Source organism: Mirounga angustirostris, unplaced genomic scaffold (assembly GCF_029215605.1).
Source record: "Mirounga angustirostris isolate CCGP_5_RB_7025 unplaced genomic scaffold, mMirAng1.0.hap1 SCAF_15, whole genome shotgun sequence".
Lineage (NCBI taxonomy): Eukaryota > Metazoa > Chordata > Mammalia > Carnivora > Phocidae > Mirounga > Mirounga angustirostris.
Genome location: NW_026991723.1, coordinates 16401313 through 16641159, shown reverse-complemented (window position 1 = coordinate 16641159; position 239847 = coordinate 16401313). Strand labels below are relative to the sequence as shown.

Genomic DNA, 239847 nt, shown 5'->3' with positions numbered 1-239847 from the left:
AGAGGGTGGTGTGTTCTGGAAGATCACATGAATGTTGCAGATGAAAACAAACATGGGCTGGGCTTCATGAGGTTGGATGTTTGCTTACTGTTAAAGGGCTTCTGGGGATATCTTAGGGGATAGGGTGGGAAGAGAGGTGTAATCCTTAGTTTTGTACAACTGTTCACTGTATATCCTATTCAAGAAATATCTTTGGAGTCTTACCATGTCTTATGCCTGACACTAAGGTTAGACTTATTAGATAAGACCAATTTCTGTCTTCAAGGGTCTCCAGGACAAATAAGGAATTTACAGTATTCCTTCCTATTAATTTACAGTGCTGATCATCATTGCCCAGCAGTAATAACAATTAGAATGGTAACTTTTTAATATCTTTATTATAGGCAACATGTATTGAGCACTCATTATGTTTTAGACATTGTGCTAAATGTACACTACACGTAATTTTATTTATCTGAACAGCAACCTGATGGCTATGTTCATTATAAAGATTTGAAAATGCTGGTTATAAGTTAAGTAACTTGATTAAATCAGCTACCCAGGGGGGAGCTAGGAGTTAAAGCTAGATCAAATCAGTAACATAGAAGGCTAGACAATACTAGCCAGCACACTTGGAATTACTATAGCATGCCTGAAAACTATAAAACGCTTATGAAGGAAAATTGAAGATAACACAAAGAAATGGAAAAACATTCCATGCTCATGGACTGGAAGAACAAATATTGTTAAAATGTCTATACTACCCAAAGCAATTTACACATTGAATGCAATCCCTATCAAAATACCACCAGGATTTTTTCAGAGCTGGAACACACAATCCTAAAATTTGTATGGAACCACAGAAGACCCTGAATAGCCAAAGCAATGTTGAAAAAGAAAAGCAGAGCTGGAGGCATCACAATTCCAGGCTTCAATTTATATTACAAAGCTGTAGTGAGGAAGACAGTCTGGTACTGGCACAAAAACAGACACACAGGTCAATGGAAAGAAACAGAAAACCTAGAAATGGAGCCACAGCTATATGGTCAACTAATTTCCAACAAAGCAGGAAAGATTCCAACAGAGAAAAGACAGTCTCTTCAACAAATGGTGTAGAGAAAACTGGACAGCTACATGCAGAAGAATCAAAATGGACCACTTTCTCACACCATATACAAAAATAAATTCAAAATGGATGGAAGATGTAAATGTGAGACAGGGAACCATCAAAATCCTAGAGGAGAAAATAGGCAGCAACCTCTTTGACCTCAGCCATAGCCACTTCTTACTAGATATGTTTTCTGAGGCAAGGGAAACAAAAGCAAGAATGAACTATTGGGACTTTATCAAGATAAAAGCTTTTGCACAGCAAAGGAAACAGTCAACAAAACTAAAAGATAACCTTCAGGATGGGAGAAGATATTTGCAAATGACATACCTGATAAAGGGTTAATATCCAAAATCCATACAGAACTTAAAAACTCAACAGCCAAAAAACATTTTGCCCATTAAGAAATGGGCAAAAGACATGAATAGACATTTTTCCAAAGAAGACATACAGATAGCTAACTGACACATGAAAAGATATTCAACATCACTCATCATCAGGGAAATACAAATCAAAGCTACAATGAGATACCACCTCATACCAGGAAACAACAGATGTTGATGAGGATGGGGAACAAAGGGAACCCCCTTAACACTGTTGGTGGGAATGCAAACTGGCACAGCTACTCTGGTGAACAGTATGGAGGGTCCTCAAAAAGTTAAAAATAGAAGTACCCTATGATCCAGCAATTGCACTACTAGGTATTTACCCAAAGGATACAAAAATACTGATTTGATGGGATACGTGCACTCCGATTTTTATAGCAGCATTATCAGCAATAGCCAAATTAGGGAAAGAGCCCAAATGTCCATCGATTGATGAATAGATAAAAAAGATGTGATCTATATAACTATATATATTTAATAGAATATTGCTCAGCCATAAAAAGAACAAAATCTTGCCATTTGCAACAATGTGGATAGAGCTAGATAGTATTATGCTAAGTGAAATAAGTCAGAGAAAGACAAATACTATATGATTTCATTTATGTGGAATTTAAGAAACAAAACAGATGAACATAACGGGGAAAAAAAAGAGGCAAACCATAAAATAGAATCTTAATAGAGAACAAACAGGGTTACTGGAGGGGGGTGCGTAGGAAGATGGGTTAAATAGGTGATGGGTCTTAAGGGCATTGGTGTGATGAGCACTGGGTGTTGTATGTAAGTGATGAATCATAAATTCTACACCTGAAACTTAAAAAAAAAAAAAAATTACTAGAGCATACATTCCTGAACAGGTTGAAATGCAGATTTGAAAGTCAGGAGCTAACTTAGGCCACCAGATGAGAAAATCCAAACTGGCATCTGTGGAATGTTACCTTGTGTCCTCTGCATCTGTCAATATCATTTGTCAATATCAAGGGACTCTTTCCTGCATGGTTAATGCCATTTATAGACTATGTGAGTCCATGGTAAAGCCACTCCCTTTTGACATCATCACAAGGTAAGTGCAAAATGATGAGTGGGTTCTCTTGAGTCTGGCATTGTGTCTGCCAGTGAAATTTTCTGACTCTACTGTACTCTTTCTCTCTCTCTCTCTCCTTTTTTTTTTTTTTTTTGCCTCCCTAGACAATTAGATTTTTTTTTTTTTGTATCAATACAGCACCAACTATTGGATAACATCTAGTAACATTCCAGTTTATCACATTATAGTGAAAAGTAGAATCTATGCAAACTACAAAAACTTAATCAGCCTGACCATCACACTGTGTCCTTGGAGGCCTTGCAAGGTGGATTATAATCAGAGGGTTGCTTGAAGTGCAAGGAATCAGAACAAAGAGAGTTAGATAAATCAAATATTTAATGGTGTTGGGCTAAGATATCCTGTTTCATCCCATCTTCTCCAGAGGGTTGGGCCTGCTAGGGGGAGTGGAATATCAAAGCCTACAAAACAGCAGACTGGTTCCAAAGGATGCAACAGAATTGCAATTGATTATCGGCCTTAAGAAATGTGGCCATAATGAGAAAATATTTCTTTTCTTCTCTTCCATTCTTTCTTCCTCCCCTCCCCTCCTTTCTTTTCCCCTCCCACATTTTCCTTTCTCTATTTGTTACATCTTTTTACACTACATTGACTGCAAATGTAGACCAAGAAGCATCATTAATTTTACAAGTGAGGTACCAATTTTTCCAGAAATGTAGAATTAGAAAATGTGATAGCTACAAAGATCAAAGTAATGAGATCCAAAGAAATTGTGCTTCACCCAAAGTTAATGTGACTATTGTCAGAGGAAGGACTAGAACTCAGGCCTTCTAAGTCATCATCATTTATCTTAATAATGATCGAATTTGTGTTAAGGCAAATAGTGTTCTCGTTGTATTAAAACCTTTCTCTGTTTTCCTAGAAAATATTCAGATGTTTCTGTGACTAAGTTTTGAACTTGGAAATCTTTATATGGCTGTCATTAAGATGAGTCAAATGAGATTTAATCGTCTACACTTTTCAGTAAGGATAATACATTAGCTATGTGATTTCAGAATTCTAGTTGCAAAGTGATATTGCAAATTAATGATTTTTAGCAATTCTCTTTACTTATTTGTATGTGTGTATGTGTGTTTGTGTAAGTGGAAAGTAGCTATTTGAATACCAGACTTGGTAACCATTGAAGATACTAAGTGAAAAGATTCTGTAAGACTTGGATTTCAAGGGTGCCTGGGTGGCTTAGTTGGTTAAGCGACTGCCTTCGGCTCAGGTCATGATCCTGGAGTCCCTGGATCGAGTCCCACATCGGGCCCCCTGCCGAGCAGGGAGCCTGCTTCTTCCTCTGACCCTCCCCCCTTTCATGTGCTCTCTCTCTCTCATTCTCTCTGTCTCAACAAAATAAATAAAATCTTTAAAAAAAAAAAAAAAAGACTTGGATTTCAACGAGTCTGTCAAATATTCATTTATTGAGGATAATTTATGATCATTTCCTATTACCATAAAAAGCCTCTTAGGCCTGTGGCATGCCTTGAGTTTTCCCAGGATGGGTTACAGGGAATGGTAGAAAATTCTCTAGACTTTGGGGCCAGTGGACTTAGGTTTGAACTGAAACTTTAGCACTGAATAGTTTGTGACCTTGGGCAACTCGTTGAATCTCTCTGAACCTTTATTATCTGAGTATGGCAGGGTAATCTGGTAATATACTAACTTGTGTTTCTTGCTCGGTTCTATCCCAAGAGGATAGGTGGATGTACTTGCCTCAGGGCATTGATGGCTTACTGCAGAAGCTGCAAGGTCCCAATATGACAACCTCTCACTAAGAGTTCTGGAAAATTGATGGGGGCTGGAACTTGGAGTTAATGAGGCAGAGGAAATCTACCCGGGAAAAAGAAGAGGGATTTATTCCTGGAGATAGGAAAGATGGTGGTTTTTTTCAGTGAGGGATGTAGGACTTGTGAAAGGGCTAGTTCATGGACATCAGGAGGACAGACTAAGAGCTATGGCCTGAGAAGTCACAGGGAGCAATACATGTCCAGGCTAGTCATGAATCGAATGGAGCCTCCTGCCTCTCAATGGATCACGTGGGCTGGGACCATGGGCCTGATGGCCTACAGGTTAGAAGCCCTTCCCTGTTTTCTAAATGCCCAGTAAACTACCTCTGTTAGTACGTATTTTATAATTGCAAAATATGACTGAGAAGGACTCTTACCATTTTAGAGAGGGACTTCTTTCTAGATTTAGAAAAATAAGGAAATGTGCCATTTCTTGTACCTGAGCGTTGTGGAGAACATTATTTCTGCAACCTAAACTCTACCAAGCAGGATTATTCTGAGAATTAAAGATAATGTACATAGAGCGCCTAGGACAGTGTCTGGCACAAAATAGACATGCTGAGAATTATTAATAATTATTATTTAGGACATTTTTATTTCCTCGTCAAAACAACCTCCGCCCAAGTTTGGTGGAGCTGGAGCTGCTTTCTCTCTTTTTAAAGAATAGACTTTTTTAGAACAATTTTAGGTTCACAGAAAAGTTGAACAAAAGGTACAGAGGTTTCCCATATACTCCTTGCCCCAATATATGCGTGGCCTCCTCCATCTGCTGCTCTTTTCAAGCAGAAGACTAGTATGATAGTTCATGAGATGGATTCTAGAATGCCAAAATTGGAAGAGTCCTATATCAGGGAAATCTAGGCAACAACAGTAAACACAAAAATGTGGTGACTTAACACAAGAGACCTCTATTTTTTGCTTACTTAATAGTCAAGGGCCCAGACTGACCGTGGTTCTTCCGTATTTAGCAGATGGATCCCAAGATTGCCCTTGGGGATCCCCAGCACAGGCGCCAGAAGGAGAGAAGGACATGGAGGAGACACATGGGAGGTTTTATGGGCCATCCCTAGAAGTGAAACGCATCCTTTTGTCCATACCCTTGGCTAGAACTCAGTCAATCACGGGGTCATGCCTACCTGCAAAAAATGCTAAGAAATGCAGTCTAGCAATACATCTAAGAAAAAGACCAACAGGAATGTGACGAATAACTAGAAATCTCTGCCAAATTAGGGATTATCTAGTCTGGTTCAATTCCTCATTTGATTGAGTGTGGCTCTGAAGATGGAGTGTTTTTTTGGTATGGTTTTGGAGAGTGGATTTTTTTTTTTTTAATATTTTGTTCTTGATAATACTTTTTTTTATTTTTTTAATTTATTTTTTAATTTTTTTTGAAGATTTTATTTATTTATTTGACAGAGAGAGACACAGTGAGAGCAGGATCACAAGCAGGGGGAGTGGGAGAGGGAGAAGCAGGCTTCCCGCGGAGCAGGGCTCGATCCCAGGACCTTGGGATCATGACCTGAGCCGAAGGCAGACGCTTAACGACTGAGCCACCCAGGCACCCGAGAGTGGATTTTTTTTTTTTCCTTCTTCAGAAATCTTTAATTAAAAATTCTCCTTATTTAGGACTGGACACACTTTTGACTAACTCCCCATATCTAACACTGGGCATCTTCAAAATATCATCAGATATACTCCCTTTTATTTTCCCATAATTCATTTATAATGGCAAAAATCTATTGGACACAAGAAGTAAAATTAATTAGAACGAGAGTAGGCTTTATTGAGCACTGTTAGTTTGATGACAGCTAGAAAATATGTCCATTATAACTTTCCTTTTGCTGCTTGAACCCCACCCATTTTCCCCCTTACCGTCCCTCTAAGCAACATCATGTGAAATCAAACATATCTTGCCCTCATTTCTAAACTGCATACAACCAGCTAGCAGGCATATAAGCAGTGAGGTAAGAGTAGAAATTTACATAAGGAGCCTATTAATATACTATACAAATGAGGGTCCTGTGGAGAATGTTAATTCATTTCTTACACCAAATGGCCATGATCACTGTAAATTTTCATCACGGCAAGAGCGAAGATGGAGGTGGAAAACTTGAATGTACACAAGAGATTGGAATTGACTACATTTTATGAAGAGAGTTAATTATTGCGTACCTTTCCCACAAAGTAGAAGACCTTAAAGGGTGCTTTGACTTTAAAGCTTGGGTGCATACACTTGAAAATAATTTTTTAAAAAATTTTATTATGTTAGTCACCATACAATACATCATTGATTTTTGATGTGGTGATCCACGATCCATTGTTTTCATATAACACCCAGTGCTCCATGCAGTACGTGCCCTCTTTAATACCCATCACCGGGCTAACCAACCCCCCCTCCCCCCTCCCCTCTAAAACCCTGTTTGTTTCTCAGAGTCCATAGTCTCTCATGGTTCATCTCTCCCTCCAATCCCCCCCCCCATTTTTCCCTTCCTTCTCCTAATGTCCTCCATGTTATTCCTTATGTTCCACAAATAAGTGAAACCATATGATAATTGACTTTCTCTGCTTGACTTATTTCACTTAGCATAATCTCCTCCAGTCCCATCCATGTTGAAGTAAAAGTTGGGTATTCATCCTTTCTGATGGCTGAGTAATATTCCATTGTATATATGGACCACATCTTTATCCATGCATCTGTTGAAGGGCATCTCAGCTCTTTCCACAGTTTGGCTATTGCGGACATTGCTGCTATGAACATTGGGGTGCATAGGGCCCTTCTTTTCACTACATCTGTGTCTTTGCGGTAAATACCCAGTAGTGCAATTGCTGGGTCATAGGGTAGCTCTATTTTTAAATTTTTGAGGAACCTCCACACTGTTTTCCAAAGTGGCTGTACCAACTCGCATTCCCACCAACAGTGTAAGAGGGTTCCCCTTTCTCCACAACCTCTCCAACATTTGTTGTTTCTTTCCCTGTCCATTTTTGCTATTCTAACTGCTGTAAGGTGGTATCTCAGTGTAGTTTTGATTTGGATTTCCCTGATGGCTAATGATGATGAACATTTTTTCATGTGTCTGTTAGCCATTTGTATGTCTTCTTCAGAGAAGTGTCTTTTCATATCTTCTGCCCACTTTTTGACTTGATTATTTGTTTTTTGGGTGTTGAGTTTGAGAAGTTCTTTATAGATCTTGGATACCAGCCCTTTATCTGTAGTGTCGTTTGCAAATATCTTCTCAGTTTATCAAATTTTAAAAGTGAGGCCATTTCTAGAGTACTTTTGTGAAAATTTGTGATCTCTTTTTTAAGCTGCCTAAGAACCATGGCTGATAGAGCATAAGTAGACTAAACTAGATCTTTTTGATCTTTTTGTAACCCCCCCCTCCCCAGTGGCTGCTCAATTACTTTATTGGTTGAGTCATTAATTTATTGATTTAACTAAGATTCATTAAGTGCCTAGCATTTGCCACGCACTGTGCCAAGATCAGCAAGGTGGGTACTCACAGGTCCGTGGTAAGACAGGCATGTTTAAAAACCTCACTGCACCACAAGCTACAATTGAGCCATTTGTAAAATGCTTTTGGAGTCAAGTGAAGGAGGGACTCCCTCGCTCGAGAAGGAAGGGAGGGCTTTACAGAGAATGGTAAGAATTTTACCTGGAGAAGGGAATGGCAGCCAGAAGAAATGTTTGCGGACTAATGAGTACACGGGTGGCTATTCCTTGATCATGGAATAAAGTAGGAGTTGGCAAGACGTGAAGGCGAGGAGGGGGGAAATTTGTTAAAAGCCTTTCATGGAATTAGAAGGAATTAAGTTTTACCACGCCAGCTAGGGAAGTTAGGAACTGTTCTCAACACAGTTGATACTGGGTTAACTAACTAATGAACCATCCAGTGAGTATAAAGTGCTTGGCCTTAGTACTACCACACTGAGTATAATGTAGACTCTGCCCTTAAGCTACTTGCAGTTTGGTGAGCGATGACAACCAGTAGAGATGGCTCTAGAGGTTTTTTGGGAAGGGCTTTAACTGCTCATGCCATCAACCCCTTCCAAATTCACTTCATATCACCATTAACTCTGTTTTATGTGGCTGATAGAAGTTTTCTCAATCTTCTGTCAAGGGCATTTTTGGGAAATACTGCTATTTTATTGACCTACAGCATAAAACTGACTTGAAAACAATATCCTTAAGAAACAAGCAAGAAAAGATCCCTAGTCTCTTTCAATCAGATTGCTCCCTCTCCATACCTGCCCTGTCTAGGAAGTCTGGAGAAGCCAACAATGACAGGTTTTACTGTATACAAGGGGCTCTCCTAGGTATGTACTGAGGGACACACAGAACCAAATCAATTGTTATAGCACAGGGGAGGGAGGGCAGGTGCGTGCAGAAGCTCTCCTGTGGGCGCCTAATGTTCATAGCAAGGGGAGGCTTACTGGAGGGGCTCAAACTTGCACTGAGTCCTGGGGAATGAGAAGACTGGGGAAGTGGGGGGAGAGCATGTCCAGCAGAGGGCATGCCAGGGAACAAGAGCATCAGTGTTTTGGACCAACAGCTGTGGTTGCTTTGTGGAGAAGAGATTGGAGGTCGAGGGTGGGAGAATGATGTGGTCACCTTGACAAGTGAAAGGTTTTGAAGAAAGGCTCATTTGACCAAGATCTATTCCTTAGATACAATTATTTAAGTGAGATGTGTGGGGACGGGGGTGGGGGGAAGGAAGCCCACTTTTATTGACTCAGCCTAGCTGTCTCATAAATTCATTCTCTTGCTCCAAGAAATCTCATAAAACCATGAACATCAGGCCACCTGGGTGGTGCAGTCAGTTGAGCATCTGACTCTTGGTTTCATGATCTCATGGTTGGGAGATCAGGCCCCGTGTCCGGCTCTGCTTTCAGCCCAGAGTTGGCTTGAGATTCTCTCTCCCTCTCCCTCTGCCTCTGCCCTTCCCACTCATGCTCTCTCTCAAGTAAATAAATAAATCTTTAAAAAGAAAAACAAACACACAAAAACATTATGGCCCCAGTATAAACTGCTGAAGATTTCTTTGGCTGTAGTCTGCTTTTCAAGGTTGTTGGCATGTCTTTCATGATTTGTGTGTCCTGGTCTGAGAAGTTAAGTGTTGCATATTTGAGCCTAGTTAGTCCTCAGACTAAGAGGACCAACTGGTTTAGTAAGAGACCAGTGTCATTGTACCTCAGGGTCTTAACTTGGGGACTCAAGAGAAGCTTCCTGAGAAAAATATAAATAACTGAAGATACCCGTGACTCTAAACAATGGAAACTGGCCTTGCCCCATTTCATTTTTAGAGAAAGCAATGAAAGCAGAGGGTTAAAGCCTCTAGCAGGGAAGTGGCATTTCAGCTGACCAGAGAGGGTTTCTTCACATGCCATGGACCATTGGTCCTCCTCATTGGGGACATCGGCTACACACTCTTCTAGGAGGGGGAGGCATCTCATCACAGTGTGGTCTAAGCTTTCTTTACCAAGGCAAGATGAGAGCAGGAGTTTACTGAAAGCAATAAAAAGAGATGCAGTGAACTATTTTTACTTTAGCATCAACTTTCCCAACTGTGGCCATTTCAAAATGCCCTAATCTGGCACTGGCTTCCAGTAGTATCTCTTTTCCTACCACTGTTCACTGATTGACTGTATCAAACCTTTGTGGGCCTTGTGCCTGAGCGTTGTGTCTCTGACTCTTGCCTCTGTTGAAAGCAATTCTTATATCATGAGAAAATTTTTAGTGACGTACCTCTGACTCCTGCAGAGGAAGTATTTCGTGAGATTGGAGAATTAGCTGAAAATTCCACTGGCCTCTGGGTGAGGGAGGATTCTACTGCCCAGGCCTTCCCTCACAGCCACCTGCCCTCTGGGAAGGCTACTTTGCCCCTCTTTTCCAGCGGGTAGGAGACCAGATAAATCAGCAATACCAACGGCTCAGGTCCCTCTCTTCTGACACAGAGAACACCCATGCCTTCTCTTCTTATTTTTGGCCTCACTCAGGTACAGTTACCTCCCGCGTGTCCAACCAGATCAAGACATTCACCCCAGCCTCCATACTGAGCCGTCCAGCCCCAGCACAGACTTCTTGAACTCGTGGTCCCAAGAGCGGGATGGATTAGTGCTCAGGGCTGCCACGCTGACTCTATCAAAGCTTTCCTCCGCACATCTCCATTATGTGAACAGCTCTGTTAACCAAACCTATTATCTTTCCCCCTTGGTTTCAAGTTGAGAAAGGGAAAGCAACTTCTTTAATGGCCCACAGATTGATGATTAACATTTTACATGTCCCTGCTGCTAAGTAAAAGAACTGCTTTGTGGACAGTGAAAACGCCTCGGAGAAAGAAGCAGAAGTCAGCTTGGTTTATTAAGTTGTGCTGCTTCATTAATCACAATCTTTTTTTTTTATGGCAGCACTTAAAGGCCCATCCATTGTACTTCTCGGGAAAGGGGGAGATCAAAACCAAGTGCTTTTAGTGCACCTTTGACATCTGGCATAGCAGCCGGCTATCTGTGAGATTGCTCTCAAGCAGTGTGGGGAGCTGTGTTGACTGGGACCATGCTGGCCCTTCTGATTTAAGCTACTGCAGAGGGCAATGAATTACCTTAAAGGAGCTCCACTGCCGAACTCACAAGTTTTATGCGGGACCCCTGCCAGCTTCCCCACTTTATGAGTATGAACAATCAGACAATTGAACTGATTTGACTTTGCCACTCCCGGAGTTTCATTGCCGCGAACCTGGGGATGTTATGATGGCAAAATGCCACGCTCAGTGCTGCCCTGACTCGCAGCAATGCCCGCTGCCCGTTCAAGTAGGGCGCCTGTTCTTGTTAGCTGGAAAACTCTTCTGATTTGCAGCAAGGGGGGGAAATAGATCCCATGCAATCAGATTAATTCAACTCTGAATGTTATTTTCATTTAACACTATGGAACTAGGCAGTGTCCCCGTTTTTTTGTTTTTTTTTTTTTTAATGGTAAACTCATTAAAAGGCAGGGTTCTCTAGCAAGGATGCTTATAGCGCTGGTACGGAAGGCACCTGCCAAGTCCTGATGCAGATTTGCAGACACACACACACACACACACATGCGCGTGCGCGTGCATGTGTGCATGGAAACTTACGTACATAACACCCACCTACCTACTCCAGAGGCTGGCTCAGGCTTAACTTAGTATTGCCAAAAAAGGGCATCCGGTCCAGTCGTAATCTGAAAATGGGTCATTTGCAATGTTTAAAACTCATGTCAGTACATACTCATTCTAGCTCTTTGTGTGAAACTGAAGACAAGTGCTAAGGTTTAGTTATCGTACACCTTCTGTGTCAGAGAACATATTTACTCTCAGGATTTATTACATGTAAATTTCCTCTTTTATCTTTTGAAAGTAGTGTTATCATATATGGAAGAACAGTCTAATGCCCATTGTAGAAAAAATTCAAACAGTGCAGCAAAGAATCCAAGAAGAACGTACACCCGCTGTCTTACCACCTACAGATTCCGATTATTAAAACTTTATCCAGACTTCTCTATCAATGTAACCTGATTGATTGCTGCATTCATTCATTTTGTGTCTATATGCAAATCTAAATGGTGTTAGAACACTGTGGAAAATGTGATCCCATTTATATAAAATGAACACACACACAACACACACATTTAAACAAAAAACCCACCCTAGAGTATCAGTCCCCTGTGTTCCCATGCTTGCTTGACCCTGAGCGCTAGCCTCGGAATCTAGCAGACATCCTAAGCGATTTAATACCTAAACTCCTGATTTCCCCCCAAATCTCTTTCTCCTGCATTCCCTCCCGTCTCAGTTAATGCCATCCATCCTTTCCCCCTTTGGTCTTTTGTTTCTTAAATTCCACATATGAGTGAAATCCTTGGTATCATTGATACCATCACATCATTGATTCCTCTTTGTTTCACCCCACATCCGGTTTATTCACACATGCTGTAGGGTCTGCCTACAAATACATTCAGAACATGATCACCGCTGACCATCTCCAGCGTCGCTGCTCACCTGGATGACTGCAGTAGGCTTCCTATTGGTCCCTCTGACTCCTGCCTGCAATATGATGAAACTCTACCTTCGAGGAGTGTCACAGGCTTTTATGTCCTTAAAAATTTGGTGACAGTGAGGTATTTTGGAAAGAGCAGGTATTTACCACTCGCTAGGCCTGGCTTTGAACCCTAGTCGTAATGGTTACTAGCCGTGTGGCCTTAGGATATTTGCTTATTTTCTGAGTCTCTTGGGTTCTTCATCTGTAAAGCAAGGTAAAGAATATTTACTGTCTGGGACTCTCAGGAAGATTAAGAGAATTTACACTAAGTAGCAACAGTCTGGCACACAGTAGGTGCTCTGTAATTACTTTTACGCTCCCTCGCATTTATTTAACTGGGATAGTGTCACACTCCTTTCCGTGGCATAGAAGGCCTTCACATTTGTGACCCAGCTTCTTTAGGCTAGACACTGCCACCCCCTCGCTGTGTCAGCTTACAGCAAACAACCCATCTTTCCCTAAACCCACGCTCCCTACCTCCTCCCCAAACACGTATTTAAGACACTCAAGTGGCTTCCCTGATGCCTTATTTCAGTCTCCCACATTGTTACCAGATTGACTTATCACATATAGAAATCTGGCAATATAATTAATGCCATTCTTCTGGCCCACCAGAGGGTTTCTACTGCACCTATAATAATGCCCAAACTTCCTAATGTGGCACATGGGTCCCCTTTACCTCTCTGGATACAGGTCACGGTATTCTCTGCCTTTTGCCTCCTTCCTTCCTCTTGCCTTTGCTTTGCTGCCCCTTCTACTGGAGCTTTCTTTCTCCACCTTCTCTTTGATGGCTAAGTCTTATTTAGCCTTTAAAAATCCCAATATTTCTTTATTGATGTATAGTCAATGTACGAATCTTAAGCATACAGACTGATGAATTTTTGACATCATCTAGATGAATATAGAGGACAATTCCATCCCCCTCCCCAGAAAATTTTCTCATGTGTCCTTCCAGTCCGTTCCCAACCCCTGCCTTGGTACTGATTTCTATTACTGTAGATTATTTTTTGCAGGATCTTGAATTTTTTATAAATGGAATCACAAGGTATATACCCTTTTGTGTCTGACTTGTTCTGCTTAATATGTTTTTGGAATTTTTTTCCATGTGATTATGGGTATAAGGAGTTTTGTTTTTTGGTTTTTTGCTAGACATGAATATTGTAGGTAGTGGTATCTCATAGTTTTAATTTGCATTTCCCGGCTGCCTAATGATGTTAAATGTCTTTTCCTATGCATACTGGCTTATTTCTCCTTTAAACCAATGTTTTACAAACTACAGGTTTCATCCAATGGTGAGTCATGAAATCAGTTTAGTTGGTTGTAAGCCACATTTAAAAGAAAAAAAAAAAAAGAAAGAGAAATAGGACAAATTATCATAGAATGCATCAGAGAGACTCATACATGGTAAGGTTAAATATTGTTTTGTGAAGCTTTTTCAATTACAGGCATGAATGTGCGTGGTGTGTGTGTGTGTGTATGTGTGTGTACTGACAGCAATTAACATTTGTGAAAAGAGTTTAAAAAGGGCTTAAAAGCAATTATTTCAATTTCAATTAAATTCAATTAATGGAGATACGACATAGTGAAGGATGGAGAATGGATGGGGGGGATGAGCAAACAGGAAACAAACATCATAACTTTTTAAGGAAACTTTACCTGCTTCCCCAAGTAAGATTGAATTAGATGCCTCAACTCTGATTTTATTTTGCTAATATTTTGTCATTACTGAATGTTGACTCATGATTGTGCTTATTTCTGTTTCCCCCAAATATCCACTTCCATTTTTCTTCTATTTCTTTTTTTGTTTGTTTTAATCACCTGGTGCTCATCATGATCAAATGCCTTCCCCATCACATATTTCACCCATCCCCCTCTGGGAACCATCAGGTTTGTTCTCTATAGTTGAGTCTGTTTTTTTTTTTAAGATTTTATTTATTTGAGAGAGAGAATGAGAGACAGAGAGCATGAGAGAAAGGAGGGTCAGAGGGAGAAGCAGACTCCTTGCTGAGCAGGGAGCCCGATGTGGGACTCGATCCTGGGACTCCAGGATCTTGACCTGAGCCGAAGGCAGTCGCTTAACCAACTGAGCCACCCAGGCGCCCTGTTTTTTTTTTTTTAAGATTTATTTATTTATTTGAGAGAGAGAGAGAAAGAGAGAGGTTGAGAGAGAGGTGGGGGGCTTGATCCCACGACACTGAGATCATGACCTGAGCTGAAACCAAGAGTCAGACACTTAACTGACTGTACCACCCAGCCGTTTCAGGAGTCTGTTTTTTGTTTTGCCTCTCTCTCTCTCTCTCTTTTTCCCCCTTTGGTATTTTGTTTCTTAAATTCCACATATGAGTGAAATCCTTGGTATTTGTCTTTTTCTGACTGACTTATTTTGTTTAGCATAATACTCTCTACCTCCATCCATGTTGTTGCACATGGCAAGGTTTTATTCTTTTTTATGTCTGAGTAATATTCCATTGTGTGTATATCTATCTCTCTCTCTCTCTCTCTCTCTATATATATAGATATATATACACCACATCTTTATCCATTCATCAGTCAGTGGACAATTGGGCTGCTACCATACCTTGGCTATTGTAAATAATGCTGCAGTAAACATCAGGGTGCATGTATCCCTTTGAATTCGTGTTTGTTTTTTTATATTGTTTGGGTAAATACCTAGTAGTGTGATTGCTGAGTCTTAGGGTTGTTCTATTTTTAACTTTTTGAGGAACTTCCATATTGTTTTCCAGAGTGGCTGCACCAGTTTGCATCCCCACCAACAGTGTGAAAGGGATCCCCTTTCCCATCCTCACCAGAACCTGTTGTTTCTTGAATTGTTGATTTTAGCCATTTTGACAGGTATGCGGTGATATCTCATTGTAGTTTTGATTTGCATTTCCCTGAGGATGAGTGATGATGAGCATCTTTTCATGTATCTGTTGGCCATCTGTATATCTTCTTTGGAAAAAAATGTCTATTCATGTCTTCTGCCTATTTTTAATTAGACTATTCATTTTTTGGGTGTTGAGTTTTATAAGTTCTTTATAGATTTTGGATACTAACCCTTTATCAGATACGTCCTCTGCAGATATCTTCTCCCTTTCTGAAGGTTGCCTTTTAGTTTTGTTGATTGTTTCCTTCACTCTGCAGAAGCTTTTTATTTTGATGAAGTCCAAATAGTTTATTTTTGTCTATTTCATTTTATATAGCGGTCTTTTGGTCCTATTTATCTTTATTTATCCTATTTATCTAGTCATAATTTGTTAGCCAGATATTCTTATATTTCATCTTATGTCTTTTATCTAGCATTTTTACTTGGAAATTTACTAGAAAACTCTTTCTTTCAATTCTGAAGGACAGTCTCACCAGATAGAATATTCTTGGTTGGCAGTTTTTTCTTTCAGCACTTCGAACGTATCATTCCACTCCCTTCTGGCCTGCAAAGTTTCTGCTGAAAAATATGCTGATAGTCTTATGGAGGTTCCCCCTGTATGTAGCAAGTTGCTTTTCACTTGCTGCTTTTAAGATTCTCTCCTTGTCTCTAACTTTTAACAATTATAATATGTCTCAGGGTGGGTCTCTTTGGATTCATCTTATTGGGAATACTCTAGGATTCCTGGATATGGATGTCTCTTTCTTTCCCCAGGGTAGGGGAGTTTTCAGCCATTGTTTTTTTGAATAAGCTTTCTGCCCCTTTCTGTCCTCTGTTTCTAGGATTCATATAATGCACATACTGATTCAGTTTATGGTCCTATAAGTCCCTTAAGCCACATTCACTCTTTTTTATTCTTTTTAAGTTTTTGCTCCTCTGATTGTATGAATTCTGCTGTCCTGTCTTTGAGTTTGCCGATCCTGTTTTCAGCTTGATCTAGTCTGCTGTTGAACACCTGTATTGAATTTTTCAATTCAATTATTGTGTTCTTTAGTTCTGTGATTTTCTTTGGTACTTTTTAGTATTTTCTGTCTCTTTGCTGAAATTCTCACTTTGTTTATGCATTACTCTCCTGGGCCACTTTATGACCATCTTTTGAATCCTATATCAGATAAATTATTTATCTCCATTTCGTTATGGAGATACGGCATAGTGAAGGATGGAGAATGGATGGGGGGGATGAGCAAACAGGAAACAAACATCATAACTTTTTTGGTTACAAAATAACTGATTTATTTTTCTGGAGTTTTATCTTGTTATTTTGCTTGGAATATATTCCTATGTTTCTTCATTTTCCCTCTTTGTGTGGGTTTCTATGCATTAGATAAAACAGCCACTTTTCTCAGTCCTGACAGAGTGTTTTCATGTAGGAGATGAACCTCGTCCATCAGCCTGGTACCAGCTCTTGGCTTTCTCACAAAGTTTTGTGATTGTCCAAGCCACTTCCTTTGTTCCTGGTGCCTCCCAGTATTTGGGATGTGCCAAGACCTCCAGTGTCCAAAAGGGGAGGATTGCAGGGGGGGACCTAGATGCAAGTTGATTGGAAGCTGGACCCTTAGACAATAGCTGGGAAAGTATGGAGTTAAGCCCCTTCCAGGGAGAAATTGGGAGATGGGTATTTTTGCCTGCTTGGTCTCTGCTTGGCTAGGTAGATAGCTGTAGGGGGGTGATCCTACACCTGTTAAGAATTGCTTCTTTGTTTGCTACAGTCTTGTGGGACTTGTGAATGCAAGCTCCACTGGCTATGAAAGCCAGGAGACCCAGGGATCCATCCTTTGGGCAGCAGCTGCAAAAACTGGGGCACAGACATGTGTTTAAGCTCCATCCAGGTAGTTCTGGTGATTTAGACTGGGCTAGAGGGAGAAGGTGGAGGACGCATCTGCTGGTTTCCCCAGTCTCTGGGGAGGATGGCAGTCAGCTGCCATTTTGATGTGTAGGTATTGCTTCCCTAGTTTTTGGAATTCTTTCAAAGGAATTTGCTTGCTCTATGTGTAGCTGTACGTTTGGTATGTTCATGGGAGGAGGAGAGTTCAGGAGCCTCCTATGTCACCATTCTGGACCAGAACTTTAAGTGATTTATCTTTATGAGTCACTTCTACTCCAGGCGGCACAGGCTGATCCCCATGTTCCAGGAGTCCTGGGCCAGGGGGGTCCTTCTGCCCTGACACTTCTGACCTGTCAGCTATTTAGCATTTTTAGATGCCTTCCATGGAAGTTTGATTTGAATCATAGCTAGACATTCTTTTAAATACCTTATTAGTGATTACATCAAAGCTTTTAAAAAAGAGCATTCCTTTTTTATTTTTCTTTAGGTTTTTATTTTTCTTTACATTTATTTATTTATTTAATAAATAAAGCCCCCAACACAGGGCTTGAACTCACGACCCCAAGATCAAGAGTCGCATGCTCCTCTGAGCCAGCCAGATGCCCCTAAAAAAGAACATTCTTAATTCTGTGTTTACCCAATCATCAATATCAAAATCAAAAGAGTTAATTTTTATTCTTTATAGGCAACGAGTTTAGTATCTTTGTTTTAAAAATGTGTTCTCTACTTTTTAATCCTCATTAATTTTTTCCTGGGATTCTTCATTGTATTCTGTACATTCAAATGATTGTATCATTTGAAACCAAAACTCTTTTTTTAGTGTTCAATTTTGTAATAATAACTGAAGTAAATATTTAGATTCATCAATTAACTTTTGTGATTATGTTCACAGCCTTATTAAAGGCAGTAAGGTGTAAGGTCTGTAAGTTTGGAATTCAAATCCAGAATGCTGCAGTTCAAATACTGGTGTACCATTTCTTATTGACTGTATGATTTTGAGCAGGAAAGTGAACCTCTCTATGTATCATCCTCCTCACTGGAAATGGGGAATAATAGTAGTAGCTACCTCACTGGTTTTCACAAAAAGGCTTCAGTGATTTACTATATGGACCTGGGATAGTGCCTAGCATATAGCAAGCACTATTAGCTATTATTATTTTCTCTTTTCTTTGTGTTTGGCTCATCCTCCAGTGTTTTGGTAAATGTCTTTTGAAAGTGTCTTCTTCTTTATCCAGAAAAAGTATATAGTTGCTATTATTCTGCAATCTTGCATATTTGAATATGATTTTTTTTGCATCCTCACATAGGAACAATGGTGGAGTAGGAATCTTGGATAATAATTTTTATCCCTGAAAGCTAGTAAAGAGCATTTTGTTGTCTTCTAGGGTTTATTGTTGCAAAAGTCAATGGAATTTTTGTCCCTTGAAGGTGAATTGTTTTATATTCTTGGATTAATTAGTTCAATAAATATTTATTATGTTGTTTCTATGTATAAGATAAAGGTATATGCTTTAGGTATATAACAGTGAACCAAAGCTGGTGAAGCTGACAACCTCATTGGGGTATGGGGTGGGAGGAAGACAATAACCCAGTTACCCAGAGTTAGCTAAAATCCAAGTTCTGAGGGAACGGTTCCCACAAGACTGCTCTCACTTCTTACACCAATTATAAATTTAGGGTATGCACAAAACCACCTTCAGATTTGATAATTCATTGAAAGGTCTCACAGAACTTGCTAGAGGCTATTGTATTCATGGATATGGTTTATTACAGGGAAAAGATAAAATTAGAACCAGCCAAAGGAAGAGACACATAGGGAAGATTCTTAGAGGGACACAAACTTCTGGTTGTCCTCTCTCCATGGAGTAATGGTGGCATTACCTCCTCCTGACCACACTGTGTGACAATTTGCACAGAGTATTGCCAACCCAGGAGACTCACCTGAGCCTTTGGTGTCCAGAGTTTTTACTGGGCTCAATCACATATTAGCCTGCCTTGCTGTCTTTTAGTCTCTATACCCTTCTGGAGGTCAGGCTACTACCTTTAGTCTTCTGTCCCTCTGAAAGTTGGCTGATGCAGCATAGTACAATGCACCCATCATGTTAGACCTTCCATTGACCAAGACTTCCAGACAAAGACATTCCTATTAGGACATTCCAGGGCCCTATTGTTCATCTCCCAGTAGCCAAGGGCAAAATCCAGACCTCTTTTTGGGGTGAGGTTAATTCTTCACTTCACACAAATATGTATAAAATAAATGCAACAAAGAATAATAAAGCATGGTAAGGGGGATAGAGAGAGATGTGGAGGTGCTTCTTCCTGTAGATGGATTGGGCAAGAGAGGCCTCTCTTGAAGTTTGTGTGTTTTATAGCTTTTTTCAGGGTCAACTCTTTGTCTTCTTATCAACTCTCCTTAATTTTGATTAATTTCTGCTTTTATCTGCATTCATTCTTTCAACTTTGAGTTTATTTTATTCTAATTTTTTGACTGAAAGCTTAGTTTTGTTTTTTGAAATATATAATCACATATGTATTTATTGCTTGATATATATGTGTGTGTGTATACACACACACACACATATTGCATCCCATAAATATTGGCATTTAGAGCTTAAATTACTTTTATTTCTAAATCATTTGTAATTTAAGCTTTGATTTCCTCTTTATCCAGGAATTATGTAAAAGTTTATTTTTAAATTTCTAGGTGCTTTCTTTCTTTGTTTCTTTTTCTTTCTTTTTTCTTTTTGCTGGTGGTGGTGTCTCTATTTTATTGTTTAACTTCTAATTTTTTCCATTGTGGTGGTTACTTTCTTCTTTTTGGAATGTATTGAGAGTTTCTTTGTGACTCAATACATAGTCTATTTTTATGAATGTCCCATGTTTTTGAAAATAATGTGCATTCTTTATTGGGTACAGAGTTAAATATTTATCTCTTAGATCAAAGTTGTTAACTGTGTTATTAAAATCTTCTCTAAATTTTCTTGAAAAAATGTGATCTTCTATGATCTGGGATCTGTGTGATTTTTGTTCACTGTAGCTTTTTCAGTTTCTGCTGGAACTCTAATAGATTTTGATGTATATATTTCCAAACTACATTGATAGGTACATTAAAAAATAGATGACTATTGAATCTTCTAGGTGGATTTTTAATTTTTAAAAATGCTAAATAGTCCATACTATAATGTCCTTGAATTCTTTTTTGTCTGATTACTATTTCTACATTCTTAAATCATCTTTTTGTTAGCATTATCTAGGGCATATTTTTAAGTTTATTTGCAATGTTCCTGTGTCAATTTGTTTTAAGGGTCTCTTAAAACATGATATATTTAAATTTTTACAAAAACCTGATTTGTGCCTCAACCTTTAGAAAGGGGAATTAACACATCTCTTATAAATTATTACTACCATAAACTTCTTTTTGAGTCATTTTATTATGTTTTCTACAAATATGCTTTCTGTTGTTTCTTTTCTCATTCTTCCTCTAGGGATGCAGTGTGTTGAGTCTCTTTTTCTGCCTTATTGAGAAAGTTTACAGTTTTGTTCATATGAGCTCTGTACTTTTGTTAATTTGTTCACTGAACTTTCTAGTATTTATTTCTGTAGTGAATGAGATCTTTTTCCATTTCATTTCTTACTAATAGAGCAGTTTAAAATTTAGGTTGTTGCATATTTATCATCCATGAAGCTAGTGAAATTATCTTTTTAATTTGAATAGATTTTGTAAAAGTCTTTTGGATTTTCTAGATATTGTGTAGGATATAAGGATGATTTTGCATTCCATAGCTGAATTTTCCAAGTACTGATTACAAATATGGATGGTCATCTGTAACACCTGTTTTCCCCATAATGGGCTGTTGTGATGCTCCAGTAAAGAATATATGTGAGAAGCATTGTAAGGTGTAAAGAACTCTGTCATGGTTGGGCACTATTATTAGAGTGGGTGCTCAGTCCATATGTGCTGATTCAGTTTGATACCTAACTTGGCCACCTTTACCACATATTTCCTTTTTCAATTATCTGTGCCCTTTTCAAAAAGCATATGAGATCCTGTGCCCAGGGACACAGGAGGTCTGTGAAAATTTTTATTTAGAAATGAATGACCACATAAAGCTTCTTTTTAAAGTCAGACATTAAGGTTTTGTTTGTTTGTTTGTTTGTTTCCATTTTCCTGTTGATTCTGACAACACATCTGTAGAATACATGCATCCCTGTGGTCATTTTGGTCAAACACAAAGCTGAGCAGATGCTTGCTTGAGCCCCAACCACCCGGCAGGCCTTTGTTATCTCCTTAAGAGTCTCCAGACTAGGAAATCCAAGGGACACATTTCATTGCAGTTGAAGGCAGGATTATGAGCTGATGATTTACTGTGAGACCCAAGCTTTACTATAGGCACCATTTGGAATGGGAAGCATGGGGATTTGCATCCATCGGGCACAAGGACCAGGAGCCAGGAGGTGACTTATGGACCAAAGCTGTTTCACCAGCTGGTGAGCCTTTGTGATTTGGGTCCAGTGCAGGTAGAGTTGTGCTCATTAACAAAGGGCAGTCTGCAAGCTGTCAGTGACCTTGCCTACAGGGCGAGGGTATTTGCCTAAAAGAGCACTATCTTCCCATGAGGCAAGTGGAGACTTGGAGAAAATGTCCTCTGGCTTCTCCTAGGTTGAGTTCCATGAACCATCTCCCAACCAGAGAACTGGAGAGCTTCAGAGAGCCTTCTCTTTGCTTCATGCTCATCAGATGTGTTCGGGCGTCGGAGCTGCTGGGACTCGTGTTGCTCCTTACAGAAAAATAATACATTATTATCAAATATTAAGACTGGCCATAAAATAATTTAATACATAATTTTGTTTTAAATATTATTTCATCAGTGATTAAGTTCTACTATAAACTTAATATTGGCCAGAGCTTTTCTTTTCTGAGATCTAGCTTAAAGCATGCCAATTCCATGTCTCTGTCTAATATCAAATTAAAGAAGTCTAAACATCTTCAGAAGACTTCTGTGAGTCTCTGGATATCTAAGTCCTCAAGGCCACATAAGCATTTTGAGGTTGACATTACTGAAAATCAGGAGCCACATCAACGGGGCGTGGGGTGTGTGTGTCCCACATTGTTCACTGAGCAGCAAATAACCTGAAACCATACATTTACCATCCCTGCTTTAAAAATCCTTTGGGACATTCTGCCACCAAGAGTTTCTCATTGATCCTTTGGCCCATCGGTGCCCAAGCTTCAAGGTCTCACTGACTCCTTTCTTGGTGTCTTTCCCCCCATCTTTCCTTGTGTCCTTCCTTTGTCTTGTAGAGCCTTGGGAACTCTGTATTCTCCAAAACTTGTAAATCCCAAACCCTCAATAAAACTAAGGGTTTTCTATTTAACAGAAACTGTCTCCCTGAGCAGGTAGTTGGGGTTATAAGTAACAGACATTTTTTCCCAATACACCAACATGGAAGAGGCAACCAGTCCCAATATTAAAAAAAAAAAAAAAAGATTTTTAAGGAAAAACAGATCAACTATTTGATCCAACTTGTGGGTGACCAGTTCTGTAAGGCGTAGTCACAGAAACACCCAGCTAAAAATAAGCTTCTCAGGTAGGCATCCCAGAGCCTTTGTAACCAGCCTACTTTTGACTTTTCTCTACTGATCTTCCATCATTGCTCGCCATGAACTCACTTGTCTAAGGGGCCAGGCAGGGTAGGAAAAAATTAAAGAGCAAAACTAGAGAAAACATGTCTTGTCTAAAAGCGACAATTTTTCCAGCTGGGAATATGGGCACAATGTTGCTAGATCTTCTATTTTTTTATAAAAGCATCTGGAGATTCCAGTTTTATACAGAATTTACTCATTAAGTATAACCCAAGCAAAACACATCTGGGGGTGATAGTCAGAATGTAGCTACAGTGCTTTGTGTTCTAGACTTGTCGCTTTCAGTTTGCTGGGGCTTCTTCCCCATACTCCTTCTTCTGATAAACATCTTGTCACCCTTGAAGGCTCAGTTCAAATGGCACTGTTTCTCTAGATCTCCCCATTTTCCCCTACAGCTATTCACAATAGAGAAAATGACTCCTCCTTTACAGTTATCAGAATCCTCTCTGTAAATACTTCTTTTGAAATGTATCACTGCTTTTGTCCATCTGCCTACCCTGCTATGCTGTGAAAACCTTGAGGACAGGGACCACGTTAACCATCTTTTTATCCTTGGCGTCTGGTATAATACTTAGCACATAGCAAGCACTCTGTGTTCGTTGAATGGATGAGGGAAACAGACGTGACTCCGGGATGTGGGGCCTGAGCTCGGCTTTCTTTCCATCTGCTTATCGTTCAGATTGTTTTTTTTTTTAACATTTGATCACAATGCCTTGCCTTTTGGCAGTTCTCATCCCTGACCTCTGGGGACTCGCAGCAAAATAGCTAATACCAGCTCTGTGAAAAACTAGTGTGGAAAAAAACAATTTACTGGTCATTTTGAGCAAATATCTGGGCTCTTTCACTGAAGAGTTTATTTTTAAAGAATATTTCACTACATAGTCCATTGAGGGCAGTTGGATAGGCATTTGTTCTCGTGGGGTGAAGGGGAAGGCGTGAGTGAGGTAAAAGCAGGACATGAGGCAGAACTGTCTAGATGGCACCTGGGAGTCCTCTCTGAAACATGATTTAGAAAGAGCAGCCTGACTCTTGCCTTGAATCTGTCTGGATGAGAGGTTTAAATTCTAAGAAGTAGATCAGTATTTCCCATAGCACGAAGCCATTTAACCATCCGAGGGATGAGTGTCCACACGTTCCTATAACATTACTTTTAGGAATTTAATTCTCAATTTCTGGGGGGTGGGGGGGATGGTGTTTTGGAAGGGAGAACTTAGAGAAAACTTAAAGCCCCTATCCCCTCACAAACCTGGAATAATTAGTTTTAATAAAAAAAAATAAAGTTTTTTTTTTTTTTTTTTAAGCTGGACGATGTAGAATTAAGATGTACACCAAGGGATTTTTTGCAGGGGGGTATTATTTTTTTTTATTTATTTATTTATTTTTTTTTTAAGATTTTATTTATTTATTTGAGAGAGAGAGAGCACATGAGAGGGGGGAGGGTCAGAGGGAGAAGCAGACCCCCCGCCGAGCAAGGAGCCCAATGCGGGACTCGATCCCGGGACTCCAGGATCATGACCTGAGCCGAGGGCAGTCGCTTAACCGACTGAGCCACCCAGGCGCCCAGGGGGGTATTATTTTAATGACCAATATTTTTCTGGCTTTTTCTTCCAAGACCAGAAACCTCTTAGAGCTCAATGGCTTTAAGCACAAAAACAAACAAAACAACAGTTTCCATGTGTGTCATGTTTCTGTCTTGTCTAATATGTGTATAGGGAGTTTCCAGGCTTCATGAACAAGAATTCCCTGACCAAGGATGTGGATGAGGGGCTTGTGGAGGGAAAGTTTCTGCAGACTGAGGGACATGAGAGTTATTTTGGCAAAATCTTTCCTGACTGCTTCCCCCACTTACCAACCGCCAACCCTCAGTCAGTAAAATGGCATTTTACCCAAACGTGTTAGAAAACTGCAGGGGAAAGAAAGAAAGAAAGAAAGAAAGAAAGAAAGAAAGAAAGAAAAGAAAGAAAGAAAGAAAAGAAAGAAAGAAAGAAAGAAAGAAAGAAAGAAAGAAAGAAAGAAAGAAAGAAAGAAAGAAAAGAAAGAAAAGAAAGAAAAGAAAGAAAGAAAAGAAAGAAAGAAAGAAAGAAAGAAAGAAAGAAAACTGCAGGGCTTTAGGTTTGTAAAGTGTGATGAGGATGGAGAGTACCAAGGAGGAAGTGGTGAACACATTCTAGATGATACTGAGTAGTATCCACATGGATCACAGCTCTGGTAAAAACCTCCCTGCTGTTTGGCAGATCCCTCCTATTGCCACTTGGAGCTGTACAGGGATTATTAATTACATTCTCCACCCTCCTGGTTAAACATTTTTAGCTGGCTGTGAGAAAGTATAAATTCTCAGTTCATGTTTGAATAGAGAGGTGGGACATTTGGTCTCTGGGAAAAGTGCATGGAAGGATGATGGCAGGTTTGGGATTGGCTGGCCATATTTGAATCTCCGAATTCCCACTTACTTCACTTACCCCTTAAATGCCTCCTATAGCATTCTTTAAACAACCTTATCTCTTCCCTCTGCCCCGTTATTTTCTAATGCTGCTGTGACCTCTTTCCTTTGCGTTATGAACAAGTTGCATAATCTGTGTATTGTTGGTTCATACAGACATTCAGGAAAAAACCTTTATTTTCTTGAGATCAGTTTAGAGTATCCTCTCATTGAATGGGTGGGAACTTAACAGAATATCAGAGGAATGCACACTGTCTGAGAGGAAGAAACTTGTCTGTTCATGACTCTCTCCCTAATTTTTATTAGCTGAATTGTGTCCCTTAAAAAAAAAAAGAGAGAGAGAGGTTGGTGTCTTAACCCCCCGGTTCCTCAGAATGTGATCTTATTTATTTTTTATTTATTTTAAAGATTTTATTTATTTATTTGACAGAGAGATCACACAAGTGGGCAGAGCGGCAGGCAGAGGGAGAAGCAGACTTCCCGCCGAGCAGGGAGCCTGACATGGGGCTCGATCCCAGGACCCTGGGATCATGACCTGAGCCAAAGGCAGATGCTTAACAGACTGAGCCACCCAGGTGCCCCAGAATGTGATCTTATTTAGAGATAGGGACTTTACAGAGGGAATCAAGTTAAAATGAGATTCAAATATGGGCCTTAATCCAATATGACTTCTAAAAGAGAGAAATCTGGACACAGACGTGCACACAGGGGACATGCCAGGTGAAGAGGAAGGCAGAGATCGGGATGATGTTTCTATAAGCTGAGGAACACCAAAGATTTCCAGAAAACCTGACAGGTTAGGTGAGAGGCACGGAACATTCTTTTTCACAGCCCTCAGAGGAACCAACCCTGCCGACATATTGATCTTGGACTTCGAGCCCCCAGAACTGGGAGATAATACATTTCTCTCACTAAACCACCCAGTTTGTGGCTCTTGCTCACAGCAGCCCTAGCAGACTCTTATTGTGATGACTGACACACTGTCTGGCCATAGTAGGTGCCTAATAAGAGCTGAATGAAGTATCACGGTGCCCCCCTCACAGGGAGGTCTCTGTCGTGCCTAGAAATTGGGAGTAAGTGTGTGTGTGTGTGTGTGTGTTCCAGTCAGCATAATCACTGCATATTTCTTCATGATCTACACCTTGAAGATGAAAATTCTCTTCCTTGAGGCTCTATGTGAGAAAGAATAATCTTTGCTGGGGCAGGGACTCAGGAGCCTGGGACTCAGTTTTCTACCTTGTAAAAGTCCTTGAAGGAAGGGATGACAAGGAACCTAAGGTGTGAATCTGAACCCAGAGGAGGGAAAATGGAAAAACACAGAGGATTATCTCAAAAAATATCTTTCCACGAAAGACAGAAATTGTTCTGTTCTTCATGTGTAAGATTTGGGATCTGGTATTTTCCCTTGTGGGTCAATGTGCACAAATCAATTTGTATTAAGCATGTCTTTTTATTGTGATGCTTTGACATTTGTGGCCTGACCCTGCAAAGACTAAAGACTTGCCCACTCCCAGGGCCAACCAGTTCCTAGGATAGTGAGTGATGCCCCTGAGTGGGCTCTTTCAAATGCATAGTGACCAATTCAGAGTCCCTGCCCCAACCACTTCTTTTATTGAGCTCTCACACTCTGCTCACTATCCCCCCACCCTAATCCCCCAGGGCCAGATACTGAGGAGGAGAGGAGATACTTCCTAAACTCCAGAGCCAGCTGAAAGGATCCAAATCCAGTTATCCAAATTAGCCAACCCTAAACCTATTTATCTTGCCTCATCAGTTCCTTGCCATGGAAACCACAAGAAAAGCTCTTTCCTGGGTTTCTCCCTCACTCCTTTGCCTCCTGACCAACCTGGTGCTTCCCCACGTGGCCTTGCATGGCATGGCATGGGTGCCCCCTTCTCTTGGGAACTGTTTGCAGCCAACTCCTTTCAGGGGTAATCCTCTCCTGATCTGTTGCCTACCTGAAGAGTAACAAAACCTACATTTTTAAAACTCAGGCGTCTGTAAAAGCCATGTTATAAATGCACAGACGACTCCTATCGGTGATATAGAGAGAATCTGTAATTGCCCCTCATGTCATTGATCTGTGTTGCTGGTTCTGAAGAGATTCTTCAGATGAACAATACTTGTCTCTATGAGCAGATTACGTTGCCAGAGATGTTTGGGATCACTGAGAATTTTTAGTTTGCGAAAAGGAAGACCAGGAGTCAGGAGTGAAAGATGTACTTTATTTAAGGCTTTGATAGGACAAAGAGGTTTGGACACACACTTGCTCTGCCTAGTCTCAATGAGCCGAACCAGCTATAACCGGGGGTAAAAGATAGGCGAAGGAAGATTTTGTTTCACTATTAAGAAATTAATTAAATAATTAACATTGTTTTTTTTTTTTTTAAACAATGAGCAATGATGGGTGAATATTGAGTGATAATGAGTTCAAACAGTAGAGTTAAATAGTGAATAAATGATCATGTATAGGAGCATCTTGTAATGTTTTTTTTTTTGTAGTTAGTGTAGTGGTTGTAATAAAATTTCCCTTTTATAGTTATTTATATTATGTCTTTGTCCTCTTGTATATCCACCTTTCTTGGACCATAAGAGCAGAGTCTTTATCTGTCATATTTCATGATTTGGATTTCCAGTGAACAGTGCCTGGCATATAGTAGTGGAAGTAAATATTTGTTGAATAAATGTTTGTTACAGTACCTGATAGGAAATTAGAGACTCTCTTGGATTCTTTTCACATTTGTGTCAGGACTGCTAAGTGTTTCCAAAACCTGGTGTCTTTTCTCTGTGGCACACAAGTAGACTACATTTCCCATAACCTTTGCTGTTATGTGGCATCATGGGATTAATTCTGATTGGTGGAAGGTGGATAAGCCTACTCTGTCCAAACCTATTATGTAATCTTACATGTTCTCTCTTGCTTGCCTCATCTTCTGGCCACATGCAAAATGTCCAGTGATGAAGGTGACATGTGACATTGGGCTCCCCATTTTGACTGCTGCATCAGGAGTGCATGAGTACAACTATAATAATTTCCGTCTCTTAAAAAGCAGTGACTTCTCTAAAATTTCTTACTTGTACAGTGAAATAGCACAAGGAGTGATTAGTTCTCCAGATTCTCTTCCTTTTGATTGAGACTTTGTGACTTGATCAGACCAGACTGGGGGAATTTGAGAGGGATATGCCAAACCCAGGCTTTTATGTCCAATTTATTTTACAAATTGGGCTCCCTGATTTCTCTATTTTTGTTTCCTGCCCGGCTCAGTCTTCTGTGAAAATCTAGGAAGTTACGTTTAACCACTAATAGTCATTCAGACTCTTTCTCTCCTTGCTTTTGGCTAAATCTTTGGAGAAGAGAAGGGAAAGAGCATTCTTTCAGTGCCTTTTGCCAAGGGGCTGCCATTTCCCCTCTCCACTGCTTATGGTAAAAAAGCATGTCTAAATCTGATGCCTCTTCAAGAGGGTCATTTACTCCAGGGTAAAACCAGTGAAATGACAGCAAATAGTTGGGAAGCTAAAATTACAAAAGGAGACCGGATCTCAGTACATGTAGTTGACACATTTATTGAGTGCTTACACAATGCCATGCCCTGCTTCATGAACTTGGGAGATTTAAAGATCTGGGAGACAGAGCTGTAAAGAATTTTATAGTATCTTATAGTAGTATTTATTCAACCAGTTAAACTTAGCAAGTTCAAGTTCAGACAATAGTGAGAGAAAGCTTGTATAGCATGGTGACTTGGGCATATGAGACACCCCGTTCCCCCACCAAGATGGCATTAGGGGGTCTGCTTCACTTCTACATCTTCTCTAATTGGGTCAAGGAGCTGTTTGCCATGTGGGATGGGGGCCAAATGCTGGCTACTCCTTCGGTATCTGAAATGTCTTATGCACACCAGCTTGGTGTGATTATGGAAACATGTTGCCAGTTCTTACTCTTAATAGGGAAGAGGATCTAGGAATGGAACAGTGCTTTGGGCACAAAAATGGCTTCATTCGTAATTTTTAATAATGCTATCGAAGGTTAATAACTGTCATTTTCTATGGTCCAACCAGAGTTTAAAAGTGGTTTCCTTCCGTGTTTTAATGCTGCCTAGATCTAGGTTTCTGGGGGAAAATATTAGATAATTTTACAGTCAAGAGTTTTGTGATCAGTTGTTGATGGAAACTGACAGGAACCTGGAATAGCTTGAGATCATATATTTGCTGTCTCTGACCAGTCATTTGAAGACCTGATTAGAAACCATGGGACACAATGGTGCTCTAACAGAAAGATGGGGGCAGTTCTCTGTTTCTGTGTTCTCTGATCAAGGCCACGTGGGATCTGGATGTCTGGAATAGAGACACTGCTCGAAACACACTGCATGGGTCACTACTGGTTCCAAAGACATAATTATGGCTTTGTAAGGCTCATCTTGTTGTGTGGACCAGGGCAAAATCTGTTAAATCTTGTTTAAACTACTAGTGGAGCATTTCAGCTCTAGGGACCCCAACCCCAAGGGCCTCCAAGCACCCAAAAAATCAACAGCCTCTCTTAGAATTGCCTTTTTCAGCATCTCTGTGAGTCTGTGATTATCCTCAATGACTTTCTACTATATCTTCACCTAAAACTCAGAGTATTCATATGTTAGTGGGCATTGATTTTGGTGGCGGAGTAGCTTGGTGCTGCTTTGTTTAAAAAAAAAAAATCAGACCTAGAGACTTAGTCATCAATTATTTATTATCTGAAAGCTTTTATCAGGTGTAGGGATTGTTACATCTATTTGCAAGCCTGTGGCGACTTGTTCCAACAAAATGTTTGCAGAGCAGTTGCTCATGGCTCTGCTGGCTGGGGCCTCCTTTTATGAAAGTTCTAGAAAAGGAGAGCTACCATCTTTGAGAGCTGCTGCTCGTATTTTAATTGCAACTTGGTGAGCTACAAGACTGCGGTGAAGTGTGGGTCTTTTCTCAGTGAGCACTTCTAACCCAGGCCAGGTCCATGAGGACACAGGAATTTCCAGAAAAGAATTATCCATTAGATCCTGGAGAAAGGGCAACTTAAGAGCCCATGGGATAATGTTTTCAAAGGCAAATCTGTCTATCTCCTTCATCCCCTCCTTGTTCCCTGTCAGGGGAAAGAAAATGATTAGGCGAGACTTTTTTCTTTTTCTTCTTTTAATTTTGTTCAGCATTAAAGGAGGGAACTTCATAAACATTGATTGTCATTTACAGAAAACATTCAGAAATCATGTGTGCATTATCTGGGAATGCTAACAGTATTCAACTAATAATTTACAGGACATAAAATAAGGACAAAAACCTATTACATTCTAAAGTAATATAAAACTCTTTTTTTTAGTTGTTAGGGAGTGCTGTTTTATTCTAGTATATTTATAATAATAATTAAAAAAAACAACTCAATGCTTACTTCCTAAATGACTCAGGCTGCAGTTTTACTCACGTACACAGAAATTAGGGCTTATATATTAAACAAGGAGAGAGAGATCAGAAAATTGTAGATTTTAAAACTAGATGTCACGGGGTTTATTTGTAGTTTGCCTTTTGCCTCTATAGGCCAATAATAATACATGGTAATAATGTGATTAAGCTCCAGAAAAATCAATGGTGACTATAGGAGGCATTATTCTTTTAAAAAAGTATAATTATTATGCGTCTTAGAGTGAATACTTTTATTTTACATGTGTTTGGCAGTGCAACGTTTGTGCATTGCCAACCGTGGTGTGCATGCTAATAAGACGTATCAACTGCGCTTCACGGTGGCCCCTCTAGGTGCATCCTGTTTGGGAGGCGCAGCCGAGCCCCCTGGCAGCCCATGGTTCCAACTGCTGGAGGACTTGCAGTCGTTTTTCACTTTACACGTGTAGGCTGGAGCTAACATAAAAATCAAATCTCTGAATGTGGGAAGTAGATGAAAATCGTTTCTCTCAATCCTAAAAGCAGGGAAGCATTGTCAGGGATTTAAAAAATATTGGAAAGTCTCATTTAAATCTAAATATCTTTTTTTTTTATTATAAATCGATCATCATAAAATACTAGCCTTTTAAAGTCATATTTGGGATGCAGGAAAAGCATCAGGTTCATCAGACTTGCTCCTGCCTGTGTGGTTACAGCTCATGACACCTTCGATCTTCCTCCCTCTCCGTGTCTCCCCAACCCTCCCCCAGGTTCTTCACAACATTTATTTGGTGAAGGTCAGTTATGGCTTCAGCGAATGAGTGATCTGACCTCAGGTTATTCATAAGAAATCAACATGTACAAAAATAGTTTGTTCATCAGAAAGCAGGGTTTCTGTTCCTTAAGCTAGTCCATGCAGAAAGGATCTGGACAAAGCCACTTGCTATAAGGAAAGATGACTTACTGAGGCAACTTTTTTTTTTTTTAAACTTTCTTTCCTCACATTGTCTAGTTCAGATAGTGTTTGCAGGTCTTGGGCCGGTCTTCAGTACAAATTCTTTGGAGCAGATTTAATGGACAGCCCTGTCCCTTTCTCAGCTGTATTACAAAAAGAAGCATACACTTAACACCAATGACCCGTCAAGATGCTTAAACGGTTAACAACCAGTTTCTGAAAAGTACATAACACGCAGAATACGCAGAAAGGAAGCAAGTACATATTTGCTCTTTGTTGGTTTTCCCCCTCTAAAAAAATTGTTACAAAGTCTTAAGCTTAAACAGAGACATAGAAAAATCAGTGTATTCACTGTCTCCAGTTATTTACAGCAAAAATTACAGAGACAGCATACATTGTATTAGACCTTCCACAAGCATATATTAAAAGTAATTACATTTGAAAAAATATTTTTATTTTTCCTCTACATTTCTACAATACATACTCAGTTTTCTGTGGGTGTAGTTTGCACTCTGTGTGTGTGTGTGTGTGTGTGTGTGTTCCTCAAATGAAGCAGACAGTACTGTGCTTGGATGTGCGATCTGTAGCTTTTCAGACATACCTAACGTGTGTGTGCATGTGCTCAGGATGGAGGCACGCAGATGCCCTCCACCAGCCCCCGCCAGAAGAGTAGGGTTTAAAAGAAGGATCATGCTGCCCAGCTGGGGTGTGGACACTCTGCGCCTCCCTCAACTGGGTCTATTCAATGCCGGTCACCTTGTGCTTTAGTTTGGCCATGAGAACAATCACTGAACTGCTTTTTCTGATCCACTGGAGGTCGTGCTTACAGTCATGCAGGAGGCAAAGATTACTATGGCCAATTCACTTCGGAGGATTTTCAGCAGCTTAGGCAAAAAGTGCACAAACAGACAACCTCCATCAGCTGCATAGGAATCCCAGGTCCCGCACTTCAGAACATGGAGGACTGCGTGATCATGACTACAGAATACATTCTGCAGATACAACTAAGGGAAAGTAAACACGTGTCACAGATATCGAAGCCACGTATCCAAAGAGACACATCGAGACTCAAAAGCGTAAAGATCATGCGTTTGACAAGAAGAAAGTGGCAAGAAACCTAGCCACCTGGCTCTATGAAGCTAGGAGTCTGGGCAAGACAAATAGAAATGTCTCTCATAAGCCATCGTTAAATTGAATCGCTTGCATTTTTAGATGCCTTTTTTTTTCCCCCCTACACTCTTACTATATCCTCTGGGAGTGACAGTCAGATGTGGAAACCAAGTTGAGTATCAGTGGGCAAGAGCTCCGCACCCACCCCCACCCCCCTCTCTAATTTATTCGGAGTCCTGTCTGGCCAGACTTACTCCAGGAAACAGGCCCCTAGATTCAATTTTGCTTTAAACCAGAGGTTGCAGACCGTGGACCCTCTTCTCAGAGATGTATTTGTTTGGTCTGCCCTCAGCTCTGAATCAACTGACATCACTTACAACTAGGGAGATTTTATAAGATTCAGAAGTGTTAGCAACACTTGGGCTTTAGCTGGCCTTGGGATGTCCCTTTTCAGATGGGGCATTTCCTTGCCGGCTGGCCGCTGAACTGCTCTCGCTCATTTGCTTCAACTCCCTGGCCCTTTTAGGCTTTTGAATTTTTAACCCTTGCTTCAAATGAACATGTGCCTCTGGGTCCTGAGACCTGTCCTCGCGCCCTTCCACAAAATAGGTTGTCAACTCCTGTCTAATGACCCACCTGGTTTCCCATACCAGCCTGCTGCTTTTATTGGCAGTTGGAAACAAAAAATTAAATATCACTTCATCTAAAGCAGATGGTGGACTTTTCAACTTCTTGATACAGGGGACTCTGTGCAAAGGTTCACTACAGATGCATACTTTCAAGTTATTGCTGTTCTATCGGACGGTGGCTCTGTCAGGGCACAGGCATCCCTGCCTGAGTTTACTGCCAACTGTAGGAACTTCACTGGAAGCACACGTTTACAGAGAGAAGAGAGTCAGGAAAAAGTTATTTCTAATTTCCAACAGCAGTGGAATTTTTCCTTGCTTCTATAATACATGGAAACAAAGCACATGCAACAAAACGCACATCATTTGCATCTGACCAATGTTTTCAAAAACTCGTTAAGTTTTAGGTTGTCCTTGGGACAGAAGAATCGCTTTTGCATTCAAGCCTGGTACACATGGGATTGTGGAGAGTGAGCGTGAGTTGACTAGTCATGTGTGTGGTTTTCTACAAACAATTTAGCTTGACTGCTGTGAAGTTAGGTGTTGGACAAGGCAGCTATGATAGGAAATGTCCTGATGTCTCCCTGGCACCTCTTGCTAATAATGTCCAGAGTTCACTGTGATTTAAGGTGTCACAGATTCTGCCCAAGAAGTCACATTAACCAAGAGACCACTATTATCTCTGTTTATACCTACACAGTGGTCCTTTATTTCAGAACCCTGAAGACAGTATTCAAATGAGGGAAATCCAGAAAGGGTATGTTTGTAGAGTACATCTCTACCCTCAGCTTTCATTCTCTGGGGGGAAGGGGGGGAAGCCACAGAATAAGGGATACAAAGACGACCTAAGTTGTGGACAATAGGAATATGTGTGGCGTATCAAGCCAGATTTGGAATCCCTTCCTCTATATTCCTTCCAGAATTTGCCTTTCCTTTTCCAGATCACAGATACACTGGAATTCAAATTCACACAACTGTACCTCTCTTGGCAGAGTCCGCTAACGCCCCTAAGATTTCTGTATTTTCCCTGCTCAGGACTTGTCTAGGAAGCTTGGGTTTGCTCGGGAGATGCATATTCCCATTAATAGGGAAGCTGGATTATTTGGCTCTTAGCGGATTTTAGAAAATGAGACCAAGTTGTCCTTATTCATGTGCAACTTTCCAGCAAGTCCACACAGTTAACAGCACAGAGTTACTGCTTATTGTTCTGAAAGCCTTGTCAGAGAGGTTCTCTTGTTGGCATATTTAATTTATGCCGTTTACGTTTTGTTGTCATTTTCCTGTTTTTTTTCCCCTTCCTCCTTGATGTACTTTTTTTTTTTTTAAATGAAACATCCCTGAGTGGATACAGTGCAACATCTGCATCAAGCAGTGATTGTCATTTACGAAGCATGAAGTGAAGCTCACGGGTTCTTTCGTCCAGTGCGCATTGTAGCGTGAAGGTGTTGGGAAGGGACAAAGATGGCATGTGGTACAGAAAGTTGTCCTCTACCAAATTTCAAAATACCTTGAGATGGGGTCATAGGAGATGTTCCAAAGGCAGCTTTTAAAGGCTTTTGTTACCACTGAAAATATGCCCGGGTTCTCTTTTCAGGGACAGATTTGGCAACTGGGGCGCAAAATGGACATCTCTCTTCTCTGCTGAGGCGGGCTGAGCACGTACTGGTTTCCACTGTTTTGTTCTGATTCAATCGCTAGCTGTTTCCTGTCCCCTCGCTTCAAAAGGTTCCTGCCATCCCAGTGAAATGCTTGCACTAGTGGAAATGGCAAACAAACTCAAATCCAGGACCTCCTGAGGCAAATGTGGGGAGCAATCCTTTTTCTACATCACCCATGGGACAGGGAAGGAAAAAATTCTCAGCCACTTCATCAACTGAGCCAATTTAAATCCTCTAAGGTGGACTGGAGGAAACAAATGATTCCCTTTGCAACGGAGCAGGAATTACAGGCCGACAACGGAAAACACGAGGCCAACAGAACAATGAAAACAAAGTCTGACATAAGTTCAAAGCTCAAAGGGAAACACCAAGTAGACACATTAAGCATTGCCTATCACAAGCCAATCATAAAACATACATTGCATTTGGAAACGGCTTGGTTTAATTGAGCGCCTTCCATTACCCTGTTTTCCTAGCAATCAGTAAAGTAATCTTTCCATTAGAAGGAAATATGACTCTTGGAATTAATTCTTTATACAAAGAGCTAGCAGGAGTGACATTTACACCAGAAACAACCAAGTCCCTGCAGCGGCATAATATGCAGTCTGCAGCTGTCTTCTTAGACACCGAAGGTAATTTGGTTCAATGTAGTTAAATTAATTGAATATAACAGTAGTTGAGAAAGAGAGTCATTATTTTAAAGCCTTTTTGTTTTTCCCCATGGGTTTGGAATTCATCAATCATGAGGTGCGAAAAGGCTCTGTCCTCTAGAAGAAAAGACTAGCACTACGGTCTGATCGTGAAGGAGGGGTTCTGTGGCATCGCGGAGATGGCTCTTAAGACCATGTAACTTTAGGAGAGCATCAGAGATTAAAAGGAAATCAAAGTTTCCACTGATGGAAACTTTACGAAGCAGGTGTGCGTGCGTGTTTGATGAGGAAAGGGCGGGGCCTCGTGAGTCCGCGGCTGGGCTACGCTTACGCTTACGGGAGATGGTGCATGTCATTGTCTTTTACACAAAGCTCGGCTCTAGCTTCCTTTTTTAACTACTCTTGTTTGGGGTCAGCTACGACCCAAGGCATTGGGCCTCCAGAGCTCAGGCCGAACAGGCTGCTTGGGGTTTCTGTTTTCCTGGTCCTCAGCTGGCTTGCAGAGCAGGTGGAGCGGGAACACTTGTCCTAGGAAGTCTGAATTCACTCAACCTCATCTCGCCTCTTGCATTCTGTACTTTGTGCAAGTTGCTAAAAAAAAGTAAGCCCACGCTAGATGGATGATGCAATGTCAAACTGCATAGGAAATAGTTTTGGCTTTGGGGTGTATTAGTTCTACAGAATAACTCAGATCTGTCGAGTTCTTGCTCTGTGCTTACAGTACAGCATTTTGGAGTTGAGAGAAATTAGAGGCCCCACACTAGAAGGACATATAAAATCCTGCCTCCCCCTTTATTGCTGCGTTTTCTAACAAACTTAGCAAAGAGAATGCACATAAAGAACTGCTTCTTTACTTTGTAGGTGCTCTTTCTACTTCTTCTTTGCCAAAAACAAAAAACAACAACAACAACACAAGAAAACCCCAAAAAGCCCCCCCAAAAACCCAAACCAAAACAAAACAGGTTAGAGAGAACATGTTTACATGAAATGGCATCCGGACCCTGGGTTCTGATTTCTGCTGTGACTCTAATTTTATTAGAAAAAAATTGCTGGTGGTCAAACCTACAGACTGCATTTCTCTGCTGAAGATACAATAAGCACCAAAATCAGTTTCTTTCCCAGCCCGAAATCCAAAGGAAAAAAAGAAGTGTTTTGCGTGTCCTGGTGAAAGATAGGAAACAGTGACTGTTTGGTTAAAAGAAGTCCTGGACTCCACAATATTATCTGTGGCCTAATTCTTAAAACAGGAAAATGGCTTCCAAATACCTCCCCCCACCCCCCTCAATATTTACCATCCTGACAAGGCTTTGATGTCACTGATAGAGCTAGAGTTCTTATACAGAGGCTGTGCGTTATATTTATTCCTTTATAGACTTCTCTGAATTGGTACCATCCTGCCGTAGACGATAGTTGAAAAGTCTGGCTGGGAAAACAAAATCCTGATTGTCTAACATAAAGGTAACATATAACACAGAAGGGAAATAATATGAGAGAGCCTGACTGAACCTCCTTCGCTAGTGGGTATGGTATTTTAAGCCACAGTGCATGTGCAGGTGTAAGTAATAGTCATATATAATATTCTCAGATATTATATACTTATTACATACATGCACAGTGCTTTCCAAGACAGCTACAAATTTACACATGCATCAACTATCTAAAAACATAGAAATAGGTAAGCCTATTAAGTGGAATTTTCTTAAATTATATTTGAACAATTAACAGGAAAAGTAATCATGTAAAGTACCGCTCTGTTCTCGTATATATCTACAATAAAATTCTATAAACAGTTGTCTCCCAAAACATACCCGAATAAAATAAAATTAAAAAAAAAAAAGATAACACCCAGTGTCCTCTATTTGTATATTTATGGTCATTTCAAAAACAAACAAATAAAAGAGCCCCACTCAGGTGCATATTTACATTCTTCAAACTGTAGCGGTGAAAAATAATTCTATTAAGTGCAGGACATTCCTAATGTTGCAGTAGACATTTTTTCTTAAGTCTTCATGAACACATTGCTTTTGTCTTAATGGTGATGCATTCCATGACTAGGAGAGAATCCTCTGGTCGCCTTCATTTGCAGACGGTGGCACAGTCAGGATTAAAGAGCTCCTTGTATAATGGAGGAAAGAGTGTATTCACTATGTCTGGATGTGATTGTTTGAATACCTGCAGCTTCTCCCCGTGCAAGTTGCAGACCGCCGTGATGGTGGGGATCTTGGCTATTAACTGCAGAGTGGGGAGAGATGGGGGAGGGGACAGAGGGGGAAGGAAGCTCATTAGTGCTCTGTCTTCTGAATCAGTGTCCTTCCTCCTCAGATGAAGGCAAATGGCTTTGGAAAAAGATGTTCGGAAAGAAAGAAGGCTCACTCTCGGCTTCTCCTTTCCGCCAAAACAAAACAAATCGCGCCTCCCACCCCCATCCTCGAAAGGTAAAATAGAGAAAGCAAGCACGCAGGGCCAGGCGTCCTGATTCACTGTTCTTAAATAAAGTGTGTATGGGAGGTAGTCGAGTTTGATTGGTAGGAGTGGGTGCTTTGCAGCCGGGCTGACTGAGTCAGAATCCTGGTTCCAAAATCGCTAAAGGGCTGGGTGGCCGTGATACACTCTATCTCGTTTTTCTCGTTTGTAAAATGGGCTTACTCACAGTTCCTACTTCCTTGGGTTGTTGTGTGGACGGAGATAATTCATATAAAAGTGTTAAGAATAGTGTAGGCATGAATCGCAATTGTTAGCTAATATGATCTATCATTTCCCACAGAGTTTTCTGATATGAATGTGAGATTTTCAGTTTTGGAAGGCGACCATGTGAGGAAGGTGTAATCTAAACTGTACGAGGCGTGATCCATAATCCTCGGGACTGCTTTGCTCACTAGCTTGCCTGAATCTTTCTCATTCTTTTCCGCGGTAATGCATAAAATGAGACCTATATTTAATCAAGAGAGAATTTGGGAGGTCACTGGCACTTGCTTCCTCAGGGAGGCATTAAAAAAAAAACTCGTGGGGGAACAACCACTTGTAATTGCTAGATTTTGATATATATGTATTATGTGGGATGTGATTTTTTGAGTTCAAATACCCAGAAGACAGTGTTTTATAATAATTTAAAATGTCCACAGTTTGCAAAATGCTACGTAGGTCTTAGGAGATGAACAACTCTGGCTTTTAACATATTTATAATTTAGGAACACTTAGAATTCATCATTTCGTGACAAAATTAGCCTAAAACCAAGTGTCATTATGATCAAATGACTGTGGGAATAAGATGTGCCTCCTGTAGAGAACATTTTCACAAAAGATAAGCCTGCTAGTTCATACAGCTGACCAAAGGTTCACTTGAAAGTGGTGGTAAAATAAAATTAAATAAACCCCATCTAATCACCAATTAGGGTCATGTGCTCCCTGCCCTATTCAATAATAAGAAACCATTTCAGCCTTTGAAGTGAAAGAGGAAATAGATAATTAGTTACTTTGTGGCTCTTCAAAATAAAAAATTTCCACTTCCATTAAGTTTTCTTTTAACCACGAATGAGTGTATAACCACACTATGAGCAATTCAAAAACAGCATCAGGATCAGAGCTGTTGATGTATTCATTAAAGGGATCTAGAACACATAAAGAAGTCTGGGGTTTGGGCTTTCCATTCCCACAGCTGCTTAATGATAGGGGTGGAAATGAAAAATGTGAAATCTTTGTTTATAGAATGGATGTTAAATTTTAGACTGAGAATCAAGACTTTTCTTTCCAACAGGATGTTACTTGAACTTGCAACAGGCACTGCTAGACACCAAAGTGCACAAGACAGTATGGTTCTTGCTTATCACCTGCTTGTGAAGACAGATGTGAATAATGGCATCACACAGTCAAAAGCAACTGGAAAGCTGGTGGGCGCCATGCAGGAATGGGTTAGAAGTGGTAGAGAACAGAATGTTCTATTCTCAGGGCTTCCCTGAGAAAGAGCCACTTAAGCTGAGCTCTGAAGGGAGAGTGGATGCTGACTAGATGCTGAGGTCCATGCTATGCCCCGGAGCCATGGGTGATGCTGCTGTGGTACCTGGAGCATTGGAAGAACGGAGCGGTGAGTGAGCATGTTTGACGGAAAAGCGGGAGAGATGGGCATGGCCAGTATATGCAAGTTGACGTCAAGGCTCTTTGGAAGGGTTTTTCAGCAAAAAAGAGAGATGATCAGAATCGCATTCCGAAAGAGTCACTTTGGGTCCAGGGTGGAAGACAGTGTCTTTTCTATATTTTCATAGGTAAAGACTATACCAGGGTCCACTTCACTGAAGTCCCCTGGGAAATTATCCAAGCTCTCTCAACCAGCTGGTTCACACAGACGGAGACTACAACAATTTGGAACACTTCTTACACATTACAATCTCCCTGAAATAGCTACTGAATGCGGAGAGGGTTTGAAAGCTTTCTATAATCATCTGCAGTTGAACTGATGATATGCAGAGCTCCGAAAACTTCCAGATGCGATTCCATAATGACTGTCAACCTTTACTCTGCATAGGAATCACTGGGGCGCTTCCTAAAAATGCAGATTCCTGGGATCTACCCTTAGGGACTGTGTCAGTAAGTCTAGGTGGCGCTCAGCCTCCATGTTTGAGACAAACACCCCTTGGGATGCTGATGGACTGGTCCGTGGAATGGACATTAAAAAAAAAAAAACTATTACAGAGGTCCAAATCTTACAAATTTACAACTGACTTTCAAAATTGAAAAGTAAATTCTGTATCATATCTGAAACAGTCCTGGGGGCTGAGTGGAAAGTTAGCTCCTTTTCAGGAGACAGAGAATTTATCATCCTCAGAGAGGGGAGGTTCCATTTGCTTGGCTCTGTTAGTTTGGTGGGGGACAAGTAATAGAATTCCTGAGTTCCCTATGGGACACAGATAGACCATAGAGAGGATTCGCCTGGTGATAACAGGGTTTTAAATCCTGACTGCTTGGGTTTGAATCCTGTATGTGCTATTTACAGCTGTGTGAGCTTGGGCAAGTCACTTAACTTCTCAGCTTCATTATCCATCAGATGGTCCCTACCTCAGAGAGTTGTTGGGAGGGTTAACTGGGTCAACACAAACCGTCTAGAGCAGTGCCTGGCACATGGTGGCGATATATGGGTTTGGTGCTATGCTTCCATTCCCACATAACGCTTCCTTCAAGGAACAGTCAAGGCCATGATTGTTCAACCCAATGACATGGGGGGTGGGCAAGAAACCAACTTAACCCTTTAACCAAGCACTGGAAATTGGGTCATGTGTTAATGCGTGTGGAAATCAGCCATTTACTTTTGTTGAAATGAAAAAAGCAAAATCATATTTTCATTTTCTCGTAGCAATTAACCTGCTCATTTAGTAAACTGGGATTTATAAAGTGGGATCCTATATACTACAATTCTTAAAAGCATTTTTTTGCTCCTTTAGGGAAGGGGAGGAATTGTCCTCTTATGCATTAATTTCTCATTAAATGCATAAGAGGACAACCCTTCTATAGTTGCTCATGTGCATTTGGAAATACTTAACTATGTGTTCGGTTTTGGGAAAGTGAGTATGGACTCTTGCTTCTTTGCTGGCCCAAACTGGGGCTCAAGTGGGTTCAGGACCCACTTCTTCCCTCTTTTATGGGATTTGGATCCTGTCCCTGCTGCTCATCTGTATAATGGGCCGGATGATGAGAATTGCTTTTTGTGAAGTGCACTGGGGCCACGTGAGCAAAGAGCACCAAGGAAAGCAAAGAGCTTCCCTAACCTGTGTGCTCTTGGAGGAGGCTGATTTAAAGGCGTCCGATCAGCTGTGGAAATAGAAATGCTGATAGGGGCATCCATCACTCCGGAGGCAAGAAGGGCCAGGAGGGCAGGCGGAGGAAGCAGCAGGTAGTCACTTATTGCTCATTAATATTACGTACTGCAGCCGGGGGACCCCTATTTCAAAGGGAGCTCCGAGCGGCCTCAGCAGCAGTTAACGGCTCAACAACTTTTTAAACAGCTGGGGAAGTGATCCAGAAGCACTTGGAGATGGAGGGGGTAGTCGATTTCAAATCATCATGAAATTTCTTCATGTTTAAATAATCCCTGCAGCAGGAGTAGACAGAGGGTCTAGAAAAAGGCATTTTCACATTCATCTCTCTCTTATGACGAGCATTTCTTATAAGAAGGAAGCTTTAGCTTATACCTACAGGGGTCTATGAGAAGAAAAAGCCGCTGTTGGAGAAGAGATAATAATCCTGTGCTTCTTTCCAGAGGGTGGTTTTATGAGAAAATCCACAATTTTATAATGAGGACGTTTGATGTGGAAAAATGGAACATGCAGAAGGTAAGACTAGTGATCTTGTTCACAGGGGCTTCCAGGCCATCAAGATGCCCTCCAGCCTGAAGCAGGAAACCAACAATGGTTTGACCAAAGTGGAGGAAACTTCAGAAGCACTGATAAAAACTGGGCACATCATGTGAGGCTCAATACATCCATTTAACGTGCCCATTCGCTTTTCTTTTTTGGGGTGTTTGTCTGGCTAAACCTGGACATTTGGATTAAGACTGTAAGATTGAACTTGAGATATCTGTCCCGTTGTAAGCCTCCCCCTCCCCTCCTCACCCCATCCTTGGCATCCATGCTGAACTGGCTGGCTAAAATGAGAGTGGACACTGATTCAGCTGGGGCTGGGAGCTGGCATCGGACTGAGAGCCAGCAAGTTACTTTCTAAATGCAGCAGAAACCACAAGTAATCGAAGAAGGTAAGAGCAAGCCATATTTTACCATGTGAACCAGGGAAGCAGAGTTAGCTAGTATTCAAGGAGGGAGAAGAATGAAGGAGATGCCTAAAGAGAGATAAACATGAGCTGGAGAATTAAGAAGGCTTCTCGATTCTGCATTTTCATCCTTAGGTTCCAGGAGATCTCTCTCCATTCTTTTCTTTTCCTTTGCTTACGCTAGTGTGAGTTGGTTCCTATTACTTGTTACCAAAGAGTTCTAACGAATACATCAACTTCCGACTTGATGCATGAGAAGTCACATCAAGACCTCTCTCTCTCTTTTTTTTAATTTATTTGAGAGTGAGAGCACAAGCGAGGGAGAGAGAGAGAAGCAGACTTCCTGCTGAGCAGGGAGCACGATGCAGGACTCGACCCCAGGACCCCGGGATCATGACCTGGGCTGAAGGCAGACGCTTAACTGACTGAGCCACCCAGGCACCTCAAGACCTCTCTTTTTTCTTACAGACCATTAGTCTGATGGAGAACCCCTGGAATTTCTGGGTGGTGGACATGCAGTGGATGCCAGCAAACTTGGAACAGCTAAAATGGACCAAAATAATCTGGTCTTTCACAGGAACTCTGCAAGGAAACTGCCCAAGGCTAAGACCATATGTGATCACCATTTTCCACCTTGTGTCTGGCACAGAGGACAAACTCGCCATAAACATGTGCTGAAGTAGAAAACGGGCCCAGGACAAAGCTACGCTTCTTGAGTATGGATTTGGAATTTATAAACTTGGGTGACATGCTGAATTGTTTTCTATAGTTTTTCCTATCTTTGGGTCATTTTAAAGCATAAACACCATTGTGAGGAAGCCCAAGAAGCCTGAGCGGGGCTCTCAAGTGCCCAGTTTCACCTGGGCAGTGGTTATGTTAACTTTGTGATCATTCACTGAGCTATCTACCTACTTACGATTTAAGAACTCTTCAGCACGTGTTATACTTTTAAAAAGCATAGCAATTTTGAAGTAAGAAACAAGTTCCTAGCCAAGTAGAGGAATGGGGAGGCTCATCACAGGTAGGAGCTCCTCAGGTGCTCACTGGACAGACTGCTCTTCAAATTGACCCCAAATCCCTAGAGCCACCTACTAAGAATTCTAGTTTAACACTCAGTTCTTGCAAGAAGAAAGCAGGCTTTAGAGAAAACATCCCATTACTAATCAGGGCATAGCCTATTTTGACCTCATTGAGAAAGCAGAAAGATCAACGGAAATGACCCTGCGCAGTTTTCACGGATCTCTCAGTCAGTATTTGCCTCACAGGCTCTATCTGCAAATCACCATGGTTGGTTTTTTTTGTTTGTTTTTTTCTAGATCTGTATCAAAAGAGCACCATTAATGTTACACTGACCAGGGATGATTTCTTTCCGGTAAAATTTCAATTTATTAACATGTGAAATAGGGCTGTCTAAGCCTTCCGTCTTGTAAGCTTTTATTTAGTAACTTGGTTCTAACAGAAGGAGAAACTTTGCTCTCTGTGTTGATGATGCAGTTTTGCTATTGTTATGCTACAAACGGGCTTAGGAATTAAGAAGTTAGTGTATCAGTTGGCTTATACTTCACCCAGCTCAACCCCTCATGTTCTCCCTGGGAAGATGGAACCTTCCAGAGCTAAGAAGGAGATGAACCTCAAAGAAACAAATTTGTCACCACATGATGCAGCCATTCTTCTTGTCCAGGATAGTCTCTTTCCACAGTTGACTTGAGCTCTCCACTGTGTTTTCTTTAACATGGTACAACCTTAGACTACCTTATGGATGAGGGGATGTGGTGGGACATCTTCACAGGCAGCAAAGGCTGTGAAAGAGTGACTGGCAGAATGGCTAAAATTAACAAGTCAGGAAATAACAGATGTTAGCAAGGATGTGGAGAAAGAGGAACCCTCTTACACTGTTGGTAGGAATGCAAGCTGGTGCAGCCACTCTGGAAAACGGTATGGAGGTTCCTCAAAAAAGTTAAAAATAGAGCTACCCTAAAACCCAGCAATTATACTACTAGGTATTTACCCAAAGGATACAAACATAGTGTGATCTGAAGGGGCACCTGCACCCCAATTTTTATAGCAGCAATGTCCACAATAGCTAAACTATGAAGAGAGCCTAGACGTCCATCGACAGATGAATGGATAAAGATGTGGTACATATATACAATGGAATATTACCAAGCTATCAAAAAGAATGAAATCTTGCCATTTGCGATGATGTGGATGGAACCAGAGGGTATTATTCTAAGCAAAATAAGTCAGTCCGAGAAAGACAAATACCGTATGATTTCATTCATATGTGGAATTTAAGAAACAAAACAGAGGATCATAAGGGAAGTGAAATAAAAAGCCAAAAACAGAGAGGGAGGCAAACCATAAGAGACTCTTAACTCTAGGGAACAAACTGAGGATTGCTGGAGGGGAGGTAATGGGGTAACTGGGTGATAGGAGATTAAGGAGGGCACTTGAACTAATGAGCACTGGGTGTTATATGCAACTGATGAATCACTAAACTCTACCTCTGGAACTAATAATACAGTATATGTTAATTAAATTGGAATTTAAGTAAAAAATTTTTAAAAAGGTGACTGGAAGAGGGAGAGCCACGGGGGACAAGTAATAACTTTCTGGCCATCCAGGAATAGGAAAGAGAAGCATGAAAGAGATTCTGAGCTTCAGCATAATCACTAGACTTCTCCACATCCAGAAGAATTAGAACTTCCACTAGCGCAGAACTGTGTGTTTAAAAACACCCAGAAGGGTGATGTGGTCCCTCTATAGCGCATGGCCAGGCACAAGCAATTGAACACTGTTTGGAGAAATGGATTGGCGGAGCGAGCAGTCTTGGCGGTCTGACTCCCACCAGGAGTTCTCCATGCCTTCCTGTTGGATATGTGTCATTATGGAGTTTGCTACTCTCAAACTTCTCAGTAAAGCTTTGGGCAAGAACCCAGGAGTGTTGCATGTATTTGCAGGAGTGCTAGGAATAAATAGAGTACCTAACAAGATTTCATGACTCTAATTAACCAGGAGATGTAAACAGGAGGGGATGGGCTGGAGAAGACTATCAAACAAGCTCCAGCTATGGCCCTGACCCAGAGGTTGCCCTGAGGGAAGGGCTGGGATGTGAGCAAGACAGATCCAAGCTTTGCCCTCAGTCAGTGCGCTGCCACACCCTGGCCCAAGCTAGATTAACTCCTTTTTCTCCTTTGCCCTCCATCCTCTGGCCGGAGCAATAGGAATACCAGATTCTTGTGACTTGTAATAAAGAAAGCCCATGCGCCAGAGAACCGGATTGTCGCCAGTCTCTGCAGTTCAAATATTCACTCACCCTGGCAGGGGTCATCAGCTTAATGAAAGTGACCAGTGTCATCTTGTTTCCTGACTTCAAATCCAGGATCCAGCCAAATCTAACTATTACTCGTAGCTCAAATATACCTTATACTTTCTTACCTCTTATCTTTTCTTCCATCACTTGGAAGGCCATACTCCATCTCCTCAACCCTCCTTCTTTTTTTTGAAATAGTTCTCATCCATTAGTGATTAACTCAAATATGCCACCTTTTGGATAAAAATTTCCCTGCCAAAATAGCATTTCTTCTGTCCGCGAGAACAGTAGAACTCACATACTAGACCCATTATGGAGCATGTAGCTTGCTGATATTGAGTATCATTTAGTCCTCAAAATAACCACATAACCGTGACACTATCTTTAGGCACACTTTACAAGTGAGGAAACCGAAGCACAGAGAGGTTAGGTCACTTTTCCACGGTCACTCAGCTAGGAAGTGGTTCTGCTGATTGATTATAAATATGCTACATATTAGCATTATGCTATGAGGAAAGAAAACTAGATTCTTTAATAAGGCTTTAAAAAATAAACTGATTAATATATTGGGATTGAAATCTTCTGGGTAATGGATACAGAATTACTAATTTTCACACCTTTCCTACGTCCAAATCTGGTCAAAAGTATAAGGCTTGAACTTTAATTTCAGGAAGTGGGCATGGTGGAAGTGTGTTGGAGACCGTTCTTTCAGGATCAAATCCAATGACTGTGTCTGAGCCCTGCCCCCCTCACCTGATGCCCGTTCCACTCATTCAGGGTCAAAATGGTCGGCACTATAAATAGTCTTTGCGCATTACACAGAAGGCAGATCTACCCCACTTACTGTGGATTTACCTGAGCCCTTGGACTTGAATACCACAGTTGGGGATGTGCACATTCTTCTAGAGATAGGTTTCATGATGTCTGCCAGATTCCCCAAGGTGTCTATAAATTACAAATATTAAGAATGGCTGCCACTGTTTGAGAGGCACCATAGAGGCAGAGTAGCTCCATGACTATGGGGGCAGAAGGAGCATTTCTGAAAAGATGAGAACCTGTGGTGGGATACAATATTGTTTGCTGGATACAAATAAAATGATTCCTTTTAGGGAGGGTGGGCTTCATGAGAGAAATTGTGCCTACACGTCGATGGCACCATTGTCCTTACAGTGTTAAAGCGGTTGGGAACTCAAGACACTTGCCCATTCCCAACCCCCCATCCCCAGCACTTGACAGTTTAGGAATCTAAGACTAAGATTAATAGAGTGACACATCCAAAGCCACGAAGTTCAGGGCTGGGATCAACTAGAGTCCAGTGCTCATTCTCTTTCATGATCCCTCCCCCTTACTTCACAGAGAGAGCATCCTATTAAAATGTTGGCTTACAAGCAAGAGTCCACACAAAAACCCTACATCCATGCATGGTAGCAATGCTTTGTCATCTGGCTCCAGTGAATTCTAACACTTTCTCTTGTTTCCTTTCTACCCCAAATACCTCTGATTGCCACCCTCAGGACACCAGCAGGTAGAAAATGGTGTAAGTAGGAGAATTTACACACTGTGTATCTCATTTGAACCTCAAAACAAATGTACAGATGCAAAAAAAAAAAAAAAAAAAGATAATCCTCATTATCCCCATATCAATACCTTAGTTTTAGGATAGTAGATATGGGGACCAAGGTCTTTGGGAGATCCAAAATGCAGGAAACATCCCCCTCCATTAATTGACCAGATATATTTATGGTATATTCTGCAGAGCAATTATAGAGACAGATGAATATTATTTCCATAACCATCTCTTCTGCCCAATGTATCTGAAAGCATGGAGAAGTTTTGCTCTTGACTGGGAGAAAACTGACGTGCAGAGAGCAGGTGATTTGTCCTTGCCCACATAAAAAGTAAGAATTTCTATTAAAGAGAACTATCACTCGATAGTGTAAAAATGTCTCTCCTAGTAAGGCATTCATCTTAACAAAATGTTACCATCATGAAACAGCATATGTGATTCATAGATTTTTTACAGGAGTTTCTGTATGTGCAAAGTAATATCTGATAGAATTTTCCCCCTTTTTAAAAAATAAAGAACTTTAAGAGCAGTGGGAGGGTTTTAATGATTATAGACTAGGCTTCCTATCGTCTTCAACCAAGAATATGCTCCATTTCCTAGTTGCTTGCCCTCTAAAAAATTCCATTTCTTAAGAAATCCAAGATACTTTAAGATCTAAAATAATGCTGAGTTTCAATCATTAGGAAATTACTTCTCCTTATGAGAATTTTACTCTGGTAAACATCTCTTCTCAGAACTCTTCTTAAAGATCACTATCTTAATTAAGCTGAACAAAGAAATTGATGGCAGGTTGCATGCATTTTGCCCTTGGGATACTTCACCATTTTGAAGGAACCCCAGGGCAAATCTTGTGTGAGAAGATTAGAATTGAAGGAAAATTTACAAGTAATCAGTCTAATCTTCTACTCTGGGAAGGACTCCGATTTACAACACATCTGACGGAAAACCAAGCCGTATCTATTAGAATACGACCAATGCCAGGGAGCTCACTACCTCACAATGGTTTACACCTTTGTTCAGCAATTCTTATCATTTTATAGTTCTGATTTTGAATAAAAAAATCTCCCTACTCTTAAGGTTGGCCCACATCTGACTTCTGAAGTGACACAGAGTCTCTTCCTTTATCACATGTCAATTCTGAAGACTTGATTCCTTGTTCAAGCTTTTGTTCTTCATATAAAACACCCTTAGTTTCTTTCCTTGGTCTTTGTATGCCTGGGGTTGAGATCCATCAATATCATCCTTCCCGAAGAAAGTCATTCTCCTCTCAATCTATTATAATTTACTAATCTCCTTTTTAAAAGGGGCACCTCAACATTTATGCATCTTTGGTAACTTTCCAAAGTTGTTGCTGCTGAGAAATGCCCTTGCTTTATAACTAGTCACTGTGCTTTTTTTCAGTGACATTAGTTCTGTTCTCTGAGGACCTACCTTTGCCAAGGTCTCATCATCCAGGTGATTCTTCTGAATCACGTGTTGAAGTGCAAAATAAATTTTTTCCTGAAGCTTCTGGACCTTCCTTGGTTCTATCAGCCAGGCTCGGTCTGACAAAGGAAAAGAATTAGGTAAGAAGGGTAGGGAATGTAAGCTTTCACCTGCATATATAAGTGCTGAGTTTCAGACCCATTTCAATCACTTAGTTTTAGTTTGCTTCTGAAGACATATAGTTATTTACATAAAACACAAATATTTTCTAAGAAATACCTGGATGACAGTAATGCTGGATACACACTGACCCCAGGAAAGGAGGATGGAGAGAAGGGCTCAATGGTTCTAATAAACATAGCGTGTTTCATATTATCTGTGACGATTTACATCTCTCTCTTTTTTTTTGGACATATACTTAGATTCTTTCAACGTAGAAGTTAATGACTTGTGAAGAAAATGAATTATAGAAGAAAATCTATCACACAGGAATATTTTTGGTATTCAGGATCCCCCTTCCCATAAGCTAAGCTATAATGCAAAGCATAAACATGAATCAATTTCAAAAATTTAATCCTGTGTGCTCTTTTTGTACGTGGAATTTTTAAATGGTGGATAGGATAATCCCTCCTTTCCTTTCTCCTATCCTACATTCTTTTCTTTTTTCCTTCCTATATCCCTCTCTTCACCACCCCCTTCCTTCCTTTCTTCCTAGAAGCTTTATACACTATGGTGATAAAATGCAGCCCAGCATCAAAGCCTCATCAACCTGAGGCATTGCTTCCATGAAGAGACATCTAGAGTCTCCAAATGCTGAACAAATACTCATGGAAAAGAACTTGGAAATGGTCCATCTGAACACAGTTCAGGTCAGGTGAGAAACTCAATTCTGTAATCCTAGACAGGGCAAGGACAAGTCTAGCCACCAGTTAAGCAAAACCCTTATGTAAGTGAGCACAAAAGCCTTCAGTGACAATTGTCAATCAGAATAAATTAGGTTTCCCTCCCTCTCTGTTCCCTAAACTATCTGGAGCTGAACAGACAGTGGCTTTTATGACAAGAACTGGGGGAGGGTGGGGTCTGGCATGAATAGAGCCGGCAGAGGCTGGACATCTGTCTTTCCTCTCTTTTTTGAATATGGCACTAGGCCTGCAGAAGCCCCTGAGTGTGGGTCTGCTACCAGGGCTGGAAGATTCTCTGCTAGGCAGACTAAGCCAAATGTCATGCTTCCAAACTCAGCTCAGTTTGATGGCTACAGTACGTTCTTTTCAGAAAAAGGCTCCCAGTTCAGCTGATTTCTGATCCATAAACAACAGGCTTACCTTAAGTCTGGGGCAGTTATCTTCATGGATTGTTTAGGTTAGATATACCATGTCTTAAGTATTTGCTTCTAGGAATTTATGGACTTAACCATAGACATACCTAACAAGGACAGTACATTTTGCAACACTTTCTTTGAGCAAGCAGGAACCAGAATGGAACCGCTTCCCTCATCACAGACCCACAGGCTTAGAACGAGTCTTCTATTTAACTATTTTCCATGAAAACAGTCAAATGCAATGAGAAAATGGTGGGAGGAAAAGTATTTGGCAGGTGGTTTCTATCAGAAATAACTATTTCTTGTCACTTCTCCCCTTTATCTTTGTGCTTCCAGGCCTGGGAAATTTTCTAGGGTTCAAAACAAAACAAAAAACAAAAAAGGCCTAGAGGAACAACTTGATTGTAGACAGAGCCCCAGAAAAAACTGTTAGTAATAGCATGCCAAGTGATAATTTCCATTTTTGATAATGTGGTTAAATAAAAAACAAGCAAATTTGAAAATCTTCACAAAATTTAAAAAATAAATAGTTAAGATAAAGCCTCACTGATAAAGAGTGTAGAGGCTGAGGGGCACCGGGTGGCTCAGTTGGTTAAGTGTCCGACTCTTGATTTCAGCTCAGGTCATGATCTCAGAGTCTTGAGATCAAGCCCCACGTCAGGCTCTGTGCCCAGCATGGAGCCTGCTTACGATTCTCTCTCTCCCTCTGCTCCTCCCTTTACCCCCTGCTCACTCTCTCTCAAAATAAAATAAAATAAAATAAAATAAAATAAAATAAAATAAAATAAAATAAAATAAAATAAAATAAAAGTGTAGAGACTGGTATTATTGGTAGATATAGCTGCAATGACATGTCAATGTGTGCAGTCACAGGTAAGATTAATTTCTTCCAGCCCCACTGAAAACTGTGTTAGGATGTAAGAAGAGCTCTCTTCTCTAAGATGAATTTTATAGAAAGAATGAGTCTCTTGGTCATAAAAATTATTAGGAATGTGTTCCAATAGAGAACTGTAAATGACACTGGCAATCCCTTCACCCAAAATCTAACCGAGCAGACAGCTGAGTGACTCTGAGTTCTCATTCTGGTTGAAGAAGGAGCCAAGTACTTATTAAGATTCTAGATATTTTCGAGCTGCTATATATTTTAAATAGCATTTCAATTGCTATGGTTCTGTTTGATCTATAAACATCACACCTTACTTTCTTTGAAAATTTTGGTATTTTATTACATTTTAGATCTAAACATGATCTTTATTTTTTTTGTCTAAGATTTATTTATTTTAGAGAGAGAGAGAGAGAGAGCGGGGCAGGGAGGGGCAGAGGGAGAGAACTGTAAGCAGACTCTGAGCTGAGCACAGAGCCCGATGTGGGGCTCAATCTCAGGACCTGGAGATCATGACCTGAACCGAAATCAAGAGTCGGATGCTTAACCAACTGAGCCACCCAGGCGCCCCATGATCTTTAATGAAGTCCAAACCTATTACTTTATAGATGAGGAGACTGAAGCTCAGGAGGGACGGGGGCAAGTGTTTAAAGTCACAGAGATAAATGATGACAGATCCCCGGATGGGAATGTCGGCTGCTACATCAGAGATTCTTCCTTTGCAGTCTTTAGTTGGAGTCATTTTTCCCTCTGCTGTTCTCACCTCCTTTCAAAGCCCCCAATATTGCTAATTTTGGTGGAAAAGCCAACAAAAGAGGTATTTAAAGAGGAGAGGGTGTACATGTTATTTCCTTTTGTCCTCACACTGGATCTTTCATTTAAATATATTTCTACTAAGTCTCACCTTACTGGACATTTGTTTTTGATGTCCTTTATTCTTAAAATTGAAACAGGACTTTGCTATAACTCAGGCTGCCATCCATCCTCATTAATCTGTTAAGGAATACTTTTGCTTATCTGAATCTGGAGTGACCCTTACCACATACCCTTCTCTTGCTTGTGGGGCAAAATGGCTCATATTTTAATTAATTTAAGGCTACTTTCCTTTGAATTGTCCAAAAATATCACAAGCTTGCTAAAGAAAATTTAAATTTCTCCTGAGGACGTAGGCTTGGGTAGGTGTAATCTATGTTAAAGATAGAAAAACTTTTTTTTTTTTTTTTTTTTTTTAAAGACGGGACCTCAGACCTCCTTACCTGGAGATATCAGAACAGCAGATGAGAACAAAGCAATCTCCTCCTCAGTCAGCTGCAAGGAACATAAATTCTTTGCAAAGTCAAATGCTTCATTCACCAGGTCATCAGAACCTATAAAAGAAGGCAAATTAAATGAGAATACTTGAATGGAATGGGGCAATAGTAAGAAAAGCCCCATAATCCAAAGGGCATTCAGGGATTTAAACACTAGGCAAAAATATTTCCAAGTTCCTAATGATTACAGAATGAGGAAATTGGGCAACAATCTCGATCAAGTACTAAAAGTTAACATTACCAATGAGGGGCCAATGGGAATGGTGTGTGCCCACTGTAATATTCAACTGGGAATATATATACTAAATCTAATCTTGTAAGTTTGAAATTAGTTCCAACTAAAAAAAATTAAATAAGTGATCTGGGGATCCTTCAGGAGAGAGACAGCATTCAGAGAAAACTGAAAACATGGTGCATAACGGGCTAAGGGCCATCAGTCTTAGTGGCCCTGGAACCTGGCAGCATAGAATGCCCAGAGGCCTCAAACTGAGATGTTCAAAGCTTCTTATAGAACGAAGAGGAGGTAGCTTTCAAGTTGGTAACTTCCCTGAAAATCTTACGGAGGGGTAGGCATTCATTTATTTTTACCTTCTCCTGGATGCCTTGTAGGTCAGTTGCTTAGCAATGGTGAATTTTGGCAAAAGAATGCTTCATCCCTACACACTGATCCTCGGTAAATGTTTATTTTATGAGGCTGGAAATATACCCAAGTTGCTTGCCAAGGCTTTTCCTCCTTTCTTGAAAATCGAGCCTTGTAGACAACATGGATGTGTATCAGCTGCAGGAGGGAAACAGTACCAGCCGGACGGACTTGCTTTTTGGCCACCGTATCAACTGACGGCACAGAAGGTGAAAGGGCATGGCCTTCTGTGGGGTCCGGGGGCCAGGGATGGAGCAAATGGCACTGCCAGTCGTTAAAGCCTTTCCTGGCATTGGCCCATCTATGCTCCCATTCTTACCTGCATCGCGTACTGATGCCTGGATGTGAATGATACCCAACACTTCCAAAGACTGACTCTGTGTGTGCCCACCCACAGGAATGGTCTGGGGATCCTTTGGGGGCAGGTCGGCACCCACTCTCCCTGTGCTCCCAGAACGTCATCAATTAATGGGAAGAAAGTCACCGCTGTGGGTGAGAAGCAAGTGAAGGAGCTCTTCTTCTCATTAAATATCTTAACTAATGATTGTACATTTACAGAAGACCCTTGAGAGATCACCCATGGACCACCAATGGTCTACCTAATATACTCTGTGAGGCAGTAAGCTAGAAGGGAAAATAAAAGCTGATCTTACAATGAATAATCTAGAATGTATCTCAGTTCTTTCAGAACCAGTCTTCGTTGATTTCTGAATGAGGTGTGGTTGATCTCAGTGGGGTCTGTGGTTCTCTCCCGCCTTTCACACTAGGATACACAACTGTAAGATCTGAAGGTTTAGATAAAACACTGGAGGCCCACCTAGTCCAGCCCTTATCAAATGAGATGCTAGTTCACATTCAAGAATCAAAGCATTCCATTTACCAACTTCGATCTGAGTGGAGAAACTGATGGCAGCTAAGAAAATTGTGTCACCATCAAAGGTAAACTCACCTAAGGCCTTGAACATCTGCATTCCTCCATATTTTCCTTCAAACAGAACAGTGTTGTTTAATGGGTTGAAGGCACGGCACATTCTCACTAAAACCACTTCCAAGCAACCTGTGAATAAAAAAATAAAGAAAATATGTATATACATGCAATAATAAAGAAGTTATTATTATACAAAGGCCACAAGACTTCAAAAAAACAAAACAAAACCTTGAAAACACACACACACACACACACACGCAGACACAGAGATGCACCCATTCAGAAATACCTCAAGATTCCTTCCCGAGTAAAAAATAAAGCTCTCTTCGTGCTTGTGTGAAGAATTAAAGATAACATAGACTGTAAAGGTGGCTAAAATGGAGGGCAGCAACTACATGTTTTTTGGGAAGCATACATATTTTTCTTTTTTTGACTAATATTAACGGTAGTTCCAACTCGTGAATTCACAAGGAGCTTTGAAGCAGGCAAGTCCAGCCTGTTCACTTTTGTAGACGTTTTGCTCTCGGCCACACGTGCTCCCTGCCTCGGTTTCTACCATAGTCCTTGCATATTTCAGCACAGGATGACTTTACATAGCGACTCCTTCAGGGTGTTTCTGGAGGGCACCACTGACATCTGATGTCTTTGAAATGAAGTTTTCTTGGTCAAATGAGTTTTGGCAAAATGCTGAATATGATCTCACTTCGGAGAGTTATAATCAACATTGACAGGTCAAAGGCTTGGGGAAGCCTCAACATGAAGGAACTTGTTCAACCTTGCTGCTAGCATTTCTCTGACTTCCCTGTTAGCCCAGAGAGGCCAGGACCTTTGTCTGCAGACATACGTAGCTGTGGTTACTTTATTCACTATTATGTCTCCAGGACCTAGAAAAGTTCCTGGCACCTAGTAGGTGCTTACTAAATATCTATTTTATTTTTATTATTTTTTTAAAAGATTTATTTATTTATTTGAGAGAGAGGAAGAGAGTGCATGAGTGGGGGGAGGGGCAGAGGGAGACTCTCAAGCAGATTCCCTGCTGAGTGCGGAGCCCTACGCGCTGCTCCATCTCACGACCCATGAGACCGTGACCTGAGCTGAAACCGAGAGTCAGATACTTACCCAACTGAGCCACCCAGGCGCCCCTAAATATTTACTGAATTAGTTGCTGCCTTTGTTTTGCCCTCTGAACATTTACTGACGTTCTGAGGAACCACCATACGGGGATTTGACTACGCCCATGGTGTTCGCCAGGGTATCTGTGGTGTCTTTCTTATGTTGCCACTTAATATTTAGGTCTGTGTCTTATTTTCTTTGCTGATTTCTCTTTGCTTTCCCTATGTCACCTAGCAGAGGGGCTCCCACAGAGAAGGGGATTTGTACATCTTAATTAAAACTGTGCTTTTCTGACAAAAACAATAACAGGTACCATTTATTATTTATAAGGTGGAAGGCACTTTCCTTGGCCCCTTACATTCGTTGTTTTATTTGCTCCTCACAATACCATTTCAGGTGAGTTTTATTAGCCCCCCCCTTTTTTTTAACGGGTGAGTTCCGGGAGGCCTAAGGAGGTTAAGTACCCTGCCCTTCATACTAGAGTCAACATTTTTACAGCAGGCAGAGATGTCAGGAGAGTATATGGTGCAGTGGTTCTCCAGTGGCAATCTATGGACTGGTTGTATCTGAGACTTAGAAATACAGTGACCTGGGTTCCCTTCTAGAAGATTCCGATCCATGGGCTTCGGACGATGCCTACGACTCAGAACCATCAGTAAGCCCCTCCGATGCTGCCAATGCAATTGTAAGTCTGGAATCCATCATTGCTACTCCATCGCTTTATTTTGCAAATGAGGGAACTGCCATCTAGAGAGGTGAGCGCAAGGTCACATATCAAATATGGCAGATTTTTTTTCTTTTTTCCCCAAAGAGAGTCACAAAAGTATCTTCCATCCCACATGCTTTTCAAGAGCCTCACCACTCCCTCATCAAGAAGGAGGATCCACATCTCCTACCCTAGAGTCCAGGTGGGCCGTCATGCTGCCTTGACTAATAGGGAGGGGTAGAAATAACACAGCTAAGCCAGGAAAATGCTCTGCACTCTGGCTTTGTTCTCTTGGAGGGCTAGCTTTTGAAACCTAGCAAGCATGCTATGAGAGGCTGTGGAGAGGCTGACGTGCCTGCATAGGAGCTGGGCTGCCGCCCAGAGCCTTGGCTGAACTCGGGACTCAACCAGCACACACTGCCAGCCATGTGAGGGGGTCCTGCTGCCCTCAGTCAAGTCGCCTCAGTGACCCCCACATGGAGCAAAAGACAAGCCATCCCTTGCTGAGCCCCACTCACAATGTAGTTTTGGGAGCAAAGTCAATGATGATTGTCGTTAGAACTAGGCTTCGGGGTCATTTGTACCCAGCAACAGATAACTGATAGACCAAGTTCATGTTCGAGTCAAGGTTTGTTTCATCTTTAATCATGTGGTAAAGCAGCGCAGCAACTTCTAACTATTCTACCTGGCCCAAGTTCAAATGGCAGCTTTGCCACATATTGGCTTTGTGATACTGAACGAAGCCCTTCACTTCTCTGAATCTTCCCGTCCTCCCATAAGATGGAAATAATACCAATGTCACCAAACTACATGAGATGGCGTGAGCAAACATGAACATATATAAAGTATGTTATGACACACACAAGTCTATATAATCATTACCATGGCCCAGGTCCATGGAGCTTAACAAACACCATGATGGTTCTTATTTTCTATTTTCAAAGGCGGGCGGGGGTCAAGAAAGAAAATTTGTTTCCTGTTTGGGTAATAGCATCTGCGAAGTCACTCACGCACAGACTTTCCTAAGTGACTGTGTGTGAGTCAGAGAGCATGTGTGAGAGAAGCGGAGGGGAAGATTAGAGCTCAGGGAGTTTCTCCGGGTGTATACTGGCTGCAGGCTATCCTCATTAAAGTGATGGGAAATGACCTCAGAGGCAGCGTGCTGCTGGCCTGGATGTTTCCCCCCAACAGAAGGCAAGTAGCGCATTTCAGAGCCAGCTCAGCATTTCAGCCACCTTGACACGCTAATTACTCGCACTGCCTGTCAGGCTGGGTATCTCAACCTCCACAACTAACAGCTCTACTTTCAATAAGCAAAATTGTATTTGACTTCAAAGGGGAACTGAATGAGTATCAGGGCGTTTTTATTACCGAGAGTTTCCGCTGGGAGTTGGCGGACAGTGTGGGTGGTAAAAATGAACCCCATATTGGAAGGACGATTTTCCAGAACCAACACTGAGGGAAGGGTTGACCACATCCCGGTCTCCAACAGGCCCCCCCATGAATCCTCTTCTTGCTTACCTGACTTCAGAAGTAGAATTTGATCATTTTGACAGAGCTCCATGAAGCCCGTTATCCGCTTGGCGAACTCTACCACGTACTGGATAGCGTGCGTGATCTGGATGGCGCATTGCTGCCATAGCGCTTCCCTGGACTTCAAGAGAGAAAACACAGAATGTACACGGAGCAAAGAACAACGTGGAGAGTCCATGAAATAGGGTTTCCCTACAGTGCTTACCCAAGGCCAGAATGTACCCAGTTCCTTTAAAAGAGGTAGACGATATTTCCTAACACATTCTTTGGACCTGTTCGAACAATTGTCATACAATGTACTGAGACTAAAACAATGGAAGCATTGAAATAATATGTAAAGATAGAACTTTATAGTTTCTTTGCTCTTCTCCCCTCCTCTTCCCCTAAACAAGCTCAAGCTTAGTCCATTTTGGGAAAATAAACTCTCGCACTGAGGAGCAGTAATTTCGTTCCCAGGCTTTGATCCGGTCATGTTCATGGGCACCTAAATGAACACTAAACTTGTAAGATTTTTACATTGTGTTCTTTTTCCAGAACTTACGGAGAGTGCTGTTTGGTATAAAAAGAATTTCATGGGGAAAGACCTCAAATCAAATCACTCTCAAGTAATTTAGAATCTCTGAAATGTATTTTGATCCTTGCATTATTTTCCTTGGAACAGGAAACATCCAAGTGTGTGAATTCTGCTTTTTATTGATCATAACAATAATCATTTTTCTCATTTATGTAAGAGGGGTAAGATTTAATTGTCCCAGTGGAGAAAAATCAATATGTTATAATCATGCATTTATTCATTTACATATTTTTTTGTCTCATTTATATAAGAGGGGTAAGATTTAATTGTCTCATTTATATAAGAGGGGTAAGATTTAATTGTCCCAGTGGAGAAAAATCAATATGTTATAATCATACATTTATGCATTTACATATTTTTTTTAGATTTTATTTTTAAGTAATCTCTACACCTGACGTGGGACTCAAACTCACAATCCCGAGATCAAGATCATGATCCTGAGATCAAGCATGCTCTACTGAATGACCAAGCCAGGAGACCCGCATATGTTAAGATATAGACACATCTTTGTATTTTGTTTAAAATTTCATTTACTGGTAGATCTTGTAATTGTGGATCTCAATCCCAAAGGAAAGTAATGTGACTATATAACAGTAGCAAATTCCTTCTCTTAAAAACTTCTCAAATGGATACAAAGTAATAATAATAATAATAAATAATAATAATATGAGGTGAGTTATCCTCCTTTTTAACATTTAGGGTAAGAAAAAACATTTAGGATGCTTTATTGCCTATCTCTGTAGTGTAAATTTGCAACTATTATTATTGCTACAATTTCCCAATTGTTTCTCTTCCTTGCCTGGCCCCCAGAAGCCATCATGAGAAGTCCTAAAGTCGTCTGATGTGGACGTAGTCTCCCTGGTCCCTCAAATAGGGCAGTGTTTTTTAATTGGGGCAGTTTTGCCTCCCAGGGAGCATTTGGCAATATCTGGAGACACCTGATTGTCACACCTGTGTGAGGGGATTGCTAGTGGCATCTGGTGGGTAGAGACCAGGGATGATGTGCAGGACAGTCCCTGCACAAAGAATTATCCAACCCCCATGTCAGTGATGCCGAGGTTAGAGAAAGCCAGAAATAGAGAAAGCCCAGGAAAAACAGTCTCCTATTTTCTCAGAGTACCTTGCTTTGATACGCTTTAATTTCTTCATAGGTGTGGGTCTGCCACGCCAGCTGGTGTAGCTCCTCCATGGTGTACTGACATGTCTCCAGATGGGACTTAATGATGTTCTGTGCAATTCGATCTGTGAGAAGGAATACCAGTTTGAGGGTTTATGAATAAATTCCCGCTCTGCAAATAAACTAGCTGTTAATGTTTACTACAGGAATCCCTTTGGAGACACTCCAATTGTATTAGTGTCTTTAACACTACTACCCACCTATGTATCTCCTAACTATTGTCTTTTTTTCAATTTTAATTTTTTTTTAAAGATTTTATTTATTTGAGACAGAGAGAGAGAGAGCATGCGCACAGTGGGGGGAAGGACAGAGGGAGAAGCAGACTCCCCATTGAGCAGAGAGCCAGATGTGGGACTTGATCCCAGGGCCCTGAGATCATGACCTGAGCTTAAGGCAGATGCTTAACTGACTGAGCCACCCAGTCGCCCCTCAATTTCCAGTCTTTTAATCAAAATTTGCTGCCTTTTTCTCCCCCTTTTGGTCACAAACCTGGGGCTTTACAAGTTGTAAAATGTTCAAATAGTTATTTTTAAAATAAATACAAATGACTATATTTCCTGCTTCTTGGCCTAGAAGACCACTAACACTCTTGACATTTGTACTCCAAAGACTTTAAAATGTTTTGAAAATCACTAGACTCCCACTGTTTATGTTAGAATGGGGGAATTTAAATATAACTCTATTGGCTTATATTTTTAAAGAGAGGATAAAACAATACTCTAAAAAGATAAGTTCTCTACAGAGGAAAGAGAAGAGAGTAGAAGGACAGGGTAGAGGCTAGATGCTCTGATATTATTTTTGTAGATTTGACTTTGGAACCATATAAGTATCTTACATGATAAATAATGGGAGAGGGAATATAAATGAGATGGTATTGACTCATGAGGTGATAATTATTGAAGTTGGGTCACAGTGACCATTACATTCTCCTTTCTAATTTTTTATAAGATGAAATTTCTCTTTAAAAAGGTTAAAATGAGAAAATGATTACATTCATAAAAAAGTAGGAACAAACAAAATCAGTCTTTCGGGGCCATTCATCTCAAATGAATTGTATTTGATATTGTATCTTAAATACTGAACATTCTGGGTTTGGAGGTATGGAAGTTGAACAATAGAACCAGACATAACAGATCTCCTTAAGAACCTGCAATGAGTCCCCTAAAGTTAGATAGAGTAGGCAGGAGGTTCCCTCAAAATCCCCTCAGCTATTTGAACATATGAATAGTGTGAGATCTTGGGAACCAAAGTACACAGGGATTCTGTATGGGCAGGATGAGTAGAATGAAGATGACCAAATCTTTTTTCTGTTCTTGGCTCATACAGAAATAGAATTTTTCTAGTGTTTCAGGTTATGCAATTTCAAATGCAATTTCTGTTCTAAATAGCCATATTTCATTCCTACAGGATAACGCCCAAAGTGGTGCCGAGGTACCTTCTTTTTACCTCGCTAAGCTTCTGGTATATGTGGCATGAAATATATTGAGTTTTGGTGTAGAGAATAGAAACATGTAAGCTTGTGCCTCCAATGAGCTTGCCAAATAAAAAATCTTGTATAGCTCATTGCCTGGTACATTATAAACACTGAATAAATGCTAGCCACAGTGATCATTATTGGGACACTCTATAGGATTTGTCATCAGGGAAGCAATGTGATGTCTCCAACGGACACAAAACAGGGATATTTAATTTTGCAATCAGTGCTACTGAAGGAAGATATTTCAATATTTATTAGAGTTTTTCAATAAGAACCATTAAGTGCTAGATGTTGAAGATGCTACAAAATGCTAAATTATGATTATAGTTATGCTCTATTGGATTCAGCATTGAGCTGAATGAATTTCTAGACTCTCACTGCTCATCAAATTCTAAAATCCTTCCTTTAAAAATCCTATATTCAAAATTTTATTGAATATCCTATGTTGTAAAAAAAAAAAGGGCAGGAATTACTTTATACATCATATTAAAATAGATTGGTATGTCATGGTTCATCATTTTTCAATTTCACTTGGGCAGTCTAATTACTTAGAATCTAAAAAAAACATATCTCTTCCTAAGTATATAATGAAAACATAAGATTTCTATGGCTTTCTAGTTTTCAAACCTTTATCTTCTTGGTATAGTCTGTGTTCATCTTCAAAGATATGCTGATTTGTCAGTAAGTTACAGGCTTCAGGGTTTACAAGCAAAACTAGAAGGGCCACTCAAAACTGCATTATGAAAAACACTTCATCTGTCCCTTTATGCCATCTCCTGGGAACTCCTGGCCAAGGTTTAAAAAATCTCTAGCAGGGGCGCCTGGGTGGCTCAGTCGTTAAGCGTCTGCCTTCAGCTCGGGTCATGATCTCAGGGTCCTGGGATCGAGCCCCACATCGGGCTCCCTGCTCTGCGGGAGGCCTGCTTCTCCCTCTCCTACTCCCCCTGCTTGTAGTCCCTCTCTTGCTGTGTCTCTCTCTGTCAAATAAATAAAATCTTTAAAAAATAAAAAAAAAAAAATAAAAAATCTCTAGCCTTCTGCCACCAAAGCTTGGGGTCCTATAGGGCATAAGGAGAGGTGGGCATAATAAATACACAGACAGGTGAAGCAAAATTGGAAGTAAAATCCACATGCATGCTTTAGGACTCAGCTCAGAGGTCCACTCCCTGCGGAGTTTTCCCTGCTTCTCTGTGACCTCAGGTAGAGGGGTCGGCCGCTGTTACACTCCAGTCTACGTCCGACTGAGCCCTTATTCCGCTCAGACTTGCATTGTGCTTATTTGTGGGGATCCGTTTGTTCCATACCCTTCAAGGTTGTGTGTGTGCTTTTCAAGAACTGCACTGCAGAGCCCAGCATAGTGCCTTCGTATATTCATTCAACAAAAGCTATTATATGCCAGGTTAAGGTACAGACTTTTTTAAAAAATGACATTGTCTTTTTTTAAAGGGTCTTACAGTCTCATATATCATATCAGATATCATATCATGACATACTAAATGCCCTTGAGTTATTGTGGGAGCCCAAAGAAGAACGTATCTAACTCAGTCTGGGGGAGGCAGAAAAAGAACCAGAGAGAAGAAGCCTGTTGGTCTGAGTCTGAGCAGGGACTCGTCACGTGGCGAAGAGAGAGGTACACCTCAGGTAGAGGGACTGACCTTACAAGGGCACAGACAGACAGCTATTAGGAGCTAGATAATTTCTGCTCTTTATAAGCCTCACCTTTTACAACCAATTTCCCTTTTACTGAGGGAAAGAGTGAGTGACTCTAGAGCCATTTTTATAGAGCCAGCAAATGGTGATTTGAAATCAGGGCTGTCCTTTCTGGCCAGAACTCTGTTGTGCGGGCAGCATAGAGTGTGTGGAGGGATGGGAGAAATGAGACCGGGGATGGAAACTGGCACCAGAGACCCAACAGCTGAGCAAGCCAGGCCGAGGAACATGGGTCTTTTATCATTAGGCAGCTGGGAGCTGGGGGGGGGGGGGCGCTGTGGAGCTGGAGAGTGACCCCGTCGGGTTTTTGTTTTACAAAGGTGACCTTAGCCAGGGCAAAGAAGATGAAGGGGCATGAGGGAGTACGCGAGATTAATCAGGCTGGGGTGTGAAGTCAAGCAAGATAGGAGGAGGCTCTGGATTCAAGACAGTTCTGAAGCGGGATGCCCAGGACCAGCATGTGTGGCAGTGAGAGACAGAGAGCATTAAATATGGAAGGTGCTCAACCAATGTTGAGTTAGTAAAAGTAATACTGAAAATGTCCGCCCGTCCGTCCGTCCATCCATCCACCCACCCACCTATTCTTCCATTTTCTGGAATCCACAAAGGATTTTGGAAAGCTTATACTGTCCTGTGTTAGATGATCTTAAAGCCTAAGCACTCGCCAATGGCTTTGAGGTCAAGCATGGAACGTGCACTATTATTCCCCACACCCTTGTGGCGAGAAATAAAAGGTAAACGTCTGTTTGACGTTAAGAGTTATAAATATCAACAGAGGCGAAGCAGCTGCTAGTGGCCCTTCTCCACGTTCTCCCACGAGTCTGCCATGCAAAGGTGAGCTGCAGGTCAATAAACCACAGGATAAAGCTAGACTTGGGCCCCTGGGAGCAGGGCTTGAGGGCTCATTCTGTCCATTCGAAAGATGCACGGCCATCAGAGGAGATGGTCTGCCTGCACTGAGAGTCTGCGGTTGTGAAAAGGGGAGAAGGATTTAAGAAGAAGGGACAAAGGGAGCAACAAAGAATGCAGTATGCAAAGTTCCTGCTAGGAGCCAAAGGAACTTTCAAGAGTCCTTGCCTGGAAAAATAGAAAAGGTAATAGTACACTCAGTCCTCTCCAGGGACCGACGGCATGAGAAGTCCAGACAAAGAGACTGAGGTAAACGAGCAGAGGATATGGAATCTTTCTGGGCAATCGCACACCCTTCATCCGTTTCCTGGACTTGGATTGCACTTGCTGGTCAGAGCCTAGTTTTCATCAGATTCTTTAACCAGCTTGGGCTGCGGACGGCACAGGTCCAAGTGGGAGCCCACCGCACTGTGCTGGGATGAAGGCTTCAACGGGACTATGGCCCAGATGGCTGACAGAGGGGAAGGTCTCCTGCCCTCAGGGGCAATGTCCATGAACCCTACCCTGTTCTCCCTGAGATCAGGGATGAGGCTAGAAGTTTCTTAAGTGGCTATAAAGACGTAGCTACATTGTCTCAGGAGTTAAGACTAGGTTTATGTTCAGTGAGAGAGAGGTTTGTCCAGTTCACTAAGAGTACGGGAGCTGCTTTGATAGCTAATAAAATGATGTCAAGGAACGAGAAAAACAATCTTAAATGCTCCGTCTAGTCATTTCTTTTCAATCACGATGAGGTAAAATGCAAACACTGATGCTGCGAAGAAAAACCGGGTGTGTAATTACAGGTTAAGGTCAAGTCCATGAGCCTTATTTTCTATTTGTTAATTTCACGAGCAACGTCTAGCTCTCGCTTTATCTCCACACCCCTCTCTCCCAATAAAATTGCTGTTTTGCTTTTGGACTTTGACCCTGATACTTTTCTTGAGGGAAGGCTTGTTGGAACATAAGACTTACAACCGACTAGCAAAGTTTGTAACTCCTCGTATTAAGTGACTTTATGAGACAGAAACATCCAAGTATAAGAATAATACTAGAAATCTTTAAAATAATTGATACAGGGATATGTTTATGGCACAGACTGTGGCTAACAGACTGTACTTACCTCCAAACTCACTAAGTTGTATATTTAATGATATGCATAGCTTTTTGTACGCCAATCATATCCCAATAAAGAGGCTTAGAAAATAACTGATATAAAGCAAATACACTTGATCATTTTTGATGGAAAAAAAACCTAAAAAATATTGTTAAAATTGTCACACTTCCCTGGAACTCTTAGGGGTAATCTTAAATCCACTTACGATGTGGGCAATAAGAGAAAAATTAAATTTTCAAAGGGAAAGCTAGAATAAAATTGATGGTAATTCTCAAGTGTGTGCAAAAATTATAGAACCCTGGGGCTGGAACTAACCTCCTTCTTCCATTTCCAAATGGACTGTATCTAAATAATGTCAGAAGTGAACTGGCTCCCTCTTCTCTGAGACTTAAAGGACTTCCACACCCCTCCCGCATCCTCATCAATCTTCATTGTGATCTGTTGAATAAATCTAAGAAGTCGGAAGAGAGTCCTTCCTTAACGCATTTAGAGATGGTTGAAATGTATATGATAAAGTTCACAAAGGTAAATGGAGTTTTAAAGATCAGTCATATCACACAATGTAAAAATAACATTTTGAAGTAACCCTTAAAGAAATACATGAAAAATAATTTTGCGTACGTACTGATCCGCAGAGCAAAGCGAAGTTTGGAAACAAATCATCCAAATTACCTAATTCTATGTAGAAAAAAAGACTACGTGTGTATATTTCGGTGAGAAATAAGTAAACTGACAAGCAAGGTGACAATTTCTTGTTTATAACTGTAATGCTATAAAATGAGGACCAGCTTGCAGCTTCTAAAATAGCAAGTGACCTTCTGCAGCTCTGATTTCAACCACTCAGCGGGTTTTTTCCACCAAAGGGGCTTATTTTAGCTCTCACTAGACATTTCAGCAAATGGTGCTCTCCAAAGGCTGCAGCATCTCTGACATGGATTACACAGGTGGTTTCATTAGAATCCCACATCCTGGGAGCGGGGAAAGTTGAGTATATCTTTAAAAACTGCTGCTTTCCATGCTATTACCAAGAGCACCCGTGGCCCAACTGTACCAAGGCGAGAGAAAGCTGAGACCCCAGCTATATATAGCACTCGAGGGGGGTTGCATCTGAACTTCCTAATTCTTTCTCCTCCCCCTCCTTTTTTTTTTTTTCATAAGAAAGGATGGTTTCTTCTTGGTGAACTATACCCTCTGTTCATTTTCCTCCACAAGGGATTTCTTTTAAACTCGGAAGTATTCTCCCTAAAATACTATTTAGTTCAGCCTCAATCAAAATGATTAATGAATTTTTAATTTATCGCTTGCCTTAAGGATCTAGAGAACCACTCAGTTCTCTGTTTCGTTTGTACTACTGGTGTGAAAGTGGAATTCTTAGGGGATTCACTTTGAATTAATGCCAGGATATCTCTACGGACTTGCTCGAGGCAAGTTTTAAGTGCCTGCATTAGGTTTTCAGAGTATCAAGATTCCTCAGAATCCAGGCTCTGAGGCAGTAACTATATTAGAACGACTGGCTGAAAGGTGAAACATTTAACCAAGTGCACATTTTTGTCTTTTTGACCTTAGACTACTAGTTTTGTAAGTTTCCTGTCATTAAATGGAACAGGTGCACTGGTTAGGGTGTAATAGGTGACTGTCAAGGAGGACAGTGTCAATTTCAAGACCTTTCTGATTTTTCCAATCTCTATTTGGAGACTGTTATTTTTTAGGCATAAATAGAACTGTCCTGTTAGCATAAAAACATCAATAACATTTAAGCTTAAAACAGCCACCTATTAGTGATGCATAGCCTCAATAGGAAAGTCATATGTTTTTAGCATTTAAGTTTCTCCAATTCTTTTAAGAAGGAGTTGGGGAGCATAAATAGCCTATAACTCCTTTGTTGGCTCAGTTTCATGGTCTAAGCACCCATTACTCCCTCACCAGTGAATTAAGATAGCTTCTGATCTCCTTTTCATACAAATTCTATTGCTGATTATTATATCAGAAAATGATATAACAGATTTTTACTTCATGTAGGCCTGAACCAAAATGTTCTTAGAATTCTTCAGAAAAATTATATTAAACAAATGAGATTATGTAATTAACTATAAAAAATGACGAAAAGGTGATCAACACAGTTCAATGAAATATGAACACAGAGAAAAACAATGAAAAAATGAGATTACTATTACTACAAGTAATAATAATATCTAGGCAAAGACTGAGTGAATGGATGGTTAATAAAAATGGTGACTATTTTCTCAAATTTTAGGAAGCTCAGGTAAGGCACTTTATTTAAAAAAAATTTTTTTTTTAAGATTTTATTTATTTGAGAGAGAGTGAGAGAGATCACAGAGGGAGAGGGAATGGGAGAAGCAGGCCTCCCGCTGAGCAGGGAGCCTGATGTGGGGCTCGATCCCAGGACCCTGGGATCATGACCTGAGCTGAAGGCAGACGCTTAACCGACTGAGCCATCCAAATGCCCCAAAGAGCACTTTAAATAGAAGGTAAGAAAGCACAATGTAAAGCAGAAAGAAAAACTGAAAGAATCTATATTAGCATTTGTGTCTAAGCAGAGTATAAGCCAAACAAAAAAGCATCACAAAGCAGCAAAACAGATGAACCATCTAAGAGGGTGCTTTCTTCCTTAATACTTTAATAATGGAAAGCCATTTGGGATCACAAGTGTTTTGTTTTATTGTGATAATGTATATGTCTAACTTCTGGGAAATTACAGTTCCCTTTCTTCAACTAGTTAATAACACTGAGAAAGAATCTTTTATGAAAACATTACATTTCAAAGTTAACTTTCATAGTGAAAGACCTCCTTCACAGAACAATCAGGAAATATCAACTTACTTCAATGTCCTGGAACTAATGAGTTCAAAGGGAGCTATCTTGTAAGACAGAGGAAGCCAACATGGACCCCTTCAGATTTTTACTTTGTGCCCTTTGGGAAGTCACTTAACATCTTAAAGTCCTAGTGTCTTTGGGTTTGATTTTCTATCTACAGAAGGATTTGGCAGGAGAGACATCTTCTAAGGGCTGTGTGAAACATGGCTACGTGAGTCTGAGGGGCTCCATGAGAATTTCTCTTTGTTTTGACTCATGAGGGGGAAGTCTTGCAGAGTTACAGAGGGTAAGAGGACAGAAGAGTCTCAGATGGGACAAACAAGAGCAATGCAACCAGAGTCCATTAAAATCTTCCCCTACTCTCTTTAAAAGACTATGCCTCCACACGTTACCCAAAGGACAATTAGTGGGTCACAAATGATGAAAACCTAATTATGAAAATTGCTCAGGGCCATCATCAGGATTGACTTTTACTATTTAGATTTTGTTGACCTATGGATTGACCGTGAATTTAAACTGAAGCAATCCCCCTCTTCCTTCTGGAAATTTAGTCAGTGCACTTCTGACCTTTAAAAAGAACTACTTCAGAGGAAATCTTGGGAGGTAAATTTTACATTTTCAAACATTTAATCTAAATTTTAAAAAGTAACGATTCCTTAAATAATACCTTTAGTCGACTAATGTTTTAAAATAAGTGTTTTCTAAGTAGTCTAGCTCTAAGTCGTCCTACAACAAGAGAGCATTTCCACAATGGGCCTTAGAAACATGGCTCAAATTTAAATAGCACATTTTTTCTCCTTAGGGTTGAAGGTATTTTGCCACAGGAAAGTTTAGATCCTAAAATAAAATCAAAACAATAATAAAATAAAAATAAAACAAGGAAAAAAAGTCTTTCCAGCAAGGAACATTTCCCACAGGTCCCCCCACGCTGGTAAACCTCACAGGAGTAAATCCTGCGCCTGTTGACAGGGAGAGCCTCTCAGGTTGGTTGTGTCCTACGCCAGTAAGCACCGAAGTGCCTTCACTTCCGGGGACCTGGCCATCAAATGACATTTCTGTGTTCCACGATGGCCCTCGTGGTACTTTAGCCCTAACCAAGCTCTTCCCAAGATGGGTGCGTGGAAGTATGGATAAAACAGTACATCTCCACCCCGCATCTGTGGAAAAGCAATTCAGGGCTCTTGCCCAGAGCCAGTGTCAAAGCTTGTAATGACTCGAAATGCTGTTTGACCGTGGGGGCTGTTTCAGAGGCTATCTCGTAAGCATAAACACTTCCCCCCTTGACAAGTTGTAGGCAGAACCTCTTGAAATCTCCCTTCCTCTTCCTTACTGCAGAATATTTCATATCTACCATGGCTTTTGAAATTCAGTGTATAAAGTGGAATTGGTTTTCTGACAGCTTCTCAGTAGCGCCTGCCTGCCGTCCTGCCTGCCTGCCTTCCTTCCCTCCCTCCCCCCTCCCTCCCTCCCTTCCTTGTTGGTAGATTTTAGAGTTGTCTTACGAAGTTCTGAATTCTGAGTCCAAAATTAATCCTGCACTAGTATCTCTAGGAAAAGTCCACTGAGAAAGATCAGTTTTGTGCAATTTCAACTCAAAACAGAAAAGGTGAGTTAGAATATTTACCTACTGGAGTGAATGCTAGCACATTAGGAAAGCTGTAGTAATAGAGGTAAAGCACGGAGCGACTAATATGCATACATGTACAAGCACTTGACCTGAGCACGTATCTTTGTATTGCTTATAATGTAAACCATCTTTCTATTTGTTCGGAGCCTTGCTGGTCACAAAGTGCTTTTGTATACATCATGCCATTGACTCCAGTAAGTGCACAGAGCTTGGAACTAGAGCGGCTACAACATATTACTAGGTGATTTTAGATCATCTTTGTGAGGTTATTAAAGGATATCTAGAAAGATACGGATCTGAATGACCCTAGCAAAGAACTACAGTTCTTTGTCCCAGGACACCCTAGAATAGTGCACAGCCATGGACTAGTTAATACAAGAGTGTGGCCATGGTAGAGATCCCAGAAATGTGACAACTGGAGCTGATTAGCCCAGTCCCCATATTTGGGAAACTTCTCTTGAGATAGAAAGCAGGATTCTAGAGATAGCAGCCTCTTTTGTAGGTGGCAAAGAACAAGGGGGTGTGAAAATTTTGGAGGAGTCAAGTAAGACTCTCTCCAGTGCCCAAGGTAACCTGGTAGGCCTGGGGCTAAGGCTAAGGCCCCTTAGCAGTCAAAAACATATCTTCATTTTACAGCCTCCTCTTTTCCCACAAGAGAGACTCAGGGAGGTAGTCAGGTTGGAGTGGGCCAGTGAGGACAGGCGGATTTACCCTGAAGATGTTTCTGTACAGTATCCCATCCTTTACACTGAATGAACATGAACTCGGGCTATTTGGAGATTGCTTGCCACCCTCTTCTTGAGCTGTCTCTGGTGATTTTTGATGCTCATTTTAATCTGGTTTCTTGTTTTCGTTTTGTTTTGTTTTCAGGAGGGTGGATGGAGAGAAGAGGCTGGTGCATAGTTCTGGTTTGATTGTGCCTATTAACTTTATCACTGATAGGGTCATCCCACCCCACGGGTCCTCCTCCCTGTGAGGGAGGTGTGGTTGGCGACAGCCACAGGCAAGGGACTTGAGCATCTTGCAGAACAGCCTAGTTACCTGTAGGTCCCTCCTCTCTACCACCCTATCCTTGTCTTTGGGAAGTGGCTAAAACAGAGGGAATATTTGTATAGAGGGCTAAACCTCCCACCACGAGGTGGGAGAATCGTAATCCTTCAACGTCATTTAGTCCAACCCACCTTATTTTTCTGACAAAGACACTGAACCTCAGAAAGCTGAACTAATTTTGAACAAGTTCACATGGCTAGTATGTGGAATAAGGATTTTTAATATATGGTCCCTAAACTGCCTGCAAAGGGCCTGTGGTTGGCAGGGGTCGGAGGAGCAAGAGGTATTGGAGGACAGTGGAAGTTCCCAAGGTGTCTACCCTCAAAGCAAGGAAGGGAGAATGAAAGGCACTGGGCTTTCCTTTCCCCATGCTGCTTGAATGATTTTTCTCACTAATTTGGTCTATTTTTATCTATTTCAATGACTTACTAGACAGTTGCTCCTGAATCACATGCCTACCTGTGTTTGTTACTGGTACCACTGGGGGACAAAGGAAGTGTGTAGCTAGAATTGAATTCTATTCTCTGTACCATTTCTGAACGAGTCGTTAATTATGCATAGAGAAATGTATATTTATTAAATATACATGTGAATATGCATAGATAGATTTAAGCAGTTATAAAAGATTTATCTGTAGAAGCATATGCCCTTAAAGGTGCCACCTTAAGACCATAGCACCTGCTTGGGGTTCTTAATAAGTAACAACTGAAACACCAATGTTGATAGAATTCTCCCAAATAAAGCACGCTAGTGAGATCTTCTATGTTTCTATGTAGACTGGATAGAATTCAGTAGTAGTAAAAGGGACTAGGTCACTTTCATACCAATCTCTATGTAATCTCCTCTAGTAATACTCAGCTTCTGGAATAGGTAATTAAAAAAAAAAGGTTTCGGGCGCCTGGGTGGCTCAGTTGGTTAAGCGACTGCCTTCGGCTCAGGTCATGATCCTGGAGTCCCTGGATCCAGTCCCGCATCGGGCTCCCTGCTCGGCAGGGAGTCTGCTTCTCCCTCTGACCCTCCCCCCTCTCATGTGCTCTCTCTCTTTCATTCTCTCTGTCTCAAATAAATAAATAAAATCTTTAAAAAAAAAAAAAAGGGGGCGCCTGGGTGGCTCAGTCGGTTAAGCGACTGCCTTCGGCTCAGGTCATGATCCTGGAGTCCCGGGATCGAGTCCCGCATCGGGCTCCCCGCTCAGCGGGAAGCCTGCTTCTCCCTCTCCCACTCCCCCTGCTTGTGTTCCCTCTCTCACTGTGTCTCTGTCAAATAAATAAATAAAATCTTAAAAAAAAAAAAAAAAAAAAAAAGGTTTATGTCTAGTTTTTATGCTTAAAATTCTAGGCTCCATAAACAGAGCACACAAGAAATAGGAAATTAAATCTATATTTAAGATTATATAGGAGAGACCAAGGAATTCACATTTCTTTGTCTTTATCTGGAGAGAAAATTACTAAAAGCAACAGCAAATTCAGGAGATGTGTGTAAAAGGTAATTTATCCACTTAGCCTCACAGCTAATTTGATGGATTCCCCCCCCACCCCGTGTTTTTAAAAGCATATTGTTTGGCTATTTGAACTCTCTTGTTGTCTAGTACCTCGCAGATATGCTGCCAATCGTCTTTGAGCTTAAATGAGCTTTTGTTAAAAGTACTGGTCCTATAGAATCCCCCAACCCATCTAAGAGTTACAGTGGGGAGCACATATAGGAGCCTCCCCTTCCTTCTTTGCTCGCTCACTCGCTGGGGATCTGTTAGCCCGTGTCCTCTCCCTGCCACCCACAACTGCAAAATTTTATCCCCGAAGATACAACGCATCCTCACGCCAGCTTGAAATAAAGTTCCAGCTAAGCCCAGTTAATACTCCTGCCTAAATATTAATTTGCAGCTTACTTTCGTCCTTGTCTTATTTCATGACTTTTCCTCCTACGGGATTTTTGAGAAACCCAAGGATATAATTCTTGAAATGTTTCATATTTTTCTGTTTGTTTACCCGCATTTTGTTTTCTATTTCCAAGCCATGAGAATAAACCATTCCTGTTAAGAGATATGGCTCAGAGTAAGCAATACCTCCCATCTCCCTCACCTCCAGGAGGGTCTGTGGTACCATCATGTCCAAGACTTACAATATATGACACACTGAATTGTAATAGTTTGTTCTCATGTCTGGCTCTTAGCTGGTGAGGGCAGGAGCCATGATCTGCTGGTCTTGAAGGCCTGGCACATTTCAAAAATATGTTTTCCAAAGAATGCCTGGTAGTCTAGGGTAGTAGAGTTATCTACATCAGAATTTAAGCTTTGTCACCTAACTCTGTGTTCTAGAGAAATCCCTTAATTTCTTCATCTGCAAAATGGGATGATTTCTTCACTATCCACCTCTGAGGCTCAAAAAGGTTAACATGCATTTTCTAGATTTCTCTCCATACAAACCTAAGAAGTTTGTAGCTTCTTTGGTATATTTTTAGAAAGATAAGCTTGGATTTTCTGGAGAATATTCCTGACTCTCATGACATTCCTTTAACTCACTTTTTGGGACGAGTCTACTATTGCTTATACAGTTGTTTCATAGTTCTTACACATGTGGTTTGATTAAATTAATTCCAAGCTGCAAGACCATATTCTACATGAACTATTCCCAAAACTGGTTTTTTTTTTTTTATAAAGATTTTATTTATTTGAGAGAGAGAATGAGAGAGAGAGAGCACATGAGAGGGAGGAGGGTCAGAGGGAGAAGCAGACCCCCTGCTGAGCAAGGAGCCCGATGCGGGGCTCGATCCCAGGACCCTGGGATCATGACCTGAGCCGAAGGCAGTTGCTTAACCAACTGAGCCACCCAGGCGCCCCCAAAACTGGTTTTAAAAAACAGCTGCTTTTATGATAAACTCAATATCAGAATAATGTCCTGCTTGTACACAGCTCATTATTCCTTCAGAAACCAGGGGAAGCAGACCAGGGCTTCTAATAGCCAAGAATGATGTTCAAAAATTCTTTAGTGTCCTTTCGCCTTCAATTCACCCAGTGAGAATGTGGCTAAAATCAGATTTTCTATTTTGTCTGCACAGAGTTCTTTCTGTGACAGCTTGCCACCAGCCAGATTAGTATAGATGCTCATTAATCAAGGCAGGTCAAAATGTCAGCATTCTCACTCTGGGCGCTCTTTGTACCACCTAGAAGGATGGCAGACAGGCAGCAAACCCTGAGCATGTTTTGCTGCATGAATGCCAATTAACTTGTGAGGGGTTTCCCTTTGTTTGGTGGGAGGACATAGAGCATAATGGTCCAAAGAATGGCTTCTGATGTTACTCAGACCTGAGCTCACATGCTTATTTTGCTTTTTTACAGGTTTTGTAACTTTGGAGCCTTTTCTTTTTTCATCTGTAAAATGGACATACGGCTACCTCCGTGATAGGCACAATACAACTGTGATGAGAATTAAATGGAGGACCTTGCTCAGCACAGTGCAGGTGCTCAAGAAAAGGTAATTATATTACTTATAATAACCACTAATGTTATTAATTATAATGATATGAATCACATTGTAATACCAATTACATTAATAATAATAGTACAGCCTACGCTCGCTAGGTGCCCTCCTAAGAACTTATGAACATTAACTCACTTCATCAACACCCTCTTGTGGGACTATTGTTGTTCCAGGTTTACAACAGACCCAAAGAGATTAGGGAAATTGCTGTCGGGAAAGGAAGGTTTTGAACTCAGACAATTCTGCTTTAGAACCAGAGTTCTTCACCACCATCCCATACCACTGATGCTTTTCTGCTCAACGGTACTGCTGCGGACGTGGTGTTTTAGTACAATGAGCGACAGTTTTTTGGATGGTGCAAGAAAGAAGAGTGTACCGCAATTCTGTGGCTTGTCATAGGTTATCTGCCTTTGACACCCACAGCAGTTTGTGTCCACTAGATGGCACTGTTGTTCAAACGAAATGTGAACCAAGTCACTACCTAGGTTTGGGAGCCTGCTAAACTTGGGAATAGCAGCAGGGCAAGCCAGTTGCATCCCTCAAAGTCTGATGGAAGAAACCCCCAAAACTTCACAGCGTAGCTAGAGATCCCTAAATACTAATGGTATGGAGAAATAGGAAAAATATATGCTAGTTTTTTCTGGGTGTTGATGTCTGTAGAAACTCTGGACGAGTTTTGAAATCATCTAGTCCAAATGCATCAGTTCATAAATAAATAGACTGAGGGCCAGAGAGGAAAAGCTACTGGGAGATGCGCACCCAGACTTGATGGCTTTGGCTGTAGTTCTCTCTCCCTAATACTTCCAACTGATTCTAAATCACAAAGAAATTGTGGTTCCTGAATTCTTAGAAGCCTTTCCTTTGGGGTATGGGGCAGAAGACTGCCCAATGATTATGAATTTCTGCCTCATTATGTTTTATACGTATATTCAAAATCAAGACCAGACTCAGATATTTAGATATGAAGGAGGATAAAAGCAAAAAATGGTGCCTATTTCTTTTTCTTTTTAATATGTCTCCTTGGAAAGACTGAGTGACTCCACTTTATTTATTTATTTTTTTAAGAGAGGGAGACAGGGGGAGGGGCAGAGGGAAAGGGAGAGAGAGAACCTTAAGCAGGCTCCATGCCCAGTGTGGAGCCCGACGTGGGGCTCAATCTCACAACCCCGAGATCATGACCTGAGCCGAAATCAAGACTTAGACGCTTAACTGACTGAGTCCCCCAGGCACCTGGAGCGACTCCACTTTAAAAGACTGATCCAGTTGGTTGACAGTGCAGTTTGTGGATATTAAACCCAGAGCAGGTAGCAGGGTAATGGATAAGCAAAAGGACTGGAATCAGACTGCCTGGATGGAACCGAAGGACCCAGGAAAGGCCATGAGACACCCCTAAGCCTCTGTTTCCACATCTGTAAAATGGGAATATTTTTACTTTTAAGACGTTTGTGAAAATTAAATGCATGTGAAGTGCTTATGACATAGTTAAAAAACCAAGGTTAAGGGTAGCAATAAAAATGAGTATTTGTCACGATTGCTGATGCTTAGTTTTCTGTATCTCTCAGCTGTGAATGTCATTGCGGGTGCTTTGTCAACAACTGCTTTACTCACTGTCACATGCTAAATTGCTAAAAAAGAGACATAATGTTTCAGGTTTTGTAACTGTGTAACATCACATCTTCCTCAACCAGATGGTAGAAGTAGCCAAGATACATATGGCATGTACTTCATTATGTGTTCACATCAACTTTATTTAAAACGCTCGTAGGCTTTGGGCTCCTACTCATAGTTTAGACAGAGAAGGTGACTGGCATGCAAATAATAACCATTGAACACTTGCTGAGTGTCAAACATTGCTCTGTTTTGCAAGTATGAACTCATTTAATTCTTACTACGACCGTGTGATCTAGGAACTAATACTTTTCCTTTTTGAAAGATGAGCAAACTGGGATCCAGAAACTTGGGCTCCAGCTTAAATAATAAGCCAGAGTCAGCATCTGAACTCAGGTGGCCTGGTTCTGCCACCTCTCAGGGCAGGATATGAGGAGGAGGCTTCTCCAAGGTTCCTGAGGCCTAGCTCGCTTCCCTCCCACCCCCCCCCCCATACCAAATAACACAATGAAGCCTGGTAGAGCCACTGTTCGTGTAGCTCTTCTAGGCTACTGTTAACAGGCAACTTCATGACCCAGGAGGCTCATGTATTAAACCTACATCAATATTTTTATGGCAGTTAGTTAATGAGATCAACTGGTTAAACATTTAATAGACTCCTGAGCTTAACAGGGTAAAATAAAGCTGGCAATATTCAGTGTAACTTATTGGTTGCTCATATGTTCTGTAACATTCCAGACTACCCTCTTTTCACTGCCAGGAATTTAGACTCTATTCCCAGGTAGAATTCTTGAATTCAGATTTACAAGAGACATAGCGGTCTTCTGGTCTACCCCTCTGCCTTTAAAAAGAAGGAAACCGAGGTACTATTTGCTTCTGGCTAGTCCCAAGTTATCTTAGAGGAAGAGCTGGAGCCCTGTTCATTCAGGTATTACATACTGCTTCTACATCCCTTAGCTATTTTATTTTGAATAATCACTCTGAACACTTGCTGAAATTCTCCTGTTTATACCAATAACAGTTTTCCTTCAGTGACGAACCCAAATTCAACAGAGAGCATCTGTTCTTTACAGATAGCATCTTCCTGTTGATCATGTCTTCCTTCCTCCTTCGCTTGACATCAACTTTTACGGGGCAGGGGACCAAGGACGTTTATCACAAAAAATTTTTAGATCAAACAGTGTTTTTTACTAGAAGCCACGCACACAAGCCATCGAACCTAGACCTACGACCACGACCCTGCTCCACAGGACCAAGGCGACTTCAAAGCAGAACTGCCAAAAGGGAGCTGGGAGGCGACTCCCACTTACCGATTTCGGGCATCGTTATCCCTGGCGCCAGCTGCCCGCCGTTGAAAGAGCTATAGGTAAACAAGTTGGGGACGGACGTGAGGTCATAGATGGGCTCTTGCTTTATCTGTTTGATCCCAGTCATGTCAAGTCCTGACTGATCAGGGGACGGCTGGCCCGAATCCACGCTGTAATACCCCTCGGACTTGGGCAGGTCGATGACGTGTCCGTTGGCGTAGGCGCCGCCGGCCTCGCCGTTGAGGCTGCTGAGGCCGTTGCTGATGCTGCCGCCATAAACCCTGGCCAGGGCCTCGGCCTCCCCGCTCTGCAGCTGCCGCTGTTCCTGCAGCCGCTGCTGGTGCTTCTGCACCTCAGCATACAGGCTGTCCCTCTGCTTCTTGGACATCCTGCCGAACTTCACAGCTGCGCGGGAGGGCAGAGAGAAAAGCGGGAGAGAACGCTTGGGGTTATCATCTGGGCAAGCCCAGGGCTCGACAGCACATGCACGGAGTCCTAGCGCCCAGAAGCCCGGGAGTGCGCTCATCTGCAGCCCGCATGCGGCCGAAGGCTGCACTCGGGAGGGCTGGACTGGTTCATGTGCATAGTGAGGAGTAACTCTAAGCCACCAAGAAATGTCAAAACTTACCTCTTTCTTATTGCTATGAAGTTAGAAGGCATAATCCTGGTTCTTTTTTTTAAGATTTTATTTATTTATTTGAGAGGGAGAGACACAGCGAGAGAGGGAACACAAGCAGGCGGAGTGGGAGAGGGACAAGCAGACCCCCCGCTGATGTGGGACTCGATCCCAGGACCCTGGGATCATGACCTGAGCCGAAGGCAGACCTGAACGACTGCGCCACCCAGGCGCCCCTGCTGACATTTTAATAGCAGGCACTATTTGGTAGTTTTTGGTTTGTGGATTTTTTCCCCCACACATAAGAAGGAACCAGGATTGGGGCGCCTGGGTGGCTCAGTTGTTAAGCGTCTGCCTTTGGCTCAGGTCGTGATCCCAGGGTCCTGGGATCGAGCCCCACATCTGGCTCCCTGCTAGGCGGGAAGCCTGCTTCTCCCTCTTCCACTCCCCCTGCTTGTGTTCCCTCTCTCGCTGTGTCTCTATCAAATAAATAAAATCTTTAAAAAACAAAATGTCAACGAAAACAATGAATTGTGGATCACGACATCAAAAACTAATGATGTATTGTACGGTGATTAACATAATAAAATAAAATTAAAAAAAAAAAGTCAACCAACATTCATTCTTAGCTTCCCCAGCTAAGCACTAGGGTTACCAGATTGTTGGATGGGGTCCTATTATTTCACATTTTTTTTTCTTTTTTTAAAATTTTATTTGTGAGAGAGAGAGAGAGCACAAGCAGGGAGAGTGGCAGGCAGAGGGAGAAGCAGGCTCCCGCTGAGCAAGGAGCCCCATGCAGGACTCAATCCTAAGACCTGGGGATCATGACCTATGCTGAAGGCAGATGCTTAACTGACTTAGCCACCCAGGCATCCCGTATTTCACATTTTCTAAATAGCATATTGGGTAAGACTAAGGATGTGGCACAGGGTGATAAACACAATTTTAAGTAAGCATTTGTCTTCAGTTCGCTTTTGGGACCAAATTCGAAGAGTCTTTGGAAAATAGCAGTTATGTATATCCAGTGCTTGGCAAGTGATCCCACTGTTACCCCTCCTTTCTTGTTCTACCACCCTCAAGTTTTATATTGCCCATCTCTTCTGGAAAAATCCTTAGGCATTCTAAGGAAAAAGGAGGAAGAGGCTCTGTAAGTGGTCACAGAGTAATCTGATGGTGCTTTGATCTGAATTCATTGTTTCTTAACTAGGAGAGCTTAACCTCCTGAACTGCTATGGATATTGACATTTTTCCTCACAAGCTTTTTTAGTTTTCCTAAACTCCCAGTTTAGGCTGTGACTATTTTAAGCCAAGGGGCCATCTTGTCTGAATCATCAAACACTCCGTCGTTCAGCTCATGTTAATGGTGGGCACTGTGACAAACATGGAGTTTCCCCTCTGAGTTTCCATTTTCTTTTCATTCCTGACAATGTTCCCATCACCTTCTTTTAAGAAAAGATTTTATTAATTTATTTTAGAGAGAGAGAGAGAGAGAGTGAAGTGAGCAGAGAGAGGAGCAGAGGGAGAGGGACAAGCGTGGAGCCCACTCCAGGCTTGATCTCACCACCCTGAGATCATGACCTGAGCAGAAACCAAGAGTTGAATGCTTAATGGACCGAGCCACCCAGGCATCCCCCTCCCCCATCACCTTTTGTTATTGGGAGCCCAGGGAATGTAAAAAGAAGAAAGTGGAGGTAGAAGCAGGTCCGATTCCTGGATTCAGTCACTAGCGTTGGGGAGCTTAATTTCTGAGAAAAACTAAACGAGGAAGCGCTGAAGAGCTCTCCAGCACAGAGAGTCCTCAGAGGAGACTGCCTACTGTGAAAGAGCTACCATTTCCCAACACCCCTGTCCCCTGCCAGGTTCCATCAATGTTCATTATCTCCTTCTGGGGGTTACAGAGCTACCAAATTCTATCTAAGCATCGGCTGTTCAGAATGGAGACCACATTTCCCAGCCTCCCTCACTGGCAGGTGCAGCTATGTGACTAAGTTCTGGGTGGCAGGAAGTAAATGGAAGTGCCACTTATACTTCTGAGCGTGGGGACATGTGTCTTCCTCCTGCCTGCCTGCTGGAAGGTTGTGGCTATGAAGGCTGGATTTAGAGCAGCCCAAACTTCCTGTTTCTCCTTAATCCTCCTGAAAAGACTAAGTTCTGGTGCTGCCTAAATAGAAAAACAAAGGGGTGATTATATAGTAAGTTTTCTGACTGAAGACAATTCATATGTTTAATTCACACCAAACTCCCCTTACCACCTCAACTGTCATTTTTAGAGAGTCTGGAATCATTTAGATCATTGTGTTTAACTTTGTTGGTAGAGAAACGGTCTTTGTTAGATTCTGTTTCTCAGACACACATTTATGTGCTATGATATTTCCAGTTTGTCCATGGACCATATTCTAAAGAAAATTTTAGGGAAAGCATTCTTTGTACCTTTATATTATATCTTTACAAATAACATATATAACATTATAATAATTTCATAAATAAATTTATAAATATGTAAATTTATATGTTTTATATACATATAAATTCCTTCGGGAAAAAACTTTTTGTATAAGAAAAAATAAACCATGATAACTTTTGATTCAGAAAGAAGAACGTTTTCCCCCCCAAGAAATTAACTGACACCCTTCTTTATTTGCTAACCTGTTCTTTGCATTCATGTAGGTTCAGTACAGCCATTTATTACAGAGCTATGCAGGTGGATATAAAATTTCTATCTATTGTAGATCAAAATTTTATTTTGGCTGGAGTAGATCTACTTTCTTTTTTTTTTTTTTAATTTGAGAGAGAGGGAGGGAGGGAGGGAGGGAGACAGAGAGCGAGCATGAGCAGGGTGGAGAGGTGGAGGGAGAGGAAGAAGCAGGCTTCCCCCTGGGCAGGGAGCCCCATGTGGGGCTTGATCCCAGGACCCCAAGATCATGACCTGAGCCCCAAGCAGATGCTTAACTGACAGCCACCCAGGCACCCCATGGAGTAGATCTACTTTCTGAGTTACTTTAGTAGAATAGTTTTGCATTTGTTTGTTTAAAATCTATAAAGAAAAAACAACTGGGGTTCTGAAACTCCTCTCTCACGAAGACATAAATGCAATGTCTCTTTTTAAAACCGTTTCCATTTAAACCTTGCTTCCAATTTCCATACACTCTATATTTAGGTGAAATATACATTGCGGTGGATTGATTGCATTGATGACCCTGATTCCTCTTACCTATTCCCCGCACCCCCCCCCCAATACGCAAGGCCCTTTCATTCTCCGCAGACCCCCTGCCCCACCCTTGTCTCAGGGTCATGTGACCTGCTTGGGGCCAATGGGAGATAGACATGTGACACAAACAGAGGCTTCAGAGGTGTTTGTGTGATTGAATATTTCACCAGGAAAAGGACATGCCTTAACTAGCTTGCTAGAGGATAAGGTTTGTGAAGCCCAGCCCCAGCCACCTCGATCTTTCCAGACAAGGCTTTCCACCTTCAGTGGAGGCACAGACTGACCTATAGCCAGCGGCTGATGAATGAGTGAACCCAGTTAGGACCCTACATTAAATAATTTTAGGTCCAGAAATCTGCTCTTAACCATAGATCTCATAATCAAAGCAAACGATGTCAAATAAGTATGCTGTCAAGACCTCTGCCCTGGTAAACTTCTGAAAACCCAATGGTAAATAGTTATGCCCTTTCCAAGGTACTGACTTACCAGGTCAACGAACAAACTGAAATAGTTTCAGAGACAACTTAAAGCTCTCCTACATTTTGGAATTATCCGTCTTCATCCTAAATCAAGAACGTTGCTGACAATTACTATAATACTATTTTAGAATAAATTTTCCACTCATTTCAGAAACTTCGGTGAGCCAGTGTTTCAGTTTTGTGCCCCTTCCTGTAACAAAAGTAGTGACATATTTGGGGAAAAGGATTCCAGTGCATGGAACAAATAAATCTACTGAAAACTCTCCTTAAAAGGCTAAGTTCTGGCGCCCTCTTGACATTTTATATATATATAAATAATTCCTTGTCACCATTTGTAAAAAAAAATTTGTTGTATTAATAGGCCTATTTCTAACAAAAGCCATATTACTATTATATTTTCAAGTATTAGCATTCTTCTTACCACTACTCATTAATCAGAATGGCACATATTTTAAGTGTTTGCCCCTCTCAAACTTGAATTATTCTGTTGATGATGTTCACTTGAGTATAGAGGCAGCCACTTGTTAAACTGCTAGCTCTCAAACTCGCATGATTCTGTATACATCACAAGTGCTTTATAAATATTCAGGGATGATGGTATTTGCTTATGATATGCTCTTATCACTCATCTTGATCCCACACTAGCAAGGAACAATTTTATGCAAAATATTGGGAATCTTTTCATATTTATTTGGATTGTGGGATTCTAAATGGAACAGAAGCTTTTTGGAGTAATTACAAAACAAAGTCAGATTCTTTGAAGATTTCTACTTACCAACCCATGACATCTGGATATGGGTTTTTGGCTTCAAGAGAACCCAATTGTAGAACTAACATAGTCATTTTGGAAGTTATTTTATCTTACCATCTTTTGGTTGTAAAGTTCTCTATTCTTACATCTTGCTGCTTACCAAGGAAACCGGTCTTAATTTAACTCTTTTCAATTCCAAGGATGTGCCTTTTTTTAGAGTGCTCTAAGCTTTGTAGAGAAGATCAGATTCAACCTACCCAACCCTATCCATAATTTAAAACTATTCTCTCTCATCCCTCTCCTTTCCCAGCAGAACTTCCTGTGATGCTCGAATGTGCTCTACGCTTTCCAAGATGGCCGCCTCAAGCCACATGTGGCTATTGAAACACACACTAGCTGAAATATAGCTAGTGTGAGTGAAGAGGTGAATTTTAAATGTAATTAAAGATTAAATTTAATTTTATCCAATTTAAATTTAAACTTAAATTTAAATAGGGACATGTGGATACCATTCTGGATATTGGACAATGCCATTCTGGAGAAGTAGAAGCCTCATCTGTTAAACCTGTCCTTGTAGGGCAGCTCCTGTTTTTTCACAGATGCATGTCATTTAGGAGGGCACACACTCAGTTATTGCAAGGTGAGTATCATGCTTTCTCTTTGGGGCCCCAAATCTTCCTACTGACACCAAGCATTTTTTTTTTCTGGGTTTTGTCTGTTTGTAGTAGTATAGTTGGAAACAGTTATCCTGAAGAATCCTGCAACTAACGTTTGTGAAGGGTCCATTAAAAAGAAAAATAAAAAAAGATGGTGGAGAAGATTTGGTGGGCAAATTTGTTATTGAGTTTTTTGTCTACTCATATATGGGCCTTGACTGATAAACCACGATAGAAGTGGAAATTCAGGAAATAATGAAAGTTCAGTGATTTTAACAGTTATATCAAGGTATCTATCTACAAGAAGCCATGTTGCTTTGGCGACCAGGTTAGGTGAAATAAACATTCTTGGTGCCACGTATAATTGATAGAAAGCAAATGCAAATAGCAAAATGAAGATGCCACTTTTTGTCTGAAGGAAGATGGGCAAGGTGTATGTGGAAAGAAGTTAGGTGTGAGGGCATTTTACCTTGGCTCCTGGTACTTGAAAATACTTGCCTGATCAGTAGAAGCTAAGTATAATAAATTAGTGGCAGGGAAAGTACCACCTCTCATTCTTGAGTCCTAACTAGACATAGATAATTAACCATAACTTTAGGGCTTTTGAAATCATCAACCCACAAACAAGGCATTACATATCAAAAGATTAAACCTAGTCAGATACCTTGGTATTGATATAATTTATTTGCTATAAGGTACCCTTTATGATGAAGGTTTAGACGAAACTTCCTCTACATAATGTAGTCAAGAAGAATCGTTTTCCCTTAGAAAGAATCATCTTTTGCTTCTGCTGGAGCCTCTTAGCCTCCTTCCCAACCACTACTCCCATCCCTGAGCATTTCTCCTCATTATTAGTTTGACATAAGACATGTTTAGGACATCTTTTTGAAGATGTCTCTGGAAGCCTCAGGACTGTCTCTGGACCTAAATCTAAGATGGATCATTATCCTGCATCCCCAGGATCCCTAGACATTGTATTGCTGTTACCTGCAAGTTTATGTACAGTAAATTTCTTCCCCCTTGAGAGTAGACTGGGGCTCTGTCCATTAAATAACCCTTCCTCCCAACAATTTCTTTTATGCCATGGGATTCAGACAATCTCCTAGATTTTGAGAACATTGCCTATTTCTTGTGCATAATTCTGTTCACCAGCATGGACTCCCAAGACCTGCCCTTCCAAAAGAGATACTTTCTTTTATTGTAGGAAGAAGTAACAAATACAAATAACCAATGGCTTATTCTTTTTGCTCAATTATTAATATATCCTGCCAATTCATATACTGTCAATTAATATGCTGCCTCACTATGGTGAAAATGAGGTATAAAATCATCAACTCAAGTTCCCATACAATTTCACCAAATAAATCCTTAAAACCACTAAATCCCCATCCTCCACCTTCTTCACTTTAGTTATGTGGGAGTACACAGTGCAATAGATTTACCCTAGGAGTAGTCTACACAGTTAGCAAGTCTAGAAAAACAAACAAAAAGTCAGTTAGTTAATAGAAAAGTTTTGGAAACTTCTATCTCTGCAACTTTAGAAGCTATCTATAAACTGAAGGGCTCAAAGTCAGATTCTTTCAATGTTTTTGGTCAAATTTGTCTCCTGGGTATACTTTTACTCAAGGAAAAGTTAGGTGTGTTGGGAAGTAGAAAAAAGGTAAACAAAAATTTATGATATAAGTATTCTGAGAATGCAAGCTAAGAAGTAAGCAGTTTATATGTTTAGATATCAAGACTTATGGAGAACTGATTTCATTCAAATGAGTAAAAGGCTCACAGTAACTCATAAAATCCCTTTATACCAAGAGATGGTGCATGCCAATTACCCATATTTCTTTAAAGTATGAAAGCCAGCCTGCCTGCCTGCCTTCCTTCCTTCCTTCCTTCCTTCCTTCCTTCCTTCCTTCCTTCCTTCCCTCCCTCCCTCTCATTCATACTACCTTGAACTTCATTAGACGGAGTGTGACCAGAGGTAGAGAGTCCACAATGATTCACATAAAGAGAAAAAGTCCAGGGGTACTGTCTGTGTCTCAGGCTCCAGGTAAAAGAGAATTCCACGGTTCATTCAACAAACCTAAATAGGTGCCTGCTTTTAACCAGACCCTGAGGATACAGTGAGAACAAGACAGAAATGCCACCAGGACTCAGGGTTGCTCACAACCTGATACAGGAGTGCTGTAGCCAAAGTCAGTGGGGAAATAATTAGTTGAGATGAGTGCTTAAAAATGGAAGCAACACTAGATGAAATTCTTTGTGTGAGTTTATTTGTTCTCTTTCATTAATCTAAGAAATTCAGTTGGGGACCCACCTCACCCATTTGGGCCATATTATGAGAAGGACACCACCCACACAGCCCTTTTAGGACTTGGACTTCTGTTATAGCCTTTGCAATTTTCATGATGCTTCACAAAAGTCCATGCCCAGTAGTAGAACTTCTGGGCTTCCTACAGAAATGCATGCTGTTCCTTAACATCTCCACATACCAAGCAACCTGTGTACCTGTCAGACTTACCCAGTGACCAAATGGTCCCAGTTTGCCTGAAACTCTCCCTGGTTTCAGCTCTGAAAATCTCACATTCTAGGAAACCGCTCATGCGTGGGCAAACCTAGATAAGTTTCAACCTAGGCCTCTGTGGCTCTCACCAAACCTTGTTAGCACAGGTTGCTCCCTGAGTTATAGTGAAGTCTTTCCTTTCTTCCTACTTCAGAGGCAATACAATGTTTTTATACGTTCTTACTTTTCCTCTTCATGCACTACCAGCACATCGTTTTCTTTTCTTTGTATCCCCAATTTCCTTTGTCTAGAATCATTCTGGTGGTTTAAATAGACTCCAGCAAAGCATCCATGTGAAAGCCTTCAAGTAAGAAACAAGAAGTCAGTGTCTCACCATCTCTCGACATTCCCAGGGCAAGACACTTTTGCAGTCGGCAGTGTTGGCAACGGTTTCTGTTGGTTCTGTCGATTAAACAGTTTCTCTGCCTTGGGCAGGAATAAGAGGCATTGTTTTGCTGGCTCCTCCTGAAGAAGCCCTAGAAGCCAAAAGAGAATGGGAGGGAGATCGATTTATAAGAAAGAAAATGGAGATAATTAACTTACATCTTTGCTACATTTTCTACAGTGACTGGAACGGAGTTTAATTAAAAAAAAAATTTTTTTTTTTTTGGACACTTCTCCTTGGTTAGCTTACAGATGTTTCTACTGGGGGGAAATATGTACTATTGACAGAGAGCTGAAGGTATCTTTCATTCATTCATTTAATCAATGTTTACTAAAGACATTTGTGACCTGTGTTGTTCTATACAAAGAAAAACAGAACAGAGCTCCTGCCCTCAAAGAGCAGTGAGTGAAGAAGGCATGGCAAAGGACAGTGTCACTGCCAAGCCAAGTAGGACAAAACGTGATGGGGACGATAACACAACCTTATGGTAAGTGCTGTGGGGGTGAGGAACTTGGGATGTTGGTCATAATAGCCGTACTGAGGGCAGGCGCAGCATGTACCACGATCTTCCTAGTTTCTAAGATGCATTTTTACCTATTTGAAAAATTTTAAATTTGGCCAGAATGCATCTGGGAAGGTTGTTTTTTATTTATTTTTATTTATTTATTTTTTTAAAAGATTTTATTTATTTATTTGACAGAGAAAAACACAGCGAGAGAGGGAACACAAACGGAGAGAGGGAGAGGGAGAAGCAGACTCCCCGCCGAGCAGGAAGCCCGATGCGGGACTCAATCGCGGGACTCCAGGATCATGAACTGAGCCGAAGGCAGTCGCTTAACCAACTGAGCCACCCAGGCGCCCTGGGAAGGTTGTTTTTTAAACCAGAGATGTGCCTTATAATTAACCTCATGTTAAAAAAGGAAATATGGTATATAAAGTCTTCAATAAAAATAAGCAATAAATAAAAGCTGAACTCATGCTCTTTGCTTGGCTTCAGGCTAGGGAGATGTACGAGGTTTTCATGCAAGTAAGTTTGGGTTTTTCTGGTACAAACTTAACTGCCATGGACCATACACTACCCTCCTAAATAAATCCATAGCTGAGTTATGGATTAGTCATCTTACAGAAAACCCTACAGGGGAAATCTGGGTTTCCTCAATTATCAACAGAAGGATAGAGCAGGGTTGGGACTAGGGTTGCAGCTAGTGAGGCAACCATCTTGGCCACAAAATTTAAGAATAGTCAAAAAACTTGTTAATCAGGATAAGTAATATTTTAACACATTATATTAAGAATCAACATTAATGCAAAACACCCCGAAAAGTTTAAAGAGGATCAAGATTATCGATTTTCCTTTAGTTTGGGGCTCTCATATGGCATGGTGTGGCACATGAAGAGAGCTTGGCCACTCTTGTGAAGAACTTCAGAAATGGATGTGTAGCCTGGTATCTTTTTAGAGAGAAAAAATGCCAGCCTGTTTTGTGTTGTAAGCCTCAAGCCATTCAAATCAAGGAGTAGTTTGGTGCCCACAGATCCATGTGTATTACTTAGATAATATGTTGGGAACCATTTGTATAGGGAATACATCATTTCAATCCCTGGGAGCTTGGATGTGAGCTCTATTTTAAAGAGCTCCATGAATTCATTCGAACTGGACAAATGGTTCCCAACATATAATGGTGCGATTTATGATTTTTTGACTTTACAGATGGTGTGAAAGCAGTACGCATTCAGTAGAAACCATACATTGAATTTTGAATTTGGATCTTTCCCCAGGCTAGTGAGAGGCGGTCTGGTGCGCTCTTGTGATGCTGGGTAGGGCTGCAGCCCCAGCTCCCAGTCAGACTGGTGATCACGAGGGTCAACAACCCCATGCACTCCCAGCCATTCTGGTTTTCACTTTCAGTACAGTATCCAATAAATTACATAAGATATTCAACACTATATTATAAAATGGGCTTTGTGTTAGATGATTTTGCCCAACTATAAGCTAGTATTAGTGTTCCAGGCACATGTAAGGTGGGCTAGGCTAAGCCATGATGTTGGGTAGGTTAAGTGTATGAAATGCATTTTTGACTTAAGATATTTTCAACTCACCCTGAGTTTGTAGGGACATAACCCCCATGTAGGTCAAGGAAGATCTGTACCATCAAAGCTGTCAGAAGCCATAACTTCAGCCCATCAGTCTTGATAAAAGAGGATTTGGAATTTACATTTTAAGAAAGAATTGGTGGTTTTTATCTTTGGATACTCTAGTGCCACTTAGCAAAAGAGCTGACAGAGAAGACTTTTGAAGTCACAGCTACAGTCCTAATTTAAGGCAATTTGACATTAATTACGAGGCATTTCTTGCTTATCTGTTGCTCATTATTGCAAATGAGGTCTTTGGCATGAAAAAGAGATTCTGTTTCAAATTTTATTGAATGAGGAGGAATTTGAATAAGTGCACAAGCTGAATTGAGGTTATTTGAAATGGGTTGTTTATGTTGACTCAAGAACTGTATTATGAAAATTCAGAGGTTGATACTGAACGTGGGGATTCTGACATCTTATTCTGAACAGAGTTTCTTGAGTTTTCTATTTGGAGAAAAATGCAGCATATTTACACATGTGGGTTTTCCCAGGAAATAAAAAAAAGTAGTGTCGTGTACAATGTCATTTTGGCTACAACTTCAGAGTATGCTTCCGAACAGCAGTGTCATTTCTAGGATTGTGTCTTCTTCCTTTAAATAGAAAAGATGACAGGAACCTACACACTTGTTTCTGACTATTGACCTGTTGGAATATATGTGTTCCATAGTTAAATCTTCTGGAAATTACTGTTTAAAATGTTTTGCTTGTTAACATGAACATAAGCTCATATTTTGAAAGCAGGCATTTTCTTAATAGAGCTTATACAATGAAACACAAAACAGCCACACTTTGACACTGGTCTAAAAAAATGTATTTGGTGGATTCTTTGTAAACTAGACCAGAGGCCTTAAAATTGCATAATAAACCAACCCAGTGGTGGAAAAGCTTTCCCTGGAGGGTTCAGATTCTAAAATTATTAGCGTTTACGAAGAAAACTATTTGTCCACCTCCCAGAGGTAGTAATAACTTACTCTAAGGAGAGTAAAAAATTGTTTTTCTAATTTTGCTTTATTGTTTCTTCTGATGAATCGGAAACAATTGCATTAAGGTGTGATAACATGCGATTCTCAATTGTAGGTCTGCAGAGGAACAGAATGCAAGGCATGTCTCGTGATGTTCAAATATGGATTATCACTAATCACCTTTGAAGCAGGCTGTCAATGGGTTAGTTACATTCATGTTATTCTTCCCTCTCTGCATCCTTTTCCCACTTTATTTTCATTTATTTCTTTTTCTTTGCTTTGCTCCCGTTTCAATTCCAGGAATCATACTTTTTGGAGACTCTTATGAAGACACTGCCTGTTTTTTACATAGCACTATTTGATGGTTATGGTATGTTTTATTTCAAATATATTTGAATCTGTTAGGATTAAGGTTGGTTCTTAGAATTTATGATTGTGCTACATCTCCTTCAGTCTACTGATTTAAAAGACATTTTTTAATTATTTTTTTAAGTAATCTCTCTACCCAACGTGGGGCTCGGACTCAAAACCCTGAGATCAAGAGTCGTGTGCTCTACCAACTGAGCCAGCCAGGGGCCCCCAGTCTACTGATCTTAAATTGATGATTCACTCTGCTTCCATCTTTGATCAAAAATATGATTGCTTTCACCATTAACTTTGCCAACATATCACTTTTCACTCGCAGAGTGTAGCTGCATTTTGTTTGTTCTGTGACATTTTGCCCTTTGAAATTAGGTGTGGAATTGTTTTTTATTTCCTCCGTGGTATTTAGTCTCTTGCTTGTTTTTTTTTTTTTTTCTTTCTAAGGAAGAATTTTAAAAACTTACTGTGAACTTTCAAGTTTCTCTTATTTCAGATTAGGTCTATGTTAACTGCTATTTTCAACTTCATATTTTAAGAGCAACTTCCTCATAGGAACTCGTTTGTCTTTGGTAGGGTTGGTTGAACCTCTCCTTGGAGAGGAACACTGGATTGAGAATGAAAAATCTTGTGTTTTTGGCCGTATTTTTTTTTACTAACGAGATCAGTGACATTGGCCAAGTGATATGATCTTGTTTACACCTCATTATCTCATTGAAAAATGAGGTTGGGGCAGATAATTTTTAATTGATTTAGAGATTATCTGGTACACTTCTGACATTCCATGCTTCTACTTTTATTTTTCTGGAATGTGAGAATAAAGGATGGCCATATGCATATTGCAACTGTTACCTCTGACTTCTTCCTCAAGCAGATAAATAAATCTAGGCCATTGGCTTGCCATCTTTAACCTTTAGCTGTTTTACCTAGTAATCAATGCCCTTGAGTTTACTCAAGATAATACTGTTAAAACAGCAAGAAGCTGTATTTCTTTCTCTGTAAATGTGACTAATTCAAGCTTTTAAATACCAATCCATTTTTAAGTAGCTGCTGACCAGGTAAGCAATCACGAAAAAGCTGAAAGGCCAAAGAACAGAAAACCAACCCACCCACACACCAAGCAGAAATTCCCACATGTCAGCAGTAGGCACAAGCATCCTTCAGCGGGCCCTCTTTAAAAAGATGTCACCACGTGCACGGGGAGGTATACGGATGCCCGAGGCAAACACGATGCTGTGGGCAGTGCTGTGTTGAAGTCTCCTACCTTGCAGCCTTCACACGTGATCACTCCGTAGTGGATCCCGGAGGACTTATCGCCACAAATTTTGCATGGTATCACTTCAATTTGTGCTGAAAGGGGAAAAGAGACATTTTGAGCTTCTTCCTTTTGCTCTCCTGTCTCCCTCCCCACCTCTCCCGGCATGACCTTCGTGTTTGAGGACCCTGGGGTGGGGTTGCCTGCCACTATTTGAAAGGCTTCCTGATGTTTCTTGCGAGTGAAAGGGCAGCTATCTACCACTGTTTGCTTTGTTTTTCTAAGACTGAAAAATATAACCAGGTATGAGAAGTTTTCTAAACTCCTAGTTCACTGTGAAAACGTCAACGGTGACAATATTATTGAGCATACTCCACATGACCATGAAAATAATAAAAGTTGTTGGCACAAGATATGATCTATTTATGACACAAATAATTTCACTAATACAACAAAATTAATACATGGAGAAATCCAGGGAAAATGATAAAAACAGGTGGCTACTAGGACTTCAATACAAACAAAATAATTTCGTGGAGATGAAGACATTTGGGCTGATTTTGAAGACTGTGTACCATGAGGTTAGGCTGATGTGAAGGGCAAAGGGCATTTCTGCCAGCAGAATGGAATAGAAGCGGTCTGGAACGACACTGGCTTGTGAGCGCTGGGACAGACAACTGGGCTCCACTGGAAACGAGGGCCATGTGGTTGGGGAGGGGAAGTGATATGGGACTGTGGAGCTCCTGAGAGTTAGGCAGAGGAATTTTCACCTGATACTGCTGGCCATAAGGATCCAAGGAAGGGAACAGGGTGAAGACATGATGGAAGAAGGGGTTTGGGTCCCTTAGAAAGGTGGGTTCAGCCAGCTAACCAAAAATAAGCAGAAGACCAATTAAAAGCTATTCCAAACCTTGCGTTAGGAGATGAAAGTGTGGATTACATGCATGGCAGGAGAAATGGAGAGGAAGAAACAAACAGAAAGATAGTTCAATCAGGATCAATGAAAGAAAGGACACAGGTAGAAATCGATGGAGAACAAAAGGTGACTTCTAGCTTCACCCTTGAGGGTTAGGTTCCATAGCAGGTTTGACACAAATGGGGTTATTGGTAAGGCAACTGCTTTGTGGAATATGGTGGGGCATGGGATTTCCAGCTCGCCTGTGTGCACGGGTAGGCACCTGTAGATAGAACCTTTTGGAAGGATGATTTTAAGTCATCAGCATCGAGGTTATGGATGAATCCATGAGATAAACTTTATTTAGAATGTAGTAATTCCTATGTCTCTGGTAGTATTCTAAGTGTTGTTAAAATTGTACACACCAGGAAGAGCTGCTATTCCCGTTCCCAATTTAAAATAATTATGCAAAATATGCCTCAAAATGCTTTGTACATCAATCTGCCATTTGGATGCTTTTCTACAGTTTCTCACCCTGGAATATACAAAACACATAAATGTAAGACATAACCCTCTTTTTCTTATTGTTTTACATTTTTTAAAAAAGATAATACTTAGCTTTAGGAGAGCATATTCAATTTTTTGAAATCAAGAATTTCACAATAAGTTCAAGTCATCTTTGTAAGCAAAAAATTAGCATTATGGCCCTATTTTTCATATGAGAAAACTGAGGATCCAAATGGTTAATGATGCCCTTGAGTTGATTTGGGAGATGGCAACTAGAATTTAGGCAATTTTCTTGATTCTTTGTCCAGTAACCCTTTCTCCGCCTACCTCAGGGATACGATATGAACACAATTTTGAATTCTGATATTATTCCAATAGCACCAGCTAAAGAGATAATGATAAAAACATCAGGAGATGAGACAAAGTCAACTAAAACAGTTATTAGTTTAACTATTTATATTGGTTCTGTTTCTTCAGGTTTCAGATGAGAAGAACTGGTATTTGTTTTCACGGTTTTGTGATATGGGAAAAAAATGTGAGATTTAATTCTATTCTGTTTTCCTAGATTCCTGTCTCTAATCTGTTAATGACTGGGTCCATGGCCAAGATCAAATTCTTATTTTGTTCTCTGGCTTATAAGGTTTAGCTGACAAATGTCATAGATTTGTGAGGATTAAATGAGATATTTTATGTAGAAGAGCCTGGCAAATAGTAAAGAGCTACAAAATGTCAGTCTTTATCAGCATCAGAATTACTGTTAGCTGGTATTTCTAATGCTATTGGACAAGAATTATAACAGACCATGTTAATACTCCTTTATTAAAAATCTTATTTGAAAAACTCGAATGACACTATACATTATTTGTACCTTTTTTTTTTTTTTTAGTGATAACCTTTCAAACAGTGGATTCTTTATAATGACTACAAAATTGACTAAAAATACCAGGTATCCACTGTACAGTTGTTAGGCTTCTATGATATTAAGTCAGAGGCATTCTTTGCATAAATTACTCCCCAGGGAGTAACTTACACATGGGGAGAATCTGCTTCAATAAGTTCTTAATTATAAAATGATCTAACTCTAAAGGAAATGAAAATAGAGGTAATTTGCCCCCTAGGGTGTGAGAAGATGTTTCTGAAAGCCACAAAGGTTATCTTATACAACTTGGAAAATACAAATGGCATAAGGAATGATTCGATAGAGCATCTGCATATTTATACATATTTATTATCCCAGCTCAACATGTAATCCTGAAGAACCATAAACATTTTAACAGTATTTTTAAAGAGAAAGAAAAAGGTACATGTGTGTTGCTATGTGTGGGAAGGGATTATCACTTTGGGAAACCTATGACCGTTTTTACCTATTACGGCAGAACACGTCATCTGAGGCATATTATAGGTGAAGATAAATTTAAATAATTTAAAGGACTAATCCTTTTCCTTTGCCATCATTTAAAATAAACTGCTTCTGAGCTACATCATAGCTCATACTATGTATTTTATAAAGCAGGTCTTCAAGGCAGAGTATTTCAGACACTGATCAGGACAACACATGACATTATTGCTCCAATGGACGCTTCTAAAGGTCTTGCCATTACACCAGCCATGGTGAGGTAGGCAGTTACCTCGCAGTGAATGCAGATCTGGTGACATGCTATTTATCATGGTTTCAAGCTGAACATCTAGGGAGGATTTGGTGGCTTGGACCACATCAGCTGTGACCATGAAGGCGCTCTAAGGAAACTCAGGGTGGGAGAGTTCAACTTTCCTACTTTTGTGTGACTCATGGATTAATTCAACAATAGTGTTCTCTGAGGAGCCGGAATGCCCTGAGAGGTGGCTTGAGATGTGCTCATTTCACAGTGTTTCCATTTCTTATATCTTCTGCTCACTTCCATTTTTCTATTGGTAATCCTCTGTGGAGACTAAAGTTAAAATTTTATTTACCAACTAGATCTTTTTGTTTATAAAAGCAATCATATATAGTATTTCGGAAATGATATTCGTACAATATCAAAGAAGATCATGAAAGATTTAAAAGAATTTTTTGATGTTTTACCTTATAGAAGATCACATCATGAAGTACAATTAATACCCCATTATTTGGCAGGCAGGTCCTATTCAACAATTATACACTAATCACAGTTTGTCTCTTCTTCGAAGATGGCGGTCCTCTCCTCTCCCCCCAGTACCTCCTGAAGGCTCTCCCTTGCTTAGAGCCCCTTCCTGTCACATCGCACAAAGCCACTGTGTGTGCAATGCTTCCGGATGATCAAAATGTACATGTCTTTTGTTCTGCTCCCTCAGAACCCCCTGCTGCTGAAGGCAGGTGTGAGGTTAGATTAACTAATCCAGGCGAATGCATTCACTAGGAAATGCATCACTTTGATGCATCAAAATACCTTAATTCTTAAAAAGAATCCACCAGGAAGGTAGTAATAGTGGACTGTTCAGGTACTTTCTGGTTGAAGGAAACATTTTTACTGCATGTGTTCTTGTGGCTCTTGATTCCCCATTCTAACTCCTACAACTCAACCTGGCCGTTTTTATTGTCTGGGCATTTTAAGTCCATGGAGGAAAGGGTCTGGGTAATATTTTTATTATTTTATAGAAAGATTTTATTTGACACAGTGAGAGAGTGAGCGAGAGCGAGAAAGAAAGAGAGAGAGAGAAAGCGAGCGCACAAGCAGGGGGAGTGGCAAGCAGAGGGAGATGGAGAAGCAGGTTCCCTGCTGAGCAGGGAGCCCAACGACGTGGGGCTCGATCCCAGGACCCTGGGATCATGACCTGAGCTGAAGCTTAACTGACTGATCACCCAGCATCCTAATACTTTTTTTAAAAAAATTTTCTACGGAGACCAAAAGAGAATTTGTATAACTCCTAAAAGCAGTACTCCTAATTTTCTTTCTTTCAGCACAACCAAGAGATTCAACATATTCCCTTTTATAAAAAAGGCTTTAAGCAATACTGATTTCCTACATTTGGGGTGAGAAGTAATCAGAATCTTGAGATTGGAATGGATATATATTTTGGAATAGGTCCCCAAGTGATTCCATTGAGGATTAAATGAATCAAACTGTGAACTAGGAATTCTCTGCAGCATGTGAACTGCCTGCAAAGGAAATAAAGCCCAGGGACAAGCCTATAATCCGAAAATACTAAGGAAGGACCAAGAGTTCTCTGTTTGCTGACCTTTGGTTTGGGCTATGCTTTTAGCATCTTTTGTTTTCTGCCTTTTTTCTTTTTCTTTTTAAAAAGATTTATTTATTTATTTGAGGGGGGAGGGGCAGAGAGAGAGGGAGACTCTCAAGCAGACTCCCTACTGAGGGCAGAGCCAGATGAAGAGCTTGATCCCAGGACCCCGAGATCATGATCTGAGCCAAAAATCAAGAGTTGGATGCCCAACAGACTGAACCACCAAGGCACCCCCTTTTTTCTTTTCCTGAAGAGAAATGCGAAGCATTTGCCCCATCTACAATAACTTCCATTCCTGGATTGTGGGTTTGCCCCTCAGTTTCTGTTTCCCAGAATTTCACAGTTAGGCTAAAAGTGGGCAGGGCAGGAAAAACTGAGTGAAGCGCACTTTGCACATACAAAACTTCCAATCAGGATGACTATTTTGGTTAAAATTCCTTTTGCATATGGTCTCAGGAGCCGTGTAAGTTGCATCTCACCCATCATTTGTGGCAAATCCAAATGGAAATCCCTGTTTGTAGTCGTTCTCTTTCTCACTGGCAGACTGATAAGTTTCTACCTCTATCAGGCATACAATCTTCTGATGTCACTCACAGAGGAGAAAACCTACAGGATAAAGCAAGTATTTCTAAGATCTGGTTTCACTGTAATGTTATCAGAAAAGAGCGGAAGTGTGGAAAAATGAAACCCTCAGGAAACAAGCAGAAGTTTTTGAGCTTTTCTATCATGTTAGGTGGTGATTCTAAAAGATTCCTGACATCGGATCAGGTATGCGTTCATGTACGGCTCATCGGGGCACACAGCATCTTTAATCCCAGCTTCCTGCTTAAATACCAAATACAGTGCACGCAATTCAGTACACTCGAATTCCTACTAGAATTCCTCTATCAGCATTTGGGATCTCCCTTTCTTCCCTTCCTTCTTAAACTCTCCTCTGTAATATTCTGGGCAGTAGTCTGTGTGAGCCTTTGGTTCCATTTGGTGTAGACAGCTTCTGAATGACCCACAGGTAACATTTATTTTTATATTATTATATCCCTTAACTACATGTCCTTGGAGACCAGAGTAAGAAAAATTACTATCACATGAGAATGGCCAAAAATGATTTTTTTCAAAGGCATGATGTATAGGATTATCATGAAGGGAGTTGATTTATCTTCCAGAGGAACACTCAGCCCTGAAGATTTGCTTGCGTACTCTACCTCCTGAGAAGACTGAAACAACAGAGAATGAGACCAACGAAGGACAGTAGCAGCTATTAGTATTATCATCAATAGCAATTACTGATAATAAGTTAAATATCCCCCTTGGAAGTCGAAGTGGTTTTAAACTCATAATTTATGAATTAATTCCCATTAGCTACATCTTGTCCTATCAAAGTTTTAATTATAATGAGATAATGTGTGTGTAGGACCTGACATCATTCAGGATGAAAGCAGTAATGTCATCGGTGACCATCCACAGTGTGGTCCGCACACCAGTGGCATTGGCGTGACCTGGGGGCACCTTAGAAATGCCGAGAATTGGGACTTGGATTCATAACCCAAGGCCAACTGAATCAGAATTTGCTTTTTAACAAGCTCCCTAGGACAGGATTCAGGTTTGAGAAGAATTGCTCCATGATGTCCAGGTAATTACAGTTGTAGCTTCTCTGAGAACTAACAGAATTTTTAATTTCTCTGACATTAAGGGAAATTAAAAACTTTACAAGACTCAGGAAAAGCAGTTTCTGTGGTTGTCTGTTAGGTATTTCTCTTTCGTTCAAAAGGCAGAGGGAAGGACACTGGAAGGGTTTGTTACTAAAAACCCTGGTCATTAATTGACAAGGCAGAAGAAAGAGAAGCCAGTGTATTCCCAGAAACATCTTGCATTACTGTAATTAACACCCGGTGTACCGGGTTTCCTTTACAGATTTTAACGATTGTCAGCTGCGTCTACATCTCTTCACATTGTAACACTGTGTGGTAGTATGTCCTCCCCTTTCTGTGGGACCGGCTCTTGGGGTCTGACTACTAGCTCATTCTCTGGATGCTCTGCAAAAAAAGCCTTTCAAGAAGACTTTGAAATAGTTTTTCTATTTTAAGTTTTTAATTGCACAAAGTTTACTTCTTTTGGTGGAGATAAGGAGGTCAAACAATATTTGCAACAGAGATGAACTCATTTCAGCTCTCCATGGTAATTCTGGAGAGGATACATTTGGAAAGCTACCCCATCTGGTGGAGCCATATTAGTTAACACAGAGCTCAGTAGTCCTGATGGCCACTCATCGCATTCCTCCCATCTATCATCATGCTGTCCTGAGCCATACTACTCAAAGTGTGGTCCCTGACCAGCAGCACTGCATTTCCTGGGTGCTTGCTAGAAATTCAGGCCTTAGCTTCTACCTTAGACCAAGATAATCAGAATCTGCGTTGTAACAATATCTCTGTGATTCATATGCACAGTGAAATTTGAGAAGTTCTGGAAGAAAGAAAGAGAAGATAGTCTACAATTTAACTCTCAGAGTGTCTACCCCCAAACCACAACTCCATGTGAGGAGAACTTCATCTTAAAAAAAGAAGACATGGGGTGCCTGGCGGGCTCAGTCGGAAGAGCATGTGACACTTGATATTGGGGTCAGGAATTCAATTTCCACATGGAGTGTAGAGATTACTCAAATAAATTTTAAAAACTTAAAAAGATATGTATTCTTGATAGCTATTTTTTCAATCATAAAAAGAAAATTGATTATTTTGCTTCGGTGAAAAACCGGATTCTCTGTAGTTCCTTCTTTTGTTCCTGAGCCTCTTTCTCTAGTCTTCATTTAGCTGAAATCTTCAACAGAAAGCTCATGTTTATGCAGCACCCCCTTTACTGGAGGAGCACAGGAAGGGATAACTCCACACACCAAGTCACACAGATGACTCAGAGTGAACAGGCAGACTTCATTCCCTTGATAAAAATTCCCAAAGAGCAAAACCCCCTCTTTCCGGAAGATGAAAAAATATAGCTTTTCTATGTTAAAAATCAAACTGCATTAAGAGCATGAACAGACAAATTACAGACAGAAAATATTGGAAAACCTCTATCTGACAAAGGACTTTTATCTAAAATATTCAGTTTTCAAAATTCAAAAAAAAATGGGCAAAAGACCAGAACAGACACCTCAGCAATGAGGTATGGATGACAAATCAGCAGATGAAAAGATGTTCAACATCATATGTCATTAGGGAGTTAAAATTAAATTAAAACAAATTAAAATTAAAACAAATTAAAACAATGTGATGCCACTACACACTTATCAGAATGACTAAAATCTAAAAAAAAATCAAAAACAAAAACACCAAAAACAATAATACCAAATGCTGGCAAGGATGCAGAGCAAAAGGAATGCTTATTTGTTGCTGGTGGGAATGTGAAATGGGACAGCAGTTCTGGAAGGCAGTTTGGCAGTTTCTTATAAAACTACATGGTCTGACCATATGACCCAGCAACTGAATTGGCAACTTATGTCCACACAAAAACCTTTGCATTAATGTTTATGGTCATTTTATTCATACTTGCCCCACAAATGAGATATCCATTAATAGGTGAGTGGATAAACCAACTATGGTGCATCAGACAAGGAATATCATTCAGTAATAAAAAGTGAGCTATGAAGCCATGAAAAGACATGGAAGAATCACATATGCATAATGTAAATGAAAGAAGGCAGTGTAATTCCAACCATTGGACATTTTGAAAAAGGCAAAATAGAGACAGTAAAAAAAAAAAAAAAAAAAAAAATCAGCGGCTGCCACAGATTCAGGGGATGGAGGGGAACATAAATAGGTGAAACACAGAGAATTGTAGGTTAGTGAAATTATTCTGCATGATATAATGATGGATACATGTCTATCCATTTGTCAAAACCCATAGAATGATACAAAGAGTGAACCTAACGTAAAGTATGGACTATAGTTAATAATATATCAGTATGGGCTGCAGCAACTTCTTACTAGACACGTCTCCAGAGGCAAGGTACACAAAAGTGAAAGTGAACTACTAAGACTTCAATATAAAAAGCTTCTGCACAGTGAAGGAAACAATTGACAAAACTAAAAGACAACCTACAGAATGGGAGAAGATATTTGCACATGACATATCAGATAAAGGGCTAGTATGCAAAATCTTTAAAGAACTTCTCAAACTCAACACCCCCAAAATAAAAAATCCAGTCAAGAAATGGGCAGAAGATATGAACAGACATTTCTTCAAAGAAGACATACAAATGAAGAAAAAAAAAAAAAGACATATAAATGGCTAGTAGACACATGGAAAAAATGCTAAACATCACTCATCATCGGGAAATACAAATCAAAACCACAGTGAGAGACCACCTCACACTGGTCAGAATGGCTAAAATTAACAAGTCAGGAAACAACAGATGTTGGTGAGGATGCGGAGAAAGGGGAACCCTCTTACACTGTTGGTGGGAATGCAAACTGGTGCAGTCACCCTGGAAAACAGCATAGAGGTTCCTCAAAAAGTTAAAAATAGAACTACGCTATGACCCAGCAATTGCACTACTAGGTATTTATCCTAAGGATACAAAAATAATGATTCAAAGGGGCACCTGCACCCCAATGTTTATAGCAGCAATGTCCATAACAGCCAAACTATGGAAAGAGCCCAGATGTCCATCGAAAGATGAATGGATAAAGATGTAGTATATATGTATACGATGGGATATTATTCAGCCATCAGAAAGAATGAAATCTTGCCATTTGCGATGACATGGATGGAACTAGGGGGTATTATTCTAAGCAAAATAAGTCAGTCAGAGAAAGCAAATACCATAGGATTTCACTCGTATGTGGAAAACAAAACTGATGAACATAAGGTAAGGGAAAGAAAAAATAGAATAAGATAAAAACAGAGACAGAGGCAAACCAAAAGAGACACTTAACTATAGGGAATAATATAATAATAACTATAGATAATAATCTAATTGCTGGAGGGGAGGTGGGGGGAATAGGGTAATTGGGTGATGGGCATTAAGGAGGGCACTTGATGTAATGAGCCCTAGTGTTATATGCAACTGATGAATCACTAAATTCTACCCCTGAAACTAATAATACACTACGTTACCAAACTTGAATATAAATAAAATCTAAATAGTAAAAAAAAAAAGAAAAGAAAAGAAAAAAGAATGTATCAGTATTGGTTCATCAATTGTAACAAATATATCACACTCATGCAAGATATTAATAGAGGAAATTGTATGTGTGGGGGTGAGTAGATATATGGAACTCTATTCTGTAACTCTAAATGTGCACTAAAAATTCTATTATTAAAAATAATTGAATTATACAAAAGCACTTCTTTTGATGGAGATGGTGAGGATCATCTGAAATAGCCCAACAAAGACAAGTAAGGAATATTTCAAAAATAATTCAGCAAGTATTTGTTTTAGGCCACAAATACAAGCAAATCCAAGTTTCTGTCTTCAAAATGAATCCAGTGATTGGACAGCCCCACAGAGGTCTAAGTAATTCGAATGCAAGGCAGACTGAGAGGGTGCTTCATGAACATGGAGTAGAAGATGTTGATTCCAAGTAGGGGAAACTGGGAAGATTTAGTGGATGAGGTGGTTTTGAGCCAGGTCTTAGACAGTGAGCAGAACTTCAAGTGGTACATATGCAGGAAAATGGCAAAGTTAAAATTGGTGACTAAAGATTCAAAGAGGAAAATCCAATTATGAAAGTAAAATTCCAGATGAGCTATTTAAACTTGTCCTGGGGGTCTAGTTATTGGGGTTAAGTGAACAATAGCAGAATGCTTTTAGAAGTATCATAGGACTATGCTTTCTATCTGTAATCACATGCATCAGGTTGAACTACATGAAATTGCCACTTTTTTTGTGCAAGGAAGCACTCAGGATTGGCAATTTCATATGGCTCAATGCTGTACTACCGTTCACTCTGCTCTAAGGGGTGGTTCATATACTACTTTTTTTTTTTTAAAGATTTTATTTATTTATTTGAGAGAGAGAGAATGAGAGACAGAGAGCACGAGAGGGAAGAGGGCAGAGGGAGAAGGAGACCCCCTGCCGAGCAGGGAGCCCGATGTGGGACTCGATCCCGGGACTCCAGGATCATGACCTGAGCCGAAGGCAGTCGCTTAACCAACTGAGCCACCCAGGCACCCTATACTACTTTCTTTTCAACAGTACTTGGAAAGACCAGTTAACAGGGACATACATGATAAATATGAAAATCAAGACATTCTATTATGTATTTGAAGATAGAAAATTCAAAGGTTGGAACAGGAACACTAATTAAACACAGACAGACAGACACCCCCCACCCGGGCAAGTAACTGGTTTGGGATGGAAACCACACAATACTACTTCTCATTTTCTTCATTGATAGAAGCAGGAGAGACCATTCTGGAAGTTCTCAGCACTTTGTTCAGAGAGTTCAAAAATAAGAAAAATAGGTCTTTCTCTGCTTGGTGGCAAAGAAAGGCTAAATCTCTTGAAGTATGTTAAAAAAGAGACAAGGCAGGACCACAGGGAGAAGAACTAGGTTATATTCTAAAAGGCAGTGATCAGAATCAAATTTCAATGCCTTTGCTCTGGAAAAGAGAAACCTTACAAAATAAAAATGGCATGTCATCCCCTTTAAGATATTTGGGTGGATTATTGTCCTAAAAGAAGACAATGTCCACATAATATCAGAATGTTAGCACCATATTAACATTTTTTCCCCCGATGCCATAATGTTATTTAACTGGCTCGTAATATTCCTACAGTTTGCTTGGATGCCCCAAAACTGAACAGTGGTACTATTTGTCCCTCTTTCATATTTACAAACATATCGGTTTTTTAAAACATGCTCTTAGCCACTGATGCAGCAAACTATTACATAAACAAACTTTAGAGCATACACGAGATATTTAATTCTGTTTTATGTGTCTGAGAGAGAGGGAGAGAGAGACAATGAAATGGAAAAGGAACAGTCACTACAAAGACTTCCTTTGCCATCAGAGGGTTGATTTGGGGAAAAATTTGTATTAAGAGACACTCCAACATGACATGAGGGAGTTTTCACTTACGGGAAAACACTTCGGACATTTAATGGCGTCAGTGATTATTCTTTAAGGACCCAGATTTTAGGCACTCATTTTTTGGATTATCTGCAAGAGCTCTGATTTTGTTTTTAACAGCTAATGCTACCATAGTAAACTATACTGCAAGTTTCTGCAGTGAGAATTACATCATCATATCATTTATGTTCTAGCAAAGGCAGGTATGGGCTCAGTTTCATCTTTACATAAATAGCCTTTTCAAAAAGGGAGATATATAGATTTTAAAGGAAGGTGTTCTCATCTTCACACGGCACCAGAAATTATGTTAGGGGTCAAATGATAATTCAGGATGTCCCTTTTGAAGCTCTGTCTTATAACTTCCCCCAATGCTAAACAACACAAAGGCCCTCTATCAGTGTGGGCAAAGGCTTAGCCACTCAACAAATGGAAAATTATGAGTGCCCAGCTCCCTCGAAGACCGAGTGCATGTTCTGCTGATACTGCACACTTTCCCTAAAGAGATTACCAGCATAATCCTAAATATTATAGGACCCAAGCTATCTTATTTTTGAGCTCATCAGATCCAGCATGCTGCGCGTAATCCGTCACAGCTTTATTCAGTGTTTATGTAAGCTGCCGAAAGGGTTATAGGAACTACGGTGACCAAGTATTAAGAACAAATATCGTGATTTTCCAATTTCACTTTAAGTTTCCTTTGTTTTTTTTTTTTCCTATATGAAGATTCACAATCATTATTTGATAGCGTTTGCTATCAAGTTGATATTTTCACGGGCATGGTGTTAAGGCAAACATCATATTGTTGTTTTTGACGGCATTTGCATGGAGAGGTTTATGGTCGGCCCACTTGTTAACGGTCTTTCTTATACATTAATTTCTACTCAAGGCCTTCTGAGGCCACCAGTGGACTGAATTGGTAGGAAAAAGGGAAGTTTCCTTTTTTCGGTCATTTCTTTAGAGGTCTGAATTACTTCAAAGCAGCAAAGATATTTATTTTGGGGGGAAATAATAGAGGAGAAAGACTGGTGAAAACCAGAAATTGCTGAGCACAGTACTAAGTATTCTACTGTAGTAACTTAAAAAAAGCTGCAGGTTTAATTTAGGATATTCCTTTTAATTCCACTAAAATTTAAAAGGAAAGTAAAATATTTCTCTTTGCAGAACGTAAATACACATTTGCTCATATAATTTAAAAAATGCATTGTGTGCACACACACACATAAGCTCTTAAAATCAAACACTGTGTTTTATGTAGTTTTACAAGAGGGAAAACCTCCTGTTTTTCCCCCCACTAAATCAGGAGAGAAAGGAACGTTTCTGTTCACCTGTCAGCCTCTGCTAATTGTAATTCAGACCCAAAGAGGATTAAGTGCATAGACGTTAATATGTCCAGTGTTATTAATTTCTAAACAACAATAGCAACAACATCCTGAGTAAATCTGTCAGGAGTAAGGATAAATAGTTGTTTAAAGACTCCATTGATGTCAGAACTGCAATCTGCTTGTAATGGCTTATTTCACCAAGACGGTCTTTATATACATGCATTTTGAAAGCAGTGAATAATTGCTTTGAAATAATATCCATTCTTTTCTAAAATCACAAGCACCAGGAAGCTGTAAACATGCAAAGATGTAACTGAGTTTACATAACATCTGAAGGACTTTTGATTTGATTAGTAACTTTTTTGAACAATTATAAGGTTTGTATTATTTGAAACAAATAATTATGTTAATTCACATTTTCATATTTCCAACTGTTGTTCATTGCTCTCTAGTACTAGCGAAAGAAGTGGCAACAAATCATCCATCATATTGCCCTGATAGATTTTTAAAACAAATGCTCAAAGCCTGTCTCAAAACATTATGAGATAATGTGCGTTCAGGGAACTAGGGACTAATCTGTAAAAAATTTAGGAGAAAAACTCAAATGTGATTCACCTTATTGTTAATAATCACTCAACCAAATCGATTTCCTTTTTTGGAAACTAGGGTTCTTAGATATGAGAAACTGCCTGGCATCAGATATCATGTGAATTTTAAAAAAATCAGAAAAGTAAAATGATCATAATGATAGTAATGCCAATGACTAAAATCAGAGCTACCAAATTGTGATAAGGATGTTCCCAGAATTAACCTCCTGCTAGTGTAACGTGGCAGGGGACTACCTGAATTCATTCTCAGAACTTATGCATTTGGTAATACAGGATATGGTAATACTTAGACATAATATGCTCTCCAGTGGAAAATAGCGCCTGAGTGACTTATTTATTATAGACGTTCTCAAATCAGAAAATGTTTTATTGTTCCCGCACCTACCTAGCCGTCAATTCATTTTGCTGAGAGCTTATACTAGCTTCCTGTTTTGCCTGAAGGATAGTTTGTAAAGCCAAGCGTCCAAAGGGAGAAGAAAATGCAAAACTCACCAGTGGCGTCAGCCTTGGTTTTGAGCTCGTTCTCACACATTTTGACGTAGCAATTACAAGTCTAACTGAAAAATACTGCACTTTTCACTGGAGGTCTGATGACAGCCCCAGTGTTACTCCACAACTAGAATCCCAACAGACTGCATTAATGAGATTAGATGAAGGAGGGAGTTAAAGGCATCAACTGTTCCATTTCATTAAGTAAAGGGTGAAGGGCCCGCCCAGGAAAGGGAGGCAGGAGGGAGAATATTGGTTTTTCCTTCTGATACTACTTATTCCCGAAAGAAGGCAGCGTTTGCTAAATCACAGTCAGCGATTTAAAAACTGCGTATCCTCCCCACCTCCCCAAAACTGTTATTTCTGCACTGAAATTCATTCTCCTTCATTCTCAACCCTTTGGAAGCTGATCCAATAGGCCTATGGCATGTAAGAAGGGTCAGTTCTGTGATTATAAGAGCATAACGTAAATTTCCTTCGGAATTACCTTGACTCCAAAGATTTTAGACCCTCTCTGGCGGTGCAGGGATGAAGGATGGACCTCTTCTTCCAAATGCTGTATCGGAGCTGTCTATGGAGTAATTAACACAGCCACACGGGCATTTTACAGAGGAAAACACACGTGCCTTTCACCATGTCCGTACCAACAGTGTGTTAGCGGACCTCAATCAACCCTGGGCTTTAAAGTGACTTCATTCTCCCGGCATGCCTCAGTGCTCCCACTTGTGAAATAAGAACGACAAAGACACACGGACAGAATTTCTGACTACATGACTATTATGGCTAGATAAAAATTGCTTTAACTTCCACAGAGAGGAGCACTATCTTTACGTGAGAGCAAAATGCTCTCCTGAGGGGCAGCTTTATTTAACCTTTGCTTAGGGTTACCATATGGATTCAGTGATGAATCTCAATCCTTTCTCTTCACCGTCACCTCCCCCTACCACCTGGGACAGCTCTCATTTTCTTTTCACTAATCACCTGTCACAAATGGTTTCTTGATCTCCTTCCCTCCTTTTCCTCTCTTCTCTTAAGCACCTATGTTTTTTCCTGGCCCACACTGTAGTGGAAAATGCTTTTCAGTGGGAAGAAAGGCAAGGAGTGGTCGGGTGGATAGAGAAGGCTGTTGCCAACCCACTCGATGTTACTGTCAGCGTGATGGAGCTGAGCCCAGTGGTTTCCGACTCTGGATGCCCACTGGAATAATCTGGAGAACTTAAAAATATCAATGCCCAGGAATTTCTCTTTTACCTCCCATTGATCTGTTCTATGTGGGGCCAAGGTATCTGGAATTTTTAAACATTTCCAGAGTGATTCTAATGGGCAGCCAGGACTGAAGCCCCTGGAGTGTTTCTCAGAATCATCAGAGACACATGTTAAATGTAGATTCCTGACCCCTCCAATTACTGAGTCAGAATCTTCTGAGGAGGAGCCTGGGAAGCTATGATAATAAGTGCTCATGTATTTGCAATGATTAGATAGTTTGGGGAAAACCCTGGACTTGGAATTAGAGCATCTGGTTTTGAATTCTTGGGTAAGTTACTTAACTTTTTCTGTGCCTCAGGTTGCTTATCTCTAAAATAAGATCACAACATGTACCCACTAGATCATTGACCACTTCTTCCACCGTGATTACCCCCGATCCTATTTCTCCATCATTCATTGGTCCTGGTGTTCTTCATTAATCCTTTTTAAATGCTTACATTTCACCTTGACTATAAGCTCCTTAGGGATAAGCGCTCTCTATGTGTTTCCCAGTGTCTAGAACAGAGATCCAATAAAATGTATGGAGCCCACCAGTGGGTGAGTATACACCCCCTGATTGACTGCAGCACGGGGGGACCATACAGAAAGAAGTCTCACTGTCTACACCCACCATTTCCTTCACCTCATGTTTCACTGTTCTAGCTCATGTTTGGGGCATGTGGGCTTATTTGCTTGTTGCTCCTTAGTGGAAATGAGAGAAGGTTAAGAAGAAAAAGCATTTGCCTCTTTTTGTTCTTTATTTAATCGTAATTGGTTCTTAACATAGGAACAAGGAAGTTGGGACAAACAAATTCTCTTGATTTCCTCTTTCCCCTTAATCTACTACCCTTCCCTTCATCCCCTCTGTCTGACATTTAATTGCCTCTTTGCACTGTTGTCCCATTGGTTTAGGTCTTTCTTCTGTCCTGTTGGCGGATCTCTTTTTCTCTGGTTAGAAATATGATCGTTAATTGACCTCTCCTCCTGGATGGCTCTCCCTCGACCCCAGTTTAATGTGGTACTTAGACTGTCCCTGGTATCACAAGACATTAAGCTACTGGGGCAGAAAAGTTCTTAAAAAACAAACAGGGTGCCTGGGTGGCTTGGTCACTTAAGCGACTGTCTTCGGCTCAGGTCATGTTCCTAGAGTCCTGGGATGGAGTCCTGCATTGGGCTCCCTGCTCCGCAGGAGGCCTGCTTCTCCCTCTACCCCTCCCGCCCACGCTCATGATCTCGCTTGCGTGCACACGTGCCTTTTCTCTCAAATAAATAAAATTAAAAAACAAACAAACACAAATAACTCCCAAAATTCAGGGAGGAAATAAGAGATGAAGCTTCTTCAATAAAAGAAATCTCATAAAAGAGAAACTGCTTGATTTCATAGGAAACTGTCCCTCTTTAGCCTCGTGGTTCTCAAAGTATGGTTCCCCCCACCGGCAGGATCAGCAGCAGCACCTGGGAACTTGTTAGAAATGCAAACTCTTGGGCCCTGCCCAGATCTACCAAATCAGAATCTCTGGCGTGTGTGGGGGAGGGGTGTCCAGCTTTCCATGCTTTCACAGCCTTCCAGGTGTTTCTGGTGCACACTCTTGTTCAGAGCCACCGATTTACAGCATGGGTTTTCCAATCAGGAGGCGCGAGAGGTCATTTGCAGGGCTGCCACAGACCGGCTGTGCGGTTTGAAGCAGTTACAAAGTCCTCTGACACCTCGGCTGCATCCCCTGTAAGATGGCCATGCGAACACCGGCCGAATGCAAGTGTTGAATAATTTAAAGTGAGATAATGAGATGATTCCTGTAAAGTATTCAGCAGGGTCCCAAGCACAAAATGAGCACTCGGTAACTGTGTGCCATTACTCTGTTTTTACCTTAGTGGAGAACAGAAAGTGTTTTGTACTTTAAAAAGCTCCACTCGTTGTTTTTACAGATGTCTCAAAACTTAGCTGCACATTAAAATCACTTGGGGAACTTTTAGAAAAAATGTCCAATTCCCAAGAGACCCACTAGAGACTAATTCAGGAAGAAGTTTTGGAAGTGAGATCAGGCATTTTTACTTTTATTTCACAGAAGATACCCAGATGATTGTTTTATTTAAAGATTTTACTTATTTGTCAGAGAGAGAGAGAGAGAGCACAAGCAGCGGAAGCAGCAGACCGAGGGAGAAGCAGGCTCCTCGCTGAGCAGGGAGCCCGATGCGGGACTTGATCCCAGGACCCTAGGATCATGACCTGAGCTGAAGGCAGACGCTTAACCAACTGAGCCACCCAGGCATCCCAGATGATTCTGATATATACTATAATATACTTTTATATATTAAACTCAATACTGCCATGAAAAAGAGGTGTGAGATTAAATGCAGGTAAAAATTAATCATCCATAAAGTCAGATGTCATATTTGTTATTTACATGATTTTGCCCCAATTCAATGGCAGAAAAAACATAGAGAAATGCCTAAATATAGGTTCTAGAGCAGAGTTTCCCACCTTGCCATTGCTGACATTTTAGGCTAGATAATTCTTTTTTCTGGGGAGCTTTTCTGTAAATTATAAACATTCTTGGCCTCTATCTGTCTGCCAAATGCCAATATCATCCCACAGCTGTGACAACCAAAAAGGTTTCCAAATATTGCCAAATATCCCCTGGGGGACGAAATAGCCCCCAGCTGATAACACTAGTTCTCGAGTTTCAGTGTCTGGACACAAATCCAGGCTTTATTATTTAACAGCTATAATGATCAGAGCAAGTGACAACCACTCTGTGTCTCAGTTTCTACTCTTATGAAACAGAGGTAATAATAATACCCACGTCATAGAGTTCTGTGATGCTGTTTATTTTTTTTTTAAAGATTTTATTTATTTATTCATGAGAGACAGAGAGAGAAAGAGGCAGAGGCAGAGGGAGAAGCAGGCTCCAGGGCTCCATCCCAGGACCCTGGGATCATGACCTGAGCCGAAGGCAGTCGCTTAACCGACTGAGCCACCCAGGCGTCCCTGTGATGCTGTTTAAAAGATAGAAGAAGAGAAAATGCATCTAAAGCACTGAGAACAGTATCTAGAGCATGGTAGGTGTTATAGACAGAATGAATTTTTATGTCCTCCCAGATTCAGATGCTGAGATCCTAACTCCCAGTGTGATGGTATTAAGAGGTGGGGCCTTTGGGGAGTGATTCGGTCATGAGGTAGAGCCCCATGAATGGGATTAGTGCCCTTCTCAAAGGACCCCAGAGAGCTCTCTGGTTCTCTCTCCATATTGTGAGGATACAACGAGAAGTCAGCAGTCTGCAGCCTGAATGAGAGCTCTCACCGGATCCAACCTTGCCGGCACCCTGATCTCGGACTTCCAGCCTCCAGAACTGTGAGAAATTTGTTGTTTACAAGCCACCCAGTCTATGGTACTTTGCTGGAGTAGCCTGAATACATACTAAGATAGTACGTATTGAGTAAATGTCAGCTCTCATTTATGCATATGTGAGTGTGGAGATGTTGTTGTATATGCATATATATAGCATGTGTAGGTGTTATGTTATATTGATATAGATATCTCAATAGTCTTATTTTGATGCCAAAAAACTGGGAAAACTCTTTTCCTGAAGTCTTTACATACAAGTTGTATATCCATTCATAAGTAATCCCCTGAGTAATGAATCAGACTGACTAAATACTTGTATACATCTTAAGGTCTACAGCTGGTGTAGAAGACAGAGAGAAGAGCAGAAGCATGTCAGGATCGGAGCAGGGTTGTTTCCACCCTTTTTTTTTTTTTTTAAGATTTTATTTATTTATTTGAGACAGAGAGAATGAGAGAGAGAGAGCACATGAGAGGGAGGAGGGTCAGAGGGAGAAGCAGGCTTCCCGCCGAGCAGGGAGCCCGATGTGGGACTCGATCCCGGGACTCCAGGATCATGACCCGAGCCGAAGGCAGTTGCTTAACCAACTGAGCCACGCAGGCGCCCCTGTTTCCACCCTTTTGTAGCTCTGCATTTTTAAGAAGTGACTTAGCCTCTTGGAACCACTGCTTTGTCCTCTGTAAAGTAGGGAAAATAACTACTGCTTCATTTATTTGTTTTAAAAATATGAAAACATATACGTCAATATCCTGGCACACAATAAACATTTTAATTACGTAATGTAGGAATCACATTAGTAGGAAACAAGGTGGGCATCGTCTCTGTCTTCGTGGATACTTACTTCAAATGGCATTTCATCTAAATTGACAAGGAAGTAGTGAAAAAGGTTTCTTCAGTCATGAAAACATTTTGTTCTGTCAAAGTTGCATTTGCAAAATGAAGTTTCTGAAGGGTACTTAGTAAAATTAAATATACACTTAAAAATATATATACTTTAGTGTAATCAACACTATACATTCTCCAGAAGGTGAAAAGAATGGGTTAATCTACTGAAGGTTTTGTAAATGCAATATTTACACTATTGCTCAAAGCCAACTTGTAAACATCCTTGGCCTCTATGCACTAAATGCCAATATCACCCCCTAGTTGTGACAATCAAAAAGGTTTCCAAATCTTGCCAAATACCCTGGGGAGACACTTATCTTGTACAACAGATTTAAGAAAGTTCAACACTTTACTTTTTGAGACACTGTAGAGTAGCGATTATTGCTTTAATCAGTAGCTAAATTATTCTGGTGACAGAGCTTGTAAATATTTCACTTTGGTTCAAACCCATATTATAAAAACCATTTACATTTCCAAGCATTTTCCCTACAGTACTCCTATTTATTTTCCATTCAAGGGAAAGTTATACAGACAGTAGAATCAAAAACAAAGAGACCAGCAATATGCTTCCTGGATGATAACATTGGCACCAGAACCCAAAATTAAAATGGCAGAAATCTTGAGCCTTGGTTGCTCATATACTAACACATTTATAAATTTCCTTACAAAATATCATGTTTAAACTTTAAGAAAATGAACAGGAATAACTTGCTGGTATTCTGGACAAATAGATTTCTTTCATTATATGACTTATTAGATAGATAAAATATATAAGGTAGATTTTAGAGAGCAAGCAGTCTTTTATTTGCATTAAAAAGTGCTGAATATTTTTTCAAAGACTTTGTTTTTTAGAGCAGTTTTAGGTTTACAATAGAATTGAAAGAAAGAGATTTTTCCACATACCTACTGATCACATATATGCAAAACCTCCCCCATTATCAACATCCCTCACCAGAATGGTACCTTTTTTTTTAAAATTTTTTATTGTTATGTTAATCCCCATACATTACATCATTAGTTTTAGATGTAGTGTTCCATGATTCATTGTTTGTGCATAACATCCAGTGCTCCATGCAGAACGTGCCCTCCTCAATACCCATCACCAGGCTAACCCATCCTCCCACCCCCCTTCCCTCTAGAACCCTCAGTTTGTTTTTCAGAGTCCATCGTCTCTCATGGTTCCTCTACCCCTCCGATTTCCCCCCCTTCATTCTACCCTTCCTGCTACCTTCTTCTTCTTCTTCTTCTTTTTTTTCTTAACATATATTGCATTATTTGTTTCAGAGGTACAGATCTGAGATTCAACAGTCTTGCACGATTCACAGCGCTTACCAGAGCACATTCCCTCCCCAGTGTCTATCACCCACTCACTCCATCCCTCCCACCCCATCCCCCACTCCAGCAACCCTCAGTTTGTTTCCTGAGATTAAGAATTCCTCATATCAGTGAGGTCATATGATACATGTGTTTCTCTGTTTGACTTATTTTGCTCAGCATAATACCCTCCAGTTCCATCCACGTCGTTGCAAATGGCAAGATCTCACGGAATGGTACCTTTTTTAAAACAAGGATGAACCTACATTGACACATCATAATCACCCAAAGTCCATAATTTACATTAGGGTTCACTCCTGGTGTTGCATTCTAGAGGTCTGGACAAATGCATCATGATATATATATATATATATATATATATATATATATATATATATATATATATATATATCATACAGAATATTTTCACTGTCCTAAAAATCCTCTGTGCTCTGCCTATTCATCTTCCCCTTTCCCTTCCCCAAGCAACCACTGATCTTTTTATTATTTCCATTGTTTTGTTTTTAATATTTTTGATACTAAGCAAACACTATGTAATTCAGTAGAAATCCAAGCCTTAGGAGTTGACATCTGAATATTAGGATATGGCTGAAATCTAACTTCTTGCATTTTGACACTTGTTCATTTAGCAAACACGTGTGTTGAGTGCATCCGATATTCTGGTAACTGAGTGAAATAAATACCTTCCCTTATGAATTGCCAGTATGTAAGCTTATGGTGCAGGAGAGCCAAGAGATTTCCCTGGTTCTCATGTGGCGTCTGTTTGGTGATGTTCAATGATGGGAGGTTCAGCACTTTGCAAGATGATCACTTTCACTATTGCATTCTCCTGCTGATCAATCAACTATGATTTCCTAAAGCCCACCTATTGCAGTGTGCCCACAAGCCTTACATAAATATAAATAGGATGCCTCTGTTGTTCTGTTGGTATTACCTGTATTATAAACACTATCAAAAAGTGCTTGGGGTTGGTTTGTCATTACTTAATTTCTGGTGTCTCAAGATGAATGACTTTGATACAGTTTTACCTCCCTGGTTCTATGGCTCTAGTCTGTAATTTGCTCTAAGTTCTTGCTATTGAGGGTCTTCAGTGCATATGTGTGTATATATGCATATATACGTATATCCATATCCATATCTATATACATATGCTTATAACATATACTTATATGGTATAAATACTTGCATATATGTAATTCATCTTTCTCTGCCCTGTATCTGAATGTGGGGCATTTGAGTTATTTCTAATCTTTGGGAAGCTTTTTAGTTTGCCAGCAATCTCAAAGATTACCACTAAAGAAGAAACAATCTGTAATCTCCAATATAGCACTCATCTGGAGACTTGTCCTTACTTAAAGTGGCAAACTTCACACTCATAACCTTCGATTCACTGCTTCAACTCTGCCTTAATGACCCTTGTACCTCCTTCCAGTCTGAAAGTCATTCTCCTGAGTGGAGGAGACACCATTCTTAAAAATATGCAAAAAAGATTGATACCATGAGAATGTTGGCAAGGTACCTTAACTTGGAAGCTGACTTCAAATAAGCTCCCTCATAAGCCTATATGTGATGGAGACTACCATTATTTGGTGCCATGACAGACAGCAGTTATTCTGCTGTTGCCGAACATGCAACATCAGAGGATGAGCTTTGACTGTTTTAATCCAGGACACATGGCTACAAGCTGGTGCACCTGGGACCTGTATTACTATATACTCTTGCATGAGCTTCATCCATAGCAGCTCAGAATTTTCTAGCAAAACCATTCTTACTTCTTAAGAGCCTGGTCTTCTTTCATTGTAGTCATCAAAAAAAACACCAAAAACAATTGTATAAACATCAGTGATTTTTAACTCTAGATCTCTAGCTTCTGTCATCTATTGCTATTGCTTAGATTCGATTATTTGTTTCTTTCTGTACAAAGGCACCAACAATATATCTTAATTTACATGAATTCAGGTACAGTCACTAGTGCTAAGCCAACTCAGTTTTGCTCCAAAATCAGCAAAGGAGTTGAGTTTCTCATCTTGTATCTTCTAAGAAACATATTCACCAAGAGACAGCTTAACAACCAGATACAGCAAATTCACTTAAAAATGTAGAAAGTCCAAGAATGGTAGCATTATCTCTGTGCATAGTCCAAGTTTCTATTAGTAGAAAGAAATTTGTCCCTAAAGTATCCTACAAGATAAAACTGTGTATGGTTCTTTCCCTTCACTCATCCTGGGACAACTTACACATCTTACAGCCAACCAAAATCATGAATATTTTACTGAACAGAATAAGAAACAAATGGAGAGTGTAAAACCACATAAACAAATCACATGTTGGTAAACTAAATGTAGATTTAGCATCTTCAAAGGACAAAATCTTTCCTTTCTAACTCAAAAGTGAAAATAGGAGTTTAGTCTGATCTAAAGTTAAAAGGAGAAAATCCAGAGGAGTGATCAAAGGCAAATAAATATATGGGGGCTGGCTCAGTCGGTAGAGCATGCCACTCTTGATCTCAGGTGAGTTCGAGCCCCACATTGGGTGTAATGATTACTTAAAAATAAAATCTTTATTTAAAAAAAGGCAAATATATGAAGCTACTCAACTGTTTTCATTTGCAGAATCCCCTCCAGGGTCCACAGAAGTAAAGAGTAATAACAGCTAGTATAGATTGAGACCTTAGTTCATGCTAGGCATGTGTTAAGAGCTTTAACTGCATTATCTTATTTATTGTGCCAACAACTCTGGGAGGAAAGTGTGAGTACTCTTAAGTAGCTGGTGAAGAGACTGAGGCACAGTGGGGCTAGGGAAGAGAACCTTACCGAGGTGGTCTCAAAATGTGGTCCACAGACGAGTAGCCTCAGGGTTACCCCCACTCCTCTGTACCTGTTAGAAATGCACGTTCTTTGGGAACATTATACCCATCTGTGTTTTAAGAAGCCCTCCAGCTGATTTTAATGACTACTAAAATCTGAGGACCATGGCTTATATTACACATTTAATAATGGTGGATCCATTTCTGGTTTGACATTTAAACCCATGCTCTAAATCACACACATACGCTATAGACTTGTTCACAAAGATGAGTGATATTTAGGAGCACTACAATTAAGACATACTTTTTACTGTTAAAGTATTAAGCCTTGCTTGTTTCTTCTATTCGAGGAAGTCCTGAAGGCCTGTTTCCAGCCTTGGCAGTTTCAGCAGGCCTAGATGATTCCAGCAAACACGGACAAGCTGCATATGATGCAAGCCTTCCCCTCTTTATTTTTTTTTTTTTAAGATTTTATTTATTTATTTGAGAGAGAGAGAATGAGAGACAGAGAGCATGAGAGGGAGGAGGGTCAGAGGGAGAAGCAGACTCCCCGCGGAGCAGGGAGCCCGATACGGGATTCGATCCAGGGACTCCAGGATCATGACCTGAGCCGAAGGCAGTCGCTTAACCAACTGAGCCACCCAGGCGCCCCCCCTCTTTATTTTAAAGCAGCAGACTGACACGGGGTTATCTCCTTGCTGGGGGCAAATTGGAGATCGCCCTGGTGGATACAGTGCCCATACTGTGAAAAATGGAGCATGTCACCATTGCCGGGGTTAAAATTCCACAAAACGTCTCTCTTGGGGACACTGCAGGCCCGTAAGCGGTTTTGCTAACCAACAGTAGTGTGAGTTTTTGATCCTAAAGGCGATCTAGGATCCTCCTGGTCCTCAGGAAATTTGATTACCTGTCATCAATCTGTGTGTCTGAATGAGAAAAGAATTGTGACTTATGTTCTCTTTCTATGTTTTAATCATGATATTAGGCGTTTTTGTCACAACTATTTTTACTTAGTATCATTAGTACCTTTACTATACTTCCTGTGGAATGTTACTTCAGGACTGAAAGGAAGATTTAAACTCTAGTCTCCCTGAAGAAAGAAAGGGCAGCAAAGCGATACATGTTTATGATGAGCTCTCCCTTTGCTTCCCAGGATTAAAGGGTTACCGTACACAATTTGGAGGCTTACTCTGTTTTGCCAGAACAAAGGGTAAAGTAATGCATGGGGATACAATTTAGTGAATGCAGTAGCATCTGCCCTTCCATTTTATTTATATTTTGGTTTTTTTGTCCTTATTAGGTGTGGAAGTAGCTGTCTTAAGCACTATTAAGTGGTAAATTAAAGCTATTTTTAAACTGCTTGAAAAGCATTATCAAAATATTGTTGTTTGGGAGGTCAACAAAGCCTGGGGAATTTTTAGTGATAAATGTCATATCAAAGACTTAAAAGACTCCTTTTCTTACCCTATTTAGGCAATTTTTTTTTTCCTGGGCTGAGATAAAATCACCAAGTAGAAATAATTGCTATTTAACACCACCACATTTACTAACAAATAATAACTGGATGATCTGCAGGAATAAAGAGTGAATTATTGTCTTATGGCTGAAAATTAAAAACCATACCCCACCGGCTAAGAAATTTTTCAGATGAGTAGGGCATGAATGCTGCAGGGACATTTCAATAAAAAAAAGGACAATACATATCTTCGACTTTGTGACAGAAACACTCATAGAGTGAATAACCCAATTTACCAATGCCCTTGCAGCTAATGGGTCCAAGAATAGTTAAGGCTTGGAATCTAAAAATTATCTTTTGTTTGCTAAAGGCAGTTGATCGGTGATGGAGGAACAGCGAGCTGCCTTAGGTACGTTTCAGAAAAGCGCTTATTCCGATTTTCTGAAAAAAGACTAAATGGCCTCGCTGAAGAATTTATGCTTAGAGTATGAAAAAGACAGAATCGTTAGGATACCTTAAAACAGGAAAGGATTCAAACATTTACTCAGAAAACGAATCAATGTAAGACTTAAGACAGAGCTAATCAGTATTGGATGCGTCCTGCCTTATTTGAGATTCTAGATCATTCGTTCTGAAAATAACTGGACTTTTTAAAAAAAGGATCCTATCCTACATAAATGATAGGGATATGTGAACAACAAAATAACATTAGATGCTTCAGCTCACATTCCATGTGTAGGAACATAATACCAGCATGCTCTGTTCTGTTCACATGTAATGGAATGAGCTCTTTGCAAGGGACCGAACATTTGTGTCTCCCCAAAATTCATATGTTGAAATCTTAACCTGCAATGTGATAGTATTAGGAGGTGGGGCCTTTAGGAGGTAATGAGGTCATGAGGGTGGAACCTCTGTGAATGGGATTAGTGTCCTTTGAAGAAGAGGCCAGAGAGCTAGCTAGCATTCTCTTTCTGCCATGTGAGGGTTCAAGAAGTCTATAACCCAGAAGGGGGCCCTCACCAGAATCTGACCATGCCGGCACCTTGGTCCCAGACTTTCAGCCTCTAGAACTGGGAGACACAAATTTCTGTTGTTCCTAAGCAAGCAAACTCTATGGTACTTTATTATAGCAGCCCCCATGGACTGACACTCCTCTTTCCCTTTCCATGTTAGCAAAATGGTTAGGACAGTGGTACTGAGTCTTTTTAAGCTGAGGCACACTTAGGCAAGGTCAACACCTCAGGGCTCCGAGGCCATGTCACCCTCTCCCACTTTCCAGTAGATTTCCAATCGTCTGTGTGTTTATATATGTGAAGTGGCAACTTTACAATGTGATCTCTTAGTCTGAATTTCTCACAGAATAATAAATTAGAGCCATCCCATCTTAGAGCCATGTTAATTTTAGTTTCTGAATATCAACATTTTATTTTACTATTTTTATTTTTTATGTTGTATATATTTATTATATATTATATATAAAACAGTATTTTATTGAACTAACTTTTTAAAATTTAAATTCAATTAATTTGAATATCAACATTTAAAAAACTTGAAATCCACTAAGTGAGTTACTCGTCTTATGTAAAAATGAAACTCTGTGGACTTGTCATTTGCCTATTACAAGAACTGAAAATAAGAAGGGCTTGTAATATTTAATTAGAGGTTGGCCTTGAGGAATTCATGGCCCTCCCAGTGAATTGAGGATCATACTTTGAGAAATACTGGTTGGCAGCATGGGCCCTGACCTGCGCTCATGTCCTAGTCTACTCAAGAGATGTATACTTCGTCAGGATGCTCGACCTCTCTGCATCTAGTCTCCCTCTATCAAATTAGTGTGATGACTCCTACCTCATAGGGTTGCTGAAGGAATAAAATGATATCCTGCAGTAAAGTCATTGGTCCATGCCTGGCACACAGAACGTGGTCAGCATATGGTGGCCATTGCTAAGCACAAAAACTGCCCACCTCAGCTGAGCTTGCTGCCCAAATACTGGAAGAGAGCCTCAACCCAAGGCATGCTGGGTACCTGCAGCTTCTTTAATGCTGGAGGGGAGAGTCCTCCTGGAGATCCACCACTATGGACACATATGATTGGGGGCTGAATACCTGAAACTATGATGACTTGGCACATCATATTTCAAGAAGAGCTGTCCCATAGACCATGCACTCCTCCCCCAGATGGGACCTCACCTCCCAAGCTAGTTCTTACTCGCTATAATCCCACGACAGGAAAAATTACACCCACTGATTAATTCAGCAATAAATTCCTATCAAAAATGCATACTAACTGCCTAGGCCAGTGCTCATTTATACTCTCTAGTTATGCAGTTAACAAGCTGCCTGTTATTTTGGGAAAACATTATAAACACTATCATTCTTACACTAATTATAATAGCAATAATAGTTACCATAAGTAACAATACTTTATATGGCACATTTTTATGTACAGTTCTATGTGCATTTTAAAATTTGAAAATGTTCACCATTTATAAATGAAACCAATTTACATCATGAAGAATTTCTTGGCAAAACAGAAGGAAGGGTATTAAATAACCAGATATGGGGAAAGGAATTGCTGCCTACATAGTGGAGTTGTTCAGACACACACAAAAAATCTGCTATGTAATTCTGGAATCATCCAAGGCTGGCTCATTCAGATGAAACAGCTTGGGGCCCCAACAGCCTGTTAATAAGGTCAGCTGCAAAGTGTGGACCGACACTTGTTGCCATGTTGTGCGTCCTGTCATCATTAGGGCTTTCGAACCAAATGCTGTAACAAATCTTTCTCAAGCACAGTAACAGGTTCTTTTCTTGCCACCAGAACATCCCCCCACACTGTTTTTATTTAACATAATATACAGTGCCAAAAGGCATCATGCATGCCTCTTTAAAAAATATTCTTTGAAACAATACAAGATTCATTCATTTAGGCATCTCTTTGAAAAATTATTGAATGCTTATTTGTGTGCTGGGCTCAGGAATTCAACCAACAGCTTATAGAACAAATTTTACATCTTATGATTTTAATCTGAGGAAAAAGCACAAAGTCTCAACATAAAGCCACCATGGAAGATATTTTATTCTACCTGGAAAAACAGTGGGTAGGGTTGCTCTCTGGGGTTTGTGGTTTCCTGTAGGCACGGTGGGAGGGAGGGAGGGAGGGCGGTGGCATTGATGGAAAGCCAAGCTGGGAGTCAGATGCGCTGTGATGATGGAGCTGGACCCCTGGTCAGCGTGATGTAGAGCAGGAATACCTGGTGCTGGGTGGCCAGCATACTGCTGACCATGAGCTAAGCGAAGTTCGAGGTTAGTCTTGCTTCTAAGGGGGGAATGGGGTCCTTCCTTATCACTACAGCTTGTGCCAAGATTGGGGGGTTACTTGGCTTATTCTACTAAAATTATAGTCTTCTGGTGGCCACAATCTAGGCTTAGAGAAAGAAAACTCATCCACCCTCATTCTCCCACCAAACTATAATAGGTTGTTGGGAGTCTGGAGAGAAAGTGCTTGCATGAATACAACTTCTTATTTCTTTAGCTCTTGATCACAGGTCTCTATAGAGATGTGGGTAAATTGGATTTCTAGCAATGTCACATGGTATTAAGTCCTTCTTCTACAATGAACTTTTGGAAATCTCATAGGAAGCTTTATAGTAAGAGTCAAGATATTTAGAGTTGAGTAGTAATCTCTTTTAAAGCTTACAAATTTAATATGAGTGTCCTCAAGGGAAAATAAACATTTTATTCACACTTGTTAGAACTTGTATATGCATAAAATATTTCTGATATGATAAATGAGAAACCAGTAATACTATTTGTTTCTGGGGAGATGGTTAGAGGTGAGGGGGGCATTTAACAGAATACATTTGAACCATTAAAATATTGTGTATATATTAAATATTCACTATGCAAAATTAAATTCAATTAAAATTTAAAAAACCAAACAGTTGTTAAAATATTCTCAAATAAACATTACTTTTATTAGATATGTAGTACTTCTTCACATGGTTTGACTTAATTTATTTGATTTTATCATAAGTGGGTATTTAAGTTGTTTCTAAGACTTTTTGCCCCTATAATAAAATGCATATTTCTGTTTACTTCTCTTAGATTCCCATTAAAGGAATAGCTAAGAAAAAGGGCATAAGTATTTTAAAGGTTCTTTGAAACACTGAGCATGTTATGAGCATGCTTATCTCATTATACTCTTTCTGACACTATTATTATTTCAAAACAGTAATTGCCAATGGAATAGGTGAAAAACGGCCTCTTGATATCTCAAGGTTATAATACGATAACATACTTACCCCAGAGTGACTTCTATTTACCATTTAACATGAAATTTTGGTTCTTATGTTTTGTATCTGAGGAAGGCAAATTACCAAAAGTATTAATCTAAGAAAATTATAATTTTAAGGGGAAATCTGATCAACCCTGGTAGAAACAGTCTTTAGGTTTCCCATGATTTGGATAAAGTCTGCACTATTTCAGTTTTTCGCTGGAAAACAATGCAGAAGATATTTTACTATACAATAGGATTGTACTTCAGCAAAAGTTTTTAATTTATTGATGTTTCCTGCTCTGAAATTCATCTTTGGAATCTTTTACTATCTTAACATCTGAGTCTCTCTCAGTAAAACCATACCAAAGCCAATAGGAGATCTTTGAGTTGGTTCAGTTCATGTTGCATCAAATGACCAACCGTGGTTCAGAGGATGATCTGAAATGATGACCATGAATGACAGGCCGTGTGGCCCATTAGTGGTCTCAGGGACACCAAGTGTCCTCAGGAGGGACTTTGTGAAGGTTTCTGCATCCTGACTAACTTTAGGGAAGATGGCCAAAGCATTTCAGTGGTGAACAGGAAGATCTACTTTAACTAACTTTGAATACTTGACCTATAGATAGACAATTCCCATAATTTGACTAAGGACACCACCAAAAGTCTGTAAATATCTCATTTCTGGTCTTCCCTGTGTCTGAAATTTCCCATTTGATCACTTACTCCTTTGTTGAAGACATTGCTATCTCTAAGGAATTACTTTTAAGAATGAAACCACCCCTACGGGCCACTTCTATTCTGAATGTGAACTAATGGCTTAAGGGTCAGGAGCTCAACAAAGCTCTAAGTGAAGCAGACCCAGGAGGAGTAAGTTTTAATGGAGAAGGGGTGAGGGATGTGTCTAGGCTTCCCTGAGTGCCATCATTGAAAAGTAGTCTTTAGGAAGCAGTGGCAAAGTTTGGCTATCTTGCAAGAAGACATGAGACCAGCCAGGAGATGGCAGGATAAGAAGGGAAGTTAGAAATTTGTTAAAGAAAAAATTCAACCCCTCCACAATTCGTCTAGGGCTGGTCCTCGTCTTTATTGGTCTGGGAAAGTTCCATACCAGTAGTTTCTAAAGTAGTTTGGGTTTCTGGGACGTTTGAAGTTTGCTTGGCATGGTCTGGCTCAGAGATGATCACGGGGCGGCCATTAGGACCACGGATGAAAGTCAGATATGGTGTGTAGATAGAAGACAGAGTCCTGGTTCTGCCACAACTTACCCTTACGATCCTGGGCATGTCACTAATCTACCACTCCTCCTCTCCAGCCTACGACTACCAATAACTGACGGGCAATTGATAGTCCAAGAGAGTGAGTAAGTTCTAGATCAGCACAGTCCAACAAAAATATAATGCAAACCACATATGTAATTTAAAGTTTTTCTAGTAGCCACATTAAAAAGTAACAAGAAACAGGGAAGCCTAATTTCAGTATGTTTTATTTAACCTAGTATGTACCAAATATTATCATTTCTGCGTGTAAACAATATACAAATTATTAGTGAGATATTTTACCTTCTCTTTCTGTATGAAATCTTTGACATCTGATATGCATTTTACACATACATCTCAATTTGGATGTTACATTTTCAATGGTTTAAGTTAAATATAGTTCTGCCAAAACAATATAGCTGAAATAAATGGGAAAATATTTCACAGTGTTTTAATATTTGAATTCTAATTAATTCAAGTTAAATAGCATTCACATTTTAATATTTAGGTGCATATTTCTAGTGCTCACTAGCCATGTGTGGCTAGTGGCTGCTGTATGGGATGGTGCAGCTCTAGATAATACTCATTTTCAGTTACAGAATCAAGGCTTGATATTTGTAGCCCTGTACTTACGCTGGTATTACTCCTACTACATATAAAGCATGGTTCTCAAAGTGTGGTCCTAGTGAATGGCAGCTTCTGCATCACCTGGGAACTTGTTAAAAATGCAAATCTGAGGGGCCCTTCCTAGACCTACTGTGTCAGAAATTCTGGTGGTAGGGTCCAGCAATCTGTATTTTAGCACGTTAAATGGTAAATAGAAGTCACTCTGGGGTAAGTATGTTATCGTATTATAACCTTGAGATATCAAGAGGCCATTTTTCACCTATTCCATTGGCAATTACTGTTTTGAAATAATAATAGTGTCAGAAAGAGTATAATGAGATAGGCATGCTCATAACATGCTCAGTGTTTCAAAGAACCTTCAAAATACTTATGCCCTTTTTCTTAGCTATTCCTTTAATGGGAATCTATTTAGGTGATTCAGATTCATGTTCAAGCTTGAAAACTATCACAATAGGTCTAGAGGTGTTCCTCGGGGTGGGGATGCCAAGACAACAAGAGCTTCTAAACTACAATGCTCTCCAACAGAACTTTCTGCACTGTCCAATATGGTAGCCACTAGACACATGGCCATTGACCACTTGAAATGTGGTGAGTGCAAATAAGGAATTAGGTTTTAAATTCTATTTAATTTTAATTACCTTAAATTTAAATTTAGTTAGTCACATGTGACTAGTGGTTATCAAATGAGCCTCTCTTACAGACAGGCATGGGGCTCAGTAACTGTGCAGATCTTCAATCCAAACCTGGAATGAGTTCAGGGTTAACTCAGAGGTGGACTCTGATAGGCAACAGCCCTGCCTTCTCCAGGGCTACCCTCTTAGAACAGAGATGAAGTGGATTCACTGAACCGGTGTGTGTTCTAAACCCAGGATTATGGTAATCAAAACAACATGTAGCCCTCTGCTTGATCAAGACCAAGGGACTTACTTTTCCAGGTCTGAAGTAGAACCACAGATTCTGACAAGAAGGCCATGACACCATAATCTTATTTTGTAATTAATGATTGCACAGGCTGTTCTCTTCCTTTGGCCCTTGAGTTATTATAACTGACAGTCTATTAATTTTTTAATGGTCCAGGCAATCTGGCTGTGCTTATGGTGACCTTTCTTATTTGTTAATTCTCTTTTCTGAAAAGTGCTTTCTGGAGCTGACAAATGTCCCTACCTTTATCTTGGACCCTTTCTCCTTCTGCAGTTCTTGAGCAATTACTATGGTTTTCTTGCACTTTCGAAGTACAAGCCTTTTCCATAATGACAGAGAGAAAAAGAAAATGACTGTGTTTTCAGGTACTAAGATGAAAAATCCTTGGTTCTATGGCTCTTATTACCTAAAATGAGAGTGGATGAGAAGAAAAGTGGCTTGGTTTTTTTTGTTGTTGTTGTTCAGATCATCACACTTTCCTGAAACCAACTTAAATCCCGTGTTTCCCTGGACATGAGTCCTATTTGATCATGTGACTGAAGTGGGTCCTATGGAACCAGGATGTGATTTCTGATGAAGTGGACCTGCCAAAACAGAGGGACGGCACAGCTTGAGGCACCAGTGGGCCCCATCACAACGTGCTTTGTAATGCAGGTGCGCCCAAGGGGATAAGGGAGACCTCAAAACAACTCCAGCTCCTGAACCTGATGCCCATCTGCTTATTCTTCCCAGAGATGGGAGACTTGATTTGTACCTAGTCGTAAATGCTAGAACTCATATGATGGCCATTTTTATTTGTAAGTAGAACCAAAAAACACCATATAATGCACAGAGGGTATCACGTAAACTGATAAACTGGCAAAATACTTCTGTCTTTGACCAAAGGAAAGTGATACAAAGCTGTTGTCTTCAATACGTCTACCTGAAACCTTCCCAGACAATAGTTTACCTCATCCATCTAACACTTTAATTGGCAGACAGTAAAGTCTGATGGGAAAATAATGATCTCTTAAATACCTGAGAATGAAAAGCAAATTAAGTTAGCACAGTGTAAAAGGCAAGTAATTACATAATGTCAATCCCATTTTATACTGTTTAGTCTAAATAGCATAAAAAGAAAGGGCATGTTTAGGAGAGAAAAAATAAAACTACCTCCTTGGATGAGTTATGCCCTGCTTACTTGGCTGAGCAATGACTCTACCCAATGAGAGGCTGACTGTACCCAAAGTCTTCTCTTTCTCCAGCCTGTCCTAATATGCACCAACCCATGACAGTGTGACCATCATTTTGAGCCAAGGATTGTTTTTTGGTTCATAGATGTGTTTCTGAATAGGAAGATAACCAGACTGCATATGGGACAGAAAGAGAGCGTCACAGAGGGCCTTGTGTGGCTGGGAGAGAGACTCAGCTGAGGGAGGGTCCCTGATCTTTGGCTGTACCCAAGTCTAGCTTTGTGACTTCAGGCTGGTTTTTATCATCTACCCAAAAAGGACATTCTCAGGGAGTGGGTGTGCAAAATGATCTGTGGCGATGACATGGAAGTCCCATATATTAAAAAGGATAGGACATCCCAGAATGAAGAAGGATGAAGGGAAGCTGGCTCAGTGGCACTCAAGAGATCAATGAACCGACTTGCTCATTCTCCCAGGCCTCCTTCCCTCCCTTCTTCCCTTCCTTCCTTTCTTCTTCTTTCTCTCCCTTTCTTTCTTCCTTTCCTTCCAAATGGAAATACTGGTAATTTATATATAGAAAGGTGTGAGTGCATGTGTCTGTATGTGTGTGTGTTCTTTGCAAAAACTTCACAAAAGGCAGAGATCTAAAGAAGAAAGTAAATGCAACTAATTTTATTTCCCAGAGAAAAACCACTGCTAAAGAGTTTGAGTGTATTTTTTATGAACTTTTTCCTGGCATATTCCCATCTCTCCCTTTCTCGCTCTTTTGCTCATATATGTGTGTGATAATAGAATATAAAATATATATGTGTGTGTTAAATAAACTATATCAACAAGTTATGTACAAATTGTACATACAATTTCCATGATCCTTTATACTCAGATATCCCTATTTCTGCATATTTCCTAAGGAGCAGGCAAATAAGAGTCATGGTTCTTTTGTTTGAAGTTGAGTTGAAATGATCTTCAAGAACCTGGAAATGGGGGTTGAGATATGAGAAGGGTGTGCTGACAGCTCTGAGTCCTCAGATGTCATAGGCAAATGCTATGCCATGTTCATAAATGTACAGCTGGGGATAAAAACTTCATTCATGCAAAAGACATGTAGAATAAATTAGGGTCCATTTAAGACAGTGTTCCTAATTTCAATTTGTTGATGTCATGCCAAGTAAGTTTAATCCCTTAAAAAATATACTAAAGCCTCACATATCCAGAATTTTATAGCTTGAGCCTTTGCAAATTCCCCTAAAATGTGTGTTGCTCTTTCAAGCATTATGATTTTTCTACTGGAGTCTCTTTTCAGGAAGAGCTTTCTAAAATATGTTACATAAGTTTTATTTTTCTTTAAACTGGTATTCTGAATATGATTCAACTTTTTTTTTTTTAAAGGTTCAGCTCCCTTTTAAGGATCCAATGCACTGATGTAACACACCATGGCCCAGATCTTGTGAGGTAAAGGGAAATGTTGGTCTCTACACAAAAATGGCTTCAGATGGCTATGCTTTCTGAGCTCTTGTCTTCTATTTGCAAATCTCTGTCTCTTTATTTAAGGACAATCTATTGCCCTTCTGGCTGAATCAGGACATTTTCCCGGGGCAACAGCATTAACCCTTTCTCTCCATCTGCACCATTCACTCCTCCTACAGAGGACTTGGAAACCAGATAACTGAGCTTGCTGGAATTGTGTGTAAAGTAGACTAAAACAGACAAATAAAAATAGACTCAGAATTAGGCCCACCCTGATTCTATATGGAAGAATGAGCTACATGAGCTTAAGTAATGAATTTTGTTGCCTATTTTGGTTACTTGGAGGGTTTTTTTTTAAATTAAAAAATACGAGTCATGAGTATGGCACCTGACACATGAGATCAATAAATATTTGTCAAATTGAATGAAACTAAATTTCTGATGTGTATCTGGGGAAATGACAGTGCGAGGTAGTTGAGTTACAGATGGATGAAGGGCTATACCTGGACAACTGTAAGAATCTGGGCAGGCCCTCTAACCTCCATGGGTAGAAAGCTGCTGTGACTGCTGTCAGCTCAAGAAACAGTCTAGAGACACAAGGAAGACCTTCCTAAGGTTCAGCAAGCTCTTCACAGGCCTGTCACTGATGGCATTCCCCAGTTTCCTATCTCCCTTCACTCCTGAATCGTGGCTTTTGGAATATCCCTGACAGGTTCACAGTACCTCCTGTAGGTTTTGAGGCATGTTACTGACCATGACTAGCTAGCCTTCATCTGGCTTCTCAGATGATATAAAGGCAGTATCTGCTTTCCCCCTTGAGGTCCTTCACTTTCTACACTTTCACCGGCCCTTAAATCACCTATTCCTAGAAAATCTGTCCAGTGGTGAGTGGTGAAAGAATCACATTTTCTTGACACCTTGGCTGTTTCTTATTCTCCCATTCTACAAATTGTACAGCAATGTCATGAGGATATTCCAAAAAACCTGGGGGTTGGAAGTAGCCAGCAGCATAGGGGACCTCCCAGGGCAGTGCTTCCTAAGCCTTAATGTACACACAAATATTTTAAAAATGCAGATCCTGGTTCAGTGGGTCTGGTAGGGGCTTGAGAGTCTGCATTTCCGATAAATCCTTCTACTCTGGGAATTATATTTTCTCTAACAAGAAAGCGAGCTCTTGTCTTGTCATTCCCGAAGTTCTGCATTCCCACCATTTATTTTCCAGGAAATAAGGCAGGAAGCAGGAGATTGAGGATTCCTGGGAAAGTGGATATGGATGGCTATGGTCAGTCACTGAACTACCAAAATCAGAGCCACTCTAGATAGTCATCCACTTTCCATTTTGCTAAACCAAAGAGAAAACAAATATAAATAATGGTACACTGTCAAAACCTTATTCTCTCTCTTTCTCTCTCTCTCTCTCTCTCTCACACACACACACACACACACAAACACGATCTCTCAGTAACATTCTAGGCATTAGAAATGATGAGAAACATATTTGGTTAAACGTAGGAGTTAGGGTCTCTTCTATTTGTTGTACATTAATAAATGAAATGTAGTTTATCTACGGGAATCCCTGTGATGTAAACAATTTAATGTGAATACATTTGGCTTCCAGCTGTCAGTGAATTTAGGTAAATCCAGCCTTGAGAAAAAAAAAAATGCTTTATGTGAAAAACAATTTCAAATTCCATGAAAGCACCTATTTATTATCTGAACCATATCTCTCTAGAGCAGTTAAAGGAATAATCAGACCAGTCACCAGCACTTTATGATCTATGTCCATTTAATACAGCTACCCACCTTTTAAATTAGAATGTTTATGACTATGTCTTGTCTACGTTTATTTGCTATAAATCTGAAGTTTTCTTTCCTTGGTAACTAGAGCGTGTGTAACTTTTGTGTTCTCCTAAAACACTTTTAATGCTAAGGGACTTCATCTTAAAAAGAGAATTAGTGAGAAGACCATGATGTTTTGTGTGCTGGATAGACACTGGTTCCCACCATGGAAAAGCCATTTTGTCACAAGCATAGACTATCAATGGTCCCAATTCAATATCGGGGTCACTTTTTAAAGGCAATAGAAGGTCAGTTAAATTGTAGAAGTTCAGTCTGTATTAAAGTCCATTTTACAAGAACTCAATTTGGCTAGAAATTTCAGGGCTTTCTAGTATTTGGTTGAAGATGTCTTCATCATTCCCCCCTTTTTGCTGCCATACAGTTGGCTCTGAAAATTTCATTTAAAATAAGCAAATTGCTCAGATTAGGAAGATTTCCAAAGAGAAAATACAAATAACTCCTAATGAGCAATAACGTGCTCTCACAAAGTACCCTTGGGTGCCTTGTGAGGGACAAGCTGGATGGGCCGGAGGTCGCTCAACATGACAGCAAATCATGGAAAGAGCCTTACAGTGTGTAAGTCAGTATGCATAACACTTTATATGTATTATCTTATTTAATCCTCATGACAATTCCCATTTACAGGTGAGGAAATAGAAGATTATGGGGGGCATGTAAGTTTCCCAAAGTCAAGTGTAGACTTGGACTTGAACTAAGGTCTGGCTGAGGTCAGAGTATAGACTCCAGCACCACAACTCTTAGACCATAACCCAGACGATTAGCAAATACTGTTATTATATGACTGATAATTTATACGACATTTTATTTATTTATTTATTTTTAAAGATTTTATTTATTTATTCATGAGAGACAGAGAGAGAGAGAGAGAGAAGCAGAGGGAGAAGCAGGCTCCTAAGGAGCAGGGAGCCCCATGTGGGACTCGATCCCAGGACCCTGGGATCATGACCTGAGCTGAAGGCAGACGCTTAACCATCGGAGCCACCCAGGTGCCCTACATGACATTATAGAGGGCCTCATAATTGGTCCAAAAGTCATCAGTCTGTCAACAAACATATCTGAGTGCCTCCTATGGGCCAGACACAAACCTAGGTAGGCCCTGAGGATGGTGCTAAACCAAAGAGATGTGCCTTTCAGTCCAGCAGGGGGTGCTGCTCCTCCCAGTGCTCTGAGTACACCTAGGGCTAGGATCAGTAACTAGTGCTCTTCTCCTACTCCTATTGCTGCACTATGACTCGGAGCTTGCTCTGTGCCAGGCACGATTTTAAATGCTCTCTCTCTATTATCTCCTTGAGATGGGTGATAGTGTTATTTTCGTGTTACAGATGAGGAAACTGAGGCACAGAAGTATTAAGTAACTTGCCCAAGGTCATACAGGTCATAAGTAGAGGAGTTAGAGTTAGAATCCAGGCAGCCTGACCCCCAAAGTCCATGTTCATAGCCGCCACAGAGAGCCAATCATTGTCAGGGTTTAATTTAGTAATAGCATTAATATTTAATGTTATATAAGGAATTAACAGCAAGTGTGCAAATTGCAGCGAAGAAGAATAAGGTGTGTGTAACTGGACATCCAACCTCATCTCTGGGTTTGAAAATGCTTCTCTGAGGAAGACCGGAGGCTTGCAGTTTTGGGGCAGAGTGCAGAGAGGGCCAGCTCTACCGATCCTGGAAAGAGGAGAGAATGGGCTATGCAGGAGGGCATGTGAGAACCTCTGTGATGCTCTCGTCCTGTGGTTTTTCCTTTTCCTTTTAAATTTAGTTTCATGGATGTGGAGATGAGGTAGGAAAGTGTGAAAAAGAAAACTAATATTTATTGAGTTAGGATACTTTGCTAGATGCATCTCACACAATAAATGTGTTTAATTTTTTTTTAAGATTTTATTTATTTATTTGACAGAGACACAGTGAGAGAGGGAACACAAGCAGGGGGAGTGGGAGAGGGAGAAGCAGGCTTCCCGCTGAGCAGGGAGCCCGATGTGGGGCTGGATCCCAGGACCCTGGGACCACAACCAGAGCCGAAGGCAGACGCTTAACGACTGAGCCACCCAGGCACCCCCGGTGTTTCGTTTTAAAGAAAAATTATGGTTAGAATCATTCTTTTGCCGAGCATGCATGTAAAGCCTTTGCTTTTTTCTGGGTTTCTTGTTTTAAAAAAAAATCTCATCTAATGGTCAGAGCCAAATCCAAAGGAAAACCAGAAGAAATAAGAAACGTTAACAGTGAAAGCAGGCCAGAGAAATATACAACTGTTTTCCTCACAGGATTAAAAGATATCTTGCTTTGAATCACTTTGTACCCGTACAACAAGGTAATACATGTACTTTAGCTGACTAAACAAGATTCCATTGATAGCCTAAAAGCTCCGAGTGTTCTTATGTAATGAATATACTATTTCATGTACTAATGGCCCCCAAAAGAGAAATGTTTTTTATCTTTCCTTCAGAAGAAAAGTTAACTGAATGATGAATTAAGAGTATACTATCTTTGTTCTAAATCAAAGAATATCCAACCGTAATAAATGATGATCTATAATAATATTATATTGTATATAATGCATTTATTAGGATGAGAGGTAAACTCATTTCCATCACTAGCTTTGGCTCTTGAAAGCATTATTTTATGTGGAGATAAAAAAGTGGGTATTGAATTTTTTTTTAAGGCAAACATCAAAATTTATTGACTTGTGTTTGCCAAGGTCAATATTTTCCTCATAGAGCAATATATCCATATGTTTACTAAAGCACAGATTCAAGTTGTCTACTGTTATACATATTCTGGACATCTTGTGTTGTAGACTATCAGAGTCAGAAGGAGGCTTAACCCAAATTCCTCATATTTTAGGTGAAGAGATTGATTCTCACTGAAAGGAAGCTCTAATGGATTCAAATCCAAATCCCCAAACCATCAAACCATCCATACAGAGCACTGTGGGTCAACGTAGACTGAACTCCTTTAATTATTTTATCTTTTTTAATTCCTAAGTATTCCTATAATTTATCATATCACTGTCCATTTAGATGAAGTTGTTAATTTTATTTATGGAGAAAGTGAAGCCAAAGTTAAACACTGTTCTGCAAGGAATTTCCAGCTAATATTGGTACTAAGAAAATGCATACATTGGTTAGGAGCCTATCAGACATGACTTTTAAATATGGAGCATTAGATACGGAAACTGAAAAATGCACTTACTTTGACATAGGCAGGAGAGGACTATGCTGTTAATTTTATGATTAAACCAAAGTTAAAAATTGTTCTCAGTCTGACCAATCTCCTGAGTGATGCTAGGGCACATTGTTAGCATTTCTCCCACAATCTTTTCTCTACTCGAAATTCAAGAACATGGCAAAATGCAAATAAAAACGTTTGCCAGACTCTGAGAAAAGATCCAACTTTGTCCATGTGGAGTCGTATAACACAGAGGCAAAAAATAAGAATTCCAAAAATAAAATACTCTGAAAACACACACATAACACACACACACACATACACACACACTCATACATACACAATTTTATTTTTCCTGAATCAATAAATACAAATAAAAAGAAATGAAATCTATTTCTTTACAATATAAGGCAGCTGTTCATTCTAGAATTTCATATGCCATTGGCATCTATGGATTATCAGCACTTTGGTAAATTATGGACATATTCTGTGCTAATATCTTCTGTGAAAAAGAGTGCTGTGGGTGAGGGTGGTGAGGAGGGGTGAAAAGGCAGAGCACAGAGGATTTTTAGGGCAGTGAAAACACTTCGTATACTATTATAATAATGGGTACATGTCATTATACATTTATCCAAACCTATAGAATGTATAGCACTAGGAGTGAACCCTAAGGTAAACTGTGGACTTTGGGTGCTTATGATGTGTCAATGTAGGCTCATCCTTGTTAGATAATATACCATTCTGTAAGTGATGTTGATGATGGGGGAAGCTATGCGTGTGGGGGCAGGGAGTACATGGGAAGTCTCTGTACCCTCCTCTCAGTTTTACTGTGAACCTAAAACTCCTCTAAAGTCTAAAAATAATGTCTCAAAAAACTGTTGTGTAAATTTTTAAAAGTCTATATAAGTGTTCATAAACTTAGAGTGGGTGAGAACTAAGTGATAATATGAACAAGCCTAAAAGTATGAGTTGAAAGCGAAATCTGAATAGCTTCTTATGGGGGAGAAAAAAAGGGACGAGTTGACAGTATACAGTAGTTCCCCCTTATCTGTGGGGAATATGTTTCAAGACCCCCAGTGGATACTGGAAACTGTGGACAGTCCAAACCTTATATATACTATGGTTTTTTTTAATATACATACATATGTATAATAAAGTTTAATTTATAAATTAGGCATAATAAGAGATTAACAACAATAACTAATAATAAAGTAAAATTATAATAACATGCTGTAATAAAAGTTCTGTGAATGTGGCCTCTCTCAAAATATCTTATTGGAACGTATTCACCCTTCTTCTTGTGATGATGTGAGATAGTAAAATGCCTACGTGATGAGGTGAAGTGAAGTGAATGGCGTAGGCATCGTGATGATGTTAGACTACTGTTGACCTTCTGACAGTACTTCAGAAGGATGGTCTGCTTCCAGATGGTGGTTGACCACAGGTAACTGAAACCGTGGAAATCAAAACCGTGGAGAAGGTGGGCTACTATAGCACCAATGAAGTTCTTCTTCTTCATAACCTAATGGCTAGGACAAAGGGTAGACTATGGTCGTCATCTGCATTCCCTCTAACATTAAAAATTCAGAGAGAGAGGAAGAAGACTTACCAAGATTGCTGAAAAGCAACAGATCTTCAGTTTGACAAACCTTGAATAATTTATGATCTGGTTGAAAAATCTGAGAGCAGACACTTGCTTATATCCTTTACAAAAACTCCATATAAAATATGATTATTTAACCTTTGGAGAACTCTAATAACTTTTGTATTTTCATGCATTGCTCTTTTGGTCCCTGATATTTTTTGAAATTAGGCTAGGGAGAGTGGCTTCTAAAATTTGGAATAAAAAGACTAACTTAGGGTAGGCAGATTTTCGGATCCATCCTAAGAATCTGTTGATGTGGGGTGCCTGGGTGGCTCAGTTGGTTAGGTGACTGCCTTCGGCTCAGGTCATGATCCTGGAGTCCCTGGATCAAGTCCCGCATCGGGCTCCCTGATCGGCGGGGAGTCTGCTTCTCCCTCTGACCCTCATGATCTCTCTATCTCATTCTCTCTCTCAAATAAATAAATAAAATCTTAAAAAAAAAAAGAATCTGTTGATGGGGAAGAGTCACAGTTATAAAATGCTACCAATGCCCTCAGTAAAGCATCTACATTTGAAAAATGGTCACATCTATCTGTACAAGGTAACATTTTTTAGCCTCACGCAACACTCTGTGCACATATAGATTGGGTGACTCTGCCATTACCCGAGTGTCTCTTGTTGGACCATTGCATTGGTGCTGAGACTGAAAGGGAGAATGGAGACCTTGTCCACCAGAGCCCTGGGTATATCATCCTATAGCATTACATTATGTATGGTTGTTTTGTATGTGACAACACAACTTTACATCCACTGACAGTCCCAGTGCCAGAAGCCTTACGACATTTAACTGGTGATCTCACTTTGAAGGCAGCCTCCAGATTCATTCCATTTCTGCTTCCCTTTTACTCACAGCTCCATTAATCTAAGGGTCTGCAACAATAGTCACCGAAGACAGAATCACAACTGTTGGCAGGGCGTGTGTCTCCATTACCAACGAACAATGAGTTTAAATAGAATAAACTAAGGTCTACCTAAGTGTGTTCTTAATGGCTTCTGTCCTCTGTGATACGGAGCTGGCGTGAAGAACAGTAGACTCTTGCATAAACAGATAACCTTTCCAATGAACGAATGGCACCGTGACAGTCCCAGACTGTTCTGAAAGCCCAGCACACTACGCTGCCTGGAGGAATAATCAGAAATCAACATTTAAGTAAGTGCTTGCTACATGCCAGTCATTATAGTAAGTCTTGTTTCATAGACTATCTCATTTAATCCTCACAACAACCCCATAGGTGGTTCTATTATCATAATACTCATTTTGCACAAGGAAACTGAGGCAGAGAGAAGAAAAATATTTTGCCCAAGGTCATGCAGCCAGGGCAACCCAGACAGGGCAAAGGACCTCTCTGCTGCTTCATTAAACTGTCTACAGTGCTGCAGAAATGACAGAGCTGTATTAAAAAAAAGAAAAAGACAAAACTCAGGTAATTGGTAAAATTGCAGAGGGATGGGAATAAAATTCTGTATGATTTGCTACACAGAGCCTAGGAGAAATAGCCACTTAATGATATCAGTGGTCTTTAATTTTTCAGTCTGTCCAGGCAGTGTCTCAAAGTTGGAGAGAATATCATCAGGACTAGCATGCAGAGGGATGGCACAAGCTAAATCCTCTGAAATGGTTTCTCACCATCATAGAAGCCCTCATGGAAAAGTTTCAGTTTGTCCCAGCTCTACCCAAAGATAACATTTGCATAAATTTGAGCAAAGCCAACAAAATTCTGAGCCTGTTTCCTAGTGAATTTATTTTCTGGCTGGGCAAATGCTGAATTCTGCCTTGTAGAGGGAAGAGACATCTTTAACTTGTAGACTGCCCATCAGAACTCACACGGAGTGTAATTGGATTCAGCCAGCAGAGTCTCAAAGTTTGAGAGGTTTAGAGCTAAGTAGTATTTACTCCTTAGATGCTACATCTCAACCGTCTGAATTATTTATCTTTGGTAACTGACAGATCATCAGCCTGGGGACAACTTCTGGAAGTCTATTTGACTAGACAAAACAATTATTTGGCAAATAATTACCTGTACCAAATAAAACACAGATAATAAATATTTGGAATTATAAATAATCCTGAAGAGGGAGGAAAAGGAGGCTCTGTTTTGCAGAATTGCCAGGACTCTGTACAGGAAATTGCTCAATGCGGACTGTCTGGATGTTTAGGGAAGATGATGCCTGGGGCAGGTGAAACTTTGGGAATTGCCTGTATGTGTCTATGCCAGTTCTTTAGTCCATAAACTGCTTTATAAACAATCTACTTAGGCAATAGTAAATTTCTAAAGAGAAACATTTACATGAGCCCTAGAATTAGAAAGTAGGTTGGTGTCAGTTCTTGAAGTGGTAAACCTTGCAGACTTTTGGAGAAAGAGAATGGGTACGGAAAGCTAGGTATGCATTCCCTAACCTTCCATTTTTACACACCATGGCTCAGTCCACATGCCACATGATTGCCTCACACATCAACGGAGCCTTTTGGACACACAGTCCGATGCAGAGATCTGAACAAGTGATATAAGTTCTTTACTCTTCTCTTAAAGATACAGCAACTTTCACTTTACTATCCTTTTGAAACAAATTTTGACATCTGCCAAAGAGTGGATCTTTCTTTCCCCAAAAGATCAACTACTGCGATTCTACAACTATTTGTCTTGTGCATATGTGATCGTTAGGAGGTTGCAAGCTCAAGTACCTTCTCGGGCTTGGGTAGGTAACATATGTGGCTAAAGGGATTGTAGCACAAGACAACAGAGCATGGTGGGGACTGTGGTGAACTTGTAAGCACATGCTCTGTCCAAAGGAGCAGCTGCTGCTCAGATCTAGCTGACTGTTGCTAAGCAAAAATCTAGATACAAGGAGCACCCCAAATTTTGTGTGACATCTTCCAATTCTTTAACATTGGTAACTGATAAGGGTATTTTTAAATACTGTCAGGGTCAAACAAAATAACATTGTTGCATGTATTTTGCAAACAGGCTTTAAATTTGTAACTTTTGTTGGGTTCTTTTCAATTTAATAGTTTGTTCACATATTTAAGTGACATTGGCATTCCTTACCTGCCATTCCCAGGCCATGGGCTCTGAGCCATTTTTCTAATATTGATGACAACTTCCACTGGTCCACTTACCCTCTTGGCTAAGTTCTTTTTTGTACACATAGTAAAAGCCAACTGGAAATTGATGTCAGAAAGTGGGAGTAAATTACCACAGTATGGCTAACAAGCTCATAATTTCAACCCCAAACCTTGGTCTTATTAATGTCATGGCCTAATAAACTAAGTAAACTGGTCATAAACTTTTTCCATTTCACATAAAATATAATGCTATTTTGGGTGCTATTTCTTCTGACAGAATGCAATATTTCATCCATGCTGGGAATTTCAAGAAGAGATATACACAGACACTGGATAGATGACAGAATATTTATATTGTCACCATAAATCCAAGGAATCTGATTTTTCTTTGAACTGATTGATATGGGTGAGAATTCTTTATTCCACATCATGAGTACAGACTTTAAGAACTAAAATAATAATGCTACTTTTTAAAAAAAAATGTAAAATAACAACCTACATGTGTATAAAGTATGTAGCAGGTATCTGAGTTTCTAAATCTCTAGAGAAATAGCATAAAATATATTATCAAATAATCCATCAGAGGAATGTCCCATGCTCTAATGCCTACTGGTAGTCATGAATTCAATACCAAATGATGTTGGCTCTTGGGAGGATCACTTCATTAAGAGAGAATTTCACTGCAGGTTAGACAGACTGGGGCCTTCAGATAGACTGATGCAGATACATCTGTAGGGAGAGTGGGAGGGGATGGAGGCTCATTTTATCATTAATGCCTCTCTCCTTTGCCTTTTGGTTTGAGGTCTACACACTCTTCCCTCTCAAGCAGATACAGGTATTTCCTATCAATTTATTGCTGGCAAACCTTGCTTGCTAAGTCTGCCATTGGTCTTAAGCTCCTGGGATAGGAGATAAAAAAACAAACAAATCTGGTCTCCTTAGTAAATGATCTCTTCCCATCTCTATCCTGAAACTGGTGTGAGTTTATTCATCTGCTGATGTAGGAGTGGAGCACATAGAAAATGTTTGTTTATAGCTCAAGAAAAAGGAGACCTTCTGGATCCTATGTCATGCCCCCACCTTTGACCATGATCAGTTTTCTGTGGAATGGTAACATTTTTGATGCCTGAGATGCATAAGCCTGTTCTCTAGGGCTCTGGATTTTTAAGAAGGTATGGGCTGGGATTCTCAAGATGCTGGTGAATTTTTGTAAGGGAAGAGAAAAACTAGGAAATACATTCTTATGTCCACCTTGGGACCCAAAGGAGTTATGTAGGGTCTCTTGGGTTCTCTGCTACCAATGTCAGGGACTTGAGCCTTCAGCGAAGGAGTCAGGCTATTTTCCCATCTGAACTTCTGGCTCTTCTCCACAGCCTGATGCAACAAAACTTCGTTTGCATAAGGAGACTCAATGGACTATTTGATTCTAAAAGAGCCTATCACTTCCACTACTGACTTTTGGACTTACTAGAGAAATTTTCCTCGCTGCTACTTGTGCTGTTATAGAAATTCCCATTATATAGTCCAAGTAACTGAGGCATGGCTTATTTCAGTGACCATCCCAAGGTAAGGCAATATCATTATAAGTCATCGGTACCTAGAGTGTTCTTGCCACTAAATTGGACTGATTTCTGTGAATTACTTGGGACCAGCAGCTTCCTTGGGTCCCCAGAGGGAGCTACAACTAGTTACTTGATCTACCACCCCTTATGAATAAATTTTAGTGGCCTTAATTCCTTCCTTGGAAAAACAGTATATTCCTTAAAAATCATTATAGAATTCTTTTCGAGGAGCTGTAGTAACAGGTAAGAGAAGTGACGTTTTCTCTCTAATCTTTCCATAACCACCATTAATTAGTATACCAAAAACACTTCCGTGTCTTTACACTCTCTTGCTGGCAGTAATTCTTGGAAAGATGCTTCTGGATCCCAATCAAGGGGCAAGATCAGAGAAATAAGTCAGAGAAAGACAAATACTGTGTGGTCTCACTTGTATGTGGAATCTAAAAAAGTTGAACTCGTGGAAACAGAGAGTAGAATGGTGGTTGCCAGGGGCTGATGGGAGTGGGAAATGGGGAGATGTTGGTGAAATGGTACAAACTTCCAGTTATAAGATGAATAAGTTGTGGGGACCTAATGTACACCATGGTGATTATAGTTAACAATATCGTATCGTATAGGTGAACATTGCTAAGAAAGACCTTAACTGTTCTCTTTATAACAAAAGCAACAAAATGGTAATTATCTGAGGTGAAGGGGCACCTGGGTGGCTCAGATGGTTAAGCGTCTGCCTTCAGCTCAGGTCATGATCCCGGGGTCCTGGGATCGAGCCCCGCATCGGGCTCCCTGCTCGGCGGGAAGCCTGCTTCTCCCCCTCCCACTCCTCCTGCTTGTGTTCCCTCTCTCGCTGTGTCTCTCTCTGTCAAATAAATACATAAAATCTTTAAAAAAAAATTATCTGAGGTGAAGGATGTGTTAATTAACCTTATTGTGATCATCATTTTGCAATGTATATGTGTATGAAGTCATCGCATTTTACACCTTAAACTTGCCCAATGTTATGTGTCACTCGTATCTCAATAAACCTGGGGGTGGGAAGGGGGCAAAACCAGAAGAATCATTTCACTTTTTTGAACATTCATGCAAATCTTGGCAAGACATAACATTGGCTTAGCAAATTAACATAGAACATAGAACACTCAAGTGTATTTCATGCCTATTTTGGAGACTGTGTGACAGGGAAGTTTATGTTAAACTGATGATTTCCTCATCCTTCCAGTTACACCTCTTGTTGGGGCTTATGACACCTGTGTCATTTCCAAATGTTACCTCCTCCTAAACAAAAGCCTTTTTTAAAGCTATTCTGAAATGCCTTCCAATGTTCTCCCGACAAATATGTCTACCCAGAGGGAACACAAACTGGCTGCTGACAGCCAAGGCTGACTGGCACAAACTGAAATCAAACTCTAGTATTTTCAAATTCTTACAGTTGATGTTTTATAAGATACGCCCATTGTGGTGATGTGACATGATAGGAAAAGTGCTTCTCAAGTTCAGGATTGCAATTTACATTCTTAGGCAAATGAAACTTCTTTTCCATCTTTCATTTATTTACCAATTTATTTACCATCAACACTTTAATCTTGTGTGTCTATCCAACTCTTGCGCATGACAACACTGTAGCTTTTAATAAGAAAAAGCATGGCCTACTCCTCAGAGCTCAGTTAGCCCTGATGTGACTCAGGGAGGAAAGCCTTTGGGAATTCAGCCCTTTAATAATGCTCAAAGATGCTGCCAGGGGGCCTGGGTGGCTCAGCTGGTTAAGCGGCTGACTCTTGATTTCTGCTTAGGTCATGATCTCGGGGTCAGGAGATCAAACCCTGTGTCGGGCTCCACGTGGCGCCTGCTTGAGATTCTCTTTCTCCCTCTGCCCCTCCTCCCCACTCACACTCTCTCTCCCTCTCTAGGAAAAAAAAAAAAAAGGCACCAGAACTTAAAATAAACAAAAGAAAGAACATTAAACAGAAAAAAGTGAACGTACACATCTGCAACATGTAAATTATTGTTAAAGTATAAATAATAAATAGTAGTTTTGCTATTACCTGACACTTAATATCTAATTTTAAGTTCCATGTCCATATGCTAGACTTGCTGAAGGTCAAAATTGAAAATGTCTTACAGAACTAAAATTATGTACTAAATGTAAATTATTATTTTAGATGAGGAAATAATGGAATAGGCGTTAGAAAAATCACAAAAAGAACTTAATGATCAAATATTCATTTATATGTAATATGCATATATTTATATATAAAATGAATACAGTATATAAACTGGCTTGCCAGGAAGAGGTATATACATATATATATATATATATATATATATATATATACTCTTTTTTTCACATGTGGACAATTGCTGACTGCTGAGCTAAAGTAGGGCAGAAGGAAAAGGATACATGCAGAAACACATCAACTGGCAGAGGGCTTGACTGGCAATTGGAACTTGTGCATATGAGTTAGGTGGCCTTCAGAGGAAAGACAGAGCCCCAGTGGTGATTTTAACCATAAGAGCCTTCACTTGGAAATAGTGCAGAAAAAACTAAGGGCTTGTACCATTTCGGCTAAGTCACTGGTACCCAGCATTGATTAAGTATTTTTAAGAGAATCTTTAAGTAAACTTCTAATATTCGAAATAAAATCTTTTTCACTACATTTTTTATGGCACAATTTTAAGAATCCATTTGCAAGACACCTGTATCACCTGGTTATCATAACTGACTTCTTAGAGTCCTTCATGCCCTGGACCTGAACATACTCCACTGAACCAAATAAAAGGTAAAAGGACCATCCCCAAAGAATATGTTCAGTTTGCATCTTAGTCACCACCTGTAAACTGTCACTGTTCTTTCTCACATGAGCATTCAAAGGCCTAATATAACTTATACTTTTCCTGACCTTCCTAGAGCCCCTATTTTTTTCTTCTGATCTTGGTGGTCATTAGAAACCGGGCTAAAAATTTAGAAGTAGGATTGCTCTTGGCTGACCCCTACTGGTCTAACACTTTCAATACAGAAAAAATAAGCCGCAAGAGCAATGAAAAATGCCCAGAAGGCAGAGTGTTTAGTTCCAATTTTAGTTCAGTCTTATTGCCCCCATTTACAGAGTTGGAAACTGAGGATCAGAACGACTAAATAACTGGAAAATAGGAGAGCTGTAAGTTAAACTCAGATTCGTCTTGTTTCTGAGTCTGTTTAATTTCACTTTGCACCCAGAACAGGTGTCACCCTCTCTACTAACTTCCTCTGAGGAAGTGTTTCCTCTTGATTTTGAAGGTGACCTACCACTCACCTCATAGTCTGCAGAACCCAATTTCTTTCCAATGGAAATACGCTAACTACTTTCCCTATTAACTAGCATGTTCCGCGTGAAGATTCATGTCCAGCGATGCCTGCGGTTGCTCTCTAGAGCAAATGTAGGATGAGGCAAATGAAACCAGGTAGATTCCTAAAAGTAGACCTTGGTCGCCCTGCATTGAAGCTCCTGACTCTAATTTAGGGCAGTGATGACTCAGAAGGCAAAGGGAAAAAACTCCAAGTCCACTCTCAAAAGGTAGATGGGACTCTTCTATAGAACCATGTTGACATAGTGAAGAAACAAAATCCAACTGATAGAATCAATTTCAGAAAGAAACTGAATAACATTTTAAAGGGAAGGAAAACAGCAAAATCAATTGCTTCCATGCATAAAATACACAGATCATGTAGACACACACACACACACACGCAGCCTCTCTCATAACCTGTGTATGCCTGGAACCGCTGTGGCTCTAGGTGGGGAGGCAGTACAGTGTGGTGGGTGACAGCACGGATTCTGCATCCAGTCCGCTTGGACACAGGAACTGACTCCTCCCATGTGACTGGAGACTAGTTCAATAGCACTAGCGTGCCTCAGTTTCCCCATGCGTTCATTAGGAGTATTGAGTTAAGAATATATAAAGCACTTGCCAGTATATGGCATGTTGCAAGCTCTAGTTAAATGCTAGCTAGTATTATTATATAGAATGTTCTTCATAAAAGGCTTTTGGAACCCTACCGGTATGAAACTTAAAAAAAAAAAGGGGGCTTTCAAAATAGCATTTTCTTAGTCTATCAATTGCTTCCATAGGCAGTATCAAAAAAACAGACGCTGATTAAAATTTTCAGTTTAACAGGAAGCTATTACAGGCTGATGGGATAGTTTTCCAAAATGAAATCCAGAGGTTTCCCTGCTAGTCTTTGAAAAAAAAAAAAAAAGATATTTGTTTGCATTATAATCATGGTGCCATGTACAAGCACAATTCCATTTTCTCCCTCCTACCGAGCCTTCTTTTGTCCACTATGAAATCTTGAATTTCCTTTAAGTTCCTTTCTCCCTGAGCCTAGCTAATGCTCTGGTCTGCCACTGTTGCCCTTATCCTCACTTCTGTGATGTTTCCATACTTCAAGGCGGGCCACAGAATGGCTGGCATACAACTGGGAATTCCTGCAAGGCTCGCCAAGTGAACGGTGATTAGCTGTTACAGACAGGAGCCAGGATCAGGGTAGATGGTCCCAAACAATGGAGTCTAACATTCATCCACAAAAGCTTTCATCTTGAGAACATAACCTCTTGTGAGATATAACCGGAAGTCTCAAGGGTAATTGCATTTTGCTGGAATCAAACCTAACAAGTATTTTATAATTAAAGATCATGCTGGTTTCCTTTACCATCACCTGCAACTTAATCATGTACTTGAAACTTCCCACAAATAGCAAGGCTGTTTAATATTTATTGAACATCCACAATTACTTCTACATTTTGTTTCTCTGGAAACACACTCCTTTGGTCTGGCTTCTAGAGACCTTGAAGAAGACCATTATTTCATTAAGAACGGAGGCAGGGAAATCCTGTGTGATAATATCATTAATAACACCAGCTTACATTTTAACGGTGACTTTTCATTTGCAAAGTGCTTCCGCGGGCCTTATCTCATTTGATCTTCACAAAATTCTGTGTCCCGCTTTGTCCTTTCTATTCTGTGGAATGTAATATTCCCTGTATCACTCGGCAAGGAGATCGCTCTTTATCCCTTCCCCTTCTGACTTTTAATGTGTGCAAAATTTCAGGAGGCAAATCCCTCACTTGTGGACAGGAGAGTGGGAGACATTTTCTGGGGCCAGTCCGACCTTTAAAAATCGGACCCTTTGGAATAGTTAGCCTATTCCTGGGTGAATGTCCAGGCATGCACCATGATTTTGGAAGCCTGTAACCGTCAAGAAAGTTGCCATTGATGGAATATTTTGCAAGCAGTCTATAATCATCCTGGCTCTGCCACTATCAGGTAGACTTTGGAAAAGTTTCTCACCTTTCCTGGTTAAGAGAGGAGCAGTGCTAAGCCACGTGCATCAATAATCAAGTTAAGGGAGAAGAGAGTGACAGTCAAGCAAAGGCAGTGCCCTCCCTTTCTCCGTGAACCGCCTCTTGTACGTGGACATTGCCTTTGAGAAATTCTAGAGCCGCCCCTGAGGCTGAGCCTCAGTTTCCTTGCTTGTAAAGTAAAAGGAAGAACACCTATTTTTTTTCAGGGTAATTATAAAGAGCAAACAAGGGGATTCTTTTCGAGTAGAGGCATAGAAAAGGACATTCTGCAGTTGCTGTTATTAAGAGCGAGGCGCACTTTCCTCCCCTTCTGTACTAGTCCGGATATTTGAGGTGTCCAGACTCCTTTTACACATGGCTCAATCAACGTTTAAAGGAATGGGGACATATTTAGAGTAGTCTGAATTTCTTGTAATTGTATTCTTCCTGAACAAATACTCCTTTGCCCCGGACCAGTGCCAGGCTTCAGTCCCAGACGGGCTTCGGAGTGAGCAGCTGCTGGCGCGGGCTGTCCCTAACAGGATACTCCTTTCTGCAGCGTAGCCCCCCTCTTCTTCTCCTCATTTATGATCTCAGAAGTCACTAGAATAGAAAAGATTTCTCCCTCATGGTAGGTAGGCTTGGATTCTCAAGTGCATCGCTAGTTTGGGGCTCTTTCGTGGTCTTTCCAGGTTGCAGTTTTACATGATAAATTTATCTGTCACTTACAGCAGATCCAGGAAGCCTGCAGTTTTTGCACAGTTCCCACTGCTGTAAGACTTTGCTCCTTCACAATCATCTGGTTGCGCTACAGTGGGGACGGTGTTCTATCCCTGAGGACTAAACAAATCTGCGTGCTCTCACCGCATACCATGCCTTGTTTTAGAGCCTTTGAACGCTCCTTCTTTGTGCAGTTGTTAGGAACAGTCTATGTAAATCAACAGAGAGAAGGATACGAAGGGAAAATGTCTATGAGGCGAAAGGAGAAGATAATTTGAAGATAAACATTCAAGGAAGCCAGCTTGAAATATTAAAATGACATAACAACATGGCAGGATATTGGCTTTTTCTCTCATAAACTCTCTAAATTAAGATCGTGCTTTATTTACTCAACACTGTGTTTGCAGAGGACTCCTGAAAGTGACTCAGCGCTGGGGCTGTTTGCTGACAGCATAGTGGGAGGCTTGGATGTGAATGCAAGCTGTCCTTGCCCCCTTTTGGGGGAGGGGCGCGTATGATAAGGACAGTGCCGCCGATCAGGGAAGCGACAATGGGGAGGCAGTTAGTCAAAGCTGCGGCTATCTAGAATGGACATCGTCTTCGCCTTGCTGGGGTGGTGCGGGTATCATAATGGCTTCTCTGTTCCTTTAAAATGCTGCTCAGATAATGGCCCGGCCTCCCACACATTCGGAGGGGGTGCCTCTAGCTTTACGGAAACCCAATCCCCACCCCAGACCTTATTTCCCCTCGCAGCTTTGATACCCTGTCCAGCCAAGTTACCCTCCAGGGACGCAGTAGCTGTTTCTTTCGGTGAGCTCCGCAGTGGTTTTCGAAGTCGCTTCGAGAGCACCTGAGGACAGAGGTGCCCCCCGCCCCATCCCCCTCATGGCACACAGATATTGTCAAGAGTTTCATTAGTGAGGTTCTTTAACATTCATCTATGGAGACAAGCTGGCAGTTCACGATCGTACTGAAAAGCGACCAAAAGGAGCTGAAAACCAGACTGTAACCGGGAGAATTTTTGCCAAGTGCTTTGTCCTCGCCACCTTTTGAAGCAGGGTAAGTCATTAGCAAGCCCATGCTAATTGAATTTGATTTAATGTCAACACTGTCACAGTCACAGAGAGGACACCAATAAAATCCCAGCCCTGTTTGCTGCGATCATTAGGCCCAGTTTTTCTTGACAACAAAAGTTCAGCCTCTGGTTGAAGGTTGTCCCGTCGAGCTTAGAGAACACAGTGCTTTCCTGGCCTCCCGGGGAATAAATTCAAGCGCTGAAGTCATCGTGTAGAGTGGAACCAAAACTCAATGGGAAAATCCACTTGTACAATTGACATGAGCAGCTGATTGGCCCCTCGTCAGTATCTGATGTGGAGTCCCTTCGAGACAGTGACAGATCACACTTGAATTTTTTCCAAGATATACCAGTTAATTAAATGTCCAAAATGGCACTCCGTACTCTGTTCAAAAAAGCAAGACTGATAGAGTTAAGATGTGGAAAAAGCACATTTGAGAACTTGCCAGTCTTTTCAGCAGTCAAAATACATGTGAAGCTTTTGTTACTTTTACCTCAAGTCATATATTTTATAGGGTGGGAAGGTGGGCCTCCTGATGAATTACCAAAATAATTTAATACAAAAAAAAAAAAGGTGAGATCTTAGTAATCTACAGTCAAAAGATTCTGAAGGGTGAAAATTACCCATTGAACTTCAGCTACAATTTGCTGATCTTTATAAACAGTCATGCGATAAGCAATTTCCTCACATTCTAGAAATTCTCGTCCTTTGTGCCACATACAGAAGAAAATTGGGACCTGTTTGAGCATCAGACTGTCCTGTTACACCCGGATGAGGGAATATATGAAGTAATGAAGAGAATTCTGCCGAGGAACAAGGCGATTTCAGCTGATTTTAGTTAATTAGTCCCAAGACCGGCCCCGAGTGAAGAAGGAAAAATATTCCAAGGGGTTTTCCTTACCGGTTTTAATTTAGCTCCGGGCAATGGCAGTGTGGTTCTGCTGGGTTTGTATCTTGGTGCCCTCAAGATCACCCTGTTTTCCTCCTGTGACCTGCGCTTAACAGACGATACCATCACCTCATCAATTGCCAATGCCACCAGTCCAATAACCGGATATCACTGTGGGACATCTCTCTCGAGGAGAAGCAACTACAGGTCTTGGCTTTCTCCAAAAATAGCCTGCACCTCCATGCCAGGCGCATCCCAGATTTCTCAGTCGTCCAAGCTCCGGAAAGAGACTGTTCATCCCTGCGCTTTCTTTGAGACGCTTTCCTACTCAATGAAAGATTGTGTTTCCTGTGACTTTGGTCTTGAGACATAACTGACGATAATATTTTCTCTAACGCCAGTACCCACGACTCCCATCTTTCTTTAAAACCAGTGACAATCGTCTATATGAATAAATGTTATCTGTGCACCCCCTTCCTGTTCCATTTCGTGGCTTGGATTTTAAAAGACAGCAAAGGAGAGGTTTTCGTTTCGTATCGCATGGCACCACAAGGGTTCCTCTAGGGAACCTGCTTTCACTAAACCCTGGCAAAAGGTGCAAATTGATAGCTCAGGGGGAGATATGGTAGAATTTAGAAGTCCTTCCCCAGGTAGGGACAGAAGGTTCCCAGAAGGCTCTGTATTGTGCAACACAATGTAAGGTGGCAAGAGGCAAGAGTTGCAGGTGGGAGGGAGCAGAGATGGGGACAAACTGGAATGTTGACCGAAGGAATAGTCCCCTCTTTGCTCTGCTGGGGGGAGATGGCTTGCGCCACCCTGTACTTCAGCCTCGCCTGTCCTCCAGGAGAACAGAGGGCTCCGCTAACATCTGCAACCCCCTGTTTCATCAAACTACAGGACACAGTAGAGATGAAAGTTCAATTAGATACCAGCACTCTCATTTAAGGACCTTTTAAGTTCAAAGTTAACAAGAAAATAATTTTCTTTCTATTATGAACTGCAAAGGGAATTATGACAAAACACAGCTGAACTTTTGGTGATGACAGGTGCTCCCCAGAAATGGTAATGTTTGATGAAGACATCATAGATTATTTAAGTGAAAAAACAGGATAAAATTTAGTTTTTAAGGGGTTTTTATTTTTATTTATTTATTTCAAAGATTTTATTTATTTATGTGACAGAGAGGGAGCACAAGCAGGGGGAGTGGGAGAGGGAGAAGCAGGCTTCCCGCCGAGCAGGGAGCCCGATGCGGGGCTTGATCCCAGGACCCTGAGATTATGACCTGAGCTGAAGGCAGATGCTTAACCATCTGAGCCACCCAGGTGCCCCTTTAAGGTGTTTTCAATACTGGTAACATTTTTCAAGTAAAGAGATGAGATAGTGAACAGAGAATTCTACCTTCTTTTGAGAAAAACAACTACTGTCCAACTCTAGTAATTAAAAATGTTAGCTCTTTTAAATGGACAGGGGCAAATGCTATAGTAAAAAATACTGTCCTTGCATACTCTGCAGGTAGTAATAGAACTCACCAAATCTCACAAGCGGCTGCACATTACATTACTCTGAAAAAAGTGTATAATTTAAGGGACAAATTATTAGTCATGATATAGGTGAAGTACTTTGTTTCAAATGTAATTTGGACAATATATATTTAAACTCTATTTTTTCTGAACAGCAATTTTGTCCAGCTTTACTGAGGTATAAATGATGAATAAAATTATAAGATATTTATAGTGTCCAAGGTGATGACTTGATAGACATATGCATCGTGAAGGGATTCCACTCATTGAGTTAATTAACACATTTGTCACCTTACATATTTACCTTTTGTGTTGTATGTGTGTGTGTGCGCACACACGCATTTGTGGTGAGAACATTTAAATTAAATCACAGAAACAGAGAGTAGAAGAGTGGTTGCCAGGGGCTCAGGGGTGGGGAAAATATGGAGAAGTTGGTAAAAAGGTACAAACCTTCACTTATCAGATAAATAAGATCTGATTATCTAGTGTATAACATGGTGACTACAGTTGATCACACTCTATTGTAAAGTTCACATTTGCTAATAAGGGTAATTTAACTGTTAGGAAACTCTCTGACTGCTGTAGATACCAACATCAACCACACGATGTCACCAATAACTACAGTACCAACTTAGAGCTCTGGGGAAGAACTTTAATGCATGCATTTCCTCATAGGTTAAATTATTTTCTATTTTGTTCATGAGTTTTCTTTCTATTCATCAAACTAGAAACACTTAATAGCCATCTATTACTATATTATTATTATTAATTTACAACTACAGTGTAATTCTCAGAATTTATACATTTCTAAATTTATTTTTTAAATATTAATAATGAAATTTTTAAAATATCTTTTCAAAAGATCTATTTGCTTATTAACCTACACATATGTTATGATGATATAATTCAGGGGTGAGTAAGAATTGATCAAGGACTCAATATTGAATGCTGACTATTTATCAGGCACTTTGGTGACTTTCAGGAATAGACACATTTATAACACATACACACACACACACACACACAGCTGTATTATACTGTAATCTCAATCAATACTGCCTTCTGGAATTCTCTTTTTATGTGGAAGTTGGAAAAGATAGGGTAATCGTACCCCTTAAAATTGTACCAATCATGTTTAATATTTATTACATAATTATGCTTTTTGGCATAACACCAGATTAATTAAAATAATATTTTACTTCTCTTCATGAAGCAAAGCCAAATTTTTCTACCTCCAATTGTTTTCACAGATGCATTCTGAGTATACAAGGTTAAAAGAAGTAAACATATTGTGAGGGTAAAACCTTTTGTTCTTTGAAATGGCTTATCATAATATTATGCTTAATTATGCAAATATGCTGGAGGATTTTTTTATGGGTACATCAGCCAAATTCAAATACATTAAAGATGACAAATACATATTCATTTACACATTCAGCACATATATGCCTGTATGCAAGTTTCTATTAATTTAACAAATAATGGCATGTAATGATACATTAAAAAGTGAGAAAGTGCGGAACAAAGTTTTCCACAAACTTATGTAGAAATCCCTTTTACTAAAAATAATTTTAAGTTCTAAGGAATCACATTTTTTGTTGTTGTCAATTATTCTCTATATCATTCCCAAAAAGATTTCAGAGGAAGAAAGAACTTAAGTGTTAGAAGACTGATACAGTTTCATTAGCCTTAAAAAATATCAACTGAAATTTTCAATTATTGGAATGCATATACTGTTCCTTTTTAAGGTATACAGGAGGAGGGAGAATTAAAAAAAATGACCTTAATCAAACACTTTAATAAGATCTGAAAAAGATGGAATAAAAATTTAAAATGTTTCCAGATGGGCACCTGGGTGGCTCAGATGGTTAAGTGTCTGCCTTCGGCTCAGGTCATGATCCCAGGGTCCTGGGATCGAACCCCATATTGGGCTCCCTGCTCTGCGGGAAGCCTGCTTCTCCCTCTCCCTCTCCCCCTGCTTGTGTTCCTGCTCTCGCTGTCTCTCTCTCTGTTGAATAAATAAATAAAATCTTTAAATAAAATAAAATAAAATAAAATAAAATGTTCCCAAATATTTGGCAGACAGAACATAGAACTGAATTTTTTATTGACTGTGCCGGATGTTTGGCTTTATTTGTATACCGCCAAAGAAAGAGAAATTAGCATTTGTATTATAGTTGTCAAAGAGTCATATTTGTGGAAAATGTAGTACATAGTTTTCTCTATAAGTTCCCTGAAGTACTTTTAACTTACTTATAAACAAAAAATGTCAAAATTTTAAAATTTTGTAGATCAGTTTTGAGGTCTCCAGGTTGTTTCAAGAATGAATTACGGCTCAAAATCAGCATACATTTTACCTTTGAGGCAAAGTATCTGTGACTGGTCTTTACAGGATATTTCAATGCAATACATCAAATTTATGAAATAATCTTACCCCCAGAGACACCATAAAGTACAATGTAAATAGTTATTACATATTTTTGTTGTTTTTAACAAAGGCTTGAATTGGCCTCACTTTTTAAACTGTCATCATAATGAACTTTAGCAAAAAAGAACATTGACTTTTTTTTTTTTTTAAAGTAGGCTCCATACCCAGCATGGGGTCCGACATGGGGCTTGAACTCACAACCTTGGGATCAAGACCTGAGCTGAGATCAAGAGTTAGACACTTAACCAACTGAGCCACCCAGGAACCCCAGCATTGATATTTCTAATAAACCCTGACTATGGCCACACCATATAACTTAATATGTATATATTTAATATTATACATTTCTATATGTATATGTGTACATTCCTAATTCCTTTGAATACAATCCTTTTAACAACAACAATTTAAAAGATGAATCTCACATAGTTATAAAAACTAAGAAAAATACATATGAACTTTATAAGCTAAAGCTTGAAGTAATGGCAAATAGGTCATTATATTCATTAATAAAATGAAGAAAAGTTGGGCTATAACAACAATTTCCTTTTATTGTGGTCCATTAAAATTTTGTCCCACTTATGTGCTGTGATTGAAGTAGACTGATATATGCTTTATTCATATGATAACGTCTCAATAGTTTATATTCATTCTAGGAACAAACTCTTCATTTAATATTGGTACATTCACTATAATTGCAGGGGGGTATCTGTTGTATGTTCTTAGGAGAGTATTTCTTGTAATGGGAATTTTTTTGATGTTTATGATTTTCAATATTTGGTAAAATTATGATGAAGGATTTTCATAGCTGCAGAATTGTGACACTGTAAATATCCTCCAGAAATTATAACTATTTTAATATATATTTATATTTAGAAATATAATCTTAGATTTAGATTTTACCTGTTTAATCTAGATGGAAGTGCTATTCAAATCAATCTAACGTTTTTAAGACAAATATCGAGATTTTTTGGGGGTGGGGGAAGAAATTATTACTACTCTCATAGTCATATTTTTTTGCTAATTTTAATTATTATTAGGTGACCTTTCTTTATCCCCAAAGTAATGACCTAAAAAAAATCACAATAATTTTGCTGGATTTCTATTTTCAGAAAATTTACATAAATATTTGCCGCAGGCCTATATGGAAATAGAGTACTTTTCACCTGAACCAAGCAGCTTTGGGGAGTGCTGTCCAGTGCTGAATTTTATTTATTTTGTTTTGTTCAGCAAAACTGCACTTTTAACATGTGAAAGATGTTATAAAAGTTTGAAATATTTGGATCTAGTTGGAGTATGGAGAGCAGGAAGAAATGGAAAATACGAATGGAAATGATATGTTCGATTATTAAACAGGAGAATTTGTGTGTTTAAGTTACAGATTTATGATTAGTGAACATTATAGAAAGCCTCTGAGTTGTTAAAACCTGGGGTTGTAAAAATAAAATGACACTAGACTTAAAAGCTCTGTGACAGGTCATCTGACAGTTTTTGATGTTTGCTCTGTAATTGGTAAAAATGTGTTTTCTTTCAAGGCACTCTATTGCAAAGGAAGCACAGGTATTTGCAATATATTTGAATAAAAGCACTGGCTCACTCAAGGAAAGAGATACGCTGTTTCAGAGTATTGAAAATAAGACTGCTGAGTCTTTATATTCATGAGAGGGATCGTTTTCCTTAAGATTAGCAGCAAAGTTTCAGAAAGAGGGGAGATTATGGTGCTGAATTAAATTTGATATGTGTCATTGCTTTGGAAAAGATAGTACCTATCAAAACTATGGTTTCTGGGTAGATCCTGATTGTCATTCCCCACCATGGTTATCATGTTCCTGTTCCTAAGAGCCAGGACACTGGGGAAGTCTACTTTTCATTCCTTGCCTCCTTTCATTCCTCTTTTTCCTATTTTCGTTATGTGAGCTTAATTATCAAAAGAACATGTGAATGCCCAATTCAATTGTGTCCCAGATGAATATGGCTTAATCTCCTTTGGAATGCACCCAGCTTTCCTAGGACTAGAGGGTCTCATCAAATAGAGGGCATCTCTACCCCCAAATGAGGCAGGTAAGCAACAGCTTTCAGAAAACCGAAATCTACAGATCAAACTCCTTTTTAGCAGAAATTTCTAAGTTATTTTAGGTTCCTGCATAGGCAGATAATTCATATCAAGTGACAATGAATATGGTTCCGTTGCTGAAATACTAATGATTTCTCTGATTTAATTGGGGCTATTAGCCTTACATCTTACCCCACGTCCCACAGCTAACTTAGGAAGGGGTAATCAGAAGCCTTAGAGACTTAGAAAAGATGAAGATTTAGGGGGCATAAGGAACCGCTGTAGAAATAGAAAACGGTTGTTAATAGTATAGGCAAAGATAATAAAATGAACACTACTAATAAAATAGTGGAAAACAGCAGAAATAACATGTTCTTTTTTTTTTTTTTTTGCGAGAGAGAGAATGAGAGAGAGCACGAGAGGGAGGAGGGTCAGAGGGAGAAGCAGACTCCCTGCTGAGCAGGGAGCCCGATGTGGGACTCGATCCCGGGACTCCAGGATCATGACCTGAGCCGAAGGCAGTCGCTTAACCAACTGAGCCACCCAGGCGCCCAGAAATAACATGTTCTTAAAACATGATAAGAAATGCATGGTAAGAAATCCAACAGCTGTATGGAGCAGGCTTATTTTTGAGATTCTAACTTAAAAAGTTTAGATTTCATAAAGCTGGTAAAAGTTGGAGAGGTGTGAAGGCATTAATGGAGAGAGTATTTTGGCTTATGCATTCCTGGTCTTGAATTTTTATCATTTCCTTACTCTTCCTTTCAACATTTGAGGTGATAGGGGTTGGTAAAAGACAGAAGAGAAAGGGAGCAGATTTACCCCTGGGTAGGGTACTATTCCACCACCTTCAAGAGATAACAAATACATGATGATTATGGTCTTTTTCACTAAGACTTTGTCAGTGCTTGAAAGCAAGATTATGATGCATGAAGTATTTCTATAGAACCTTTTTAACAGGGAGTTTTAGGATTGGAGATCATCAGATCATCTTATTCAAAGAGCACTTGCCACTAATCAGGGCCGTTTCATTTGAATTAGACAATTCTGATATGCATGTAAGAGAATGTCCTGAGGGGATATGACTTATGCCTAAGTATAAAGAATAAAACTAGGAGATCTCACTGACAGGATGGCCATGGGTCAGCCACATATAACCTGAAAGAGACATAGCTTGCCAACACACAAACAGAAAAGCTTAAACAAAAATGTATGAAAAAGAAGATACTTTTTAAGGAAGGGCATATTTTAAGATATTAAGACAAGTTTTATATTGTACTTTTTGAAGAAATGTAAGATAAATGATCTTTATCTTGACTTCACAGTCTCTAAATTGAACTGCTTACAAGTCATGTGAGTGCTCACAAAGTGGAGTGTCTTTAAAAATAAACAAAATCACATTGATCTGTAAGATAGAGTGCTTATGATAAGTCTGACACTGATATTAGTCAGCTAAAGCAAAAGCTGGGCAATAAACAGTAACCAAATTCATAATTTGTGTGATTTTAAATCAATGTTCTGATTTTGATGTGGATATGTCTCAACAATTAACTCTTCTCCTACCCAAGGTCACTAAGTGGTAAGCCAAAGAAGGAATTGTTAAGAGTAACCCAAAGGTTCTCTCTAGCAATTCTCAAACAGTAAATTTATTTGTGTAAATTTGTGAATAAATGGATTTTTCTGGGGAAGCTCTCTTCTGAGTGCATATATTGTGGTGTGTGTTTGCAAAGGGTGAGTGCTAAGAATTATCCTGATATCTAGTATTTATGTCATTAGGTCCTGAGTACCAGATTCGAGTAACAAATTGGAACCACCACTGAAAGAGATTTAACAATAAAATAGGAAATTTTAAAGAGATGCCTTATTTTCTTTTCATGTATCTGACAAGTGTCCATCGCATTAAAAATATATTCTTTGTAAGAGTCACCACTGCTTGAAGATGCCAGTGAATCAATATTTACTCAACCCATGCTGAGATGTAAGTAGAAAGATGTTCGGACGTTTGCTGCCAATCAAAAAGCCACAGTTTCTCTATGTCACCAATCTAAGGCTAAGCTCCTGGCATCTTTACAACCTTAAAAAAAAAGGCACTAGAACTGAGATTTAGATCCTTTAAATCTCCACCTATCAGTGCTTTGTCTCACCGTATTTTTTAAAATCTTCTTTTCATTTCTAAGTCCTTTTGAATCCTTGTGGATGCTATTTTTTTAAAAAATAATACATAAAAACCATGTTTACATTCATTCTATTTACCTTACACCAACTGGATATTTACTGACGATTGGAAGAATCGTGGTCACCTATACAAAGTAATGACTATCGAAATTCAAAAGGGCAAGAAAAACAGAAAACAGGCGACAGAGCAGTCAAAATAAGCTCAGTTCTTTTCAGTGATATCCCCAAATGGAGGAAAATGGTGGGTTTGCAAGTTAGAGCTGTTTATGATTTATGCAACTCACAGGGAAGCAGTAATATAGTAGATGCAAGAAAGGCACACTAAATGAGAAAACAGTTTTCTTGGAAAACAATTCTAATAGAAAGGCATAGCTGTCTTCACCTTGAATGTGAGGCATAAACACAAATTATTATGCTTCATTTATGCTTGCTCTAAGTTAACGAATTGTGGCTAACTTCATAGCCCTACACCTATTATATAGCACAATAATAATCTCTGTAACTATGCCATGAAGGAGAAGGACAGGTGTTAGGACCCTGACTTTACAGAGACTCAGAAGCCTTAGCGTCTGGCCTAAGGTGACATGCCCAGAAGAAGGTGATGCTAGCAACTGAGCCTCGTTTTTCTGATGCATGGTTTAGAATCCTTGATATTTTATGTTATGGAACATTACGTACTGGAGCTTGAAGGCAAGTGTTGTTTAGAAGAGAGGGAATGTGGAGCGGGTATCTTAAATTCTGCAGTGGCTGCTCTCTTTTTGCCTACTGAGTCCATTTTCTGCTCCTTTGTTGTGCTTTGGGCCACAGGGGGCTGACATTCATGAATGACAACCCTGGTCTTCTTTGCTTTCTGGCTTCTCAATTGTATTCAGCCATTGGGAAGCACGCACTCTTGCTCCCACTTGCTTTGGCATAACTCTGACAGTGATTACCTACCTCATCCCCACAAGGTTCTGCTCTAGCTCAGAGCAGACTACCCTCTTTTGCTAGTTTTAAGTGCCTCTGCATCCCTTGCTGGTTTCCTTAATCCTGCCCATACCTGTAAACACTGTCCCTCCGTCATGAGTGTCTTCAAGACACATCACTGTCAAAAATGCACAACTTCAATCTAATCATGAGGAAACCTCAGACAAAGCCCAGTTGAGGGGCCTTCTATGAAATAACTGGTCTTTATACTTCAAAATGTCATTGCCATGAAAAAGAAGGCACACCTAAGACATATTACAGATTAAAGGACACTAAAAAACACGACACCTAAATGCAGTGTGTGATCCTGGATTGGACTCCAGACAAGATTTAAAGTTTTTGCTATAAAGAATATTATTGGGAAAACAGGTGAAATGTAAATAAGGACTGTGCATTAGGTAATAGCAATGTGTCACTGTTAATTTCTTGATTTTGATGATTGTAGTGCGGTTATATGAGATAATGTCCTTACTGTCAGGAAATGCACGTTAAAATATTTACGGAAGGTAAGAAACATCATGTCTTCACCTGACTTTCAAATGGAATAGAAAAAATTAATAATGTTTATATATATAATATATATGGAGAGATATATATAATCTCTCTATACAGGCCTCTCCATATATCTCTTTCTATATTATATATAAAAATGATATATATAATAAGATACATATATATATAAATTAGAGAGACAGAGAGGGAGAGAGGAAGAGAGAATGAGAAAGCAATGTTGATAAAGTATTAACAATTTGGAAATCTGGGTGAAATGTACATAGGAGTATTTTGTACTATTCTTTTAACTTTACTGTAAATCAGAAATTTTTCAAAATAAAATATTAAAAAAATTTTAAAAAACGTTAAGAATTCTAGCTGAGTGTGCTGTCTCATACCAGGACCCTCACTGATAAGGATTCTAATCTCCATGTTAACTGCTGTCTACTGAAAAATGATAATCCCACCATTCAACCCTTTCTTGGCTTCACAGTCACATGAGCCACCATGGTGAAGGCCTGGGGAGAAGAAAAGATGGCCACCTAGCTCATCAGGTCTAAGAAGGGGTAAACCAGCAGGAGACTAATTAATGTGCCTCCCAAGGCATTCAGAGCCCTAGCTTTACTCTCAGTTGGGATTCACAAATAAATGCATATTTATAAATTTCTTGATAGTCTTGACATAAAATATATCACTTAATGTCTTATATTACATATACAAAAATTTATTCACATCACACACACACACACACATTGAAGATTGCAGAGGTCAAAGTACATGATAAAGTCTTCCACTTGAATTCTTGCTTCTTTGGATCTAACTCTGAGTTACCAAGAATAATATTTTAGCATACCCTTATAGGTAAGACATGGAGTCACACCTAACATATAACTGGATTAGTAGGATAGCAGATTCGAATATGCAGCACATTTGGGTGTAGAAGATTCACTGGCTCACGAGTAGTAGAGTCAAGATTACTAGTGATTTGGAAGATACCATCTTAGCCAAATGATCCAGGTAAACACCATCAGCAATATAACATACTGGCATCATGTGCCAGCCCTTGATATAATGTACTGAAGAGGACACAACATCACTTCTGTGATATTTTAGCCAAAAATGGATATTCAATGTATTCACGAGAAAACATCAGATAAGCTCAAACTGAGTTGGGTGAGATTCTATATAATATCTGACCAAGTAGTCATAAAAAGTGTTAAGGCCACAAAAAAACCAAAAAGACTTAAGAGATTCTCACAGGTTAGAGAGGCACATCAATTAAACAAAATGTAGAATTCTGGATTGCAGCCTGGAAGAGAAGAAGAACACTGGAGGAAAAATTGGAGAAATTGTTAACCTTAAAGGAAGTTGACTACAGGGCATATGTGAACTCTCTGGACTATTTTTGCACCTTTCTGTAAGTCTCTAAAATCATTTCAAAGTAGAAAATAAAATGTTGATGGGGATTCATTCTTCTTAATAAAACTGTTACAATTCTATCTTGAATGTCTTCAGTTTTGTGCATAAACATGACTCATTATGTTCTAAAATGTTATTTTATATGAGACATAAAAGGTTTGAAATTTTAAACTCATATTCATTTAGTTGGTACTTATAGGGAGATGTCAAAGCACGATTCCATAGGCTCAGAGTATTTATGCAAAAATAAGATATTTACTTTGTGTATCTTTCCAGAGAAAGAATGTGGTACTTTAGTCACTATTTCCCCTGACATTCAATTCTTTTTTTTTTTTTAAGATTTTATTTATTTATTTGACAGAAAGAGACACAGCAAGAGAGGGAACACAAGCAGGGCGAGTGGGAGAGGGAGAAGCAGGCTTCCCGTGGAGAAGGGAGCCCGATGTGGGGCTCGATCCCAGGACCCTGGGACCATGACCTGAGCGGAAGGCAGATGCTTAACAACTGAACCACCCAGACGCCCCCATTCAATTCTATTTTTGATTGACACTTAGGACAAGAACTAGAGAAACATACAGTACTGGGAGGGGTAACTTGATCAGCTCAAATTCCTCTCATCTCTGGAAAAGACTCAACAAGGCATCCCAGGGAGAAGGAGATTTCTACTGCTGCAATTTGGTGCTAATATTTCTTCTCCTGGTTCCATCCATTGGGATTATGTGGAAAAGTAGGATTACTCTCTTACACAAAAATGAAAGAAAAGTTGTATCTACTGGAGGCAACATGATCTTTAATTTGATTCAAGGGCGGGGAAGGGTAACAGCTTCATATCTACTCCATACACTGAAAGCCAAGACCACTGTCTTATGCTAGATTTCAGGCCAAATCTTCATGACAGATGTACTTTCAGATAGCATCATGGCAAATGGCACACATTTCAATAGTCCTTAGGGGATCATGTAAGAGAAACTTAAGCCCTCCTGATTGTAGTAAAGAACTATTTGTCTTACTTTTCATTTTTAGTGGGGCAATTGATTTTGAAGTTATATGTAGGTGTAATCATTTATACCCACTGTATCAATCCTGAAGATGTTTAAGTTCACATATTACTAGATTTCAAAAGGATGATCACAGACTTTTGAATCTACTTTAAGATTCACCCAACAATCTTCAGTCTCTCTTTGGTAAAATCTCAAATGTTTTTACCAAAGCTAAAAACTTAGGAGAATATACATATTTTTTAAATTTTGCTTAAAGTATAATTAACATACAATATTCTATTAGTTTCAAGTGTAGATCATAGTGATTCGATATATTTATACATTACAAAATGATCATGGTAAGCTAGTTACCATCTTTCCCCATATGAAGTTATTGCAACAGTACTGAGTATATTCCCTCTGCTGCACATTACATCCTGACTTATTTATCTTCTGAATGGAAGTTTGTACCTCTTAATCCCCTTCTGTTAGGTAGAAGAACCATGAGAGATGATGGACTCTGAGAAACAAACTGAGGGTTCTGGAGGGGAGGGGGTGGGGGGATGGTTAGCCTGGTGATGGGTATTGAGGAGGGCACGTTCTGCATGGAGCACTGGGTGTTATACTCAAACAATGAACTGTGGAACACTACGTCGAAAACTAATGATGTAATGTATGGTGATTAACATAACATAATAAAATAAAATTTAAAAAATAAATTTAAAAAAAAGGAAGAAAAATAAGTAACCCTACCTATTTGGCCTGCCCCTCAACTCTGCCCCCTTCTGGTAACCAACCTGTAACTGTAAGTCCATTTCTATTTTGTTTTATTCATTTGTTTGGTATTTGTCTCTCTGCCTGACTTATTTCACTTAGCATAATACCCCCTAGGTCCACCCATGTTGTTGCAAATGGCGAGATTATGTATTTTCTTAAATCTAGGAATAACCAACCCTAATTATACTTCTCCCCCTGATATTTTCAATTCAATAAGCTGCTTTAGAGTTTGAGGTAATCAGAGCACAGCAATCGTTAATACATGGAGACACAGTGCTCTTTGACTCGCTTTGTGTAAGATAACATTCTTGTGTTGCTGGAGAATTTAAGAGATGGTGTTACAATGTGCCTTACACCCCACCTCGGATTCTGAGTACTTTCATTACACCACACTCACGAGCATACAATAGAGTAAAAATATCTTGCACTTGAAGTTGTGACCTGCAATTTGAACCTTGTAGACTAGCCTGTAAGGGAAATAGCCAAAGGATGCTTCCAGAGATAGATTCTTACTCCTAAATGACATGTTGTATGAGAACCATGAGGTTTTTACATGTCACTGGAGAAGAGTGAATAGAAATGGGTGAACCATAGAGGAAACAAATGTCCAATTTTCTTAAGATTTTCTGAACACTGTTATAGTTTTTTGTGAATTTCAAGCAGGATTCACTCCATATGATTATTCAATATTAATACATTCAAATGAGATTTTATAAATGGTTTGCAGTGTGGCTGTATGACATTTACATGGAATTCTTAAATTTTTCCCTAGTGTCCCTGCTCTAAAGACCCTGAGAGTACAACTCAACCACTTTCTGTATGATCTTGAACAATGTCTTTAAAAGAAGCAGGCCTTGTTTTCCTTATAAACAGGGAAGGATAACAGTATCACATCTACTTTATGGAAATGTGATAAATATTTCAATATTGCTATCAAGGTATATTCATCTTCTTTGTGGGAAGATGTCACAGAAAACCAGAATATTACTATTATTATCACATCTAGCCTGAATGAACATTAAAGCCCAAAGGTCCTGTCTTTGTGTATAAAACTCCAGTCTGAAAGATCTAAATTTGTTTTTAAATTTCATCAACTTTCTAGCTCTATCAATAATGTGCAAAGTCAAAGGTGAAACTCTGGCTATATTAAAAAGAAAAAAAAATATCTCACAGAGAGAAAAACAGTCAAGGAAAGATGGTGGCCGAGGATATTGGGAAATGGGTTTCAGGGGCCTTAGACAGGGGGGATGGTCCCCAGGAACTCCACACGATACCAGCCTCATTTGCATGTTCTGGCAGAAGCAGCTCTGAAATGTCTGCCTTCCATTAATTATTACACCTCGGATCTACGGAGGCAATGTCTGAAGACTCACTGTGTCTCTTTCAGGGTTTTAGAATCTACTACTTGGCACTCTGGTAAAGAAGGTAAATAAAACAACTTGTTCAAAAAATGCAAATATGCAAGGAAATATGGTTTACAGTGATCCTATGCCTTGGATTTTCAACCTAATAGTAAATTCCATATATTCTACCTCACTAGCCCATCACGGCTATGAAATCCTATATCCTCAGTTTGGAAAATATGGGTACCAAATATGGCATTTTAAAATTGATAACCACGCTCCAATTCAAGAGATTGAAGTCTTAATTAAATGGGTCAATCACGCTCTCCCTAGAATTTTCTTTTCATAATTGTTGCTAACAATGACCACTTACACGTGTCTGCTTTATAATGAACCCGTCTCCAAGGAGGACTTTTAGCAGACAATCACTCAGATCCTTTCTAGAGCTGAAGTCCCAGGATAACTGGCAAGTAACCAGTCTTAAGGCTTACATAAAACTACGTTACAACACAAATTTGAACAGCTCCTGAAGAGAAGCGGGGCTTGCAGGTTCTAGTTGTTTCTCCTTCTATTTCTTCTCAGCACTATGCTCTACCATTCTCACATTGTGTTGCCGTGATATTTTTACAGTCTATCTCCCCCAGAAGAGTAGGAACCCGGAAGGTCGGGTACTCTGATCCATTTGTTCCATTCTAGGGTGTGCTGAGTGAGTGAATGAATGCAATTTATCATAAAAAGCGAATCTTCAGTTCATTAGAGTTCTAACATCAACATATGTTTCTGTTTAAATATAATCTTAAAGTGGGAATGAGAGCTAAGATAAGAAGGTAGAGAAAGAGGGAAAACTGACAGAGGTGATGGGCATATCTCCAAGAGGTGCCAATCCCAGGACAGTAGATTTTCAATGCTGCATAATAGCACTCCCCAGCTCTGACAGTGGCCCCCTCCTGCTTAGGCTCAATTGAATATCCTTTCAATCCATAGGCACACAAACTGGATGGAGCTACCTGAGGAGCAGTCACAAAAAAAAAGGTAGCTTTGCGGGGTGTTAGAATTCAAATGGAATATAACAATCAAGATGTCCACATCATATGAAAAATGAAATACATAAAAAATAGCATTTTTATAAATATTAAGGAAAATACATACTCCTTGGTAAGAGAGCAAAAGCATATGTGATCATCTGCTGGCAATGAGTTGCTATTGAGGACAGGACTAGAAGAGGTCATTTCCATTTCTTCTTGTTTACTATTTAAAAAATTTTACATAATAATTGGTTATCACATCTTAAGTTCCAGAAACTTAAATAGGAAAATACAACACAACCAACAACACAAACCAATGTTCCTAATATGAGTAATGTGAAGGTAATCAAACATGGTGTTTTCTCCTTGTTAAAAAATCAAAACCAAAACTAAAATAAAGGGACAAGACAGAATTCCCATCTCTATGCTTCTGATTGTTGCAATCTATACGAGGTCACTTGAGTTGCGAGGGATGTCACAAAGAGTTCTTTGCCATTACTATAATTAAAGATCAAGTTCTGGAAGGCTGTCTTAACAATGACAGTGGGATTGTCTGTCAAAGCACAATCCTTCCCTTGGTCCAGATCACATATTTGGGTGTATTCACACATCTGAGTACATTACTGTGTGTTGGATGGGATATTTTCAACTGCAAGTCACAGAAACCGTGACTTAAATTGGTTGAAATGATTAAGTTTAGTAAGTCCCTTAAAGCACCCAGAGGCAGGACAAGTTCAAGGCCCAATACCGTTAGCATTCTGGCACTGCCCTCTGTAAAGCTTGTTCTTCACGTTGGCTTTTCCCATGGTTTCAAGATGGCTGCCAGCCCCAACTTCGGCCACCTGCTTCCTTACTTATGTCTCTGGAAGGGCAACAGAACTTCTCCCCTTCAAGTATGGAATGGAAGTCCTTTCCATCAGTTTATCTGGACCAATAATGACGTTAGGGAATGCCCTGTGATGATTGGCTTAAGCATCTTTTCCTGGACCAATCCCAGGCAAGGGAGGGTGGTTATCTTGATTGATTTAGATTGCAGATAGGAATAGGATCCACAGTGCCTGAGTCTCATGCACTACCTGGGAAAAGAGTTTGTCCCTGGGGTTACATAAGAAAGGCAGGGAGTTGAGTGGCCTGGGGTTCTAGTAAATAGAAGAAAAGCAGTCAATAAATACTGAGTAGATAAGGAATAATATCTACTACATGGTAGTACAGTTATAGTGGGGAAAAAAATCAACAGGATATGAATCAGGACACCCAGAACCTATTCCGGGGGTTGGCATTAACAAATCATTTGACTGTGAGGAAAGTCACAAAATTGCTGGGTTTCAGCTATTGCAACAATAGCAAGCTGGTGTAAAAATAATTCTATGGCCCCATTCAGCTCCATTATCAGATTGTTATTCATTCCCTCCCTCCCCCATCCTGGCTATCTGCTCCCTAAACACAAAGCACCCACTACGGCATATAGGTAAATACTTTTAAAGGAATGACTTTCCTGGTGAATTTCTTTTTCTTTTTCTTTTTCTTTTTCCTTTTCTTTTCTTTCTTTCTTGCTTTTTTCCCCCCATTTATCTCATGGCCGATCAGCCAATTGCTATGACCCAGCAAAGCAAAACAGTGTGTGGTGCAATTATCTGGGAAATATAAGACCATCTATGCCATCAGATAATGCAGGGAAGGGTGGGCTTTGTTTCCTGAACAACCTGCCTGGTCACTGTGGATGGTCCCCAAATCCTCAGATAAATGGACAGCCCTCCACTTTTCTTTGGCTGCATAACTCCCGCTCTTTGTGAATCAGGATCAAACTCCTTGCTGTAGAGATAAGATCATTTATGCCACATTTTAAAAGCAAGGGTTCCTTTTGAAAGGCTCATTTTCCTCTTTTAGTATCATATAACACTCACTATCCCAGAGGGTCCTAAGACCTACAGCAGAGGCGCTTGTGTTTCTACAATAGCGTATATCAATAATAAGTATAAGACACAAACGAACTGAATTCATATAAAGCTTCTGTCTTCCCACAAATAGTTTTAGGAACTTACAGAAATCATTTCAACAAAAGCCTTCACACTGATGGCTACACACACATGGTGAAATTTCTGAGAATAATTATTTTTATCTGTATAAAAATTACAAAGCAGAAAATAATAAGGCCACCAATGTGTAATGGACAACTTGATCTCAATGAAAATGAATTTAAAACTTGCAAATACATGCAAATAAAGAGCCACTGGTATTTTATGACTCAACGAATAAAAAGAAATCACCAAATACATTTTTTAAAATGCACACACTGCCTAAATTGTGGAATCAACTGTAAGAGCTTGAGAGGTGACTTCTCTGAGAAATTTCTGCTGGGCTTACAGATGCTAATACCTTCTTATTTTCCCACGCTGACATCATATGCAAACTACCATGTCAAGAACGCATTTGCAGAATACATAAGTAGTGGAATGAAACATTATTAGTTCGTATTTGCAGCTGCTGCCAATCCCCGAGCCCAAGCTCTAATTGGAATTACAGTGAATTTAAAAGCAATGGACACTCCAGGATCTGAATAACATACACGGCGCTGCGATCCAAGACCTACAGTCTTTCAAAATGCACACTTCTGAAAACTCGAAGTTAAATAAACCCCCATGCCTTGTGACTTGACAAATGCAAAGTTTAAAAGATACTTTAACAGTTGTGAGTTCAAATCTTTGCTATGTGTGGATCCTTTTAAAGCAATGATAGATTTAAATTGGAAACATACACATATATTTACTAAGGTTCTATTTCTCTTTGATTAAAAAGGCTCTTGGTTTCTGGATTCTTCTCCATCGCAGTGAGCAAGCTCCTGCTTTAAATGTTTCCTGATTACTGGCTGCTTCTCAGGCTAATAAAAGCTGCTAAATCACTGCTAGGACAAAGGTCCCCAGTGTGGTGCATGAAAAAGAAGATTTACAGTCATATGCTATGCTCAACAGCCTTGTCAGGCCAACACAGTGCCCTGCGTCTGTGACAGGCTAAAACAAACCACACACCAGACCTGATTTCAGTCTTACATAAGAGGCAGTGGGGTTGCAGCTCCAGTGTTGGGGAGAATAAACTGGAGAGGGAAGGAGGCAAGAAGGAAGATGAGTGGGGACCGGGCCGTGCAATTAGCATGTGCCTCGTTTTAGTGACCGATTTCCTCAGGTAGCTGGTTCTCAGCGTTGATTTGCTTCTTTGCCCATTTTTTTTCTAACTCCTCCTTTGCTCACCTCTTAGGCACACAGACATGCTTGCAATCACCCCTGCCAGAAACAACACCCAACCACTGGGGTAACTGTATCGTATTTGGCTATACGGACAGCTATAGAAAGGAGATGCCAGGTGAAGTTCTAGGATGACAAGATCTCTTTTTAGCGGGGACTGAATTCGTAATAGCATCTTACCGGCAAAGAAAGGAGGGGGTACACTGCTATGGCCTGGTGCTAACCAAACAGTCACCGGTCATCTGAATTTTCAGGCTAGTGTTTCAACTATCTTTCCACTTCTACTGGGACCTTTGTATTAATTCATTCCTCAACAAACAAACAAACAGAAAGCTTGTATTGAAGCTATGATCAGATAAATGCGTGTGAAAATAGATAGTGGACCTCTATTCTTTTTTTTTTTTTTTAAGTTATTCAAATTGCATCTGGAAGAGGCTGGACTTCGGGTAGTTCTACACTCCCTTCTAAGGTTTAGCTGTAGCGAAATGGGGCTGGCTGGGCCTGCTCATTATTTATGCAGCTTCCAAACAACAAACTCCTGCAACTGTCCAAAAAGAAACGAAAGAGCCCAGTGCTTGGGGGAAGCATACCTTTCCCTGATGTAGGATAGGCGTGCGCGGACAAAAAGCAATGACGATGGGGCCCAACTGGGGCTTCTCAGGTTGCAATTGCGGAGAAAGGAAGGAAGTCCAGTTCAAGATGCAAATATACCACACCAGGCGTCAGGAGGCCCAGGTCCTAGTCCTGGCTGTGATGCTAACCAGGGTCATCTCCAGCAAATCATTTTGATTCTTCTGGTTCTGTTGTCTCATTTGTGTAATAAAGTTTGATCCAGATCAGCAGTTCTCCAACTTCAGCAGAGGTCAAGGGTGATCACCTACAGATCGTGTTAAAGCACAAATTGCTGGGCCTCAGCTCTAAGGTTTTTGATTCAGCAGTTTTGGGGTGGGGCCCTAGAATTTGCATTTCTAATAATTTCCCAGGTGATGCTGATGGATGTGGGTCAGGGAACCACTCGCTGGGAACTACTGAACTAGATGATTTCCAAAGGATCTGCAAGTTCTAAAGTGCTGCACATCATTTCATGTGAACTAGACTTTCATATGCTGTTTATGCCTGGGTCAGGAGAACTGAGGAGTGGCCATAACTCAGCCCAAATCACAGGATTCCAAGTTTTCTTCGAAGTCATTCACTTGATAATTAAAACAGAAAGTGATGACCAGTGTCTACTTGAAAGTGCAAGATGATTTCTTTTAAATTGGCAATCTGTCAATATGTATGAAAATTGTCCTGCAAAGACATAGTTGGAAATTTATTTGTTGATAAATTCATGTTAATCGACTGTATTCTCTCTCTTTGTATCTTTATTTCTTGCATTTAAAATCATGTTTGTTACATACATTTCAGCATACTGATTGTAGTTAATAATACTGTATAATATACTTGAAAGTCACTAAGAGAGTAGATCTTAAATGTTCTCACTATAAAAAAAGACATAGTAATTAGGTAATGTGATGCAGGTGTTAGCTAACTTGGCAATATATAAGTGTATCAAATCAACACATTGTACTCCTTAAACTTGCACAATGTTCTATGTCAATTATATCTCAATAAAGCTGGAAACAATTTTAAAAATAAAAAAATAAAAAATAAAATCATGTTTCTTACATAAATACACCTCTTTGTTGAATATGACTCTGGTTCTTGGTAAATAACTGCTGGTCTGTGCAGTCACTGGTGAATCATGTGATGTTAATTCTGATTCTAGTTCTGTTGTTAATAAAATGTGACCATAGAGAAGTCATTTCACCACTCTGGGTCTCAAACACCTTATCTGTAAAATGAGAGCATTCTTGCCTTGAATTAACATTTATTTATGGTTCTGGATTTTAAAATATAAGTACATGAAATGTAGATCTGTTTTAGAATAAATATCCCTCTCCATACACACACACACACACACATATATATATATACACACACACACAAACACACATAGAGAAAGAGAGAGAGAAAGAGAGAGAGAGAGAGACTCTGTAAGTCCCATCTGGTAGCTCTAGATTCAGGGTTAGGTCATTGTTTAAACAATTTTCTCTTACCAGGACTACCCAAAATTGGTTTTCTTGCTTCTGCTTCTGCTCCCTACCCTTCTTTGTAAAATCCTCCAATTGCTTCTCATCACTCTCAGAATAAAATCCAAATTCTGTACTAAGGTTTTTACCTTTCCCAACCCCATCTATTCTAGATTGTCTTCTCATAGCTTCCTAAATCCTACAGTGACCTTCTTTCTGATCCTTGAACACAACCAGTTGGTTTCCTTCTCAGGGCCTTTGCACATTAGCACCTTGTGACTGAAACAACCTCTGGGCTGAGTCTTTCCTTTGGTTCCGATCTTCCATGACTGCCCAATCACTTTCTGTCACTTAATCCTAGGTCAGCTGCATAGCACTTGTTACTGGCTGTTTTCCTTGTTGGATAATTATATCTTCATCATCCGTGTCTGCACACATTTCCTCTTGAAAATACAAGTTCTGTGATGGCAGGAATCCTCTCTATATTGGTTACCCTGTCCTTAGAGCCTAGCAGAGTACATAGCGCATTATATATGGTCAATGCATTTGTTTGTTGAATGAATGAATGAATGAATGATATACTATAAACATGCTATGGGAGAGATCCTTTTGCTCTCTATAGAAACATGAGGCCACATTAAGCTAGCTAAACACTTATATTGTACATTGTATGCTGGGCATTTTCCAAGAGCTTTATTTATTAATATATTAACACTTTCTTTGCATATCAAACTTAAGATATAGTACCATCATCGTATTTCACATTTTACAAATGAGGAAACTGAAGACCAGAGAAGTTAAGGGATTTATTAAAAGTCAGAAAGCCTGTAACTACATGGTCAAGATTCAAACCCAGGTTGTCTGTTTTTAGAATATGTGCTCCTAACCATTATATAATGGATGCTAAGATGAGGCTCTTAAGATAAGTACTACCTGCAAAAAAAAAAAAAAAAAAAAAAAATCCATACCAAATGACTACCCCATTTATGCTTAATCAGTTCTACTGATGAGATCCTCACCACTTCAGACTCAGCCCATTTCATATACTGCATGCTCTGATAAGAAGTTCTCCCTTACACTGTGACCCAAATTTTTCCCAATGTTTCCTCTACCCCCTGGTCCTACTTCTACTCTTTGAGGCCGACAGACAGAACAAATTTCATCTCTCTTCTACATACAGACTCTTCCAATTTTGGAAGCTACTTAGCATTGCCTACCCAAATCTTTTCTTCTTTAATCTGACCATCTCTTATCCTTTAGATGGCCTCTTGCTTAGTAATACTTTAGCCCTCTTGCTATACTGGTTGCTCTTTTGGTCCCAGCATTGAATACAGTATTTTTCTTTTGGTCTGATCAACACAAAAGAATGGACAAATTTTCTCCATCATTATTGATAATACAGTTCTGTTAATGAATGTTATTAATAGAATTTATAAATGGGTATTAACAGAAAAAAATAATGGCTTCATTGATAGCCTAAGCACCTACTGATTCCAACTTTTGTTTGAAAATCTTAATTCACTTACAATTTCTATTTTGCCGTGCAGCAAAATTCTCTTCTAATTGTGTAGCTTTGTGTTAAGATTATACTTTAGTTTTTAAAAAAAATCAATATCGTAAGCTAGTCAATCAGTTGAAAAATAGTACCTGTATTTGAAAAAGAAATCTGAGAAAGATTTTTCTAAAATAGTGTTGCCTCAAACTGTGGGCTGCTGTCTATCAGTGGCTTGTAAAATCTTTTTAGTGGATCACATGTTTCTTCTCCTTAAATTCAAGAAAAAAAATACCATGGAGAATGTCAAGCATATAGAAAAGTGGACAAAATAACATAACCAACAGGTGTATGTGACCCAGCTTCAACAATTATCATCTTATAGCCAATCTCGTCTCAACTATACCTCACCTACTCTCTCTCCTCCTGAATTATTGTAAAACAAATTCCATGCATCATATCATTTCATCTAAATATAAGCACTTTTTATTTAGATAACTACCAAATTATTATCACATCTAAAAATGAATTCCTTAATGTCATTATATATTCAGTCACTATTCAAATTTCCCATGTTCTTACAAATAAATTGTATAACCAATACTCAAAAACTGAAAATAAAATAGAGGACAGCATATGTGGTAAGGGTAGGCATGATTTTATGATACTTAAATTCATGTGCACAGTGTGTGCATGTGTGTGTGTGTGCATGAGTGTATGTACATGGGTCATGAGAAAAATTTTTCAACGGCGGGTCCTAGTCAAAAAGTTTAAAAAACCAGCTCTAGATGTATAGCAACATTATTTACCAATATATAGTTTTGACACATATTTTCCTTTCTTCTGGCGGAGTTGACAAAATGAGGTCTAGACTCATCCATTCACTCACTTTGTTATTATGGACAAATTGTTACACATTCCTAGGCCTTCATTTGGAAAGTAAGTGGGAGGAACTAACTCATGTTTTCCAAATTGTGATGCTCAGAGCAGTGGATTCCCTGGGCAGAGAATAAAGGTTTGGAGAATGCCATATACCATATCACCAACTTGAAGAATCATGATATATATTAATAGCATTTAAGAAGACTCAGAAAGAACAGAATTCCTTTCAACATTTAAACCTCCCCTTTTTTTCAGGTATTTTCTTTCATAACATTAATCAGCATCGCTGGATGATCTCAGTAAAGCCCCTTCCAGTTCTAATGTTCTATATACTGTAATTTTGTAGTCTAACATTATAGGATCCTGAAGAGTTAATGTCCTTATATTGGAAAGGCATTGTTTTGTTTTATTAGAGAAAGATATCTGTGAATAATATCAAAAGCACGGCCCTGAAGTTGGTGGTGAGATTTATATCTCAAAGAGACAATTGCTTCCTTCCAGAGTTGCACCGTGGATCATCCTGTGGCTTGAGACCGTAATCAGAGTTTGGAGACATCCCTCTGCCTGTGATTGCTGTCCTGCCCACATTGCCATGCTGACACTGTTTGCAGAATCTGCTGCTAACCCTGATTGTCCTGCTTTGTCCAGAGTTTGTTTTGTTAACAACCCTGTCCCCCTGTCTGGTATGCCACATCCAGGCTGGCTGATTTGCTTGTTCTGGATTCCCAGAGATTTCATTTTGGAAACAGTACTTTATTAGGCCCTTAACAGTATTATATCTCCTGGACCACACCTGGGCCAGCCCTTGGCCCATTCTGCATAACGACGACAACAACAACAACAACAACAAAACAAAACCAAAAAGAGAAAAAGTCTTATTTGGAACCGTGTTTGAATAACAACTCGTTCTGTGCTCAAAAATCTTCAGCAGTTCCGGGGGCGGAGCAAGATGGCGGAGGAGTAGGAGACCTGGATTTCACCTCCTCTCAGGAATTCAGCTGGATAGGGATCAAACCATTCTGACCACCTACAAACTCAACAGGAGATCGAAGAAAAGAAGAGCAACAACTCTCTCATCAGAAAAGCGACCACTTTCTGGAAGGTAGGACGTGCAGAGAAGTGAATCCGAGGCGATATTCGGGAGGATAGACGGCGGGGGAGGGGCCTCCGTCGGCCGCTTCTGGCAAGTGATAGAGCCGCGGAGCACAAAATCGGGACTTTTCAAAGTCTGCTCCGCCGAGGGACGTCACTCTGGTGGCTCAGCGGGGGGTGGAACCCTCCGGGACAGTGTGGTCTCAGGACCCTCGGGGTCACAGAAAGACCGGGGGTGCCTGAGGGGGGCAGAGCTCCCAGGGATCGGAGCGGGGAAGCCGGCTGCAGAGGCGGAGCCCAGGCGCGGGCTCTCAGCTCGGGGTCGCCATAAACCGGGATCCGCGGCCCAGTCGGGCCCCTGCTCCTCCAGCAGGGACCCCACAAGCGGCAGATCCGGGGAGACTCCCCTTCCTCCCCGGGGAGGAGCCGCGCGGGAGGGCACCGCAGGGATCTGCTGGGTTTGGAGACTCCACCCGGGGTCGGGGGCCAGAGATAGAAACGCGCGGTCACGGGCTGGGTGAGCACGGAGTGCGGCCGGAGACCGGGGAGACGGGAGTGACTGGCGGCTTTTCTCTGGGGGCTCACTGAGGAGCGGGCCCCGAGTTCTCGGCTCCCCCAGGGCGGAGATTGGGAGGCCGCCGTTTTCACTCTCTGCCTCCAAAGCTGTACGGAAAGCTCGCAGGGAACAAAAGCCCCGGAGAGCAAACCCGAGCCGATTACTTAGCCGGGAGGGGGCAAGGGCGGGGCACTTCCGCCTCCGGCAGAGACATTTGGGAACCACGGCAACAGGCCCCTCCCCAGAAGGTCAGCGAGAACAGCCAGCCAAGACCAAGTTTACCGATCAATGAGAACGGCAGAACTCCAGCGCTAGGGGACTACTGCACATAGAATTCATGGCTTTTTTACCATGATTCTTTACTCTTTCAGAGTTAATTTTTTTTTTTTTACTTTTTTTCTTTTTTTTTTTTTAAATTTTTCTTTTTCCCTTTTTCAACCAACATCTTATCAATCCCTTTTTTAAAAAACATTTTTATTTTTCATTTTTAGAGTCATATTCTATCCCTTCATAGTAGTTACCCATATTTTTGGCATATATATATGTTGTTCTCTCTTTAAAATTTTGAGATAGTTTCTTCTAACAGATCAAAATATACCCTAAATCTCTAGTATATGGTTTTTTCTACTCCCCTGCCTGATCACATTCTCTCCCTTTTTTTTAATCCTCTTCTTTCTTTTTTCAAACAAATTCTTATCAATTCCTTTTATAAAATTTTTTATAATTTCCATCTTTACACTCATATTCCATCCCTTCATCATATCAACCCTTATTTTTGTACATATACAAGTTTTTCTTTCTTTAAAATTTTGGGAGGCACTTTCTCCTAAAAGACTAAAATACACCCCAAATCTAGTGTGTGGCACTGATCTATATACCAGCCTGATCATATTTGATCACATTCTGTTTTTTTTTTGTTGTTGTTGTTTTGTTTTGTTTGTTTTTGTGTTTATCTTTATCTTTTTCTTTTTTTTCTTTTTCTTTTTTCTCTCTTTCCCTTTCTTTTCCCACTGCTTCAGGTCTTTTCTGATTTGTTTAGAGTATATTTTCTGGGGACGTTGTTACTCTGCTAGCATTTTGTTCTCTCATTCATCTATTCTCCTCTCCACAAAATGACAAGACGGAAAAAATCACCTCAACAAAAAGAACAAGAGGTAGTACCGATTGCCAGGGACCTACTCGATACGGACATCAGTACGATGTCAGATCTAGAGTTCAGAATCATCACTTTAAAGATACTAGCTGGGCTTGAAAAAAATATGGAAGTTATTAGAGAAACCCTTTCTGGAGAAGTAAAAGAACTAAAATCTAACCAAGTAGAAATCAAAAAGGCTATTAATGAGGTGCAATCAAATATGGGGGCGCTAACTGCTAGGATAAATGAGGCAGAAGAGAGAATCAGTGATATAGAAGACCAAATGATGGAAAATAAAGAAGCTGAGAAAAAGAGAGATAAACAACTACTGGATCACGAGGGCAGAATTCGAGAGATAAGCGATACCCTAAGACGAAACAACATTAGAATAATTGGGATCCCAGAAGAAGAAGAAAGAGAGAGGGGGGCAGAAGGTATAATGGAGCAAATTATAGCAGAGAACTCCCCTAATTTGGGGAAGGAAACAGGCATCAAAATCCAGGAAGCACAGAGAACCCCTCTCAAAATCAATAAAAATAGGTCAACACCCCGACATCTAATAGTAAAACTTACAAGTCTCATAGACAAAGAGAAAATCCTGAAAGCAGCTTGGGAGAAGAGATATGTAACCTACAAGGGTAGAAACATTAGATTGACAACAGACCTATCCACAGAGACCTGGCAGGCCAGAAAGGACTGGCAGGATATATTCAGAGCACTAAATGAGAAAAATATGCAGCCAAGAATACTCTATCCAGCTAGGCTGTCATTGAAAATTGAAGGAGAGAGAAAAAGCTTCCAGGACAAACAAAAACTAAAAGAATGTGCAAACACGAAACCAGCCCTACAAGAAATCTTGAAAGGGGTCCTCTAAGCAAAGAGAGACCCTAAAAGCAACATAGACCAGAAAGGAACACAGACAATATACAGTAACAGTCACCTTACAGGCAATACAATGGCACTAAATTCCTATCTTTCAATAGTTACCCTGAATGTAAATGGGCTAAATGCCCTAATCAAAAGACACAGGCTATCAGATTGGATAAAAAACCAAGACCCATCGATATGCTGTCTGCAAGAGACTCATTTTAGACCCAAAGACACCCCCAGATTGAAAGTGAGGGGGTGGAAAACCATTTACCATGCTAATGGACACCAAAAGAAAGCTGGGGTGGCAATCCTTATAGCAGACAAATTAGATTTTAAACCAAAGACTGTAATAAGAGATGAGGAAGGACATTATATCCTACTTAAAGGATCTATCCAACAAGAAGATCTAACAATTGTAAATATCTATGCCCCTAACATAGGAGCAGCCAATTATATAAGGCAATTAATAACAAAAGCAAAGAAACACATGGACAACAATACAATAATAGTGGGGGACTTTAACACCCCTCTCACTGAAATGGACAGATCGTCTAAGCAAAAGATCAACAAGGAAATACAGACTTGAAAGGACACACTGGACCAAATGGACTTCACAGACATATTCAGAACATTCCATCCCAAAGCAACAGAATACACATTCTTCTCTAGTCCCCATGGAACATTCTCCAGAATAGATCACATCCTAGGTCATAAATCAGGTCTCAACCGGTACCAAGAGATTGGGATCATTCCCTGCCTATTTTCAGACCACAATGCTTTGAAACTAGAACTCAGTCAGAAGAGGAAAGTCGGAAAGAACTCAAATACATGGAGGCTAAAGAGCATCCTACTAAAGAATGAATGGGTCAACCAGGAAATTAAAGAAGAATTAAAAAAATTCATGGAAACCAATGAAAATGAAAACAACTATTCAAAATCTTTGGGATGCAGCAAAGGCAGTCCTAAGAGGAAAGTATACAGCAATACAAGCCTTTCTCAAGAAACAAGAAAGGTCTCAAGTACACAACCTAACCCTACACCTAAAGGAGCTGGAGAAAGAACAGCAAATAAAGCCTAAACCCAGCAGGAGAAGAGAAATAATCAAGATCAGAGCAGAAATCAATGAAATAGAAACTAAAAGAACAGTAGAACAGATCAATGAAACTAGGAGCTGGTTCTTTGAAAGAATTAACAAGATTGATAAACCCCTGGCCAGACTTATCAAAAAGAAAAGAGAAATGACCCAAATCAACAAAATCATGAATGAAAGAGGAGAGATCACAACCAACATCAAAGAAATACAAACAATTATAAGAACGTATTATGAGCAACTCTATGCCAGCAAATTCGATAACCTGGAAGAAATGGATGCATTCCTAGAGATGTATCAACTACCAACACTGAACCAGGAAGAAATAGAAAACCTAAACAGACCTATAACCACTAAGGAAATTGAAGCAGTCATCAAAAATCTCCCAAAAAACAAAAGCCCAGGGCCAGATGGCTTCCCAGGGGAATTCTACCAAACATTTCAAGAAGAATCAATACCTATTCTTCTGAAACTGTTCCAGAAGATAGAAATGGAAGGAAAACTTCCAAACTCATTTTATGAGGCCAGCATTACCTTGATCCCCAAACCAGACAAAGACCCCATCAAAAAGGAGAATTACAGACCAATATCCCTGATGAACATGGATGCAAAAATTCTCACCAAAATACTAGCCAATAGGATCCAACAGTACATTGAAAGGATTATTCACCACGACCAAGTGGGATTTATCCCTGGGCTGCAAGTTTGGTTCAACATCCACAAATCAATCAATGTGATACAATACATTAACAAAAGAAAGAACAAGAATCATATGATCCTCTCAATAGATGCAGAAAAAGCTTTTGACAAAGTACAGCATCCTTTCTTGATCAAAACTCTTCAGAGTATAGGGATCGAGGGTACATACCTCAATATCATAAAAGCCATCTAGGAAAAACCTACAGCGAATACCATTCTCAGTGGGGAAAAACTGAGAGCTTTCCCCCTAAGATCAGGAACACAGCAGGGATGTCCACTATCACCACTGCTATTCAACATAGTATTGGAAGTCCTAGCCACAGCAATCAGACAACAAAAAGAAATCAAAGGCATCCAAATCAGCAAAGAAGAAGTCAAACTCTCACTCTTGCAGATGATATGATACTTTATGTGGAAAACCCCAAAGACTCCACCCCAAAACTGCTAGAACTCATACAGGAATTCATAAAGTGGCAGGATATAAAATCAATGCACAGAAGTCAGTGGCATTCCTATACACCAACAACAAGACAGAAGAAAGAGAAATTAAGGAGTCCATCCCATTTACAATTGCACCCAAAACCATAAGATACCTAGGAATAAATCTAACCAACGAGATAAAGGATCTGTACTCAGAAAACTATAAAATACTCATGAAAGAAATTGAGGACGACACAACGAAATGGAAAAACGTTCCATGCTCATGGATTGGAAGAACAAATATCGTGAAGATGTCAATGCTACCTAGAGCAATGTACACATTCAATGCAATCCCCATCAAAATACCATCCACTTTTTTCAAAGAAATGGAACAAATAATCCTAAAATTTGTATGGAACCAGAAAAGACCCCGCATAGCCAGAGGAATGTTGAAAAAGAAAAGCAAAGTTGGCGGCATCACAATTCCGGACTTCCAGCTCTATTACAAAGCTGTCAACATCAAGACAGTATGGTACTGGCACAAAAACAGACACATAGATCAATGGAACAGAAGAGAGAGCCCAGAAATGGACCCTCAACTCTATGGTCAACTCATCTTCGACAAAGCAGGAAAGAATGTCCAGTGGAAAAAAGACAGTCTCTTCAACAAATGGTGTTGGGAAAATTGGATAGCCACATGCAGAAGAATGAAACTGGACCATTTCCTTACACCACACACAGAAATAGACTCCAAATGGTTGAAAGACCTCAATGTGAGACAGGAGTCCATCAATATCCTAAAGGAGAACAGAGGCAGCAACCTCTTTGACCTCAGCCGAAGCAACTTCTTCCTAGAAACAAAGGCAAGGGAAGCAAGGGCAAAAATGAACTATTGGGACTTCATCAAGATAAAAAGCTTTTGCAAAGCAAAGGAAACAGTCAACAAAACCAAAAGACATCCGACAGAATGGGAGAAGATATTTGCAAATGACATATCAGATAAAGGGCTAGTATCCAAAATCTATAAAGAACTCATCAAACTCAACATCCAAAGAACAAAGAATCCAATCAAGAAATGGGCAGAAGACATGAACAGACATTTCTCCAAAGAAGACATTCAAATGGCCACAAGACACATGAAAAAGTGCTCCACATCGCTCGGCATCAGGGAAATCCAAATCAAAACTTCAATGAGATACGACCTCACACCAGTCAGAATGGCTAAAATTAACAAGTCAGGAAATGACAGATGTTGGCGGGGATGCGGAGAAAGGGGAACCCTCCGACACTGTTGGTGGGAATGCAAGCTGGTGCAGCCACTCTGGAAAACTGTATGGAGGTTCCTCAAAAAGTTGAAAATAGAGGTACCATATGATCCAGCAATTGCACTACTGGGTATTTACCCCAAAGATAGAAAAGTAGGGATCTGAAGGGGTACGTGCACCCCGATGTTTATAGCAGCAATGTCCACAATAGCCAAACTGTGGAAAGAGCCAAGATGTCCATCGACAGATGAATGGATAAAGAAGAAGTGGTATTTATATACAAGGGAATATTATGCAGCCATCAAAAGGAATGAGATCTTGCCATTTGCAATGATATGGATGGAACTGGAGGGTATTATGCTGAGCGAAAGAAGTCAAACAGAGAAAGACATGTATCATATGACCTCACTGATATGAGGAATTCTTAATCTCAGGAAGCAAACTGAGGGTTGCTGGAGTGGGTGGTGGGGTGGGAGGGATGGGGTGACTGGGTGATAGACACTGGGGAGGGTATGTGCTCTGGTAAGCGCTGTGAATTGTGCAAGACTGTTGAATCTCAAATCTGTACCTCTGAAACAAATAATGCAATATATGTTAAGAAAGAAAAAAGAAGAAGAAGAAGAAGGTAGTAGGAGGGGAAGAATGAAGGAGGGGAAATCGGAGGGGTAGATGAACCATGAGAGACGATGGACTCTGAAAAACAAACTGAGGGTTCTAGAGGGGAGGGGGGTGGGAGGATGGGTTGGCCTGGTGATGGGTATTGAGGAGGGCATATTCTGTATGGAGCACTGGGTGTTATGCACAAACAACGAATCATGGAACACTACATCTAAAACTAATGATGTAATGTATGGGGATTAACATAAGAATAAAAAAAGAAAAAAAAGTCTTCAGCAGTTCCATCAACTCAATTAAAAATATTCATGTTGTGAAAAGCACTCCACCATAAAGTTTTGAAAATCAAAGAATGATAACCTCTATCATTTTGCAAGGACCAACTTCTTGAGTTGCAATTACCTGAGAGATTTTTATATATATTATGAAGATGCCTAAGATTAAACAAAACTAAATTATCTAATTTAAGTCTGTAATTATATTGTATAATTTTAGATGCCTAAATTTCCAATAATGTGAGAATAAATTTAATTTGCTTCAGTGGGCAAGTTTATCTCTAGATCAGCACTGTCCAATAGAGTATAGTGCAAGCCTCATGTGTAATTTAAAATTTTCTAGAAACCACGTTTAAAAAAATGTAAAAAGAAACAGGTAAAATTTAAAAATACTTTTTAGTTAACCCAGTATATCCAAAATATCATCATTTTCACATGGAAGCAATATAAAGTCAACAATGGGATATTTTACTCTTTTTCTGTAGTGTTCAGAGTCTGTTGTGCATTTGATGCTTGTAGAACTTGTCAGTTTCAACCAGCCATATATCGCTGCTCAACAGCCACATGTAGCTAGTGGCTGCCATTGTGAACAATGTAGCTCTAAATGTTCATATATTTGTCTTTTGGGCTGCCCTTTGGATTTTGCTGTTTATGACCAGCATATAGGACTGACCTGACAATTGCTTTCTTCCAGAGTAGCTGTATAAAAGGGAAAGAGGAAACTGTTCGAAGTGACGTCCTTTTCTGCCAAATGGACTGTCAAGTGGTAATTGAAAGGTGGAAGGGACCAAAGTTAGCATTGTCCAATTAAGACGAAGTTGCAGAGAGCTAGAAATAAAAGCTACTTTTCTTTCGCTGGAAACTAATAGAAAAGTAGTTCTCAGCAGGGGTAGGCTAAAAGACCACTTGTGCAGTTTTCAAAACTTAGAGTTCTCCAAGCTCCACCCTTGCTCTGCTAAATGAAAATTTCTGGAGATGGAGTTCAGGTCTAATTGCTGTCAAAGTTAAGAACCACTTATCAGTGGAAAAAAAAAAAAGAACCACTTATCAGTGGTTCTTAGGTCAGTTAGGGCGGGAAAGGATATATTTCTCAAAAGAGTGAGTTCTGTTCTTTACTGTCATCTAGATGGTATTTAGAAGTGACTTCTCTTTCATCATATTTTAAAAGCATAGATTGGTTCTTTTCCACTTTAATTGAAAAAATACCTGAGGTTAAAACAAATTCTATTTTTAAAACATCAAATGAATTAACAGTGGAAAGATAGAAAACATTTCAAAATAGAGGAGAAAATATCGATAACTGTATTTCTTGAATTGGTATTTATATAATAAATTGATGAAATTAGCACCGCCAGAAGAAAGGGAATTAGAAACAGCGCACTACCCTTAAAGTGGCAGAATGAGACAAGCAGTCTCAAAGAAGGTGAATGAGGATGTGAACACACACAACTTTCACAGAAAATAATTTAACAGTAGATTAAAAGTCGTTAAATACTGATATTCTTTGGTCCAGTATTTCCATTTTGATGTGGTCAAAGGCTTAGAGGATTTGAAATTTATTTATTTTTTTAAAGATTTTTATTTATTTATTTGAGAGAGAGAGAGAGCATGAGAGGGGGGAGGGTCAGAGGGAGAAGCAGACTCCCCGCTGAGCAGGGAGCCCGATGCGGGGCTCGATCCCAGGACCCCAGGATCATGACCTGAGCCGAAGGCAGACGCTTAACCGACTGAGCCACCCAGGCGCCCCAGGATTTGAAATTTAAATGAAGGATGGGAATAGCATTATTTGTAATAGGTTGTACTTGAAATATCATAAATATCCAATAATGGTACAATTATTAAACATATGATGTTTTCATTACCCATATTACGGATATGAAAAATGAAAAATAAGATCATGGAAAAATTCTTAGAATATTTTAAATGGAAAAGTTGGATAGGAAGTAGGATACTAAATTTGTTTACAGCATAACCTCAAATTTGAAACACAAAAGTATATGTTTATACATATGCCTAGAAAAGAGGGCTGGAAGAAAATTTACCAATTGATTTCAAAGAGCCCGCTAACTTCCGTTAAGTTTTCCTTTATATGTTTCTGCATTGTCAACACTCTCTGCAGTGACTAGTTACTATTTTCGAAACTGGTACTACTTTCAGGGGTAGCTGCCTTGTGCAGGGAACAGGAGGGTACCAGGTCCATGGTGGTTCCTGAAGTTGTGCAGTTTGCGTAGCTGTGGGCAGCAGTTGAGATTATGTCATAAATCCCCTTCTTCTAACAAAATAAATTGCAAAATAAGAAACACTATGAAGAATTAATCTGGACCAAAAAAATACTGAATTCCATGGGATAATGAAAAATCTTTTTTAACCAGAAAGCTCATTTCCAGTATATGGTTTGTCCCTGTGTTTTCATGGGCTAAAGGACATCTTTTCTAACCAGAAAGCTCCTTTCTAGGAAATGGTTTGTCCTCATGCTATCCTGGAATTATATATTTTGTACACTTCTCAGCCAATAGCTGTTTCAGAGGAGCTGAAGTTGTGAAAACACGTTCTAAATATAAAAAACAAAACGAACCTATTATCTCAACAAAGGTAGTATCAGTTCAGGGCAAAAAGTCATGTCTGCGAACAGAGAAGTAAAGGCACAATAACAACAGCTAACTCACATACATTAGCTGAGCTGCCCCTTTCTCCCGCCCCATCCATCATGGTCATCCCATTATTGGTAATGTTGTTGCCATGGTGCTCATGCTAAAAAAAAACAGGGACTCATCCTTGCCTGATTTCTCATACCCTACATTCAACCCATCAGCAATTCTCTTGATTCTTTCTTTACAAAGTATATTAAAAACTCAGTATCGGAAAACAACAACAACAACAACAAACATTTTCAGAGCCACATTTTTTGGTCCAAGTCACCCTACTTTGCAGCCTGGATTATTGCAGTAGCCTGCCAGCAGATCCCCCTGATTCCATTCTTTCATCCTTTCTGCTTATTCTCAGCAAGCAAAGGGATCTCTTTAGAATGTAAGTCAGACCATGTCACCTCTCTCGTCCACCTCTGAGTTGATTCTCAATTATACAAGATAAAACTAAATCCTTTACAATGGTGTACAAGATCCTATGCAATCATGGATCATAGTAATCACTACTATTCCTCTCCCTTTTAATTCTCTGAGCCTATTTCCTTGCATGTTGCTGTTCATTTAACACATCAGGTGCTCTCCTACCTCAGGCCCTTTACACGTGCTGTTCTCGCTGCTTGGGATGCTGCTCCTCAGCAGATATCCACATCCTTTACTCCCTCACCAACTTGAGATCTAGGCACAGAGGTCACTGTTTCAGTGAGGTGTCCTTGACCATCCTATTTAGAATCATGCCTCTTGAGTCTACCATTAGAATTTCCCAGATCAGCTATAACAAACCTTCTCCAATTTTGGTTCCCTTATCTTAATACAGTCCCTTACACTCTCAGCTGACCCTTTGTCCTTTGTTACAGAGGTTTGTGTTAAAAAAAATGATTGAAGAAGACAATTTCAGTGATACAAACAAACCTCATTTAACACTTTATGAAGCAGACAGTCTCCATTTGGAGAACTGCAAAATGGGGCAGAAGGCATGATGCTTTTATGAGATAAAGAATAGAGAATAAAATAAGGAACAGAAAAAAAAAGTCTGACCAACTGGGGCCACAGAGTTAACCTTGTTTAGGGTGAGGAGGAATAAGGAAATAAGTATAGAGCCCAGAGTTGGCTTGGTGTTGGGGGATTGGCTGACTGAATATATACATTGTTTCTGGTCAAAGGGAGCATTCATGGGGACAGAAAGTTATCCAAGTTTCAGTTTGCTGGTGTGGTATCCCGGACAGGAGTGGCTCCATCTTGGGCCTAGAAATCTATTTCAACATTTATAATCATTAAAGGTGCCTTCCCATATCTTCCCACCTCACTACTTCTAAAACCTAATGTGCCTCACCTACCCTTCCTCCTTGTAGCCTTCTTCTCTCCCAAGAAGATCACAGCTTATTTAAAGCCATGCCCTGTACTCACGCTCAGATCCCGTTCCTTCTTCCCTTCCTCTGGGTCGTGCTTCATCAGGGATTTCCTCCCATACATTTATCTCCCGGTTTTCATCCTCTCTACCAACCTATACATGTACTTGGATCTCTTCTCTTAAAACAAAATGAACCAAATACAACCCAACAGATTTTGATCCTGACACTCTTAGCTCCTCATTCTCATCGTCAAAATTCTCAGGACATAGCTCTTTCCTCTATTTTTATCACCACTAATTCATTCACAAGTGATTTAAGGCAACTGAATCTGAACCATCAGGTGTGGGTTCTGATTACATGCATTGCGCAAAAAGAACAGAGTAACACCAGGGCCAAATCCACAGGTGATTCAAATGCACGGCTGGGCTGAGAACTACCGAGAACTGCCTTGGCTCCTGCAGGCTGTTTGCTACCTCTCAAAATTTTTCTATCTAAGCTTGTCAGTGGTTAACCTTCTAATTATTAAAGTCAGTGGCTTTTTCTTAGCTCTCCGCCTCCTGAAACTCGTATCAGTTTGCGACGTCGCTGATTATGTCCTTCTCAACCCCATCTCTTTCCCCCACTTGCTTCTGTGACGGTGACCTACACTGGTTCTCTTTCTTGCCATATCCTTATTAGCACCTCTTCCTCCTGCCTCTGGAACGCAGACAATCCCCCGAGGTTCTTACCTCAGCCTTCACCTCTTATCTCACTATGTTCTTGAAATAGCAGCTGCTTTAGCAATTTCAACAGTGACCTTTCTGAAGATGATTCCTCAAACTCTGGCATATCTCTGCTTTCTTGGAGTAGACTCAAATTTCTCCTGTTTTCCCACCGTAACCTCAAATCTACTATACCTAAAATCAAACCCATTATCATTCCCGGAAACCCCAGTTTGAAACCTCCAAGTCCTCTTTAGATTATTTTATCTAGATCATCCCCGATAATCAAGCAGAAGCCAAAGCCCATATTTTCCCCTTCAGCCGTATCTGTCTGTCCTTTTTTTCGCATAACCAGGAAAATTCTCACTACTACCACAACAACCTGTAAATACCTTTCTATGGATAGTTTTCCTCTTTTTATCTTTGTGTATTTGCATTTCATTAGATGAATACGCCTGAAACAAAATGCTGACTTTGACACCTCCCTGATTTAAAAGCTCTACCAGTTATCTATTTATCATTGGTTCATGCTGATGATAATAGACACATGTCCCCTGAAAAAAAATGATTTTCAGGTAAAATAAGAGTCACTAAATTAATTTCCAAATTACAAGTTATCATTGTTGTGCTCATTATAAATCTACAAGAAGGATGTATGAACCATTGGCAAACCTAATGGATCCCGGGGATTTTTTTCCCTTCAGAGGAGTTGTCCCAGCTTACCCAGACTATTTTTCTCCAACTTCTCTCCAACCTTCTCATCTCTCTGCCTTTATCCTGGCCTGTTCCTCTTCTTGAGGGTAGTTCACCACTTTCTGTGATTTTCAAAGGCCTTTCTCAGACAATACCTATTTTACACAGCTTCCCCTAATCACCTAAATTGGAGAATTGGATTCGTCCATCTACTGGAACAGAGAATGACTTAGCCATGATAATATTAGGTAGATTTACTATAAATAGAGACTTGGGTCACTTCAAAGAGTCCAGTGGGTTAGTTTTCTTTTTTTGCATAAAATAATGGAGAGAGTTGATGGATACAAAAAGTCACTACTTCATTACTCCTGCTAGAGCTACTGATGTGCCAGAAGTCCCCATGATCTAAACAAACTTTTGGGTTATAACAGGGCATCCAAAAGGCCCCCTTTGAAGCACAACATTAGTAAGGATTAGCTTTAAGCAAATTAAACCATAAGCTCCACCCAATCTAACACTAGCTAGTTATTGCTTTGAAAAGCAAAAGGAAGGACCCTCAAAATGAGTGTTGCAAGAAATCCTTGTGGCAATGGAAGTAGAAGAACAGTTCACATTTCTGTAGTCAGTACATTAAAATTTCCAAAGAACTTTCGATATATTTCTACATTTAAGTGCCACAATATCCCAGTTTAAAGATGAAGTAAACAAGCTTCTGAGGAGCTAAATGCCCCATCTTCCCCATTGCACACAACTGGTCAGTGGCCATGCTGAATGCGAATTCTAAAGACGGGCTTCCAAAGTTTCTGTTTATTCCCCTAGACGATGGGGATCTGGCTGTGACCTTTGTCATCGTTCTGCAGGCTGGCGTTAATTTAGCCCATCTAGCTGGCTAGGTGGGGGAAGCCTTCCTCCCTTAGGATCCCTGTGCACGTTGAGGAGAGAGGACTCTCTGTACCATTTCTGCCAGGATACGCATGGTAAAAAAAAAAAACTCAGAGGACAGCTGGTGATGATGGGGCCCCAGAACTGAGGCCCCCATGAGCGACAGTACTGCATGGAAGCCAGGTGAGGCAGGGGTAGGAGGGGGCAAAGCCCACATGGAGGGGGGCGGGAGAAGAGATTCGGGCTCTGAAGCTGAATGAGAGCACAGGACTAGCCCTCTCCATCAGGAGCACATCCCTTGTGTCTGTGTGTATTTCTTTATTTTGACCCACTGTGTGCAAATTAGAAAAGTATAACACAATCAGTGGAACACGCCGCTCCCCCCGTCTTTGGTTTTAACAATTTCCAGGACGGAATTGTGCAATTGTGCACAGACATCCTGTGGTTGCTGGAGACTAAAGAATAGTCTTTACGTGTGTGCAGAGTGAAGAAAAGAGGGCTGGCGGTACCGGTGTGGGCCTTTTCAGCCTCCCTCACGTGACCAGATAGCAATCAACATCCATAGCTGTGTCCTCAAATCAGAAGGATAATGATAGAGAATGGAGCAAACAGGGGCACCAAGGCAAACGGCAAGCCCCAGAGTGTTTGGAGGCGGTGGGGGTGAAGGGCGAGTAATGAAGACAAAATAAGAAAGTGAAAAGGTATTGTGTCGGCTGACAGTACATTTCACGGGCTCTTTTCCACCAAAGAGAGTCACTGGCATAATATTCTGAAAGATTCCATCCAATTTAAGCCCAAGGGATTGGAAACAAAATCCTCCAGCAGTCTGAGTCTAGCTTCAAGGTGTTCTACTTAATTGCAAGCCCACATCACATCCTAGTTAGTGTACATACGGAGAGACCAAACCAGGCTGTGTATTATGTGCATTTAGCTGAGACTGTGTTTCTCCATCATTTCTTTTCATGCTCAGATGAAGTGATATTAATTTCCTTTGCATTCCTACAAAGGAAAACATTTCCCAACTCTCTAATTTTAAAGATCATTGATAAAGGATTATATTAGCTTTTGATACGCGATTAGAGAGATACTATTTACTGACTCGATTTGGTTGTATTTGAACACATCTGCGTCATTTCGACAGTTCAACTCTCTTGCTTCCTTTTCCACTGAGCTGAGGTTTTTCTTTTTCATTCCAGATTGCTTGGACTTCTGAACCAATGTTTCTCTTTCTATAAGTGTTTTGCTTCTTTTTTCTGATATGCTCAGTCTTATCTCTTATTTATGACTCCCATATTATGTCTCACTTTTTTATTTTCTGAAACATAGTTACCCTCTCCACGTTTTGAATTTTATAACCCCAATATCTGAAGTCTTTGTGAATCCAGTGTTTCTGTCTACTGTTTCTGTCAGAATGCCTTGTTCCTTGAGCATTTTGGTCATCTTTGATGGATAACTTATGTTCCTCAGAGCTTTTTGTGAATTCTTTGAGATCTGGATTGAAGTTTCATTTTTCCAGAGAGGATTGCATTTGCTTCTGTTAGGTATTAGAGGGTACCAGTAATTATTTAAAATACATTTTTTAAAAATTTAATTTTATTATCTAAAATACATTTTTGAATTGGATTAGGCTGCCCCCCTCCAACACACACACACACACACACACACACACACACACACACAGGTAGTATAAATGTGGGCTGCAAATCCACAAAAGAACTACTTTATGGTTATTAATTCCAAGAGAGATGCTTTTTTCCTCTAATGTCAAGGGATTAATGGCCTTTCCCAGTTTTATGTGGGGATCTCTCATTAGAATCCCCATTTTGGGAAGGTTCTAGGATCATTATTCTGTCTCTTCAACTCCCTCCTCCACCCCCCATGGTCATCAGAATGGAAGCTCCTGGGGGCTGGCAGATGCCTGGGATGAAAGACAGTTCTTCCCTCCTTTCTCCTGTTCTGGATTAGGTAAATTTGTAAGTTTATTGAAGGCAAAGCATATTTTTCTATGCAAAACTTTATATTTAAACTTTGAAAATCTTTTACAGTTTAAGCACACATCAAAATTATAAACACCCCTTTCTTTGAACAACATCATTGCTAAAATACCAAAATGTAGTTTAGGAAAACAATAAATCGCAAGTTGAAGAGATTCAGTTTAAGAAAATGGAAGGTGAGTTGGAGGGTAGGATGGTTGTTTACAGAGGGGATTGTCCTTTTTACCATGGAGACCAACTGAAGTTCTTATTATAGGAATTATTTTATCATTTTAAACTGTCTTTTAAATATAATAGTATAATAATAGACTCTGCTTCTTTTCAGTTTTGCTTTCACTTTATGTGTGTACTTCTCAGAAGTCCTTACTTTTTTGACTCCAATTTTCATCCTCTTAGATTGCTGGTCGGGGTATAACATGATACAACCACTACAGAGGGAGGTTTGGGAATATTTAGTAAAATAACAATAGCAATAACAATCAATGTGACTTCTTGATCCGGCAATATCACTTCTGGAAATTTGTCCCACAGATTTACCTGCATGCCTACAAAATGATATATTTATGAGGTTGTTTACTGAAGCATTGTTTGTAAAAGCAAAAGACTAAAAACATCCCAAATAATCATCAGCGGAGAAATCGTCAAACCAAATATAGAGTACATTGATTCAATGGAATACTGTGCAGCTCAGAAAAAGGGTAGAGTTCTCTGAACTAATAATGACATGTTTTAAGATATATTAAGTGAAAAAAGCCAAATTATAAAATAGAGTACATTATATTCTACCTTTGAACAATAAAGGAGGAAATTACTAGTATATATGCTGTATGTATTGATTTATTCACTTAATGAGTTATGTACCTAACACTTTTCTTTTGTCAGGAGCTCTTCTATGTATTTTTTATGACCATCAACCCAATTCATCCTCATTTAGGACACTTTAGGTAGATAATAGTGTCCTCATTTTTGCAGATACAGAAACTTAAACACAGGTTAAGTAACATGTCCAGTCACATAGCTAGGAAGTAGACGGATACACAAGAAACTAATAAAAATGAGAAACAAAAGGAAGCAGGTTAGAGGACAGTGCAGGAGATGGGGCAGGCAGGGGCAGGAACAAGAGATCTCCATGTATACTTTGTGTCGATCTGTCTATCTATCTATCTATCTATCTATCTATCTATCTATCTATCTATCTGTCTGTCTAAATATCTATCTACCTAAAATCCAGCATTTTTAGTTGTTTTCAGTGCAAGTTATTTACTTCACCATATTGCTAGAAGAGGAAGTTGCAAAGGGTGCCCTGTAAATCCTGTCTATTCTAGCCCTCCTTTTCTGTCATACTGATGAAAAACATCTTTTCATTCAAATAAAATACTCTTTTCTTTATCGTTTTCAATTAGGCTTCAATAGAAAATGTTGGTTGCTTTTGTGTCTGGGAGATGATTTAAGGACTGAAGGAAGAAGCAAAGTTACTTTTTCTCTAGGAACTTTTTCTTTTGAGGGATTGGGTGGGTAGGTGATCTGGTAATTTAATGATAAAACTTACGGTTTTTCCGGAATTGTGCGTGACAATCATGTTTTACTTTTACTCACACATGAAAATCATAATAATAAGTGGCCCCATCTCACTGCCTCTGGTTCCCTATCACCCCTTATTACCTGCTTTATTTTAGTTCATGGTTTTTACCAACAACTATCATGTGTATTATTTTGGTTGCCATGTTTATTTGTTCATGATTTGTCTCTCTGACTGAAATAATGAATAAAATGCTTTATGAGGGCAAGAACCTTATCTGGTTTATTGAGGCTGTAGCCCAGAACACTTCCAGTAAGTATTTACTGAAGCTACTAACAGAAAGTCCCAGCTTAATCTCTCTCTATAAATATATACATTCAAAGTGAGCAGCTTTTTACATAATTTCCTGCTTCTTTTATTTGTTCTCATCCAAACAGCAACCAATCTTGGAATGCTGTGCATTCATTTTCATGGTCTTATGGAATTCGTTTCTCGAAAGACATTGCCTTTCAAGGGGTGTTATAAAGAGAAACCAGCAACTTCTCAATGAAATCTAACACAAAACATACCTAGAACTTTAAGAATAAAGGTATGCAGTTCTCTTGATGTTTGCTTCAAATTTTCTGTTGTGGTTCTTAATTGATTGCTTATTTTCACAGGTATTGATCAACATATGAAACACATTCATGAACTCAATTCCACAGAATTTGTTTTATAATTTAACTTGATCTTTCTAACCTCATAGAAAAATGAACTTTTCAGCATTTGTTTTTATATTTCTATATAATCATGAGTAGGGGCAAAGGATGTCGCTCAGAATTTTCTTCTTGTGTTTCATCGCAACAGTCCATTAGTAAAGACATTTCAGGAATAAAGACAAAAACACCCACCATGTTCTTCACTGAGGTGGCATTATCCCTGTTTTTTAGATTAAGGAGCTAGGGATCTGAGAGGTTGGGTAAATTGTCCAAGGTCACACAGCTACTTACCAGCCCAGCTTGGATTCAAACCCAGTTTTATCTGACCCAAGTCCGTGCTCTTAATCACAACTGGACTACCTCCATTTTACCATTTAGCTTTTCCTTTTAACCCTGTTTATTTATTTATTATTTGTATCTTTGTCTTTTATTGTAAGCTACTTAAAATTATTTTATGCAGTAGATCATGAATAATAAATACATATATATATAAATGCCTCCCAAAGTTCTGATTTTAATTGTATGCTAATTGAAATTAATAATTATTAATACATAGTGGGAATAATAATTGAAGTACACAGTATTTATATTGCTACCGCTGAAGCAAAACTCTAACAGAGAAAGTACTTTCACAGTAAATTATGCTAAATAGATGGCCTCTTGGAAATGTTTTTCTGTTTTTTGAATCCTAGAATTTTGTTTTCTTTTACTCATCTTCAATTTTTTTTTTTTTACTGAGGGGGTGAATAGTGGGCAAATGCGATACATTTCTCCAGTGATAACATTTCTTTTCACTATTTTAAAATTACCCAAGTGTTCTTCTTGAGAACAAGAATATTGTGTGTTTTATCAGTTAACAAAAATTTTTTTATTATTTCTATGTCTGCACTGCTAAAACTCATCAAATGACATTTAAAACTTCAAATGGCATGAAACTAGTCAGCAATGAAGCTCTTGGAAAATGTTTCATTTTAAACTAATGAATAAAATGCTTACTTTTGAAGCAGAATGAATAAAGTTAAAATGTCATTCTCGTTTTTAAGAAAACAAACGACTGCTTGAAGATTTCTTATATTTGACCAGAGTTGACGGTTTCATGTGGAGGAAACAAATTAGCTTTTTCAAGTTTCAGGAGGCACTATGGGGACTTATGAAAGTAAGAGAAAAAAACCCCTTAAGAACTAGAAAGCCATGTGCAGAAAAATGTCTTTGCCATCAGATGCTTAAAATATTAATGTCTCCTTCCATAGTTTGGCTGGAGACATTAATAAAAAAATATTAATGTCTCACTCATCTCTGTTTACTACATAAGTAAGAGAATGTACAGTCTTCATTCTTCAAATCCCCCAAGCAGAAACAGATTTTTGAGCCAGGAAGCATGTGGAAGAGGTAATAATGAAGGAAGCATTGTGGTGCTCTAAAAATATTAGATTAGGAGAATAAAGGTTTCCATTCTCCTTCCAGCTCTGTTCCTAACTGGTTCTATAACCTGAAGTAAGTCATTTACGTTCTTGGGTCTCAGTTTCTTTATTTGTAAAATGGGTTTTACATCTGCCTAATATATATATTACCAAATACTGGGGGAATCAATTCAAATAAGTGAGCTGCATGCATGTGCAAAGAATAAAAGTTCCATATCAATCTAAGGGAGAATTCTTCCTTATGTGGGTCACGAGCACGTTCACACATTGGAGGAGAGCTTAAACATTCTTCCTTTTCTACAAGTTAAAAGCTTTTTGAACGGCAGATATTAAACTTCTGTCCTTATCCCTGTCTCACCAGGTGACCTTGGGCAGGTCAGCTGATATTACCTCTTTGTAGTTTTTACATCTTCAGGATTTCAGGGTTCCCCCCACCTTTTTTCATGCAATGGGAACAATTTAATAAATGATTTCAGCTACACAATCCATTTTTGGAACCTTGAAGTTACTGACGTGGTCTTATTATTGCAGGACAGTCGGAGTGAGCAGCAACTGATTTAAAAATAATATAGCCATTGGGTTCGCTCCAGAAAATAAGAGAAAGGGAGGTTTTGAGTTGTTCATAATCTTTAATTAATTAATGGTGCTTTAATGTTCCCAAAAGAAGTGAGGAGTTTCAGTGAATGTATATTTCCAAGGACTTATATGAACTCAAAAAACTAGTTGGGTGACTTAGTATCTTCTCTATATCATCCTACAAGCTTATGTCTGAGTTAATATAATTTCCCTAATCTCCTCTTCCTTTTCTACCTCCTCTTACCTTTCCACTCTTCCTCCTCATCATCCTCATCAAATATTGAATTCCTACTCAATTTTAATGTAGTGCCTTAGCTCCTTTTAAGCACAATAAGTATAACAGCTGATTCCTCCCTTTTTTAAACCTAAAAATAGATGTTATTTTAACTATTTAAACCTGGATTTTAACTAACTAAAACTGGGCTTAACCGTTTAACTATCTAAACCATAGACTAAATAAGGTCTTGTCTTTTCTTAGTTGGAAATAAATTTAATGGAAGAATTTAATACTTTATGTAAGCACAGCAATTTGTTATATGTGATGAGACTTTATTTTTTATATATGATTGTGTTGCTTCCATTTGGGGGTTATCTGTTGAGTCAATGACCTGAGATGGTCCTAAGACCATGATTCATTATTTCTTATATCTGTAACTTACAGATAATCAACAACAACAATCCTAAAACTCCACATTATTTTATTATTGAGTCATTGGCTTTTAGATTTAGTTCCTTATCCATGAAAAATACTAAATATACTTAATTTGTATACCTCTCATCTATAAATTCCAACACATTATTAATAGGTTTCTTTTATTAGCAAGTTACTGCCTTCTTCCAAATTTGGATAGTGCTTGGGAATAATTTTCACCTTATACCTTGAAACACTTCTGAAGCAGTCAGGCTGTGTGTGTGTGTATGTGTGTGTGGGTGTGAATATGCTTACTATGCAACGACAAAGGGAGTTTCTCTAAAATCCGTGCAAATACCAAAACCATTTCTCACCGTTCTTAAATCAAGAGATAAAAGTGGGAGGTTTTCGATTTCATGAGGGTAAAGAGGAGCCTCCTGAGGATGTATTTCAATGGAAATGGGAGGAGAAACATTGGAAAATTTATCCTAAGATGTTTTTCATCTGTCATCCTAAGCATAGCACTGGAATCCCAGAGACATGGACGCATGTTCTCATTAGGCAGAGGTTCCCTTGATTTAGCCACTCTGAGTAACCCAGAAGCAGTGGGGAAAAGAAAACCCGGTAGTCTTTATCCAATGAACAATGTAAATCCCTCTCCTGCGATACAACCATTTGTGTTTTTTTTTTTTTATCTCCTCTCTCTATGTACTCTACTAAAGTGAACAGAACAGTGTGTCTTTTTTTGTGAAAGGTAGACACACACACACACACACACATACACACACACACACACCCCTATGTTGCTTTGGGAAAGACTGCTGTTTTCATGTAAAATAACTGCACGTTTCACCTTGTTCTCCAGGGCTCCGAAATGCCAATCTTGTGATGAGCTGTCACAACTTATGCGTGACTGACTGGTTACAGTGCCCGCTGATCTATATGGAGAGGTGAGAATTTGTCACTGTGCATAAGCAGAAAGATCAGTCAGATATAGTGATAGATCTGTTCTTTGCCTGGATTCGTCTGCTGCTATATTAGGGTAGCTCGGCAGCTGCCAAATCCAATTGTGAGCCTGGTTTTGTGGTTGAGAAAACAGGAAAAGAAGAAATGATGCCCTGACATAGCCACTTTGGGGTACAGTAGCTGCAGAGCGAAAATGTTATTGCCATAATTACATCAAAATATTCCCTGACTCCGTATCTATCATAGGGGGTGCAGCAGCTATTTCAGTATCTTGTCTTGGGCACTGCAGAAAGAGTTCATAGATTTGGCTTCGCGGTTCAAGTTAGCATCTGGGGTGCAAATGGGTGGACAGGGTCACACAGAACTCCATCTGACTTTTCCAGGCCTGCTAATTAGAATCAGCATTTATAATTAAAAATGAAGTCATCACTCCAGTGCCAGGGGCAAAATAGGGTCAAATGACCCTTAGACAAGCTGCGATAGTGTTCTACAAAAATATTACAGATTTTGCAAAACTCATTAATGATGCTAAAGACAATGTGCTCATTAGATTGGAGGGTATAAAATGTGCACAGTAGCTTATCTGCTTTTGTGTTCATTCACTCAGCTGTGTTCATTACTATTCATGTGGATTAAAGAGGGAAAAAAAGAAATAAGATCAAAGAAATAATATCAGGCCATTATCAATCATATTTAACTGGTGCCCTTTGACAATCAACCTCTATTCAGCATTCCATATCTGAGAGGAACTTCTTTCTCACAATGCTCTTTGCTCCCGAAGGGGGTGCTAAAAAGCATTTTGTTTATTCTTTATTCTTTAATGAACCTGGCCATTTTAATCATCTCAAGGAAACAGGAAACACAGGGAAGAGATACTTAGGAACTAGCAGGAGAAACGTCATCAGAAAAGTCACATTTGGACTCAGTCTGTTGGAGGATGCTCAGTGGAGAAAGGAGTACTTTTGTCAACAGATCAGTTATCCAGATGCCACAGTGGCCATCCACTATTCAGATGGATTATTTTCGCCATAACTACAGGACTAAATTAATGAGTCAATAATGGTAAAATGTCCACCTTAAAGGACCCTCTACCAAATCCATTCTGCAAGTTTGGTTTTTTTTTTTTTTTCGAGAACGTCACCAACTTATCATTTTTCAGTAAGAGAACAAAATCAGTATCCTTAAATGTCTGAAATTTCAGCAGCAATGCATACATTAAAAGAGATTTAAAAACGTTTCTCTAGGTTCCTTCTAATTAAGGAGTCATAAGTCCTTGTAGCTCATGGATATAATAACACAGCCAAGCTAGTAAGAACTGGTGCTATCATCTCTTCAGACTGAAATTCAGTCCTGCAATCAATTTAAATAAGCTTGACAGGCCCGTCTGCATTAAGTGAATTTTTTTTTAAAGTTAGGGAGTAGGTTGGAAAAAACAAAACAACAACAAAATAATAAGCATCAGAGCTTGTTAACCCTTAGAGAACTGCTCTGTGATTAAAACAAAGATGTGGGAGACACGCTGCTTCCCTCTGATTGCCATTAGCATTATTCTCGGTGAGAATGTTGCTGTCACGGCCACTGTTAGTAATTTTTCAGGACATTTTACAGAACGTTTCACAAATGCAGAGCTCATCATGCTCCCACAGTGGGAGCAGCCAAATGAGGACTCCTGTAGAACCATAAAGAAAAGTCATGCAAAATTTTGCATAAATAGGAGGAAAGCTGCAGGAACAACATTTTGACACTGACTGGATCCTATCAGCTTAGGAAAGCATCTATCGTTTTCCTTCAAGGGGAAATTGCATTTGTGAGATAATTTCGTAAAATGGTTTAGAAAGCCTTTGAACAATGTTTGGGCAGGGCAGGGGTAGCAAACTGGAAGTGCTAGGCAGGTAGTATAATGAACGAATCAAGTCCAGCGGACACAGGGAACAGAGAGCGCATGCCCAGCTGAGGAGGAAAGCCACTTCTTGTTACAGTTGTTGTTTGGTAAGAATGGAAGCCCAAAGCTCCTGACTTTTTTCAAAGGGAAACTGGAAATAGGATTTCTGTGAAGTTTCCTGCTTTTAAAATGAGGGCAATTTACTTATTCAAAATGAGCCCAAACCATAAACTAACCAACCAAAAAACAAACAGACAAAACAAAACAAAAAATGCTGTTGGGATTCATCACACCAGCTGCCATTTGCAATTTACACAGCATGTTACCACATTATGCATGTTTACTGACAGTCTCCTGAATATGAAGTTCACTACTGATGCTCTGAAAGAGACTGTACCTGTTGAAGACAGGATTTTAATCTCAAAGAGTATGATGTATATCTGGGGAACCGAACCAAGTAAAGAAAGCAACTCTCCAACAGTACCCGCAAAAGGACGGGATAGCCTTGCAACTCTTCCTTCTAATTAGTTAATGATATGAATAGATCAGATATTTTGAAGAATAAAGACCAGAGGGAGTGAATGAAACTGGAGACAGAAAATAAAAACTAATCTTGGAGTGGTCACTGAGAAAAAGGGAAGAAGTTGGGTAGGGCGGAGGATCTGTTACATTCTAAATGGTCTTCACAGACATACATTTCTAGGCAATGGGCCTTGCTGTTGAAATAGGATTGCATTTACACTTGGTCATTTCTGTGATGTGTAGAATAGCTCAGGAAAGAATTACAGAAATATTCAGGTTTTGATTCTTAGAAGCTCATATTGACTGCAGAGGTCATGGATAGCTGATCAAGGATAGGTAAGCTTGAAAGAAAATTTCTGATCGCAAACAATTCCACAGCATTATATGTTCTTTTATTTTTATTCACAGTGACAGTGTGTCAGCTTAGATGAAAAGAAACACTGAAGGTTTTTCATGGACTTCAAACATCACATAGCATTAATTCCGATGAAAAAATTTCAAGACATGACATTAAATGGCAATAATTTTGACACTGAATCTCAAGACTAGGAATTCATCACCCCCTTTCATATAAATGGCACCCTACCTGCAAGAAGACTTAGCAGTCTTTATAAAAGATTATCATCCAAGATTTAGCATGTGTAGACTCAAATGTTACTGGGGAAGGATGGAGAGAGAAAAGCTATTCTGAATTGACTTATATTTATTTTTCTTTCAAAAGAAGATGTAAAAATGTAGAGCTTATTTTTTCTTTTGTATATTAAAGAAGCTAAATAATAATAAAATTCTATTGTCATCCTACTTAAAGAAGGCAATTACACAGTGGTTATACATATCTGAAGCTCAGATGTCTGAACCTAATAGGTCTGAACCCTATAAATTGATCTCATAATAGAATTGCATTTTACAGGGGGATAAAATGGCATAAAACCACGAGCTTGATATTTGTGAAATGGGAATGTCATTCACTCAGGGAGGAAAATTCAGCTTCCTCAGTACTTCCAGGTCTTTACTCTATGCTTGGACATAATACGTAGACAACTGGGAGCTTTGGAGACGCTTGATTTGGCACAGTCTTGCAACCAGTGGAATTCGACAGCTTTGAGGTTATGGGTGCATCTTAAAGAGCAGAAAGCTTGAAACTAGCATTTTACCTTGGTCAGTCATTGTCACTTTGATACGATAATCAGTGAAATCCCAGTATTTAGATTGTCAGTTTACATCTTCAACCAGGTATGAGCCCACTCATGCTGACTGACAACCTTGTTTCACAATAAACCAGCAAAGTGTTCCCAGATACCCAGAGTCTCTTCATGAGATAGTGTCTTTGGGGGAGCATTATCATCATGTTGTAAGGGAAATGTTGAATTTAGGGGTATAATAGTCTAGTGCCTCATGAAACAACAAGGAAAAAAGGAAGGGTTATAAATAAATTGATTTCTGGGATGAAAATTACATTTAATAAATGAGAATGATAAGAAGGAAGATGTCATTTAAAAGAAAATGTCTCGAGTACTCATTGGGAAATGAACAATTCACCCACATTAGAAATGAAATCACCTTGAGGCCAGGGTAGAAGCGCTGCTGGTTTTAATTTGCACCTAAAGCAAATAATGAAATAAAGGAAAATGAGTAATTTTAGGCCATAAGCCACCAGTTTTTCCGTCTAATTGGTAGACGAATGCCTTTGGATTACAGCATAAATGGCAAGGCCTGATAATTTCTCCTCTGCTTTGTCCAGTGTCCCTAGATCTACCTGATGAGAAAGACCAAATTTCCTCTTCAGATGGCCATGTGACCAACTTCACTTGCAGAAAGCTTTGCAAAGATTTTACAGCAGTATCCACAACTTGGTTGGTGTCATCTTTAAAGATACGGGCTTCGCTTTAATTGTTGGGACTTTATTTGGTTTCAAATTCAGGGTATATATATCAAATATGATAGCTTTGATTTTGCTAAGCCCAAAGAAAAGATAGAGAATTTACAGCCAACTCTCAAAAGGAGTGGAGAGAACTATGTTTTCTTCCTTAACCACCGAAATCTAATAGGGAGTAAAATTTTACTTCTTTTTGGGAAATGTTTTAGTTATGCGTATTTCATCATACTTGGGCTAGACTTTGGATTATCTCAGAGATCTGTAGAAACAGAAAGGGAAGATCAGTTTTCAGAAAAAACATGAATTCTTTTGTGTTTGGGATGAGAGACAGAATATTTACACTACACCTCTGCCTAAGCATGAAATCAGTCTGATATACTTCCATGTGATACTGCTCTGGAATGTTGCTAAATTAGTTAATATATCAGTTTAATGATACATCCTCATATTTAGGACAGACACTAATTTTTATTCCCCTAGATATCATGCTCTTTTACATACAGATATGTAATAATAAAACTTAAAGTCTCCAACATTTATTGTTTACTGTGTATTAGGCACTGTTGAAAACACTTTTTAAAAATACTTTGTGTTAGCTCTTTTAAGTGCACATACTCTTTTAATTCTCACAACAGGGCACTCAGCCAGGTACTATTACTAAAGAAAGCCTCAACTTTCAAAGACCTAAATATTGAAGAAATATGCAGTGATTCTACAAGGAGCAGAGACTATGGAGAGGTTTTATTTTATGGTTAACAACTAAATCAGTAAATCTGATCTTAGTGTTGTAATTTTCCTAGTATTCTTAATTTATTGATTCCTTTTTTTATCCTCTGTTCTTCTGTTCAATCTTCTCGCCACTACAAACTACCCTTCTTTCCTCTCTTCCTCATTTTTCCAATAACAAGGCAACCTTCAGAAGTCCTTGGGTTTCAATATCCCTTCCATTTATGAAGAAAATAAATATTCTTGTCTAAAAGTCTGTGCTTCCAAATTCTCTGACAGCGTGAGGAATTATTTTTAAAATTATGAAACATTTGATACTTGCAAAAATACTCTCTTCACTCCTTAACCATCTTCATGGAGAAAAAATATGGCACCCCCCCTTTGTAAAAAATGGTCAGATAAAGAGAATCCAGTCAACATTTTGGTGAAAGAACCTTCATGAGTTTGAATCTTTCTGGTCTGCAATCCTAGCACCAACACTCACTAAGTAGGTAACTTTGGGTCTGTTGTTTAATCTCTCTTACTCTCACATCCTCATCTAAAACATGATGGTAGTAACAGTATCCACTTCATGGGTTTGTTGTGAAGATGGAATAAGGTCATGAACGTAAATCTCTTAGCCCAGTGCCTGGGACACAGTAGGCACACAAGAAATGTTAGTTACGCCTCTCACCAGTGCAACAAAACCTAAAACCAAGCACATAGAACTACAACTACTACCTCTTCAATAAATGCTAGGGCAACACTGACAACAAAGAGGAAAATAATTTCAGTGATACACTGCATTCAGAAGAAATAATTTTCAGTTTGGCCCTAAAATCTATTGAAAATCCAATTATACCTACAGTTAGAGTGTAAAGGCTGCTTTAGGTGTATCCACAGTCCGTCTCTATCTTTCTCTCATTTGTTTGCAATTACAGGTGGAAAGGGTAGGAAGACATTGGCCCAGCACACTAAATCCTGGATTGAAACATCTGGGGCTGCTGCCTTTCCCACCACCCAGACACACACGCAAGTCTGTGTGAGGAGAGATTAGGAGACACTTGAGACATTGATGCCTGAGGCTTGCATTACTAACCATAATAAACAGTTTTCTTTTTTCAGTAAAGCAAATATGAAGGAGCAGCTGTACTAGAATAGTATTTTCACAGTTACTTCTAGTAATAACTGCACTTTAAACATGTTTGCAACACTTGGACTAAAAGAATCCCCCACTCCCTTTATGTAGATTACAGTTTTACTGAAGTAGGGTCATTTCCTGCCCACCTTTCCCTTCAAGGTCTCCCTGGTCCTTGCCCCAATAGAAAAATGATCTCTCGTTTTGTGTCACTTAAGTTTTAGGGGAAAGGAAGTGACAGATTTGGAGTGTCTTTTAAAAGCAGATCGTTTAAAAATAAATGATGGCAAACTACATTTATGGTCATCTGTTGATAGTCTACATAGATCTCAGTCTTGGAAGAGTTGCTTTGAAACTCCATTTGGAAATCATGTGCAATTACGTCATCACTCACAACATGGTGTTAACAGCCATCTATCTTCAAGTACATGAAGTCGTCGGGCTAACCTATAAACATGCTGCTGGAGAGATGTACACACAGAGAAATATTTTGGAAGAATGAAAATATTCTTAGTCAAAGTCTGGCCTCATTTGCAGTGACAAAATGAATTTGAAGGAAAATTTCTAAACTCATAAGAAATGTACATGGAGAGCAATAGGAGAGCTTGAACTCAGGCCTCAGGAATCTCAGACAAAACATGAGCTGCTGCGGGCTCTGTTCTCTCTTCTCTAAAACCAGGGGTTGAACTAAGTGACACGAGTCTATGAATTCTACAATCATTCTTGGCAGTTATAAGCATGGCTATCCTTTTATGGTGTAGACAGAAAAAAAACAATAATTCCCTGAAACTTCTTACCATGCTATCACCTCTATCCCTCTTCCTTTATTTTTCTTTGTAGAAATTATTACCATCACAACACTACAGATTTTACTTTATTATTATTGTTGTTGTTGTTGTCTGTCTCTCTCTCTGGAATGTAGGTTTCACTAGGGCAGAGATTTTGCATCTTTTCTGTTTATTGCAGTATTCTTCTCGGATCCTGGAACAGTTACCGGCACATGATAGGTGCCTAGTAAATACTTACAGAATGCATGAGTCTTATAACTGTTCATAATTTTGCTTCCTGTTTTCTGTTGTAGAGTACTGTAATTAAAGTTTCTCCTTGCATCCTATCCATCCTATCTAAACAATGCTTGAGAATAAATTTCTAATTTAAAATTAAAATAATAATCAAAGTCCTCTCATGCTGAAAGATGTATTACTAATAACAGATAATGGTCGACTGCTCAGGCTAATGGTTTCTAGGTCCAAATTCTCATGGGCTTTCTGGCTGGCTTTAATTAATTAGGATGTCTTTTCCCAGACTGTCTTTTGTGAATAGCTGTAAATATATCAACATAGAATATTAGCATTGGAAAAGAATTTAGATCTTTAAACCCAATCTTCCACTTAGTGAGGTTTATGTTTGTAAACAGCCCTGAAAGTCAACCATTTCAAGCTCTGCTTGAGCATGTCAATGATTGAGCCCAACACAGCTCTCTTAGACAATTATTCCTTTTTATGAATGGAAATCTGCTTTCTAGTCACTTAAACTCATAAGGCCTGTTTCTACTGGTGTCATAGAATGTCTCTCTCTCTCACATTAAATCTTCACTGTCTTTGTTTTTTTATTTGGGGTTAGGGGTTGGTTGATATTTGCTGTTGTTTATTGTCTTGTTTGTTTTTAGGGTTTTAAAGCATATATTTCTGGAAAGTATAATCACCTGCTTTTTTTCTGATCAGTTAGAAGTTTCCCATATCTGCCTGAGATATCTCTTTTATATTGTTACAGATGTATATTTTTTTTAAAGATTTATTTATTTATTTGAGAGAGAGAGTGAGAGAGCATGCGTGAGTACAGGAAGGAGCAGAAGGAGAGAGAATCTCAAGCAGACTCCCAGCTGAGCGGGGATCCCAACATGAAGCTTGATCCCTGAGATCATGACCTGAACTGAAATCAAGAGTCAGACGCTCAACTGACTGAGCCACCCAGGTGCCTGACAGATGTATATTCTGAAATTGATGATAATTACATAATTAAAAAAAACAGAAATCATGGCAGGAAGATCACACATCATGGCTGACACTGCATTGTGCATCTAAGAAAATACACCTTTCCCAATTTCTGGCATAAACTTTAATTTTTGGTAGTTGACAGGAAGCTTATATTGGATGTCTCACATAGGCATCCCCAGTAGTATGAAAAGGTCATTAGAAATTCGGAGAACCCAGTGCTTGAAGAAAATGGACCCATGGAACTGTGGCAGCCTTGGTCTGCAGAAGTGGGAAAGGACAAGGAAGCACTACACAGAAGAAACTGAATCACTGTGAGTGATTATCTAGCCAAGTCTCAGTAAATCTTTAGGCGTGTCAGTAAATCTTTAGGCTTTTTCTCCCTGAAAGGTGTGTTTGTTAACTAGAGTAATGAATCTCAAGCTGCCAGTAGAATCATTTGGTGGATCTTTGCTAGAGTGGACATTTGTTAAATTATTAGGTCCCCCAGTTAGAGATTCTGATCCAGTAATGTGCTTTTTAAATAAATTGCCTGGTAAATCTGATGCCAGCCAGGAGCTGACCGCATCTTGAGTGGTTCCAAATTAGGCAAATCTGATAGTCCATTTTGGTTTTCTTACTGTGAAAATAAGTATGTGTGAAAAAGCTGTAAATTAGATAGGAGCAAACTTTACTTTTTCTTAAAGTGACTGTATCATATCTTGTAATTTTCTAACCAGTCCTTTTACAATTTTGTTTTCCTTTCCTTTTGAAAATTTAGTGGTCAACTACAGTGTGTTTGCATTTGTCTTCTCAGTGTCTCTCAGTCTTGGCTGGCTCTGCATTGGAATCACCTGCCATATTTCTGGCAAGAGATTCCAATTTAGTTGCGGATTTCAGTAAGCAAAGGTGAACATTCATCAGGCTGCTGCTAGAATGGGGATGGAAAGCAAAAACAGTAGAATTCTGTATTTATTACAAAAATTGAACACAGGTATTCTTTAATTTACTCATCTTCCAGCAAGAACATCTGAACTAAAAGCAGGTTTCCCACATACCTGCTCCCTTGCTGTGTTGCTAATTCTAATTTGAATTCTAGCAAAAATTCTAATATGTGGTGTGGAATCTTCTTTTCTTTTCAAGAGCAACCCAGGAATAAACTCCTGGCTGGTTTAATAACACATGAAATGCAAGATGGGAAACTGATGATTATTTGACCAATTATAAAGATAAATCTCTAGCTTTCTCTAAGAAAGAAAAAAATAAAGTTCCATCACTCTACTGGCTGACTTTATTAACTAGTCTATACAATGGTTTGGTTTCCTGCTGACTTCTAAAAAAGGATCTCAGAAACGACTTCTCCCTGCCTCGATGTCAAAAATCCATTTTATATGGCATGCAAGCCTTTAGCCAGTAATGAAAAATCAATATAACCTCCAACTCTTTATAACTTCTACATTTTACGTACAAAGGATTTAATCAGTCACAGTAGAAATTATGGCACAGAAGTACTCTCTTCTTTCTCCATTCAGTTGACAAAATGAGATATTGCTTGTTTTCTGAAAATCGGAGTTTAACATCATCATTCTTGATCTGAAGATGATATAGTTCTGGTTAATTTTTTATGTTTATTTACCAGCATTAGGGATGTAGATCACTGAGTGGATGCAGCATTAAATAAAATTAAATATAACTTAGTAATTTTTGAATACTGTGTATGTCCCGAACTTTGTGCTAAAGCCAATCCAAGGTGAAAAGTAATAATTTCCCTTTCTGAAAGTCTTCCTTATTATGTATTATTAGAATCTAAGACATATCCTCAAAAAATAAAAATAAAAAAAAATCAATGGATTTCCAGATATTATCTTTGCAGGTATATAATACTATTTTTTCCCCTTTTCATTGTTTGAATATAAAATGAAGACAAATAATATATTTTTCTGAATTTGGCTTTTCATATTTGATCTATGATAGTTGATCTTAACTTTGATTACCAGACAAGGGAAGAATCAATAGTGGTTAAAAAAAAAAAAAGTATTTACATTATGCAAATAGAGAAGAGACCACAGGAACGGTTTGAGTGAACAATAGAATAAATATTTAAACATCATCTTCTATAAATTAGTTAAACCTTTTCATGCATGTATTTAAATCACCAGCTCATCTTATGGGAAGGAAATGAAAAGGTCAGCAGAAAATAAAGTTAATTAGCTTCTCAGCAGAAGTCAAGACCTTTGGATTTCTTTCACGATCTCTTAAGACTTAGTGTCTAAGAGATGATAATGATATAGTTGTGGTATCAATTATTTAGAGCAAGTTTCCCCCAATTTCATTATCCATTACATCTGGTAAAATTGAATCCCTTTCTGGACATTGCTCTTGTTTGGGTTGATCTTAATTGTTCCTTTCTCTGAAGGAATCCCACCTTTCTTCAGGTTTTTCCAGATCCAATGCAGATTAAGTCCCCTCTCCTATGATTTTATAGCCCCTTGGATAAAACCCCACCCTGACAAATCACACTGCCCTGTAATTACTGGTAGGTCACATCTCTGGCTCTCTCTCTATGCTATGACCTTTATTTCTCTTTCCTCCCTCAGAATCTAGCATGGGCCTTGGCACATAGTATTTGCTAAAAAGAAATTGTGGTTAACCCAGTGAATGAAGCCATGGCAATAATTTCCATGCTGCAAATTTAAAACTCTGGTGTGTAGCACCATCGAGTTTTTCTCAAGAGTTTTTCATAGTACGGGAACTAAAGACTAAGTATAAACCTGAACAGCTTCAGCTGCATGATCAATTCATCAACATTGTTTGGCCACACTTATGACTAATTGTAGAAAAAGGATTCAACAGGAAACAAAAGATTGTTTATTGTTATTAAAACAATTAAATTTAAGAAGTGTTTGGTTTAATAGTCTCCTAGAAAAAGAGTCTAGCTGGAAACATAACAAGTGGGTTTTTTTTTCTTTTAACATTTGATTATGGGGCACTAACAATAAAGCCAAAGGTTTTATTTTGAAAGGGCTGGCTAGAGTTTTCAACTTGTGAAATGTTCATATATGTAAAACAACACAGATGCGGGGCAAACATACTTTTAAATCAGATCCACGGCCTGTAAATATGGATTTGTGCTTTGCATCTAACCCAGTTTTCAAAGGTACAAGAAGGAGATCTGGACATCTTTTCTTCTTTAATCCTATGGCACTTCTAATAAACTTTTGTCAAAGGTAGAGGTGTTCATTATTTATTTATTTTTTTATTGATTTAAATTTTGTTAGTCAACATACAGTGCAATATTGGTTTCTGGAGTAGAATTCAGGGATACATCACTTACAACACCCAGTGTCCATCATAACAGGTGCCCTCCTTAATGTCCATCACCCATCTAGCCCATCCCCCACAAACCAAAGGTAGAGGTGTTTAAAAGAAAGAATGAGAATGGGCGGAGTAAGGAAATGGGAAGGGGGGAAGATTTAGGTCAAACAAACTCTTTCAAAAGAAATGGGGGAAAAAATTAAAAGAACAAAGATAAGGTGAATGGAAAACAAAAAAAAAAAAAGAAGAAGAAAAGATGGAAAGAACGATAACAAAAGAAGAGGGAAAAGGAACCAATCCCAAGGCGGGGTGGGGGGGGGGTGGTGGTGGGAGGGCTATGATTCAAAAACAAAAACAAAAACAACAGAAAAAAAAAAAGCAAAAAACCCAGAAAACCAGAAATGACAGGGGAAAAAAGGATATATTCTCATGGAAGAGAATATAAGTTGAAAACATAAGACTATAGTTTGTATAGACTTTTTGACTACATATATGTACACACACACACACACACACACACACACATATATATATATAAGTTAAGCCTATTATACAGAAGAAAATTTGAGAAAATCAAAGCAAACAACCTGAGTCAAACATCAAGAAGTATCTACCAAATGCTCACTGCCTGTTAAGTACCTAAACTCAAACGGCACCATCCCTATCTTATAAATCAGTGTGCTGTGCTAGGTTAATAAGGATTAGAGAGAGCTGGAAGCCAGAAAAAGGTACTCACATGCATTTTACATTTTCCTTCCCTTTTTTTAGGATAATAGTGATTTGCAGTGATGCCCCTATGCATCAAAACGCTTCCTTCCATTCTTAGTTTATTATCTGGGTGCAGTAGAAAACCAAACAATGATTTCAGCTTATAGGTTGTTCCTTGTGAAGAATAACCTACACAGATTCTGATTTATGCTGTTTCTCTTTTTGGTAACCAGTTTAAAGAACTGAATACCACCACCGTCCTCTAGGGAAACAAGTCACACACAATGCACTGCATTAAATGATTTATCGCAGCAAAATCAAAGAATTAGGCTTTCTCCTTATTGAGGTAAACAACAATTCACTGCTATATTACCAATTTGTGATCGGTGCTTGGGTTAATAATGTGAACTCAATTTCTCGGCCTTTATTTGACCTACATACAGATAACTTAGAAAATAATGCCAAAGAGAACACTGTATAGAATAATTTTGGTCAGTATTTCCTGGAGAGAAGGAGATCTCTATCATCTATTTTTTCAATGCTTGTGAAATTTTGATGTCAGGTACTCTGGATCTAAAAATGCTTGATCTCAATTATTATATTAATGATATATCAAGTACTGGCCATTTTCAACATGCTCGGTGGAAATCAGTAAGTTCAGCACAGTACAATTCTCCAAAGATGATCAATTTTTCAGAGAGCTGGAAATGTAAAATTGAAATTGAAGGTGTGCTGCTAAAAGCAACTATAAATGGTCTTTGAAAAGAAAGCTATTTGTCCGTCCGCTGTCCATCCATCCATCCATCCATCCATCCATCCATCCATCCATCTCTGCTTGGTTGCAAAAAAGGTCTTAAGAGATTGCACAATAAATTTTTATGAATTTATCAGTAGTGTGACAACAGAAAACAAAAGTCAGACAGGAACAGAACCAAGGCCTGTTGGCAATAGCAGCAGGAGACAGAGGAGGTAAAAGACAACAGCATATTTACGAAAGATTGAAATATTACAGCAATGTTGCTTTACCAGTCCTTGTAATATCATAGTAAACCACCCAAAGGTGGGTCACTGTACTTTCATATCATTACAGATAGAAAATGAGGTGTGGTTCCATTTCCTGGGTGCATTCATTCAACATTTGTGTCAGCTACTATATTTTTCAGTAGGGGCAACAGGGTGAAAAATTAGTCTTGTGACAATCCAAGATTAGGGATAAACTGTACAAACCTGATTCTTTTGGCTTACCCATGTTACTAACTCAATAACTGGATGACATCACCATGAAGTTTCAGGAGATTCCTATGGAAAAGTTCTAAAATAGATTACTGAAACCTCTGCTAGTTAGTATAGAGACATTATCCATTGTTGAAACTTCTTTTTGCTGTGAAAATTCCTTTTAAAGTTTCTGAAAAGGCTCACTTTTGCATGTGTTTGGAATTTAGTTTGATCAGATTTTAAAATCTGAATTTAATTTTGCACAGCAGAGTAAATTATGGCCCCCTGACTTATCCAATGAAAGACCATGGGCTAATCCTTTCGGATTATGGTGAAAGAAAAGGAACACTTTAGTTAATTATAGAATGAGTTTGCATGATTTATCATCCCTAGATCTGTTATGGAAAACTTTCAAGGGATTCAATATACATGTGGTTATTTTTCTGGATGATACTGTTGTTGTTACAGCTGGACTTCACCATCTGAATCATCTCGGGCTTATGATTAGACCTCTAAGTGAAACATTATTTTGAATAAATCATCTTCCCAGAATAAAAACAACAGTTTCGGCTCATGCTCGGTGATTAATGCAGTGGTACAATCAAGTTTTAGTTAACGGCAGGATTTAGAAGCTGGGGAGTTGTTATGCTGATGTATTTTTCTAGCTGGTAGAGAATGCCGGTTAGCATCCAGCTAACCACTAAAGTGAATATAAGTCAGTCACATGAAGATGGTTGCCCCAATACATCTTGATCTGATTAATTAATCTGCTAAGTCACAGAATTTGACCATTTGTTTTGTATTCATACCCATCAGGCCTAAATGGTGTGGGGCTGTAGAGTAAATAAAGGAAAGGATGTGAAAGACTCTAAGGTTAGTTAGACCTAATGCTTTAGCTGTTCCCAGACAAGATGCAAGATCAACATAACCACAGGCAGGTTCACAGTATGCAGAAAAGCAAGCCAGCTCTAGAAATATGAGCGGCATATTCAGTGCAGGGCAGCTACATAAGGCCAACTTTTTAAAGTGCAGACATTATATTTGATTACTATCTATCAGATAATAATAATTTTGCTAGTTAAGTTCCCGCTGCATATGATATTTATTGCCTCATTTAATTCTTATACCTCTCCCATGAAGTAGGTCTCCATTTCCTATTAGGTGAGGAAACAGGGGGTAGGCTCAGACAGGAAGGAGGGCAGAATGACTCTTAATTTCAAAGCTCAACCTTTTCCTTCCCCCCCCCCCCCTTTTCTAAATCAGTCTGCCTTCCACTACTACACTCCTATAGCCATCCACAGAAGTAATTTGGGCTCTTTGCACTAACAACTTTATATTTGTGTGGCAAAATTGCTTGTGAGTGACAATTTATTAGACTTTGTGGCCACAATAGATGAGAAGGAATAAGAATATCTGGGTTCTGGTCTTATCCTCCCACTGATTGCCTGGTGAAGCAGCGGATTTTTTTTTTTTTTTTCTTTCTCTACAGCATTGGAAAAAATGTCTTTCTTCATCTTCTGTGAAATCCTTAAGGGAAGGCTATTTTTTTCCCCTCTCTCTCTTTCTAAGTCTTTATGTGTTACCTACCTGTGGCAGTTAGTAAAAGTGGGCCTTTCACTGTTGAAGAAGGATAATAAATAGTCCACTATTGTACCTGTCTCTCAGAGGTATTTTAATTGATATGTAGTTAACAAAGAATGTGGTGATGTTCCTGGAAATTGCTGTGAAATGTGAATAAAAAATGATCAACGGGACCAACAGGCACAGCTTGTCAGGCATGTTTTTAATTTGCATTTATGTAACTTTCCTATTTCTGGGCATCCGTGTGAGGACACATTTAAGAAATTAAAAGGGGAAATTTATTTTTTCCAAACTGTTTGCTGACCTTCACAGCACAAAAACCAATGAACCCGAACTTCCGAGACGACAGACTGTCGGGAATTGTGAAGATGACTTGGGCAGTGCATTGTTCCAGCGGGAGGAGCTCAGGCCTTCCACTAACAAAAAAGTCTAAGTCAGCATTTACTTAGAAAATTTCTTTTAAAAGAGTTACAGAGGCAGTCCAGAAGTATCAATATTCCCTGTACAAACTCATATCTTTGTTCTGTTCTCTTGCTCTTGTGCGGTCTCTCTCTTTTTGAATTTCCTATAAAAGCTAAATTAGGTCTCAAGGGTTCTGCACCACTAAGCAAGGATCTCTTCTAGTCCATTGTGATGGAAGTAAATGTACTCAGGAGGGAGATGTACTTGAAGGAAAGGCTAAAGTATCTCCCTTCATTGAATTCCCCTATCTCCCACACAAGCTACCCACCCTGACTTCTCTAAATACTTGCCTCGAGTGCGCACGCGCACACGCACTCCAACTAGCCCTCAGCAAAACTGTGCAGTAGGTAGGATATTTATCTTAAATCAGCACAACCTTTCTGTGCTTGCCCCATCTCAACTCTGGAGAGGGTGGAAGGAGCTTTCAAGTTTACAGGCCCTCGAGGTCTCTTTGTATATACCCTATGAAAATGCGTTCTTGGGAAAGGATTTGGTAAACTCATTTACCAGGATATAAGTGATATTGAGGCTAAATTTCTCAGTGGTATATACCTTATATTAGAATTCAGGAGCAATCAGACTCTTCTTGTGGTATCTGTGACCCTTACTATATAGTTCTAATGAATACAGTGTTACTGGTGTATTGTAAGACATGGGACTATGTAGAAATACACTATAATTCTAATAAAGCTGGAGACCAGGCACAGTGTCGGGGACAGGTCTATTCAATTTTAGAATCACCACGGACATTCCAGGTCAGGATTCTGGAAGTACATGGTCCTGAGGTAGAATCCCAATGTGTGCACCTTATACCTGGTTTTGGACAGGTTACCTAATCTAAAAAACCTCTGATCCCTCCATAACCAAAACAACAGAAAAACAACACTGGTAGCAAAGTATTTTATCCTTAAAGGCATGGATCTATGGACTTGAAAGCTGGAGGTACCTTGGAGACAATCTTATTTAGAGATGAGGAGGTCAGCCTAAGAGGAGACCTGCCTAGGATACACAGTCAATTAAGGGCAGCAAAAGGCCTCTTGATTTAAATTCCAGAATTCTTTCCACGAAATCCTCAGAAGACAGTCTGCATTTGGTAAGACAACAAATTATCATTGTGTTGGATACTGCTTGCACTTGGGTGTGAGCCACACATTCTCAAGTTAAGACAGGTTGCCTCAGAGCCAGGCTCAGTTGTATGGTCTTTGGTGGCGATTTTTTTAAATGAATGTCTATAGTAGAAAGACAGGCTTTCAAGTCATTTTGAACGATCATCTTCTCATCCCAGATGTTCAATGAGTGGCGGTGAGAAAGGAAATTTTAATATTGGTTGTGACACAAAGAGAAAGATGAACCAGAGCGTTTTTCCCCAGACCGCGAACCTAGCTTTGGCCTGACTAGTGTTAGGTAGGCGTCTGAAGGTTAGGCACCGAGCGAGGGCCTCTGAGACAGACAAGACAGACTAACAGTAGGATATCAGCTTGCAGCATCCTCTGGCCATAAGTGAGGAGAGGGGAGAGCACAGCTGTTAAAACCCTAGATTCGAATCGAGCTCCTCCACGTGCAATCTGGGCGACCTTGGACAAGTTACTTAACCTCTCTGTGCTTCATTTTCCTCAACTGTGTAACTAGGATAAAAAAAAATACTACTAATTTCAAGGACCTATTCTGATGATTAACTGAAGTAATTAATATAAAGTGCTCACAACAGTGCCTAGAACATAGTGAGTGATCAATAAGAATTAACCGTGATGATGAAGAAATACAGATTCATGTCAGGGGAACATGGACCTTATAACACATTTATATTTATATAACATTAAAAACAAATTTCTTTACTTTTTTTGGAAATTGAACCCTAAATAGTAAAACAATGGTTTCTGAAAATGTCCACTGTTTATAAGAATACTGGGTTAGCTTTTTTTTTAATTAGAAATGTCCAGTAAGAAAAAATATATATATATATTTTTTCTGGATTCAAAGAAGTTCATCAAATGCCTTTCAAACATTACAGCTTTTATCTATATAAAACTTTGCATTCAGAAATAGGTTCTGCCTGAGAAAGCAGGTTTTGGACTGCTAACAAGGTGCTAATCTCTGCACCACAACACTGTACTTTTCTGCCAACTGACTTAGTTTGTATTTAATTAGACCATACGATGCTGGGCTGAGTATAGTGCAAGTTACATAAGTCTCGCAATTTAGATCTCCCGATGTCAGTACCTTCCGTTACAGCAGAAAACACCACTGAAATTATCACCCTCCTGATGGGGAATCTTAAAAATGAAATGATGAATATAAGCATTTATTTGTTTTAAGATGAAATGATGGAGAACTTGAATTTTTTTAAATTGCAGATGCATTTTGCACGGGTGTATTTGAAAGTAGACTACCATGAAATTTTTGAGGGGTTTTTTCTAATGGAAAGCATAAGTTTTAGCGGGAAGAAGAGGAAAAATTCTATTTTAGATCCTTTGTGGGATCTTTATAGGTTGTGTTTAAGGTATGATAAAATAAAATACTGAGTAGCTCCTGTTTTAAAAGTGGCAAGTTTCTTCAGCCCTCCAAAAGAACAGATCAACCCTTCATAGCTATGGGGGAAAAAAAACCCATGATGGATATAATAATATTTAGCGAGATGGTATATGGGGAGACATTGCAATTTGTATCTAGTAAATGTTGTGTCTATAAGCTTTTTGAACTGATCGTGCTAAACAAATGTACATAAATACAAGGAAAAAAAGCACCAAACTATCATAACAATTTTAAATGTCTTCTCTGTAATTGGATGCAATGTTATACTCAGTCAATGTTTTGACGTCAAGTTTACCGGGTACGTTAGGACCTGCTAGGTGACAGTGAGGATACTTACTGGGAGTTACAGGGGGGCAACTGACATGTCAGCTAAGCCTGGTGACACTGGCATAAGCCACGCCACGCCTCCAGACCTCCTCTTTTTTATCTAGTGACCCCTAAATTGTCAAGAGGCAAATTTTAAATGCCGAAGCAGTCAGGAGTCATATATTTCAGTTTTTTAGAAGTTCAAACACTAGGCCCCCAACCTCAGTTCATCTTGGGACAACAAACCTCTTAATTTGGAACTCCAGTGGCTCTCAGTTCTAACCTCGGTCTAACCAAATTTCTACTTCCCAGTGAGAACTCCCTGGGAAAATTATGCATATGTTACAGATGTTGCTCTGAGACTCTCTGAGCCTCAGCTTTCTCATCTGCAATACAGAGGTAACAGTACTTCACATTTTTTAGTGACAAAAATTTAAGGACACTCAAGGCGACTGAATAGGAAGGCACTATGCTGAGCACTTTATAATGTTAGCTCATGTAATTTAACCCTTGCAATGACCCTATGATGCAAGTACTTTTAATCTTCATTTTACAAAAGAAACTGAGGCCCAGAGAAGTTAAGTAATTTGCCCAAGGCCACAAAGTACATACAGAAGGCTGGACTGGAACCTGACTGTCTCCCTTTAATGCCTGAGATTGTAACCAGCTCCCTAAGAGGTCAAGGACCTACTGTAGTAGCTGACACACAGTCAGGGTTGAGTAAATGTTAGTTTCTTCTCTTACATTTTGATTCATGTGAAGTGGTATACACATACAATTTCTTTCTTATAATTCTGCCCCCAAACTTTTGTCTATTCTGTCCTTCTGCTTGAGAAGTTTCTCTGTGATTCCTTGCTAACAAAATTCTACATAGTTTGAAGGTTTAGTTCAAGTGACTACCCATAAAATTCATCCTGATCACTGTAACACTGACTTTCTCACTAGCCTTTATCCGTTAAGGAACTCATCTAGCCTTTACCTGAACTCATTTGAACTCATCTAGCCTTACCTGTTAAAGAATCCTTTGGCAATGTGTTGTGCTCTTAGTTACAACTCACATCTGTCCTTTTGAGACCCCAGGGGTTCACTTCTCACGAAAGGTGACAGAACTTTGCATTGGTTAAGAACACAGACTCAGGCAGTAGCCAGCCTGGGCCTGAATCCCAGTTTTGTCATTTTCTAGATGTGTGACTTTGGACGAGTTACTTCACCTTTCTGTATCTCCATTCTTTTACCTACCAAATGGACCTAATAATAGACACTATTTTATCATAATTTTGCTGTGAGGATTAACTGAGTTAACATTGTTAGGAATTAGAACTGAACATGATACATTGTAAGTGCTATAAAATACTTATTTTTTAATAAATAAATTTTATTCTTTGGATATTTTCTGACAACTACATAGTGCTTAGATCATACTAGATATGCCAAATATTTGTTCATCAGCTAATTGGTCAATTTTTGAGTTACTTTTCCTCATCCATAATTAATTTGAAGTTTCAATTACCTATTATGCATGAAGAAGGGAAATAATTTGGAGTTGGAGATTCCAAGTTGTATGACCTCAAGTGGCTCAAAATATAGAGAGGATAAACATGTAAGAAGTTATACTTGAATATTAATTAATCACTCAATATGGGAATGTATATAAATAATGTACTGCAGACTCATTCTATTAATTGTGGCAAAGCTGCCTGGCACCTCTTAGAAATAGGTCTCCTTGGCTAATACCTAACTCTATGAGGTTTACAATTCTTTTCTTATGCTCTTCTCTTTTTTTAAAGATGTTATTTATTTATTTGACAGAGAGAGAGAGCATGAGCAGGGGGGAGGGAGAGGGCGAAGCAGGCTCTCCACTGAGCAGGCAGCCCGACGTGGGGCTCGATCCCAGGACTCCAAGATCATGACCTGAGCCGAAGGCAGACACTTAACCCACTCAGGCGCTCCTTCTTATTCTCTTCTATAATGCATTGTATTTCAGCATATTTTTAATATAGTATGATTCTCCCAGTGTTTGAATACTTTCATTTATTCAACATTTATTGGATGAGTGATGGGAATACACAAATCAAGAAGATGTGGATCCTTTCCTCAGGGACTTGACAGTCCAGCGTTGGGGTCAGCAAACTATTGCCCACCCAAATCTAGCCTGACACCTGTTTTTGTAAATAAAGTTTTATTGGAACACAGCCATTATCATTCATTTACATATGGACTATGGCTGCTTTCGTGCTACAATGTTGAGCAGTTGCTGCAGAGAACACATGGGCCATAAAGCCTAAAATATTAACAAATGGGGGCTTTATAGAAAAAGTTTGCTGACCCCTGGTCTGGTGGAATGTACTGAAGTGCCTCTTTTTTGAATAGGATATTGTTTCTACCTCAGGCATGTTGATTCTGAGGTTGGTGGTCATCTAGAACTTACTTTCTTTTCCTTCCTTCCTTCCTTCCTTCCTTCTTCCTTCCTCCCTCCCTCCCTCCCTCCCGTCCTTCCTTCCTTCCTTCCTTTGTCAGAGAGGATGAGAGAGAGGGAGGGAGAGAGAGCACAAGCCTGGGAGAAGCAGGCAGAGGTAGATGCTTAACTGACTGAGCCACCCAGGCTCAGAACTTCTACACAGAACTGGTACTTTAGAAACCTGAGTGAAATGAACAGTTGGTTATTGTCCAAAGCCTCTCAGAAATAACTGTGCCTTGTTATCTATGAAAAGTTAATAGAGAACAGTGTATCATTCTTGGTTCTTCTTAGAATTTGAGACAGTTATTGCCTAAGTACTCAATCTAATGTAGTTCCTAAGCAATTAGGGTATCAGGTTAACATGGACCTGAAAAAACATGGTGGACCATCGTGGAAAAGGAATCATGGGTCCTGGTGCATTCCCTTCAACTAGAGCTTTTGTAAAAACACACTGTATGGTACACACTATCCAACTGTGAAGGATGCAATTTCTGGGGCATTTTAGATTTTATATTTTTAAATAAAAATTATGAATTTCTCCTTAAATATATTAATGAAATCTAAATCTCAAAATGTTTTGGTATCCATAGCACACATTTGAAAAGAAAATGCATAAATAAGCTCTTCTCTAACAGGAATTTTATAACATATATTTTTCTCCTTAAGTTCGTTCTTCCATTTCACCTCCCCCCTCCAGAATTTTATTCTGATGGCAACATTTTCATGTTTGAAGAGCTTTTTAAATCACAGGGTTATAGTTCTAAGAAAGAAAAATATGTTTATATATTTAAATTTAGCATCCCTCCCCGCACAAAATGCCCCTTGTCTTGGACATGGGTTCTGAGTGGTAACATTTCCTTTGGATTGATTTATTGCTACTGTTATCACTATGAGACAATGGATACAAATTACACAAAGATATAACAAGTTTTATATTTATTAAACATCAAAATAAATATTTAAAGAAAATTCATCTCTTAATAAGCCAAATGGGGCTTTTTTTTCTTCCACTTAATTCTGGTACCTGTGCTTGTCTATTACTTACTACCAGAATGTAATAGGGCTTAGCATCACTTCTCTTCCTATTTTTGTTTTTAGAAATCTTAAGTGTTGAAAAATGTATTCACATAAATATGTAGATAGAAGTGAAACTAATTTTGCCATAGCAATTTAGCTCACTTCTTTAAATTCCATCTGAAACATATACCTTAAATCACACAGTATTCTATCATCAAAAACTATTTTTAATGATCTAAAATAACTGGTAATTTGGTTAGATCTTCCCCCAATTTTGTTGAAAGTAAAGAAGTGGAAGCTACCTGACTTGTCAAAGGATGTTTTCATTAGATTCTTCATTAGAATCATTCACCTTCTCGGCATCCAAATCAGTACTTCAAGTTGTCTCTTTGTTTTAGGGCAGTGGCAATTTTTCCATCTTGGGAACCACAGATAATACAAAATACAATCTGAAATGAATGAGAGTTTTGGTCTCTTGTGGAGTGGAAGTGGGGTTATTGTGTAAGGGAAGTGGGAAAGAAGGGCCAGCTTTCTCAGAGAATACATATGAAAACTGAGGACCTGGAAAGCCATGCTTTTTAGAAAGCCTTCATGTACTCCCACCCAGGGCAGGGTTTCTCAATCTCAGTGCTATGGACATTTGTGACAGAATAATTCTTTGTTTTGGGAGCTATCCTGTACATTATAGAATGTTTATTGACATCCCTGACCTTTATTGACTGAATGCCAGTAGCATCTCCCCAGTTGTGACAATCTCCAGACATTGCCTAATATCTTCCAGGAGGTAAAACCACTGTCTGTTTCGAACCATGGCCCTAGAAGTTTAAGTACCTGTGAAAGAAGACTACTTTAGCAGTGAACATCATACTGGAATCCTGCCCTACTGGGTACCAATGAGTTTCAAATAGGATCAAGGGCAAATTGGGATTCCTTATCTACCTCAGAGCATACAAATATTTACAAATTTCCCACAACCTCACCAACAGGAATCAATTAATCCTCTAGCTGCTTATATTTTGAGACTTGAGTGTGTCTGTGTTGGTGTTCTTTAACGTCTCCAAGAATTGTAAAACCCCACAGTATTATCAGAAAATACACATGGACTAGTTTAGTGGAGGTAAAATGAAGGCAAGTCGATTAATGTTTCTATATGAGTATCCTAATCTTTCCACCAATATTTGAAATAACATATATCTCAAATTAATATGAGCCTTCAGAGATAAAAAGGGCAATATTCACTCAGTCTTTAGAGGAATTTAGAGGTGGGATGAGGGGCAAGGGAGAGCGAGAGAGAAAATCTTAAGTATGCTCCACACCCCAGCGTGGAGCCTAATGTGGGGCTCAATTTCACAACTCTGGATTCATGACCTGAGCCGAAATCAAGATTTGGAGGCTTAACTGGCTGAGCCACCCAGGTGCCCCAACTCACTTTTTTTTTTTAATTTTTAAAGAGATTTATTTATTTATTTATTTGACAGAGAGAGCGAGAGAGACAGAGAGAGAGAGAGAGCACAAGCAAGGGGAGCAGCAGGCAGAGGGAGAAGCAGGCTTCCCGCCGAGCAGGGAGCCTGACGCGGGGCTCGATCCCAGGACCTTGGGATTTTGACCTGAGCCGAAGGCAGATGCTTAACCGACTGAGCCACCCAGGTGCCCCCCAATACACTCTTAATAAGAACTTCGATAGAGCCCTTCATTTCTCAATGATGGAGAAAGCTTTTTTTAACTGCATATTATTATTATTTACATTATTGCTATTTCCAGTACTTTTCGTGAATTATAGCATATGGCTTTCAAGACTAGACTCTAAGCTCTTCAGAGCATGGGAGTGAATCCTATCACCCCTGTATCTTCAACACTTAGGATAGTGCCTGATGCAGAACAGGTCCTTGATAAATATTTGGTTACGGACGAGTGACTAGTTGTGCAAATATCAAGTAAGTCTTAATGAGCCATTAAGTTTTCACCTTACCCCTATCATCATGCTAGCTGGCCTCAGGCAAATAGAGGAACTAAAACACAATGAGTCATAGATAAAGTACAGCCTTACTTACAGTGCAAAAGAAACTGAGCATTCACTTTGACACTTAGGACTAATCTACAAAGAATATGTGGGAAATTTTGAATGTACAGAAAAGGCAATGACAAAATAATTATCTGATATCTTAATATCTAGAGGTGACTTTTAAGATTTTTGTATGTTTTTGACAGTTTCTTTTTTATGCATTTTATATAACTTAGATCACATCATATATACCATTTTTCATTTCAACTTTTTTTTTTTTTTTAAATTATGAATCCCTAGGTTTAGTGAGGTCGGGAGTGATGTCGTTCTTGCTTACCATTTTATTCTTAGAACCTAAAACACATTGCCAGGTATGTATAAATACTTAACACTAGTTAAGTGTATTGAACATACGGTAAATACATACTAGTATAACAGTGAATATATACTATGAAGTGTGCTTTAAAAAGCATTACAATTTTTCCCTATATTACTGAAAATACCATGATGAGAGTACAATAAGTCTTTAGGCCTAAGTCTTTTGGTATATAGTCTTGTTGATACTTGACTTCCTTTGGAAAGATTCCTAGAAGGTGAATTACCAGGCCAAAGAGTATGATCATTTTTAAGGTTTTAGGCTCAATGGCTGTACTAATGTAAATGCCTACGATAGAATATGAGGGTGTCCAGGTCATCACACCCTATTGCAATTGGACAGGTGAAGATGCCATTCATAATGTTTTAACTTTTTTAACAAGTGAGGCTGAGCTCTTTCTCACCAAATGTTTATTGGCCATTCACATTTCCTCTTTTTTGGAAAACAGTTTATGTTTTTGATTGGGGACAATCAAATTTAAGGCATTGAAGTCATATTCTCAAAGTGTTAAAAAGGGCTCTGTTTATATTTGGAGGTTTCCTTTGGCCCAGCTACCCGAGGCATGTTCCCATTTGTACCTGTCCTGCATGTCGCGTGCGAATGCTGTGTAGGTCATCCAGGTGGTGTCTGCAGACGCTCAATGAAAACTACAGAGCACTAAACATGGGCCGGAAATTATTATAAATTTTACCTGCTCTTACATTTGTAAAGAGATGACACTGCATCTGTCAGTTCTTCTCAGGTTTACGTAGTTCCTTTTTTAAAGGTTTTCAAAATTTTCCTTAGGAGCGGCTACAGTACAAAGACTGACAGAATTAATGAGCATGAGGAAATAGATCCCTCTTTCTAAAAGACAGAAGAAGCAAAGCAGATTATTTTACATGAGGTAAAACAGAGAATTACCTGTGATAAGCCTACCATTTTTCCCAATATGATATTATTAAACACACTAGGTACTAAATATAAGATGAAGACAACGCGATGAGGATTCTGGCGCAATCCATTTTCTTGCTAATGGTATCTGTAGTCAGATTTAGTCTAGTGTGGGAGTCAGGACCATTTTGTAATAAGATCAATTCGAGTCCTGGAGAATAAACAACAGGGTAGGGACGGCGTTTCGAGCTATGTGTTATGGCACAGCTTGCTGAAGAGGCCTGAAAAATCAATAATAGTGGACTAATAATTGTGCTTTTAAAGAAATATGAATGGAATTCACTTGAAAGCATAAAAATTAACCATACAGTAGCTTGATGTAAGGAATACTATGTTTCAGTCAAAATGCAAAACACATTATATTGCAGTATTGTTAAGGCAGAACAGAACTCTGTATTTATTTAGAATTAATGCCAAGTTTAATTTTTTTTCTTTATGTCTGGGCATAATTAGACACGGCTTCTTCTTAGGTTGTCAAGGTTCTTTCCTTAAGAAGATATTTTATGCTTGTACAAGACATATTATTGGACAGGATGATAATAGGCCTTTGATACAAATGATGTGTTGACTAGACTTTCAATCCTGGTTAACCACAAAATTAATTAAACTCAGGTGGGTAAACGGTGGTATGCTTGGCTATTCAACCCATTCCTTTGCTTGAAATGCTTATGGCCAAAGACAGATAACCCTCCTCTTGACAAATAAACACCGTAAGAGAAAACTGACAAGCTGAGGGACAAATGAGTAGATTAACACTATAAACTGTAATGTAAGTGCATGTTGGTTACTGAATGAAGGGGAATTTCATATTTAAAAATCAACAGTCTTTATCACTACCTCCCGTAAAATTGTTTCCTTCTTTGAAGTAGATGCAGATAAGGTTAGGATCTTAGTGGAGGAAAAGTCTGTAAATACACAATTTTACTCAAAATTTGAAATCTCCGTGAAAGAACTTATTTGGGCTTATGAAATTAAATTTTACGAGAAAAATTTACTCTATATATTTTGAATTTGTTATGATTTTTACTGGATAGTTTCTATTCAGAATCTGTAGATATGTCCATAATACTTACTTTTAATTTTTCCTGAGATCGGTAAATTTCATTATCATTATTTTAGGAGTAAAAACAGTGAAGAAGTATTGTTTGCCCAAGGAGATCTTGGGATTGAGTAAAAAACAATTTTGCTTTACTATTAGCTATTCTTTAAACGGCCAAAACACTCATGAGAGCTTTGGTAAAAAGTTTTATCTTGAGGACCAAAGCTGGTCAAACAGGAGCAGAAGTGCGTCTGCACCTAACAAGTATAATTCAGTAATTGATTAGTCTGTTCTGTAATTGATGTCTGCTATGGGTGTAGCCGGGGCAAAAAAAATAGTACAGCTTAAGAAAGAAAACACAGTAACGAAAATAGAACTGGACTCACAGTCAGAAGCCCTCAACTGAAATCAAGTTCTAGTTTCAACCTCTTTAACAAATAATTATGGACAAGTCATCTATTTTTCTCATTTAGGAAAAAAGGATGTAATCAACATTGGAGACCCGAGAAATTCAAATGAAACAAAAATTATCTATGGAATTTTATTAGAAAAACCATTTTTCTTGAGACTGTCATCTTAGAGGACCTCGCCTATTATATATTATAAGTACTCAGTAATCAAGATTTGTTGAATCAATCACATTTAAGCAAGATCCACTGTTAGGGGTCAGCTACAACTTTGTCATGTGTTTTCTTTTACTTTTTGGTCATTGTACTATGATGAAAGAAAGTCTGTTTGACCTGAATCAACACTCACAACAACCATGTTAGATAACCTTTCAAAAGTCATTAATGAAATTGCAGTGGAAAGAAATTCAGAATCAATTTATTTCATTACAAAAGAACACTTTCTATAACAAATAAAATAAATTCTAACTAACTGGCATGCGTGGCAGCCAGAACTGACCCTCAGTAATATTAGTAAACAAAAGGAAATAAAACAAAAGCACAACTGGAAAGGTGTTAATGCTTCCCTTTTAGCATGCTTATCATTGATATTTCTGAGCTGTCTTTCGAAAGACTCCTTTCCTTTGTTTCCTTTGGTACATAACTTTTTTTTTTTTTCCTAATCTCAAGAATGAAAATATATGTGCAAGGGTGGAAGTGCTTAGAATTAAGCCTTTTGAAAGGTAGTTAGCATTTAAAAGAAAAAAAAAGAATATTAGACTGTTCTAAACTTAATTCTAGAGCAAACTGACAAATAGGTTAGGATCCAAAAAATTTCAAAGTGAATTTATCTAAACTATTTTGTAAAAAAACAGATTACTGCCAAGAAGCACTGCACCTTAATGATACGATGTGTTTTTCCTGAACAAATGTTCCTCTATTTAAGCAGACTGTGTGGCATTTGTTCATATTCAATAACTGTGGAAATTTGGAACAAGGTTTCTTCTTCTTCTTTTTTTTTTTTTTTTTTTTTTAAGAAAAAGTGTTTAATTCCTTTGCTATGTGCCAGGCACAACTTATGTATGAGTTAATAGGAAATGTTCTGTGTAATAATTTTATTATTTGACCTGACAGTAATAATGAGAGCCAATTATTCATTAGCAACTCAACATGTCTAAGTTGTTTCAACTTGTGTGTTATTGTTTGATGCTGGGATCTGGAAGCCAACAGCTGCTGGATGGTAAAATATGACTTGCATGTTCACGGCAGCTCAAGTGATACACTGAAATTTTTACTTGGGAAATTTAGAATAGGGGTCTAATTCATTGCTAATGCAGTGTTATGAAACGCATATGACGTACTTTTATGACCCATGTCTTGGGCAGGTGAAATTAAACATATTTCAAACGTAGCTCAATAAATAACTAGTTACAATTATTTTCATTATACTATTTAGGCAAATAAAAATAGTACTACTGTCTGAATTTCCTAGTCTCAGAATTAATTACAGGCAACAACACATTCTGATCCTATTTAACAAGACGGTCTTTAAATAGTCTTTTTAATGGAAAGATTAAAATAGAGGTTTAATGTTTACTAAGTACTGGGCATTTTCATAACAGCTAGAGTGAAAAATCTAGACTCATATTACATATGTCACTTCAAGTAAAACCACTGTTCTCCACAAAGATTCAGTCTCCATTCACCACTCAGAAAGCACACTGGCCCACGCATAACATGAAATGGATCTACGTGTCCATTGTCCTACAACATAGCAGTACCTTGATGGCTCAGTAAAGAGGTGAGGGAGGGGGTGTCCAGAAAAAGGTACCTTATTAATAACTCTTCAATCAAAGCTTCTAAATGTTAGAGGGGTCTTTGTGTGCCCTCTCTTCCAATCTCTCACTTTTTTAGAAAAGCCCCAAGAAATGGGGTCATTAAACCACTTCTTGAATTCTTCAAGGCCCAAGAAATAAACAGATCGAGTACATAGCCATTATATCATCAGGAAGTGTGACAATGGAAGAGCACCATTCCTTAGTCTGATAAATTCCAATTAATAAGCAGCATTTTAAGAAACACATCTATTGTTCAAGGCTGAAAATGTATGACTCTGTCTTGCTAACCATGCAGACATTTAAAGGTGAGGTTCACGCGAATGTGGTGGGTTAGGACCAAGAGTGGCAATTTGGCTGCCTGGAAGTCTCAGCGGTGAAATTCACTTTATGAATTCTCCCCAACCCAGGGTCTGGGTTTCAGCTTCGTAGGCTCAGAAACTTGATCTCACCAGTGTTTCAGAGTGGATTAGGTCTTTGTATGAGAATTCAGGTGAAGTAAGCTCACAGGAGCTAATGTAAAAGACCAGAATGCCAAATAATCACTTCCAAATGAAGAGCCTGATGATGAATGGCTATGGATACGTGTCTCAGTGTGATCCGTGATTTACCTATATAGATAGCGCTGGGCAGGGTGCGGCTGATCCTTGCTTTATACTCTCACATTTTTCTTACTATCTAGGAGGCCAGGAATTTCCTTCTTTAAATATGCTTAAGAGAAAGAAAAGCTCAAAAATCAGCAAGACGATGATGTGTTGATTTTATCATTTAATTTTCAGAGTTCAATCTTATATCCAAGTTCTTGGAATGGAAGAATTTGAGGAACATCACTATGGCCTTTGGATATTGCTGACATACCCTATTACTTCAGTAGATTTTATTCTCTCTGATATCCAGCAATCTAAGGAATTTTCTAGAGCAGATATCACTACTTTCCAGTATAACCTTGAATGTTAAAAAAAAAAAATGACACTCAGTATGTATCAGCCATTTTCTTATTTTACAAAAATAAGAATTTCTTTTATAAAAACAAATGTATCAGGACACTCTAAGGTGTTTTCCTCTGTCCCCCCCGCCCGCCGTGCTTATTTATTTATTTTTTTTACAAGCTATACTCAAAAAATATTTATTTCCTTTAGTGTAAGGAGACTTTTTTTCCCTGTAATTTAAAATTACCTTAGAGCTTTTTCTTTCTTTCTTTCTTTCTTTCTTTCTTTCTTTCTTTCTTTCTTTCTTTCTTTCTTTCTTTCTTTCTTTCTTTCTTTCTTTCTTCTTTCTTTTTAACATTTTATTTATTTATTTGAGAGAAAGAGCATGAGAAAGGGCAGAGAGCACAAGTGGGGGTGCAGACTCCCCTCTGAGCAGGGAGCCCGATGCAGGGCTAGATCCCAGGACCCAAGATCATGATGTGAGCCTAAGGCAGATGCTTAACCAACTGAGCCACCTAGGTGCCCCTCGAGGTTTCTTTTTGTCATTTAAAATTTTCTTTCTGTAATTTCTTTTCTTTTTGTTATTTAAAATTTTCCTTTTGTAATTTCGAATTACCTTAGAGGTTTCTTCAAATTGTCACTTGAAAATCATTTTACTAGTAAAAGTTTTATATGAAAACAATACTACTACTTGTTCTACATCAGGATATGCTCTTTTCAGGAGTTCTACTTTGATGAACTAAATTTCACATAGTACCAACTGAAAAGACAACTGAGTAATACAACAAACAATGATTTAATAAACTTCATTTATGATGAGCAAATTAACCAAAGTTGGACTTCTGTTCATCTTTAGGGCCCATCGAAAATATCCCTTCTCCTGGGAGAGCTGTTCTGATTATGTTCCCACTGCATTCTGTTCTGCTCTTGCTTTGACCATAGCTTTGACTCATCACTTGTTTACCAACTTGGGCATTTTTTTTTAAAGATTTTATTTATTTATTTGAGGGAGAGAGAGCACGAGAGGGGGAGGGTCAGAGGGAGAAGCAGACTCCCCGCTGAGCAGGGAGCCTGACGCCGGACTTGATCCCGGGACTCCAGGATCCTGACCTGAGCTGAAGGCAGTCGCTTAACCAACTGAGCCACCCAGGCGCCCCCAACTTGGGCATTCTTAAGGCTCAGTTCTGTGCACTGCTTTGAGTAGATGCTCAATAAATCCTGAATAAATAAATGTCAATCACTTACATTTCTATTTGTGTGTGTGTGTGTGTGTGTGTGTATATATATATATATATATATATATACATATATATATGTCTGTAAAAGATGAAATCTTAGAGCATATCCTTTTTAAAATTAAAATTGAAAATTGAAACTGAAAATCTTATTCTCATACTTGAGAGTACATCTTACTTTGTTCTCTGAGATATGAGTTGATCCATGAGTTTGACAAAGTTTTTAGAATGGGGGAGAATCAAACTTAGTTGGTTCCAAATAAGGAAAGAAATTTGTATTTGAAAGTGGTATTTAAAAAATAGAAGATTAAAATAAAATATTTTATAATTTTGTTTGTGGCCAGTAATACTTATTATTCCATGCCAAATAAGGACTATAAATGTCAAGGCCTTTTTAAAAAAGCTTTTGCTGTTTCCTTTTTAAGGAAGATTTTGTGTTCAAATTCAGAGAATACCTTTTGCAGTTCTGATTAAATATGAAAATACCGTATATCTGCTGTTGTCACATGATCACAGCATAATTCTAATGAAATTCAGGTAATGAATTTAACAGTCTTTAAAGAAGGGTGCTTTACTGAACAGTCATAAAAACATTTTTAAAAATATAATTTAAATTGACTTGTAATATTCATTGGAAAAAAAGCTTTACTATGAGATAAAATCTATGTAACGGTTTTCTTTAAGCAACCCGAATCCTTCATATACCCTACGGTACCAGGATATCGGGCTCACATGAGTACAAAGTGATAACTAGTAACAAAAAACATAATTCAGTAAACAATCAGATTAATTTTCCCTTTCTTTGCTGATGTCTATAATTCCTCTGAATTAGAGAAATATAACCCAGGTACCACATGATATGATAACTAATCACACACAAAAATGACATCAACAAATACTCTTTTTAGCAAAATAATTTACAAAGTCATCATACCCAGCCAGTTAATAAAATATTCGTGATGCAGAGGTGAGCATGCTTAAGTCAAAACAAATTACCTTTGCTCTTTCAAAAAGGCATGTGTCTGGACAAGTTTTTAGCCTCATGTTTTGGAAAAGGGTGACATGTTCATTTTGGCCTTTGTAAGAACCTGCCTAAGCCAAGAACATCCCAATTTAATTTTTAAAACAAAACTTTTCATATAATTATAATAATTATTACAAAGTTATAGTCTGTTTTGATTATTTAAGAAATAAGCACTAACCAAGAAAAAGCATGTCATATTAAGTATAAAATAGTATACCTTCTAAGTGTTATTTTTAAATGTTTTCAATGCTTACTATGCGAAGTATTAAGCAATGTAGGTAAAATGTATATATTGAGTAACATTTTTGACTCCTCAGATAAGCATGACTAGAATTGCACTTATTAAGGGGAAAATAAATCTAGGACTTGAAATATTGATGGCCACAGAGATATATTTTAAAGGTGAACAGAGCAAGCCAAAATTCTAAGTGGCTTGCAATGCATAATAATTTTGTGACACTATGATCACACTATTTCTTTTCATAAGAATCCACCCCCTCAATGCCATTAGTTAGCCACATGGTTATTATATTTAGCTTGATTCACTATAAATGCCGTTATAACACCTGTGGTTTCCCTCATTAAGAATTGAATGGATGGGGTCAGGGGTTGAAAGGGCAGCATATGCGCTATGAAAGAACTAGTTAACATAGCCTATTATATTGGTGCACTGGTAAATCTCATTTCTATTCATCAGATGATTAGTTCAATCAATATTTATTCCTCTATGCTCCCTTTGTCTTGTGCTACAAAGGAGGCATCCTTCAATTCATGGCATAAGCCTTGTTATCTATGAATTTGTAGCTTAATTTGAGAGGGAATATTTTATTTATTTGGCAGTCCTGAATTCTTTGATTCCTTTTCTCTCTAATTATCATTAGGTAGTATAATGGAGTTTTGTGTAGATTATTTATAAATACATGCTATTAACAGTTTCTTTTTATGCGACTCAAGTACCACATGTATTCATTTCTTCCTTTTGAATGCTCTGGAAAGTTACGTCTGTTTCTCTAAATATGTTTGAATTTGGAAGTCTGGATTGTGAAAGCAAAGATAAGAATGATTTTCTCTCTCAAATATTCATTCTTCTTGTCTGAGTGGGTGGTTATAGGCACATACATATACATATTGTGTATCAGTGTGTATCAACAGACGCCTCCAAAGACTGCTATTATCTGCTAGGGATTCTGTTAAGTCAGAGATTCTATTCAAAGTAAGATAAATATTTGCAAGAAGCTGTAATTGGAAGATGATTACAAAATTACAGGAATAATACTTTATGTGTAGAGTGCTCATTTTATCAAAGGTCGTTACTCATTACATTACAAAAGACTTATTTCATTTGTCTACTTAATTTCTATCCCTTAGATGAGAATGGATGGAATAGTAAAACCACATTGAGAATAAATATCAATTATTAAGCACAGTGTCCACTCCTTGTATTTACTTTTCTGTATATTTTAACATCACAATAAAATGTTTCATTAATGTCAATTAAATTAAATTAATGGCAATATAATTTAAAACTTTCAATGCCTTTATAGAATAAATACAAAAATGATTTAGTCTTAAGAAATTCTTATATACTATGTATATGTATATACTAAGTCACCTCAATCACTAATGACTTTTGCATTAATAACATACATGCTCATCACCTTTGATTTGTTACAATCTGTTCAGAATTTGATGGTTTTAACTTTGGAATTAATTCTCCTGTTTCCTCATATAATTATCTGTAAGGCTTAGATTTCACCAATGTACAGTAACAATGATGTTATTGTTCACAATTTAGAACTTCACTTTATTTACAAATTTGCAGAACACCAGCAGACCTATGTAGAGTTTTTTTAGCTTGATAATTTACTAGAATAATTTAAAACTCTGTATTAATTGAATGTTATACTATGTCCTTCAAATTAAGAGTTATATTATTCATTGCAATGAAAAAAATCTAGTTAATGTGTTGTGATTCACACTTCTGTTTTTCAGGACTATTGTACTAAAGGGTATAAAAACTAAAATGGCCACGTTACATTTCTAAAAGGTGGATACAAGTTTGTAAAATTTGTTATAACAGCTGAAAAAAAGTTTTGGTTTTTTTACCTAGAAAAACTTGAAGTACATTAAAATCCTGGTGCCAATTCTATATCTGCTATTTTTAGGGAAAACGTAGGTATTATGACACAGTTCCAGTGTCATTTTCATGAAGACCAACCCTAACAGTTAATATTTTCTTGGTGCTGTTAAGTCCTTGTTGTGGTAAAATTAGGTTTCATGATTCTGTAACATTTAAATTTGAAATAAAGTGTGTTCTCATTACATTTACACCAGAACAATCACTTTTAAGGCTGCTAATAGTTTAGTATTTAACAAATGGTTACCAAAATAAGTAAATGTTAGCATTCATATTTGATGAAGAGTATAAAATAAACATGTTATTTACATTAAAGCAAAGCTTCACATACACCACTTTAATAATGATACAAGAAAAGACCTTTCAAGGGTTTTCTAAACAGTATAGCAAAAGCAAAATCCAGGACTTCTAAGTTTTACATGAATTCTACCAAAGGAGTTTTAATCTTGTATCCTTCATGTTTGTGAGTCTTGCTGTTCAGAATTTCTCCCTTTATATTTCCATCCTGGCTTCCCAGTTCCTGATTATCTGAACATCTAGAAAAGTAAAAAGCCTTGGTGCTACTCATACATACCCCAAAAACTGAGGATATCAAACACTTCTGTGTCATAATACTTGTTGTAAGTTCACTCAGGATGATGGGGATGGGGGGGAGGAGAGAGTCCCAGGATGTAACCACCTAAGAAAATATTTTATTTTTTCCCAACAATACTTGAAACAGACCTTTAGAATTTTTCTTCAAACTGTTTAAACATTCACTTTTCTTGGAATCCATTAAGACAGCTTACTGGATTACTTAATGAACAATTATTAATGGACTATTGACAAAGATGTCCTTCCAGCAATGTTTTTTTTTTTTCTTTTTTTAATTTTGGAATGTGGAATCTTGGTTAGAAATATTTCATTGGGATTTGTGGAAGAAATTAAGATAGGAATTCTGGTTAGAAATATTTAATTAGGATTTGTGGAAGAAATTAAGATAGAGAATTTGTTGAGGAAATCTAAAGACCTGGCTAGCAGTACATTCAGAGCTCCAGACTTCCAAAGGGCTACCATACCCCTGAGAGCAAGCTGCTGCTTTTCTAAAGTTAGCAGTTAATAAAAATTAACTACCCGAAAATAATAGATGAAAACTGGGCTTTAGAAAAGCCAAGCCCCATCCTTGTTTACAGCAAGCATAAAACCAGATTTCTAATCCGTAGGAGCCACAATCACCTATTGATTGCGACGACATCTGTGCCCCTGTTTTGGGAAGCAGGGTTTTCTGCGGAGGCAGGGCTGAAAAATCCGACCATTTCCGTGAGCCTGTGTAATCAACAGCTGACAGACCTCTGAGGAAGGAGTCTTGAAACCCGCACCTGGGCTCACTCATTTCTCACCTATGGATGGACCCAATTAAAAGTCCTCCCTTCTGTCTTCAGAAGTTATTCGTTTCAAAAATGCAATCTGTGAAGTAGCATCACTAGAACTCAGTGGTACTCTCTAGCAGACAAAGGGTGAAATGCTTTGTGCGCCACCAAAGACAACCTCCTTCGCCCCAGGCCAGCCCAGAGTAAGCCACTGAGCTCCGAACGAATCAGTTCAGCAGTGGGCACATAATGACCTCAAAGATCAGAGCCTCTTAACCCCTTTCTTACCCCAGAGCTTCCCTCAGGATAAAGTCTCTTAACTATCGTAGACCTGTCTGCTGGGGGCTGGAGGAGGTGGAGGGTGGGTTAGCCGGATTGGTCCGGAGGGCGACCCCTTAATCCTGGACCAAGTTTACATCGCACAAAGCTCCTGACTAAGGATAGTTGCCAAACCGTGAAGCCAAGGCCAAGGCATTGACAGGGACCACCTGGGGATGGGGAGTGTGTGTGTGTGTGTGTGTGTGTTTGGTGGGGGGTGTGTGGGAGAAATAGAGTGGATACTAAAGCCGAGTTCAGAAACCATCCCCTCCCCCTGATGCAGGCTGATTAGTAGCCGAGGCACAAGAGAAAGCGGATTCGTTTCCGCTCTCACTTCTCAAGATCACACTCAAGTTCAACCCCTGACTCCCACAAGAGGTCTGAGCAACCAGGACCTTTTCTCAACCTATCCTTAAGGAACAACACCTGATGTTGCGGGAGGGTACAGCCTGTAGGAAATGCGTAGGAAGGGCAGAGGAGAGACAGTAAGGGGTCAGGAAAAGAGAGCCTGGGAGGTAGAGGAAAGGTCTCTGCCACCTGGTAAGCTTGTTTTTTCTCCAGCGGGAGGCCCCGGGCCCCGGAGAGCCGTTTTAAGTTAGGACTTGTAAACTCTTCTGGGCAGCCTGGCTAGCGTGACGCCTTCTGGAAACCGGGTGTGGGTTTTCGACTGGTTTCTAAAGGTGAGCACTACGCGAGCGCCTGGCTTTCAACCCTTCAGGCTGCTAGAGTCCCCGAACGAAGCAAGCGCAGTGGCGAACCCGGACTGTCTCGGCATATTGCTCCTTCAGGAGCAGCGCGATCAAGCTACAACCCACTCCTGCCCCACACTGCTCCGTTTTCTTCAATTTAAGGGGAGAGTGAGCGGCTTTTACGCCGCACATCCTAGTGCCGGGTCGGAGCGAAGGTGACGCGTGCTTTCGGACCTTCAGAACATAACCTAGCCAACCGAGGAATGTTGGAAGGGGAGAAGTAAGGGAAGGGAGAACTGGCAGCCCCCGACCAGAGTAGGCGAAACTGAAAGGAGAGCGGATGGTGGTGAGATGGGGCAGAAAAAGAAAAACAAAGACGGGGGCATCTTTCACTTAAGGTTCTATACTCGCCAATTGCCCAAGTACAGTTTTCTGAAAGAATTTGGACAGTGGAGCCTGTGACCAAACCCCCAACTGGGACACTCAGCTGGAACCAGTTCGCATGCATGGGAGCTCCCACTTCCAGGGCACGGGTCAATCATCCCACGAAGATGTCCTTGTCCCTGATCTTCAGCTATCTCCCTCCCACTCACTTCCCTGGACAACCTCTCTGTTCTTCCTCCTTCCCTTTCCTGCCACGTCCCAGAACCCAGCCGGCTAACCCAATCCCTGCCCTAGAGTCCAAGTTCCAGGGTTCACTGTGTGCGGAGCAGGGAGAGCATGCCCGCTGCCCCCTGGGGGCCCCTCTAGAGAGGTAAGTGTTGGGGGAGAGAGTGGGAGGTGTACACTGCCCGGTGGAAGGCGCGGAGTGTTTGCAGCCCCACCTTCCCAAGTTCTACCTGCCTAGTCCACCTGTCGCCGGGTCAGGGATGTAGGGAGGTCCGGGGTTAGCCACCTTCAACTTTATTTTGTCAGGACCTGGAGGGCATGCGAAGGGTAGAGGAGGGTCCCACAAAGAACTGCGGAGTAGCCAGGAAGAAAAACGGGGTGAGGCAGGTGCCCAGTGACCTGCACATATCCCCATGGCACGCTGGCACCCGGCCCGCTCTCCAAGAAAAGAGTGAAGTTGTGGCCAAGCAGAAAGTGGGGGAGAGAGGGTCCGAGCACAGCGCGCAGGAAACCTGAAGGTCCCAGTACTGCAGGGGAAGAGACAGACAAAGTGACTCCCTAAACCCGGCCAGGCCATCCACTGGGGCAGCCCAGAGGGTACCCAGGGGAAGTATCTCTCCCCTGTCCCTGGTGCGCCGCCCCACAGCTGCCAGCTTGCTCCAGGGACCTGCCACCGCTGTCGCCGCTGGGGGTCTTGGCTCAAGGGCTCACCCAGCACGCCTCCCGCAGCAGCCCTTTGACAAAAGAGCCTTCTCTGCCGTGGGTAGCGCGGGCTCTCCTATTCTCTGGAACTTTCTCCGCGCAACTTTTTCGGGGCGGCGCTCGTCCCTGGACCGTGCGGGCTCCAGCACGCGGACCTGGCCAGGGCGTAGCGCCGGCGCAAGGGACCCACGCAGGGGACGATCCCAGTCCAGTCCCGCGACACCGCCCCTCTGCCTACCCCTCCCACGAAGGGACGTATTAGCGGGCCGGGACGCTGGTGGGCCTAGTAACCTGGAGTATGTGTGCCCGCTCGCTCGCGCCCCGCCGCCTGCCCGTGCGCCGAGCGCACCCAACCCGGGCAGGCCACCACTGCGCGCCGGGTGCTTCCAGCCGCTTCTGTCGGGAGGCAGCCCTCTCCATCCGGCGTCCGCTTCCGCACCCGAGAGTGACAAGCAAAAAATGGTTCAGTGCAACTCATGCACCGGGAGGAAGCAACTGGCGCCGCTCCTCTCTCCAAAAAGGCGCCCTCCTGCGTCCCTCCAGAACTCCCGAGAGGCATCAACACCTTCCCACAACTTTCTACGCCCAGGCCATTTGTAGCCCACCTGCGAACGCGAACTCCAGACCTGCGCCCCGAGAACCCTCTTGCCCTTCTGCGGGGTGCGCTCCCCTCCCCCATCTCCCCATCTGGCTGGAGTTAGCCGGACCCGGGGAGCCTCGGTGTCTGCGGGCTCGCTTACCTCGCATGGTGTGGCCGCTCTCCCGCTCCGCGTAGTCATGAAGCTGCTCCCAGCCCGAACCGCGGAGCCCAAAAATCCTGCTCAGCACGAGTGAAGAAGGTGGTCGGCAAAGAGCTGCTCCGCCGAGAAAACCATCCCTTTAGGCGGACGCCGTGGCCGGAGGGTGACGTTTGCCGCCGCCGCCGCTGCTATGCTAACAGTTTTGATGGTGGTGGTGATGACTGTTTTGATGGTTGTTTGGTTGTTTGTTTTCGGGAAGGGTGAAAAAAATGTGCTGTCTGGCTGGTGCCTGGGTTTTGTTTTGCTTTTGTTTTTCTTTTTTCTTTCTCTCTAATGTGCTTGCTTTTTAAAAATGCCACCGCCTCCGGCTCAGAAGATTTCTTTTGTGATCACTTGGACTGAGGAGGAGGAGGAAGGGCAGCCGCAGCAGGAGGAGGAGTTGGTGGTGGTTTTGTTAGTTACAAAGAAGAAGGAGAAGGAGCAAGGGGGGGGGGAGGAAACAGAAAAGGAAGAAAGGCGGTGTGGATGGCAGAGCATGTGCGTTTTCACATGACATCTGTGCCTGTTAGCGGATCCAGTGAATTTTCACTGTTCAGTTACAGGGAGGAAGGGAGCGAGAGAGAAAGAGAGGAGAGAGATGGAGAGAGCGAGCCGAGAAGGGGCTTATACGCGAGGGCGGGCTCGGCCGGACTCCGAGGCCCCGCCTCCTGTCAGCGCCGCCGCCTATCAGCGCCCGGCAGCGCTTGGAGGGGCCGGGCCCCCGGGGGAGGGGACGCGATTCCCGGGGAGAGGCGGGGGTTAGGGACACGGGAGCCCGAAGGCGGCCGGAGCTGAAGCCGGTCACTAGAGACTGTCCGAACTGGGCAAAGGAGAGGGAATGGCCCAGAGAGTGGGGCAGATCGGCAGGTGACATTCACTTCCGACTCCAGGAGGAGGGAGAAGGCACTGACAGTCCTTTTAGAGGCGAGAGTCGTGGGGCTCCCCGGGTCCCACGTTCCGTCCCTCTCTCGCAGCGGCTGCCTGCCCCGATAGTTAGTTCTGAATCTCTGGCAGCGCTCTGCAGAGTCCTCTTTCGGTAAACTCCGAATCTCTGGCGGGGGTTTCCATGAACAGGACGCTTCAGTTTTAGTGGCAGAATCATGCAAATCAACTTCCATCACTTTGAGCGTAACCAAAATGCAGTCCCATGCAAGTGCCATCCGCTTCCTTTCAAACCATCTTTCTGATGCTTCCCGCCCTGAATCCTAAAAACAGAAAACACGACACACTAAGATTTCTTCAGTTTTTTAAAAAATTATTTTTAAAATATTTACTACTTTCTTTTGTCAAGGAAATTTTTATTAGCATTTGGAAATCTCCTGGCATTGGGCTACCCTATTCAAGGATAACGGCCCCAGCTGACTGTGGTTATCCCAGTGATGCCAGGGAGGTGGCTGAGGCCAGAGGCATGATTCTGTGGTGCTGCTTATTTGATAAAGGTGCAAGGGTTCTAGGAGGGAGGAATTTCAAGCCCACTTGCTATGAGAAGACATTTATCTATGTATTGGAGACTGGCAATTAAACGTAAGTATTTTGTATTCCTTAGGTGAAAACTGTCATCTATGACCATTTATTTGTATTTTGATAAAAATTCAATGCATATATCAAAACTGTTCCTTTGCAAGTTTTCCCCTCTCAGTGGACACAGTAAACATATAGTGATCACATCTACTCCCTGGCTCCCCACCATAGTAGGTTAATTGGTCCCCTAAAAGACAGGGGAAAAATTTGCTTCTTCTACTCAGTCTTAAGACATTTGAGGCTCCTACTCATTAGTGTACCTGTTGGCAGAGCAGGCCTCATCATCATTCACCTGTACAAATAATTTGATTTTTACTGGTATTTATTCATATTATGTCATGTAACACAAAGTGCAATGCAGAATTGGCGATTATTTAGTTAATTACTGCACCCTACACTGCCAAGTAGTCCCCCCCCCACTTTAAATAAAAAATGGATTACTTGCTGAATCTTTAGTGCTAAATTGACTTAGCCCTGCTATATGCCCTTCCATTTGCAAGCCAATGTGTAATTTAGGAAAATTTTACTATTAAGAGTGCAAGTTGATTGAGTCTTTAATTAAATGAAATGAACAAAAGGAAGTTACTGTTCAGAATAGTTATTCCCTTATAAATACCTTTCCCCTAGATTTGTAATTGACACAGTAGTTAATCTTTTAAGATAATATTTAAGGCTCCCCAGTTTTATCATTTTTAATCAAGTAAAATATATTCATCATAACTACATTAAAGCTGCACTAAGTTATGCCTAATTTAGTTGCTTCATTAAAAATTACTGAATATAAAATAGTCAAGAAACAAATTGTGACTACATCATTTTAATTTTATGTGCTTGAAGCAGAGACACAGGAATGTTGAAAGTTCTTTAAAGCCTTTGTAAACACTGTAATTATTATTGTTGTGATTATTTTAGTTTCTATTTCTGATTAAAGAGAAATTTCAAAATTCAGGAATTTTAACTCTTCTAGTCTTACATTGCTGAACATTTATTGAATTCTTAAATTTCTTTTACTGCTGCAATATCTGTAATTCTTAAAAAAGATAGTCAACACATATAAGTGCCTTTCCCCCCTCCTACACATTTTTATATGTCCTTTGCTTTGTCGGTTCAACAATGCATAATTTTGCTTAGAACTCTATCACACAGTTCTTAATCCCTTCCGAAAACTTCTGAAAAAAATTAATTAGAAATAAAGACTTAAATTTATCATTTTAAAAACTGTATTATATTATACATAGTGGTACAAAAGTATTTCTTTTTTAGAGTGGAATAAATATTGGTCATTGGTTATACTGTGGCGATCTGGGACATTTTGGATCTTCCTAAAAATTAAAAAAACTGAGTTCTTGAGCTTTCCTAGTAAGTTGCAAATTATGTCAACTGAATGGAACTCATTTGTGTAAAATAAATATTCAGGACTTAAGTTAAAGAAATCAGCATTTTCCAGAAGTCATAAAATACTTATGATTATCTGATATTTTTGTAACCTATCTGCCAGCAACTATCCCTATTTTTATTGGCATAATAATATATTGATATAATGACCTTATTCACATGAAGTGAACTTGAATGATTACGTTATGATTTGGTTTCCTATAATCTTGAAACTCTGCTTTTGTCCCTGGGTCGAAGGATGTTCTAAGTTGATAATTTTAAATGAAAATCAGCAGGTCACATAGCACTGTACTTAATCTAAAAAATTGATATAATTTCACTTTTGTTCCTGCTAACCTGCTTTCTGGACATACCACCATCCCTCAGATTTAGCTATAAGGCCACAGAGTAATAATGACAAGAAATATCCTGACAGAGGCAAGGGTTTATTATGAGCCAACTAGTTAGGGTGAACACGGCATTTAGGATTATTTCAATTCTAAAATGCTTGAACCAAATAGGAAGTAATGGTTCACCATATGCTGAGCTGGCGAGTCTATAGAGACTGTTTTAAAGAACATGAATCTCAGAGGAGGAACACTGGCAATATTGATAATAATATTACATTTGGAATGACTAGAAGACTGGGTGTTTAGGGGGGCTATGTGGCTGTGAAAGTTGAGAAAGATATATAAAGCTATCTTAAATATTGGGAAAATGAGGAAAAAAAGAACTTTAAATATTTACCTATGAAAAATGGAAATGGTCAAGTACTGAGCTTACTGTTGCTGGAGGCATCCAAGAAAGATTGAAGGAAAAGCTTCGGTAAAGATGCTCTACTATACAGATTTCTCTAGTAGGCTGAAAATAGTCTAGTTTAGCTCCAATATCCTCTGCAAGTGTAAGTATATTCACATGGAGGTAATTACTACAGCCCCAGCAGCTGTAACAGCTCTGTTACCTAAGGAATGGAAGCTCCATGAGAGCACAGGCCAGGATTTCCCTAGAGTTTGGAAGAGCTCTTGGTACTTTATAAGGTATGTGATAATTATTGGCTGAATGGATACTTTCCACTGTTTGTCCACTGGATAAGAACCAGAAATATAGCAAAGACTTATCTGAATAAGATCTTTTCTTTCTTAGTTTCCAATGAATGGAAGGTGGGGTCAGGGGTGGGAGGGTAGGAAAGAGGGAGAGAGAGAAGAGATTTTTTCTTTTTCATTTTAAACTCTCCTAATTTGGGTAAGAAAAAAAATGATGTTTGGGTTTGGTTACATAATTATAAAAGAAAGTAAAACCTAATTATTTTCATATTTATTACTATTCTATTATATTATCAGATGAAGAGTCTTCATAATCTTTTAGTACTTTTAAGTTCTGCTTCATTTTTAAGTATGGATGCAATTTCAACAACTTTTCAGAATGAAAAAAGAGAAAATATGCTAAAAATGTATAGCTGGTGCTTTATGTAATAAATTGGAAAGAGTGCGTGTGGGCCAAAACAAAATGAGCCCCAATATGTGGGATAAAAGGTTAGGTAAGCCTTAGGAAAATAACAAACAGATTAGGAAAAAACAAAAGAGCTAACATTTATTGGATGAACTACATGGTCTATCAGCCTATCTGATTTCTATTTCCTAAAAAAGCCTACATGGTGTGTATTATAGCTCACTACCCTAACCCCTGCCCCCCGCCCCTTTTTAAAGATAAAGAAACACAGGCTTAGAAAGGTCAAGGAATTTGCCTAAGATCACAAATCTAAAAATGCTGGATCCGTGATTCAAACCCAGATATAGCCTCTAAATTGTAAATTCTATGAGTACAGGAACTTTCCTGATTTTACTTTTTTCAGTGCTGAATCCCCAGAATCTAGCATCTTACCTGGCAAATAGTAGATGCTCAAAATACACTTGCAGATGAATAAATGGACATTTGAACTCTTTCCCACCGCACAGTATGGCATGTCCACACACTCTAGGACTGAAGCTAGTTATTTGTTAAATGCCATTAAATAAAGAACAGTGAATTTTGACTTTGAGGATAAAAGGACACTGTGAAAAATTTATTTAATAATTATCTAATGCCTGATTCAGGTCCATTATGGAGTCTAGGAAATACTTTTGTAATAAATATATCAGGTCATAGATAATTTGGGTCTGCATTAAAACGGCACCAGTGAAAATGAAAAAAAAAAAACAAAGAGGAAAGGTTGATATATTTTGACAACCAAAAGCTACAAAGTCTAGTTAATGATTCTGTGGTGGTGCTGGTGGGCAGTGTGTTGGTTATAGTGATGGAGAAGTCAAACAAATCTTCATGAGTAGGAAGCTGATATAATGAATATACCATTAATAGAAATAAGTAAGGAAGGCAGAGTAGGTTCTTGAATAAATAGGGGAAAATGTTGAGATTAATTTTCAGTTTTGGTGTGTATGTAGAACTGGAGATTTGGTAATTGTTAAGAGGTGAAAATAAAGATTTTTAAGACACTCAGAAACATTAAGGAGAAGCAAAATAATATGAGAAGAAACCAAATGTCTCTTTTTAATGGGTAGGATGGAGGGATAAGCCAGCGAATATGAGGATGGATGGGCAATGGTGGACTACATTGCTATTGTATCAGAGAAGTCGAAGTAGGTAAGAGTTTCAAGGAAGAAGGAATGATCAACAGAGTCAGACAGGCAGAGAACCCAAGGGCCATCGGGTTTGTTGATTAGGAAGTTATTAGTGATTCTCAGGAAAGCTTTAGGACTGAGGAGTGAACAGCTATTAAGACATGGATGGATGCAGGAGAGTATTTGGATTATCCTTTCAAGTTGTTTGGTGGATGGGAGAGGGGTGGACCACTCATTTAAAAGATGGTAGATCGAGTTTTCTCTTTCTCCCTCCCTCTCTCTCTCTCTCTCCCTACACACACACACACACACACACACACACACACACACACACACACTTCTTTCCTTCTATATAAATTTGGGACTGAACAAAATGGGTAATTATAGATATAAAAAGAGAGTATGAAGGAATGAGATTAGTGGTCACGGGTGAGCTTTGGTAAGGACACCTTTTCTTCTGAGACTAAAATCAAGAAACTGAATAGATTAAGACAGCAACTTTGTCGTGTTATCAGGGTTTGAAAGCACATGTAGAGGGAAAATATGGAAGTCTAGGTCTCAGTTGGCAATTAATTTACCTGTGTGATCCCATGCAAATCACATTATTTCTGCATCCCATTTTCCCCATTATACAGTGAGTATCTTTTTTTTTAAAGTTGTTATTTAAATTCTAGTTGTTAACATACAGTGTAACATTAGTTTCAGGCATACAATATAATGATTCAACACTTCCATACATTACCTGGTGCTTATCATGAGTGCAGTGAGCACCTTAAGGACAGTGACTGTCATTTTCAATTTGGTATCCAGTACCTGATGTTCTAAACTGCTTGTTTAATGATTTAGTTCAATTTGAGAGTTGGATCATTTGTGAAATTTTGTCTCAGTTTAGTGCTTGTCCTATTATTATATTTTGGTAAACTCCCTTCCAATTTTTTATCACGATCCTTGAAGACTTACATATAACAAATCCCCATTTATATAAGCTAGATTGGGTGAATCTCTTTTTGTTGCAATCATACAAGCTCTACCAAAATAGGCTGATTCAAAAAACATCAAAGGAACTAAGTATTGGGCTGCCAGTGTGTTTCAGATACTTAATAGTAAGAGATGAGGTATGCTCTATTTTATGGAACTAGACTGAAATATTTTAAGTGTTCTTTAGAAGAATAAATGCCTGTGAATAGCTAATGAAATTGCTTTTAAAAATAAGGTTAGTCCAGAATGAATTTAAATGTATAAAAGTGCTTAGCCAAAAAAACTAGAAAATACACTAACATTTTAATAGGGAGTAACTGGAGGAACTAGAGGGAGAATGAGGGTTATGTTTCGTGCCATGTATTTTGTACTGTTTGATTTATTTACAAGAAGTAGATACTCCTGTGTGTGCATGTGTGTGTATGATAAAAAAGTTTTTTTCAAGAAGACCAAAGTAGAAAAAAAGATTAGTGCAGGGGACTTCCCTTACCAAAACTTACTCTAAAGTCATTCCAATAAAAATAAGATATATTGTCACAGAAGTAGATAAGTATCAGAGCATACAGAAATTGATGTAAGACTATAAGAACTTTATATAAAAATAAAAATGGAATTTAGGTTCAGATTAGAAAATATGATGCATTTTATTATGGGTAATGCTAGATTTCTATTTCATATCACATACAAAAGTACATTTCACATGGGTTAGAGATTTAAATAAAATATAGAAGTAAAAACCTAAAATAATAAAATTACATTTTTGTATATATTTATATAAAGTTTTGGATAGGGGCAAACTTTTCCAAATTAGGAAGCCCAGCTCCTATAAAGAAGAAGTTAGATGTATTTTCCTATATAAAAACTTAAAACTGAATATTTGAATGGCAAAAGGCCCCAAAGTGAAAATACACACAATAGACTGGAGGAAATATTGCTGCACAAAAAATTAATAGCCTTTATAAAAATGCATACAAACCTACAAATTGTAAGAATTAGACAAAAAACTCAAAACTGGGGTTGACAGAGAAGAAACAGGAGCTGCCAAATGGAGAATTTTTTTTTCTGATGGTTTTTGGTACAGGTGAGCAATTTCTCCTTTGTGTTTGTATCTCTGTAAATGCTCCTGAAAAGCTCCTTTCCAGATCACCTGACAAAACTTTAAGATAATTTCTTGTGTTTATTACAGTATGAATTAGCATGCAAGTGGAAGATTTTATATAACTTCATCTTAGCTGCTGATACACTGCAAAATTTATCTTGAATTGGTTACTTTTCTCTATATTCCTGCCTCTCAATTCAAGCCACTGTCCCTCGCCTACCTATATGGGTACCATGTTCTCAGAAGTTGTCTCTCTGCCTCTACTTTTGCCCCTTAACCTATATATTTTCCAATTGGCAGCTAGAGAGAACTTTAAAAAATGTAAGTCATACAATAAATAACCCCTTGCTAAAAAGTGTCTTTTAGTGTCTTTCCATTACATTTAGAAATAAGCCATACTGCTTACCGTGGCTTAGAAGGAGGGCAAAAACATATTCTAGTTTGCACTGATATCCAGAATAATTATTAGAAGTGCCCCCGTTCATTCTCAAAAGTGTTCCAGTCTGAGCAATACATGATATAGTTGCCCTAATTATAAAGCTTTGCTGGCTTAAAGGTTATGTTTTCAGAGAAAATCGTCCCTCATCATACCACCTAAAAGAGCACTCATTTATAATCCTTTTTCAGAGCATCTCTTTGTGGTCTTTATTATAGCACAGATCATAATTTATGATTATTTATTTTTTGGTCTTCTCTTGTTATTATTTAATGGAGGAAGTAAATTAATTTATAATTAATATTATTATTTGCCCCATGAGGCAAGGGCCACATCTCTGTTGTTTTATATTATATCATCAAGGCCTAGAATGATGCCTGATCCTTAGCACATGCTTAATAGAAGTTTGTTCAGTAATCAACAATTTGGACTAATTGTTAAAATTTAAGCGATATAAGTAATAATTTTTGTTTTCTTTTTGAAAACTTGATCCACACATTTGCTAAGATATCTCCATGTCTCCTTATGGGCACATTAAAAAAATGCATGGGATAGTAAATTTTTCTTTTTAAGACAAATTATATATACCGGGATGATTAAGTATATCAGTTCTGGAGTAAAATGAAATAAAATAAGAACAAAAAACAAACAAAAATTGTTTTCTGTTCCAGATCTGCTATTTTCAATGTGGGCTGGTAGTTAACCTGCCTAAAATGCACTTTAAAAATATGTAAAATGGGACTAATAAACTCAAAAGGATAAAATGAGATATACTTACATAATGCTTAGCACATCATAATCATGCAAGAATCATCAACTATTTATAATTTTATTCCTTGCTTATTGAAAATCTGTTTAATGAGTTAGCAACAGCAAATTTTTCAATTCAGGTCAATCAGACATTGCTGCCCATCACACTTCCCAGCTACTTCTATATAATCAACAAATGCACAGAATATTAACTAGTTTTTAATTTCCCACATTATTAGTTGTTTAAAATTTGATTTTTCCCAACTGCTCTATGACTCTGCTCTTTTGCCTCCTTTCTTACTTTGAATTAATCGATTTTGGATTATTCCATTTATTTTTCTTCTATTGGCATGATGGTTACACATCCTTTATTATTCTTTTGGTAATTCTCCTGGAGATTCAACTTGTGTCCTTGGATTATTAGAACAAATATAAATTAGTACTCTTATCACATCCCAGTCAATGCTAAGACCTTAGAACACTGAACTCTGTGAACCTTCCTCAATCCTCTGAATGCCATTAGTATTATTACTGTCATGTATTTAGGTTCTACCTATATTTTAAACCCTGTAAAATATTAATAATATTATTATGATTTTGTATCATCGGCATTCTTTCAGATTTGCCCCAAATTTAGTCATATAATTTTTCCTGCATTTTTGTGTTTCTCTTTGGGATCATTTTCTTTCTGCTTGAAGAACTACTTTTAGCATTCTCTTTAATGTCGGCTGCGGTTGCTGAATATGCTTAGTCTTTGGTTATTGAGAAATGTCTACATTGCTTCATGTTTGAAAGATGTTTTTACTGGTTGCCAGATTTTTTTTTTCTTTTTTTCACACCCTCCTCATGTCATTCCATTGTCTTGTCTTACATCTTTTCTGTTCAAGAGTCAGTTCTCAAATGTTTTGCCTGTTTCTTTGAAAATAATGTATCTTCCTTTTTGGCCCTTTTGGGATTTTCTCTTTGTCTTTGGTCTTCAGTTGTTTTACTGTGATGTGCATAGATGTGCTTTTCTTTTCAATTGCCCTGTCTGTAGTTTGAAACACCTTTTGAATCTATGGCTTGGTATCTCTCATCAATTGGAAAGTTCTTGACATTTACTCTTAAATATTGCCCTTGCTCCTTTCTCTCTGTCTTCTCCTTCTGGAGGGAGATGGCATTACATGTATGTTTTATGTATGGTGTATATGTCTGTATGTATATGTATGTTTTCACTTTGCCCCATATGTCCCTCTTACTACGTGATTTCTATCCTTTTTTGCTCTCCAGGCTTCCATCAGGGTATTTTATATTTACCTAACTTCTAGCTCACTAATGCTTTCCTCAGCTGTATTTTCCATTTTGTTGTTAAACCTATCTATTCGTTCTTCGTTTCAATTACTGTATTTTGCAGTCCTAGAATTTCTATTTGGTTCTTTTTTTTATAGGTTCCTGTTATCTGGTAAAATGTTCCATCTTGTCATCTATTTTTTTAAATTTTAATTTCCATATAGTTAACATACAGTGTTATATTAGTTTCAGGTGTACAACATAGTGAGTGAGTCAGGAGTTCTATATATTACTCAGTACTTATCGTTGTAAGTATACTCTTAATCCCTTTCACCTAGTTCATTTATTTTGTTGAACATATGAATACATTATTATTTTAAAATCCATGCTGACAATTTCAATATCATGGTCATCTCTTAGTTTTATTTATTCACCAGAATTTTTTACCAAAATTCTGGGCACAGTGTGTAATTATAGAACCTAAAATTGTGGTCTAAATGGTGGTCAAAATGCTACTTTTATGGTAGTATTTATCTTTCTCTGTTTCAGTGAAGATTGAAGTGGACAAAGAAAACAGAGGTAAAGACAATTTTGAAGATTTGAATTTGAAAAAAAAATGTTGAAAGGTATGCATGTGGACCAAATAACCCAGGGATTTTCCATTAAGATTAAAGAACTTCCTGTGTGTTTCCAGTTCTCAAATATCAAAATTGTTACTGGCATATTGCTGCATGTTCACAAATCACTGAAAACACTACTCTTTTCTCAACTCCTTCACCAAAGTCAGATAATTTCTCAATACAGAATGTTTTCATCTTTTCTATTGGAAAAATGGAAAATAGATGGGAATCTGCATTTTGCTTATGATGTTCTGAGATTTCATCCTCGGTACTTACTACCACATTTCTTTCCTTAAAGTAAAGAATATACAGCCAACTGCAGCTACTTTAGGGACCACGATTATAATCACCAGGCAACCTCCCTTAGAATGAATTCACATACATGCCATGGGATTGCCCAGTTTGAATGCTTGGCAGACCTGGGGACTGACGGCATTTTGATAAATGATGCACATACATAATTTGAAAATCTAAAATGCATTGGCAGAGATCAGGAGATGTTTGTGTTAATGAAAGCATGATTTTCTGTATCAAAGCAGACAAGGGAGGCCCAATTCTCTCAGATGAGGAGGGTTGCGGAATCTGTTTAGTGAATGAAAAGAGAGGTTGATGCAAGATGAGCTATTTAAATAAGGGCAAAGTACTTTATCAATCCAAACCAATTTCAAATAGTCCATCCTCCTCTCTGGAGGACACTGGGAGGAAAGGGATGAAATCAGCATGCTTTTTAAAAACTCTAAGCAAGTATATCAGACTTCTCTAGTGGGACACTTACAATCTCAGTCAGCTGGTATGAAAATCTGGAGAAAGAATTATGTTTTATTTGAACGTAAATTCTGTTCAACTCAACAGCCAGGATTTAGAAGAGGGAGAGAGAAAAATGTGACCATGAGCTTGGAAGCGAGAATAAAATATGAGAGAAGCATGAGAATTCAGGGATTTCAAAAGTCTTGAGAGGAATGGGAAAGGCATATGATGTCTTTAATAGAGTGATAACTAATGTTTATCGTATATTAGTGGGACGTGTTTCAGATTAGTCATTCTGTGATGAATGAGGAAACGCTGGGCTGGGGCACAAAATGGAGAGCAGAAAAGGAAGAAGGAATAAAGAAAAAAGAGAAGAGGGCAAGAGCAGTGTTTCCATCCATTTACTGGCTTGTGCTAAGGGCAGTTGATTATTTTGAAGAGTTGACTGGTTCCCTGAGTAGTGACTGAGGGTTTGTTTATTTGTTTGTATTTTTGACAATTCAGTCCCAAGGCTGTTCTTACCATGGTACCCCTAAGCTATCAGTCCCTATCTTTAAGCACTACAATCTACATGGGAAAAAAAAGGGATAGGTTTTTCTGCTTATCTACAACACACAAATATGTAACCAATAATACGGGGCAAAATTCACAGGCTCCAGATAAAAGTTTCAGAAAGGACTTTGTTTTTCTTTACTGCAAAGTAAACACAGAGCCATGAACTAAGTTGTTCTATGAGTTTTAAAAAAAAATTTTGGTAAAGTTAATATTGTTCATTTGGAAATTACTTAAGCTTAATAAAATTAGTGTTATGAGACAGCTATTGTCTTAAAAAAAGTGGAGAAAAAATTCTTTCCAAATGCCAGTGAATTGACAAGAGGTACAATACATTCAAGTTATAATTTCCCCCCCATTGGATAGGTTTGTTACAGTCAAAGTATAGGAGAAGTGGGAACAAATAGTGTTTCTAAAAAAATTAACTTTTGCTGGTCACTGGTCTCAAAGAGTTATGTAATCAAAGCAGAAAAGTATGGCTTTTAAAATAATTTGGTCATGTCATGTTTTAACACATGTACAAGTATGTCCCCAGAGAAGGCTAGTATATGTCATGTATGTAAACTCAAGTTAAGTTGATAAACAGTTTTAAGAGTCTTGCTTAGATCTTGTATTTGCTATCTTTGCTTCTGGAGATATTGGCTGGATATAAATGAAATAGGTAAGTGGAGGGGTTTAAGGCCACAAACAGGCATGCATGCGTTTTCTGCCCCACTTCAAGGGGTGTGTTGCATTCATTTCCTGTCCTGATAGATTTGGAGAAGGAAGAATAGTGTCCAGCAGAGGGCACAGTGCTGGAGTCAGGCGTAGTTTAACAACCACCTTTAATCCACTGGCTGAAAGGGGCCAGAGAACCTGACCACACAGAAGTGATGGTAATAAAAGGGGCCAGCACCTTCCCATGCTTAGGGAGCCAAATCAATATTTTACTTTCAAGCCCAATGAGCTCAAAATTAAGTGTACAGAACCAACCATATTTGCCTGCCTTAATAGTTGGTATTTAATTTAATTTTTTAATTAAAGTAGAGCCTTTATCAGTGAGGCGCTATCAGGAAAATACTGATAAGCTATTAATTTCTCACAGTTGCCCTCAATCAAGAGTAGTTTATTAGGTTTTATATTTCTCATAGGTTACTTGTCTGTAGAGTCAATTATTTTGTTTGTTTTCTGCCTTATTCTATGTTTATTCCGTTGAAATATTGAAAGATTAGGTCTTTAACAACGTGGCTACCCATCAGTCTTTCTACCTTATGAGGCTACCTCTTCAGGGCAGTAAGAGCTCCTTACATTAGCTCTATGGGAACATTAGAAAGTTTAAGAAAATGCAAGCAGGTTTTGATCCTGTGGACTGTGATGGGTGGGCAAACACAGAGCCTGCAAACACACTGGATTTGTTATGAAAATGTGGA

At 39.4% G+C, this 239847-nt stretch overlaps 1 protein-coding gene across 2 annotated transcripts; it reads right to left on the bottom strand.

The window, feature by feature from the left end:
• Nucleotides 1-19908: 19908 nt before the first annotated feature.
• On the bottom strand, nucleotides 19909-227184 carry RORB (RAR related orphan receptor B). 2 transcript variants are annotated; one of them, XM_064578971.1, is made up of 10 exons: nucleotides 226439-227184; nucleotides 89329-89414; nucleotides 84559-84700; nucleotides 75961-76362; nucleotides 58809-58930; nucleotides 57103-57235; nucleotides 53784-53891; nucleotides 52141-52251; nucleotides 48690-48802; nucleotides 19909-21925 (listed from the first exon to the last, which is right to left on the bottom strand). In XM_064578971.1, the coding sequence occupies exons 1-10, from the start codon at nucleotides 226443-226445 to the stop codon at nucleotides 21740-21742; spliced, it is 1410 nt and encodes a 469-aa protein (XP_064435041.1). In that variant the 5' UTR covers nucleotides 226446-227184; the 3' UTR covers nucleotides 19909-21739. The 2 variants fall into 2 exon arrangements, with proteins under 2 accessions (XP_064435041.1, XP_045739603.3); XM_045883647.3 differs by lacking the exon at nucleotides 19909-21925 and adding an exon at nucleotides 30386-37856.
• Between the last annotated feature and the right edge of the window lie 12663 nt (nucleotides 227185-239847).

Excerpts from the sequence above, each read along its gene's own strand:
- RORB (XM_064578971.1), bottom strand. Across the intron at positions 57,236-58,808 it reads TTAAAGCGTATCAAAGCAAG|TCCAGGGAAGCGCTATGGCA; the intron begins GTACTCTGAGAA and ends TCTCTCTTGAAG. Across the intron at positions 21,926-48,689 it reads ATGATGAGACCTTGGCAAAG|GAGCAACACGAGTCCCAGCA; the intron begins GTAGGTCCTCAG and ends TTTTTCTGTAAG.